Source organism: Perca fluviatilis, chromosome 1, assembly GCF_010015445.1.
Source record: "Perca fluviatilis chromosome 1, GENO_Pfluv_1.0, whole genome shotgun sequence".
NCBI classification, from domain to species: Eukaryota; Metazoa; Chordata; class Actinopteri; order Perciformes; family Percidae; genus Perca; species Perca fluviatilis.
The window spans coordinates 10,307,866-10,596,223 of NC_053112.1; the positions used below are offsets into that span (position 1 = coordinate 10,307,866).

The window sequence follows — 288,358 nt, forward strand, 5'->3', positions numbered from 1 at the left end:
TGTGTGCTAAGCAATTTTCCATGCTGTAAACAGAGAATATTGTGGGTTTTATTCATAATTGTTACTTCCTCGCTCTGTGAAAAGATATTACTGTTTAATCTGTTGTAAAGATGACCCTGATTGTAGAAACAACAGTTTTTTAAAGGAATACTGGTCAGTAAAGGCATCACATACCGTCTCAACTTCTCTTAATTGATCACACATCTGAGCCCAACCCTGCTAGTTCCTTCTGTACGCTCTGACTTCAGTGTTCTGCTTTTCTTTTTAGTTTTCACACTTACCTCAGCATCAACCTGACCTCAGAGTGAACAGAGAGGAAACTATCCGATAAATGTACAGACTCATATACTTCCTATTATCCCCGGAAATCTTTAATTCAATTAAATTCGATTTCAATTCAATTTTATTTATAGTATCAATTCATAACAAGAGTTATCTCGAGACACTTTACAGATAGAGTAGGTCTAGACCACACTCTATAATTTACAAAGCCCCAACAATTCCAGTAATTCCCCAAGAGCAAGCATTAGCAGTGGCTGTTGCGACAGTGGCGAGGAAAAACTCCCTTTTAGGAAGAAACCTCGGCCGACCCAGACTCTTGGTAGGCGGTGTCTGACGGGGCCGGTTGGGGGTGTGATGAACAGTGGCGTAATAGTCACAATAAAGATAATGGAACAGTGACTACAATGGTAGTCGTAGTAGTTCATGTCATAGCAGGGCACAGCAGGGCGTTACAGGATGTAGCGTGGCCCAGCAGAGCGTGGGTGGATGCAGTGGACGCGGCAGGACGCAGCCGGACACTGCATAATGTATATTAAAATATCAATCATCTCTTCAACTTTTAACATATTTTGTGTTTAGACTTCTGCTCTATCTTAGAAGAGTCTGTAAAATGTATTTGTATTTTTTTTGTTGACATGTAAGAAGCACTTCTCAGGCTTATTTTCGCAAACGTTTTTTTAATGAAAGAACCAAAACCAAAGCATCCAGAAGTAACACATATCCCTATGTCCCAACTATAATAAAATATGATGAAATTCTAAAATACAGTTAAGTTAGAGAGATGCATGATGAGTAACTTTTTATGACATTTTTAATAGCTGTAGATAATTGTTCTGATAATTGAGGATTATGAAGCCTGTCCAGGTTATCTTTCCCTAGATCACGTTGGTAGTATGATCACTTTGTCTTATTATCTGATCTTTAATTGAAGTTATTAATTCATGTTGCTTCCTGATGTGCTCTGTGTTACAGTGATACAGGGTCAGAATGGCTGGAGCGTGACTTACACCTCTACTCAGATCTGTGCTGTTAAAGGATCAACAGTGGAAATACACTGCAGCTACACATACCCATCCTGGTGGGAAGGCAGTGCTACTAGAGTTGAGAAAACATTATGGTTTACTAAAATGAATTATTATAAACGTGTAGATCTGACAACAGACTCAGAATATTCAGGTCGTGTGCAGTACAGTTGTAAAAACAAGGACTGCACTCTGAGAATCTCAGACCTGAGAGAGAGAGACTCAGCTGTGTACTATTTCAGGTTCATAACAAACCATTTAACAGGGAAATATACTGGTTATCCTGGAGTCACTCTGTCTGTTACAGGTAACTTTTTATCTGAATATTTAATAAATTACTTTGTGTTCAACATCTTGATGACAACATGAAAGTAACTTGCATGTAGGTGTGTGTTGACAGTTCAGTCTAAAATGAAGACTTATGTTCGTTATTATTATTATTATTATTATTATTATTATTATTATTATTATTCAGGTCTCCAGGTACATGTGAGCAGATTAGAGGTCTCTACGTCTTCTAACCAGGCAGAGCTGAAGTGTCAGAGCAGTTGTCCTCTACCTGGTCATCCTTCCTACATCTGGTACAAGAATGGACAGAACATTCAGGGACAAACATCTGATTCTTATTCAGCCTCCTTGGATCCTACAGACAGCTTTTCCTGTGCTGTAAGAGGACATGAGGACTCCCTCTCTCCTTCAGTGGGTGAGTTTTCTTACAGTCTTCCTCTGACATAACACCATCTAGTGGAGCCTGAACTGCATGTAACTCAGTGGTATTTGGTGATTGGTGCAATTGAATAAATGAATGAATGAATGAATGTATTGGCTGTAACCAAAGGGTTGGGTCAGAAGCTTCAGCTTATATAAGTGTCTGACTTTACTCAACACCCCTATGCTTCTGGAAATTTTGGATCTTACATGGTTTACTTGTGGTTTCCAACTGAATTTGTGGCCTATTATTACCCCTAGAAAGGTATATTAATATATTCTCTCTAACTCAACAGTTTCTATCCTTAAGCTTATCTGAGCTGTTAAATGTGTTTAGCGATTTCCAAAAATCAGAAACTTTGTTTTTTTCAATTTTAAAGATAACTTGTTTACATCAAATCACAGTTTCAATTTACCTAGTTCTACTGTTACATTCTCCATTAGTAAACATGGCATTGCCCACTTGTACATACTGACTCCTATTTCTGATGTAGCTCTTCAGCCACAGACCTACACCTCTGATTCCAAACCTTTCCATTTTCTCCAGCATTATATTGTGGTCTATGCTGTCAAATGCTATACTAAGGTCTATGAACCCTCCCACTGCAGACTTCTTATCATCAACTGCACTTGAAAGCTTTTCCATAAGTTCCATCAAGCCATCAATGTTAATCTACTTTCTCTAAAACCATACTGACAATCAATTAATAGATTGTGTTTTTCAACAAAGCAGTCCATTCTGGCAACAAACATTTTTTCAAGTATTTTTGAAAATTGAGATTAAAGCGAGACCGGTCTGTAATTTGTGTATACTTCTTATCTCCGGCCTTGAACAGTGGAATTACTTTAGCTGTTTTCATTTTGTCCGGTAAGCGGCCCAATTGGAATGATAAATTACAGATGCACGACAGAGGCACTACAATGGCTGAAATGACTTCCTTAACTATAGTCATGTCAATCCCATTCCAGTCTATGGATTTTTTTTTAATTGTTTACAAGTTCAATTATCTCATTCATTCTCTCCCACTTTTCTCAGAAACATTGATTCTGAATTCCTGGCTCTATAAAATTGTTCTGCACTGCCCTCATCTGGCGGTATAATTTCCCCTGCTGATTGGGCCTACTGATACAAAGAACTTATTAAAACCTTCTGCCACTGCGTTCATGTCACCGACAACTTTTCCGTTGTCAATAAAATGACTGGGGTAGCTGGTACCGGTTGATTTATTTCTGATCATTTTATTTAATATATCCCATATTCCCTTAATGTTATTGATTTCAAGTTTATTATCAAAATACTCCTTTTTCCTTTTTCTAGTTTGTTTTTGTATCTTTTGTATTTCATTTCTTTCTCTTTGGATCTATATTTAATAAATTCTTTGTACATAACATTCTTTTTCTTGCATGCGTTAAATATACCCCTGGTGAGCCAAGGCTGATCCCTACTCTTGTTTTTTCCTTTTGCTTTGCCTGACTGGACAGCTTTTGTTATAAATTGCTAAGAAGGATTCAAGAAATGTATCATAAGCAGTGTTTACATCTTTGGCCTGTAAGACATCACTCCAATCGTGAGAAATGAGATCTGCTCTGAAGGCATTCACAGCTTCAACTGTTATTATTCTTCTGTGTTTAATGTTGCTCTCCTCCATTAATTTATGATTGCAGTTGTGTATGGCAAAGACTGGTAGATGGTCTGTAATGGTATGTTCACAAGAAGCCCGCTTGAAAACCTAAGCACTTATCAATTATCTCTTATTTCCTGACCTCACTATAAAGCTGTAAAAAAACCAACTCAAACTAGAGATTTAGCAAAGCAAGATTTGTCTATATGTCTGTTCTTCTTCTGGAATCTGTTCTTTTAACTTTATTTGACACTTATTTAGCAATTTTGACCATTCATTTTAAACTTAAAACACTTAACTGGTCCAGGTTTAAACAAAAAAAAAAAACTTCTGGTCCATCCACAAAACATGAGTGAAAAGAATGAAGTCAGATGTTCACAAGTCCTGAATATTTACGAGTTATTAGTGTTAGAAGATCTGTCTGATCAAGTTTCCATGTGGTGATGTCTGAAAATGTCACAATTTGACACATTTTCATTATTTAATGCCCTCATGTATCTTATTAACCAGCAGAGGTCATCAGTAAACATGACAGTGTCCAAACACACTGAACCTCAATCATTTCCTTGTTTACTTCAGTGAGTCAGTAACAAAGTGTTGAACTAGTAACCATGGTAACAGGACACCATGTTTCTAATATAGAGGAAACTCAAGCTCCATCACCCACTTTCTGTTTATATTAACTATTGTCCACTTAAGTTATGTTCCACCAGGAAAACAAACTTGTCTTTAAATTAAATGTTGAATGTCTTGATATAAGATAAACTTTTTAGGCATTTTCTGATATTCTATATTTTAATTTAGTTATTGTTAGACAGATACACTGAAGTTATTAATTCATTGTGCTTCCTGGTGTGCTCTGTGTTACAGTGATACAGGGTCAGAATGGATTGGGAGTGACTTACACCTCTACTCAGATCTGTGCTGTTAAAGGATCAACAGTGAACATACCCTGCAGCTACACATACCCATCAGCTGTAGGTGGCGTTGCTACTACAGTTGAGCAGAGATTCTGGTTTATTCAAAAGTTTGTGGATCTGACAACAGTCTCAGAGTATTCAGGTCGTGTGCAGTATCACTCTGAAAACAAGGACTGCACTCTGAGAATCTCAGACCTGAGAAAGAGAGACTCAGCTGTGTACAAGTTCAGGTTCACAACAAACCAAGGTGGGAACTATGTTGGTTATCCTGGAGTCGCTCTGTCTGTCACAGGTAACATTTTCATCTGAATGTTTTGTAATTTACTTACAAGTGTTCAACATCTTATGAAAGTTACCTGCATCTGTGTGTTTTATACATGTGTGTTCAGTCTTAAATGAAGACTTTTCCTTATTCACATATACAGGTCTCCAGGTGCAGGTGAGCCAGTCTTCTAACCAGACAAAGCTGAAGTGTCAGAGCAGTTGTCCTCTACCTGGTCATCCTTCCTACATCTGGTACAAGAATGGACAGAACATTCAGGGACAAGCATCTGATTCTTATTCAGCCTACTTGGATCCTGCAGACAGCTATTCCTGTGCTGTAAGAGGACATGAGGACTTCCGCTCTCCTTCAGTGTGTGAGTTTACTTACAGTCTTCCTCTGACATAACACCATCTAGTGGAGCCTTTAAAGGTCCGATGGCATGGAAGTTTCACTTTATGAGGTATTTTAACATTAATATGCGTTCCCCCACCCTGCCTATGGTCGCCCAGTGGTTAGAAATGGTGATTGGTGTAAATCGAGCCCTGGGTATCCTGCTCTGCCTTTGAGAAAATGAAAGCTCAGATGGGCCGATCTGGAATCTTCTCCTTATGAGGTCATGAGGAGCAAGGTTACCTCCCCTTTCTCTGCTATGCCCGCCCAGAGAATTTGGCCCACCCATGAGAGAGAGACATCATGGCTTTCAAACGAGCAAAGTGGCAGTTGGTCAAGGCCACACCCCCACCCTCCAACTTGCCCCCCCCTCTCTCTTCCTCAATAGCTACAGACGCAGAAATGGCACATACTAAGGAAAGCTCATTGTGGGACTGGCTCTAGTGGCTGTAATTCTGCACCAAGGCTGAATTTCAGGAAAGAGACTTCAGATACAGCATTAGGGGACCACTAAGGTCTATATAAAAGCATCAAAAGAGCACCATGTCCACCATGGGACCTTTAACCTTTTGTACTGTACCTTAACTGCATGTAACTGAGTGAAATTTGGTGATTGTGCAGAATTGGATGAAAATCAAATCACTAATTATCTCTTATTTCCTGACCTCACTATTAAGCTGTAAAATAATCAAGAAAAGCACACATATACACACACAAAAGGTAGAGTATCAGAGTGCAAGATCAAAGCGTGTTCAGATCAAAGGCGTAGCATACCAACAAACACACACATCAGACATTTAGGTCTCATCAAGCAATATCAAAAAAATTTTTACGAATCTATTCCATTTTAGCCATAGAAAGCATTTCAATCAGGAGAGACTTCGTTGCAGATATGCAAAATGTATTTGACCATATGCAAAATACGAAATGTACAGTCTTTGGAGATTAGACTCCATCGTTATGAAATGATTTTTAAAGGGGTAGAAAGCCAAAAGATATCCCCCCCCCCCAAAAAAAAAAAAGTGATGAGAACTGGTGAAAGGAATCTGGATCTGTATAGTGATTCATGCCGTGTAGTGTAAACATCCCCCAAAACAAAAGGCTAAATAAAATCTCAGCAATTGAGGCCGGTAATGGCAATTATGCCAGCAAAATAAAAATAAAAAATAAAATCCTAAACATTTTTATTATTCTCGGCACAGCAGCTGGTATTGGCATTTCTGGCCAGCAAAATAAAAATAAAATCCTAACCATTTTTTATTATCCTTGGCACAAAGGCCGGTATTGGCAATTCTGGCTGGCAAAAGAAATGGAAAGACAGTTGAATATGTCGGATATACGGACAGTGACAGTGTCAGGTTAAGTGTGACAGTGATCCCTCTGTGATAAAAATACATTACAAACATCTGATAAAAAAAAAATTTTTGGTATTAGAATAATGCAGCTCGCGTAAGATTTTAAATTGACTGAATCTGTATCTAGAACTGATGGAGCAGCTCTGTATACCAGACAAACCTTCCTCCCACAGTTAGCGATAGGTAGAGAATGTAGCGATAAAATTGTTGTTGAGGAAGGTGATATTTAGTTTAGAGCTGAAGAAATGTATTATCTATGTAAATATCACCAATACAACATGGCCCCTTCTCCCTCCAGCCCAGAAACACTCTTCAGTGCCTAAATAAGTGAAATATTCACCAATCCAAGGTATCTTTTCATTATATCTATCTATCTATCTATCTATCTATCTATCTATCTATCTATCTATCTATCTATCTATCTATCTATCTATCTATCTATCTATCTATCTATCTATAAATTGCAGGAACGTCTGTCTGTCTGTGTGGGTGTTAAGCGCATCTCTCGAACCATTAGTCCAATGGATTCCAAACTTGACAGCTGTCTTGCTATGGGCACGGTAAGTGCAGTGCCAAGTTTGATTTGGATTAGAAATGCAAAAGATATCATTAAATATATATCCATAAAGAAGCACACATTGGCTTTTCCGCTCCTAGCAGCTGGCCACTCCCTTCTCACACTGCATGCACACTGACTGAGGACTTAACCTGTTTGAGTCGTGACTCACTCTGATCTTTCAACCGACTCTTTAAATCTGTCTCTCTCTCTCTTTTTTTTTTTTTTTTTTTTCTTTTTTTTTTTTTTTTTTTTTTTTTTTTTTTTTTTTTTTTTTTTTTCTCTCTCTCTCTCTCTCTGGTGGTGATGAACACAGATATGTGCTGTTTAGCGCTCATAACGGGCCAGGTGGGTCGCGCACTGCTATGAGTCCATGGCAGTCTGATTAATGTCTGATTACTCCATATTTTCATTGTGATTTTGTGATGCCATTCTGACTCTGCAACGTTCCGTGTCAGGTAAATCAGTAAGTTAGTAGTAGGGTATACAGGGGAGTTGCATTTGAAGTGGTTTGGGGTCCTTCTGTAAGTCATTTTGGGGTAGGCTACAATTTGGTTTTGATGAATTCTACAAGCAGCAATACCACAGGCCGAGTAGTCGCCCATTCCAAACGGGCACATTTTCAACGGGCACTGCAGTAGTCATCATATCTTCCTCTCCATGAAACACATGTTAATGCTCAGTAGTACACATATATGGTTCTTTAATGTATTTGCGTTGTACTAAAATGTGTTCATTTTCAATGGGCATAAATGCGGCTGAAACAGGTGCATCCCAAACTTTTCAATATTATCATTTTAATATAACATTATAGTCATTATTGCCTTTAGAAAAATGTTTTTTTTGTGGAGGTGGGTTAGTGCACTATAGGCCCCTGTGTCGCAGCCTAAGCTTTTGTCCATAATGAGATTTCTCTCCGCTTACATTACTTTTACTTTTATACTTTAAGTAGTTTTGAAACCAGTACCATTACACTTTTACTTGAGTAAAAAGCTTGAGTTGATACTTCAACTTCTACAGAAGTCTTTTCAAACCCTAGTATCTATACTTCTACTTGAGTAATGAATGTGAATCCTTTTGACAACTCTACTCATGTGTAGGAAAGCTGTGCTCCAGAAAGGAGCAGCACTGGGATAGACGTTTTTGAAACTAGCAGGGACTCAATTTTTAGCCAGAGTGGGGAGACATTAGACCAGTCACCGTGCCCTGACAGAAGATAACTGAGTCCACTGAGTTGTTTAAAAAAGGATATTGGTAATAGACAGGAAGGTTTTGAAAAAGGTACAAGAACTTTGGAAGTGCAACATTTTAATAGCATTGATGCGGCCAATCATTGAAAGAGGAAGCAACTTCTTGATTTAAATTATGTTCCAATGTGAAAAAAAACTCATCTTTAACTTCAATGTTAAATGTGTTTATGTTTTCTCCTCCAGATGGTCCAAAGAATACCTCTGTGTCAGTGAGTCCCTCTGCTGAGATAGTGGAGGGCAGTTCAGTGACTCTGACATGTAGCAGTGATGCTAACCCAGCAGCTAACTACACCTGGTACAAGGAGAATGAAGACTCACCAAAAGCATCAGGACAGATCTTCACCATCACTGACTTCAGAGCTGAACACAGTGGGAATTATTACTGTGAAGCCCAGAACAGAAGAGGACGTCAGAACTCCACCTTACATCTGATTGTTGTAGCAGGTAAGTTTCTTGACTTTTAACTACAAAAACCTGTTTACTGCACCAGACCTGATTCACATGTTAATATGTAGCAGCCCATAACTGGTAAACAAGAAAATAACATTCCCTGTGTGTTTTTCTGTAGCTTTGTTCAGGGAGGAACCTCCATCATGTCAGAGGTGGATGACACTGACTGACTGATTAACAGACAGTCTCACCTGGCAAAGTGATTCATCAATCTGATGATGTATATTATATCATTAATAATTTATTAATATATTTTATTAAAATAATGATTAATATTATTTTCTACTGTTAGTTTTAGGCCATGTTATGCTTAAGGCTACGAAGGATACACTTCATTTAGCAATGAAAATAATTTGATTTTGTACCTTATAAAGTTCATCTGAAAATGTTTTGTCGTGGGGGGGAGGGGGGTGGAAAAAAAAGAAAAAAAATGACAACATAAATTTTGTATAATATCTTATTTTTTATTTTGGCTGCTGGTATAGTTGTTTGGCTTATTTTGCTCATTTCTGTTTGGTTTGTTAGTTTTGTCCCTTTTAGGCTATATGCTATATATAGTATATTTATATAGCACGTGCTGTCTATATAATTAGGCTGAGCCCTGTGTTGTGTTTTGATTACAATGACTGCATAAAAAGGAGCTCATGCCTTTGAGCGTGGAATATGCGTCAGTAACTACTGATTAACTGTGCTGTATGTAATGTATTTTGTTTTTGGACTTGATTTGCAAATTAATGACAAAAATTTCCAAAACAAGAGTTAGTTATTTTATAGACATTAAGGATTAAAGTTGTTATGCAAAACGTATTTTTGAAATTCTACGTAATAAATAACTTTTCTAAACTCCTGAGCAGCCTCTGGGTTTGTACCTGTCCTGGTTGACAGAGCCAATAAAGTTGGTTCAAATCAGAGACAGTGAACTCAAATCCTCACATATTACTCCATGTACAGTTTAGATTTTCACACATAGAAATCAAACATATCGCCAAGGAGGTTATGTTTTTGACTCAGTTTGTCTATACGTCTGTTTGTTCCTTCCTTTTTCTGTCTGTCAACAGAATTACTGAAAAATGTACTGGCCCCATTTTCATGAAACCTGGTGAAAGGGTGTAGATTGGCCCTAGGAAGAAACCATTACTTTTTGGAGCGGATCCGAACTACGGTTAGGATACACAAATTATTTCTCACTTTTATTAACATTGTGAGATACGGCATTTGTGTTACATTTATATGGGTTGGAATAATCAGAAACATTTGTTTCAGACTGGGAAAACTCTCACTACATTAGCATTGTGAAATAGGGCATGGCTTGGTGGAGGTCTGCACTCTCAGAGTTGCCCTTCTAGTTTCCTGTTTTATCCCATTTTAAATGTAGGACATCTCTGCACACAGTTTATCCAACTGATCCACCTAAACAAGCCAAAGTTCAAAAATATGTTTTACTTTATACTTTTACCCCTTGTTTTGTTACATGTCCATGTTTAGTTAAAGTGCCCATATTATGAAAAAAACACTTTTTTTGGGATTTGGGGTGTTCTTTTGTGTCTCTGGTGCTTCCACACACATACAAACTTTGAAAAAATCCATCCATGCTGTTTTGAGTGAGATACGGTTTCTGAATGTGTCCTGCCTTCAGTCTCCTAGTGAGCTGTTCAAATAGTCGGCCTCGGACTGTGACGTCACAGTCCGAAATGAGCTGGCGCTACCACAACCGTTAGCTCGTAAGGCGGCCGGCTAACGCTAGCATGCTACGTCGTTCTCAATAGCAAAGCACTGCTACAACACACACAAGTTCACCATAATTTGCAAAAGAACTACTTACATGTGTGCCCTCATTTAGAAGTCTCCCTGCTAATCCTGCCTTGTAACTGACCAAAGTTGGAGAAACAGCTTTCTTTTACTGTCTCTAGAGTTAGCTAGCTGACATGATCTATATCTGAGCTACTGAGCATGTGCGAATGCAATCAAAGATAGTACAGAAGAAGAAGATGAAAAGAGGTCTCACTCTGTAGCTAAAACAGAAAGCAGGTGAAAATAGGATCTACAGCAGTGAGAGAGAGCTGTGCAGTACAACAACAATATGGTGTTTTTTGAAAATTAAACCATGTAAACCTATTCTGGTAAAACCTTAAAATACAGTTATGAACCTGAAAATGAGCATAATATGGGCGCTTTAACACTAACATGCATGTGAGTTTATCACACCTCAGTGTTCTGCATTTCTCTGCAAAGAGAAGCAACCTGACCGCAGAGAGAACAGAGAAGAGACAAACTCAGAAAAAACAATGACGTAATTTTACATTCCCCTCTTATGATTAATACTCTGTTCTTCATTCTGTTCAATGTAACTGCCTCAGTTCACAGGTCAAATACATTCCTGTTCCATCACTACACCTGCAGACTGTGTGACATCCTGAATCAGTGCACATAGAGATGAACTGTCTGTCTGTTTTTCTCTTCTCTTTATGAATGCTCTTTTCTGGTGTCGGTCGGGATGTTAGTGGTGAAACAGTGTAACAGTATTAACAGGTCAATATTAGTTTCTTACTCTCTTTTTTGAAGTTTATAGTTTGTAAAACAACATAACTTTATGGTGTTGTGGGTACTGTATGTACTGGCATTTGGCTCTTCATGCATATTAATGATCAAAAGAGGAAGGAAATGTATTCTTTACCAGCCTGATATCTGTCTTCTGCTTACTGACAACAGAGGAGAGGCATCTTTAAAGACGACGTCCGTCTTCATTGTAAGTAGAAACAGTTTATTGATTAGTTTATTGATACTGTATACCTCCTGTGTACATTATTTTACCTGCTGACATGTTTTATTGTCTCACACAGAGAGATGAGAGGAGCAGCTATGAGTTTAACTGCAGCAGCGAGTGGATTTGTTGTCTTCCTTCTCTCTGTGTCAGGTACTGTATATCTACAGTTATATTCATTCTTTAAAAGAGGGATTCTGGGAAAATGTGGGACTGAAGGTCATTATGTGGAAATAAGTGGATCAGAGTTGTGTGAAAGGCAAACTTCCAGAAATGCTACAAATATTAGTTTTGTTTACAATTTTGATAGGAATACTGATCAGTAAAGTCATCACATACCGTCTCAACTTCTCTTTATTGATCACACGTCTGAGCCCAACCCTGCTAGTTCCTTCTGTACTCTCTGACTTCAGTGTTCTGCATTTCTTTTTAGTTTTCACACTTACCTCAGCATTAACCTGACTGCAGAGTGAACAGAGAGGAAACTAACCAAGAAATGTACAGACTCATATACTTCCTATTATCCCTGAAAATGTTTAATGTATATTAATATACATCATCTCTTCAACTTTTAACATATTTAACTTTTCCTTTGTTTAGACTTCTGCTCTATCCTAGAAGAGTGTGTTAAATGTATTTGTATTTTTTGTTGACATGTAAGAAGCACTTCTCCGGCTTATTTTCCGCAAATGCTTTTTTTATTAAATAACCAAAACCAAAGCATCCAGAAGTAACACATATCCCTATGTCCCAACTATAATAAAATATGATAAAACCTGATAAAATTCTTAAATACAGTTAAATTAGACAGATGCATGATGAGGAACCTTTTATCACTTTTTTAATATCTACAGATAATTGTTCTGATAATTGAGGATTTTGAATCTTGTCCAGGTTACTTTTCCTAGATCACATCTGTATTACTATCCACTTTGTTTCATTAACTGATTGTTAACTGAAGTTATTAATTCATGCTGCTTCCTGATGTTCTCTGTGTTACAGTGATACAGGGTCAGGCTGTCTCGAGAGTGACTTACACCTCTACTCAGATCTGTGCTGTTAAAGGATCAACAGTGAACATACCCTGCAGCTACACATACCCATCAGCTGTAGGTGCGTTGATAATACAGTTGAGAGAATATTATGGTTTACTAAAAAGAATAATGATGAACCTGTAGATCTGACAACAATGTCAGAGTATTCAGGTCGTGTGCAGTATAACAGTAAAAACAAGGACTGCACTCTGAGAATCTCAGACCTGAGAGAGAGAGACTCAGCTGTGTACAAGTTCAGGTTCATAACAAACCATTTAACAGGGAAATATACTGGTTCACCTGGAGTCACTCTGTCTGTTACAGGTAACTTTTTTATCTGAATATTTAATAAATTATTAATTGTTAAACATCTTGATGACAACATGAAAGTTACATGCATTTGGGTGTGTGTTGACATTTCAGTCTAAAATGAAGATTAATGTTTATTATTATTATTATTATTATTATTATTATTATTCAGGTCTCCAGGTGCAGGTGAACAGATTAGAGGTCCATGATTCCTCTAACTTGGCAGATCTGAAGTGTCAGAGCAGTTGTCCTCTACCTGGTCATCCTTCCTACATCTGGTACAAGAATGGACAGAACATTCAGGGACAAACATCTGATTCTTATTCAGCCTCCTTGGATCCTACAGACAGCTTTTCCTGTGCTGTAAGAGGACATGAGAAGTCCCGCTCTCCTTCAGTGTGTGAGTTTACTTACAGTCTTCCTCTGACATAACACCATCTAGTGGAGCCTGATCTACATGTAACTCAGTGGTATTTGGTGATTGGTGCAATTGAATAAATGAATGAATTAATTTATTGGTTGTAACAAAGGGTAGGGTCAGAAGCTTCGGCTTATATAAGTGTCTGACTTTACTCAACACCCCTATGCTTATGGAAAATTTGGATCTTACATGGTTTACTTGTGGTTTCCACCTGAATTTGTGGTCTATTATTACCCCTAGAAAGGTATATTAATATATATTCTGAAGTTATTAATTCATGCTGCTTCCCGATGTGCTCTGTGTTACAGTGATAAAGGGTCAGAATGGCTTGGGAGTGACTTACACCTCTACTCAGATCTGTGCTGTTAAAGGATCAACAGTGAACATACCCTGCAGCTACACATACCCATCAGCTGTAGGTGGCGTTGCTACTACAGTTGAGCAGAGCGTCTGGTTAAGACAACAGTTTGTGGATCTGACAACAGTCTCAGAGTATTCAGGTCGTGTGCAGTATCACTCTGAAAACAAGGACTGTACTCTGACAATCTCAGACCTGAGAGAGAGAGACTCAGCTGTGTACTATTTCAGGTTCATAACAAACCAAGGTGGGAACTATGTTGGTTATCCTGGAGTCACTTTGTCTGTCACAGGTAACTTTTTATCCAAATATTTTATAATTCACATGAAAGTTACTTGTATCTGTGTGGTTTTTGTTTGTGTGTGTGTGTGTGTGTGTGTGTGTGTGTGTGTGTGTGTGTGTGTGTGTGTGTGTGTTTACAGTTCAGTCTAAAATTAAGACTTCTGTTCCTTATTCACATATTCAGGTCTCCAGGTGCAGGTGAGCAGATTAGAGGTCGACGAGTCTTTTAACCAGGCAGAGCTGAAGTGTCAGAGCAGTTGTCCTCTACCTGGTCATCCTTCCTACATCTGGTACAAGAATGGACAGAACATTCAGGGACAAACATCTAATTCTTATTCAGCCTCCTTTGATCCTGCAGACAGCTTTTCCTGTGCTGTAAGAGGACATGAGGACTTCCCCTCTCCTTCAGTGTGTGAGTTTACTTACAGTCTTCCTCTGACATAACACCATCTAGTGGAGCCTTTAACCTTTTGTACTGTACCTTAACTTCATGTAACTCTGTGATATTTGGTGACTTATTTTGCAGATTTGTATGAAAACCAAATCACTAATCAATGATCTCTTATTTCCTGACCTCACTGTAAAGTAAAGCTGTAAAATAAGAGCTCAGACTGGAAATGTAGCCTGTGTCCTGCATCTGTTTGAAATATTTACTTCTGTCTTTATTTGACACTTTTCTTCGTTGAAATGTGTTATTCACTAATTTTGATCCTTCATGTCAGATGCAAAACACATCATGGGTAAAGGTTTTAACTTACATTTTTTTATTCTGGTTGATTCACAAAACATGACTGAAAATAATGAATCTGTCCATTCAAGTTTCTTTGTGGAAGTGATAATGTCAGAAAATGTTTCACCACCCACTTTGTGTTTCTATGAACTAGTGTTGATTTAAATATCTTCCACTGTGAAAACAAATTCATCTTGGAATTAAATGTTAAATGTCTCTATGTCTCTATGTTTTCTCCTCCAGATGGTCCAAAGCTTCCCTCTGTGTCAGTGAGTCCCTCTGCTGAGATAGTGGAGGGCAGTTCAGTGACTCTGACCTGTAGCAGTGATGCTAACCCAGCAGCTAAATACACATACTGGTACAAGGAGAAGCCAGTCTTTAAATATCTCAGTGAAGGACCAAAGCTCGTCTTCAGCTCCATCCGGTCCTCTGACTCTGGACAGTATTACTGTACAGCTGAGAACAAAATAAGGAAATACATCAATATAAATGTGAAATGTGAGTAAAACAAAGTTCATTTAATAACCATCATGCAACTGATGACAACTTGTTAAATCTTTATTAGCCACTCCAGTGTTTAGTTGATCATGTTCTTTCTTCAGTTCTGCCTGTGTCCCAGTCTGCTGCTGTAGTTCACTGAGCTGCTGCAGTAGATGATGAAAAGACAGTTTGATTTACAAATGTCTCCCAGATCTGCACGGATGTTCAGGGGATTCAAACCATCAGTGATCCAGAAAACCACCACAGGCTTCTGTCCTGTTCTCAGTCCAACCCTCTTACACCAAATCTGCTCATCAATAGTTAAACAGGGCCATCATTCCAGTATTTACAATATATATCAAAGATATTGTGTGGTATAATTTATTTCTGTTTCAAAAATATGGAACATTCTTTTACTCTCCGGTTAGAATTTTATGTTTATCACTTAAGTGGTCCCAACAAGAGATCAGCCTGCTGCCAGTCACAAACCACCTCTAAAGGTTTAGATGCTTTTACACACAACTATTACTTATTTCAACACAAGATGTAACATCAAAGAAATCTAACCTAATATTTGGTACCTAATTTATTTTATCTTTTCCAGATGGTCCAAAGCATGCCTCTGTGTCAGTGAGTCCCTCTGCTGAGATAGTGGAGGGCAGTTCAGTGAATCTGACCTGTAGCAGTGATGCTAACCCAGCAGCTAAATACACCTGGTACAAGGAGAACCAAAAACTGCTTCAAGGACCAGAAAGACATTATTATTTCCCCTCCATCAGCTCTGAGGACAGAGGGAACTACTACTGCAAGTCTGAGAATCAGTTTGGACAGATCATGTCATTGTCTCTGTCAGTAGATGTTCAGTGTAAGTACCAAACATCTGGAGAAAAGGAAATCTGGTGACCCAGCAGTAAGAGACATATGCCATGTAGCCACAGGGAACCTGGTTCATATGATATTTCTTTGGTACAGAACTCTTATTAACAATCCCCAAAGAAGTGATGTTAATGTATGCTAACTGTGGTCTGTTTGTGTAGTTTGACAGACAGATTGCCCCCAAAACATTTTGTTCACAAAATACCTGCCCTTAATCCCAAATAACATGTGACAAAGCCATGGTAACATTTAATATACATCATTATCAGATGTGAATGACATGGGTCTCTCTTAATCTCCTCCAGATGGTCCAAAGCTTCCCTCTGTGTCAGTGAGTCCCTCTGCTGAGATAGTGGAGGGCAGTTCAGTGAATCTGACCTGTAGCAGTGATGCTAACCCAGCAGCTAACTACACCTGGTACAAGGAGAATGAAGACTCACCAAAAGCATCAGGACAGATCTTCACCATCACTGACTTCAGAGCTGAACACAGTGGGAATTATTACTGTGAAGCCCAGAACAGAAGAGGACGTCAGAACTCCACCTTACATCTGATTGTTGTGGGAGGTAAGTTTTTACATTCAGCTACAACTGTAAACTTATGCGCTTGCATGTCTTCAGTTAGGGCAGGACATTGTTATCCATAGTGATATTGTTAATAGGGGAAAAGGAACTATGGGAAGCATCTTAACCTGACAGTCACATCCTCTGAAAAAGAGGCAGGAGATACAAGTGTGTTCCAGTTATCTGGGAGTCAGACTGCTCTGCCTCCCTAGAAACTCTGATACCAAGATCCAATAAACAGTCCAGATTTCATCTTCAGTTTGAAAGAGTGGTCACGTTTTCATGCATCATTAAATTTTTCTTCCACTGACAAGTTCCTCAGCTCATAAAACCATAATTCCATTTTATAAACTAAAATGATGTAATATTGGCACATGCATCATTTTGTCATATATTCCTCTATGGAACCAATGAGCTTAAACATGTTATAACACCCTGATTAACTGTCTCTGTTTTCTTTTGATCACCATATCTCAGGAACAAGTCCGTTAATAGCTGCTGGACCAATCAGTGTTGTTCTCCTGGCTGTCCTATCCCTCTCTGTCTTCCTGTGGATCAGGTGAGCAGTTCTGTTTCACTGAATCATTGTTTGTTAAAGCTATAGGCCGCAATTATTTTATATTAATTAACGTCTGTTACATTCAAGCCATTGCCAAATGAGTTGACACAAAGCTAATTAAGCCTACCAGCTCCACACAACTCTCTCTGTATTTCTCAGCATGGCTGTGTTTACAAAATGGTGTAGTCCGGCTACATTCTACGCAGCCCCCCTGGTCCCACTTTGTAAAAAAAATTAATTATAACTATCTCTCGTGGCCTCAAGATAGTATCTGGTATCCACGAGATACTATCTTGATTCCACAAGATAATTCTTCTTCATATTTTATAGCCTATATTTATACTTTTTACATATATATGTCACAAAGTGGAGCCAGGCAGCCAGAGTTTTCTTATGTTGTATATAGTGTGGTGTTTTGGTTTGCCTGGCACAGAACGGAAGACAAAATAAAATACCCAAAACACCACTATATACAACATAAGAAAACTCTGGCTGCCTGGCTCCACTTTGTGACATATATACATGTAAAAAGTATAAATATAAGCTATAAAATATGAAGAAGAATTATAAAGGACTATGGATATGAAGCCTACAAGATTTACATTACTGTATCAACAGAATTGTGATGAACAGTACTAGTAAATAAATAGAAGCAGAACTGCAGCAAACTATATTGCACACTGAATATTAAAACAGAGAATATTACACAGAATGTGAAGTATTGCACTACACTAAAGGGTCCAGTTTAATAAACAAAGGGTCCATGTGTCAGACACTTTACTATCTTGAGGCCACGAGATAGTATCTTGAGGCCACGAGATAGTTATAATAAATTACAACAAAGTGGGACCAGGACCAGGGGGGCTCCGTAATATTCCCTCGCAGCAGCTCGAATGATGTGTTTTACGTCACCGCTTAGACAGGAAACATCAGCGTTGGGCTTTGGAGAGGAAGAGGAGTGCTGCCACAGGTGAAGGCATGGATGAAAACCTGAAGAAGCGCCCACGAAATGTTTCAGTCAGTGATTGTACTGCTAAGAAAAGACCTGCACGTTTAGCAGAAGGACTACAATCCCACGGACCGAACACATTGCTGTTGTAAAAAAATTACAAGATAATTACCTTTTCTAAAATGTCAATGTTTTTTTAAATCCTCTGTGTCCTCCTCGATTTGAGTGATAAACGCTACTAGCAACTGTGTGGAGGAGGGGTGGGGGTGGCCATTGATCAGCGAAGGCTTGCGTCATGTGGATGAGCCGACAGTGTTGTTGTCATTACTTAGAATTCCTCCTTCCTCACGCACTTTAGCTTTAAATCACTAAAAGTCAGTTTGTCAGAACTAAAACATTCCATCATTTGTTTTTTTAATTCTCCTGACCAGAAAGAGGAGGGCTTCCAGGGACTCATCTGGACCAGACAACAGGGAACAGGTGAGAATAGTTACGTATATTATTCTAGTATCAAAGAAAACCCATTCCTTTAAAACTGCTGAGTCACTTACTGTCTTTAAGGACTTCTAGAAACCAAATCTGACTGAGAAGGACCTTATGCTGCTCTTTTTATCTCTTTTCAAAGAAGTTAATTTCTATCACACTCTCTTTGATTCTCCTCTTGTCTTGGATGTGACTATATTCCTGGTAGTTTTCTTACTATTTGTCCCTTCCTTGTATATTCCTTTCCTTTTTTCTTTCATACAGCAACATGTTGGTAAAGCAGGGATATTAATTCCATCTGTCCTGGTTGCAATCCTCTGCAAGAATGCACTATTCAAATGAAAAACCTACTCCTGTAAAATGCGTAGCTGAAAGTAATTGTGTCCCTGCAGTGTGTACCTGATCCGAGTGAGCCAGAGGAGCAGGTTGACCTTCAGTACGCCACCATCCACGTCTCCAACAGCCAGGCAGATCCTCTGTACTCCAACATCAGAGCTGCTCAGCCCCTCAGACACAGGGAGCAACAGGAAGCCGTTGAGTACGCTGCCGTCAGCTTCAACAGTGGCAGTACTGCCCCGAGGTGAGCAGCTCCTCACACAGGAACATTATCCTCACTACAAATAACACTACTTTGAATGTAATACATTGCTTTTACGTTCCTATTACAGTAGGATGAGGATTATATTAGTTTATATCTTCAGAATCACCTTTTCTTCTTCTTCTCAGAACCAGAGGTCGGGACACTGGAGAGGATCCAGCTGCTTTGTACAGCACAGTCAACAACCCCCGATGAAAACAACAGGCATTGCATTTATAGTCTGATATTTCTATCTTTTTTACCAAAAAAAATATTTAAATTAATCAGTTATTCATTGATTTATATATATTAGTCTCTAACTGGTCTTCCTCCCAAACGTCCCCGTGCAGACGCTAAAACATACCTGAAGTAGTTGTTAATGCAACAAGGGATGTGATCCCCAACTGGCTTCCCACCTGCAAACACTGGAAGTTGTTTTTGTTGGAAAGCACGGTCAAGCCAACAATGGCAATGTTTTCATTTTTCTTTTTAAATTTCTTTTTTTTATGAATATATATTTGATGGTGACGGTAGAAAAAAAGTCAGAAAATGTGAGGAGAAAGTTATAACATGCAACAAAGGTTGCTGGCTGGAATAATACATTTAATGTTGCGATTAACTGATTGGCGTCTTAATCATTAGGCCTTTAAACATTTTCTGACATGCAAATTAGCACCAAAAACAAATGACAGCAGAGGTCAGTCATAAAGAGAAGACTTGGGTAGAAGTGTTCAGTCTTTAACAACGACTCTTCAAACTCCACTGACTATATTGCATCAGCGTTGTCAGTGGCTTCAAATCTTTTTGTAATCATTGGTATGTTTTTATGAAAGTCTTTTAAAGGTAAAGACACCAACTTCCTATTCATTTTAAACCAGTGTGCATGATGGGATCACAGAGAGGCAGTGCAGACCTCAAAGTTTAAACTGTGACCTGGAAGGGCTGGAAGATTTTTACCAGGGGACACATTTCCCCTGAGAACTAGATTCTAAATGACTGTAAAGTTACAACTTCTTATTTTGCTGCTTTGCTATTGTAGAGAACATGTGTTTCATGTGTAGTTTCCAGCTGTTGCTACTAGATATAAGTAAAGAGTTATATTTTACAATAACAGACCATTTCTATTTTCCTGCCAAGTAGATCTCTGTATAAATAATACTGTATTCACAACTAGATTTATTGTGAGTCAAATATCAATTATCATTATTATTGTACTTATTTTGTGAATGATTTCATCTGCCTCACCTGCTACGATCATCTATATTGCGGTTTTATTACTACAACAATTGTTTATACATTTATCACCATGTATTGCATGTAGACTTTTTTACTATATTGTTTTTGTCCTGCTTAAATAAAAATAAATTAATAGTTAGTAAACATTTAGTTTTGCCCTGTTATGTTCTTTGTCCTGATGAGTCAGTATTTGTCCAGTACAATCTCTTAAATGGCTCATTCGATGGGTGTTTGTAGTCTTTTTGTGCTTGTTGTTAACCCTTTGACATCCCATTTGTTTTCTGCTCTGATTAAACAGATTTGCAGAGACTAGACGTCCCCATCTTAGAGTTTCCTCTTAAGACCCATTCAGAAATCAGCTGAGAGCATTTTTAGTGAGAAACAAGAGAACTTTAAAGGTTCCATGGCATGAACATTTCACTTTGAGGTTTTATAACATTAATGAGTTACTGACACACACACACACACACACACACACACACACACACACACACACACACACACACACACACACACACACACACACACAATACAATACAATTGTGAGGAGGTTCTTTAAAATTATACCAGTAATTACATTTCCACTGAGAGTAACAAACCAGGACCACTTCACTATTGAAATGTACACTGTATTATGACACACTATATATAAAAAGGATAAAACCAGTTCTCAGGATTTGAAAAACTAACAAGAAATCCCACCGGTTTCAGTCCGAACTCCAACCACAATTTCAAAGTTCATACGGCAGTGGTCTCAAACTCGCGGGCCAATTGCGGCCCGCGGTACGATAGTTTGTGGCCCCCGCCTTAATATGAAAGTTTAATGTTAGTGCGGTCCGTGAGTTTGATATGTATGGTACTTTACAGTGTTGTGTGCGGAGCTGAACGAACCCACCATTCACGGTGGGGTATATGGCTCTCGGGGGCGGGGCATCGGCCGGGCTTGATGCAAGCAGAGAAACATTCCTCAATGAGTGAAAGTTACAGCCGCGTTGCCATGGAGTGTTTTCTTCCATGCCTGGCTGGCTGCCTCGTTTCTATTGGGCACATACGGTCATTCGTCCCAGCGCCGCGTTCACAACACCACTTATTTTAAGTTGCTGCCCAGGACATTATAGTAGGAGTCTAAGGCTATATATGTATATAAATGTATATACATTTTATAGCCTCGTTATATAGCTATATAACGAGGGGTTAAATTGGGGCCATCCGGGCTCGGCCCCCGCACATGCCTCCGCTAGTTTGTCCAGATGTGCCTGCTTGCAGTCTAAATATGTCACAAAAAATTGATGAAAGTGATGCTTTTGAAAACATCATATTTGAATGATGATGATACATGAATAAATGACATTTTTTGAAGTGGCATGTCTATTTTGTCTCGGCGGAGCTGAGATGAGAACAATCAGAACACGGCAACAACTTGGCCAGAACTGCAGACATTTCACCACCGCGGGTCAACAACATAATGCCAAAGTGTCTCCGTCGGTAGGATTAACAGATAAAATGCCTTCTCATAAAGCTAAAACCCCGTTCGCAACCTCCACCGGCCGCTTACGAGTTCATGGCGCTGACGGGCCGTTGAACCATTCCCCACCGCTCCCCGAGCATCAGAGAGCCCCTTTCGTTTTTTTTTTTTTTGTGTGTGTGTGTGTGTGTGTGTGTGTGTGTGTGTGTGTGTGTGTGTAAGTAAAGAGAGAGAATGGGAGAAGAAGTTTGTGTGAGGTGGACCTGGTCACCACAGACCCAAATCTTCTCAGCTGTTGCTACTGTCATGCTGCACAGTCTCTTCATGTGGCACATTATGTTTGGCACATTGTATGGGTCACTTCTTATATCATAACAAGGTAATACATGTGTAATCAAGTGATGACTGATTAACAGTAATGCAAATGCTAAATGCCCTAATACCTGATGATACTACAACAATGCAGAGTATAGGCTCTTAACCTTGGAGTTTTGCACATTTCATATAAGAACCGTGGTAAAGTTGGTTTTATATTGGACGTTGGATATTCGACACATTCGAAAAATCTATTATGCAGCTTGCCCTTTCAACCTATTCATGTAACAAACAATTATAATAATAACCCAAAAAAAAAAATTTTTTATTCATAAACATCCTTTAATTTTTAAAATATTTTTTTAGTGTAAATAAATGCCAATAAAATCTATTATCGGACTATCTTTTGTAACTAACCCTCCTACACATTCATTAGAAGGGCCGAATGAAATGATGTTTTTTTTGAAAAAAGAAGCTTTGTGCAATGTGTAGGAGGGTTAGTTGAGTTCAACAAAAGTGGTTTGAAATGAATAGGTCAAAAGGTCAGGCCGCATAATAGATTTATGTCATTTTTTTACATAAAAAAAAGATTTAAAAAATTAAAGGATGTTTTTTTTGAAAAAAGAAGCTTTGTGCATTGTGTAGGGTGGTTAGCTGAGTTCATCACAAGTGGTTTGACCTGAATAGGTCAAAGGGTCAGGCCACATAATAGATTTATGTCATTTTTTTACATAAAAAAAGATTAAAAAAATTAAAGGATGTTTTTTTTGAAAAAAGAAGCTTTGTGCATTGTGTAGGGTGGTTAGCTGAGTTCATCACAAGTGGTTTGACCTGAATAGGTCAAAGGGTCAGGCCACATAATAGATTTATGGCATTTTTTTACATAAAAAAATATTTAAAAAATTAAAGGATGTTTTTTTTGAAAAAAGAAGCTTTGTGCATTGTGTAGGGTGGTTAGCTGAGTTCATCACAAGTGGTTTGACCTGAATAGGTCAAAGGGTCAGGCCACATAATAGATTTATGTCATTTTTTTACATAAAAAAATATTAAAAAAATTAAAGGATGTTTTTTTTGAAAAAAGAAGCTTTGTGCATTGTGTAGGGTGGTTAGCTGAGTTCATCACAAGTGGTTTGACCTGAATAGGTCAAAGGGTCAGGCCACATAATAGATTTATGGCATTTTTTTACATTAAAAAATATTTAAAAAATTAAAGGATGTTTTTTTTGAAAGAAGAAGCTTTGTGCAATGTGTGGGAGGGTTAGTTGAGTTCAACAAAAGTGGTTTGATCTGAATAGGTCAAAAGGACAGGCCGCATAATAGATTTATGGCATTTTTTTACATAAAAAAATATTTAAAAAATTAAAGGATGTTTTTTTTGAAAAAAGAAGCTTTGTGCAATGTGTAGGAGGGTTAGCTGAGTTCATCACAAGTGGTTTGAAATGAATAGGTCAAAAGGTCAGGCCGCATTATAGATTTATGGCATTTTTTTACATAAAAAAAGATTAAAAAAATTAAAGGATGTTTTTTTTGAAAAAAGAAGCTTTGTGCATTGTGTAGGGTGGTTAGCTGAGTTCATCACAAGTGGTTTGACCTGAATAGGTCAAAGGGTCAGGCCACATAATAGATTTATGGCATTTTTTTACATAAAAAAATATTTAAAAAATTAAAGGATGTTTTTTTTGAAAAAAGAAGCTTTGTGCAATGTGTAGGAGGGTTAGCTGAGTTCATCACAAGTGGTTTGACCTGAATAGGTCAAAAGGACAGGCCGCATAATAGATTTATGGCATTTTTTTACATAAAAAAATATTTAAAAAATTAAAGGATGTTTTTTTTGAAAAAAGAAGCTTTGTGCATTGTGTAGGGTGGTTAGCTGAGTTCATCACAAGTGGTTTGACCTGAATAGGTCAAAGGGTCAGGCCACATAATAGATTTATGTCATTTGTTTACATAAAAAAAGATTTAAAAACTAAAGGATGTTTTTTTTGAAAAAAGAAGCTTTGTGCAATGTGTAGGAGGGTTAGTTGAGTTCAACACAAGTGGTTTGACATGAATAGGTTGAAAGGGCAAGCTGCATAATAGATTTTTCGAATGTGTCGAATATCCAACGTCCAATATAAAACCAACTTTACCACGGTCATATAAGACTCAATTTCTCTGTACCGTTACTGTAAAACACGCTTTACGCCGCTCCGCGATGCGATGCGATGCGATGCGATGCGATGCCAGCACTGGAGGCACTGAGGAGGAATAAGGACAGCTCTTAGTCAAGCACCACACACACAAGAAAAGCTTTCTCACACAGCCGGGGTGGGTAGGCTTGGGGACATTCATTCACTTATCTGAACACAGGCGCTGAACCCATCATTCTGGTTGCTGCGTCCCCCTGCGGCTTCGTTCTCCGTCGAGGCGTTGTGCTCCGATCTGTGCCACCACTTGTTTGACTTCACTTGCTTCGGTCCGTCACGGTTAGCGATCCTCCAGCCGTCTGCTCGTCTCCGTGTCCCCTGCCCTCCGGTGCGCCTGCTTCTCTACTGTACTCTGTCAGTGCTGCTTCTCGTCTGTGCTCCCCGTCCGTGTCGCTTCCCTCTGTGGCCGTGCTGCTGTGCTGTGTTTCCAGTCCCCCTCGCCCCGCGGTGGGGGTGGCGCGGGACTATCCCTCGCTGTCTGACCGTCTTCCCCTTCTTCCTGGTTTCCGTTCCGCTGTCGACCACACGTCTCATTGCATAACATCCTCCTACACGCCCATAGAGTAGAGCGTCTCCACAGGCCTCGCAGATCTCGACCGTCCTCTCGTCCAGCCTCACCTCCGGTCCTATCTGCCACCAGTCCCGCGCCACCTGAGGGTCCCCATTTTACCACTCCGGCCCTTGCTCCTCGCTTCCTCCCTCTTTCACTGCTCTCTCCTGTGTCTTTTTTTGGTGTTTCTTGTTTGTCCCTTTTTCATTGCTTCTCAGTTCCTACCACACCTGTCTTTCATCAGTTCATATACTCTTAAAGCATAATTTGGAAAGAGTAGCAACAGCGAAATGTGCTGCATGTCTTCAAATAGACTGGTCAGAAAAATAAATATGTTCAAATTCAAAGTGTAATTCCCGCTTTTTTTCTTTATTTTCCCGAGATGCACTGCGATTAACAGTAAATCCCTGTAATCTGCAACATTCTGGTGATGGTGCTGTAATATCATTATTTTCTCCCAGAATGCATTGCCACTTACAGTATGATCCTGTATAACATTAAAACAGTAAGATACTGTGAGATTTTAGCTGTAAATTTACATCAAAGGGTTACAGTGTAGGCATGGTTTTGTGCACCTGTCCTTGATCAGCCTATCAGTCCAGGCTGTGCTGTTCACAGTTCACTGTTCACAGTCAGAGGAAGGAGGCGGGGTCCAGCAATACCTAGTGGTGTTTATATTTTTAACCCCACCATAAATACAATTATTCAAGCATCATAGTTAAAAAGGCATGCATGCAACACATCACACAGGCACAGCAAACTGATCAAAGTATGCAAACACCAAAATGCACGTGCAATTTGTTAATTAAAAACACGCAGGCACAGCAATCACATGCAAAAGTTAAAATCAATGGCACACAGAGTTATTACTATATGCTGAGATTGTTCATATTTGACACTACGACACTTAATGCAAAGCTAGCATTGTCCAAAATGTCTTTTTCATGACAACTTGACATTAACGAAGACAACAATCTCTGTGTTATAACAACTTGACATTAAACTAGACAATACAACCTGTCGATTTCTTTGTAATGACAACTTGACATTAATCTACACAACATAACCTGTCACCTCGGTACTGCATTCACTGTCGTCAAACTGCTCTTATAACTTTTAAGAACTCTTAATGACAAGTCCAAATGGTTCCACTTTACTTGAGGTTATGGATATTATTCATGACACTGTCATATAAGCATTTGATGATGAAATCAAATTTCATGACAGGTTCAAATTGTTTCACTTTACTGGAGGTCAGGGAAAAATATTCATGACATAATTATAATGTTCTCATGACAGCCGATGTAAAAACCAACCTCTTAATGACAATTTAATGTAATGTTAAAGTTTGATAATTGGGCCTGTAATGACATATTTATGACTTATAAATATAGGTTTATGTTTTCTAGGTTAATGTCAAGTTTACACAGAGATTGTTCTCGCTAAAGTTTCTAACTCCGCCCAAATAGCTGAAGAAGTTATGTGACGCTTCAGAGGAAAGGACATCTCATCCCTCTAAAACACATTTGCTCGTTGTGGCATCTAGCCGTGAAGTAGAATCTATTTTTTTTAGCTGCATGCTGGGAGGTCTGAATGTTTTTTCAAATATTAGGCCAAGGAGGTTATTTTTTCGACTGAGTTTGTCTGTACGTTTGTTTGTTCCTTCCTTTTTCTGTCTGTCAACAGAATTACTGAAAATGTACTGGCCCCATTTTCATGAAACCTGGTGAAAGGGAGTAGATCGGCCCTAAGAAGAAACCATTACATTTTGGAGCAGATCAAAACTACGGTTAGGGTACACAAATTATTTCTCACTTTTAAGAAATAGGACATTTGCAACACAAATGCCTCTCTGTGCATTTGTGTTGCATTTATGTGGTGTCGGAATAATCAGAAAAAATGTTTCAGACTGGGAAAAATCTCACTGCATTAGCATTGTGAAATAGGGTATGATGTTTACCCATGTTTAGGTAACACTAAAATGCATGTGAGTTTATCACACCTCAGTGTTCTGCATTTCTCTGCAAATAGAAGCAACCTGACCGCAGAGAGAACAGAGAAGAGACAAACTAAGAAAAAACAATGATGTCATTTTCCATTCCCCTCTTATGATTAATACTCTGCTCTTCATTCTGTTCAATGTAACTGCCTCATGGTTCACAGGTCAAATACATTCCTGTTCCATCACTACACCTGCAGACTGTGTGACATCCTGAATCAGTGCACATACAGATGAACTGTCTGTCTGTTTTTCTCTTCTCTTTATGAATGCACTTTTCTGGTAAGTTTACTTTTAAAAAGTTGCCAAATGGTTCCATTGACAAGACCAAAGTGATCTGTGTGTTTTGTCATTGGGAACTGAGCTATCATCGCAGCATGTCCAGTCTGAAATAGCACTTGATGGCCAAGCACACAGCTGAAGTTAATTCCCCGCCCCCTCGTCAAAGCCAGGCGACTAAAGCACAAAGCAAGCCGATCCACTTTTCAATGTTGATAAGAGCATTAAAATGAGAAAAAAATAAGGGGACAAAAAGAAATCAAGGGACATTTAGAATAGATCAAAATATGCGATTAAGTGCGTGTTAACTATGACATTAATGTGATAAATCGCGATTAAATATTTTAATCGTTTGACAGCACTAAAAACAACAAAACTTTATGGTATCGAGGGTGTGTGCTTAAATTTGGCTCTGGCATGTATATTAATGATCCAAAGAGGAAGGAAATGTAGTCTTTACCAGCCTGATATCTGTCTTCTGCTTACTGACAACAGAGGAGAGGCATCTTTAAAGACGACGTCCGTCTTCATTGTAAGTAGAAACAGTTTATTGATTAGTTTATTGATACTGTATACCTCCTGTGTACATTATTTTATCTGCTGACATGTTTTATTGTCTCACACAGAGAGATGAGAAGAGCAGCTATGAGTTTAACTGCAGCAGCGAGTGGATTTGTTGTCTTCCTTCTCTCTGTGTCAGGTACTGTATATCTACAGTTACATTCATTCTTTAAAAGAGGGATTCTGGGAAAATGTGAGACTGAAGGCAAACTTCCCAGAAACGCTACAAATATTTGTTTTGTTTACAATTTTGATTGTTTTTGTGTGAATTGGATATCAGCAGGATCTTCTCTTGTGTTGGCCAGCATCCTTTGTCTTTTGTCTTTTGTATGAAGTAACTGTGTGCTAAGCACTTTTACATGCTGTAAACAGAGAATATTGTGGCTTTTATTCATAACTGTTTCTTCCTCACTCTGTGAAAACATGTTAATGTTTAATCTGTTCTAAAGACGACCCTGGTTGTAGAAACAACAGCTCACTTTCATCACGGTGAAGTTTATTTTAAAGGAATACTGGTCAGTGAAGTCATCCCATACCGTCTCAACTTCTCTTTATTCATCACACATCTGAGCCCGATGACCTCAGTGTTCTGCTTTTCTTTTTAGTTTTCACACTTACCTCAGCATCAACCTGACCACAGAGTGAACAGAGCAGAAACTAACCAAGAAATTTAGAAATTCATATACTTACAATTATCCCTAATAATGTATTATGTATGTATATTAATAAATATCAACTTTTCAACTTTCAACCTATTTAACTCTTCCGTTGTGTTTAGACTTGTCTTTGCCTGTTCACTTTGGTTTAATTCTGAAATAACTTGAAAAAAGTAAGTATCATTGTTAATAGGAGGTAGAACATAAGTTAAAACATGTATGTTATGTATAATTCTGCTCTATCCTATAAGATTCTGTAAAATGTATTTTTTGTTAACATGTAAGAAGCACTTCTCAGGCTTATTTTTACTAAACAATTAACACATACTGTATATACATACAATAAAGTAACACATATCCCTATGTCCTGAATATGATAAAATAGGATAAAACTTGATAAAATCCTAAAATACAGATAAGTTAGACAGATGCATGATGGGGAACTTTTTATGACTTTTATGATTATTGAGGATTTTGAAGTTTGTCCAGGTTACCTTTCCCTAGATCATGTTTGTAGTACTGATTGTTAAGTGAAGTTATTAATTAATTGTGCTTCCTGATGTGCTCTGTGTTACAGTGGTACAGGGTCAGAATGACTGGAGAGTGACTTACACCTCTCCTCAGATCTGTGCTGTTAAAGGATCAACAGTGAACATACCCTGCAGCTACACATACCCATACAGAATAAATGGCCTTGTTACCAAAGTTGAGAAAAGATTCTGGTTTACTGAATTAAATAATGGTGGACCTGTGGATCTGACAACAGTCTCAGAGTACAAACAGCGTGTGCAGTATCACTCTGAAAACGACTGCACTCTGACAATCTCAGACCTGAGAGAGAGAGACTCAGCTGAGTACAAGATCATGTTCATAACAAACCATGGTGGGAAATATACTGGTTCACCTGGAGTCACTCTGTCTGTTACAGGTAACAATTCAATCTACATTATTTAAAAAAATACTTTCAAGTGTTCAACATATAATGGAAGTTGTGTGTGTGTGTGTGTGTGTGTGTGTGTGTGTGTGTTTGTGTGTGTGTGTGTGTGTGTGTGTGTGTGTGTGTGTGTGTGTGTGTGTGTGTGTGTGGGTGGGTGGGTTCAGTCTAAAATGAAGACTTCAGTTCATTGTTTTTTTTTATTTTTATTCAGGTCTCCAGGTGCAGGTGATCAGATTACAGGTCTATGGGTCCCCTAACCAGGCAGAGCTGAGGTGTCAGAGCAGTTGTCCTCTACCTGGTCATCCTTCCTACATCTGGTACAAGAATGGACAGAACATATACACATCTAATTGTTATTCAGCCTCCTTTGATCCTGAAGACAGCGTTTCCTGTCCTGTAAGAGGACATGAGGACTTCCCCTCTCCTTCAGTGTGTGAGTTTACTTACAGTCTTCCTCTGACATAACACCATCTAGTGGAGCCTTTAACCTTTTGTACTGTACCTTAACTTCATGTAACTCTGTGATATTTGGGGATTGTGCAGATTTGTATGAAAACCAAATCACTAATCAATGATCTCTTATTTCCTGACCTCACTGTAAAGTAAAACTGTAAATTAAGAGCTCACACTAGAAATTTATCAAAACAAGATTTGTCAACATGTCCTTAGACTTTTGTCTTTATATGACAGTTTTCATTGTTAAAGTGTGTTATTTAGTCATCTTGACCTTTAATTAAAAAAATTAAAACAATTAACTGACCCAGGCTTTAACTAACATTTTTTCTTCTGGTCCATCCACAAACATGAGTGAAAAGAATGAAGTCAGATGTTCACAAGTCTTGAATATTTACGAGTTATTAGTGTTAGAAGATCTGTCTGATCAAGTTTCTTTGTGGAAGTGATGATGTCAGAAAATGTCATGGGAGGAAAAATCATTTCTGACATATTTTCATTATTTAATGCCCTCATGTATCTTATTAACCAGCAGAGGTCATCAGTAGACATGACAGTGTCCAAACCAAGGGGGTAAGCTTCGCTTCAGAACTCGAACCTCCTATGACGCCATTTTGATGCTACAAAGCGATCACCTCTCGTTAGCATTCCACTGACCGCCATTCTTTTTGACATCACTTTGACAGCAAATAACTTTACATCTGAAGCGTTTAAAGACTCTATTTGTCCATTGTTTATTTCTAAAGAAACACGGCAATGTATAAAAGGCTCCATTACCTTGTATCTCACGTTATGGCTCCGTAGCAGCACGTTTTTGTAGGTGGGTAAAAATAGGGTAACGTCATTGTGTATTTTTTTTTTTGACATAAATACTTTCGTTACCTTACTTAAGTAGAAATTTTGGGTATCTATACTTTACTGGAGTAATTATTTTACAGCATACTTTTTAAATCTACTCCTTACATTTTCACGCAATTATCTGTACTTTCTACTCCTTCCATTTTAAAAGTAGCCTCGTTATTCCTATTTCAGTTCGGCTTGTCTTCATTCCGGCTCGTCATCGTTCAAAAACACACACACAAAAAAACCCTATCCAAATCGCTCCATCCGGAGAGAGTGATTGTGGTTGGATGAGAAGTATAAACAGATACCATTCCGACACCCTATTGGTTTGTACGCGATCCATCGCACCTGCACAGACCCGGTGCTAATACGCCACCGGTGCCTTAACGACCGTTATCTACCGGACCGAATAGCAACGCGGATTCCGGTGCCTTATTTAGGTGCCACTCAAATGCCTGCGCTTCTCTCTGATGCTCCAAAAACGGACGTAAGAGAGAACTGAAAAATATGGAAAGCCAAAAGGGTCACAATTCGCACAGCGTTTTGAACGTCGTTTGTGGCGCCACCTGGCGTTTATTAAATGCCACTACATGTCTAATAAATGCCACCTGGCGTTTAATAAATGTCACCACGCGTGTGACGTCACCAGGCGTTTAATAAACGCCACCAGATGCTTATTAGACACCTGGTGGCGTTTTGATAATCAACTCCGCCCTGTGGCTTTCACAGCCAATAGATTTGAACTCTAATCACCCAATCAGTAAAGAAGAAGGTCAGGCAACACTAATCAAGCAAGGATCTCCTTTTGCAGCTTGTTTGAGTAGCCCAAAGAAAATGCACAACTTTGCAGTATGGTAGTTTTGTATTGCCAGACATCAGTAGGCACTGGATGCTCATACTTTATTTAATTAATCAATCCCAATTATCCTCCCAAAAATGTAATAAAAAGTGGTGAGGAGCTATTTTCATTATTACCTGCTTAAATTTAAGAAGCGCTGTCACACTAAAAGCTGACTAAACGCTGTCACACTAAGAACCTAATGGCATCACATTTGCCTTTTATTGTACATTTTATCTGGGTCTATTGTTAAAAGGGTTTCAGATATGGTGATATTTAATTGCTGCAAATACCTGTCTATTACTACGAGACCAAGAGAGGGGTTAACATGAAGAGTAAGCAGATTTTCAAAAATACTGTACTCTTAATTCAACTACTAGGAACCAGAGATTAGTTTACCAGAAAATCTGACAACTCTGAAAATCTTCTTGACAAAAAGGATTAAGTTTCTGTAAAGTGCATGCAACAATCAAACCGAAATAACAGTTTGTCTTATTTACAAACTACAAAAAATGCTAGTTTGGTACAATTTTAGACAGTCACAGCTGTCTTGCATACAGTCAGCTAAATAATAAGTTACATCTCAATAAAAACTAAATTAGAATTATAACGGCAGCAGAAGGCACTATCATCATTTATTTTAATTCCAGTAAGCAGTTAGCGCAAAGATGGCTAGATATATGAAGTCTGACATCTTCCCTCTACTTTCATATCTTTATGCAAAAAAACACCCACAAGCGCACTATATACAAGCAACTAAATTAAACATATGCATCTCATACTTCATTTGACTTATTACATCACTGGGTGGGATTTAAACACGTCACCTTTCAGGAGACTTACCTTGACACAGGAACAGCAGGTATTAGATCCCTTAACACATTCAAATACTATGGTTTATGATCTTGACTCAATTGTACATTAAGTTGTAATAATAAATCATTATAAGCATTTTAATTTATTTTTATTCCATGCATTAATAAAAATGTAAAGCTGAAAAATTTACTGACAAACACAAAAGCATGACAGATATAAAAAAAAAATGAGATTTATTATATAACATCAAAAATTCAGCAGCACTAGGGTGAAAGTAGTCCTTTGTGCATAGTTTCTGGTATACATTTATAAGGACCATGGGACATCATTAATGGCCCTTAACGAACAACTTGCTAGTTAACGTTACTAGCATGATCAATCTAGACTTAACCACCACCAAAATAACACTGTTGATAATTGATGACTTGCATGTCCTGTTATCACATATTGTACATTAGTTTTTCTTCAACTGCCATATGTTGGTGTCATTCACCTATCCTGCAACAGCGTATCGATGGGCATCTGTACTCAGGACATACTCCAGTGTATGGAGATGAATTACATACAAGTTAATGTTAAATGTGTTAGGAAACGTAAGTTTGGGCAGACGTAGGGCTGGGCGATTTATATATACATTTTAGAGTATCGTTCAATATGTTTGATGAGATGGAAAAAAATGTGCAAGGTTCAGTGGAGGTGAGTTAAGCAGGAACGGTTCAGGAGATTCTTTTCTTGACTGCCATGCAGGGCTGAGATGGAGAGCCGACAGTCAAGTGACACCTTTCAAAACAATGGATGACTAAAGGGTTCTTAGGCTCTGGTGACAGGCTGGAGGTTGAAGGTTAAGGCACCTTTATTTCTATAGCACCTTTCAGGAACAAGGCAATATAAGTGCTTCAGATAAAACATTATAGAGCAAATGGTCATGAAAATAAAACCACCTAAAAAGAATAAGATGCAAATAAATTTTACAGTGCAGTTTAAAAAAATATTTTTTTTATTAATAGGTTGTAGGGACAGGTTTGGGAGGAGAGAGGGACACAGCAGTTATTAGGATCTTTCGAAGTTAGTTATAGACATAAGAGAAGACATTTCTCGTGGTGACGTTTATTAAACGCCAGGTGGCGTTTATTAGACATGTAGTGGCGTTTAATAAACGCCAGGTGGCGCCACAAACGCTGTTCAAAACGGTGTGCGAATTGTGACCCTTTTGGCTTTCCATAGCAACATCACCGCACCGGACGCTACTTAACACTACACTCGACAGCAGGTAACGTTAGCCTAGCATTAGCTAGAAGCTTGAGTAAACACAGTTAAAATGCCGACCGCTAAACAGTGTAAAAGTGTGTCTGTATTTCACTGGAGAGGATTCTAACACCAGACTGTAGCTGCTGTTGTCTGAAAAACACAGTAGAGATGGGTCACCTTTTTCAGCCCTTCTGAGTTTGCAGGTATGATCTTAATATAACATTATTATAGTTATTTTTTATTTTATGTTTTATTAGTCAGGTTTTGTCCCCACGTTTTGGGGTTAAGCTTTTGTCCTTAATGGCATTTTTCCCCCCTTACATCAGCGATCTTCAATGTTTTTTAAGCCAAGGACCCCTTAACTTAAAGTGAGATGTAGCAGGGACCCCCTACTACATATTGTATGAAATTAAGTTGCATATTAAACTGGGCCTACAATAACTGTTAGGGCAACCTAAAGCCTTCTTACATACCCTTTGTTCATAAGCTATTAAAATATTAATTGTTGGCATGGTTTTATAAATCATATTTTAATGTTACATATGTGGCACAGTAAATCTAGGATTAACTGTATCTGTGGGCTGATATCTTAGTGACTACCTTACCTATAGGCCAGTAAGCCTATCATCAGTGGGAATTTATATTTGCTAAAAATATGTTGGAATTATGTTAAGGAATTTTATTTTATCTTTTTTTATTTTTTTTAAAGACTCAAACATTTACAATAATTTGGAGGACCCCCTGTCGAAGATCTCTGCCTTACATTACTTTTACTTTTATACTTTAAGTAGTTTTGAAACCAGTACCATTACACTTTTACTTAAGTAAAAAGCTTGAGTTGATACTTCAACTTCTACAAAAGTCTTTTCAAACCCTAGTATCTATACTTCTACTTGAGTAATGAATGTGAATACTTTTGACACCTCTGCGCACAGTAGAGGAATTACCGTATAGTACAGGAGAAGCCCGCAGGCAGTTTGTGGACTTACATTAGCTGTTTAGGTTTAATTACTAATGTTAACTACCATGTTAGTTAGCAATAATTAGCCTGTGCCTATGTTATCTCCTTACATATACCTACACTCTCCGTCTCTGCAAGATTGGGAATGATTGAGATTTCTCTTGGCACAGCTGCCAGAAGACTTACAACTTTCAGACACGTTGCTCACGTCACATTTACGTCTTCAAGCTCAGTTGGAGGCTGCGCAGTAACGCTCAGCGCTCAGCGGAAAAGTGCTTCTAATATCCTTCACTGGTCTCCGTCCAGAGACATGGGATCTGTTGGTCCATTCATATATACTGTCTATGGTCCAAACACACTGAACCTCAATCATTTCCTTGTTTACATTTTTTTAAATTAAATTTTGAATGTGTTCACATAAGATAAACTTTTCAGGCATTTTCTGACATTCTATATTTTAATTCAGTTCTTGTTAGACAGATGCACTGAAGTTATTAATTCATTGTGCTTCCTGATGTGCTCTGTGTTACAGTGATAAAGGGTCAGTATGGCTTGGGAGTGACTTACACCTCTACTCAGATCTGTGCTGTTAAAGGATCAACAGTGAACATACCCTGCAGCTACACATACCCATCAGCAGTAGGTGGCGTTGCTACTACAGTTGAGCAGAGATTCTGGTTTAGTCAACAGTTTGTGGATCTGACAACAGTCTCAGAGTATTCAGGTCGTGTGTATTCTCACTCTAAAAACAAGGACTGCACTCTGAGAATCTCAGACCTGAGAGAGAGAGACTCAGCTGTGTACTATTTCAGGTTCGCAACAAACCATGGTGGGAACTATGTTGGTTATCCTGGAGTCACTTTGTCGGTCACAGGTAACTTTTTATCCAAATATTTTATAATTCACTTACAAGTGTTCAACATGTTATGAAAGATACTTCTGTGTATTATTTTGTGTGTGTGTGTGTGTGTGTGTGTGTGTGTGTGTGTGTGTGTGTGTGTGTGTGTGTGTGTGTGTGTGTGTGTGTGAGTGTGTGTGTGTGTGTGTGTGTGTGTGTGTGTTGACAGTTCAATCTAAAATTAAGACTTCTGTTTCTTATTTACATATTCAGGTCTCCAGGTGCAGGTGAGCAGATTGAAGATCTACGAGTCTTATAACTGGGCAGATCTGAAGTGTCAGAGCAGTTGTCCTCCAACTAGTCATCCTTCCTACATCTGGTACAAAAATGGACAGAACATTCAGGGACAAACATCAGATTCGTATTCAGCCTACTTTTATCCTGCAGACAGCTTTTCCTGTGCTGTAAGAGGACATGAGGACTTCCCCTCTCCTTCAGTGTGTGAGTTTACTTACAGTCTTCCTCTGACATAACACCATCTAGTGGAGCTTTTAACCTTTTGTACTGTACCTTAACTGCATGTAACTCTGTGATATTTGGTGATTTATTTTGCAGATTTGTATGAAAACCAAATCACTAATGAATGATCTCTTATTTCCTGACCTCATTGTAAAGTAAAGCTGTAAAATAAGAGCTCACACTGGAAATGTAGCCACACAACATTTGTCAACATGTCCTGCGTCTGTTTAAAATATGTACTTTTTTTCTTCGTTGAAATGAGTTATTCAGCAATCTTGACCCTTCATGTCAGATGCAAAACACGTCATGGGTAAAGGTTTTAACTTACATTTTTTTATTCTGGTCCATTCACAAAACATGACTGAAAAGAATGAATCTGTATATTCAAGTTTCTTTATGGAAGTGATGATGTCAGAAAACTATTAAAGGGGTGATAGAATGATTATATAGGGTATTTCACACTGTTCCTTACGGTCTCCTAATGGGGTATGTAACATTGGTTGGGCTGAAAATGGCTTGGTTGATATTTTATTGGCCCTTATGCATCCCTGTGTTTTGGCCCTATTTTTAACAAGAGCTTTTCTTCCAAATATGGGATGCTCATGAATATTTAGATGAGCTGCGCGCTGATTGGTTTAGCGAATTCCCATACACACACATTAGAGACGCGACAGAATCTCATATTCCAAACTCTGCAATGTTTCATTACCAAATTCACTTCTGAGACTTTTTATGCGAGAAATCAACCATATAATGCTCAAATATGGGCCGTTTTACGAAAATTTTCAATTCAATTCAATTCAAAGAACTTTATTTATCCGTTAGGAACTTCATTTGTGTTAAGCATCAGTGCATGTACAGTACCACGAACACAGCATAATCTAACACGACGCCCACACGCACACACACACACACACACACACACACACACACACACACACACACACACACACACACTTCCATATAGACAAATTGTAAATAGTTACCAATAAATAGTAACATAAATAGTAACCAAAGCTTGCAAAGTACAGTAGATAAATACATGATAAATAAGCATTAAGCATTAAAAAAAAAAAAAAAAAAAAAACAGTTACATAAATTACATTACAAAAGTTAAAATAGTAAATGTGTCAATCATTCATATTTCTAATAGATGTAGGCACAAAACTTGTCATGGCTCTCTTGGTCCTGAATATAAGTGATCTGTATCTCTGGCCTGAAGGTAAAAGACAATAGTGACTGTGCAGTGTATGAGTAGCGTCTGAGGCTATTTGTGTTCCTTTTGTTTTTGTCCTCCTGTAATAAATACTGATGAGTGGTTCCTGCACCTGTCCAATTATTTTACTACTTATTGTTATAACTTTGTTTAGTGTGTGCGAGTGATGTTTAGATAGTGATCCAAACCAAGCTGATATGTTGAAAGTTATTACAGACATTACATTTGTAAAAAGCTATCAACACTGACTGATGAACCTGGAGTTTACGTAGCTTCCTCAAGAAAAAGAGTCACTGCTGACACTTGGAGAAAATATTCTCACTATTTAGTTGAAATGTAAGTTTATGATCAAGTATTGTCCCAAGGTATCTATATGATTCTACCCTTTCTATTGGCTGATTGTTGACTAACAAAGTGGGGATAATGGAAACATCCTTACGGAAGTCAACTACCAGTTCCTTTGTTTTCGGCATTAAGGTCAAGACAGTTCTGCTTACACCACACCGCAAAAATGTCCATCTCAGTCTGCAACTCGTGCGTAGTGAATTAGTGGTGTCCATGATCACAGAGTCGTCAGAATATTTAGTATATATTATACCTGGGTTATTGCGCCTACAGTCATTAGTGTATAGTGTGTACAGAACTGGTGAGATTACAGAGCCTTGTGGTGAACCGGTGGAAACTGTCTTAGACGAGCTGAGGTGACCGTTGACTCGGACCCTCTGATGTCTATTTGTCAGAAATGATAGGATCCATAGAATGAGGTGCGGGTCACATCCATTTGAAGCATTTTTTTCCCATCAGGTGTGGTTGTACTGTATTAAAAGCACTCGAGAAATCCACAAAGACCAATCTAATGAAGGATTTGGGCTTTTCGGGTGATGAATAAGTGCCATGTAGCAGCGTTAATATAGCATCATCCACACCTCTGTGCCGTTTGTATGCAAACTGAAGGGGGTCAACGTGCAAGCTGACCTCCTCCTGTAACTGGGAAAGAACAAGCCTTTCAAAACCTTTCATCACCAGAGAAGTTAATGCCACCGGCCGATAGTCATTGTTACAGGTGGGATTGCTCTTTTTAGCTACTGGGCAGATGACTGAGGATTTCCATGTTGCTGGAATTAAATGTTCTGAGAGAGAGCGGTTGAACAGATGACAGAAAACAGCTGCTAGCTGGCTGCAGCAGGCTTTTAGCAAACCGACCACAGATCTGATCAGGTCCTGGTGCCTTGTTGGGTTTCATCCTCTTCAGCATAAGTTCCACTTCCTCCTGCCGCAACCCCAAGTTTGCTTGGACAGATATCATAGGAGTGATCTCAGCTATTAACTCCTTCCTCTCTTGAGAATAGTCAATCTGGTCAAACCTGGAGTAAGTATGGTTAAGGTCCTCTGCCATATTGACAGAGTCCCTTGTCCCAGATAGGGCTGAGTTGTTAATGGGGAGACCAGCCAGTGTTTTAACACCTCGCCAGGCATCCCTAGCTTTGCCTTCCCGAAATAATTTCTCCACTCTCTCCTTATATCCTTTCTTTGCTAATTTTATTTCCTTGTTCAGTCTATTTTGAATGAGTTTAGACTCAATTCTTTTTCCTGAGTTAAATGCTATTTTCTTTTCATTAATAGTGGATTTTAGTGCTTTTGTAATCCAGGGTTTATTGTTGGAGAATACCTTCACAGTTTTTTGCGGGACAATCATATTCTCACAGAAGGTGATATAACTGGTGACCACTTCAGTGGCTTCTTCTAGGCTACTCCCCTCAGTCAACACCTCCCAGTCTGTGCTGTCAAAGCAACCCTTTAGAGATTCAACTGCATTATCGTCCCACCTTTTCACCAGCTTCTTGGTCACGTCCTCTCTCTGTAGTTTTGTACGATAAGCAGGGATCAGATGGACCACATTATGATCTGCAGTGCTAAGAGGTATTTTTTTGTACGCTTTGTATGCATTCTTTACGTTGCCATAACAGAGATCGATTGTTTTGTCGCCTCTAGTGGCACATGTCACATATTGTTGATAGGTTGGAAGTGACTTATTTAGCCTGCAGCCATTAAAATCCCCTAAAATGAGAACGGGGGAATCTGGGGATGTAGATTCAATCTGATGGACACGCGCCGCTATGGCCTCTGCCGCGCGTGTTACGTTGCCGGAGGGAGGGATGTAAACAAGCACTACAGCCAGCTGACCGAACTCCCGAGGGAGATATTTAGGTCTGAATGACACAGCAAGCAGCTCTAGATCAGGTGTACAGCAGGAGTCTTTGACATCAGCAGTTCTGCTCCAGTCTTTATTAAAATATACGCACAACCCTCCCCCGTGTTTCTTCATACTACTCACGGTATCCCGGTCCAGTCTGAGCGGAATGCCAAATCCGTCCAGAGAGAGCTCGGAGTCCATGATCGTTTCATCCAGCCAGGTTTCCGTGAGGCAGACCAAACTAGCCTCTTTGTATGCCCACTGGCATAATATGTTTGCCTGTAGTTCATCCAGTTTGTTGCGTAGGGAGCGAACATTGGCGAGTATAATGGAAGGTAACGTGTGTGCCGGTGAGCCTTTTCAGCCTCTGCTTAACTCCGCCTCTCCTTCCTCGCTTCCTCGTGGGAGATTTCTGTCGGTAATCACGGCCCAGCTGGCGTTGTCCCGGTATCAACTCTCCACAGTTGTCCAAGTTCGGTGCTATATAATCCATGTTTCGAAGAAGCAGCAGGTCGTCCCGATTATATCGCAAAATTTCGCCCCCATGACTCCCAGGTAATGCCATTGATGGCTAATTGCAAATTTGGTAAGACGTGTCGGACTTTAGGAGCTCCACACAATCTGACGAGAAAGCGGCAGCCTGCTGGGCTCCATACCCAGGGCAAAGTCACCCTTTGTGGATTACTGCATTACCGGGGCTCGGCCGGCTGTCGGCATAACTACAATATATTTACAGTTGGAATTTTGTCACGCCACTTATATAACATCTACCCCAATGTGTCATAAAGCTAACAATGGTGTCAGATTCCAATGTATTGACTTTTTGTGAACACTAGGGGTTTCGTTAGCTGCGCCCATACCTTCAATCCTATGTGTACAGATTCCGGCTAGTTAGCTTCATTTTCGGCATAATTAGAGTATATTTACAGTTTGAATTTCGTCACGCCACTTATATAACCTCTACCCCAAGGTCTTATAATGCTAACAATGGTGTCCGATTTCAATTTTATAAATTTGTGTGAATTTCAGAGGAATTCTAAGAGGAGGCTAGCTAGCTCTCATTGATAGAGCTAGCTCCATCCAGCCGCAGGCTCTATCAATGAGACTCGCGGACAAGAGGTGTTTATTTCACTGATCGTTTGTTTAAATAACTCAACACATTATAATTACACACGCCGCCTCACGCGCTTCTCAATCACACACACCAGGCCATTTAGCAGGGAGCGCGGGTCCGGCGGCGGCTGCAGGAGTTGGTTGTCCACGGCAGCTTCGATCCATTCATCCACAAAACGGTGACTTTGCACGGGTATGGAGTACCGTGGGCTGCTAGCCATGACGGAGCTCTATCTACCTCACAGCAGGCCGGGGTCTGTGAAGGAAGGCAGGTCGGTCGGTGAGGCAGCAACACAGGCAGCACCGGCCGCTTAAGGCCGGTTACACACTGCACGCGTCTCGCGAGCGTGGCGTTTCTGTTGCGTCTCAGCTGCGTGTCAGCTGCGTGGATTTTTCTGTGTCCTACATACCAGAAGCGTGTCTGCCGCGGCGCTGCTCCTGCTGCTAGGTACAGGGAGGGCTGATCTCGGGACATAGTGCCGACAGATTCAAACTCTGATAAATGGGTAAGTGGGCTGTCTGAACAACTTAGTGTAGCTGTAAAGAGCCTATACAGCCTATCTGATGTTGGACCGTCACTCAGAACACACACTACGTTGTTATCGTAGCCTATCCTACCATTTACATATAGCCTACTGATTTGATTAAAGCAAGTCAACGTCGGCAGTATTGACTGCAAAATATGTTACAGAATATTTCGTTCTGTATGACAGGTGCAATATTTGAAAATCTTTTCTCTGAAATTTTGTATTACATTTATATCTACATTGATGTCAAAACCTAGACTTTCAAACATCAATATGTCATTTATTAATATGTATTTGTGTCTAAATGACATATAAACATATTTTCCTATTCTATTTTGCCTGGAAACGCTTCCAACACGCTCGCGTCTCGAGTGAAAAATAGGCGTCAGTTCTATTTCTAGCATGCACGCGTTGAGACGCGTGTCTCACGCCGGCAGTGTGTAAGCTCTAACCTGTTAACATGGGAGCCAAAATATAAACGGACATGCCACGCGGCTGACACGCTCGCGCAACGCTTCCAGTGTGTAACCGGCCTAACTCTCACACACAATCGGACAAAATTTGCAATTAGACATACATTTTTGTAAAACAGCCCATATTTGACCTCTGCATCGTTGATTTCTCGCATAAAAAAGTCTCAGAAGTGAATTTAATGGTAAAATAGAAGATGAACAATGTATACAATTTCTGAGATCTGCACGACCTAGATTCAGAAGACTAACTGATCTCAGGTCAGTTGCAGCCTATGCAAATGTTGCGGTGTGACAAAGAGAGAGACTAGAGCCAAATGAGGAGGAGCCGCCGAGCTGACGTCAATTAGGCGGCTTGTTGAGATTTGCCCGTTTTCAGAAAGTTTCAAATTGTGAGATTTGCAGAGGAAAGAGGTGTTAATGGGATTTATAGGTTCTACGTATGTCCTAGTTACCCACTAAACTGTCATTATTCAACTATGACAAAGTAAAATCGGTTTTGCATTCTATCGCCCCTTAAAATAGAAGGAAGTGAAGTTACACCACCCAATTTGTGTTTCTATGAAGGGTTGATTTAAATATTTTCAAGTTCTCTATGTTTTCTCCTCCAGATGCTCCAAATCTTCCCTCTGTGTCAGTGAGTCCCTCTGCTGAGATAGTGGAGGGCAGTTCAGTGACTCTGACCTGTAGCAGTGATGCTAACCCAGCAGCTAGATACACCTGGTACAAGGAGAAGCCAGTCTATAAATCTCTCAGTGAAGGACCACAGCTCATCTTCAGCTCCATCCAGTCCTCTGACTCTGGACAGTATTCCTGTACAGCTGAGAACGAGCTGGGGAGGAAGACTTCTCCATACAAATTTATTGACGTGAAATGTGAGTGAATCGACACATTTAATAACAGTATTACTGTAAAGCTGAGAAGGAATTAAGGAAATACATCAATATAAATGTGTGAAATGTGAGTAAAAGAAAGCTCATTTAAAAACCATCATGCAACTAATGACAACTTGTTACGTATTTATTAGCCACTGCAGTGTTTAGTTGACCATGTTCTTTCTTCAGTTCTGCCTGTTTACCAGTCTGCTGCTGTAGTTCACTGAGCTGCTGCAGTAGATGATGAAAAGACAGTTTGATTTACAAATGTCTCCCAGATCTGCACGGATGTTCAGGGGATTCAAACCATCAGTGATCCAGAAAACCACCTCAGGCTTCTGTCCTGTTCTCAGTCCAACCCTCTTACACCAAATCTGCTCATCAATAGTTAATCAGGGCCATCATTCCAGTATTTACAACATATATCAAACTTCTTGTGTGGTATAATTTATTTCTGTTTCCTCTCAAAAATATGGAACATTCTTCTACTCTCCGGTTAGAATTTAATGTTCATCACTTAAGTGATCCCAACACAGAGATCAGCCTGCTGCCAGTCACAAACCACCTCTAAAGGTTTAGATGCTTTTACACACAACTATTACTCATTTCAACACAAGATGTAGCACCGAAGAAATCCAAACTAATTGTTGGTTGTTTTGTTGTAGCAGGTAAGTTTCTCCAATTTCACCTGCACAAACACGTTTAATGCACCGGACATGTTAATATGTAGCAGCCCATAACTGGTTAAAAGAAAATAACATTCCCTGTGTGTATTTCCAGACTGTTTTTCTGTAGCTGTGTTCAGGGAGGAACCTCCATCATGTCAGAGGTGGATGACACTGACTGACTGATTAACAGACAGTCTCACCTGGCAAAGTGATTCATCAATCTGATCCTACTAATGAGGTGTATCACATATCTGTCTATATTTCCAGGGAATTTAACAAGGATAATGAATATAATCAGGCTGACTGTGGTGGTCCTGATGCTGATTCCTCTGCTGCTCCTGAGTCTGTGGGCGAGGTAAAACCAGAAAAATCCATCAGTTCAGTCACCGCTCTTTTATTTTCTTTTACTATCTTTCAGTTACTTTAGATTAAGTATGATAAATGTCATAAATTCTGTATTTGTTGTTGTTGGACTCAATCCAGGAAGAAGCAAACTCTGAGCTCCACCAATGGACCACATGGACCTGTAGAGATAGAGGTGAGAGAGTGAGAGAGAGAGAGTATTGACATAACTTCCCCATATATCACAGTTATAATAACTTGGCTCATACATGCTCTGAAAACTAAAGAAGGGGTGACATCAATTTATGTTTAAAATACAACTTGCTGAGTAGAAACCAGTAATGTATTTGGCCATGACACAATATTTGCAAATAATTTACATTTAAATGTGAAATTTTGATTTGATTAACTCTTAGTATATACAGTTTTCATGAATCAGGTCCTCATTTTATCATCTCTCCCCATCAGTTAGACTCTCGTCCTGCGTATGAGAACATCTCAGACACTGCAGCGCAGACAGAAGACCCAGAGGAGCAGGAAGACCTGGTGTGAAGTCCAGTCAGGTTAGAGCCTCCTGCATCAAATAAAACAGGCCCACTCCAGATTTACAGTCACAGTTCCATCCATAACTGCGGGGGAAGTGGATACATTTACCTTCAACTCCAGAAGATTTTATTGTCAGTTTTGAGTAGCAGCAGCAGGTAGGAGTCAGCAGCAGCATGTAGCACAACGTTTAGAAGAATGTGGTGTTGGCAGCTTGAACTGAATCATGTCGAGGTGTCAAACATGATTTATTGTTCAGATCAGCTGATGCTCAGGTGCTCTGTGACTTACTGATGTATATGAAAGCTTATTTTCTACTGCAGAGTTAGTTTTAGGCCATGTTATGCTTAAGGCTACAAAGGATGCACTTCATTTAGTGATGGAAATAATTTGATTTTGTATGTGTATCTTAAAAATGTAATTATTTATACCTTTAATTAACCCTAAGTTAATCTGAAAATGTTTTGGCATGGGGATTTAGATAAAGACCCATAGGGGTTAGGGGGGATTAAGGGGGAGAAGAAGAAAAAAAGAAAAATGATGTACAACATACATTTTGTATAATATCTTATTAGTTATTTTGGTTGCTGGTGTCTTTGGTTTGCTTATTTTGCTCATTTCTGGGTTTTTTTGTTAGTTCTGTCCCTTTTAGGCTATATGCTATATATAGTATATTTATATAGCACGTGCTGTCTATATAATTAGGCTGAGCCCTGTGTTGTGTTTTGATTACAATGACTGCATAGAAAGGAGCTCATGCCTTTGAGAGTGGAATATGCTTCAGTAACTACTGATTAACTGTGCTGTATGTAATGTATTTTGTTTTTGTACTTGATTTGCAAATGAATGAAAAAAAATAGAAAAAAGACTTAGTTATTTTATAGACATTAAGGATCAAAGTTGTTATGCAAAATGTATTTTTGAAATTCTACGTAATAAATAACTTTTCAAAACTCCTGAGCAGCCTCTGGGTTTGTACCTGTCCTGGCTGACAGAGCCAATAAAGTTGGTTCAAATCAGAGACAGTTAACTGAAATCATCACATATTACTCCATGTACAGTTTAGATTTTCACACATAGAAATCAAACATAGCAGTAAGCCCAGTAAGAGCTTCCTACATGTTACATTTCCCAAGTGTTCCTGTCTGATTCTAATAAAGAGCTTCTACAACAAGTGAAGGAGCTGTTGGACAACTCTGTGAAACATTAGTGTGCAAAAAGATTTATGTATAAATGTGAAGCCTTTTCAGAATAAAAGTCCATAGTAATAGTACAACTCTCTAATTATGAGCCTTTGTTCAACTAAATCAAGTTGATTTAAAGACTTTGTTATTGTTATCAAAGATGTCGGTCACCAATGTGAACTATTTGTCATGAATCCCCGGCCGTGACACTTGTGTGTGATTGTGTTTGTGTTGTTTATCTTTATCTGTAGTATGCTTGAGTGTGATCTGTCTATTCTGTGTGTGTGCGTCTACCTCTATCTCTCCTCTGGCAGTGGGTTTGGGGGCGTGCCTGGCCTGGGCCTTCCACACACCTGGCGCTGATCCAATCACCACACCTGAACCTCATCCGCTCGTAGAAAGCGGTACTTAGGAACAGCCAGACATCCAGTCCCCGCTGGACTGTTATGGAGTAGGGGAGACCGGGGAGATTGGCTCATGCCTGTACTTCATTGCTGCTTTTCAGGTCCCTCAACAAGCTGGTGTCTGATTGGCCCAAACAGTGGGATAAGTTCCTGCAGCCCACTATGTTTGGCCTCCGGACAAAAAAGCAGCTTACCACAAAATACAGCCCTTTTTATGTGATGTTTGGGAGGGAGGCCAGGTATCCCTCAGAGGTGCAAATTGAGTGCACTGTAAGTCACTAATGTTGTCATACATCAACTGAATTTGTTTTCTTTTCATCTATGTGCTGTATTTCCTAACTGGGATTTGTTGCAGGTAAACGAAGACAAAGTCAGCAAGGCCATCTCTAATGAGGACGTCTGTGAGGGGCTGAAAAAACAGAAGGGAGTATACAGAAAGGTGAAAGCTAACATGAAGGCAAGCCAGGACAGGGTCCTCAAGAGAAAGACAATGGTCGGTCAGGAAGATGACTTCAGGGTGGGGGACCTCGTGTTGAGGAAGAATGTCCGGCAGGAGCAGAGTAAGGGGGGAAAGCTGGAGGCAGACATGATGCGGCCCTACCACATCCAACATCTGGAGGGCAAAAGTGCTGACCTGACCTCAGAAAAGGAACTGAAGGAAAATCAACAAAGACCAGCTGACACATTATTTCCAGCCAGAGGAGAGGATCCCTGCAAAGTTGACTAAGGTGTTGGATCCTTCTCCTCTGGCTGGTCCACAACAGACACACACAGACATACACAGCACCCACACATCCACCATACCTGCTACACCACCCACAACATCACAGCCAGAGCCTTCATCACAGAAGCCCCGAGCTCCATCCAAGGACGCAAGAACATGTAAGTAAAAACAAAGTAGCTCCTCATCATGCTTGTTGACAATGACTGGAATTGGTGTTTGTTATTAACAGTGATCTGAGACATATGGGCAGGGCGACACAATGACACACTGTGGTGTCAGTTTGGGCCAAATAAGGTTTACTCCGCTAACCTGTTGGTACTGTCCCTGCATCAGGAGTTGGAGGGTGAGGTAAGCTACATTACATATACTTACTAATAACTTATTGGACTGATCTTTGTCCTAGTGAGTGAGTTATGACACATTCATGTGGTACTCATAGATCATGAATAGCTACCTCACGATGGTGGGCAGAAAGTGTGGGGCGCTCATTATTGATTCTTATGCCATGACGTCCATCTGGCAAAAAGTTTAAGATGGGTAAGTGGGGATTCTTGAATTTTAAATAGTGACTACTCATGGATTGTCTGTGTTTGTAACTTCATACATTTATTTTGTTCTTCTGTATGTGTTGTTGGAGCTTACACAGCACGATGTGGCAGCAGGGGCTGTACGTCACAATCACCACTGGACACTCATTGTAAGTAATGTTAAATGTGGTTGTGACACAATATACCATGTGGTGTATAATGGGTTGTCATTTTTGTTTCCATAGATCATGTACATTAAGGAGAGGAGAGCCATATACTTGGACCCATTTGGGGCCACACCGGACGAAATACAACACTGCCAGGATGGGAAAAGGTAACAGCCTCTTCGCTAAAGTCAAGTTGTCATGACAAAGACATCTCAGACAATGCTAACTTTGCATTAAAAGTGTCATAATTTACCGAATGACACTTAATAACAATCATAAACACTCAAAATGACTCGTTCATGAAAGGTGTCATGTCATAATAATGACAGTGTCATGTCAGTCTTATGAACACCCCTTCAAATAAAGTGTTACCTACACGAGAGCAGCCTTCCTGGAAGCCGTGCAGCTGAAGGAGTTTCTAACTCCGCCCAAACAGCTGACCAAGTCATGTGACGCTTCAGAGGAAAGGACGTCTCATCTCTCTAAAACACATTTGCTCGTTGCCTCTCTCCTCCGATGATTTCCTCACGTCTCTCCCGGGCCTCCTCGGGATGGATGGTAAAATGTCTCAGGGTCCTGATTCAGTATCTGTGTGTGGCCCATTCAGGCTCCATCACTCTGAGCGCTCCCTCCACTGTCTGCTTTGAAGGCTGACTCCACCCAAACTACAAAGAGACACATTTTCTCCTTTACCTCCTGTGGTATCTAGCCATGCAGGTTTCTGTTTTATTTGGCTGCATGCTGTGAGGTTTGAATGTTATTTTCAAAATGTTAGGCCAAGGAGGTTATGTTTTCGACTCAGTTTGTCTGTACGTCTGTTTGTTCCTTCCTTTTTCTGTCTGTCAAGAGAATTACAGAAAATGCATTTTCATGAATCCTGGTGAAAGGATACTTATAACTTATAAATCACTGGACTATACATTTTTTGTAGACATAGTAGGCTATTGTGATATTTGAACATTTTTCTGCGTGAGCGTGGCCTACCAATAGCTCAAGCCTGTCCTAAAGTGACTGTAGCTAAAGCTAATTAGCAGCAAGATGCCACCCTTCTCCATAGAGGACTACTACAAACTCCTTCAGAAGATTGCAGTTCTGGAAACCAAAATTTACCGGTTAGAAGTAAACGTGGAAGTGAACAGATCATGTGGAAATGACACCACTTTACCAGTGACCCAATGGACAAAAGCATGCTAACACACGGCTAACTAGCACCAGCAAGACCACAAAGAAACAAGAGGGCTGTGGAACGGATAATAAATCAACAAGTGGCAGTCCTCCCTGGAACTCTTTTGGTGCAAAACCTAAGAGTAAATCATTTTTCCCCGGAAATGGGAGGACGACTAACGGGCAGAGCACACAGCGCCCTGAGATTTGTGATACGACCGGCTGGCCTGCATTATCATCCAGGCAGAGCGCCTCTTCAACCCCTGTATTTAGCAGGACACAGTCGTGGACAGCTGCAAAAGGGAAAATCAGCAACAAAATGCCTCCCCAACAACTGAGTGTGCAGGTGAAGAACAGATTTGCTCCTCTGCTGCAGGACCCTGGACATGACCTGGATTACGTCTCATCGTAACACAGCAGGGTAAGGACTGAGAGCAATTCTAAAAGTAAAAAGCTACAGGGAAAGCTAATGACTGGGCCCCAAACTCTGATTGTGGGTGACTCTGCTGTGAAAGATATAAAAAGCAGTAAAAACTCCAAAATACTCTGTTTTCCCAAAGACATGGTGTCTGACTTGGCCCAAAGAATCCAGGATATCATAGCAGCACACCCAACTGTGAAGAACATTATACTGCATATAGGGTCAAATGATGTTGTAAAGCAAGAGTCTGAAGTGCTGAATCGTGACTTTATGAATCTGCTGAACACAGTCAGCTCCCTAAACGCAAAGGTGTTTATTAGTGGCCCTATACCACCAGTCAGAAGAGGAGCTGAGAGATTCGGCAGACTGTTGGCACTGAACAAATGGCTTTCTGCATGTACCAACAACCATTCTCTGCAGTTCATTGACAATTTTAACATTTTCTGCAGACATCTTTTTAAAGCAGATGGACTATTCCTTAACAAGCCAGGAGTAAAGCTGTTCACCTCTAGCCTACATTATTTTCTCGCCGCACATACATCGCCCCTTGGCCAAGGACCACGAGACAAGATGAACCAAAACAAGAGGAAGACACAACAAAGTGCGCGGTGAGCCACCACAGCCCCCACCTGAGCAAAGATTTGACCATGGGAGACCAAAGAGCAGAGATGAGAAATCTCAACACCCCTTCTCACCCGTCCAACACCCCTCAAACCCCTTGGACAACCACGACAGCTTTGAGGACCTCTTTAAGGATATGTCGCTCTCCCCTCTTTCCCCCATCCCCATGTTGGAGTTCACTGACCAGATGAAGCAGCTGGTAAATGCTGGAACCAAGTATGCCCCCCTTCCTTCTCCCATCGTAAAACGCCAGGCACCTCTGTCCCCTCAAGGACGGCAGTTAACTCCTTCTCCCCAAACTGATAAGGATACTTGTGTGCAAAAGGCAACAAGCATTAACTGATATGGGCCGGGTCCAGGCTGCATGCCTAGTAGCACTCATGACTCTTTCCAAGACAAGCCTGGGCCGTGCGTATTAAATTCTTCCACAATTTATGTTGTGATAGGTAATATAAAAAGAATGGCGAATAAGCAGGTGACTGCAAACTTTGCAAATTTAGCATCCATTCCTCGTCAGCCACAGTCTCTCCCAAAAAATGAAAACGCACTAACCCTAGCCCTACTAAACGTTAGGTCTTTGGTGGGAAAGTCATTTTTAATCATTGATTTTATTATCAAGCACAATCTTGATTTTATGTTTTTAACTGAAACCTGGTTGGACCATAATAACAGTGCTGCTGTTGTCATTGAGTCAGCCCCCCCGAACTTTAGTTTTATGAGTGAGAATAGAGTGAATAAGAAAGGAGGTGGAGTCGCCATTTTGTTTAATGACTCATTCCAATGTACGCTATTATCTTACGGAAATTTTGCTTCTTTTGAATATGTGGCTCTTCAGCTAAGATCCTCCCCTCAAGCTCTACTTCTAAATATCTACAGGCCACCTAAATACTGTGCATCCTTCTTTGATGACTTTACTGAACTGCTGTCTATAATCTGTATTAACTTTGACCGTGTAATTATTGCTGGTGATTTTAACATTCATGTTGACAACCCCCAGGACCAAGGGACAAAAGAACTGTGTTGTGTTTTTGAGAGCTATGGACTGACTCAGCATGTGACACAGCCCACGCACAATAAGGGGCACACTCTGGACTTGATTATCTCCAAGGGTCTGAACATTTCCAAGGTTGTGGTGACTGATGTTGCTCTCTCTGATCATTCCTGTGCTTTCTTTAACGGCACTATCTCTGTGCCAAAAAGTGTTCAAACAAAGTTAATCAGAAAACGATATATCACTGAAAACACCAGTGAAAAATTCATTCAGCTTTTCTCCTCTACACCCACCTTCACTGGGGCCTCAGTCACTGAGCTTGTAGATAATTTCAACTGTAAAATTACGAACGTTATTGATGCCATTGCTCCCACTAAGGTCAAAGCTGTCTCTGGTAAGAAAAGATCTCCATGGAGAAATTTTATAGTTGTGAGAACAGAAAAAAGAGAGTGTCGAAAAGCTGAACGCAGTTGGCGAAAATGTAATCTCCAGGTCCATTATAACACTTATAAAGAGAGACTTCGCATTTATAATCTGGAACTAAAAAAATGCAAGGCGGTCCTTTTTCTCTGACATTATTGCCAGAAACAATAATAATTCACGTGCTTTGTTTGCTACTGTTGATAGATTAACTAACCCTCCAGTACCAGTAGCATCGGAACTGTTGTCTACCAAGGCTTGCAATGACTTTGCCTCCTTCTTCACAGACAAAATTCAGAAAATTAGACAAACAGTCAGTGCTTCCATATCAAGTACAGGATATGTGTTGTTACACTGTGCACGCAAAACAAATTCCAACATGACACAATTTCATACGATCAACCTTAAAAACCTGGAGGACATTATACAACATCTGAAAACCTCCTCCTGTTGGCTTGATATTCTACCAACGGGTGTTTTCAAAAATGTTTCGAATTGTTTGGCTTCTGATCTTCTACAGATTGTAAACACATCTCTGCTCTCAGGTATCTTTCCACAGGCCCTGAAAACTGCAGTCATCAAGCCACTCCTAAAAAAGAACAATCTAGACACGACACTAATGAGCAACTATAGGCCAATATCAAACCTTCCATTTTTAAGTAATATCATAGAAAAAGTGGTTTTTCAACAACTCAACCTTTTCTTATCGCTAAACAACAGTTTTGATGCCTTCCAGTCAGGTTTTCGACCACACCACAGCACTGAGACGGCTCTTGTTAAAGTCTTTAATGACATCCACTTAAACACAGATAGTATCGAAATTTCAGTCTTAGTATTACTTGATCTCAGTGCTGCATTTGATACGGTAGACCATGACATATTGCTTGACCGATTGGAAAACTGGGTTGGTCTTTCTGGCTCAGTACTAAAGTGGTTTGAATCCTATTTAAAGAATATATTCTAAAGAATAGAATAAAGTGTCTTTACAGGTCTCCCCAAAAAATCAATCAGACAGCTGCAGCTGATTCAGAACGCTGCTGCTCGAGTCCTCACTAAGACCAAGAAAGTGGATCACATCACTCCAGTACTGAAGTCTCTACACTGGCTTCCAGTGCCTCAAAGAATTGATTTCAAATTACTTTTACTGGTTTATAAATCACTAAACGGTTTAGGGCCAAAATACATTTCTGATCTGCTACTACATTATGACCCACCCAGACCTCTCAGGTCGTCTGGGACAGGTCTACTTGCTGTCCCCAGAGTCAGAACTAAACAGGGGGAAGCAGCGTTCAGTTTTTATGCTCCACATATTTGGAACAAACTCCCAGAAACCTGTAGGTCCGCTCCAACTCTCAGTTCTTTTAAATCTAAGCTAAAGACCTATCTTTTTGATGTTGCTTTTCTTTAAATAATCTATTTTATTAACTTTAATTTCTTATACTGCACTGTAACTTTTATTCTTATACTGCACTATCAATTTTATTCTTGTCTTTTAATGTTTTTAATTTGTTTATTAATGTTTTTAAATTGTTTTCTTACTGCTCTTTAATGTTTTATGTAAAGCACTTTGAATTGCCCTGTTGCTGAAATGTGCTATACAAATAAAGCTGCCTTGCCTTGCCTTGAAAGGGTGTAGATTGGCCCTAGGAAGAAACCATTACATTTTGGAGCTTATCCGAACTATGGCTAGTGTTGTTTGCAGATACTGGCATTTATGCATATGCTTCACCACCAGTAGGTGGCATTATGAGTGGTGTAATGAAGGGAATATACCGAGTGGTAAGGGTAGAAGAAGGGGAGGTGTGTAGAAGAAGAGTGTACATGGGAGTGAAATAAGTGCTACGAGTGTAAAAGTAATGCTGAAATGAAGTAAAGTCTGAAAAGAATTATCCATCTCCGTTTTGTCCAAGAACATAACAAATTGGCGACGACGATGAGTATTTCAATGCCAGGTCCACCACCGTTTCTTCCTCAAGTGGGAGAGCCGCCAATACCGTTTACTACGTGGAGAAAGATTTTCGACAACTATATGTTAGCCATACATGCTACTGGAAACACGTGGCCAGATGCTAGGAAACGTGCAGTTCTACTTCATAGCCTGGGTCCGGAGGGACAACGTGTTTTCTACAGTCAGCTGGAGCAAGGTACGACGTTTGACGAGGCTATGGCCGCTCTCGGAAAGAACTTTGTACCGAAAGTCAGTGGTTTGCAGACACACAATCAGACGTGTTTAAGGAGCTGATGAAACCGCTTCCCAGTACGTAACCGCTTTGAGAACTTTAGCCACGCATTGTGATTTTGGACAGATGGAGAGTGAAATGATACGGGATCAACTCATCTCGAATGCGTCTCTCAGTGCTGTAAGAGACAAATTACTGCTTGAGGATAATATCACATTGGAGAAGGCTCAGACGATTGCATGCCAGGTGGAGGAGGCAGTTAAAAACGCTACACTGCTGTCTTCAGCCAAGACGGTTCCAACTACTTCAGTGCAAGCGGTCAGAGCCATGAATGCTCATTTTTGAGGGAAAAGAGGAGCGCGCCCAGCTAAGCCTACAGCTGCATCAGACCGTCATGCATATACAAATTCCAACCAGCAGCAACGCAAATGCTTCAGATGTGGATCCAATAAGCACTTCACTAATGAGAAAAGCTGTCCAGCTGTTTCAGTTAAATGCAATAATTGTGGGAAAAAAAGGACACATTGCCAAGGTATGCAAATCAACTGTTAGTGAAGTGCGTGAAGTTGTTGTTGTTCCAGAACTAGTCGTGCTCTGTGTAGAGGATGCTAAATATGTGGCAGCAGCTTACAAGAAAATTACATGTACTGTGAACATTGAAGCACCAGAGGGAAATTCTCATGCCGTGGAGCTCATTGTAGATACGGGAGCTGCTGTTTCAATTCTGCCAGAGTCAATGTACAAACAATACTTTGGAAATTGCCCACTCAGTGAACCTAGAGTCAGGCTTGTCACTTATGCTAAAGGGGAGTTGACTGTGATTGGATGTCTGTCAGCAACTGCTGCAATAGCAGATACATGCAACAAAGCTTGTACAGGCTTTTACATTGTTAAAGCTGGATCGCCTTTGTTGGGCCTGGACTTGATTAATGCACTCAATGTCAACATTACTGGAGGCAAAGTCGCTGATGAAAATGAAAATGCCAAACCAAACTCTACCGTGTACAATGTTGATTCTGCCTTACCCCATCAACTCACATATGTGAAAGGTTTCATTCCCAAAGTTCAGACACACAGTGCTGTGCAGCCAGTACGTCAAAAGTTGAGACCTCTACCACTGAGCATCCGTGCGGAGGTGTCAGCGGAGCTCAACCGCTTACTCCAAGCAGGCATTGTGGAACAAGTGGATGCAGCTGAATGGGTGAGTCCCCTTGTAGTACGGAAGTGTTCAGGAAGGCTACGATTGTGTGTTGACCTTCGTGAACCAAATAAGAGTGTGATCATGGACTGCTACCCTCTTCCTCATATGGAGGACTTGTTCTCAGCGCTAGCAGGCACCACACATTACAGCCAGATTGACTTGAGTTCCGCTAACCATCAACTACCACTGCACGCGGAGAGCCGCAACTTGACCGCTTTCATAACGCACGAGGGCGTCTTCAGGTTCACACGAGTCCCATTTGGCCTTGCCTCCGCTCCCTCAGCATTTCAGAAAATGATGCAGACAGTCCTGAAAGACCTGCCAGGAGTGAAGAACTATTTGGATGATATCACTGTGTACGGAGACTCAAAAGAAAAGCATGACGTGAACCTGCGAGCAGTCCTTCAGTGTCTTACAGATGCGAACCTTCAGATCAACTTTGACAAAAGCTCGTTTGGTCAAACCAGCATTTGCTTTGTGGGGCATGCAATCTCCAAAGAAGAGCTACGCCCAAGCCCAGATCATCTTACTGCCATTGCTGAAGCCCCTGCACCGAATGACATGGCAGCACTACACTCCTTCCTAGGACTGACTTCCTGGTTCAGCAAATTCTTGCCAAACTATGCTACACTGGTGGAGCCACTGCGACAACTGCTCAGAACTAACACACAGGCCGAGCTACAGTGGAATAACGCAGCAGACCAGAGCTTCATGGAACTGAGAAGGATGCTTCTGAAAAGCCCTGCTCTGGCTGTCTATGACTCCAAGCTACCTACCTATGTTACTACAGATGCTTCAAATTATGGGTTAGGGGCTGTACTGACTCAGTTACACTCAGATAAACATGAACGCACTGTGGCCTTCGCTAGCCTCAGTCAGTCATGCGACAAAACAGCCAAAGTCTCTCTGGCCCCTTTACAGCCTGTGGAGCTCCCAGAGGGCCCCTTTCAGCATTTAGCTATGGACATTGTGGGTCCGTTTGAACGTGGGACCTATGACTGCAGATTTGCCATCACCCTCGTGGACTACTTTAGTAAATGGCCTGAAATAGCCTTCACTTCAACAGCAACTACGGCCACAGTTGTGACATTCCTGGCCGCTATTTTCGCACGTGAAGGAGACCCCTGTGCCATTGCAACAGATAATGGGCCGCAATTCACTTCATCTGCCTTTGCTGATTTCCTGAAAGAAAGGGGAATTAAACACATCAGGACGAGTGTCTACCACCCACAAGCGAATGGGTGTGTTGAACGCTTTAATAGGGTGTTGAAAGACTGTGTTCAAGCTGCAGTGGTAGCTCGTTGTCCATGGAAAACGGCAGTCACTGATATGCTGCAGAGCTACAGCGCCACAGCTCATGCAACCACTGGCGAAGCTCCGTTCCATCTCCTGAGAGGGAGACCAATGCGGACAAAGCTCAATGTCCTACCGCCAAAAGACGGGGAGAAATATGAGCACATCCGGTCCTGAGTCGTTCAACAGCAGGCCAAGAGCAAATGATACACGATTCCAAGAGAGGCGCGAAGCCTTCCAACATCGCCGTGGGTGTTAAAGTCCGCATACGCAAGCCTTTTCATGTGGGAAAGGGAGAGAGACAGTACACTGACCCTGTGACTGTAGAGAAACAGACTGGACTGAACTCCTTCATCCTAAGCGATGGAAAAAGGTGGAACGCAGCACGCCTTTCTCGTTGCAAGGAGAATCTGCAGGAGTCCCCACAACATGGGACAGCAGAAAACACCAGTCCCGAGACTTCATCAACATCTGCACGCTGTAGAGAGAGCCAACCACCAGCCTGGACAAAGGATTTTGTGATGACATAAGTCGGAGACAAGAAGTCATTTAAAGGCTGTAGGCGGATCACTGCCCTATTTAAAAAAATTAAAAAAAATAAAAAGTGAAGTGGGAAAGATGATATAATGTGAATTTGAGTCTAAGTGACAATGTGAATTTTTATTAGTAATTATATTCTTGAAAGTTTTTAGTTGAATGTTTTTCTGGTTGCACTTACCTGACAATGCTCACTTTAATACCATGTTGAACTTGAGTTATTACAGAAGCCTTATATTTCATGTATTACCACTGGTTGTTATAGCTTACACTGAACACTGTTGGTTGATCATCATATAGTTTAGGATGTTTAGCTGTACGTAATGTAAACACACCTGGAAAGTTTTGATTACAGAAGAACAGTGAAATGTTGAATAAGTTTAGTGAGTTCTGTTCATAATGAGCTAGCAGCATTCCTATGAGTAATGGGGGAGATGTTGTGTTTGCAGACACTGACATTGATGCATATGCTTCACCACCAGTAGGTGGAACTATGAGTGGTGTAATGGAGGGAATATACCGAGTGGTAAGGGTAGAAGAAGAGGAGAAGGTGTGTAGAAGTAGAGTGTACATGGGAGTGAAATAACCGTGCGTTCATGGACATCGGAAAAACGTTTTTCCGAGTGAAAACGTCACCATTCACGTAACTTCCTGTGGGAATCAGAGTTGGGAAACTCGGACTGGATTTTGATAACCGAGTTCCCCAGTTGGTGACGCGTTGTTGACAACTGACGTTTTGATGGAGGCGACTTTGGTTCACTGAACATAATTCAATGATAATAAACTGTTTATTGTGGACAAATGCCTCTGCCAAGAAACATACACAGACATAACATGTTTCAAATTATTCATAAATAGGCCTATGTATAAAAAAAAAACACATTATCCGTGTCTTTTCCTGTTGGTTGTCCTGCAGATAACACAAACAAACACCTGGCGATGTGCTGTTTGGATGCTCGCATAACAAAACAGCAGAGAATCTTCTGTTATTGTGGCCTCCATGTTTTCATACACCTGATGCTCTAGGCTACAGTCAACCGTTGGTGGCAGTCATGCAAAAAGCTGTTATGCCAAACGCCAATATAACAGAAGAAGAAGAACACGCATCCCGACCATGTGAACGCTGCCAGTCGGAAAAACAACGTAACCAGGGGGGCGGTGCCTGTTATTCCGAGGTGGCATGAAAGCAGCATAAGTGCTACGAGTGTAAAAGTAATGCTGAAATGAAGAAAAGTCTGAAAAGAATTATCGTCTCGGTTTTGTCCAAGAACATAACAGTTAGGATACACAAATTACTTCTCACTTTTATTAGCTCAACATATAGATAGTGCAATTGTGTTGCATGTATGTGGTGTCAGAATAATCAGACTGGGAAAAATCTCACTGCATTAGCATTGTGAAATAGGGCATGGCTTGGTGGAGGTCTGCACTCTCAGAGTTGGCCTTCTAGTTTCCTGTTTTATCCCATTTTAAATGTAGGACATCTCTGCACACAGTTTATCCAACTGATCCACCTAAACAAGCTAAAGTCATTAAAAATACTTTTCACTTCATACTTTTACCCCTTGTTTTGTTCCATGTCCATGTTTAGTTAACACTAACATGCATGTGAGTTTATCACACCTCAGTGTTCTGCATTTCTCTGCAAAGAGAAGCAACCTGACCGCAGAGAGAACAGAGAAGAGACAAACTAAGAAAAAACAATGATGTCATTTTCCATTCCCCTCTTATGATTAATACTCTGCTCTTCATTCTGTTCAATGTAACTGCCTCATGGTTCACAGGTCAAATACATTCCTGTTCCATCACTACACCTGCAGACTGTGTGACATCCTGAATCAGTGCACATAGAGATGAACTGTCTGTCTGTTTTTCTCTTCTCTTTATGAATGCTCTTTTCTGGTGTCGGTGGGATCTTGGTGGTGAAACAGGTTTTCTAACAACAGGTCAATATTAGTTTCTTACTCTCTTTTTTGAAGTTTATAGTTTGTAAAACAACATAACTTTATTGTGTTGTGGGTACTGTATGTACTGGCATTTGGCTCTTCATGCATATTAATAATCCAAAGAGGAAGGAAATGTAGTTTTTACCAGCCTGATATCTGTCTTCTGCTCACTGACAACAGAGGAGAGGCATCTTTAAAGACGACGTCCGTCTTCATTGTAAGTAGAAACAGTTTATTGCTTAGTTTATTGATACTGTATACCTCCTGTGTACATTATTTTATCTGCTGACATGTTTTATTGTCTCACACAGAGAGATGAGAGGAGCAGCTATGAGTTTAACTGCAGCAGCGAGTGGATTTGTTGTCTTCCTTCTCTCTGTGTCAGGTACTGTATATCTACAGTTACATTCATTCTTTAAAAGAGGGATTCTGGGAAAATGTGGGACTGATTGTCATTATGTGGAAATAAGTGGATCAGAGTTGTGTGAAAGGCAAACTTCCAGAAAGGCTATAAATAGTAGTTTGGTGTACAATTGTGGAAACTCACCAGATGTTATCAGTTTTGTTTGTTTTGGGTCAGTTGGATTTTAGGAGGATCTTCTCTTGTGTTGGCCAGCATCTTTGACTTTTGTCTTTTGCATGAAGTAACTGTGTGCTAACCACTTTTACATGCTGGAAACAGAGAATATTGTGGCTTTTATTCAGAACTGTTCCCTCCTCACTCTGTAAAAACATATTACTGTTTAATCTGATAGCTCGCTTTTATCACGTTGACGTTTTTGGAGGGATATTAGTCTCATAGTAAAGTCATCACATAACATCTCAACTTCTCTTTATAGATCACACATCTGAGCCCAACCCTGCTAGTTCCTTCTGTACGCTCTGACTTCAGTGTTCTGCGTTTCTTTTTAGTTTTCACACTCAGCATCAACCTGACCACAGAGTGAACAGAGAGGAAACTAACCAAGAAATGTACTCTAATAATTACTATTATCTGTAATACATTATTATTCATTCAAATGCATATGTAGCCGGTCTGCCCTGACACTCCGTTAATTTCAGTCTGCGTAGTAATGGACGACAGACATCTTCTGCTTTGCCAGTTGGAAAGGGGTTTTATTTTGCATACCTGTGTACAACACACAATTAAATCAGTACAGCAGCTCTGGGTTCCTACACGCACACCTCTCCTCACCATCGCGTACCGCTACTGAATAACGTGCAGTGTTCTTATTGAAATAATATAACAAAATACATTTCAATGTGATCGTATAGTCAAAATGTCATTATAAAATATAAAACATTTCCCCACATACCAACGGCAATTTTTATATTTCATTAATAAATGTAAAATTTAAACATGAACAAACAAAAAACTACATGTATAAAAATAACATTTTCATCACAAAAAACAAGGGGAGTACCCACATACCTGTGTACAACACACAATTAAATCAGTACAGCAGCTCTGGGTTCCCTACACGCACCTTTTTTAAAGAGAGGGAGAAAAGAACCAGGGCTTAAGAATCCACACGTGTGCTCTTCATTAAGCTAGCCTGAGAGAAGTGAGCTAGCATCTCACACAAAAAGTGCCGTACACAATAAAACTGTATGTACACATTCAAACAAATATCACCATGACAATGAACAAAGCTAGTGACAGTTAAAGTATAGTAAGAACTTCTACTTAGCGGTTTTAACATGTTTTAAGTCACTTTGAACCAGAGCGCTCAGATTGTCTTACCTCTCCTCACCATAGCGTACCGTTACTGAGGAGAATACAGGAAGTGACATCACTAACAGGCAACTGGTCACACCGCCAGAATAAAATTAACAAAATAAAAGCTCCCCAAAATAAATACACACAAAACCAGATTTATATGAAAAAAAAATAACAAAATATAAAAAAACATGGATTTTTTGAACACATCGGTTACATCCACCCCTCCTAGATTTCACCAAAATCCAGACCATACCTTCAGGATAAGCAAATGGCAACATTGGGAGATGAACACTGAGGGCCTGATTTACTAACACTAGCGCAGTTTGCGCTGCGTCTGTTTATGCGAGTTCGGTAATTGCGCACGCTATGCTTCCACATTTTGCGTAGTATTTATCAACCCTGACACCCATCAGGCAATCAGCGTCTTTCTCCGCCCACTATACCGTAAATTGCGCTGTAGCAAAGCGGTACTTGTGCTATGATATGGCTGAGTGCAGACTGCGATATTCCCACTGCTGATGCTATGACTGTTTGAAATGATCCTGATGCCAATATTTGTAATGTAGGGAGGAGTTTAACAACTGCTGGAATGGGATGTGAACGCTGAGTGGGAGATTCAATTTCATCTTTGATTTCTTCCAGTAACTCTAATATTGCATGGCTGCTTGATCTGTAACGCTAAATGATGTTGTGTTCACTGACAAAGTGTGATTCTTGTGTTTAAAAATATTTTCAGCCTCGCCTATGTCTTCGTCTTGCTCAAATTACTGTTGCCATTTCACCAGCGGCATAAAGGTCTACGAGGAAACTCGATTGCGGCTGGTTTAGACCTGCTTTTAAGAGGCGGAGAATTTCCCCCGCAGAATAGAGGCGCGCTCTTACTGTAAATACCACGGAATATATAATTAGGTGCACTTTGCGCTTATCCTCCCACCTTTTTGGGTGGAACTCCCACTTTCCCCACGACCCTCCCACGAACGTATATTGAAAGCGCAACTTGTCTCTTCTCGCTCATGTGGCAGACAATCTGCGATTCTACCCAAGTGCGCCCTGTTTGTAAATATGCCGCATCGGTTACGTCCGTCTTTGCGACCAATTAGCGCCTGGAAACAGGCGCAAACGGCTTGATAAATCTAGCCCTGAGTGTGAAAACCTGACCAGGGTTCACTGAAGAGTTCTAAACTCTGACATCAGCTGTATTAGCTGCCTAGTAACGGCTCAGAGGGAACCAAGGGTGATCAAGCCTCAGCCCCTTCCTAGATTAATATGATGCCTTTTACACCATACAAACATCTGGTCACTTCAATGTACATTACACACTTAATATACATTACATTAATCACAACATCCTTCAAATGCATATCGACAAGTACACATGTAAAGTAAACAAACATATCTGCCCCTCTAAAACAATGTTAGAAGTGACTGAGACTTTCTGCAAACAGAAACTGCTAAGTCCCTGATGCCAAGAGGCTTTTGAACCATAGACTCAATGAGTCGATTAACTCTTTTACTGACCCTGCCTGCTCGAGTCCTGACTACCTGCTCTGTGTGAGTGAGTGGAAAGTAAGTCTGAGGCAGGTTCTGCAAATAAACTGTCCAGATCAAAGTCTCTGCCTGCGTGGCTTTGGTCACATTGAGAGCCCTGGATGTGATCCACAGACTGCCCTTCATAGTCCAACTCTGAAGCTTCCTGACTTGACTGGTCCAACAGCCCTTCACTCAGTGACTCCTGACTCTGTGTGTCCTCTGATCCACTCATTATCCATGCACTGGTTGTGCTTGCTGAATCCTCCTCCACTAACGAGTCCAATGAGTCATTTGCACAAGGTCTTTCCTCTGACGCATCATCACACAATTCCTCTTCAGGTGTCCCCACAGGTAGGAACCTGATGTCCAAGAGGAGATTACGGTGCACTACTTTCGTGCGGCCTGTTCCATCCTCCAGCTTGTATGTATGTGTCTGCAAGTTTCGGTCTTTGACTGTGTACACTGTTGCATTCCATTTGTCAGCCAGCTTCTTCTTTCCTCTCTCTCCTTTGTTTGCCACAAGTACTCTGTCTCCTATGTTCAGATGTGTGCCTTTCACCTTCCTGTTGTAGCCCTTTGCTTGTTTATCCTGTTCTCTGACAGCATGTGTTTGAGCAATTCTGGCTGCTTCATGAAGATGGGACATTAGTGTTTTCACATAGCTTTTGTAATCAACAACCACTGGATCATGCAACACTTTTTTGAACATCACGTCCACAGGGAGTCTTGGAATGCGACCGAACATAAGCTGGAACGGTGCGTATCCTGTGGTTTCATGTACTGTCGCATTATAAGCAAATGTCAATGTCTGTATCTGTTGAGGCCACTTATGTTTCTCTTTAAGGGGAAGGGATCGCAGCATGCTTCCAAGCGTTCGATTGAACCTCTCAGTTCCTCCATTTCCCATGGGATGATATGCAGTAGTGTGTGATTTGGAGACCCTGGAAAGCCTGAGCAGTTCTGCTATGAGCTCACTTTCAAAATTGGCTCCCTGATCAGAGTGGACACGTTCAGGAAACCCATACACAGAAAACATAGTCCCACAACTTCTTGGCCAGCTGTTTTGCAGTTTGATTGGTGCATGGGAAAGCATGAGCCAACTTGGTAAAATGGTCTGTCACCACAAGAACATCCACTGAGTGCTGCTTACTGTCCTCTGCACTCCAGAAGTCCAGGCACACTAGCTCCATAGGAGCGGACGTTCTGATACTTTCAAGTGGGGCTCGAGCAGAGGGGTCTGGTGTTTTAGCCAGGATGAACCTTTGACAACACTTGACATACTCCTTCACGTCAAACTCCATCTTAGGCCAAAAGAACCGCTGCCGTGCTAAATGCAGGGTCCTTGCCTGCCCCTGATGTCCAGCAGCATCATGAATGCCTTGCAATGCTTTTTCTTTGAGGCTGTCAGGTAGAACATACTGGTGTCTCTTTTGTTTGCTGATGTGGTCCTTAGTAACGCGGTAGAGGACACCATTTTGAACTTTTAATCTCTCCCACTGTTTGATGAGCACCATCACTTTTGCGTCACATTTAGCTCTTTCACGCCTGGAGGGACGCCTTCCGCGTATGACAAATGGCATGATAGCCGAGATGGAGGAGTTTCCCTAATGTGAACATAGTGAGGGAGTCTTGCCCTGGCGGCGGCAGATCCTGGACAGACTGAATTAACTCCACAGCCCTTGTCTCAGCAGCAACTTCCCAATGGCCGTGAACACCCATGAGAGCCTTAACAGCCTCAACATCACAGTGACACTTGAAGGAGTCAGACTGCAGCTTCATTCCCTTATAGGTTGGTTTCTTCACCTGTTGACACTGAACCTTTAATCTGAAGGTGTCTTGAATGCCATCATGACTCACACCCTCAGCCTCAGCAAGAAGGTTAGTGTACTGCTCTGTGATCACCCTGTGACTGATCGTTTTCGCAAAGGGGTCGCGGCTGAGTGCGTCTGCGACCACATTCTTGGTGCCAGGTATGTGTCTCAGGTCGAATGTGTAAGGGGCGAGTTTGGACACCCTGCGCTGCTCATAAGCATCGAGCTTAGGTTTCGTCATGATGTAGGTAAGAGGGTTATTATCAGTCCATACTGTGAAAGAGTGACCTCTTAGCCAATGGCTGAATTTCTCACACACACTCCATTTCAGGGCCAGAAATTCTAGCCTATGAGCTGGATATTTCCTTTGAGAACTGCTCAGGGTTTTACTGGCAAAAGCGATAGGGCGTGCTTTGGTTTCACCAGCTGGTATTTGTGATAACACAGCTCCTAACCCATCTAGAGATGCATCGATGGACAGAAGGAGAGGCTGAGAAAAATCTGGGTGTGAGAGAACAACACAGTTCAAAAGACTATCCTTCAGGTTACTGAGAGCCACGTCACATTCATTTGTCCAATCAGAGGGTCTGAGCTTCCTACATGAGCCAGTGTTGGAACTTGTTCTGAGTTTTCCACGTTTCTTTTGTCCAGCAGTGAGAGCAAACAATGACTTGGCTATCGAAGAACAGTTAGGAATGAAATGTTGGTAATGGAACACCATTCCCAGAAAGGATTTTATCCTCTTTACTGATGGTGTACAGCCATCATCCTCCATCAGGTCCTCTTTCGACATTTTAGATATGACCTCAATTTTTGCTGGGTCCACAGCCACTCCATTGCCATCTATAATGTGACCAAGAAACTTGACTGAAGATCTCAACAAGTGGCATTTTTTAGGGCTCAGTTTAAGGTTGTGAAGCCTGAGCCGCTGGAAAACAACCTCAAGTCTCTCCAAAGCCTCTTCTTCAGTTGCAGCAAAGACTAGCAAATCATCAAGGTAACACAATAGACTGCTGAAGTTCAGATCACCAAATATGCTGAGCATCATTCTCATGAATGAAGCAGGACTGTTGCACAGACCGCGTGGCATCCTGTTGTACCCATACAGTCCAACTGGGGTCGTGAACGCCGTGTACATCTTGTCATCCTCTGCCATCGGTATGTTGTAGAAGCCAGAGGTCAAGTCCATGATGCTGAAGTAGGTGTTTCCACCCAGGTCTGCTAGACAGTCTGACTGGTGTGGTAATGGGTGCGCATCCTTGAAAGTCCTTGCATTCAGCCACCTGAAGTTGGTACAGAGCCTCAAACTGCCATCCTTTTTCCACACCAAAACCAGGGGAGAAGCATATTCACTCACTGATTTCCTTATTATCTCCTGTTCTTCCATTTCAGACAGAACCTGTCGCAATTTCTGATAATGGGCTGGTGGTACCCGCCGATAGGGAAGACGGAAAGGTCTTTCATCAGTGAGTCGAATACGATGTACAAAGCCTTTCGCCTCACCACAGTCCAGTGAATGTTTGGAGAAAATGTCATTGTACCTTTCAAGCAGATCAACCAGCTTCTCTCTGCCCACTTGACCAGCATGGCACTGACCAACATCAATATCATTGAGCCCGACCTGTTGCAGTCGGTGTTTTAAGTCTGTGGGTCTGGCAGTGTCAGGCTTTGTCTTTGGTTTGTCTCTTTCAGGTTGGCTGGTGCCCTGGAAAACCTCAAAATCTTCCACAGCTACACAAGGAGACACATCTGCCAGTTTACTCTTTCTTTTCAATGTGATGGGTTTGTTTGACATGTTGGTGACTTTCATAGGAACCCATCTATCGCCCCATAAAGGTGTGATAACGCGCCCCACCATGATATTATGAGGCATGGATCTGGACGTGGTGGGCTCAACGTGCTGCCTTGTGACATGGGAACATTACTCGGCAATTTTCCCCAGACTAGATGTTCTTGTCTCGCCAGCAGGGTGACAGACTGCTGGAGCTTAACAGTGCCGATTCTGTCTTGAAGCTCCTTGCCTCTCCACCTGGATGAATTTGCCACGAGGTCGAGAAACTGTTCACACTCAGGAAGAAGATTGCCACTGGACACAAGGCGCCAATAGTCACTGGCTATTTTGAGCTGGTGCATCAGAAATCTGATGACATTTGTGCCGATGATCAGGTCATCGCGTTGACCAGGCACCACAAGGACAGGCACGATGCAACGCTCTCCGTACAGTTCCATCTCCACTTCATACATGCACTTGGGTCGGCTCAGTGACCCACCACAGCCTACCAACACCACCTCCTGAGTCAATGGAATGGGTTCTGGGAGGTCTTTCAACATATTTTGCTCTGCTTGCTCACTTAGCGTGCAGGCCATGGAACCAGAGTCAAGCATCCCCTGGGCCTGGAAAACATTGTTTATGGTGACAGAGGTGTAAAAGAGTTCATCATAGGATCCCACTCTCTGCGTGTTTTGCACTATTACTTTAGCACCAGTGGGAGCGGCTGCACATGCTCTTATGTAATGCTGCTCAATATCGCTGTTGAGGGTCTCTTCCTTTGTGCCCACACATTCCCTCTCTAAATGCGGGCCAACTAGTTTAAGGTCTGGGGGCTTTGGGGAGGGGAGGTACTGATCTGACCTTGGCCAGGCTGCCGCCTAGGACAGTTTCTCTTTATGTGATTTGGCTCAAAACATGCCAGACATAGACGTTTCTGCCTGCAGTGTGCGAGAGTGGAGTGCTCCGATGACTGGCAGACCCTGCAAGACTTATGCTGTCTCTGATCTGAGAAGGCAGGTTTTTGTGCAGAATGGTTGTTCTGTGATAGTGCACGATCAAAAAGGCTTACTAACCCTTTCAGACAATCATCATTGCACGTAGGTCTGGTCACAGTGATGTCCTTCTGCACAGGTGACTCGTCAAGTGTAGGAGCCTGAGTGTGTACTGCTATTGGTCTGAGGCGCTTTGATTTGGAGAGCACTTCTTTCATTTCAATTTGGTAGCGATCAATATGCTCTTGAACCTCAATGGCTGCCCATTTATCTGGTGCTTTAAACTTGAAAACAGCGGCAAGTGTGGGATCTGGGCAGTGTTTAACAAACATCATAGCTACTTCCTGACAAGGATCTTCCATGCGCCGTCCCAACGTTTTCAAGCCCTCTTCTGCCGCATCAACCGCCTTGTTCAGCCTAACCCAGTACTCTACAGGGGACTCTCTTGTCACTGGGACTGTGCTGTAAAAGTCAGCCATAGGCATACAAGAATATGTCACTTCACTGAAATGTTGTCGGAGGATGTCATAGATGACTTTTGGTTTTTCTTGAGGCTTCATGGATGGGCTGCTTCTCAAAGTTATCCTCACAATGTCTTTAGCCTTGCCCATTCATTTAGACTCAGAATGCTGTTCTTTCAGAGGTATGCCACGTTTCCGGACATACACTTACATTAAATCTTCCCACTCACAGACCGTGTTCTTGTCAGACCCATCTCCCCTGAAGGCGGGAGGCTCTTTCACATCTGACTGTAGGACGTGCTTTGCACCGGTCAAGTTGAGGTAAGTGGAGTCACTGAATGGCTGGTCTGCACTGCTCTGAGCTTGTGTAACACTAACATTGTTTCCTTCACATTCACCTTTTAACTGATCTCTTATAGTCTGTCCTACCTGCTGAGCGATATGTGTTATCAAACTATTTAAATCTGGATCATTAGTGGCTGGGAAATATGAAAGAGTATCACCCTGACTTTGGCTAGCTGCATGATCAAGTATGCGGGTGGAACTAAAAGCTGGTGAGTCTACATTACTTGCACCTCGCAACGGAGTACAGGGCAACCCACTGATCGCTCTCCCCCTCCCAAGAGCAAAACTAAAACGGTCACCTGTTACATTGTCCTCAGCCATTTCCCCAGTAGCATTTGTCATTTTATCTGTACACTTAGATACACAATACAATATGTTGAAACTTTTACTCTTTCAAAACCCCTTTTTCCTCTTTTTTTTCTCTTCCAATGCTATAAATAACTTTTAACATGAATGAGTGTCAAGTAGCAACCTCTGGTGACCAAACTGGTGTTGATCCACGACTCCAGACGCAGCGGCAAAACAGCCTGAAGCAGTGTGGATCGGGGTCACGGCACCACTGTAGCCGGTCTGCCCTGACACTCCCTTAATTTCAGTCTGCGTAGTAATGGACGACAGACATCTTCTGCTTTGCCAGTTGGAAAGGGGTTTTATTTTGCATACCTGTGTACAACACACAAATCAGTACAGCAGCTCTGGGTTCCCTACCACGCCGCATCCTTCACCAGTGATTACGAATAACGTGCAGTGTTCTTATTGAAATAATATAACAAAATACATTTCAATGTGATCGTATAGTCAAAATGTCATTATAAAATATAAAACATTTCCCCACATACCAACGGCAATTTTTATATTTCATTAATAAATGTAAAATTTAAACATGAACAAACAAAAAACTACATGTATAAAAATAACATTTTCATCACAAAAAACAAGGGGAGTACCCACATACCTGTGTACAACACACAATTAAATCAGTACAGCAGCTCTGGGTTCCTACACGCACACCTTTAAATGAGAGGGAGAAAAGAACCAGGGCTTAAGAATCCACACGTGTGCTCTTCATTAAGCTAGCCTGAGAGAAGTGAGCTAGCATCTCACACAAAAAGTGTCATCCACAATAAAACTGTATGTAAACATTCAAACAAATATCACCATGACAATGAACAAAGCTAGTGACATTTAAAGTATAGTAAGAACTTCTACTTAGCGGTTTTAACATGTTTTAAGTCACTTTTAACCAGAGCGCTCAGATTGTCTTACTTTTTTTTTTTTTCAAAGAGCTTTATTCAAGGTTTTACAAATTACAAATTATAGGTTACATTTAAACATACAATGGGCCACGTTAAAACAATCAATATAAACAATACAACAATTACCAACATTTAACAAAATGTGCAGATTGAGCTTAAAGTGCATCCAGAGCATGGAGATTCTGATAAAGTGCAAATAGTCTTTTGTAAAGTGCGTAGAGTCTTTTATAAAGTGCATGGAGTATTTCATAAAGTGCATTTAGAGTCTTTCAAAAAAGTGCTGAGGTTCACAAGTTCAAGGTGTCCCAAGGAAGGAACTGTTTTCTATCAAGGGTTCTTCTTCTCTTGAGCTCAGTGAGCACATGTTTGCACACTTCATCGCTACTTATGAAAGTCTGTTGTATAGTCATACAACATCTAGATTTCCACAGCTTCAAACAAACAATACATATGATTACTTGTAGTAGTTCCTTTTGTTTCTCTGATAGAGATTCATCAACCATACAGAACATCACAGATTTATATGAAAGTTCAAAATTTACAACATACACTACTAATTTGTCCCGGACCTCTTTTGATCTATAGCAGTCCATTAATAGATGCTGCTGTGTCTCATCTTCGTTACAATTAGTCATGGGACATTTTTTTGTTTTTACATAACAACTCTAGGAAACAGTAGCTCTAACAGCTAATCTATTTATAGACATCAGCCATCTCATATCGCGGATGCTCTCTGAAAGGTTTTTATTATTTAAAAATTTCAGGAACTGGGTTCCTTCGTTATATGTTAAATTTTTATAGTTTATACATCCACCATATTTATAATCATTAATAAAAAAAAAATCATTTTACTTGGGAGGCCATTCCAGTCAATTTTAAGATTTTCATATTCATATATAAAATCACCGTAAATAAGATTGTATTCTGGACCTTGTCTGGCTCTCCCTCTTCTTTTCCTCCACTTGGAGCGATCACCGGTCCAGAGAGCATTCCTGGAGATGGCTGCTGACACGTTTTTAACAATTTAATTCGCATTGCCCCTAACCCCCCATATTCTTTACTTTTATACATGAATTCTCTTTTTGTTACTTCCCTGGTTGTACCCCAAATCAAGTTTACACACTGTTTATTTAATTTCATTATTCATTTCTGAGATGGAGGAAAGATATTGGCTAAAAACAGTAGTTTGGATAGGATGAAAGTTTTAACAATATTGACTCTTGATTTATAATTGGTGTTTTTATTTTCCCATTTTTTAACTTCTTCTTTAACTTCACACAGTTTATTTTCCCAGTTTTTTTCACTACAGTCTTGATTACAAATAATCAAGCCCAAGATTTTAATTTCATCCTTTACTTTAATGTTGATATCACATTTGTTACTTTCCGCTCCAATCCAAACTCCCTCTGTTTTATCATGGTTTAATTTAGCCCCTGAAGCCAGTTCGTATAGGTTCAGGTGATTAATTAACACATCCATCTACATCTGGTTCTTAATGACAACAGTGACATCATCTGCATAGGCCATGGCAGTGATTTTGGGAGCGAGCCCAACATGTGTACCAGATAAGAGCCTCTCAGAGTTTATGGTTTTAATAAGGGGGCTGATGGCCAGGACGTATAAAGCAGCGCTAAGAGGACAGCCCTGTTTCACCCCTCTCTCTATATTAAAAGGTTCTGTTAAAATACCATTTACATTAATACACACACTAAACTTAATATACAGACATCTGACCAAATGAATAAAACTTTCTGGGAAGCCATAAGACTTCATTACAGCCCGTAAATAGTCTCTAGATATATAATCAAAGGCTTTTTTTGGTCCAGCCCAATTATATAGAAGTCCTTTTTATCAGGTTTATTTATCATTTCTCTCAGTGTGCAGAGATTGTCCCACATTAGACGGCCTTTAATGGCACATGTCTGTTCTTTTTCTATAATTTCATCTAATATATTATTTAATCTATTCATAATTACTTTGGCTAATATTTTATAATCAGTATTCATTATGGTGAGATGTCTGTAGTTATCGATGTCGTTTTCATCACCTTTCTTATAAAGCAAACACATTACACCCTGATAAAAGGATTCCCCCATACAGCCACTGTTCACACCTTCATTATACATCTCTGTGAGGACGTTTGTAACATCATCAATATTTAACTGATAAAACTCTGTAGACAGACCATCAGGGCCGGGGCTTTTACCAACATTTAGTTGTTTGATGGCTTGTGTCACTTCATCCTTTCTTACGTTTCCGAAGAGTTCCATAAAGCTCAGTGAGCTGTATGAAGGAAGCTTATCTAATAAAATATTTACACAGCCACTATCTATTTCTATATGTTTATATGCATTCGCACATAAATCTCTGATTACTTGTCTTTTCTGTATTTCATCAAACTCTACATCATCATCCTGTTTCTTTATGGATTTAATAAATTTACTTTGAGTTTGCTGTTGTCCAGCTTTAAGGGTATGTATTAAATTTCCTCTATTATCTGTATTTGTTTGCTTATAAATGTTATACAATATTTCATTATTAAAATTATCTATTTGTGTTTTTAATTCCGACATGATTTCATCATCTGAATTTGATCTTTTATTCATCTGTTTTAAGTTAACGTATTGTTCCATCAACATTTTATACTTTACATTTTTAATCTTATTTATTTCTCTACATTTATATCTGAAGAAATCTTGTAATCTTCGTTTTAATAATTCCCACAATTCAACATTGGATTTAGTTGAGCATTTTAATTGTAAGATTTTATGAATTTCATGTTTTAATTCTATTAATAAATCTGAATCCTTAAGGCACTGAGAATTTAACTTCCAGAAACCTCTTTTTTCTGAGGATTCAGATGACAAGACGGTTGTAACGATTAAATGATCAGAGAAGTCATTTATTACTGTACCATAATGCTTAGTTTTAAAATGATTAGAAACATAAATTCGGTCAATTCGAGTCTTTGTCTTGTGGTCAAAGCGTGTGAATTGGACCCCGACAGGATAAATTTCGCGACACACGTCTATTAATTTAGCTTCATCACATATTTCTTTTAAAAGCTTACCTTCCCTTAGTAGTTTAAAAACATTGGGACTAACTATATCATTTTTATCCGTGACTGTATTAAAATCACCACACAGAATAAGTTTATAGCCTACTGTTAAAAGCTCTCTAAGTCTTTTAAATAATTGAATTTTTCTAACTCTATCAGGAGCAGTGTACACATTAATGACACAATATTTTTCACGCCTATAATAACAGTCAATCATAAGAAGTCTACCTGGGATTAAATCTCTTTTTCGTATTACAACAACATCATTCGTGTTAAAGAATATACCGACACCATCAGCTTTACTTTCCCCAATAGATATTACACTCTGTCCTTTGTTCCACATCTTACACACATCAGCGACGTCGTTATACGTGCTCAGTCTGAGCTCCTGAGTACACAGGATATCAAAGTCTGTGTCTAACAGATATTTAAATTTCTTAGATCTAAAAGATTTAGACTGGATGCCACGAGTGTTCCAGGTGGATATTTTTAAACAGGACATGATGTTTTTGGGGAAAGACGTAGCCTATGGCGTCGGTTTATCGTCCAGACGTTTATTATCTTTTTTATAAGTTGTAGTACGACCTCTTTTCTTTTTAACCTCCTCAAAGGGAAGTTCATTTTGTAACTGTGGAGCGGGGAATTCTGGTGTGGGGGAGAACGAGCCAGAGTTGCTATCACTAGATACACAGCCATCGTTTTCATGGGAGAGCCGCGGGGTGCTGCTGGCTCGCTGACCATCTGTCAGCCCAGTCGAGCTGATGTCGGAACTGGGACTCTCGCTGGCACTTTCATAGCTCTGCTCTTTGCCTTCATCATCATCATCATCATCATCATCATCATCATCATCATCATCATCACTATCACTATCACCACTCAAGCTTACAATGCCGCTAATCTTCATCTCCTCACCTGATTGTCGGGAGACCTCAGAAGGGGCGTTCCCGGTCTTCAGGGTGGAGGGTTGGATGAGATGCTGCTGCTGCTGGGCCGCTGGTTGTTGTGACGGTCCTCCAGGCTGCTGGGTAGCTGTCTCTCGCTGCTTTCCTCCAGGCTGCTGGGTAGTTGTCTCTCGCTGCTTTCCTCCAGGCTGCTGGGTAGCTGTCTCTCGCTGCTTTCCTCCAGGCTGCTGGGTAGCTGTCTCTCGCTGCTTTCCTCCAGGCTGCTGGGTAGCTGTCTCTCGCTGCTTTCCTCCAGGCTGCTGGGTCGCTGTCTCTCGCTGCTTTCCTCCAGGCTGCTGGGTAGTTGTCTCTCGCTGCTTTCCTCCAGGCTGCTGGGTAGCTGTGCCTAGCTGCTTTCCTCCAGGCTGCTGGGTAGCTGTCTCTCGCTGCTTTCCTCCAGGCTGCTGGGTAGTTGTCTCTCGCTGCTTTCCTCCAGGCTGCTGGGTAGCTGTCTCTCGCTGCTTTCCTCCAGGCTGCTGGGTAGTTGTCTCTTGCTGCTTTCCTCCAGGCTGCTGGGTAGCTGTCTCTCGCTGCTTTCCTCCAGGCTGCTGGGCCGCTGGGGGGGGAGGAGGAGCAGCGGTGTCTCCCCGCTGAGCGAAGCCTTTAGTTTCGATGGCGAAAGACCTCGGGCAGCTGAAGAAGGTGTGGCCTTTTCCGCCACACAGGGAGCATTCGCTCTCACTTTCACAGCTGTTGGCTTTGTGGCCTAAGTTACCACATCGCCAGCACTTCACCGTCGGACAGTCCTTCACTTGGTGGTCGGTAGCTTCGCAAATGAAGCATTTGGTTAATTGTCCAGTGTATATGATGCGGCCGTTATATGGACCCAGGGATATGGAGTTGGGTAACTGAACTAAATGACCGGAGGTATCAGTATGTATTCGGACTTTATACTTTCGGACACCGTACCAGATGCCAAACTTGTCTACTGGTCTATATACAGGTTGTATGATGTCACAGTAACGTTTTAGGTAGAGTTCAATATCATGGTCAGCAACTCTACCTGTCCAGAATTTCACCACTATTGCTATGACGTCTATAGCCACAGACGACTCCACGCTCCACTCATTCCATTTTGGATCATTAGACTTGACAACCTCCAAAAATCGTCGGAGTTGTGCTTCCTGGTAAAACACCAGTTCAAAATCTCTCCGATTAGGCAGGGCAATAAAGTAGTAAATGTCCGTAGGACTCACCCATGACGAATGAAACAATAACTGTTCAGCCACATAATCTCTGTTGGGCGCAGGGCCTTCTCCTCCAAACTTTAATCTTGCCCAGTGTGAGCCGAACTTTTCGGAGTAAGCTGCCATTTTCAGGCGCGCTCAATCAAAGGTGGACAGAGGAAGGAGGCTTGGCGGATAAACTCAGCCGAGATTACCCTGATTTCCCCCCTTGCCTCTTCCACTCATCCTGAGATCAGTCGATGTTGGATCGTTAGAAACGAAATCGAAACCATTTCCCCACATACCAACGGCAATTTTTATATTTCATTAATAAATGTAAAATTTAAACATGAACAAACAAAAAACTACATGTATAAAAATAAAATTTTCATCACAAAAAACAAGGGGAGTACCCACATACCTGTGTACAACACACAATTAAATCAGTACAGCAGCTCTGGGTTCCTACACGCACACCTTTAAATGAGAGGGAGAAAAGAACCAGCGCATAAGAATCCACACGTGTGCTCTTCATTAAGCTAGCCTGAGAGAAGTGAGCTAGCATCTCACACAAAAAGTGCCATACACAATAAAACTGTATGTAAACATTCAAATAAATATCACCATGACAATGAACAAAGCTAGTGACAGTTAAAGTATAGTAAGAACTTCTACTTAGCGGTTTTAACATGTTTTAAGTCACTTTGAACCAGAGCGCTCAGATTGTCTTACCTCTCCTCACCATAGCGTACCGTTACTGAGGAGAATACAGGAAGTGACATCACTAACAGGCAACTGGTCACACCACCAGAATAAAATTAACAAAATAAAAGCTCTCCAAAATAAATACACACAAAACCAGATTTATATGAAATTTTTTTTTGGTGAAATATAACAAACAGTTAGAACACATCGGTTACACATAGTAACCATGGTTTAAGTCAGAAATATCTTTAAAAACCTATTAGTGTTTAATCTGTTCTAAAGATGACCCTGGTTGTAGAAACGACAGCTCACTTTTATCACAGTGACGTTTTTGTTGGAGGCATTTTAGTCTCAGAGTGAAGTTGCCACATACCGGCTTAACTTCTCTTTATTGATCACACATCTGAGCCCAACCCTGCTAGTTCCTTCTCTACTCTCTGACCTCAGTGTTCTGCTTTTCATTTTACTTGACACACCTAACGCAACATCAACCTGACCTCAGAGTGAACAGAGCAGAAACCTACCAAGAAAAACAAAGACTGTAATCATTATCCCAAAGTATGTAAAGTATGGTATAATCATTATGGCAACGGCTGTTGTATGCATGTATGTCTGTCGGGACTATTGTAATGTCCCAGGAACCCGTTCATGTCAGTTTATCGCAAAACACCAATGAATTGGTGAGTGGGAGACAACGCGATGATTTCCTGGTTAGTCGGCAATGGGTCCTCATTGGCCACGCCTCCAACACATCTGTCTCTGATACCACTTCATTCAAACACCAGTTAATCCGGAACACCGGAACCCACCTGGACTACTTAACCTGTCACCTCGGTACTGCATTCACTGTCGTTTGGACTTTTCAGTTTGATCCGAATCAAAATTACAGGTGTGAAACCTCCCCCGGACCACGGTCCAGATCAAAAGACCAAACTTTGGTCCGATAAAAAATGGTGGTCTCGGTCCGGACCAAACTGAACCATGGTCCGGTTCGTTTATAGTGTGAAAGCATTTTTGGGATGGGTCGGACTTTCGGAACAAATACAAAAAGCTCTGGCAGGCTCTCCTTGTGTTAGAAGCCCCGGGAAGCTCCTTAAAGAAATAGCTCAGTGCTTAGTGTGTAAGCTACATGAGAGAGTGTGTGACGGTGCATGTGATCAGAGCAGACAGCTGTTGGCTATCAGAGGAGAGAATAAATGAATAAATGCTCCAGAAAGAAAGTTCCAGTGTCTTGCTTCTCAACATCACAACAAAACAAAAAGAGCCGTGGCAGTAGGGAGAGCAGCAGTCAGTTGGAAAAACTCTGACCCAGAGAGAGGATACGAGAGGACTGGGAAGCCCGTCTACAAACCAATCAGTTATAAGTATCTGGAGACGCAGCTCACGTATGTGATGACGGCAGGACCTAGTTTTGTCACGTATAGATCTTTAGTGCGCTTCCATAACTGCAGTGTGAAACCAAAACTTACCCAATCAAATGTAAACAATGTTACAAAAACATGAACCTTTGTCCGGACCTTGGTTCAGACTTTCAGGCATGAAAAAGCCCTTAATGACAAGTCCAAATGGTTCCACTTTACTTGAGGTTATAGATATTATTCATGACACCGTCATATAAGCATTCAATGATGAAATCAAACTTCATGACCGGTTCAAATAGTTTCACTTTACTTGAGGTCAAGGAAAAATATTCATGACACAATTATAATGCTCTCATGACAGCCAATGTAAAAACCACCTCTTAATGACATTTTAATGTAATGTTAACACATGAAGCTAAATAGTTTATTAAAGTTTGATAATTGGGCCTGTCATGACATATTTATGACAGGTCATGTTGTCTAGGTTAATGTCAAGTTTACACAGAGATTGTTGTCTTCGCTAAAGTCAAGTTGTCATGACAAAGACATCTCAGACAATGCTAACTTTGCATTAAACATGTCATAGTTTACCAAATGACACTTAATAACAGTCATTAATACTCAAAATTAATCCTTCATGTTCATGACAGGTGTCATGTCATAATAATGACAGTGTCATGTCAGTCTTATGAACACTCCTTCAAATAAAGTGTTACCTACACGAGAGCAGCCTTCCTGGAAGCCGTGCAGTTGAAGGAGTTTCTAACTCCGCCCAAACAGCTGACCAAGTCATGTGACGCTTCAGAGGAAAGGACGTCTCATCTCTCTAAAACACATTTGCTCCTTTCCTCTCTCCTCCGATGATTTCCACGCGTCTTAGTTCCTCCCACCGAGGAGGCCCGGGAGAGATGCGAGGAAATCGAGGAAGGGAGGCAAGTGGAGGCTTCGAGGAGACAATTTAAGTGCTATGGGACGTACCCCTGGTCTGATCTGCTTTTGGGTTTTACTACAGCAAACCTGACACTACTGACACTACCTGATCTTAATCTGAACCTCTAATGCTTAATAAATTACATGTCCAGGGTAAAAGACTTTTATGCAAATAGTTTCACTCATAAAATGTGAAAATAAAGAACCAAAAGTGAATTTAAATGTGAGTGAACAATCAGGGATGGATGGTAAAATGTCTCAGGGTCCTGATTCAGTATCTGTGTGTGGCCCATTCAGGCTCCATCACTCTGAGCGCTCCCTCCACTGTCTGCTTTGAAGGCTGACTCCACCCAAACTACAAAGAGACACATTTTCTCCTTTACCTCCTGTGGTATCTAGACATGCAGGTATTCTTTTATTTGGCTGCATGCTGGGAGGTCTGAATGTTTTTTCAAATGTTAGGCCAAGGAGGTTATGTTTTAGACTCAGTTTGTCTGTACGTTTGTTTGTTCCTTCCTTTTTTTGTCTGTCAAAAGAATTACAGAAAATGTACTGGCCTCATTTTCATGAAACCTGGTGAAAGGGTGGAGATCAGTCCTAGGAAGAAACCATTACATTTTGGAGTGGATCCAAACTACGGTTAGGATACACAAATTATTTCTCACTTTTATTAACATTGTGATATAGGGCATTTGTGTTGCATGTATGTGGTGTCGGAAGAATCAGAAAAAATTGTTTCTCACTACATTAGCATTGTGAAATAGGACATGGCTTGGTGGAGGTCTGCACTCTCAGAGTTGCTCTTCTCGTTTCCTGTTTTATCCCATTTTAAATGTAGGACATCTCTGCACACAGTTTATCCAACAGATCCACCTAAACAAGCCAAAGTCATTAAAAATACTTTTTAAGAATTACAAGAAATATACTGGCCCCATTTTCATGAAACCTGGTGAAAGGGTGTAGATTGGCCCAAAGAAGAATGAAACTGCCTCGTGGCTCACAGGTCAAATACATTCCTGTTCCATCACTACACCTGCAGACTGTGTGACATCCTGTCTCAGTGCACATAGAGATGAACTGTCTGTCTGTGTTTCTCTTCTCTTTATGAATGCTCTTTTCTGGTGTCGGTGGGATGTTGGTGGTGAAACAGGTTTTCTAACAACAGGTCAATATTAGTTTCTTACTCTCTTTTTTGAAGTTTAAAGTTTGTAAAACAACATAACTTTATTGTGTTGTGGGTACTGTATGTACTGGCATTTGGCTCTTCATGCATATTAATCTAATCTTTATCAGCCTGATATCTGTCTTCTGCTTACTGACAACAGAGGAGAGGCATCTTTAAAGACGACGTCCGTCTTCATTGTAAGTAGAAACAGTTTATTGATTAGTTTATTGATACTGTATAACTCCTGTGTACATTATTTTATCTGCTGACATGTTTTATTGTCTCACACAGAGAGATGAGAGGAGCAGCTATGAGTTTAACTGCAGCAGCGAGTGGATTTGTTGTCTTCCTTCTCTCTGTGTCAGGTACTGTATATCTACAGTTACATTCATTCTTTATAAGAGGGATTCTGGGAAAATGTGGGACTGAAGGTCATTATGTGGAAATAAGTGGATCAGAGTTGTGTGAGAAGCAAACTTCCAGAAACGCTACAAATATTAGTTTTGTTTACAATTTTGATTGTTTTTGTGTGAATTGGATATCAGCAGGATCTTCTCTTGTGTTGGCCAGCATCTTTGACTTTTCTCCTTTTCATGTAGTAACTGTGTGCTAAGCACTTTTACATGCTGTAAACAGAGAATATTGTGGCTTTTATTCAGAACTGTTCCCTCCTCACTCTGTGAAAACATGTTACTGTTTAATCTGTTCTAAAGACGACCCTGGTTGTAGAAACAACAGCTCACTTTCATCGTGAGGAACTTTTTATGACTTTTTTAATAGCTGCAGATAATTGGTCTGATAATTGAGGATTTTGAAGCTTGTATTCCACAGGTTACCTTTCTCTAGATCATCTTGGTAATACTGATTGTTAACTGAAGTTATTAATTCATGCTGCTTCCTGATGTTCTCTGTGTTACAGTGATACAGGGACAGGATGACTGGAGAGTGACTTACACCTCTACTCAGATCTGTGCTGTTAAAGGATCAACAGTGAACATACGCTGCAGCTACACATACCCATCCACAATAAATGGCCTTGTTACCAAAGTTGAGAAAAGATTCTGGTTTACTGAATTAGGTCATGGTGAATCTGTGGATCTGACAACAATCTCAGAGTACAAACAGCATGTGCAGTCTCACAGTAAAAACAACGACTGCACTCTGACAATCTCAGACCTGAGAGAGAGAGACTCAGCTGAGTACAAGATCATGTTCATAACAAACCATGGTGGGAAATATACTGGTTCACCTGGAGTCACTCTGTCTGTTACAGGTAACATTTTCATCTACATTATTTAATAAATTACTTTCAAGTGTTCAACATCTTATGGAAGTTGTGTGTGTGTATGTGTGTGTGTGTGTGTGTGTGTGTGTGTGTGTGTTGGTGGGTTCAGTCTAAAATGAAAACTTTTGTTCATTATTATTATTATTATTATTATTATTATTATTATTATTATTATTATTATTATTATTATCCTCATGATTATTCAGGTCTCCAGGTGCAGGTGAGCAAATTATTGGTCTACACGTCTTATGACTGGGCAGAGCTGAAGTGTCAGAGCAGTTGTCCTCTAACTGGTCATCCTTCCTACATCTGGTACAAGAATGGACAGAACATTCAGGGACAAACATCTGATTCTTATTCAGACTCCTTTGATCCTGAAGACAGCGTTTCCTGTGCTGTAAGAGGACATGAGGACTTCCCCTCTCCTTCAGTGTGTGAGTTTACTTACAGTCTTCCTCTGACATAACACCATCTAGTGGAGCCTTTAACCTTTTGTACTGTACCTTAACTTCATGTAACTCTGTGATATTTGAGGATTGTGCAGATTTGTATGAAAACCAAATCACTAATCAATGATCTCTTATTTCCTGACCTCACTGTAAAGTAAAGCTGTAAAATAAGAGATCACACTGGAAATTTAACAAAACATTTGTCAACATGTCCTTAGACTTTTGTCTTTATATGACAGTTTTCATTGTTAAAATGTGTTATTTAGTAATCATGACCTTTTAATTAAAAAATTAAAACACTTAACTGCTCCAGGTTTAAACTAATAAATGTTTTCTTCTGGTCCATCCACAAACGTGAGTGAAAAGAATGAAGTCATTAATTATGAGATATTAGCGTTAGAAGATCTGTCTGATCAAGTTTCTTTGTGGAAGTGATAATGTCAGAAAATATGGAGGAAATATTTAGTCATAATTCAAATTTAAAGTCTTGAAATATTGAAATATTTAAGCTTTCCATTTTAAATTTGACTTTTTACATTGAACTTTACAGTTTCAGTTTCCTTTTTCTTTCTTAAATTTAATTATGGCATGATTTTTCCTAGTAGAGTAGTAAAATAATAATGATTTTAATTTGATCTCGCTTCGTTTTCTCTTTGGACTTTCAATTTGAATTATGAATGAATATATCCTCCATAAGAAAATGTCACAGGAGGAAAAATCATGTCTGACACATTTTCATTATTTAATGCCCTCATGTATCTTATTAACCAGCAGAAGTCAAGAGTAGACATGACAGTGTCCAAACACACTGAACCCCAATCATTTCCTTGTTTACTTCACTGAGTCAGATACAAAGTGTCAAACTAGTATCCATGGTAACAGGACACCATGTTTCTAATTTAGAGGAAACTCAAGCTCCATCACCCACTTTCTGTTTCTGTTAACTATTGTCCACTTAAGTTATGTTCCACTGGGAAAATAAACTTGTCTTTAAATTAAATGTTGAAAGTGTTCACATAAGATAAGCTTTTTAGGCATTTTCTGACATTCTATATTTTAATTTAGTTCTTGTTAGACAGATGCACTGAAGTTATTAATTGTTATTATTGTGCTTCCCGATGTGCTCTGTGTTACAGTGATACAGGGTCAGTATGGCTTGGGAGTGACTTACACCTCTACTCAGATCTGTGCTGTTAAAGGATCAACAGTGAACATACCCTGCAGCTACACATACCCATCAGCTGTAGATTGCGTTACTACTACAGTTGAGCAGAGATTCTGGTTCATTCAACAGTTTGTGGATCTGACAACAGTCTCAGAGTATTCAGGTCGTGTGCAGTATCACTCTGAAAACAAGGACTGCACTCTGAGAATCTCAGACCTGAGAGAGAGAGACTCAGCTGTGTACAAGTTCAGGTTCATAACAAACCATTTAACAGGGAAATATACTGGTTCACCTGGAGTCACTCTGTTTGTTACAGGTAATTTTCGTCTACATTATTTAAGAAATTACTTTCAGGTATTCAACATCTTATGAAAGTTACTTCTATTTTGTGTGTGTGTGTGTGTGTGTGTATGTGTGTGTGTGTGTGTGTGTGTGTGTGTGTGTGTGTGTGTGTGTGTGTGTGTGTGTGTGTGTGTGTGTGTGTGTGGGTGGTTTGACAGTTCAGTCTAAAATTACGACTTCTGTTCCTTATTCACATATTCAGGTCTCCAGGTGCAGGTGAGCAGATTAGAGGTCTACGAGTCCTATAACCAGGCAGATCTGAAGTGTCAGAGCAGTTGTCCTCTACTTAGTCATCCTTCCTACATCTGGTACAAGAATGGACAGAACATTCAGGGACAAACATCTGATTCTTATTCAGCCTCCTTGGATCCTGCAGACAGCTTTTCCTGTGCTGTAAGAGGACATGAGGACTTCCCCTCTCCTTCAGTGTGTGAGTTTACTTACAGTCTTCCTCTGACATAACACCATCTAGTGGAGCCTTTAACCTTTTGTACTGTACCTTAACTTCATGTAACTGTGATATTTGAGGATTTATTTTGCAGATTTGTATGAAAACCAAATCACTAATCAATGATCTCTTATTTCCTGATCTCACTGTAAAGTGAAGCTGTAAAATAAGAGCTCACACTGGAAATGTAGCCACACAACATTTGTCAACATGTCCTGTGTCTGTTTAAAATATGTACCAGTGTCTTTATTTGACACTTTTCTTCGTTGAAATGTGTTATTCAGCAATCTTGACCCTTCATGTCAGATGGAAAACACGTCATGGGTAAAGGTTTTAACTTACATTTTTTTATTCTGGTCCATTCACAAAACATGACTGAAAAGAATGAATGTGTCCATTCAAGTTTCTTTGTGGAAATGATGATGTCAGAAAATGTCACAGGAGGAAAAATCATGTCTGACACATTTTCATTATTTAATGCCCTCATGTATCTTATTAACCAGCAGAGGTCATCAGTAGACATGACAGTGTCCAATCACACTGAACCTCAATCATTTCATTGTTTACTTCATTGAGTCAGTAACTGTGTCAAACTAGTATCCATGGTAACAGGACACCATAGTTTCTACAATCTGAGTTTCTAAAATAGAAGGAAGTGAAGTTTCACCACCCACTTTGTGTTTTTATGAACTAGTGTTGATTTAAATATTTTCCACTGTGAAAACAAATTCATCTTGGAATTAAATGTTAAATGTTAAATGTCTCTATGTCTCTATGTTTTCTCCTCCAGATGGTCCAAAGCTTCCCTCTGTATCAGTGAGTCCCTCTGCTGAGATAGTGGAGGGCAGTTCAGTGACTCTGACCTGTAGCAGTGATGCTAACCCAGCAGCTAACTACACCTGGTACAAGGAGAACCAAACACTGCTTCAAGGATCAGAAGGACGTTATCATTTCCCCTCCATCAGCTCTGAGGACAGAGGGAACTACTACTGCAAGTCTGAGAATCAGTTTGGACAGATCAAGTCATCGTCTCTGTCAGTAGATGTTCAGTGTAAGTACCAAACATCTGGAGAAAAGGAAATCTGGTGACCCAGCAGTAAGAGACATATGCCATGTAGCCACAGTGAACCTGGTTCATATGTTATTTCTTTGGTACAGAACTCTTATTAATAATCTCCAAAGAAGTGATGTGAATGTATGCCAACTGTGGTCTGTTTGTGTAGTTTGACAGACAGATTGCCCCAAAACATTTTTGTTCACAAAATACCTGCCCTTAATCCCAAATAACATGTGACAAAGCCATGGTAACATTTAATATACATCATTAACAGATGTGAATTACATGGGTCTCTCTAAATCTCCTCCAGATGGTCCAAAGCTTCCCTCTGTGTCAGTGAGTCCCTCTGCTGAGATAGTGGAGGGCAGTTCAGTGAATCTGACCTGTAGCAGTGATGCTAACCCAGCAGCTAACTACACCTGGTACAGGGAGAATGAAGACTCACCAAAAGCATCAGGACAGATCTTCACCATCACTGACTTCAGAGCTGAACACAGTGGGAATTATTACTGTGAAGCCCAGAACAGAAGAGGACGTCAGAACTCCACCTTACATCTGATTTTTGTAGCAGGTAAGTTTCTCCAATTTCACCTGCACAAAAACCTGTTTACTGCACCAGACCTGATTCACATGTTAATATACAGCAGCCCATAACTGGTAAAAAGGAATTAACATTCCCTGTGTGTATTTCCACACTGTTTTTCTGTAGCTGTGTTCAGGGAGGAACCTCCATCATGTCAGAGGTGGATGACACTGACTGACTGATTAACAGACAGTCTCACCTGGCAAAGTGATTCATCAATCTGATCCTACTAATGTGGTGTATCACATATCTGTCTATATTTCCAGGGAATTCAACAATGATAATGAATATCATCAGGCTGACTGTGGTGGTCCTGATGCTGATTCCTCTGCTGCTCCTGAGTCTGTGGGCGAGGTAAAACCAGAAAGATCCATCAGTTCAGTCAGCACTCTTTTATTTTCTTCAACTATCTTTCAGTTCCTTGAGATAAAGTATGATAAATGTCATACATTCTGTTGTTGTTGGACTCAATCCAGGAAGAAGAAAACTCTGAGCTCCACCACTGGACTACATGAACATGTAGAGATAGAGGTGAGTGAGAGTGAGTGACTAAGTGAGTGAGTGAGTGAGAGAGAGTATTGACATAACTTCCCCATCTATCACAGTTATAATAACTTGGCTCCTACATGCTCTGAAAACTAAAGAAGGGGTGACATAAATGTATGTTTAAAATACAACTTGCTGAGTAGAAACCAGTAATGTATTTGGCCATGACACAATATTTGCAAATATTTGACATTTAAATGTGAAATTTTGTTTTGATTAACTCTTAATATATGCAGGTTTCATGAATGAGGTCCTCATTTTGTCATCTCTCCCCATCAGTTAGACTCTTGTCCTGCGTATGAGAACATCTCAGACACTGCAGCACAGACAGAAGACCCAGAGGAGCAGGAAGACCTGGTGTGAAGTCCAGTCAGGTTAGAGCCTCCTGCATCAAATAAAACAGGCCCACTCCAGATTTACAGTCACAGTTCCATCCATAACTTTACACCAGTTTCATGTGATTTTCTGCAGATGCAGCTGAACCAGAGGCTGGACTCACCTGATGGAAACAAAGTAGTACGACATTGAAATATCCCTGAGGAGAGCGAGGCTGTGGAGGGTGAGGGGGAAGTGGATACATTTACCTTCAACTCCAGAAGATTTTATTGTCAGTTTTGAGTAGCAGCAGCAGGTAGGAGTCAGCAGCAGCATGTAGCACAACGTTTAGAAGAATGTGGTGTTGGCAGCTTGAACTGAATCATGTCGAGGTGTCAAACATGATTTATTGTTCAGATCAGCTGATGCTCAGGTGCTGTGTGACTTACTGATGTATATGAAAGCTTATTTTCTACTGTAAAGTTAGTTTTAGGCCATGTTATGCTTAAGGCTAGGAAGGATGCACTTCATTAAGCGATGAAAATGATTTGATTTTATATGTGTATCTTAGTTATTTAATTATTTGTACCTCATGAAGTTAATCTGAAATGTTGTTTGGGGTTGGAAGTGTTAAGGGGGAGAAAAAGAAAAGAAAAAACAAAAATGACGTGCAACATACATTTTGTATATCGTATTTTTTATTTTGGTTGCTGGTATCTTTGTTTTGCTTATTTTGCTCATTTCTGTTTTTATGTTAGTTTTGTCCCTTTTAGGCTATATGATATATATAGTATATTTATATAGCATGTGCTGTGTATATAATTAGGCACACTTGAATCTAAGGCGTAGGTCTAATTTTCCGTATCTTTTTTTAAAGTTAACTGGGCTGAGCCCTCTGTTGTGTTTTGATTACAATGATTGCATAGAAAGGAGCTCATGCCTTTGAGAGTGGAATATGCTTCAGTAACTAATGATTAACTGTGCTGTATGTAATGTAGCTATTTTGTTTTTGGACTTGATTTGCAAAGGAATGAAAAAAATTTAAAAACAAAAGAGTTAGTTATTTTATAGACATTAAGGATCAAAGTTGTTATGCAAAATGTATTTTTAAAATTATACATAATAAATAACTTTTCAAAAATCCTGAGCAGCCTCTGGGTTTGTACCTGTCCTGGTTGACAGAGTCAATAAAGTTGATTAAAATCAGAGACAGTGAACTGAAATCATCACATATTACTCCATGTACAGTTTAGATTTTCACACAGAAATCAAACATAGCAGTAAGGTCTGTTTGCTATTTATTTCAGGGGCCACCAGAGGAGTTTTGGAACCTTTAGTCAAATTAGACTTGACCCTCCTCTTGCCCGTAATAATTTTTCTATGATCCTCCATAATGTTCTGGAATGAAGGGTATGACCCTCCACCACCAATTTATCAATACCTTCTGTACTGGTTTGAACTTGGCAAAGTTACACAGATTACCACTGTTTCTTTACAGCCATGACATATGTGACTAAACCTCTGCATTCTGATCTGACGCATCCCACTCCTCTGTTATGGTGTGGTGGCCATTTCAGTAGATTTACTCACTAAAATTGTTGTGGAAACACAATAAGCATGGAAACTAAATGCACACTTCCTGCATTACTGCATTACTTCAAATACTAACTTACTCCTCTACTAAACTAGTATTCACGTGAAATAAAACAATAAAACATTGAGACCATTCAGCAAGGCACTCTGGGTAACATTCAACACAAAAAACTGGTTGCTATGGACTCGTCACTAGGCTTCCTCCACTTCCCCATTTAAACAAAGTGGAATAAACGTAAGTCCAAATCTACACAAAACCCGCCATAGGCGCCGATACCGTGGGTGCTCCGGAGCTAGAGCACCCACTGAAAATACTGAGGACCCATGTGTGTCAGACTGCCAGTAGGCAACATTAATTTAAAATGAATAACTATAATAACTAAATAATGTCATAGTGCGATTGGTTATGTTGGTGGCTGATTCTTAATTTCCCATGAAGCTGTTGTCAGTTCAACTTTTCATCTCCAATCCTATCTGTATTTGTGAGAAGTGGCGCTGTCCTGAGTTGAAAGATAGCCTACTTTACGGCTTTGTTATTGAGTTAATAGGTGTGTGTGTTCGTGTCGGCCGCTGTCCATTTCCTAAGGTTCTGAACGCAAACATTTTTTGACTTCTTTTTTTTTTTTTTTAAAGCGTGCGCCCGTGAGCACCCACGGAGGAAAACATAAATCGGCGCCTATGAAACCCGCAATCAATTAGTAGGATGACATCAAATGTGGCATTCAGGAAACCTTTATTGCAACATTGGCACAGTTAGATGTCCAGACATAGTGCAACAGTCATTTCCGTTTTTTACGTCCTGCTGCTCCATCGTCAGCCAGGAAATACTTTTTTTACTAAAGCAGTAGCCTACCTATATGAAATCAGATGTATTACCTACCACCATTTAGTTGTTTCGTGTTATTTAGCTAAGATATTTATAAAATATCTGGTCATGCAAGACGTTTTATTATTCCACTCATTTTTTAAACAATGCAATTATCCGTTTCAGCCACCAGGGGGGCAGCTCCCCCTGCCCCACAGCTAACTCATGGGTCAGACTCATCTGGTAGCGATGGAGTACCGAGACTAAGAGCTATATGGAAAAATATGCACCAAACAAGCCACTTTGAAATTTTGCTGTTTCTATGAATACAAAAGTTGGGTAACCCCCCCCTCTGGACTAAAAATTGTTGGATGACCCTTCCCTCAGCAAAGAATAAAAAGACATGACCCTCCCCTATTTTCCTCCGGTGGTCCATTCCATAAATAACGAACGGTCCCTAACCACAGGTTCCTGTTAGTCTTATGATGGACATGTGTTGTGATATTTAAACAAGCGAACCGTCAAAGGTGAAATAGAAGCCTCTTATTTACGAGACCGGTCTGAGAGACCTCCAGCTTACACGCGGGGTCTCTGAGCAGGAACTATCTGAAGCGTGCGTAGCGGCCCCGGCAGGCGCTAGCTGGCTGTCGCGTCACTTTATGGAGCTACTCAATTCCGAAAACTTTGAAGAAGCAAAATTGTCGAAAACGATTTTCGCAAGACTGCCTGTATTCCAAATCTAAAAAGTTCATTTCTCGCCTAAAACTTACTTAGAAGTTAATTTAGTGATGAATATAAGGGCGAAAATTGTTAAAATTGTCCTGTTGTTGGTCTGTCTATGTACCGGAAACGCCAATGGTTGAGGCACATGTGCACCACTTAAAAGTGTCCCCTGGAAACACTTCCGTTGTGGTGTGGGCTATTTGCATGTGTTGTCTTAATGTTGTGTGCTGTGGCCTCTCAGGGCCACCGTAGTTTTCCTCTTCTCTTTATGAATGCTCTTTTCTGGTGTCGGTGCGATGTTGGTGGTGAAACAGGTTTTCTAACAACAGGTCAATATTAGTTTCTTACTCTCTTTTTTGAAGTTTGTAAAACAACTAAACTGTATGGTGTTGTGGTGTGTGCTGTAAATTGGCTCTTCATGCATATTAATGATCAAAAGAGGAAGGAAATGTAGTCTTTACCAGCCTGATATCTGTCTTCTGCTTACTAAAAAAAAAAAAAAAAGAATTCTTAAAAAACCCCCCCTCTTTTTCTTCTGTAAGTAGAAACAGTTTATTGATTAGTTTATTGATACTGCATACCTCCTGTGTACATTATTTTATCTGCTGACATGTTTTATTGTCTCACACAGAGAGATGAGAGGAGCAGCTATGAGTTTAACTGCAGCAGCGAGTGGATTTGTTGTCTTCCTTCTCTCTGTGTCAGGTACTGTATATCTACAGTTATATTCAGTCTTTAAAAGAGGGATTCTGGGAAAATGTGGGACTGAAGGTCACATGTGGAAATAAGAGCAGCATGGTGGCTCAGTGGTTAGCACTCCTACCTGACAGCAAGAAGGTTCTGGGTTTGAACCCAGGTTGTCTCAGGCCTTTCTGTGTGGATCAGAGATGTGTGAAAGGCAAACTTCCAGAGTTGTTACAAATAGTAGTTTGGTGTACAATTGTGAAAACTCACCAGATGTTGTCAGTTGGATTTTAGGAGGATCTTCTCTTGTGTTGGCCAGCATCTTTGACTTTTGTATTTTGTATGAAGTAACTGTGTGCTAAGCACTTTTACATGCTGTAAACAGAGAATATTATGGCTTTTATTCAGAACTGTTCCCTCCTCACTCTGTGAATACATATTACAGTTTAATCTGATAGCTCGCTTTTATCACGCTGATGTTTTTGGAGGGATATTAGTCTCACAGTAAAGTCATCACATACCGTCTCAACTTCTCTTTATTGATCACACATCTGAGTGCAACCCTGCTAGTTCCTTCTCTACTCTCTGACTTCAGTGTTGTAATTTTCTTTTTAGTTTTCACACTCAGCATCAACCTGACCACAGAGTGAACAGAGAGGAAACTAACCAAGAAATGTACAGACTCATATACTTACTATTATCCCTGAAACTGTTTTATGTATATTAATATACATCAGCTCTTCAACTTTTAACATATTTAACTTTTCCTTTGTGTTTAGACTTCTCTTTGCCTGTTCATTCTAGTTTAATTCTGAAATAACTTGGAAACACATATGTTATGTATAATTCTGCTCTATCGTAGAAGAGTCTGTAAAATGTATTAGTTTTTTTTGTTGACATGTAAAAATGTATTTATATAGCGCTTTTCTGGTCTTAACTACTACTCAAAGTGCTTTTACATAGTACAGGAACCATTCACCATTCACACACGAGGCGGCCGTACAAGGTGCCACCTGCTCATCAGATAAACATCCACGCACATTTACAACTCAGGGTTCAGTGTCTTGCCCAAGGACACTACAGCACTTACTTTAAAAAATAAGTTAAATTAATAAATATTTTTGTTGCATCTCTTTTCGGTGTTGTAATTTGTAGACGGCCCTAAGCACTCGTCTGACAGCAGCAACAACAACAGCAGAGAGCAGAAGCCAGCAGGCAAGTGTTATTTACATAAACTTCTGGTGTACTTACAAACTTTCCAATCCATCCTTTTATGAGAGCATAACCTATTTGTACTACTTGTAGACGCTTTTTTCTTTTTTCGTGTATTTGGGTTATTAATGGGGTAATTTACGAGATACAAACGTGGGTCCGTTAGCCCTGCGCTAAGCTATTCAGCTGATAACGCTACTCTAGCTAACTCTCCCAATGTTAGACCCAGGTGAAAAAGCTTCGGGGGGGGTTTGGCTCGAGGTCATGGTGCAAAGGACCCTAGGGTGAATTACTCGGAACCATCACTTTAATGTTCAACATCTTGATGATAACATGAAAGTTATGTGCATGTGGGTGTGTGTTGACAGTTCAGTCTAAAATGAAGACTTATTTTTATTATTCAGGTGTCCAGGTGCAAGTGAGCAGATTCTACAAGTCCTCTAACAGGGCAGAGCTGAAGTGTCAGAGCAGTTGTCCTCTACCTGGTCATCCTTCCTACATCTGGTACAAGAATGAACAGAACATTCAGGGACAAACATCTGATTCTTATTCAGCCTACTTGGATCCTGCAGACAGCTTTTCCTGTGCTGTAAGAGGACATGAGGACTCCCTCTCTCCTTCAGTGTGTGAGTTTACTTACAGTCTTCCTCTGACATAACACCATCTAGTGGAGCCTTTAACCTTTTGTACTGCACCTTAACTGCATGTAACTCTGTGATATTTGGGGATTTATTTGGCAGATTTGTATGTAAACCAAATCACTAATCAAGTATCTCTTATTTCCTGACCTCACTGTAAAGTAAAGCTGTGAAATAAGAGCTCACACTGGAAATTTAGCCACACAACATTTATCAACATGTCCTGTGTCTGTTTAAAATATGTACTTGTGTCTATTTGACACTTTTCTTCGTTGAAATGTGTTATTCAGCAATCTTGACCCTCATGTCATGGGTAGGATTGGTTACCGTTTGGATTTTTACGATTCCGATGTCAAACCGGTACTTTTGAAACGATTCCGATTCCTAACCGATTCCTAAACCGATTCTTGAAAAACTGAAAAATGACATAAAAGAGGCTTTTTTTAATGGAGTTTTTTTTTTTAGGAGGCTGTCCCGCTTCCCCCACCACCAGGCTACAGGCTCTTGTCCTGAACGATAGACTAGCAGAGCAAGTGTAGGCTAATATCTTAACTAGCGATCCCGTGCAGTGAATGGTTAATATGCTTTTACGTCCCTTTTGGTGAGCCCAGAGGGAAAATATGCCATGCATTTACGGTAGCTAGCTAACGGTAGACTACAGAGAAAGTGTGATATTTTCCCGCTTCGAGCCGTGTATAAAAAAGCCGTCTATCAGCAGGGGATTGGAGAGTGCATGACCAAGAATAGCGCGGACACGCTGGCTCATAACGCGAAGGGCACGTGTGCCGCTCCTCGGCAGAAAAGGGAGAAAGAAAAGATTCTTCCGCTGTCCGAACGACAGAGGGAAAATATTTCAGTCGGAACCAAAATTTGCGTTTACGTTCTAACCGCAATACTATGTTTGTGTATGAATTGTGGAAACCGGGTTTTGGTACCCAACCCTAGTCATGGGTAAAGGTTTTAACTTACATTTTTTTATTGGGTGAGTCTATTTGCATCCTTGGCACAATTAGCAGTGCATGCTATTCGTACCCCGCCGGTGCACACAGCAATGTGTTCTATTAATACCCAGTCTGGTACAAATATCACTCGGCATATATTTCCACACAGTTATCCATACTACTCATGTATTACACCTTTTTGAATATTATCGTTGCAGTGTCCAATATTTCGCAAACTTCAGAGAGACGCTGATACATTACACACTTGCGTGGGCCGCGATATATAATTTTTTTGATTGATTGGTTCGCCCTGACATTCTTACCCTAATCATAACCAATCCCACTCCTCTTGCCTAAACCTAACCAACCCAACCAGAGCAAGCATATTCATGAGTCTTCCCCTACCACCCTGCAAAAAAAGAATTTGTGTTCGCGGGCTCTGACTTGTGCAATGGCATGTAAATTATCCAATCCAAATTGAAAAAATATGACATCACTCTAAGGGGAATCAAACTCCAGACTCCCAGACCAAAGCTCAGTGTTCTGACCACTCACCTAGCAGTTCTTGAGGAACATTGTACAACTGTTTACCACTTGGTGTCTTCAAGCCTTGGTTGCTAGGTAACCATACTTTATACAAAAAAATAGGTACTAACTAACAAACTAACGGTTGTATGCTTTCACTGAAGACAGAAAGCGAAACTGTAGAATCCATTTTCCACTAGAAATTCAATTGTTATAAACTTTAGAGACAAAACTTTCCTAATATGCCAGTTTCTGCGGTCATGGAAGATGAACGTTGGCCATGATTTCGGTGCACGCGAGCAACGTGTTTTTGTTGTTACGTCACAGGGTGTGAATAGGTCAGCTGTGTGGCCGAGGCTATTAGTACCGGGGGTGCAAATAGACACTCCGTTTTTTATTCTGCTCCATTCACAAAACATGACTGAAAAGAATGAATCTGTCCATTCAAGTTTCTTTGTGGAAGTGATGATGTCAGAAAATGTCACAGGAGGAAAAATCATGTCTGACACATTTTCATTATTTAATGTCCTCATGTATCTTATTAACCAGCAGAGGTCATCAGTAGACATGACAGTGTCCAAACACACTGAACCCCAATCATTTCCTTGTTTACTTCACTGAGTCAGTAACAAAGTGTCGAACTAGTATCCATGGTAACAGGACACCATAGTTTCTACAATCTGAGTTTCTATGGCTATGTTGAGATGGAAACAATCTGAAGAGAAAACGCAGAAGTGGCGTTGCGTTCTCACTTTTTATTCCGCGTTTAGACAACCGTTTTGGGGGGGAAATCTGCGTGCATATGGTGACGCAAAAGTGGTCAAAACTTGATGGAAATCTGATGTAGTATGCATGCCAGGCGGTTAGGTGGCACTGCCACACAACACCACCAAGGGCCGCCCCACGTATAGAACCTTCCTTCTACTTCTCTCCTTAGTGGTGCAAACCAAAACATGTCGGCGAACAACAAAAGCTTGTCTGGACAGACGAGGAGGTAGAGTTGCATGTTTGTCTGATGATGACCGGCACAGTCGGCCATGATGAAACACAACACAGCAACCCCGGGAGCACTACCAATATCCTGAGCCTCACAGCCCTTCAGCGCGCTTGAGAGGGCGAGGCAGCGGAGGCTGAAGCAGACCCCCTCTGCCCGTCTGCGCTTCGCCATTCGCTCTTCTTCTCTTCATCTGTTACATATAGTCATCGAACTATAACAACCTTATCCACATTGTCAAAATTAAATATTGAGCCATTACATTGAAAATATTTTAGAAAACAGGAGCTTATAATTTCTGTAGCCTACTCGGTAACAACAGACATGGACCTGGGAGCTTTTCGTCTCGCCTTCTCCATAACGCAGTCTTCAGACTTTTGCGCGTTTCACCCTTTAGACGGGAACGCGATGGTGGGAGCGTTTTTTAAGATTTCCACTCTGGAGGGTGGTTTCACTTTTTTGCGTTTTTAAGCCCCAAACACGCTGTCGCCGATAAACGAAAGGCACATCCGATAAAATATTTTTTTCCGTTTTCGTCATCGTGTAAACGGGGCCTAAAATAGAAGGAAGTAAAGTTTTACCACGAACTTTGTGTTTCTATGAACTAGTGTTGATTTAAATATCTTCCATTGTGAAAAAAATTCATCTTAGAATTAAATGTCTCTATGTCTCTGTTTTCTCCTCCAGATGGTCCAAAGCTTCCCTCTGTGTCAGTGAGTCCCTCTGCTGAGATAGTGGAGGGCAGTTCAGTGACTCTGACCTGTAGCAGTGATGCTAACCCAGCAGCTAACTACACCTGGTACAGGGAGAATGAAGACTCACCAAAAGCATCAGGACAGATCTTCACCATCACTGACTTCAGAGCTGAACACAGTGGGAATTATTACTGTGAAGCCCAGAACAGAAGAGGACGTCAGAACTCCACCTTACATCTGATTGTTGTAGCAGGTAAGTTTCTCCAATTTCACCTGCACAAACACCTGTTTACTGTACCAGACCTGATTCACATATTAATATGTAGCAACCCATAACTGGTTAAAAGAAAATAACATTCCCTGTGTACATTTCCACACTGTTATTCTGTAGCTGTGTTCAGGGAGGAACCTCCATCATGTCAGAGGTGGATGACACTGACTGACTGATGAACAGACAGTCTCACCTGGCAAAGTGATTCATCAATCTGATCCTACTAACGAGGTGTATCACATATCTGTCTATATTTCCAGGGAGTTCAACAATGATAATGAATATCATCAGGCTGACTGCGGTGGTCCTGATGCTGAATCCTCTGCTGCTCCTGAGTCTGTGGGCGAGGTAAAACCAGAAACATCCATCAGTTCAGTCACCGCTCTTTTATTTTCTTCAAATATCTTTCAGTTAGTTTAGATTAAGTATGACAAATGTCATACATTCTGTATTTGTTGTTGTTGGACTCAATCCAGGAAGAAGAAAACTCTGAGCTCCACCACTGGACTACATGAACCTGTAGAGATAGAGGTGAGTTAGAGTGAGTGACTAAGTGAGTGAGTGAGAGAGAGTATTGATGTAATGAGTAATGTATTTGGCCATGACACAATATTTGCAAATAATTTACATTTAAATGTGACATTTTGTTTTGATTAATTCTTAGTATATGCAGTTTTCATGAACGAGGTCCTCATTTTGTCGTCTCTCCCCATCAGTTAGACTCTTGTCCTGAGTATGAGAACATCTCAGACACTGCAGCACAGACAGAAGACCCAGAGGAGCAGGAAGACCTGATGTGAAGTCCAGTCAGGTTAGAGCCTCCTGCATCAAATAAAACAGGCCCACTCCAGATTTACAGTCACAGTTCCATCCATAACTTTACACCAGTTTCATGTGATTTTCTACAGATGCAGCTGAACCAGAGGCGGGACTCACCTGATGGAAACAAAGTAGTACGACATTGAAATATAGGAGGAGATATATATATAGGAGAGCGAGGCTGTGGAGGGTGTGGGGGAAGTGGATACATTTACCTTCAACTCCAGAAGATTTTATTGTCAGTTTTGAGTAGCAGCAGCAGGTAGGAGTCAGCAGCAGCATGTAGCACGACGTTTAGAAGAATGTGGTGTTGGCAGCTTGAACTGAATCATGTCGAGGTGTCAAACATGATTTATTGTTCAGATCAGCTGATGCTCAGGTGCTGTGTGACTTACTGATGCATATGCAAGCTTATTTTCTACTGTAGAGTTAGTTTTAGTCCATGTTATGCTTAAGGATACGAAGGATGCACTTCATTTAGCAATGAAAATAATTTGATTTTGTATGTGTATCTTAAAAATGTAATTATTTATACCTTATAAAGTTCATCTGAAAATGTTTTTTGGGGTTGGGTTAAGGGGGAGAAAAAGAAAAGAAAAAACTAAAATTACATTTTGTATAATATCTTATTTTTTATTTTGGTTACTGGCGTTTTAGTTTTTCTTATTTTGCTCATTTTTTTTTTGTTTGTTAGTTTTGTCCCTTTTAGGCTATATGCTATATATAGTATATTTATATAGCATGTGCTGTGTATATAATTAGGCCCACTTCAATCTAAGGTGTAGGTCTAATTTTCCATATCTTTTTTAAAGTTAACTGAACTGAGCCCTGTGTTGTGTTTTGATTACAATGATTGCATAGAAAGGAGCTCATGCCTTTGAGAGTGGAATATGCTTCAGTAACTAATGATTAACTGTGCTGTATGTAATGTATTTTGTTTTTGGACTTGATTTGCAAATAAATGAAAAAAAATTTCCTAAAAAAGAGTTTGTTATTTTATAACATCAAGGATCAAAGTTGTTATGCAAAATGTATTTTTGAAATTCTACATAAGAAATACATTTTCAAAACTCCTGAGCAGCCTCTGGGTTTGTACCTGTCCTGGTTGACAGAGCCAATAAAGTTGGTTCAATTCAGAGACAGTGAACTGAAATCATCACATATTACTCCATGTACAGTTTAGATTTTCATATAGAAATCAAACATTAACCTGACTCCGCCAGATGGATTGCTTCGCATTTGCTTGGCATATCCATCTGGGAACTTTACGTTGGAGAACTTTTGGGAAGGGGCGAAAATACTGGTTAGCTGATTGGATGAACCATCTGTCTATCACCTATGTTGGTGATAGACGGGCCAAATCAACCAATCAGATCCACGAAGCGTATGAAAATACAACCACAAGCCCACCCCTGCTGCTGCAGGCAAAGCATAGCTCGTTAGCTCCTGCAAGCAAGCAACATGTCAGTAAAGGATATTTGCCGTTTGTGTAACGAGAATTTAGGAATAAAAGGGACCCTTTCAGGTTCCTGGACCATATTCCAAAAGAAGGATCCAAGAGAAAAAAAGCATTAGCGAGTGGCTAACAGAATTGGGGCTACCGCTGTCTGAAAATACTGGTTAGCTGATTGGATAAACCATCTGTCTATCACCACCTAACCCACCTCAAAACCAACGCTGATTGGCCCGGTCGTTTGGCAAACGGCTCCAAATTTTCTCTATCTCAAGATGCCAGACTGATCTGCGAGTGGAAAACTGGAGCTCGCGAGATCAGGACGGTCTCACGAGGCTAATCAAACATAGCAGTAAGGGACTGTTCGCTATTTATTTCAGGGGCCACCAGAGAAGTATTGGGACCTTCAGTCAAATTAGACTTGACCCTCTCCACTTGCCAATAATAATTTTTCTATGACGCTCCAAAACAATTTGGAAAAACAGGCATTACCCTCTCTCAACATTTTATCAACAACTTCTGTACTGGCTTGCACTTCGCAAAGATATACAGACTACCACTGTTTCATCACAACCATGACATACATGTCTAAACCTCTGCATTCTGATCTTACACATCCCACTCCTCTGTTATGGTGTGGTGGCCATTTCAGTATATTTACTCACTAACGTTGTTGTGGAAACACAATAAGCATGGAAACTAAATGCACACTTCCTGCATTACTGCATTACTTCAAATACTTAGTTACTCCTCTAGTAAACTAGTATTCACATGAAATAAAACAATAAAATATTGAGACCATTCAGCAAGGCACTCTGGGTAACATTCAACACACAAACTGGTTACTATGGACTCATCACTAGGCTCCACTTCGCCGTTCAAACAAAGTGGAATAAACGTAATTCCAAATCTACACAAAACCTGCAATCAAGTAGTAAGCTGACATCAAATGTGGCATTTAGGAAACCTTTATTGCAACTTTGGCAGGGTAAGATGTCCAGACATATTGCAACAGTTATTTTCGTTTTTTGCGTCCTGCTGTTCCATCGTCAGTTTTTTTCACTAAATCAGTATATGAAATCAGATGTATTACCTACCACGATTTAGTTGTTTTGTGTTATTTAAGATATTTATAAAATATCTGGTCATGCCAGATGTAATTATTCCATTCATTTTTTAAACAATGCAATTATCCGTTTCAGCCACCAGGGGCACAGTGCTCCCCCTTCCCCACAGCAAACTCATGGGTCAGACCCATCTGGTAGAGAAGGAGGGCTGAGACTGAGAGCTACATGGAAAGATATGCACCAAACAAGCTACTTTGAAATTTTGCTGTTTCTATGAATACAAAAGGTGGGACGGTGAACGGTCCCTAAACCCAGTAAGAGCTTCCTACATGTTACATTTCCAAGTGTTCCTGTGTGATTCAAATAAACAGCTTCTATAACAAGTGAAGGAGCTGTTGGACAACTCTGTGAAACATTAGTGGGCAAAAAGATTTATGTATAAATGTGAAGCCTTTTCAGAATAAAAGTCCATAGTAATAGTACAACTCTCTAATTATGAGCCTTTGTTCAACTAAAACAAGTTGATTTAAAGACTTTGTTATTGTTATGAAAGATGTCAGTCACCAATGTGAACTATTTGTCATGAATCCCCGGCCGTGACACTTGTGAGTGATTGTGTTTGTGTTGTTTGTCTTTATGTGTAGTATGCTTGGGTGTGGTCAGTCTATTCTGTGTGTGTGCGTCTCCCTCTATCTCTCCTCTGGCAGTGGGTTTGGGGGGGCGTACCTGGCCTGGGCCTTCTACACACCTGGCGCTGATCCAATCACCAAACCTGAACCTCATCCACTCATCGAAAGCAGTACTTAGGAACAGCCAGACATCCAGTCCCCGCTGGATAGTTATGATGTAAAAATGATGATCAAAAAAAAGTATGAACTAAATACCAAATCTAATGTATATAGCACATTTGTCATAATTTAAACAAGTCTCCTGGTTAGGGTTAGGGTTAGGGTCTCCCCCTTGCCTCTGCCTGCTGCGCTGTGGCCGTGTGTGTGTGTGTGTGTGTGTGTGCGTGCGCGTGCGTGCGTGTGTGTGTGCATAGGCGCCGATTTATGTTTTCCTCCGTGGGTGCTCATGGGTAGTGATGGTCAAATGGAGCTTCGCGAACCAGTGTCTTTACTTTCTGAGCTCACTAGATGGCGCTCTCTGTTCAAAGAAAAAGGTTAAATGAATGGCAATTCAATGGGTTTTCAAACCCTTTGATGAACAGAGAGCGCCATCTAGTGAGCTCAGAAAGTAAAGACACTGGTTCGCGAAGCTTCATTTGACCATCACTACTCATGGGCACACGGCCTTTAAAAAAAAAAAAAGTAGTCAATAATTGTTCGCATTTTAGAACGTTAGGAAATGGACAGCGGCTTAACTCGATAATAAAGCTGTAAAGTAGGTTTCAACTCAGGACAGCGCCACTTCTCACAAATAGATAGGATTGGAGATGAAAAGTTGAACTGACATGTAACCGCGATCAGTTTCGTGAGAAATTAAGAATCAATGCCACCAACATAACCAATCACACTATGACAGACGCTCCACTTAGCACCAACTGCAATGTTTAATTTGAAATGAATGTAGCCCACTGGCAGTCCGGCACACGTAGGGTGCTCAGTATTTTATTATTATGTATCGGCGCCTGTGTGTGTGGGTGTGACGTCCGGCCAGCGAGGTTGTTAAGCCTGCAAGCACTTATGGAGTTTAACTCTGAAAATGCAGCTAAGGGACTGTTCAATATTTATTTAAGGGGCTGCCACACGAGTTTTGGGACATTCAGTCAAAGTAGACATGACCCTGCCCTCCCCAGTAATAAGTCTTGTAGGACTCTCCAAAATAAGTTGGAAAAAAGGCATGCTTCTCCCCCAATAATTTATCACTACTTCCTACACTGAGTTGTGCTGGGCAACAATGAACAGATTACTATTGCTTTTCTACAGTTATGACATGTGTGACTAAACCTCTGCATTCTGATCTGACGCATCCCACTCCTCTGTTATGGTGTGGTGGCCATTTCAGTAGATTTACTCACTAACATTGTTGTGGAAACACAATAAGCATGGAAACTAAATGCACACTTCCTGCATTATTGCATTACTTCAAATACTAAGTTACTCCTCTAGTAAACTAGTATTCACATGAAGTAAAACAATAAAACATTGAGACCATTCAGCAAGGTATTCTGGGTAACATTCAACACACAAACTGCTTGCTATGGACTCGTCACTAGGCTTCCTCCACTTTGCCATCTAAACAAAGTGGAATAAACGTAAGTCCAAATCTACACAAAACCCGCCATAGGCGCCGAAATACTGAGCACCCATGTGTGTCAGACTGCCAGTAGGCAACATTAATTTAAAATGAATAACTATAATAACTAATAACTAATAATGTCATAGTGCGATTGGTTATGTTGGTGGCATTGGTTCTTAATTTCCCATGAAGCTGATGTCAGTTCAACTTTTCATCTCCAATCCTATCTGTATTTGTGAGAAGTGGTGCTGTCCTGAGTTGAAAGATAGCCTACTTTATGGCTTTGTTATTGAGTTAATAGGTGTGCGTGTTCGTGTCGGCCGCTGTCCATTTCCTAAGGACTTCTTTTTTTTTTTTAAAGAGCGTGCGCCCGTGAGCACACACGGTGGAAAACATAAATCGGCGCCTATGAAACCTGCAATCAATTAGTAAGCTGACATCAAATGTGGCATTTAGGAAACCTTTATTGCAACCTTGGCACGGTAAGATGTCCAGACATTTTCGTTTTTTTACGTCCTGCTGCTCCATCGTCAGCCAGGAAATACTTTTTTTACTAAAGCAGTAGCCTACCTATATGAAATCAGATCTATTACCTACCACCATTTAGTTGTTTCGTGTTATTTAGCTAAGATATTTATAAAATATCTGGTCATGCCAGACATTTTATTATTCCACTCATTTTTTAAACAATGCAATTATCCATTTCAGCCACCAGGGGGGCAGCTCCCCCTGCCCCACAGCAAACTCATGGGTCAGACCCATCTGGTAGCGAAGGAGGACCGAGACTAAGATACATACATGGAAAAATATGCACCAAACAAGCCACTTTGAAATTTTGCTGTTTCTATGAATACAAAAGTTGGGTAACCCCCCCCTCTGGACTAAAAATTGTTGGATGACCCTTCCCTCAGCAAAGAATAAAAAGACATGACCCTCCCCTATTTTCCTCCGGTGGTCCATTCCATAAATAACAAACGGTCCCTAACCACAGGTTCCTGTTAGTCTTATGATGGACATGTGTTGTGATATTTAAACAAGCGAACCGTCAAAGGTGAAATAGAAGCCTCTTATTTACGAGACCGGTCTGAGAGACCTCCAGCTTACAGCGGGGTCTCTGAGCAGGACTGTCTGAGCGACGAGCTAGCGGCCCCGGCAGACGCTAGCTGGCTGTCGCGTCACTTTATGGAGCTACTCAATTCCGAAAACTTTGAAGCAAATTGTCAATTTGGCAACGATTTTCGCAAGACTGCCTGTATTCCAAATCTAAAAAGTTCATTTCTCGCCTAAAACTTACTTAGAAGTGAATTTAGTGATGAATATAATGGCGAAAATTGTTAAAATTGTCCTGTTGTTGGTCTGTCTATGTACCGGAAACGCCAATGGTTGAGGCACGCGTGCACCACTTAAAAGTGTCCCCTGGAAACACTTCCGTTGTGGTGTGGGCTATTTGCATGTGTTGTCTTATTGTTGTGTGCTGTGGTTTATTTGCATGTGTTGTCTTATTGTTGTGTGCTGTGGCCTCTCAGGGCCACCGTAGTTTTCCTCTTCTCTTTATGAATGCTCTTTTCTGGTGTCGGTGCGATGTTGGTGGTGAAACAGGTGAAATTTTTAAATTTTTTTTTTTAAAAAACTCTTTTTTTGAAGTTTGTAAAACAACAAAACTGTATGGTGTTGTGGTGTGTGCTGTAAATTGTCTCTTCATGCATATTAATGATCAAAAGAGGAAGGAAATGTAGTCTTTATCAGCCTGATATCTGTCTTCTGCTTACTGACAACAGAGGAGAGGCATCTTTAAAGACGACGTCCGTCTTCATTGTAAGTAGAAACAGTTTATTGATTAGTTTATTGATACTGCATACCTCCTGTGTACATTATTTTATCTGCTGACATGTTTTATTGTCTCACACAGAGAGATGAGAGGAGCAGCTATGAGTTTAACTGCAGCAGCGAGTGGATTTGTTGTCTTCCTTCTCTCTGTGTCAGGTACTGTATATCTACAGTTATATTCAGTCTTTAAAAGAGGGATTCTGGGAAAATGTGGGACTGAAGGTCACATGTGGAAATAAGAGCAGCATGGTGGCTCAGTGGTTAGCACTCCTACCTAACAGCAAGAAGGTTCTGGGTTTGAACCCAGGTCGTCTCAGGCCTTTCTGTGTGGATCAGAGATGTGTGAAAGGCAAACTTCCAGAGTTGTTACAAATAGTAGTTTGGTGTACAATTGTGGAAACTCACCAGATGTTGTCAGTTGGATTTTAGGAGGATCTTCTCTTGTGTTGGCCAGCATCTTTGACTTTTGTATTTTGTATGAAGTAACTGTGTGCTAAGCACTTTTACATGCTGTAAACAGAGAATATTGTGGCTTTTATTCAGAACTGTTCCCTCCTCACTCTGTGAATACATATTACAGTTTAATCTGATAGCTCGCTTTTATCACGCTGATGTTTTTGGAGGGATATTAGTCTCACAGTAAAGTCATCACATACCGTCTCAACTTCTCTTTATTGATCACACATCTGAGTGCAACCCTGCTAGTTCCTTCTGTACGCTCTGACTTCAGTGTTGTAATTTTCTTTTTAGTTTTCACACTCAGCATCAACCTGACCACAGAGTGAACAGAGAGGAAACTAACCTAGAAATGTACTCTAAAAGACACTATTATCCGTAATACATTATTATTCATTCATATGCATGGTAACCCTGGTTTAATTCAGAAATATCTTTAAAAACCTATTAGTGTTTAATCTGTTCTAAAGATGACCCTGGTTATAGAAACGACAGCTCACTTTTATAACTGTGAAGTTTTTTTGGAGGCATCACAGTAAAGTTGTCACATACCGCATTAACTTCTCTTTATTGATTACACATCTGAGCCCAAGAGCAGACAGCTGTCGGCTATCAGAGCAGAGAATACATCAGCAGTTTATTTGTTAAGTGGTAGTAAATGTACAGTGTAGGCAGGGGCGGTTCTACATTGAATGACGCCCCGGGCGAGACCCCCTCCGAGCGGTCTAAGGTTCACAATCTCTACCTCCAACATTGCCAAAAGACACAATATAAAATACGTATTCGAAATAGCACAAATCCTTCATCACACGATATGTGAAAACACACTAAAGAGAATGTAATTATTACAACATAGCACTAAGAACAGAAAACCCAACCTACAACTAAAACCTGAATTTTCTGGCCTTCCTTGATGCAAAATCATCAATGATGTCATTGTATGAAATCTGCTTGGCCCACCACATATGATCACTGACTGACAGATTTTTATTGACCCCAAAAAAATGGGAAATAATTTAAAATATGTACAAGTTGGGAATAAAACTGTACAACTGTTTAACTAGTATTGGTAAAGCTGTACCCGTCCTTGCTCTCCCCTGAATATGTATTCCAACTCCTACTCCTAAAACTTCTAACGCCATGTAATGAGTAATCAAGAATCAAAGAGAGTTGACACATTAAATACTTCAACAACCATTTATTAATACACTAAAACTGTATACTCCTAATGAATCATAAAACAAGCTATATATATATATATATATATATTATTTCAAGAGGCCCTGTGCTTTAATTTGAAGAGGTCTATCATGAGAATTTGTCTGTCAAGGCAGATACAAAAGCTACAATTCTCGTTAAGAAAGTTTGCATGATGTGCAACCTTTATATACGCTACTAATGCAATCATACAGTAAAGCATGCCTACCTCTTTTATTGTAGTGTTGTCATCAACAGTTTGTCCACCACTCAGTTTTATCAAGGGCCAAAGTGTTTTAAGGGGAGTTGTGCTTACCGCAGGTTTTACCCTCACTCCCTCATCTCTGTCCATCTCCTCCTGAGTCTCCTCCCTACTGTGAGCTGATGAAGGTCCTGCTACTAAACATGTCTTTTCGCTTTTTTCTTTTATTTGAGCCGCTTGGGTAACTTTGTTTCATTTTGGCGTTTAGACCATTGACATAAAAGAAAGTTTTAGACTCAACTTGCTCCGTCTCTGTGTAGGCTACTTCCTACTTCTCCTGTGACTTTGTGTTTATCTTTTGCGCCGCGGCGCACTGTAACGGACTAGTCCATTTCATTGTGAAAGTAGGGGGTGTTGACCTCTCTCAGCAAGCAGGGCGCCTGCAGCTGCTGGGGGCGCTGATCTGCCAATTCCCCACACAGTGAAATTATAGAAAACAGAAAAACGCTTTGCGGCGCAGATGATTTTTTTTAATTATTATTAAGTTCTCGTGCCGCCCCCCATGTGACATGAAAAAATGCCGCCCCGGGTGGCTGCCCGGTTCGCCCGTACCAAAAATCGCCACTGAGTGTATGTTTCAGTTTGTCTCTGAATAAATGCTCCAGAAAGAAAGTTCCCGTGTCTTGCTTCTCAACATCACAACAAAACAAAAAGAGCCGTGGCAGTAGGGAGAGCAGCAGTCAGTTGGAAAAACTCTGACACAGAGAGAGGATACGAGAAGAATGGGAAGCCCGTCTACAAACCAATCAGTTATAAGTATCTGGAGACTCAGCTCACGTATGTGATGATGGCAGGACCTAGTTTTGTCATGTTTAGATCTTGTGCGCTTCCATAACTGCAGTGTGAAACCAAAACTTACCCAATCAAATGTATACAATGTTACAAAAACATGAACCTTGGTCCGGATCTTGGTTCAGACTTTCAGGTGTGAGTCCAAATGGTTCCACTTTACTTGAGGTTATGGATATTATTCATGACACCGTCATATAAGCATTTGATGATGAAATCAAACTTCATGACAGGTTCAAATGGTTTCACTTTACTTGAGGTCAAGGAAAAATATTCATGACACAATTATAATGTTCTCATGACAGCCAATGTAAAAACCACCTCTTAATGACATTTTAATGTAATGTTAATACATTAAACTAAATAGTTCATTAAAGTTTGATAATTGGGCCTGTCATGACTAGGGTTGGGTACCGAAACTAACGCAAATGATAGTATTCGGACCGGATTAGAACACAAATTTCGGTTCCGACTGAAATATTTTCCCTCTGTCGCTCCGGACAGCGGCAGACTCTTTTTTTTTGTCTCCCTTATCTGCCGAGTGGCGCACGTGCCCGCTCGCGGTGTGAAGCGCGTGTCCGCGCTATTCTTGGTCATGCACACAATCCCTGCTGATAGATGGCTTTTTATACACGCTCCGAAACGGACGTAAAAATATCACACTTTCTCTGTAGTCTACCGTTAGCTAGCTACCATAAATGTAGGCTACTTTTAAAATGGCATATTTTCCCTCTGGGCTCACCAAAATGGACGTAAAAGCATATTAACCATTCACTGCACGGGATCGCTAGTAAACATATTACACTTGCTCAGCTAGTCTGTCGTTCAGGACAAGAGCCTGTAGCCTGGTGGTGGGGGAGGCAGGACAGACTCCCCAAATTGTCTGGCCTTTCAAACTCCTACCTGGGTGTACAGACCTCTTGGACACCATCTGAGAGAGTTTTCTCCTGAGCAGGACATACCATAAGTCAGGAGAGGTGTCCTATCTTGCCAGAGAACAACATTTATTTTGTTGCTACTTGTTAATAGTGTAACTGTTATTTGTTAAATTATTGTAGTTGTATGTTAGGTGACTTAGGTTTACTTATTATATATTTAGGTACTTTAAAATGTTAATATATTGTTAAATTTAAATAATTTTCAAAAAAAAAAAACTCCATAAAAAAGCCCTTCTTTTATGTCATTTTTCAGTTTTTCAAGAATCGGTTTAGAATCGGTTAGGAATCGGAATCGTTTTAAAAGTACCGGTTCGGCATCGGAATCGTAAAAATCCAAACGGTACCCAACCCTAGTCATGACATATTTTATGACAGGTTATGTTGTCTAGGTTAATGTCAAGTTTACACAGAGATTGTTGTCTTCGCTAAAGTCAAGTTGTCATGAAAAAGACATCTCGGCTAACTTTGCATTAAAACTGTCATAATTTAATAGCCTGGGTAAACCCTGACGAACTTCCGGCAAATTTGAGATTTGCTCTGCAAGTCAGTCTGGCCAAGAGCCCATTCAAGCCCATTTCCAATTTCTCCAAATCGAGGCACCAATCACAACCGTTGACGCAGGCTTTACACGATGACGATAGCGCAGCCACGGCAAGCAGCTTCTTGATTCAACATGACGGCCACCGAACCCGTTGATGCCGCTGTCGCTGCAATGTCGCCCGGATCCTTGGTCTGATTGGTTGAAAGACTGTCCAATTGCGCCCAGAGGCATTTGAGCGGTGTCCGTTGGTGACGCCCCTTTGGAAATGCGCTGTGAATGAACCTTCCCCAGACCCACTCTCAGTTACAACTGAGAGTGGGTCTGGTGTCAACCAGGCTAATAATTTACCGAATGACACTTAATAACAGTCATGAACACTCAAAATGAATCCGTCATGTTCATGAAAGGTGTCATGTCATAATAATGACAGTGTCATGTCAGTCTTATGAACACTCCTTCAAATAAAGTGTTACCTACACGAGAGCAGCCTTCCTGGAAGCTGTGCAGCTGAAGGAGTTTCTAACTCCGCCCAAACAGCTGACCAAGTCATGTGACGCTTCAGAGGAAAGGACGTCTCATCTCTCTAGAACACATTTGCTTGTTGCCTCTCTCCTCCGATGATTTCCTCCTCGGTGGGAGGGACTAAGACGGAAGGAAGGGAGGCAAGTGGAGGCTTCAAGGAGGCAATTTAAGTGCTATGGGACGTACCCCTGGTCTTATCTGCTTTTGGGTTTTACTACAGCAAAGCTGACACTACTGACACTTCCTGATCTTAATCTGAACCTCTAATGCTTAATAAATTACATGTCCAGGATAAAAGAGTTTCACTCATAAAATGTGAAAATAAAGAACCAAAAGTGAATTTAAATGTGAGTGAACAATGAGGGATGGATGGTAAAATGTCTCAGGGTCCTGATTCAGTATCTGTGTGTGGCCCATTCAGGCTCCATCACTCTGAGCGCTCCCTCCACTGTCTGCTTTGAAGGCTGACTCCACCCAAACTACAAAGAGACACATTTTCTCCTTTACCTCCTGTGGTATCTAGCCATGCAGGTTTCTGTTTTATTTGGCTGCATGCTGGGAGTTCTGAATGTTTTTTTCAAATGTTAGGCCAAGGAGGTTATGTTTTTGACTCAGTTTGTCTGTATGTCTGTTTGTTCCTTCCTTCCTTTTTCTGTCTGTCAACAGAATGACAGAAAATGTACTGGCCCCATTTTCATGAAACCTGGTGAAAGGGTGTAGATCGGCCCAAAGAAGAATGTAACTGCCTCATGGTTCACAGGTCAAATACATTCCTGTTCCATCACTACACCTGCAGACTGTGTGACATCCTGAATCAGTGCACATAGAGATGCACTGTCTGTCTGTTTTTCTCTTCTCTTTATGAATGCTCTTTTCTGGTGTCGGTGGGATGTTGGTGGTGAAACAGGTTTTCTAACAACAGGTCAATATTAGTTTCTTACTCTCTTTTTTTAAGTTTATAGTTTGTAAAACAACATAACTTTATGGTGCTGTGGGTACTGTATGTACTGGCATTTGTCTCTTCATGCATATTAATGATCCAAAGAGGAAGGAAATGTAGTCTTTACCAGCCTGATATCTGTCTTCTGCTCACTGACAACAGAGGAGAGGCATCTTTAAAGACGACGTCCGTCTTCATTGTAAGTAGAAACAGTTTATTGATTAGTTTATTGATACTGTATACCTCCTGTGTACATTATTTTATCTGCTGACATGTTTTATTGTCTCACACAGAGTGATGAGAGGAGCAGCTATGAGTTTAACTGCAGCAGCGAGTGGATTTGTTGTCTTCCTTCTCTCTGTGTCAGGTACTGTATATCTACAGTTACATTCATTCTTTAAAAGAGGGATTCTGGGAAAATGTGGGACTGAAGGTCATTACGTGAAAATAAGTGGATCAGAGTTGTGTGAAAGGCAAACTTCCAGAAATGCTACAAATATTAGTTTTGTTTACAATTTTGATAGGAATACTGGTCAGTAAAGGCATCACATACCGTCTCAACTTATCTTTATTGATCACACATCTGAGCCCAACCCTGCTAGTTCCTTCTGTAGTCTCTGACTTCAGTGTTCTGCATTTCTTTTTAGTTTTCACACTTACCTCAGCATTAACCTGACCACAGAGTGAACAGAGAGGAAACTAACCAAGGAATGTACAGACTCATATACTTCCTATTATCCCTGAAAATGTTTAATGTATATTAATATACATCAGCTCTTCAACTTTTAACATATTTAACTTTTCCTTTGTTTAGACTTCTGCTCTATCCTAGAAGAGTGTGTTAAATGTATTTGTATTTTTTTGTTGACATGTAAGAAGCACTTCTCCGGCTTATTTTAGCAAATGTTTTTTTTTTATTAAATAACCAAAACCAAAGCATCCAGAAGTAACACATATCCCTATGTCCCAACTATAATAAAATATGATAAAACCTGATAAAATTCTTAAATACAGTTAAGTTAGACAGATGCTTGATGAGGAACTGTTTATGACGTTTTTAATAGCTGCAAATAATTGTTCTGATAATTAAATAAATAAAAGGATTTTGAAGCTTGTCCAGGTTACCTTTCCCTAGTTCACTTCTGTATTACAATCCACTTTGTGTTATTAACTGATTGTTAACTGAAGTTATTAATTAATTGTGCTTCCTGATGTGCTCTGTGTTACAGTGATACAGGGTCAGGATGGCTTGGGAGTGACTTACCCCTCTACTCAGATCTGTGCTGTTAAAGGATCAACAGTGGAAATACCCTGCAGCTACACATACCCATCAGCTGTAGGTGGCGTTGATACTACAGTTGAGAGAACATTCTGGTTTACTAAAAAGAATAATCATAAACCTGTAGATCTGACAACAGACTCAGAGTATTCAGGTCGTGTGCAGTATCACTCTGAAAACAAGGACTGCACTCTGAGAATCTCAGACCTGAGAGAGAGAGACTCAGCTGTGTACTATTTCAGGTTCACAACTAACCATGGTGGGAACTATGTTGGTTATCCTGGAATCACTTTGTCTGTCACAGGTAACTTTTTATCCAAATATTTTATAATTTACTTACAAGTGTTCAACATGTTAGGAAAGTTACATGTGTGTGTGTGTTGACAGTTCAGTCTAAAATTAAGACTTCTGTTCCTTAGTCACATATTCAGGTCTCCAGGTGCAGGTGAGCAGATTAGAGGTCTACGAGTCCTCTAAATGGGCAGATCTGAAGTGTCAGAGCAGTTGTCCTCTACCTGGTCATCCTTCCTACATCTGGTACAAGAATGGACAGAACATTCAGGGACAAACATCTGATTCTTATTCAGCCTCCTTTGATCCTGCAGACAGCTTTTCCTGTGCTGTAAGAGGACATGAGGACTTCCCCTCTCCTTCAGTGTGTGAGTTTACTTACAGTCTTCCTCTGACATAACACCATCTAGTGGAGCCTTTAACCTTTTGTACTTTACCTTAACTGCATGTAACTCTGTGATATTTGGTGATTTATTTTGCAGATTTGTATGAAAACCAAATCACTAATCAAGTATCTCTTATTTAATGACCTCACTGTAAAGTAAAGCTGTAAAATAAGAGCTCACACTGGAAATTTAGCCACACAACATTTGTCAACATGTCCTGCATCTGTTTGAAATATGTACTTGTGTCTTTATTTCACACTTTTCTTCGTTGAAATGTGTTATTCAGCAATCTTGACCCTTCATGTCATGTTCCACTGGGAAAACAAACTTGTCTTTAAATTAAATGTTGAATGTGTTCACATAAGATAAACTTTTCAGGCATTTTCTGACATTCTATATTTTAATTCAGTTCTTGTTAGACAGATGCATGATGAGGACTTTTTATGACAATGACTGCAGATAATTGGTTCCTCCAGAACACATTGGTAGTATGATCCACTTTGTTTCATTAACTGATTGTTAACTGAAGTTATTAATTCATGCTGCTTCCTGATGTGCTCTGTGTTACAGTGATACAGGGTCAGAATGGCTTGGGAGTGACTTACACCTCTACTCAGATCTGTGCTGTTAAAGGATCAACAGTGAACATACCCTGCAGCTACACATACCCATCAGCTGTAGGTGGTGTTGCTACTACAGTTGAGCAGAGATTCTGGTTTATTCAACAGTTTGTGGATCTGACAACAAACTCAGAGTATTCAGGTCGTGTGCAGTATCACTCTGAAAACAAGGACTGCACTCTGACAATCTCAGACCTGAGAGAGAGAGACTCAGCTGTGTACTATTTCAGGTTCACAACAAACCAAGGTGGGAACTATGTTGGTTATCATGGAGTCACTTTGTCTGTCACAGGTAACTTTTTATCCAAATATTTTATATTTCACTTACAAGTGTTCAACATCTTATGAACGTTACGTGTGTGTGTGTGTGTGTGTGTGTGTGTGTGTGTGTGTGTGGTGACAACTCAGTTTGAAATTAAGACTTCTGTTCCTTATTCACATATTCAGGTCTCCAGGTGCAGGTGAGGAGATTAGAGGTCTACGAGTTCTCTATCTTGGCAGAGCTGAAGTGTCAGAGCAGTTGTCCTCTAACTGGTCATCCTTCCTACATCTGGTACAAGAATGGACAGAACATTCAGGGACAAACATCTGATTCTTATTCAGCCTCCTTGGATCCTGCAGACAGCTTTTCCTGTGCTGTAAGAGGACATGAGGACTCCCCCTCTCCTTCAGTGTGTGAGTGTACTTACAGTCTTCCTCTGACATAACACCATCTAGTGGAGCCTTTAACCTTTTGTACTGTACCTTAACTGCATGTAACTGTGATATTTGGTGATTTACTTTGCAGATTAGTATGAAAACCAAATCACTAATCAATGATCTCTTATTTCCTGACCTCACTGTAAAGTGAAGCTGTAAAATAAGAGCTCACACTGGAAATTTAGCCACACAACATTTGTCAACATGTCCTGCATCTGTTTAAAATATGTACTTGTGTCTTTATTTGACACTTTTCTTCGTTGAAATGTGTTTTTCAGCAATCTTGACACTTCATGTCAGATGCAAAACACGTCATGGGTAAAGGTTTTAACTTACATTTTTTATTCTGGTCCATTCACAAAACATGACTGAAAAGAATGAATGTGTCCATTCAAGTTTCTTTGTGGAAGTGATGATGTCAGAAAATGTCACAGGAGGAAAAATCATGTCTGACACATTTTCATTATTTAATGCCCTCATGTATCTTATTAACCAGCAGAGGTCATCAGTAGACATGACAGTGTCCAATCACACTGAACCTCAATCATTTCATTGTTTACTTCATTGAGTCAGTAACTGTGTCAAACTAGTATCCATGGTAACAGGACACCATAGTTTCTTCAATCTGAGTTTCTAAAATAGAAGGAAGTGAAGTTTCACCACCCACTTTGTGTTTCTATGAACTAGTGTTGATTTAAATATCTTCCACTGTGAAAATAAATTCATCTTGGAATTAAATGTTAAATGTCTCTGTGTCTCTATGTTTTCTCCTCCAGATGGTCCAAAGCTTCCCTCTGTGTCAGTGAGTCCCTCTGCTGAGATAGTGGAGGGCAGTTCAGTGACTCTGACCTGTAGCAGTGATGCTAACCCAGCAGCTAAATACACCTGGTACAAGGAGAAGCCAGTCATTAAATATCTCAGTGAAGGACCACAGCTCGTCTTCAGCTCCATCCAGTCCTCTGACTCTGGACAGTATTCCTGTACAGCTGAGAACGAGCTGGGGGAAAAGACGTCTCATTACAAACTCATCAATGTGAAATGTGAGTGAAACGGCTCATTTAAAAACCATCATGCAACTAATGACAACATGTTAAATCTTTATTAGCCACTAGTTCACTGAGCTGCTGCAGTAGATGATGAAAAGACAGTTTGATTTACAAATGTCTCCCAGATCTGCACGGATGTTCAGGGGATTCAAACCATCAGTGATCCAGAAAACCACCTCAGGCTTCTGTCCTGTTCTCAGTCCAACCCTCTTACACCAAATCTGCTCATCAATAGTTAATCAGGGCCATCATTCCAGTATTTACAATATATATATCAAACATATTGTGTGGTATGATTTATTTCTGTTTCCCCTCAAAAATATGGAACATTCACCTACTCTCCGGTTAGAATTTAATGTTTTTCACTTAAGTGGTCCCAAGAAAGAGATCAGCCTGCTGCCAGTCACAAACCACCTCTAAAGGTTTAGATTCTTTTACACACAACTATTACTCATTTCAACACAAGATGTAGCACCAAAGAAATCCAACCTAATTTTTGGTACTTAATTTATTTTATCTTTTCCAGATGGTCCAAAGGATCCCTCTGTGTCAGTGAGTCCCTCTGCTGAGATAGTGGAGGGCAGTTCAGTGAATCTGACCTGTAGCAGTGATGCTAACCCAGCAGCTAACTACACCTGGTACAAGGAGAATGAAGACTCACCAAAAGCATCAGGACAGATCTTCACCATCACTGACTTCAGAGCTGAACACAGTGGGAATTATTACTGTGAAGCCCAGAACAGAAGCGGACGTCAGAACTCCACCTTACATCTGATTGTTGTAGCAGGTAAGTTTCTCCAATTTCACCTGCACAAACACCTGTTTACTGCACCAGACCTGATTCACATATTAATATGTAGCAGCCCATAACTGGTTAAAAGGAAATAACATTCCCTGTGTGTTTTTCTGTAGCTGTGTTCAGGGAGGAACCTCCATCATGTCAGAGGTGGATGACACTGACTGACTGATGAACAGACAGTCTCACCTGGCAAAGTGATTCATCAATCTGATCCTACTAATGAGGTGTATCACATATCTGTCTATATTTCCAGGGAATTTAACAATGATAATGAATATCATCAGGCTGACTGTGGTGGTCCTGATGCTGATTCCTCTGCTGCTCCTGAGTCTGTGGGCGAGGTAAAACCAGAAAGATCCTTCAGTTCAGTCAGCACTCTTTTATTTTCTTCAACTATCTTTCAGTTACTTTAGATTAAGTATGATGAATGTCATACATTCTGTATGTATTGTTGTTGGACTCAATCCAGGAAGAAGAAAACTTTGAGCTCCACCACTGGACCACATGAACCTGAAGAGATAGAGGTGAGAGAGAGAGAGAGAGAGAGAGAGAGAGAGAGAATATTGACATAACTTTCCCATCTATCACAGTTATAATAACTTGGCTCATACATTCTCTGAAAACTAAAGAAGGCAGGGCTCTCAAGTGTCACGCATTGAGCGTGACAGTCACTCATTTCGGTCTTTTGTCACGCACTCCCGCCACACATTGTATTTCTCACGCGTAAAAATTATTTATAATAAATTCAATATGCCGCAGCGCCCAAAATTTCTCTGGCTGCGCCGCTCTCACTATGGAACCGGCAGGAATCAAACGCGTCTGGCCGTTTTACAGTTGTGCGGAGGCTCCACGCAGAGCTCTTGCATTAGTCTTACATAAGTGGCCTGATGTTTATGCTTGTGTGCTGGTGTGTGCGTCGAGCCATATGTGTGTGTGTGGTAGAGGGAGAAGTGAGAGAGTGACGGCGATTATCTTTGGAGCAAGTAGCGACTCTAGAGTCATAGTGAGAGAAACAAAGTGTCTCCTCCTGTGCTTTCTGACCACGTAGGAAATCTGTAGCAGGAAAAGTTAACCCTCTCCTTGATTTCATGTTGTTTATGGAGAAATAGAACCAGGAAACGAGTCAGGGGAAATGCAACGCTACCAAGCCCATAGACCGTGACCAAGCCACGGTAGCTTACATTTTTAATGTCTAAATCGAGCCTGCCACTTATCAGCCAAACAAAAAAAGAAAGGGGCTACACACAATAGCCAATCAGAAAATAGCACTATTTTATCTGGGTAAGATTTAATGCAGCAACCAATGAAAAAAAAGCAAAGCATACAGACACTTCCCTAAACATTCGCTCATTCAGAGACCAGAGACCCAAACGGGGCTCTGTGTCTGTCAGAAGGTCTGAGATCTACCGTATCAGCGAAGCAATCACGTAATGCACAGCAGACTGTGGTGCATGTAGATTATTTTCTGAAATATATTGACTTTTATAACTTTATTTTTCTCAAAGTATCACGACTCCTCCAAAACTCAGATAAAAGAGATATTTTGAATGTGCACAAAGTTTTGAACATGAGCAGAAATCTTGCTCTAACAAATCATATTACAGTCCAGGGGTTTATTAATTCATTAAAATGAATTAATGTATCATTGACGTGAATAATTGTCATATGCACATTTAAGGAGGTTACTTCCTCAACAAAAGATGCAAAAGGGAAGAGTAAATGATGCCTAAAGGCTACATGTGTGTTGACTCAGATATAATTAGAAAAGTCGATCTACAGGAGGGGGACGCGGTGGTGCGGTGGTTAGCACTGTCGCCTCACAGCAAGAAGGTTGTGGGTTCGTACCCCGGTTGGCCCAGCCTTTCTGTGTGGAGTTTGCATGTTCTCCCCGTGTCTGTGTGGGTTCTCTCCGGGTACTCCGGCTTCCTCCCGCCGACCAAAGACATGCGGGCTAGGTTTATTGGTGTCCCTACATTGTCCGTAGGTGTGCATGTGTGGTTGTTCGTCTATGTGTGGCCCTGCGATGGACTGGCGACCTGTCCAGGGTGTACCCCGCCTTTCGCCCGACGTATGCTGGGATTGGCTCCAGCCCCCCCACGACCCTGTGCACGGGATAAGTGGTTGACGATGGATGGATGGATGGATCTACAGGAGAATAAATAGATGAAAGCAATACAGAATGCCTGAGCCTAACTGCCATATATTCCATTATGTTTTTATATTTGGATTTTATTCTATGTTTACCTTTACATAAAGATTTCCAGCATAAATTAATCAGAAAAAGGTATAAATAGGTGCATACAAATTCACCAGAATGCAGGAAATGAAGAGTTTAATGCTCAAAAATTTCTGGGGGAGGACCACCAGACCCCCCCATTATCATAAGTAACCATGCAGAAATTGAATAAATACTTTGTATTTGGTTGAATTGTCAGTGCCATGTGTCAAGTCTTTTCTTGTGTAAATCTGAGAAATTTTTAATAATAACAACAAAAACACTAATAATAATAATATTAATGAAACACCCCTATTCCTGCGACTTGTCCAACCCGCCACCAATCTATGATCTTTTTTTTGGGGGGGGGGGGGAGGTGTCACTCTTGCCTGTCTTCAAAACTTGAGAGCCCTGAGAAGGTGTAAGACAATTTATGTTTAAAATACAACTTGCTGAGTAGAAATCAGTAATGTATTTGTCTATGACACAATATTTGCAAATAATTGATATTGAAATGTGAAATTTTGTTTTTATTAACTCTTAATATATGCAGTTTTCATGAATGAGGTCCTCATTTTGTCGTCTCTCCCCATCAGTTAGACTCTTGTCCTGCGTATGAGAACATCTCAGACACTGCAGCACAGACAGAAGACCCAGAGGAGCAGGAAGACCTGGTGTGAAGTCCAGTCAGGTTAGAGCCTCCTGCATCAAATAAAACAGGCCCACTCCAGATTTACAGTCACAGTTCCATCCATAACTTTACACCAGTTTCATGTGATTTTCTACAGATGCAGCTGAACCAGAGGCTGGACTCACCTGATGGAAACAAAGTAGTACGACATTGAAATATCCCCGGAGGAGAGCGAGGCTGTGGAGGGTGCGGGGAAGTGGATAAATTTACCTTCAACTCCAGAAGATTTTATTGTCAGTTTTGAGTAGCAGCAGCGGTAGGGAGTCAGCAGCGCATGTAGCACAACGTTTAGAAGAATGTGGTGTTGGCAGCTTGAACTGAATCATGTCGAGGTGTCAAACATGATTTATTGTTCAGATCAGCTGATGCTCAGGTGCTGTGTGACTTACTGATGTATATTATATCATTAATATTTTATTAATATATTTTATTAAAATAATGATTAATATTATTTTCTACTGTTAGTTTTAGGCCATGTTATGCTTAAGGCTACGAAGGATGCACTTCATTTAGCAATGAAAATAATTTGATTTTGTACCTTATAAAGTTCATCTGAAAATGTTTTGTCGTGGGGGGGAGGGGGGTGGAAAAAAAAGAAAAAAAATGACAACATAAATTTTGTATAATATCTTATTTTTTATTTTGGCTGCTGGTATAGTTGTTTGGCTTATTTTGCTCATTTCTGTTTGGTTTGTTAGTTTTGTCCCTTTTAGGCTATATGCTATATATAGTATATTTATATAGCACGTGCTGTCTATATAATTAGGCTGAGCCCTGTGTTGTGTTTTGATTACAATGACTGCATAAAAAGGAGCTCATGCCTTTGAGCGTGGAATATGCGTCAGTAACTACTGATTAACTGTGCTGTATGTAATGTATTTTGTTTTTGGACTTGATTTGCAAATTAATGACAAAAATTTCCAAAACAAGAGTTAGTTATTTTATAGACATTAAGGATTAAAGTTGTTATGCAAAACGTATTTTTGAAATTCTACGTAATAAATAACTTTTCTAAACTCCTGAGCAGCCTCTGGGTTTGTACCTGTCCTGGTTGACAGAGCCAATAAAGTTGGTTCAAATCAGAGACAGTGAACTGAAATCCTCACATATTACTCCATGTACAGTTTAGATTTTCACACATAGAAATCAAACATACGCCAAGGAGGTTATGTTTTTGACTCAGTTTGTCTGTACGTCTGTTTGTTCCTTCCTTTTTCTGTCTGTCAACAGAATTACTGAAAATGTACTGGCCCCATTTTCATGAAACCTGGTGAAAGGGTGTAGATTGGCCCTAGGAAGAAACCATTACATTTTGGAGCGGATCCGAACTACGGTTAGGATACACAAATTATTTCTCACTTTTATTAACATTGTGAGATACGGCATTTGTGTTACATTTATATGGTTTCGGAATAATCAGAAACATTTGTTTCAGACTGGGAAAACTCTCACTACATTAGCATTGTGAAATAGGGCATGGCTTGGTGGAGGTCTGCACTCTCAGAGTTGCCCTTCTAGTTTCCTGTGTTATCCCATTTTAAATGTAGGACATCTCTGCACACAGTTTATCCAACTGATCCACCTAAACAAGCCAAAGTCATTAAAAATATGTTTTACTTTATACTTTTACCCCTTGTTTTGTTACATGTCCATGTTTAGTTAAAGTGCCCATATTATGAAAAAAACACTTTTTCTGGGATTTGGGGTGTTCTTTTGTGTCTCTGGTGCTTCCACACACATACAAACTTTGAAAAAAATCCATCCATGCTGTTTTGAGTGAGATACGGTTTCTGAATGTGTCCTGCCTTCAGTCTCCTAGTGAGCTGTTCAAAATCGGCCTCGGACTGTGACGTCACAGTCCGAAATGAGCTGGCTAACCACAACCGTTAGCTCAGAAGCGGCAGCCGGCTAACGCTAACGCTAGCATGCTACGTCGTTCTCACATCAGTACGACGTGTTACAACACACACAAGTTCACCATAATCTGCAAAAGAACTACTTACATGTGCGCCCTCATTTAGAAGTCTCCCAGCTAATCCTGCCTTGTAACTGACCAAAGTTAGAGAAACAGCCTTTCTTTTACTGTCTCTAGAGCTAGCTAGCTGACATGCTCTACATCTGAGCTACTGCGCATGTGCGAGTGCAATCAAAGATAGTACAGAAGAAGAAGATAAAAAGAGGTCTCACTCTGTAGCTAAAACAGAAACCAGGTGAAAAGAAGATCTACAGCAGTGAGAGAGAGCTGTGCAGTACAAAAACAATATGGTGTTTTTTGAAAATTAAACCATGTAAACCTATTCTGTTAAAACCTTAAAATACAGTTATGAACCTGAAAATGAGCATAATATGGGCGCTTTAACACTAACATGCATGTGAGTTTGTCACACCTCAGTGTTCTGCATTTCTCTGCAAAGAGAAGCAACCTGACCGCAGAGAGAACAGAGAAGAGACAAACTAAGAAAAAACAATGATGTCATTTTCCATTCCCCTCTTATGATTAATACTCTGCTCTTCATTCTGTTCAATGTAACTACCTCATGGTTCACAGATCAAATACATTCCTGTTCCATCACTACACCTGCAGACTGTGTGACATCCTGAATCAGTGCACATAGAGATGAACTGTCTGTCTGTTTTTGTCTTCTCTTTATGAATGCTCTTTTCTGGTGTCGGTGGGATGTTGGTGGCGAAACAGGTTTTCTAACAACAGGTCAATATTAGTTTCTTACTCTCTTTTTTTGAAGTGTATAGTTTGTAAAACAACAAAACTGTATGGTTTTGTGGTGTGTGCTGAAATTTGGCTCTTCATGCATATTAATGATCCAAAGAGGAAGGAAATGTAGTCTTTACCAGCCTGATATCTGTCTTCTGCTTACTGACAACAGAGGAGAGGCATCTTTAAAGACGACGTCCGTCTTCATTGTAAGTAGAAACAGTTTATTGATTAGTTTATTGATACTGTATACCTCCTGTGTACATTATTTTATCTGCTGACATGTTTTATTGTCTCACACAGAGAGATGAGAGGAGCAGCTATGAGTTTAACTGCAGCAGCGAGTGGATTTGTTGTCTTCCTTCTCTCTGTGTCAGGTACTGTATATCTACAGTTACATTCATTCTTTAAAAGAGGGATTCTGGGAAAATGTGGGACTGAAGGTCATTATGTGGAAATAAGTGGATCAGAGTTGTGTGAAAGGCAAACTTCCAGAAATGCTACAAATAGTAGTTTTGTTTACAATTGTGGAAACTCGGCAGACGGTATCAGTTTTGTTTGTTGTTGTGTTAATTGGACAGTATCTTTTAATTTTGTCCTTTGCATGTAGTAACTGTGTGCTAAGCAATTTTCCATGCTGTAAACAGAGAATATTGTGGGTTTTATTCATAATTGTTACTTCCTCGCTCTGTGAAAAGATATTACTGTTTAATCTGTTGTAAAGATGACCCTGATTGTAGAAACAACAGTTTTTTAAAGGAATACTGGTCAGTAAAGGCATCACATACCGTCTCAACTTCTCTTAATTGATCACACATCTGAGCCCAACCCTGCTAGTTCCTTCTGTACGCTCTGACTTCAGTGTTCTGCTTTTCTTTTTAGTTTTCACACTTACCTCAGCATCAACCTGACCTCAGAGTGAACAGAGAGGAAACTATCCGATAAATGTACAGACTCATATACTTCCTATTATCCCCGGAAATCTTTAATTCAATTAAATTCGATTTCAATTCAATTTTATTTATAGTATCAATTCATAACAAGAGTTATCTCGAGACACTTTACAGATAGAGTAGGTCTAGACCACACTCTATAATTTACAAAGCCCCAACAATTCCAGTAATTCCCCCAAGAGCAAGCATTAGCAGTGGCTGTTGCGACAGTGGCGAGGAAAAACTCCCTTTTAGGAAGAAACCTCGGCAGACCCAGACTCTTGGTAGGCGGTGTCTGACGGGGCCGGTTGGGGGTGTGATGAACAGTGGCGTAATAGTCACAATAAAGATAATGGATCAGTGACTACAATGGTAGTCGTAGTAGTTCATGTCATAGCAGGGCACAGCAGGGCGTTACAGGATGTAGCGTGGCCCAGCAGAGCGTGGGTGGATGCAGTGGACGCGGCAGGACGCAGCCGGACACTGCATAATGTATATTAATATACATCAGCTCTTCAACTTTTAACATATTTTGTGTTTAGACTTCTGCTCTATCTTAGAAGAGTCTGTAAAATGTATTTGTATTTTTTTTGTTGACATGTAAGAAGCACTTCTCAGGCTTATTTTCGCAAACGTTTTTTTAATGAAAGAACCAAAACCAAAGCATCCAGAAGTAACACATATCCCTATGTCCCAACTATAATAAAATATGATGAAATTCTAAAATACAGTTAAGTTAGAGAGATGCATGATGAGTAACTTTTTATGACATTTTTAATAGCTGTAGATAATTGTTCTGATAATTGAGGATTATGAAGCCTGTCCAGGTTATCTTTCCCTAGATCACGTTGGTAGTATGATCACTTTGTCTTATTATCTGATCTTTAATTGAAGTTATTAATTCATGTTGCTTCCTGATGTGCTCTGTGTTACAGTGATACAGGGTCAGAATGGCTGGAGAGTGACTTACACCTCTACTCAGATCTGTGCTGTTAAAGGATCAACAGTGGAAATACACTGCAGCTACACATACCCATCCTGGTGGGAAGGCAGTGCTACTAGAGTTGAGAAAACATTATGGTTTACTAAAATTAATTATTATAAACGTGTAGATCTGACAACAGACTCAGAATATTCAGGTCGTGTGCAGTACAGTTGTAAAAACAAGGACTGCACTCTGAGAATCTCAGACCTGAGAGAGAGAGACTCAGCTGTGTACTATTTCAGGTTCATAACAAACCATTTAACAGGGAAATATACTGGTTATCCTGGAGTCACTCTGTCTGTTACAGGTAACTTTTTATCTGAATATTTAATAAATTACTTTGTGTTCAACATCTTGATGACAACATGAAAGTAACTTGCATGTAGGTGTGTGTTGACAGTTCAGTCTAAAATGAAGACTTATGTTCGTTATTATTATTATTATTATTATTATTATTATTATTATTATTATTATTATTATTATTATTATTCAGGTCTCCAGGTACATGTGAGCAGATTAGAGGTCTCTACGTCTTCTAACCAGGCAGAGCTGAAGTGTCAGAGCAGTTGTCCTCTACCTGGTCATCCTTCCTACATCTGGTACAAGAATGGACAGAACATTCAGGGACAAACATCTGATTCTTATTCAGCCTCCTTGGATCCTACAGACAGCTTTTCCTGTGCTGTAAGAGGACATGAGAAGTCCCGCTCTCCTTCAGTGTGTGAGTTTACTTACAGTCTTCCTCTGACATAACACCATCTAGTGGAGCCTGAACTGCATGTAACTCAGTGGTATTTGGTGATTGGTGCAATTGAATAAATGAATGAATGAATGTATTGGTTGTAACCAAAGGGTAGGGTCAGAAGCTTCAGCTTATATAAGTGTCTGACTTTACTCAACACCCCTATGCTTCTGGAAATTTTGGATCTTACATGGTTTACTTGTGGTTTCCAACTGAATTTGTGGTCCATTATTACCCCTAGAAAGGTATATTAATATATATTCCGAAGTTATTAATTCATGCTGCTTCCTGATGTGCTCTGTGTTACAGTGATACAGGGTCAGTATGGCTTGGGAGTGACTTACACCTCTACTCAGATCTGTGCTGTTAAAGGATCAACAGTGAACATACCCTGCAGCTACACATACCCATCAGCTGTAGGTGGCGTTGATACTACAGTTGAGCAGAGAGTCTGGTTAAGTCAACAGTTTGTGGATCTGACAACAGTCTCAGAGTATTCAGGTCGTGTGCAGTATCACTCTGAAAACAACGACTGCACTCTGAGAATCTCAGACCTGAGAGAGAGAGACTCAGCTGTGTACAAGTTCAGGTTCACAACAAACCAAGGTGGGAAATATACTGGTTCACCTGGAGTCACTCTCTATGTCACAGGTAAATTTTTATGCAAATATTTTATATTTCACTTACAAGTGTTCAACATCTTATGAAAGTTACGTGTGTGTGTGTGTGTGTGTGTGAGTGTGTGTGTATGTGTGTGTGTTTTGACAGTTCAGTCTAAAATTTAAATTATTATTACTAGTGCAGTGCCCGTTGAAAATGTGCCTGTTTGGAACGGGCGATTACTTGGCCTGTGGTATTGCTGCTTGTAGAATTCATCAAAACCAAATTGTAGCCTACCCCAAAATTACTTACAGAAGGACCCCAAACCACTTCAAATGCAACTCCCCTGTATACCCTACTACCAACTTACTGATTTACCTGACACAGAACGTTGCAGATTCAGAATGTAATCACAAAATATCATAATGAAAATATGGAGTAATCAGACATTAGCATCATGGACTCATGGCAGTGCGCTACCCACCTGGCCCGTTATGATCGCTAAACAGCACATATCTGTGTTAATCACCACCAGAACCAAACCGTTTGTGTGTGCGCAGAGAGAGAAACCTGAGGTGGTACTCCTAATTTACAGATTTACCTGACAGAGAACGTTGCAGATTCAGAATTTAATCACAAAATATCACAATGAAAATGTGGAGTAATCAGACATTAGCGTCATGGACTCATAGCAGACATTAGCGTCATGGACTCATGGCAGTGCGCTACCCACCTGGCCCGTTATGAGAGCTAAACAGCACATATCTGTGAACATCAACCACCAGAACCTGTGTGTGTGTGTGTGTGTGTGTGTGTGTGTGTGTGTGTGTGTGTGTGTGTGTGTGTGTGTGTGTGTGTGTGTGTGTGCGCAGAGAGAGAGAGAGACGGTGTAGAGTGAGTAACGACACAAACAGGTGCTCAGTCGGTAGGCTCGTTCGAGATGAGCCAGATCTGCGCAGAATCGATCACCGGCGATCACCGCCCAATGCACGCCGGTTAGATTTGTGTCCGACTTGATCCTGACTTGCTCTGACGTCATGCACGCGTGGGAAATGATAATCTCACGAGTTCAAGGGGGCCGCAGTTTTTAGAGCCAGGCGCCGCAGTTGCTCTCCACCGACTGCAAGAGCCAGGCAGACCCAGGGCATGCTGGGAAACGCCGGCCTCTCAGCTGATCTAAAAGCTGATTGGTTCAGAATCGACTCAACATGATGATGTTTTATATAAACTTTTTATTGATTTTGAATCGGAGGGATTTTAACTGTGATTTGTCTGATTTAAAGGCTTATTCTGTACAGAACACATGGTGTGAGGCTGATAGTTATGTTTAGAAGTCAGAGAGACTAAATCTGTTCAGATTACAGATCATCTACAGTGTGTTGTTAATTAAAATCAGCAACAGATCGCATGTAGAGCATTTTGACAGCTACTCTGTCATAATTAAAACAACTGGAGACTGTGTAGGAGCTGATGTATGGGTCTGATAACATGTTATTAAATCAGAATCGGACCACAGTGTTTCTGTCACTTCCTGTTGAGCCTGAAGGCTGCTGGAAACAGCTGGAAACTGTCCGACTTGACAGCGGACTTTTGTCCCCGCCCCCGGCTGCTGCTGTCGCCTGCTCTCGTCCACTTTACAGGCGAGGCGCAGTTCATCTCAACGAGCCTGGTGTTTGCATGCAGTATGAGAGGGGGAGTGGCCAGCGGCTAGAGCGGCAAAAGTCAATCTGTGCTTCTTTTACCTATATATTTAACGATATCTTTTGCGTTTCTTATCCAAACAACGTCAAACTTGGCACTGCACTTACCCGTGCCCGTAGCAAGACACCGGTCAAGTTTGAAAATCATCGGACTAACGGTTCGAGATATATGCGCCTAACACCCACACACACACCCACACACACACACAGACAGTCAGACGTTCCTGCAATTTATAGATTTATTATTATTATTATTATTATTATTTAGTTCTCCAGGTGCAGGTCAGCAGATTCTACACGTCTTGGGCAGAGCTGAATTGTCAGGGCAGATGTCCCACTGGTCATCCTTCCTACATCTGGTACAAAAATGGACAGAACATTGAGGGACAAACATCTAATTCTTATTCAGCCTCCTTGGATCCTGCAGACAGCTTTTCCTGTGCTGTAAGAGGACATGAGGACTCCCCCTCTCCTTCAGTGGGTGAGTTTTCTTACAGTCTTCCTCTGACATAACACCATCTAGTGGAGCCTGAACTGCATGTAACTCAGTGGTATTTGGTGATTGGTGCAATTGAATAAATGAATGAATGAATGAATGTATTGGCTGTAACCAAAGGGTAGGGTCAGAAGCTTCAGCTTATATAAGTGTCTGACTTTACTCAACACCCCTATGCTTCTGGAAATTTTGGATCTTACATGGTTTACTTGTGGTTTCCAACTGAATTTGTGGTCTATTATTACCCCTAGAAAGGTATATTAATATATTCTCTCTAACTCAACAGTTTCTATCCTTAAGCTTATCTGAGCTGTTAAATGTGTTTAGCGATTTCCAAAAATCATAAACTTTGTTTTTTTCAATTTTAAAGATAACTTGTTTACATCAAATCACAGTTTCAATTTACCTAGTTCTACTGTTACATTCTCCATTAGTAAACATGGCATTGCCCACTTGTACATACTGACTCCTATTTCTGATGTAGCTCTTCAGCCACAGACCTACACCTCTGATTCCAAACCTTTCCATTTTCTCCAGCATTATATCGTGGTCTATGGTGTCAAATGCTATACTAAGGTCTATGAACCCTCCCACTGCAGACTTCTTATCATCAACTGCACTTGAAAGCTTTTCCATAAGTTCCATCAAGCCATCAATGTTAATCTACTTTCTCTAAAACCATACTGACAATCAATTAATAGATTGTGTTGTTCAACAAAGCAGTCCAGTCTGGCAACAGTAATTTGTGTATACTTCTTATCTCCGGCCGTGAACAGTGGAATTACTTTAGCTGTTTTCATTTTGTCCGGAAAGCGGCCCAATTGGAATGATAAATTACAGATGCACGACAGAGGCACTACAATGGCTGAAATGACTTCCTTAACTATAGTCATGTCAATCCCATTCCAGTCTATGGATTTTTTTTTAATTGTTTCCAAGTTCAATTATCTCATTCATTCTCTCCCACTTTTCTCAGAAACATTGATTCTGAATTCCTGGCTCTATAAAATTGTTCTGCACTGCCTTCATCTGGCGGTATAATTTCCCCTGCTGATTGGGGCCTACTGATACAAAGAACTTATTAAAACCTTCTGCCACTGCGTTCATGTCACCGACAACTTTTCCGTTGTCAATAAAATGACTGGGGTAGCTGGTACCGGTTGATTTATTTCTGATCATTTTATTTAATATATCCCATATTCCCTTAATGTTATTGATTTCAAGTTTATTATCAAAATACTCCTTTTTTCTTTTTCTAATTATGTCTGTTAGTTTGTTTTTGTATCTTTTGTATTTTATTTCTTTCTCTTTGGATCTATATTTAATAAATTCTTTGTACATAATATTCTTTTTCTTGCATGCATTAAATATACCCCTGGTGAGCCAAGGCTGATCCCTACTCTTGTTTTTTCCTTTTGCTTTGCCTGACTGGACAGCTTTTGTTATAAATTGCTAAGAAGGATTCAAGAAATGTATCATAAGCAGTGTTTACATCTTTGGCCTGTAAGACATCACTCCAATCGTGAGACATGAGATCTGCTCTGAAGGCATTCACAGCTACAACTGTTATTATTCTTCTGTGTTTAATGTTGCTCTCCTCCATTAATTTATGATTGCAGTTGTGTATGGCAAAGACTGGTAGATGGTCTGTAATGGTATGTTCACAAGAAGCCCGCTTGAAAACCTAAGCACTTATCAATTATCTCTTATTTCCTGACCTCACTATAAAGCTGTAAAAAAAAAAACTCAAACTAGAGATTTAGCAAAGCAAGATTTGTCTATATGTCTGTTCTTCTTCTGGAATCTGTTCTTTTAACTTTATTTGACACTTATTTAGCAATTTTGACCATTCATTTTAAACTTAAAACACTTAACTGGTCCAGGTTTAAACAAAAAAAAAAATCTTCTGGTCCATCCACAAAACATGAGTGAAAAGAATGAAGTCAGATGTTCACAAGTCCTGAATATTTACGAGTTATTAGTGTTAGAAGATCTGTCTGATCAAGTTTCCATGTGGTGATGTCTGAAAATGTCACAATTTGACACATTTTCATTATTTAATGCCCTCATGTATCTTATTAACCAGCAGAGGTCATCAGTAAACATGACAGTGTCCAAACACACTGAACCTCAATCATTTCCTTGTTTACTTCAGTGAGTCAGTAACAAAGTGTTGAACTAGTAACCATGGTAACAGGACACCATGTTTCTAATATAGAGGAAACTCAAGCTCCATCACCCACTTTCTGTTTATATTAACTATTGTCCACTTAAGTTATGTTCCACCAGGAAAACAAACTTGTCTTTAAATTAAATGTTGAATGTCTTGATATAAGATAAACTTTTTAGGCATTTTCTGATATTCTATATTTTAATTTAGTTATTGTTAGACAGATACACTGAAGTTATTAATTCATTGTGCTTCCTGGTGTGCTCTGTGTTACAGTGATACAGGGTCAGAATGGATTGGGAGTGACTTACACCTCTACTCAGATCTGTGCTGTTAAAGGATCAACAGTGAACATACCCTGCAGCTACACATACGCCCAGCGGTGGGGTGCGGGTTGCTACTACAGTTGAGCAGAGATTCTGGTTTATTCAAAAGTTTGTGGATCTGACAACAGTCTCAGAGTATTCAGGTCGTGTGCAGTATCACTCTGAAAACAAGGACTGCACTCTGAGAATCTCAGACCTGAGAAAGAGAGACTCAGCTGTGTACAAGTTCAGGTTCACAACAAACCAAGGTGGGAACTATGTTGGTTATCCTGGAGTCGCTCTGTCTGTCACAGGTAACATTTTCATCTGAATGTTTTGTAATTTACTTACAAGTGTTCAACATCTTATGAAAGTTACCTGCATCTGTGTGTTTTATACATGTGTGTTCAGTCTTAAATGAAGACTTTTCCTTATTCACATATACAGGTCTCCAGGTGCAGGTGAGCCAGTCTTCTAACCAGACAAAGCTGAAGTGTCAGAGCAGTTGTCCTCTACCTGGTCATCCTTCCTACATCTGGTACAAGAATGGACAGAACATTCAGGGACAAGCATCTGATTCTTATTCAGCCTACTTGGATCCTGCAGACAGCTATTCCTGTGCTGTAAGAGGACATGAGGACCGCTCCTCCTTCAGTGTGTGAGTTTACTTACAGTCTTCCTCTGACATAACACCATCTAGTGGAGCCTTTAAAGGTCCGATGGCATGGAAGTTTCACTTTATGAGGTATTTTAACATTAATATGCGTTCCCCCACCCTGCCTATGGTCGCCCAGTGGTTAGAAATGGTGATAGGTGTAAATCGAGCCCTGGGTATCCTGCTCTGCCTTTGAGAAAATGAAAGCTCAGATGGGCCGATCTGGAATCTTCTCCTTATGAGGTCATGAGGAGCAAGGTTACCTCCCCTTTCTCTGCTTTGCCCGCCCAGAGAATTTGGCCCACCCATGAGAGAGAGACATCATGGCTTTCAAACGAGCAAAGTGGCAGTTGGTCAAGGCCACACCCCCACCCTCCAACTTGCCCCCCCCTCTCTCTTCCTCAATAGCTACAGACGCAGAAATGGCACATACTAAGGAAAGCTCATTGTGGGACTGGCTCTAGTGGCTGTAATTCTGCACCAAGGCTGAATTTCAGGAAAGAGACTTCAGATACAGCATTAGGGGACCACTAAGGTCTATATAAAAGCATCAAAAGAGCACCATGTCCACCATGGGACCTTTAACCTTTTGTACTGTACCTTAACTGCATGTAACTGAGTGAAATTTGGTGATTGTGCAGAATTGGATGAAAATCAAATCACTAATTATCTCTTATTTCCTGACCTCACTATTAAGCTGTAAAATAATCAAGAAAAGCACACATATACACACACAAAAGGTAGAGTATCAGAGTGCAAGATCAAAGCGTGTTCAGATCAAAGGCGTAGCATACCAACAAACACACACATCAGACATTTAGGTCTCATCAAGCAATATCAAAAAAATTTTTACGAATCTATTCCATTTTAGCCATAGAAAGCATTTCAATCAGGAGAGACTTCGTTGCAGATATGCAAAATGTATTTGACCATATGCAAAATACGAAATGTACAGTCTTTGGAGATTAGACTCCATCGTTATGAAATGATTTTTAAAGGGGTAGAAAGCCAAAAGATATCCCCCAAAAAAAAAAGTGATGAGAACTGGTGAAAGGAATCTGGATCTGTATAGTGATTCATGCCGTGTAGTGTAAACATCCCCCAAAACAAAAGGCTAAATAAAATCTCAGCAATTGAGGCCGGTAATGGCAATTATGCCAGCAAAATAAAAATAAAAAATAAAATCCTAAACATTTTTATTATTCTCGGCACAGCAGCTGGTATTGGCATTTCTGGCCAGCAAAATAAAAATAAAATCCTAACCATTTTTTATTATCCTTGGCACAAAGGCCGGTATTGGCAATTCTGGCTGGCAAAAGAAATGGAAAGACAGTTGAATATGTCGCTCCAGATATGACGTAATACTGGACAGTGTCAGGTTAAGTGTGACAGTGATCCCTCTGTGATACCACATCTGACACACAGGGGGAAACCGATTCAAACATCTTGTTAGGTTTGGTTTTGGAATAATGCAGCCTGCGTAAGATTTTAAATTGACTGAATCTGTATCTAGAACTGATGGAGCAGCTCTGTATACCAGACAAACCTTCCTCCCACAGTTAGCGATAGGTAGAGAATGTAGCGATAAAATTGTTGTTGAGGAAGGTGATATTTAGTTTAGAGCTGAAGAAATGTATTATCTATGTAAATATCACCAATACAACATGGCCCCTTCTCCCTCCAGCCCAGAAACACTCTTCAGTGCCTAAATAAGTGAAATATTCACCAATCCAAGGTATCTTTTCATCTATCTATCTATCTATCTATCTATCTATCTATCTATCTATCTATCTATCTATCTATCTATCTATCTATCTATCTATCTATCTATAAATTGCAGGAACGTCTGTCTGTCTGTGTGGGTGTTAAGCGCATATCTCTCGAACCATTAGTCCAATGGATTCCAAACTTGACAGCTGTCTTGCTATGGGCACGAGTAAGTGCAGTGCCAAGTTTGATTTGGATTAGAAATGCAAAAGATATCATTAAATATATATCCATAAAAGAAGCACACATTGGCTTTTGCCGCACTAGCAGCTGGCCACTCCCCCTCTCACACTGCATGCACACTGACTGAGGACTTAACCTGTTTGAGTCGTGACTCACTCTGATCTTTCAACCGACTCTTTAAATCTGTCTCTCTCTCTCTCTCTCTCCCTCTCTCTCTCTCTCTTTTTTTTTTTTTTTTTTTTTTTTTTTTTTTTTTTTTTTTTTTTTTTTTTTTTTTTTTCTCTCTATCTCTGGTGGTGATGAACACAGATATGTGCTGTTTAGCGCTCATAACGGGCCAGGTGGGTCGCGCACTGCTATGAGTCCATGGCAGTCTGATTAATGTCTGATTACTCCATATTTTCATTGTGATTTTGTGATGCCATTCTGACTCTGCAACGTTCTGTGTCAGGTAAATCAGTAAGTTAGTAGTAGGGTATACAGGGGAGTTGCATTTGAAGTGGTTTGGGGTCCTTCTGTAAGTCATTTTGGGGTAGGCTACAATTTGGTTTTGATGAATTCTACAAGCAGCAATACCACAGGCCGAGTAGTCGCCCATTCCAAACGGGCACATTTTCAACGGGCACTGCAGTAGTCATCATATCTTCCTCTCCATGAAACACATGTTAATGCTCAGTAGTACACATATATGGTTCTTTAATGTATTTGCGTTGTACTAAAATGTGTTCATTTTCAATGGGCATAAATGCGGCTGAAACAGGTGCATCCCAAACTTTTCAATATTATCATTTTAATATAACATTATAGTCATTATTGCCTTTAGAAAAATGTTTTTTTGTGGAGGTGGGTTAGTGCACTATAGGCCCTTTTGGTGCGCAGCCTAAGCTTTTGTCCATAATGAGATTTCTCTCCGCTTACATTACTTTTACTTTTATACTTTAAGTAGTTTTGAAACCAGTACCATTACACTTTTACTTGAGTAAAAAGCTTGAGTTGATACTTCAACTTCTACAGAAGTCTTTTCAAACCCTAGTATCTATACTTCTACTTGAGTAATGAATGTGAATCCTTTTGACAACTCTACTCATGTGTAGGAAAGCTGTGCTCCAGAAAGGAGCAGCACTGGGATAGACGTTTTTGAAACTAGCAGGGACTCAATTTTTAGCCAGAGTGGGGAGACATTAGACCAGTCACCGTGCCCTGACAGAAGATAACTGAGTCCACTGAGTTGTTTAAAAAAGGATATTGGTAATAGACAGGAAGGTTTTGAAAAAGGTACAAGAACTTTGGAAGTGCAACATTTTAATAGCATTGATGCGGCCAATCATTGAAAGAGGAAGCAACTTCTTGATTTAAATTATGTTCCAATGTGAAAAAAAACTCATCTTTAACTTCAATGTTAAATGTGTTTATGTTTTCTCCTCCAGATGGTCCAAAGAATACCTCTGTGTCAGTGAGTCCCTCTGCTGAGATAGTGGAGGGCAGTTCAGTGACTCTGACATGTAGCAGTGATGCTAACCCAGCAGCTAACTACACCTGGTACAAGGAGAATGAAGACTCACCAAAAGCATCAGGACAGATCTTCACCATCACTGACTTCAGAGCTGAACACAGTGGGAATTATTACTGTGAAGCCCAGAACAGAAGAGGACGTCAGAACTCCACCTTACATCTGATTGTTGTAGCAGGTAAGTTTCTTGACTTTTAACTACAAAAACCTGTTTACTGCACCAGACCTGATTCACATGTTAATATGTAGCAGCCCATAACTGGTAAACAAGAAAATAACATTCCCTGTGTGTTTTTCTGTAGCTTTGTTCAGGGAGGAACCTCCATCATGTCAGAGGTGGATGACACTGACTGACTGATTAACAGACAGTCTCACCTGGCAAAGTGATTCATCAATCTGATGATGTATATTATATCATTAATAATTTATTAATATATTTTATTAAAATAATGATTAATATTATTTTCTACTGTTAGTTTTAGGCCATGTTATGCTTAAGGCTACGAAGGATACACTTCATTTAGCAATGAAAATAATTTGATTTTGTACCTTATAAAGTTCATCTGAAAATGTTTTGTCGTGGGGGGGAGGGGGGTGGAAAAAAAAGAAAAAAAATGACAACATAAATTTTGTATAATATCTTATTTTTTATTTTGGCTGCTGGTATAGTTGTTTGGCTTATTTTGCTCATTTCTGTTTGGTTTGTTAGTTTTGTCCCTTTTAGGCTATATGCTATATATAGTATATTTATATAGCGCGCGCGCTGTCTATATAATTAGGCTGAGCCCTGTGTTGTGTTTTGATTACAATGACTGCATAAAAAGGAGCTCATGCCTTTGAGCGTGGAATATGCGTCAGTAACTACTGATTAACTGTGCTGTATGTAATGTATTTTGTTTTTGGACTTGATTTGCAAATTAATGACAAAAATTTCCAAAACAAGAGTTAGTTATTTTATAGACATTAAGGATTAAAGTTGTTATGCAAAACGTATTTTTGAAATTCTACGTAATAAATAACTTTTCTAAACTCCTGAGCAGCCTCTGGTTTTGTACCGTCCTGGTTGACAGAGCCAATAAAGTTGGTTCAAATCAGAGACAGTGAACTCAAATCCTCACATATTACTCCATGTACAGTTTAGATTTTCACACATAGAAATCAAACATACGCCAAGGAGGTTATGTTTTTGACTCAGTTTGTCTGTAACGTCTGTTTGTTCCTTCCTTTTTCTGTCTGTCAACAGAATTACTGAAAATGTACTGGCCCCATTTTCATGAAACCTGGTGAAAGGGTGTAGATTGGCCCTAGGAAGAAACCATTACATTTTGGAGCCGGATCCGAACTACGGTTAGGATACACAAATTATTTCTCACTTTTATTAACATTGTGAGATACGGCATTTGTGTTACATTTATATGGTTTCGGAATAATCAGAAACATTTGTTTCAGACTGGGAAAACTCTCACTACATTAGCATTGTGAAATAGGGCATGGCTTGGTGGAGGTCTGCACTCTCAGAGTTGCCCTTCTAGTTTCCTGTTTTATCCCATTTTAAATGTAGGACATCTCTGCACACAGTTTATCCAACTGATCCACCTAAACAAGCCAAAGTCATTAAAAATATGTTTTACTTTATACTTTTACCCCTTGTTTTGTTACATGTCCATGTTTAGTTAAAGTGCCCATATTATGAAAAAAACACTTTTTCTGGGATTTGGGGTGTTCTTTTGTGTCTCTGGTGCTTCCACACACATACAAACTTTGAAAAAAATCCATCCATGCTGTTTTGAGTGAGATACGGTTTCTGAATGTGTCCTGCCTTCAGTCTCCTAGTGAGCTGTTCAAAATCGGCCTCGGACTGTGACGTCACAGTCCGAAATGAGCTGGCTAACCACAACCGTTAGCTCGTAGCGTTAGCCGGCTAACGCTAGCATGCTACGTCGTTCTCAATAGCAAAGCACTGCTACAACACACACAAGTTCACCATAATCTGCAAAAGAACTACTTACATGTGTGCCCTCATTTAGAAGTCTCCCTGCTAATCCTGCCTTGTAACTGACCAAAGTTGGAGAAACAGCTTTCTTTTACTGTCTCTAGAGTTAGCTAGCTGACATGATCTATATCTGAGCTACTGAGCATGTGCGAATGCAATCAAAGATAGTACAGAAGAAGAAGATGAAAAGAGGTCTCACTCTGTAGCTAAAACAGAAAGCAGGTGAAAAGAGGATCTACAGCAGTGAGAGAGAGCTGTGCAGTACAACAACAATATGGTGTTTTTTGAAAATTAAACCATGTAAACCTATTCTGGTAAAACCTTAAAATACAGTTATGAACCTGAAAATGAGCATAATATGGGCGCTTTAACACTAACATGCATGTGAGTTTATCACACCTCAGTGTTCTGCATTTCTCTGCAAAGAGAAGCAACCTGACCGCAGAGAGAACAGAGAAGAGACAAACTCAGAAAAAACAATGACGTAATTTTACATTCCCCTCTTATGATTAATACTCTGTTCTTCATTCTGTTCAATGTAACTGCCTCATGGTTCACAGATCAAATACATTCCTGTTCCATCACTACACCTGCAGACTGTGTGACATCCTGAATCAGTGCACATAGAGATGAACTGTCTGTCTGTTTTTCTCTTCTCTTTATGAATGCTCTTTTCTGGTGTCGGTGGGATGTTAGTGGTGAAACAGGTTTTCTAACAACAGGTCAATATTAGTTTCTTACTCTCTTTTTTGAAGTTTATAGTTTGTAAAACAACATAACTTTATGGTGTTGTGGGTACTGTATGTACTGGCATTTGGCTCTTCATGCATATTAATGATCAAAAGAGGAAGGAAATGTATTCTTTACCAGCCTGATATCTGTCTTCTGCTTACTGACAACAGAGGAGAGGCATCTTTAAAGACGACGTCCGTCTTCATTGTAAGTAGAAACAGTTTATTGATTAGTTTATTGATACTGTATACCTCCTGTGTACATTATTTTACCTGCTGACATGTTTTATTGTCTCACACAGAGAGATGAGAGGAGCAGCTATGAGTTTAACTGCAGCAGCGAGTGGATTTGTTGTCTTCCTTCTCTCTGTGTCAGGTACTGTATATCTACAGTTACATTCATTCTTTAAAAGAGGGATTCTGGGAAAATGTGGGACTGAAGGTCATTATGTGGAAATAAGTGGATCAGAGTTGTGTGAAAGGCAAACTTCCAGAAATGCTACAAATATTAGTTTTGTTTACAATTTTGATAGGAATACTGATCAGTAAAGTCATCACATACCGTCTCAACTTCTCTTTATTGATCACACATCTGAGCCCAACCCTGCTAGTTCCTTCTGTAGTCTATCACTTCAGTGTTCTGCATTTCTTTTTAGTTTTCACACTTACCTCAGCATTAACCTGACTGCAGAGTGAACAGAGAGGAAACTAACCAAGAAATGTACAGACTCATATACTTCCTATTATCCCTGAAAATGTTTAATGTATATTAATATACATCATCTCTTCAACTTTTAACATATTTAACTTTTCCTTTGTTTAGACTTCTGCTCTATCCTAGAAGAGTGTGTTAAATGTATTTGTATTTTTTTGTTGACATGTAAGAAGCACTTCTCCGGCTTATTTTCGCAAATGTTTTTTTTTTATTAAATAACCAAAACCAAAGCATCCAGAAGTAACACATATCCCTATGTCCCAACTATAATAAAATATGATAAAACCTGATAAAATTCTTAAATACAGTTAAATTAGACAGATGCATGATGAGGAACCTTTTATCACTTTTTTAATATCTACAGATAATTGTTCTGATAATTGAGGATTTTGAATCTTGTCCAGGTTACCTTTCCCTAGATCACATCTGTATTACTATCCACTTTGTTTCATTAACTGATTGTTAACTGAAGTTATTAATTCATGCTGCTTCCTGATGTTCTCTGTGTTACAGTGATACAGGGTCAGGCTGTCTCGAGAGTGACTTACACCTCTACTCAGATCTGTGCTGTTAAAGGATCAACAGTGAACATACCCTGCAGCTACACATACCCATCAGCTGTAGGTGGCGTTGATAATACAGTTGAGAGAATATTATGGTTTACTAAAAAGAATAATGATGAACCTGTAGATCTGACAACAATGTCAGAGTATTCAGGTCGTGTGCAGTATAACAGTAAAAACAAGGACTGCACTCTGAGAATCTCAGACCTGAGAGAGAGAGACTCAGCTGTGTACAAGTTCAGGTTCATAACAAACCATTTAACAGGGAAATATACTGGTTCACCTGGAGTCACTCTGTCTGTTACAGGTAACTTTTTTATCTGAATATTTAATAAATTATTAATTGTTAAACATCTTGATGACAACATGAAAGTTACATGCATTTGGGTGTGTGTTGACATTTCAGTCTAAAATGAAGATTAATGTTTATTATTATTATTATTATTATTATTATTATTATTATTATTATTATTATTATTCAGGTCTCCAGGTGCAGGTGAACAGATTAGAGGTCCATGATTCCTCTAACTTGGCAGATCTGAAGTGTCAGAGCAGTTGTCCTCTACCTGGTCATCCTTCCTACATCTGGTACAAGAATGGACAGAACATTCAGGGACAAACATCTGATTCTTATTCAGCCTCCTTGGATCCTACAGACAGCTTTTCCTGTGCTGTAAGAGGACATGAGAAGTCCCGCTCTCCTTCAGTGTGTGAGTTTACTTACAGTCTTCCTCTGACATAACACCATCTAGTGGAGCCTGATCTACATGTAACTCAGTGGTATTTGGTGATTGGTGCAATTGAATAAATGAATGAATTAATTTATTGAAGTTCGTAATAAAGGCTTAGGGTTAAAGGGGTTTTTTTTTTTAAAATTTTAAAAAAAAAAATATTTTTTTTTTTTTTTTTTTTTTTTTTTTTTTTTTTTTTTTTTTTTTTTTTTTTTTTTTTTAAGGTATATTAATATATATTCTGAAGTTATTAATTCATGCTGCTTCCCGATGTGCTCTGTGTTACAGTGATAAAGGGTCAGAATGGCTTGGGAGTGACTTACACCTCTACTCAGATCTGTGCTGTTAAAGGATCAACAGTGAACATACCCTGCAGCTACACATACCCATCAGCTGTAGGTGGCGTTGCTACTACAGTTGAGCAGAGCGTCTGGTTAAGTCAACAGTTTGTGGATCTGACAACAGTCTCAGAGTATTCAGGTCGTGTGCAGTATCACTCTGAAAACAAGGACTGCACTCTGACAATCTCAGACCTGAGAGAGAGAGACTCAGCTGTGTACTATTTCAGGTTCATAACAAACCAAGGTGGGAACTATGTTGGTTATCCTGGAGTCACTTTGTCTGTCACAGGTAACTTTTTATCCAAATATTTTATAATTCACATGAAAGTTACTTGTATCTGTGTGGTTTTTGTTTGTGTGTGTGTGTGTGTGTGTGTGTGTGTGTGTGTGTGTGTGTGTGTGTGTGTGTGTGTGTGTGTGTGTGTGTTTACAGTTCAGTCTAAAATTAAGACTTCTGTTCCTTATTCACATATTCAGGTCTCCAGGTGCAGGTGAGCAGATTAGAGGTCGACGAGTCTTTTAACCAGGCAGAGCTGAAGTGTCAGAGCAGTTGTCCTCTACCTGGTCATCCTTCCTACATCTGGTACAAGAATGGACAGAACATTCAGGGACAAACATCTAATTCTTATTCAGCCTCCTTTGATCCTGCAGACAGCTTTTCCTGTGCTGTAAGAGGACATGAGGACTTCCCCTCTCCTTCAGTGTGTGAGTTTACTTACAGTCTTCCTCTGACATAACACCATCTAGTGGAGCCTTTAACCTTTTGTACTGTACCTTAACTTCATGTAACTCTGTGATATTTGGTGACTTATTTTGCAGATTTGTATGAAAACCAAATCACTAATCAATGATCTCTTATTTCCTGACCTCACTGTAAAGTAAAGCTGTAAAATAAGAGCTCACACTGGAAATGTAGCCACACAACATTTGTCAACATGTCCTGCGTCTGTTTAAGATATGTACTTCTGTCTTTATTTGACACTTTTCTTCGTTGAAATGTGTTATTCACTAATCTTGATCCTTCATGTCAGATGCAAAACACATCATGGGTAAAGGTTTTAACTTACATTTTTTTATTCTGGTTGATTCACAAAACATGACTGAAAATAATGAATCTGTCCATTCAAGTTTCTTTGTGGAAGTGATAATGTCAGAAAATGTTTCACCACCCACTTTGTGTTTCTATGAACTAGTGTTGATTTAAATATCTTCCACTGTGAAAACAAATTCATCTTGGAATTAAATGTTAAATGTTTCTATGTCTCTATGTTTTCTCCTCCAGATGGTCCAAAGCTTCCCTCTGTGTCAGTGAGTCCCTCTGCTGAGATAGAGGAGGGCAGTTCAGTGACTCTGACCTGTAGCAGTGATGCTAACCCAGCAGCTAAATACACCTGGTACAAGGAGAAGCTAGTCTTTAAATATCTCAGTAAAGGACCACAGTTCGTCTTCAGCTTCATCCGGTCCTCTGACTCTGGACGGTATTACTGTACAGCTGAGAACGAAATAAGGAAATACATCAATATAAATGTAAAATGTGAGTAAAACAAAGCTCATTTAATAACCATCATGCAACTGATGACAACTTGTTAAATCTTTATTAGCTACTCCAGTGTTTAGTTGATCATGTTCTTTCTTCAGTTCTGCCTGTGTCCCAGTCTGCTGCTGTAGTTCACTGAGCTGCTGCAGTAGATGATGAAAAGACAGTTTGATTTACAAATGTCTCCCAGATCTGCACGGATGTTCAGGGGATTCAAACCATCAGTGATCCAGAAAACCACCTCAGGCTTCTGTCCTGTTCTCAGTCCAACCCTCTTACACCAAATCTGCTTATCAGTAGTTAATCAGGGCCATCATTCCAGTATTTATTTACAACACTAGTGCTGTGCCCCTTGAAAACGGGCTGATTGCTTGGCCTGTGGTGTTGCTGCTTGTAGAATTTATCAAAACCAAAGTGTACCCCAAAACGACTTACAGATGGACCCTGAACCACTTAATATGCAACTCCACTGTATAGCCTACTATCTATTGACTTAGTGTAGGCTACGTCTGCATCAGAGGAAGACATAGGCGCAGATACCGTGGGTTCTCGGAGTTCGAGCACCCACGGAAAATACCGAGCACCCACTGAGCACCCACGTGTGGCAGTAGGCTACATTCATTTAAAATTAAACATTGCAATTGGTGCTAAGTGGAGCGTCTGTCATAATGTGATTGGTTATGTCGCTGTCAGTCCCCTGCTCCATATCCTATCCACCAATCACAGCATCTCTTGGATTAAAACACCCCCCCCCCCACAGTGCGTGCATGTGCGTTAGGTAATCAGAGTGAGAATTAAATGGACATATTTGTTATTAAAAAAACAAACCTAATGATGCAAGTGCATCAACGACATCCACCACCAGTGCAGAAAGTTCTTAATTTCCCACGAACCTGATCGCGGTTGATACCCCAGAATTGGTTACTGTGTGCTGGATGTAGAGCACCGCGAGCTGCCGGTCGTGGTGCTCCGTCAGGTCAGCGGTAGTTGGTGGTCTAGTTACCCCAGAATAGGTGACTGTGCGCTGGATACAGAGCACCGTGAGTGGCCCGTCGTGGTGCCCCGTCAGGTCAGCGGTAGTTGGTGGTCAGTTAAACTTCTCGTCTCCAGTCCTATCTGTATTTTTGAGAAGTGGCGCTGTCCTGAGTTGAAACTTTACGGCTTTATTATCGAGTTAATAGTGTGTGTATCGGCTGCTGTCCGTTTCCTAAGGTTGTGAAATGCAAACATTTTTTGACAACTTTTTTTTTTTTAAAGGGCATGTGCCCATGAGTACCCATGAAGGAAAACATAAATCGGTGCCTATGGAGGAAGACATTGTGCTTCTATATTTACCTGACAGAGAACATTGCAGAATCAGAATGTAATCACAAAATATCACAATTAAAATCTAATCAGACATTAGCGTCATGGACTCATGGCAGCACGCCACCCACCCGGCCCATTGTGAGAGCTAAACAGCACATATCTGCATTCATCAACCACCAACACCGGAGTGTGTGTGTGTGTGTGTGTGTGTGTGTGTGTGTGTGTGTGTGTGTTTTTTTGTGTGTGTGTGTGTGTGTGTGTGTGTGTGTGTGTGTGTGTACAGAGAGAGAGAGACGGTGTTGTCTTGTGTTGGATTGTTAACAAATTTAACATTTCAGCAGAGGTGTTCATTTCCATACAGGTTTAGTGGCGTGACGGTTAACGGTAAAGTAGGAGATTTGATTTGCGTGGGGTATTTTGGCGACTTAATTAACCCGACCCAGGGTGAGTCTGATATAATCTGATGTAGGCTATCTGCCCGGTTTAGCTCTGAGATTTGCTCGCATTGCACAGCACTCTGAAGGAATAATCTCCGAGATTAGGCTAAATTATTTTCTGCCAACTCACAGCAATTTAATACAATAGCAGAACAAGAGACAGAGGTGCTGATGTGCAGCTTACCTTCCCCAAACACGACACACTATACGTATACCAGATACGTCTTGCTTTATAAGATAGATAGCTTGCCTATAAGTGACATCACGCTCTGTCTGCACTTGTTGTCTGGTTGTGCTTTGCATGTGTGGGATTCTGAAACGTCCTTAAATTCGGGAATTGTCGTTTGTTTATTCAAAGTCAAAGACAGTCCAAAGTAGTGCTACTGCTCTCTCTCTCTCTGCTCCTTCTCACTGCTCACTCAGTGTGAGAGGGGGAGTGGCCAGCGGCTAGAGTGGCAAAAGCCAATGTGTGCTTCTTTTACCTATATATTTAACAATATCTTTTGCATTTCTTATCCAAACAATGTCAACATTGGCACTGCACTTACTTGTGACCATAGCAAGACACCTGTCAAGTTTGAAATCCATCAGACTAACGGTTCGAGAGATATGCGATTAACACCCAGACGGACAGACAGACAGACAGACGGACAGACAGACGGATGTTCCTGCAATTATAGATAGATATATCAAACATATTGTGTGGTATAATTTAATTTAATAAATAAGTTTCCCCTCAAAAATATGGAACATTCTTCTACTCTCTGGTTAGAATTTAATGTTTATCACTTAAAGTGATGGTTCGGACTAGTTCTATCCAGATTGCACATGCAAAATATTCACTTGCCACTAATAACATTGCGCATGTGAGTAAAGTACATAAGCCTGAAGGATAGATAATGGATCCGAGTGTTAAAATCTTACACATTAATAATGCCCAAAATGAAACAAAAGGTCTACACTAGTATATATGGTTATGCACTCATAAAACGATGGATTGGAAAGTTTGTAGTACACCAGAAGTTTATATAAATAACACTTGCCTGCTGGCTTCTGCTCTCTGCTGTTGTTGTTGCTGCTGTGAGGACGAGTGCTTAGGGACGTCTACAAATTACTACACCGAAAAAGATGAGCAACAAAAATATTTTTAGTTTAACTTATTTTTAAAGTAAGTGCTGTAGTATAAATAAGCAGGAGACAAAGTAATAATGAGGTATGAGGACATTACCTTATTTAATCATTAAATTAATAAATATTTTTGTTGCATCTCTTTCGGTGTAGTAATTTATAGATGTCCCTAAGCACTCTTACTGCCCGGTAGTAACAGCAGCAGCAGAGAGCAGAGAGCAGAAGAGAGCAGGCAAGTGTTCATAAACTTCTGGTGTACTTACAAACTTTACAATCCATCGTTTTATGAGTGCATAACCTATTTGTACTAGTGTAGACGTTTGGTATCCTTTCGGGCATTATTAGTTGGGTAATGTTAAGAGACACTTCGGATCCATTAGCCTCTGCGCTAAGCTATTCAGCTGATAACGCTACTCTACGCTAACGCTCCCAATGTTCGACCCAGGTGAAAAAAGCTTCTGGGGGGGTGTTTGGCTCGAGGTCATGGTGCAAAGGACCCTAGGGTGAAACTACTCCGAACCATCACTTTAAGTGGTCCCAACAAAGAGATCAGCCGGCTGCCAGTCACAAACCAAGATGTAGCACCAAAGAAATCCAACCTAATTTTTGGTACCTCATTAATTTGATCTTTTCAAGATTCTCCAAAACTTCCCTCTGTGTCAGTGAGTCCCTCTGCTGAGATAGTGGAGGGCAGTTCAGTGACTCCGACCTGTAGCAGTGATGCTAACCCAGCAGCTAACTACACCTGGTACAAAGAGAATGAAGACTCACCAAAAGCATCAGGACAGATCTTCACCATCACTGACACAGTGGGAATTATTACTGTGAAGCCCAGAACAGAAGAGGACGTCAGAACTCCACCTTACATCTAATTGTTGTAGCAGGTAAGTTTCTTGACTTTTAACTACAAACACCTGTTTACTGCACCAGACCTGATTCACATGTTAATATGTAGCAGCACATAACTGGTAAACAAGAAAATAACATTCCCTGTGTGTTTTTCTGTAGCTTTGTTCAGGGAGGAACCTCCATCATGTCAGAGGTGGATGACACTGACTGACTGATTAACAGACAGTCTCACCTGGCAAAGTGATTCATCAATCTGATCCTACTAATGAGGTGTATCACATATCTGTCTATATTTCCAGGGAATTTAACAATGATAATGAATATAATCAGGCTGACTGTGGTGGTCCTGATGCTGATTCCTCTGCTGCTCCTGAGTCTGTGGGCGAGGTAAAACCAGAAAAATCCATCAGTTCAGTCAGCACTCTTTTATTTTCTTCAACTATCTTTCAGTTACTTTAGATTAAGTATGATAAATGTCATACATTCTGTATTTGTTGTTGTTGGACTCAATCCAGGAAGAAGAAAACTCTGAGCTCCACCACTGGACCACATGGACCTAGAGAGAGAGAGAGAGAGAGAGAGAGAAGAGAGAGAGAGAAAGAGAGAGAGAGAGAGAGAGAGAATATTGACATAACTTTCCCATCTATCACAGTTATAATAACTTGGCTCATGCATTCTCTGAAAACTAAAGAAGGTGTAAGACAATTTATGTTTAAAATACAACTTGCTGAGTAGAAATCAGTAATGTATTTGTCTATGACACAATATTTGCAAATAATTGATATTGAAATGTGAAATTTTGTTTTTATTAACTCTTAATATATGCAGTTTTCATGAACGAGGTCCTCATTTTGTTGTCTCTCCCCATCAGTTAGACTCTTGTCCTGCGTATGAGAACATCTCAGACACTGCAGCACAGACAGAAGACCCAGAGGAGCAGGAAGACCTGGTGTGAAGTCCAGTCAGGTTAGAGCCTCCTGCATCAAATAAAACAGGCCCACTCCAGATTTACAGTCACAGTTCCATCCATAACTTTACACTAGTTTCATGTGATTTTCTACAGATGCAGCTGAACCAGAGGCGGGACTCACCTGATGGAAACAAAGTAGTACGACATTGAAATATCCCTGAGGAGAGCGAGGCTGTGGAGGGTGGGGGGGAAGTGGATACATTTACCTTCAACTCCAGAAGATTTTATTGTCAGTTTTGAGTAGCAGCAGCAGGTAGGAGTCAGCAGCAGCATGTAGCACAACGTTTAGAAGAATGTGGTGCTGGCAGCTTGAACTGAATCATGTCGAGGTGTCAAACATGATTTATTGTTCAGATCAGCTGATGCTCAGCTGCTGTCTGACTTACTGATGTATATTATATCATTAATATTTTATTAATATGTTTTATTAAAATAATGATTAATATTATTTTCTACTGTTAGTTTTAGGCCATGTTATGCTTAAGGCTACGAAGGATGCACTTCATTTAGCAATGAAAATAAATTGATTTTGTACCTTATAAAGTTCATCTGAAAATGTTTTGTCGTGGGGGGGAGGGGGGTGGAAAAAAAAGAAAAAAAATGACATACATGACAATAGGGATGGGCATCGTTTGGATTTTAACAATTCTGATTCCAATTCCGATTCTTCCTTTCGATTCCGGTTCTTATCGATTCTCGATTCTGATTCTTTGAGTGGTGGAGTTGAAACGGGTTAGATGCTTGTTTCACAAAGAAGAGGAAAGTTTTATTTTGATTCATAGGTGGGTTGCAGTTTTACAGCTTTTACAATGCAAAATAAAGCCACACTAGAGCTCCGCTTACTGTGCTGCATGGCTGCAACACAACAAGCGCCTGGCTGCTACGGAAACCAAAACTTGCGCATATTAAATTTGGAACCTATGATCAGATTTGAAACCAAATCCTCCAAACGATTCCAATAAAGAAACGATTCCGATGGAATCGTAATTTTTGAAACGATTCCGATTAGGAATCGGTTCTCGATGCCCAACCCTACATGACAACATAAATTTTGTATAATATTTTATTTTTTTATTTTGGCTGCTGGTATATTTGTTTGGCTTATTTTGCTCATTTCTGTTTGGTTTGTTAGTTTTGTCCCTTTTAGGCTATATGCTATATATCGTATATTTATATAGCACGTGCTGTCTATATAATTAGGCTGAGCCCTGTGTTGTGTTTTGATTCCAATGACTGCATAGAAATTAGCTCATGCCTTTGAGCGTGGAATATGCTTCAGTAAATACTGATTAATTGTGCTGTATGTAATGTATTTTGTTTTTGGACTTGATTTGCAAATTAATGACAAAAATTTCCAAAAAAAGAGTTAGTTATTTTATAGACATTAAGGATTAAAGTTGTTATGCAAAACGTATTTTTGAAATTCTACGTAATAAATAACTTTTCTAAACTCCTGAGCAGCCTCTGGGTTTGTACCTGTCCTGGTTGAGAGAGCCAATAAAGTTGGTTCAAATCAGAGACAGTGAACTGAAATCAACACATATTACTCCATGTACAGTTTAGATTTTCACACATAGAAATCAAACATACGCCAAGGAGGTTATGTTTTTGACTCAGTTTGTCTGTACTTCTGTTTGTTCCTTCCTTTTTCTGTCTGTCAACAGAATTACTGAAAATATACTGGCCCCATTTTCATGATACCTGGTGAAAGGGTGTAGATTGGCCCTAGGAAGAAACCATTACATTTTGGAGCGGATCCGAACTACGGTTAGGATACACAAATTATTTCTCACTTTTATTAACATTGTGACATACGGCATTTGTGTTGCATTTAAGTGGTGTCGGAATACTCAGAAACATTTGTTTGAGACTGGGAAAACTCTCACTACATTAGCATTGTGAAATAGGGCATGGCTTGGTGGAGGTCTGCACTCTCAGAGTTGCCCTTCTAGTTTCCTGTTTTATCCCATTTTAAATGTAGGACATCTCTGCACAGTTTATCCAACAGATACACCTAAACAAGCCAAAGTCATTGAAAAACTTTTTATATGATTTTACCCCTTGTTTTGTTACATGTTCATGTATAGTTAACACTAACATGCATGTGAGTTTCTCACACCTCAGTGTTCTGCATTTCTCTGCAAAGAGAAGCAACCTGACCGCAGAGAGAACAGAGAAGAGACAAACTAAGAAAAAACAATGATGTCATTTTCCATTCCCCTCTTATGATTAATACTCTGTTCTTCATTCTGTTCAATGTAACTGCCTCATGGTTCACAGGTCAAATACATTCCTGTTCCATCACTACACCTGCAGACTGTGTGACATCCTGAATCAGTGCACATAGAGATGAACTGTCTGTCTATTTTTCTCTTCTCTTTATGAATGCACTTTTCTGGTGTCGGTGGGATCTTGGTGGTGAAACAGGTTTTCTAACAACAGGTCAATATTAGTTTCTTACTCTCTTTTTTGAATTTTATAGTTTGTAAAACAACATAACTTTATGGTGCTGTGGGTACTGTATGTACTGGTATTTGGCTCTTCATGCATATTAATGATCCAAAGAGGAAGGAAATGTAGTCTTTACCAGCCTGATATCTGTCTTCTGCTTACTGACAACAGAGGAGAGGCATCTTTAAAGACGACGTCCGTCTTCATTGTAAGTAGAAACAGTTTATTGATTAGTTTATTGATACTGTATACCTCCTGTGTACATTATTTTATCTGCTGACATGTTTTATTGTCTCACACAGAGAGATGAGAGGAGCAGCTATGAGTTTAACTGCAGCAGCGAGTGGATTTGTTGTCTTCCTTCTCTCTGTGTCAGGTACTGTATATCTACAGTTACATTCATTCTTTAAAAGAGGGATTCTGGGAAAATGTGGGACTGAAGGTCATTATGTGGAAATAAGTGGGTAAGTGTGAAAGGGAAACTTCCCAGAAACACTACAAATATTAGTTTTGTTTACAATTTTGATTGTTTTTGTGTGAATTGGATATCAGCAGCTCTTGTGTTGGCCATCATCGACTTTTGTGTGAAGTAACTGTGTGCTAATCACTTTTACATGCTGTAAACAGAATATTTTAGGTTTTATACTCCGTGAAAACATGTTACGGTTTAATGTGTTCTAAAGACGATCCTGGTTGTAGAAACGACAGCTCACTTTTAATCACTGTGAAATTTATTTTAAAAGGAATACTGGTCAGTGAAGTCATCCCATACGTCTCAACTTCTCTTTATTCATCACACGTTGTTCACATGTTCTGCTTTTCTTTTTAGTTTTCACACTTACCTCAGCATCAACCTGACATCAGAGTGAACAGAGAGAAACTAACCAGGAAATGTACAGATTCATATACTTACCATTATCCCTAGAATGTATTATATATGGGTCATAAAGGTGGGGGGTGGGGGTGTTGGTATAAAATATATAAATATGGGTAAAAAAGGGCCAACAACACCACCTAAGTTTAAAACAGGTCCTTTGTACCGGGGGACAGCAGTAAATCACGGTGTATTCAAAACAATGAGTAAAAAGAAATAGAGGAGTAACACATTTATTTTAACAAAAGGATAAAACAATAAAAATTACTTAAAAAAAAAAAAAAGGTTTTAAAAACTAAAAACAACTTAAAATCAAACTAAAACAGTCCAAACAGAATGGGAGTCTTGACTTTAAAATGTCTACAGGGTTCTGCTGGCAACCAGTTTCCTTTCCTTGTGCGGCTTTCCTCGGGGATAACCTGTAACAGAAAACTCCGGCCAGTAACACGTCCTTAGCAACTGCTACCACTTCGTAACGTTTACCACCACCTAACACTGGTCTAAAAAGGGAATTACGCGGGAGGGAGAGCTTTCACACTCTCCCACTTTCTACCACTAGCGGTCAGTGTTTGTGTTTCTTCGCTGTAGCTTCAGGGCGCTCTAAGGTTGTCTTTCTGTGTGTCTTCGTCTGATCTCCTGTCTGCTTCACCACCTGTTCCGAATGCCCTGTCATATCTAAGCAGCGTCACTGGCGTGCTCTCAGGCCTCCCTCATGTTCACCATGGCCTCTCCTTTTCCCATGTGCCCCTCTCTCTGGCTCCTCTAAGGTCCTGCCCTTTTTATACAAGGGCCAATCAACCCCCTCTCACCCCCAGGTGAAAGTCATTAGCCTGATTAGGCCTGCTAAAATGTTCACTGGCAGAAGTCAACATTAAAAACACCACACATTTCAGAATAAAAGCATGCGCTATAAAATATAAAAACACAGCAAATAAAAACACAGCAAATCCAATAAAAGCATGCACAAATAAAAATAGACTTCCGCCCCGTGACTTATGTATATTAATAAATATCAGCTCTTCAACTTTCAACCTATTTAACTCTTCCGTTGTGTTTAGACTTGTCTTTGCCTGTTCACTTTGGTTTAATTCTGATGTAACTTCAAAAAAGTAACATAAGTATTATTGTTAACAGGAGGTAGACTATAAATTTAAACATGTATGTTATGTATAATTCTGCTCTATCCTAGAAGAGTCTGGTAAATGTATTTTTTTGTTAACATGTAAGAAGAACTTCTCAGGCTTATTTTTTCAAATCAATTAACACATATATTTAAATACAATAATATAACACTTTTTCCTGTGTCCTGAGTATGATGAAATACAGATAAGTTAGACAGATGCATGATGATGAACTTTTTATGACTTTTTTAATAGCTGCAGATAATTGGTCTGATAATTGAGGATTTTGAAGCTTGTCCAGGTTATCTTTCCCTAGATCATGTTTGTAGTACTGATTGTTAAGTGAAGTTATTAATTCATTGTGCTTCCTGATGTGCTCTGTGTTACAGTGGTACAGAGTCAGGATGACTGGGGAGTGACTTACACCCCTACTCAGATCTGTGCCTTCAAGGGATCAACAGTGAACATACGCTGCAGCTACACATACCCATCCACAGTAAATGGCCCTGTTACCAAAGTTGAGAAAAGATTCTGGTTTACTGAATTAGGTAATGGTGAAACCGTGGATCTGACAACAGACTCAGAATATTCAGGTCGTGTGCAGTATCACTGTGAAAACAAGGACTGCACTCTGAGAATCTCAGACGTGAGAGAGAGAGACTCAGCTGTGTACAAGTTCAGGTTCACAACAAACCATTTAACAGGGAAATATATTGGTTCACCTGGAGTCACTCTGTCTGTTACAGGTAACATTTTTATCTAAAATATTTAATAAATTACTTTCAAGTGTTCAATATCTTATGAAAGTGTATGTGTTGGTGGGTTCAGTCTAAAATGAAGACTTCTGTTCATTATTATTATTATTATTATTATTAGTAGTAGTAGCAGTAGTAGTAGTAGTAGTAGTAGTAGTAGTAGTAGTAGTAGTATCCTTATTGTTATTATTCAGGTCTCCAGGTGCAGGTGAGCGAGTCTCCTAACAGGACATATCTGAAGTGTCAGAGCAGTTGTCCTCTACCTGGTCATCCTTCCTACATCTGGTACAAGAATGGACAGAACATTCAGGGACAAACATCTGATTCTTATTCAGCCTCCTTTTATCCTGCAGACATATTTTCCTGTGCTGTAAGAGGACATGAGGACTTCCCCTCTCCTTCAGTGTGTGAGTTTACTTACAGTCTTCCTCTGACATAACACCATCTAGTGGAGCCTTTAACCTTTTGTTCTGTACCTTAACTGCATGTAACTCTGTGATATTTGGTGAGATAATTGTGCAGAAGTGAATGAAAACCAAATCACTAATCAATGATCTCTTATTTCCTGACATCACTGTAAATTAAAGCTGTAAAATAAGAGCTCACACTGGAAATTTGTCCTTAGACTTTTGTCTTTATATGACATTTTTCATTGTTAAAATGTGTTATTTAGTAATCTTGACCTTTTAATTTAAAAATTAAAACACTTAACTGGTCCAGGTTTTAACTAAAATGTTTTTCTTCTGGTCCATCCAAAAACATGAGTGAAAAGAATGAAGTCAGATGTTCATAAGTCCTGAATATTTACAAATTATTAGCGTTAGAAGATCTGTCCGATCAAGTTTCTTTGTGGAAGTGATGATGTAAGAAAATGTCACAGGAGGAAAAATCATTTCTGACACATTCTCATTATTTAAAGGTCCAATGTGTTGGAATTTCTGCCATCTAGCATTGAGATCATATATCGCAATCAACTCTCTGGCACCACGCAGTTCAAAGTACATATTACAGCTACTGTAGCCTTCACGCTTCAAAAGCCGGTCTCTTGCTCTTTTCAAAATCCTTTTTCTAATGTGTGTTCAACATCTTATGAAAGTTACCTGCGTCCGTGTGTTTTTATACATGTGTGTTCAGTCTTAAATGAAGACTTTTCCTTATTCACATATTCAGGTCTCCAGGTGCAGGTGAGCAAGTCTTCTAACCAGACAAAGCTGAAATGTCAGAGCAGTTGTCCTCTACCTGGTCATCCTTCCTACATCTGGTACAAGAATGGACAGAACATTCAGGGACAAACAGCTGATTCTTATTCAGCCTACTTGGATCCTGCAGACCGCTATTCCTGTGCTGTAAGAGGACATGAGGACTTCCCCTCTCCTTCAGTGTGTGAGTTTACTTACAGTCTTCCTCTGACATAACACCATCTAGTGGAGCCTTTAACCTTTTGTACTGTACCATAACTGCATGTGAAGTCCAATGTTTCCTGAAAGTCCTGAATAATAACGAGTGATTAGTGTTAGAAGATCTGTCTGATCAAGTTTTATTGTGGAAATGATGATGGTTGACATCATGGAGGAACATTTACCCAGCAGAGGTCCTCAGTAGACATGACAGTGTCCAAAGACACTAAACCACAATCATTTCCTTGTTTACTACCCTATATCAGCAAGTGCCAGTATCCATGGTAATAGTGGTTTAAGTTGTGGTTTCTGAGTTTTATGTAAGTTCCACAACCCACTCTGTGTTTCTATGAACTAGTGTGGATTTAAATATGTTCCACTATGAAAACATACTCATCTTTAAATGAAATGTTTTCTCCTCCAGATACTTCATTTAAAATCTTTCTCATACCAGTCACACAATAAACTAGACAAGACAGCAATAAAAAAAGATAAAACAGATGGAAAAAAAGAAAATGAAAAAAATCAAGAAAAGCACACATACACACACAAATGTAAAGTAGAGTCTCAGGGCCCTATCTTGCAATCAGCGCAATTGACTTTGTACACCTACGCATGTATCATTCCTATTTTGTACCCGAGGCACAGCAGACTTTTCCCTCCACAGACGCACGTCGGTAAATTAGGGAATGTATTTGCGCTCCCGGGGGTGGTTCAGCGTAAAGAGGAGGTGTGTTCCGGCGCAAACGTTCCCTGGTGCTATTTTGCAGTTTCAGAAAACAATTCCACCACAGACCAGGAAAAATCTGGTCTAAAGTCAGTGGTGCGTTATTCAGATGCTATTTTAGCATATAATGTAGCGTGTGCACAACGTGCATACACTTCTCTCTTCTAAACGGACACAGCAGTTCCCATTTTTCTTCGCGAACCAGTGTCTTTACTTTCTGAGCTCACAATATGGTGCTCTCTGTTCAACAAAGGGTTTGAAAACCCATTGAATTGCCATTCATTTAACCTTTTTCTTTGAACAGAGAGCGCCATCTAGTGAGCTCAGAAAGTAAAGACACTGGTTCGCGAAGCTTCATTTGACCATCACTAATTATTAGACTAGGCATGGTTGCAGCTAAAAAAATAATATTACTCAATTGGAAGTCTCCACTGTCCCCATGTTTCAGGAGGTGGCTCAATGAAATGCAAACAGAGTGTAAATGGAACAGATTCGTAAAAAATGTTTTTCATATTGCTTAATGAGACCTAAATGTCGAAGTTTCAAACGTATCAAAGTATCAAATGTGAAACGCAAGTAGCTTTGTGGGCGGATCTCGGGCGCTGTTGCTATTTTACCGGCGGGATAAATGAGTCTTGCGCCCGACGCAAATCTAAAATGGGTTGGTCTGAAGTAGCTAGGTGTGGTTTGGCCGTAACGTGCAATAAACCAATCAGAGCGTTTTCAAAGCCATACCTTTTCAGTGGTTGAAAGTAGCCATACTCTGACGACCGAATTCCCCAAATTATCTGCGCCGACTGAACAGTAGGCTGACTGAGGCGCCCTTGTTCAGGGAATCACAGATAGGCTGTTGACTTTAGGCTACAACTGAGCTGAACCTGTCCTCATTTATCCTATTCCATTGCTAAAATCAGGTTTGCAAAAGTAATAAGGTTTGAGCACTAGCCTAAACGATTTCACAGAATCACAATGATAAGGACTTTATTTTCAGGGGTGCTGAGATGATTTTTTACGGGTGCTTCAGCACCCCTAAAAATAGCCTATAGTTACACTTTAACTGAAATGTTAAATGTGTTCTATGTTTTCTCCTCCAGATGGTCCAAAGCTTCCCTCTGTGTCAGTGAGTCCCTCTGCTGAGATAGTGGAGGGCAGTTCAGTGAATCTGACATGTAGCAGTGATGCTAACCCAGCAGCTAACTACACCTGGTACAAGGAGAATGAAGACTCACCAAAAGCATCAGGACAGATCTTCACCATCACTGACTTCAGAGCTGAACACAGTGGGAATTATTACTGTGTAGCCCAGAACAGAATAGGACGTCAGAACTCCACCTTACATCTGATTGTTGTAGCAGGTCAGTTTTTACATTCAGCTGCAACTACAAACATACATGCTTGTATGTCTTTAGTTAGGGCAGGACACTGTTATCCTTAGTGATATTGTTAATAGGGGAAAAAGAACTTTGGGAAGCATCTTAACCTTAAAGTCACATCCTCTGAAAAAGAGGCGGGAGATACAAGTGTGTTCCAGTTATTTGGGAGTCAGACTGCTCTGCCTCCCTAGAAACTCTGATACCAAGAGCCAATAAAGACAACTGTCCAGATTCCATCTTCAGTTTGAAAGAGTGGTCACGTTTTCATGCATCATTACATTTTTCTTCCACTCACAACTTCATCAGCTCATAAAACCATAATTACATTTTGTAAACTAAATTGATGTAATATGGGCACATGCATCATTTTGTCATATCCCTCAATGGAACCAATGAGCTTATGTTATAACACCCTGATTAACTGTCTGTTTTCTTTTGATCACCATATCTCAGGAACAAGGCCGTTAAGAGCTGCTGGACCAATCAGTGTTGTTCTCCTGGCTGTCCTATCCCTCTCTGTCTTCCTGTGGATCAGGTGAGCAGTTCTGTTTCACTGAATCATTGTTAATTAAAGCTATAGGCCGCAATTATTTCATATTAATGAACGTCTGTTACATTCAAGCCATTGCCAAATGAGTTGACACAAAGCTAATTAAGCCTACCAGCTCCACACAACTCTCTCTGTATTTCTCAGCATGGCTACGTTTACAAAATGGTGTAGTCCGGCTACATTCCCTCGCAGCAGCTCGAGTGATGTGTTTTACGTCACCGCTTAGACAGGAAACATCAGTGTTCAGCTTTGGAGAGGAAGAGGAGTGCTGCAACAGGTGAAGGCACGGCTGAAAACCTGAAGAAGAGCCCACAAAATGTTTCAGTCAGTGATTGTACTGCTAAGAAAAGACCTGCACGTTTAGCAGAAGGACTACAATCACACGGACCGACCACGTTACAAGATAATTACCTCTTCTAAAATGTCCATGTTTTTTTAAATCCTCTGTGTCCTCCTCGGTTTGAGGGATAAACGCTACTAGCAACTGTGTGGAGGAGAGGTGGGGGTGGCGCGCGATAACCGAAGTCTTGCGTCATGTGGATGAGCCGACGCACTTTAGCTTTAAATCACTAAAAGTCAGTTTGTCAGAACTAAAACATTCCATCATTTGTTTTTTTAATTCTCCTGACCAGAAAGAGGAGGGCTTCCAGGGACTCGTCTGGACCAGACAACAGGGAACAGGTGAGAATAGTTACGTATATTATTCTAGTATCAAAGAAAACCCATTCCATTAAAACTGCTGAGTCACTTACTGTCTTTAAGGACTTCTAGAAACCAAATCTGACTGACAAGGATCTTATGCTGCTCTTTTTATCTCTTTTCAAAGAAGTTCATTTCTATCACACTCAGAGATGGGAAGTAACGAAGTACAAATACTTCGTTACTGTACTTAAGTAGATTTTTCGGATATTTCTACTTTACTTTACTATTTTTTTTTTTTGTGGCGACTTTTTACTTTTACTCCTTAAATTTTAACACGAATATCGGTACTTTCTACTCCTTACATTTTAAAAATTGGCTCGTTACTTTAGTTTTGTACAAAGAGGTTGTAATGTCGGAGAATAGCGCGGACACGCGCCTCACACCGCGAGCGGGCGCGTGCGCGCACACAGAAAAAAAGTGAGAAAAAAGAAAGAGAGACTGCTGTCCGGAGGATAATCAGTTGAGATGGTGTGTGTGCGTCCTTGAGAACTGTAAGTCGTATAACTTATGTTGTCAGTTCATTTAAGCCTGTTGTTGTATTGGTCTATAGTTCCTGCAGTTAAAGTAGGTTAGCTAGTGATTTAGTTGTTTGTGTTCTTCACCTGTTAGCTAGGTTTCACGTTGCTACACGCAACGTCATTCTCAAGCATAAAAAGAGAGAAGTTGTCCGTGTTTTACAGACACATCTGGGGGGATGGGGGGGGGCGAAGTTTGAAACCAGCATCAGCTTTAAATACGGTCCTAATCTAGTCCTCACTAGCAAGTTTCAAATAATTTCACTGGAGTTACCGTTATTATTTTTCACGTGATCAATACCGAATTCAATCTAATTGGATGGGAATATACTGTAGGCTACGTTGCATGTAACGCACCACTACAAGACGACTCGACAGATTCGGCCGCATTCTGCATTCATTTGCGGCAAATAATTGCAACATGATGGTGGTAACGTTAGCACTAGTAGTATGGACGGCGACATGATTGAAAATGAAGAAAACAGAGATCCCAGAGATTAGGCAGACAAGCAGCAAGACATTCCCAATCATCCCTGGCCTTATCTGAGAGAGATGTTTGAGATAGGCTAGAAGGCATCAAGTATGACTCCTGGCCATTGTGCTGTGTAACTCTAAAAGTATGGGGAACTTCTTAATTAATCTATGTTTAGTAATTCATATTGTATCCTTTATTTTCTTTCTATATTTGAGCACACACACATGCATGTCGATTCCTTTAAATGTTAAGGGGACGATTAAAAAAGAGAAACTGGATCATTGAATTCATATCTTGCTACTCACATCTCATATCTTGTAACGTGTGTGGTCCAGGTAGCTTTGCATAAAAAGTGGTTGTCATTCGCAAGGCTACTTTTACTTTTATACTTTAAGTACATTTCAAAGCCTGTACTTTGTTACTTTTACTTAAGTAAAGAAGTTAAATCAGTACTTCTACTTTTACCAGAGTATTTTTTAACACAAGTATCTGTACTTCTACTTAAGTACAGGAAGTGAGTACTTTTGCCATCTCTGATCACACTCTCTTTGATTCTCCTCTTGTCTTGGATGTGACTATATTCCTGGTAGTGTTCTTACTATTTGTCCCTTCCTTGTGTATTCCTAAGTAATAGCAACATGTTGGTAAAGCAGGGATATTAATTCCATCTGTCCTGGTTGCAATCCTCTGCTGAATGCACTATTCAAATGAAAAACCTACTCCTGTAAAATGTGATAATTAAAAAAGTAATTGTGTCCCTGCAGTGTGTACCTGATCCGAGTGAGCCAGAGGAGCAGGTTGACCTTCAGTACGCCACCATCCACGTCTCCAACAGCCAGGCAGATCCTCTGTACTCCAACATCAGAGCTGCTCAGCCCCTCAGACACAGGGAGCAACAGGAAGCCGTTGAGTACGCTGCCGTCAGCTTCAACAGTGGCAGTACTGCCCCGAGGTGAGCAGCTCCTCACACAGGAACATTATCCTCGCTACAAATCACACTACTTTGAATGTAATACATTGCTTTTACGTTCCTATTACAGTATGATGAGGATTATATTATTTCATATCTTCAGAATCACCTTTTTTTCTTCTTCTCAGAACCAGAGGTCGGGACACTGGAGAGGATCCAGCTGCTTTGTACAGCACAGTCAACTACACCAGATGAACACAACAGGCATTGCATTTATAGTCTGATATTTCTGATATCTTTTTTCCCCAAAAAAAATATTTAAATTAATCAGGTAACCATTGATTTTTATATATTTTATTTTCATGATGGCCCAAATGTACAAAGAGACAATTATAAATCTTATAGAAACTTAAATGTATTACTTAAACATAAACCAGTGTTCAGCTATTTTACTCTGTATGAGTCAAGTTGAGTTAAGTATTTCATGATTTATTTTGTTAAATTGTATATATACACACTATGATTCAGTATGATTCAGTATGATTCACAATATTCAGTGACCTTTTCTGTGCGGTTTGAATTAGTCCCTAACTGGTCTTCCTCCCAAACGTCCCCGTGCAGACGCTAAAACATACCTGAAGTAGTTGTTAATGCAACAAGGGATGTGATCCCCAACTGGCTTCCCACCTGCAAACACTGGAAGTTGTTTTTGTTGGAAAGCACGGTCAAGCCAACAATGGCAATGTTTTTTATTTCTTTTTAAATTTCCTTTTTTGATGGATATATTTGATGGTGACTGTAGAGAAAAAGTCAGAAAATGTGAGGAGAAAGTTATAACATGCAACAAAGGTTGCTGGCTGGAATAATACCTTTGACGTTGTGATTAACTGATTGGCGTCTTAATCATTAGGCCTTTAAACATTTTCTGACATGCAAATTAGCACCAAAAACAAATGACAGCAGAGGTCAATCATAAAGAGAAGACTTGGGTAGAAGGTTTCAGTCTTTAACAACGACTCTTCAAACTCCACTGACTATATTGCATCACCGTTGTCAGTGGCTTCAAATCTTTTTGTAATCATTGGTATGTTTTTATGAAAGTCTTTTAAATGTAAATACACCAACTTCCTATTCATTTTAAACCAGTGTGCATGATGGGATCACAGAGAGGCAGTGCAGACCTCAAAGTTTAAACTGTGACCTGGAAGGGCTGGAAGATTTTTACCAGGGGACACATTTCCCCTGAGAAGTAGATTCTAAATGACTGTAAAGTTACAACTTCTTATTTTGCTGCTTTGCTATTGTAGAGAACATGTGTTTCATGTGTAGTTTCCAGCTGTTGCAACTAGATATAAGTATAGAGTTATATTTTACTATTTTACTGATAACAGACCATTTCTGTTTTCCTTCCAAGTGGATTTCTGTATAAACAATACTGTTTATCTTTAGCATGTAATTCTTCTTCTCTCTTTTTTAACCAGTTCAATCACAACTAGACTTATTGTGAGTCAAATATCAATTATCAGTATTATTGTACTTATTTTGTGAATGATTTCCTCTGCCTCACCTGCTCATTACAATCATCTATATTGCTGTCTTATTATTACATTAACAATTGTGTGTACTTTTAACACAATGTACTGCATGTAGACTTTTGTACTTGTACTATATTGTTTTTTGTCTAGTATAAATAAAAATAAAAATAAATTAATAGTTAGTAAACATTTTGTTTTGCCCTCTTATGATGAGTCAGTATTTGTCCAGTACAACAGTGTTGGGAAAGTTCACTTCCTACATGAACTAGTTCATAGTTCTTTCTTTCCATATGTTGCTGCGAGCTATTATTTTTTCAAAAGTATTGCCACAGCCCATATAGAACCACAGACAGCAATTATTTTATCAGTTTAAACACTGAAACTATGCGTCAGATTTCATCTTCATATCCGATCAGTTCAATGTGCTGTTTCAGGTTTGCTGTGGATGTGACTGAAGTGTGGATTTTCTTTTTAAAAGCCGGCGGGCAAAGTTTGCACAGAAATGTCAGATTTTTCGCATCCTCACCGACCTCGTCATAAAACTCGTTTAAATGATCATACGACGCCTCCACGCTGCTTTTTGTTTTGATGACACATGTGGCGGTGCGACACTGGTGGCTGGTGTTGCCAGATTGGGTGTTTTTTCCTCTACATATGAAGGCCTGTTTACGGTGTGTTTTAGCCGTGTTTTTGCCTGGAAGGCTCTATAGAAATCTGGCACCCTATTGAACGAAGGTAAACTGAGAGAGCGTGCCGTTCACAGACACCAGAATGAACGAGTTCACAGTAACGTTCATCAGGCAGTAATACAGTAGCTAAGTTCAGTTCACGTTCGCCCAAAATATGAACGAGTTCATGAACTATCGTTCAATGAACGTGTTCAGGCACAACACTGCAGTACAATCTCTTAAATGGCTCATGCGATGGGGGTTTGTAGTCTTTTTGTGCTTGTTTTTAAGCCTTTGACATCCCATTTGTTTTCTGTTCTGATTAAACCAATTAGTTTTAGAATAGAATGCCTTTTATTGTCATTATACACATGGACAACGAGATTGAAAGCAACTCCTTTCCAGTGTCAACATGAAATAAGTAGTGCAAAGAAAAAAAAAGAATTAAGGGGGTGGGGGGTAAGGTGCACAGTTCTGAGAGCTATATACATATATAAAAATATAAAGATAGATATGGTTTCATGTACAGTGTGAAATGCAGTGTGAAGTAATGATATTGCACAGTAATGAAATTGTACAGAATTGTAAATATTATCAAAAAGTATTAAATATTAAATATTGCACAGTAGATGGGTAGAAGAGAGTCCAGGGGTTGGGGCTAAGACTGTGAAGTCAGTCCATGTGTGAGTTCAAAGTGGTCATGGCTTTTGGGAAGAAACTGTTCTTGAATCTGTTAGTTATTGTTGTGATGCAGCTGTAGCGCCTCCCTGAGGGCAGCAGGTCAAACAGATCACAGGCGGGGGGGGGAGCTGTCCTCGGTGATGTTTTCTGCTCTGCTGAGGCAACCAGAGGTGTAAATGTCCATCAGGGAGGGAAGAGGGCAGCCGATGAGCTTTCTGTGCTGCCTTTACTACTCTCTGTAGCCTCTCCCTGTCTACCACCGTACAGAGTAGACAACAATCTTAGAGTTTCCTCTGAAGACCCATTCAGAAATCTGCTGAGAGCATTTTTAGTAAGAAACAAGAGAACTTTAAGCTAAGAGAAGGGGTGGGGTTGACCCCATTGCTATGGATGTTCCTATGAAGTTCCTAACAGATAAATAAAGTTCTTTGGCAGAGGTCTGTGCTCTCAGTGTCCTTCTAGTGTCCTGTGTTTTTATCCCATTTTAAATGTAGGACATCTCTGCACACAGTTTATCCAACTGATCCACCTAAACAAGCCAAAGTCATTAAAAGTACATTTTTCTTATCAACATCATTATATCACTATTGTGTGTCTTCACCAATCCCTACCAGTTTGATTGTTTATATGTGTTACATGTTCATGTTTAGTTAACACTAACATGCATGTGAGTTTGTCACACCTCAGTGTTCTGCATTTCTCTGCAAAGAGAAGCAACCTGACCGCAGAGGGAACAACTGATTCTTAGAAGAGACAAACCAAGAAAATAATATTGATTTCCATCCCCTCTGCTCTTCCTCCTGTTCAGTAAAACTGCCTCGTGGTTCACAGGTCAAATACATTCCTGTTCTGTCACCTGCGGAAAGGCTTTAAAATGAACTTTTTTGTCATTCAGCCAAATGGCTATTGAATGTTAAAAATTTCTTCAGCCAGTCAATAGATTATGTTTTTTTTTTGGGCTGGTGACTAAAGCAAATCTACCAGCTACTTGCATATTGTACCAGCATTGTGCTGGTGGATGTTGCTATTGTTGAACCCTGCCTGCAGACTGTGTGACATCCTGAATCAGTGCACATAGAGATGAACTGTCTGTCTGTTTTTCTCTTCTCTTTATGAATGCTCTTTATATTTGTTTTGTTTACAATTGTGGAAACTCAGCAGACGCTATCAGTTTTGTTTGTTGTTGTGTTAATTGGACAGTGTCATTTAATTTTGTGCTTTTGTCTCTGTTTACATGCTGTAAACAGAGAATATTGTGGCTTTTATTCATAACTGTTCCCTCCTCACTCTGTGAAAACATATTACTGTTTAATCTGTTCTATAGACGACCCTGGTTGTTTTTTTAAAGGAATACTGGTCAGTAAAGGCATCACTTAGGCTACCGTCTCAACTTCTCTTAATTGATCACACATCTGAGCCCAACCCTGCTAGTTCCTTCTGTACTCTCTGACTTCAGTGTTCTGCTTTTCTTTTTAGTTTTCACACTTACCTCAGCATCAACCTGACCTCAGAGTGAACAGAGAGTAAAACTAACCAAGAAATGTACAGACTCATACTTACTATTATCCCTAATAATGTATTATGTATATTAATATACATCAGTTCTTCAACTTTTAACATATTTAACTTTTACTTTGTGTTTAGACTTCTCTTTGTCTGTTCATTCTGGTTTAATTTTGAAATAACTTGAAAAAAAGTTATTGTTAAGCCGCAATTCCTCCATCTTATTCCTCAGGGAGCGAACATTGCTAAAGAGACGGCGAAGGCGTTGTTGAATGCCGCCCCTTCTCCCTTGTTTCCGCGGCCGCTTGCCTCCGCACTGTCCTAGCAGCTCCTCCGGAACATGATCTAACCCGCCTGGTTCTGGAGCAGCTTTTCCTCCTCAAGGACAACAGCCAGTCCCTGCCCGGCAACGTCTCATCATTACCTCCAGTAAGTCTGGTGTCATCGTATTACAAGCATACGCAAAAGGTGGATGTAATTAGCAGCAGCAGCTACACTCCGGTGAGCGATTCTCTTTTCCTATAGTGAAATTCTCTTCCTTGTTCACTTCAGTTCTTTCAAACCAAGCAGACCACCAGCATTAGAAGCACTTCAGCACCCTTGACGTAGACTTTTGACAGACTTGACGAACTTAAAACTTAAAAATTGACGATTATTTTTACAAATTGACTTAAGACTACCACAGACGCCAGTTCTCTCATGCCCGTGTCGCCAGCAGTGCTGCGCCACCAGAAGTGGCGGTAGGCTACTGTAATAGGGAGGTAGGCTAGTGTAGGGCTGAGGCTGGATCTGTGTTCTACAGAGTTGTAAAAGAGTGAATGAGAGACCAAGGATGCTTCACCACAGCTGCAGTCCTGCCTACAGATTTCTTTTTTCTTTATTTTCTTGCACAATTCTCTTATATAACTTAGTACCCTGGTGCCGACAAGTTGCTGTTCATGCTAGTATTTAAATACACTATAAGAGTTTTTACTTCCCGTATTAGTCTGTCTCTGTACCGCTGTAAGATGTGGATAAACCCCCTGAGATCAATCAAGTCTGATCTTATCTTATATTCACTGGTTTCATACATTAGTTCCCTCAACTGGAAATATTTTAGATCTCAAGAGGTTAAACTATACAGGGTTTACGCTACTTTCCTCTTTGAATGTGAGTTATACCACTTTTTGTTCCAACTTTGTGTCTGCCTTTCACCAGTATTTTAATACCCTGTGCCTTAACTGTGCCCACACTAAAAAAGGTCTCTCTTGTGTTAGTGGTGTTCTTATTTGCCACAAAGCTACGCTTCCTTAAATAGATTGTATTAGGAAGTTCATAGTTTGCATAAACAAGTTACTTCTTTGTTTTTTCCACTTAACTTCTCTGGCTCATCATACATGTAAATGATGTAAAGAGGAAGGAAGTTGGGTGTATTTTAAACAACTTGACTTCTGTCTTCTGCTGTTACATGACATAGAGTCTTATTAAGACAACTCGCTTTCACATTAAGTTTCTAATGTGACTGGCTTGATACATATGTACGTTATTTACCTGCAGGCATGTTTTATTATTTCTGAACTTACACACAGAGAAATGAGAGGAGCAGCTTGGAGTTTAACTGCAGCAGCGAGTGGATTGGTCGTCCTTCTCCTCACTGTACCAGGTACTGTGTTTTTACATCTATGTTAGGATTTTTACACAAGTCAACATTTAAATTCAGTAAATACAGTCATTCTCAGGTCACCATGTTCATAGATCTGACCTGTAAAGGGATGCAGTGTTTAAACTTAAAACTGTGGACACTTCCTGTTCCGGCAGCATGACATGAACACGTCTTAGTCGCTCCGTCCTCTGATAAAGTTTGTACTTTTGACCATTCCTTTAATCAAAATTACACAATGTCCTGAATTGCCAGTTTTTAAACATTTTGCAATTCTAAACGCTTAATGTCGGGGAAAGACCATAATTTGAGGAGCAATTCTGCGATGCATTCAGTCAAGGATCGCTCACCGTGATTATAAGAGATGTTATTCCAGAGGAGATTGGTTTGGCATTTTAATTAAAATTGCAGCCGATAAAGCAATCACTAGACTCTTTACAAGAAGTTATAAAGGACACATCCTCCAAACTGCGGGAGGTAGAGGAAGCAGTTACAGATAATGACCATCGGCTGACTGAAATGGAGAAGAAATATGCCAATCTACACGTAGAAAACATCTCATTGAGAGAAAAGATCCAACAAATCGAAGACCACAGCCCTAAATTTAATGTTCGTCAGAAGGAGGACAACCGACTGCCTTCATGAACAACTTTCTGAAGGAAATGTTTGGTGCGGACAAACTTGGGCCGCAGCTATGTGTGAATATTGCGCGAGATGGGCTATTCTTATCTGTAAAAATATACCTATCTCCCTGGAAGAAGTTAAATCAGACCCATGTGGTAGATATATATTTGTTAGAGGTTTTTTAGCCCATGAAGAGGTTATTCTATTGAATTCATATAGTCCTAATTATGATGATCCCAAATGTATTAATAATCTTTACATTATGTTACTCCAGTATGATATTCCAATATTTTGGGGTGGAGATTTTAATTGTGTACTGGATGCAAAAATGGATAGATCATCTCAAAATAAATATGTATTATCTAATATGTCAAGAGCTTTGGTAAATAATACACGAAATGTAGGACTCTATGAAGCATGGACAACGCTTCACCCAGAGGAGAAAGCGTTCTCTTTCTTCTCCCATGTGCATGATTCATATTCACGATTAGATTTTTTATTTATCCCAGCTGATTATCTTTCGAAAATTATAAACTGCTCTTACTATGCTAGGATTCTTTCAGACCACTCTTCTTTGATTTGTGAAAAAGAATTTGGAAAGCTAGCATCACCTTTCAAGTCATGGAGATTTAATACTCTTAAAAGAGGAATTCACGTCGTATATGAATGCATATTGGGAAACGTTCATTGAAGTACATCAAAATAGCTCAGAGTGTCCATTGATAATATGGGACATGCTTAAGGCCTACATAAGAGAGTGTGTGATAGCCTTTTCATCATCATTGAAAAAGAAAACAAAAAATTAGTTGAAATGCATTGAAAACGATATAATTAATCTGGAGAGGCAACACTATGTAAGTAATGGATCTAATATGTTATTGCTGATAGATGAACTTAAGTTGAAGTATAATTATGTTAATACTCATGCATGTGAATTAGTATTCATAAAATCCAAATTTCCAGCTGATTGGACGAACGCGTCACATGGGTTTGTTTTCTCCGGATATTGAGAGCCAGACTGTCATGGCGGCCGTTCAGAATACGATCTCATATTGTACTAAAATAGTTTACTGAAACGTGTTTCTGAAAACATTTTAAGCGAGAAATAGGCCATGCAGTTGATGAATCTGTCTTCATTTCAGATCAACAAAGGTCAGTTTAGAAGATTTTCGTCAGATTTTGAGAGACTAGTCACCTCATTCCGCTCGCCATTTCCGGGTGAGTCCCGACTGCCCTGCCGCCGACTGAACATGGGCTCTTTGGAGATGAACTGTGCCTCGCCTGTAAAGTGGACGAGAGCAGGCGACAGCAGCCGGGGGCGGTGACAAAAATCTGCTCTCAAGTCGGACAGTTTCTAGCCGTTTCCAGCAGCCTTCAGCAGGACTAAGCCAAATTGTTGCTGCTGTTGTTCTGAAAGATATTAAACATTCTGAACTTAACAGAACCTTTCCTTGTTTGTTTTTTTCTTCATATTTGCAACGTTAAGTGATTTAGCATTTAAATATCCATTATTACAAGCTTCAGTCCCAATTTAAAAAAGCGATTAATCGCGATTAATTACAGCAAATTGTGCAATTAATTAGTTAATTTTTTTTAATCGATTGACAGCCCTACTATATACATCTACTTCACAGTGTGACCTGGGCAGATGCAGATCTTTTTTTGGAGAACACGTTATTACCTACCTTAGCACAAGAAGATAGATTATTATTAGATGGGGATGTGTCTTTAGAGGAGCTGTAAACTGCCATGGTCACACTTGTTTTTATATGCTTGCTCTGTAAAGCACTTTGGTCTGTTTAGCGGCTGTTTAAATGTACTATATAAATAAATGAACTTGAACTTGAACTTGAACTAAAAGTAGTAAAGCTCCGGGTTTGGATGGACTGCAAATTGAGTTTCATACATGGCTCCCATGCATTTCCTGAGAATCTCACACATCATTCTCTGTTATTTAGTTAATGTCTGAGTTTTTTATTAGGCTAAATGTGGTATTTTTTATTTTTAACTACTTAAACTGTTTTCTAGCTGCTCACATAAGGTAGTTCTGTGTGAAAAATATATACTCCTTGTATTTTCTCATTCTGTTGCCACAATTTGGAAAGGCACAAACGCGAATGATTTCTTTTCCACAGTAGATCAACACACGTTATTCTTACTCCAAGCTTCTTCCCTTATGAACACCTCTGATCTTCACTCTTCACACACTACGCTCTGATCTGCACACTACTGTTTACCATTTCCTGCAACAACTGAATTCCCACGGGACTTCAGCACGAGACTAGAGCTAGCCTTCTGTAACGCTATTACTGTGCAAGCCACAGGCATCATTTGGACCGTCTTTAAAATCTTTAAAAATTAAATGTATACCTGCAGCCGGTTGGTTCTCCATGGCAAATGGTTTGACACCACTGGAAGGAGTTTTGGAAAGTAGTTTAGTTCAGTTCAGTTCTGGGGAAAAAAGATGCATAAAAAAATAATCTGTTCTCTGATGTTATGAATCTTTTTTGTTTTCTTCTTCTTACAGTGATACAGAGTCAGAATGGCTGGGGAGTGACTTACACCTCTACTCAGATCTGTGCCTTAAAGGGATCAACAGTGGAAATACGCTGCAGCTACAGATACCCATCCACCAATGGTGATGGAGTTAAGGAAGCATTTTGGTTTACAAAAGAGAGTAATAATGTTTATGTGGATCTGAAAATGGACCTGGAGTATTCAGATCGTGTGCAGTTTGACTGTAAAAAAAAAGGTGTGCAGTATCACTCTGAAAACAAGGACTGCACTCTGAGAATCTCAGACCTGAGACAGAGCGACTCAGCTGTGTACAAGTTCAGGTTCAGAACAGACGATTCAACAGGGAAATATACTGGTTTACCTGGAGTCACTCTGTTGGTAGCAGGTAACATTTTCACTTAAAGTCAGTTAAGTTTTAAATTTTTAATATAAAAAAGAAACCTTGTTTATGCATATGTTGACACTTTATAAAATTCTAAATTAACATTTCTGTTGGTTAATCACAGATCCACAGCTCCAGGTACATGTGAGGAGATCAACAGTCAGATCCCACCAACAGCCTACCTGGACAGAACTGACATGTCATAACAAGTGTCAGCTGCCTGATCATTATTCCTACATCTGGTACAAGAACGGCCAGAAATTTGGAGATAAAAAAGTTTACTTTCATCTAGACCTATTTAATCCTGCAGACAACTATTCGTGTGCTGTATCAAAATATGAGATGTTCCCCTCTCCTTCAGTGTGTGAGTTTACTTCTCTTTGTTCCATTGTAATCATTTGGCCAATGAGTTTACCTAAATAGTCGAGAACAAGTCAAATTCAGCTTTTACCTCTCTCACATTTTAGTTCCTCTTCAGAAACATTTATTCCGACCAAATTGTGATGTCAATCATTAAGCTTCATTCACTTTCCAAGCCTTTTTGTTTTCATTTTAAAGCACTAACATTAAGATTCATTTTCATTTTTTATTTAAACAGGGACAATGCACAAGTTACCATTAACCTTGTATAAGAACAAGGAGAGATGCATTGTGCCAGGTTATAGCACAAGTGCTATTTTCCGCCCGTAGTCACTTAACAGATCATTAATACAATAAAAATAAAAACAAAAATAAAAATTGTGAAATACAAGACATTAAAATACAAATTTACAACCACAGTCACACCTAATGTACATTTAAAGCACTCACACAACCCAAATAAAGTTATTAAAAGAAAACTATGAAAAGGAAAAATTGATATTATTTACTAATATATAGTAACTGCTATAAAGAGTTTTATTGGAGTGAAGTGCAGAAAACAACATACATAATGAGTGTTAAAAATCATGACCAGTTAAGTTTGAGCTCCAGTATCAGCACTCTGGACAGCTGCAATAATCAAACATTGAAATTATTTAGAAAATATTCCATTGTACTTTCCTTATTTCTTCCTGGATGAATCATTATCTTGAGAATATTAATTACTACAAAATAAAATGGATATTTGATAACCTCTTTATTTTTCAGATGTAAAGCTTCCCTCCGTATCAGTGAGTCCTTCTGGTGATTTAATGGAGGGAAGTTCAGTAAATGTGACTTGTAGCAGTGATGCTAACCCAGCAGCTAACTACAGCTGGTACAAGAATAATCTAGTTTCCGAACGCCTCAGTGAAGGACCACAGCTCATCTTCAGCTCCATCCAGTCCTCTGACTCTGGACAGTATTACTGTACAGCTGAGAACATGCTGGGGAGGACATCAGCAAACATCTCTATTAATGTCAAATGTGAGTAAAATACATCTGTCACATCCTTTGCTCTTTATTAAAGGGGCACACTACTGATTACACATGAAGTATAGTTTAGGAAGACATTTTTAACAAGAAGCCTGCGTTACAAGCTGTGCTGTGGGGTTCGAAGGAGTGGGTTTTTAAGAGGCAAGGATGTCTAAATATTGATGCTATTGATCAATTTATAATCTATGTTCATATACAGATGGTCCAAAGCGTGCCTCTGTGTCAGTGAGTCCCCCTGCTGAGATAGTGGATGGCAGTTCAGTGACTCTGACCTGTAGCAGTGATGCTAACCCAGCAGCTAACTACACCTGGTACAAGGAGAACCAAACACTGCTTCAAGGACCGGAAAGAAATTACTATTTCACCTCCATCAGCTCTGAGGACAGAGGCAACTACCACTGCAAGTCTGAGAATCAATATGGACTGATTTACTCCTCATCTCTATCTATAGATGTGCAGTGTAAGTCACTTTTTTTAATGATTCAAGAGTCCTACCTAATCATGCATGATAATATTAATGGAATATGTCTCCATACATATTGTTTACTTGCTTACCAGATGGTCCAAAGCTTCCCTCTGTGTCAGTGAGTCCCTCTGCTGAGATAGTGGAGGGCAGTTCAGTGAATCTGACCTGTAGCAGTGATGCTAACCCAGCAGCTAACTACACCTGGTACAAGGAGAATGAAGACTCACCAAAAGCATCAGGACAGATCTTCACCATCACTGACATCAGAGCTGAACACAGTGGGAATTATTACTGTGAAGCGCAGAACAGAAGAGGACGTCAGAACTCCACCTTACATCTGACTGTTGTAGCAGGTAAGGTTTTATTTTTTATTTACCTCTGAGTTGAATGACTGTGACTATGGTGTGTATTGGCAGCTGATGACTAAATCTGAAAAGATAATCATTAAAAATAGATTGCTTGAATCTCAGAAAATGGCATTATTAAAAAGTGGTCAGATGGGGCAAGAAACAAGAGGCAGGGTTTAACCAAGCCTCCAGAGAAAACAGAAGCGGACACCACAATAATTACTCATCAGACTGATTTCCTGGTTTCACTTTGACCCACCGTACTTGCTGAATTTGAACAGTTGTCCTGTTACACAACCTGTTGTCTGACTGATGTTGCCCTGTCAGGAGTGATGTCCATGTGTGTTCCCAGATTTCTGCAATTAACATGCTCAGTCTAATGTCACCATGACGCGTTATTATGGATCCCACGTAACTTCTAGGCAAGTCCTGCCCTACGAAGCAGCTCGATTGGTTGGGGGATAGGACCTGAACAAATCGGGTTATGTTACCTTGTGTAAGCATGGACGCCTGGCCAATAGTTGTGTGTGAATGCTATTGAAGGGCGGGTCTTGCCTAGAAGTTGCGTGGGTTCCATAATAAAGCCACCATGACCCATAAAAACAAAGGCCAGAACTACAAAAATAACACCCAAGTCGTGATGAACTGGATATTTTACTTTAAAAAGACCTGCATGTTTATTAAGTTAGGGGCTTTGTCAGCGAAAAATGCAGGCTATGAGAGCATGCACATCAACTAGCACACATTTTTGTTCATATGGGTGAAGTTAAGAAGAGCTTTGTGGAAAAGGGCTTGGTCAGGTGGAATGTAGATCAGAGTAACTGAGCTTTGCACTGCCACATTTTAATGAAACTCCCATTTGTTGTCACCTCTCCTGCTACCCTTTATCACAGTTTTCCCAGAAACATGGAAATCTGTCATCATTGGAACAATCCCTGCTGTTTTCCTGGTTGTCGTGTGGCTCTCTATCTTCCTACTCATAAGGTGAGTGGATCTGTTTTTACTAAAGCAGTGTAAATGAAATACCTGAAAATCTATTTTGTTCGCAGTCATTTTGGCAACTAAATTATAAATTCCTTGATTTTAATGAATTATCCTCACCAGAAAAAAGAGAACCTCCAAGCAATTACCCGAGCCTGGAGATGGATCAGACAACAGGGAACAGGTGAGCAAGGAGAACAATTCAGTGTAAGTTCCTGTGAAGCTCTGGTTCCTCAGTCATTCAATATCATAAAGTTCTACTTGACTCCATGTGGCTTTTAAGCCAACCTTCTTCACAGAAATGAATCCTTCTTGAATCTTGGTAACCAATCAAAAACAACAAATGACCGTGCCCTAAGATGTGTCAGGTGGGAGGCGTTGCGTCACTACGTTCTTGCATCCTCTACTGCAAGTCGAGCACATAGTCAGCAGGTCTTGGTACCTCGGGATACAGATCATGTAGTTCTGCTGGCTCTATCATGGAGTGTGAAACATCCTTTGCAAGGGTCAACCCCTCCAAGTCTGTGGCCATGGTAGTCTTCTGGCAAATGGTGGATTGCCCCCAGTGGTCGAGATGCCTCCTTGATGTTTCCCTGAAAATGTTTTCTGTATACAGAAATTATTATATATATCAACTGTTTGAGACCCTCCAGCAGCAGACGCTGGTGGGATTACATACCACACCTGGCTCAGAAAAGGCCTTAAGATTTAGCAGGAGCAAGTCTTGACTATCTTGCTTAGCCTGCTGCCACCATGACTCAGACAAGGATAAGTTAAGGACAATGGATGGATTTATTGATCAAGAAGATGTACTACAACTTATTAACTATTATTATATATTATATTAACTATTATATCTTCTATAACTGTATGTGTAAAATGTGAAAGCAAATTTGTCTTTGTACTGTCTACCCAATCAGTCAGAGGAGCGGGATGAACTTCACTACGCCAGTATCCACTTCTCCACGAACCAGACAGACCCTGTATACTCCAACATCAGACCAGCTGGACTCCGCAAACATGAGGGGCAAGAAGAAGAAGAAGAAGAAGACAACGACAAAGTGGAGTATGCTGCTGTCAAATTTAACAGTGCCAGTACTCCGCCGAGGTAAGAAGCTCTTCTCACAGAACATTCTTCTCACTAAAATCTCAAAATGACATGCATTTAGTAGGTATTTATTGTCAACAGGTTGTTGCATTTGCGTACATTTTAACTCACACAGTTCTTGTATTTGTAATAGATTGTACTATATCACCCCCTGTTTATGTTTTTCCTCTCAGAACCAGAGGTCAGGAAACAGGGGAGGATCCAGATGCATGCTACAGTACAGTCAACAAAACTGCTGAATTTAACAGAAAACTCTAGTATTTCCTTTTTCTGATTTCAAGCCATGCTAGCAGCCTCCACTTTGTTCCAGGCTAAAATGGCTCAACAACTACTCGATCTATTGCCATACACTTTCGTTCTGACATTCATGATCATCAGAGGATGACTCATTCTGACTTTGGTTATTCCCTGACTTTAACTCCAACTGCAAAGCATGGCAATATATATACAATTTATTTTCTGTGTTATGTAAATATACATATGTAGGAAATTGTAAAGACCGTGTTAAATATGATATAAATACTTTATGATGTAAACATAGTAGCTATTCATGGTGATTATTATATAGTAGTGGAAAAGGGGGTAGGGTTGAATAAACTTTTGCTTCTTCCTATTCCTTTTTCCGGACATGTTTAATTAATATTCTGTTTTGTTTCTGTTTTGTTCTTTTAGTTTTTATTATTTAAATTTTTTTTTTACATGTTCGAAATAAAGCATTCATCCATTCAACTCCAAAGCAGGGCAACATTTTTGTTTTATGTGACATGTCTTGTGCAGTATTGGATGGATTGTGATAAGAGTTGCTACAAACTTAGCTCACCTGTGACGATTTCCTGCATGTCTTCACTCTCTCCTCCATTTCATATTTAGCTGTCCTATCCATTAGGGGTGCAAATGCCCAAAAGATAATCTTAAAAAAAGCATGAAATGATTTTGTTATAGTTTATTTTGACTGCTGCCACTAGATTTTAGTTGAGAGCCATATTTAACTGAGCCCGACATTTCTCTTTTGTGTGTATGCAGTCTTTTTAACCACATTATTTTTCTGCTATCCTTTTTTAACCAGTGTCATTATTAAAATTCGGTTGTTGGTTTTTAGTTATTTCTATTTCTATTACCATCACAGCTCCTTATACCATTATGCTTTTTTATACTTTTTATGGCCCATTTATTTTGTTCGGTATTGCATTTGTTTACATTTTCCTTGTTCTGTTCTGTAGTGTTTTATTTTGTTTCAATAAAAAAAAATGGGTGAAATGCTCTCAGCTCATGTCCACAGTGAAAGGTTAAAGGACTGCATTTTCCCTGTCTCAGCATGCACTGAAGTGTAAAGTGATGTTACAAACTTTCCGTTGTCTCCTTAGGAACTTGGTTGAATTGTTCACCGTTGAGAGGATTGCTAGAACATTGTTTAAGATACTGGCTTGGGCCTCCATTTACAAAAAAGGAAGACATGAGAAATAATCTTGTTAGTGTTGAAGAGGTAGTGTGGATGATACCGGTTTGGTCGCAGCAGGTCACAAAACTGGTGTCTTTTTCTGCAAAACAACAAACAAGTCATTGGCTTTGTAATTTACTGGCACCTGGTTCACTGTGTGTATTAATACTGTAAAGAGGAAGGAAGTCTAGGGTTTAACACCATCTGCTTTCTGTCTCCTGCTTACTTTCATACCCAGAGAGGAACGTTGCGATTCAAGAGAACTTCCTTATATATTAAAAGTAGAATGCTTTAATGTGACTAATCTATATCTTGTCTACATTTGTCTTTTGTCCCTCACTGAAGCCACACAAAGATGAAAGGAGCAGCTATGAGTTCAACAGCAGCAGCGAGGTTTTTTTTTGTCTTGCTTCTCTCTGTGCCAGGTAATGTATATCCACATTTACACTGTAGGTCATTTAGTTCACTTATTCAGTGCAGCCTTAAATGGGATTAAAAAGTATTCTAAATAAATTCCAGGAAGACCACATTTTTCAAGTCTTTGAAGAGGTTTTGTATTTTTTAACCTGGACCCTATTTTTCCATGTTCCCAAGTGACCAATGGGGACAACCATTTTTTGAAGTTGGTCCAGTATAGAGCAAGAGCCCTGCAGCCAGAAGCCACAACACAGGCTGCAATGTAATCCTATCACACAAAGACATTATTTCTCTGTAGGGTCCTTCCCATAATGTAATCGGGCACTTAGAATAACAATCTGAGCTTGTCAGTGGCAAAAACAGCACTTTTAGTGGCCATACATTGACGGTTCATAATTGCTCCATAGGATTACATTGCAGTCCGCTTTGTGGCTGCATGGATGTCGCTTAATACTGGACCAATTTCAAAAATGATTGTCTCTACTAGTCACTTAGGCACAAAATCTTAGGGGTCCAGATTATTATTATTATAAAAAATAGGGTCCAGGTTGAAAAGTCCAGGTTGAAAGTACAGAAGTTCCCCTTTAAGTCTTTGTTTTCTTTATTAATAATTATAATAATAGTAATATTATTATTACTTGCGCAAGTGGTTTTATTGTGGTCAACTGAAGTCCTTGGGTCATTTATTTCACCTTACCTTAAATTTGTAAAATTATTTGTTTTCCAATCAAATGCAAAATTATTATTTTAAAAACATCCAAAGGAAAAGCATCACAACTTTGTGGAGCCTGAACCATAAACTGTTTTTGCATGAAAAATCCCTTAAATCAGTTCAAAGTTGTTGCCAATTTTATTTTCTTCTCAACCAACTGATGTTGTTTCAGCTGTACTGGTATTGTGTTGGGTAGTTTGATCAGTAATGGTGTACCATAGTTCATGGATTCTTTATACGTTTTGTATACTAACATCTGAATATGTAAAGTAACCAGTAAATAAAGCTGTCACATAATGTTATTGGAGTATAAAAGTACAATATTTTCCAATGGCGGCATGAAAAGAAAGGACTCACAGTAAACTAAAAGTACCTCAAATCTTTACTTAAGTAAATGTACTTAGTTATATTCCATTACTGATGTGGGGGGCCAAAGTCATTTTGGATATTTGGAATTAGTTCAGTTCTCTTGCAGGTTTACATAAACAAACACTTTGTTTGATTTTATGTGTCTGATTGTGCTTCCTGTTGTGCTCTGTGTTATAGTAATGCAGGGTCAGAACTGGAGAGTGACTTACAATCTTACTGAGATATGTACCTTAAAGGGATCAACAGTGGAAATAAGCTGCACCTACAGATACCCATCCAGAATAAATGGCCGTGACACTACAGTTGAAAAAACAATTTGGTTTACTCAAGTAAGTGATCGTGAGCCTGTGGATCTGAGAACGGACTCAGAGTATTCAGGCCGTGCGCGGTATCACTGCGGTAAGAACAGCTGCACTCTGAGAATCTCAGACCTGAGAAAGAGAGACTCAGCTAAGTACTATTTCATGTTCACAACAAACCAAGAAGGTGGAAAATATACCAGTTCACCTGGAGTCACTTTGTCTGTCACAGGTAACATTTTCATCTAAATAATTATTTTTGTTCATTTTTGTTTTTGTCATTCACTTCATTCATATTCTACACTTGTATATACTGTACATGCGCATTCTTATCATTCCTCTTAAGTATATTTTTTTCAGTAGGTGTTCTGGTATTTTGATCTTTTGTTAACTTATTTCTTCTATCCATCATCTATATCTATCATCTATCTATCATCTATATATACAGTACATATTTATATACTGTATACACTATACCCTATACCACCCATATACCACCCCAACTATAAAGGGTCTGTAGTTTTGATCTGGTGTTTAGACATCTGTGTATGATGTTCCTGTCAGCCTTTATCTGTCTTGGTATGGCAGGCATGGTTTACCATCTTCAGGGCCACGGAATCTGCAGACACAACATTTTCCACATATTTAAAACAACTTAAAGCCCCAGTGTGTAACGTTTGTAGTTGTTCATTATCAAAATCTGTATTGCCCTTCACAAACTTGTCTTGTCTTGTCAAGCCTTTTTCATGAAGATTGACCACCACCATCAATTTCAAGTATTCCTATTTGCGCTTGCATGAACTGGGGTAGACCCTCCATCATGATGCGGCATCTTGAAATACGTTAGCCGGTAAGGGACATACAGGACATACTGCTCCGCCTTTCGCGTTTTCGACTCACAGCTGCTGCTAATGGGTATCGTAGCTTCCAGGCCCCCGGCAAGTTTGAAGAAAGAAACATGGAGGACCACACGTATTCAAAATCCAAATTTCAGGAACAGGAGTCTTCTTCTTCCCCCAAAAAAGAAAACGGATATTGAAAAGCGCAAGAGACCGGCGTCATCAGAAAAAAGAGTGAACCTTGGAGTTGCTTTGGAGGGCACACACCAAATCCCAACTAGTTAATTATCCTCCGGACCGCTGCAGTCTCCTTTTCTTTCTCTCTCCTTATTGGATAAATTCTATAAATTCTGCAGATTTCCATCCTGAATTACCACTAAAAACTGTAAAGAAAATAATTTGCAGATTCCGTTTGGGTCTGTTGCTCAATGGTCAGTTGACTGAATGTTCACAAGACCACTTTTAGTGATTAATAGCTCTGAATCGTTTGTAAAAATATCTTTGAGATTAGATTCTCACCTCACCATTCATTTTTCCCAAGGGGAAAACATGAACACCCATGCGTAGATGCTGTGAATGTGTTCCGATTAATGTATAAATATAAATTATATTTCTGTTCCTTTTTCACAGATCCAGATCTACAGGTTCAGGTGAAACCAATAGTCCACCAGGGTTATACCAAGGCAGAGCTGAAGTGTCACAGCGCTTGTCGTCTCCCTGATCATCCTTCCTACATCTGGTACAAGAGTGGACAAGAAATTGAAGCACAAACATCTTCTTTTACAACCTCCTTTGAGTTGACAGACAGCTATACCTGTGCTCTTAAAGGACGTGAAGATTTCCCCTCTCCTTCAGTGTGTGAGTTTACTCAACATTCTTCCACTAACAGAACGCCATGGCACATTTAACCTCAAATGAAATGTTTTAAATATGGATGAACTCACTTCCCCTTTCTATATTAACACCATCTTTTCTCACTTCTGCTGTCAGTAGCTCAACGGCAATACAACCTACTCTGTGTTACTGCTGTGAAAGATTTAAAAAGTTGTAACGGCTCAGTTTAAAAATTGTTTTATCTTTCAGGTGTCCATGGTCAGCACTGCCACAGAGTGCTGTACGCTGAAAGAAGCGTCTGTGCCTTCAAAGGCTCATCAGTGGACATTTATTGCATGTACAGCAGTGTTGAATCTATCACATCTAAGTTCTGGTTCAGTCCTGAACGTAGTCATCAGTGGCAGAGTGTGTCCCAGCCTGAAGACCTTAGTACAGACTCCCAGTATACAGGTCGTGTTCAGGTCATTGAAACATGGAGAGGATACTCCACTCTGAGAATCTCTGACCTGAGAGAGAGAGACTCAGCTGAGTATCACTTCAAATACATAACAACAAGCTTTGAATGGAGGAGTAGTTTACCTGGAACAACTCTGACTGTCACAGGTACTGATCAACACAGCATAGTGAATGTGAAATGTAGCTGATGTAATGTAGAAGAATGTCATGTGACCCTAATGTTTAAAAAAAGAACAAAAATTTCCTTTTTGTAAAGATCCAGATATGCAGGTGCAGGTGAGGAGATCATCTTGGTATACTTCCTGGGCAGAACTGAAGTGTCACAGCCGTTGTCGTCTACCTCATTATTCTTCCTACATCTGGTACAAGAACGGACAGAAAGTTCAGAAAAAAACATTGTATTCTTATTCAGTCTACTTGGATCCTGCAGACAGCTATTCCTGTGCTGTAAAAGGACATGAGGATTTCCCCTCTCCTTCAGAGTGTGAGTTTACTGCACAGTCTTCCTCTGACATATTGCCATGCGGTGGAGCCTGTAACCTGTACTGTACCTTGACTGCTTCAGTAGGAGCTGGTGACTGAAAAATAGCTGAGAGTTTGAGGGAAAACCATAACACTGATGGCTCAAGAGAATTTTAGACATTTTGCATTTCAAAGTTTACATTTTTGTATGTGCATTTAGTTCTTCTGTTTAACTTTGTGGGCTCACAAAAGCCTTGGATGGATCTGGTGACTAAGCCTTTTAAACCAACACTTAGTCATTGGGGAAATTCAATGCTCTGTTGTTATATTCTTAACTTCTTCTTTTGTGGTTCAATCTGGCAACCAGTTTCTCTTGACTCTCAGTTTTAGATGAGTCCAGAAAGTAACTTGCATAGTATATATTTCAACTAAACAAATGTCCCTCTGACAAAGAAGAGTGGCAGGTATGATAACATAAAAACAGCAGTGACTGAGCAAATGTTTGTCTAGTTCCTAGACTGATTGATTAGAGTTACAAGGTCTGGATAGTCAAGTTTTCTTGCAGAAAGGATGATGTCCAATAATATGTGCGTTAAATAGATGCAATAACATATTTAAAATGTGTTCATATTTCAGGTGTCCATGGTCAATTATGCAACAGAGTGACGTACACTGAAAGAAGCATCTGTGTCTCCAAAGGCTCTTCAGTAAACGTTTCTTGCATGTACAACAGTTACCTAGATCAAGTTAAATCTACACTCTGGTTCAGTCCTGAACATAGTTCTCTGTGGCAGAATCCTTCCCAGCCTGAAGACCTTAGTACAGACTCCCAGTATACAGGTCGTGTTCATGTTGAAACAGAGAGAGGACGCTCCACTCTGAGAATCTCTGACCTGAGAGAGAGAGACTCAGCTGAGTATCACTTCAAGTTCATAACACCAAGATTTGAATGGAGGAGTATTTTACCTGGAACAACTCTGACTGTCACAGGTACTGATCAACACAAACTGATACATTGGCACTCATAAGTTTATGAACCCATGCTAAAGTTGACTAAAAAGAGGGATAAAAAAATTATCTGTTGGAAATTGATCTTAATGCCTTAATTAAAAAAATGAAGAAAATCCAACCTTTAAGGACACCAATTTTCTTTGTGAATGAATAATGAATTGTAAATTAGGGCTTTGACTCCGAACTTCAATATTCGAATATCATTCGAAAATATAAAAAAAAATAATGACATTCCAACGAATATTAGGCACCCCTTAATATTCGAACCTGTTATGGGCATTATTTTTTTTGTAAATGTGTTTGCTTGTAAACATTGTTTTCAATTCAGATTCGGATGCTTTTTCATGCACTTCAAAATATAACTACAAGGCGCGGCGACGCACATCTCTCGGCCGCGGCTTGATAGCGTTGCATCCCCCCTAATTCTCAAAGAAGGCTGGCTCGCCCAGGGCCAGGCCAGCTCAGCGGCGTCTTTCTCCCGTCGTGTGCCACTGTTTCTCCTACCTACACCGGCCCCGCACCCTGTCCCTTCTCCCCTTTCTACTTACCTGCTCGCAGTGCTGCTGCACATGAGAGAGCACAGAGGGGAGGGCGGGGCTGCTCCACAGTCACAGAACAGAAGAGAGAGGTGACGGTTTTGGGGCCACAGGAGAGAAATACCTTGCGTGCTCGCTGGACAATACTGGCGACTTATTTTATTTTTTTTTAATAGAAAGTCGCTGTCTTTTCTACAGAAAGTCGCCAGATTTTTCACTAGTCGCTTTTGTGAAAAAAAAGTTGCTAAGGGGGTCTGAAAAGTCGCAAAGTTGGCAACACTGCCCACACACACCGGCTCGACGCACACACCAGCACACAAGTATAAACATCAGATCACCTACGTAGGCTACGGTGAAAGCTCCGAACTTCCTGTCAGAAGCATACGGGTTGTGTTTAATCCAGGGTCTGACTTTTCTTTTTCTTTTTTAAACTTAAGTTTGATACCAATATAGGTCTTACTGAAAGCATTTCATGGTCAAAATATTATTAATAAATATTCAAATATATTCAAATATTAATATTAATAAACAAACGAACTTCGAATAGGATTTTTGGGCAATTGTCAAAGCCCTATTGTAAATACATAAATGTTCTTCCTTAAAATACAGGGGGCATAAGTCAGTACACCCCTATGTTATATTCCCATAGAGGCAGGCAGATTTTTATTTTTAAAGGCCAGTTATTTCATGGATCCAGGATACTATGCATCCTGATAAAGATCCCTTGGTCTTTTGAATTAAAATAGCCCTCCATCATCACATACCCTTCACCATACCTAGAGATTGGCATGGGGTACATCTCTTTATCGGGATGCATAGTATCCAGGATAATATGCATCCTGATAAAGTTCCCTTGGCCTTTGGAATTAAAATAGCCCCACATCATCACATACTCTTCACCATGGTTTTATTTCAGTTAGCCTAATAGCTGGTTTGATTTGCATTATGAGTGCCACTGTATATTTACAGCAGCAGTTTAACAAAAACTTGTTGTGCCACTTTGTAATAAGTCACCCATACAGGCTGATTTAATGGCTTTATTAAAAATCATTTTCAAATGCTTTGTAGAGTAGTGACAAAGCTACAAGAAATAACTTTTGGATTACAAGGTTTTGAAAAAGACTTTGGCTAGTGTTCATGTTTTTTTTAAACTAGTTAATCAGGAAGATTACTTTCTTTAATGTTCAACCACTAAGTGTCATGGTTGAGGATGATAAACATCAACTAAAGAGATTTTCTGCAACCCAAAAGTTCTTATGCATGGCTTGTAACTGACCTATACAGTACAATGTTTAAACCTTTTTTTAAAAGTGCAATAACAGAAAGTGTTAAAAAAATATGGGTTTCAAGTTAAAGTGAAGAAAAAGTAAAAAAAACAGTTGTTATGATTCTCGTAGGGTTTGTATAAACCTCCATACCCACTTTTGTTTGAGGTGTTAATCATTTAGGTTACAGATATCTCAAAGTATTTCACAGCTGTAAAGATTATCGCATGTGTGTGATGTCTGTTAGCTAATGACATTGTTGGTTTCTCCTCTCACATCCAGCTCTCCGGGTTAAGGTGAACAGAAACACAGTCTACCCTTCTTATACCTATGCAGAGCTGACGTGTCACAGCAGCTGCAGTCCAGCTGATCGGCTTTCCTACGTCTGGTTCAAGAACGGAGCGAGAATCATGAAGGAGGAAAGTTCTTCATATAAAGACCAGTTTTATCTTGGAGACAGCATCTCCTGTGCTTTGAAAGGACATGACCATTACAGATCTTTGGCAGTGTGTGAGTTTACTCCACTGTGTACCTAACAAAAAATGTATATCCAACATCAACCTCCACTACCCAGTACCACATTGGGTGTAATATTTGCTTCACCAACTTATAAACATATTCATGTTTTCTACTCCAGATGCTTTGAAGGTTCCCTCTGTGTCAGTGAGTCCCTCTGGTGAAATCATGGAGGGCACTTCAGTGACTTTGACCTGCAACAGTGATGCTAACCCAGCAACTACTTATACCTGGTACATGGAGAACCAAAAACTTCTCAACAAAGAACCACAGCTTGTCTTCAGTTCCATCCAGTCCTCTGACTCTGGAAAATATTACTGTGCAGCTGAAAACGAGCTGGGAAAGAGGACATCTGAATACATCTTTATTAATGTGAAATGTGAGTGAAATTCAGTTTGTACTAGAAAATGCATTTCCTGCAGAAAATGCTTGTGAAATCTGAAAAGCTAAATTGCTAAAGCTAAACTTGATTGCTGGCATAATTGCGTAAGAAGAAGGTGAATTAGTGAGAATAGTTGGGAAAGTGGGAATGGTTTTAATTAGTATGAATTTCATTGAAATGTTGAATACCAATAATGTATCAAACAAAAGTGGAATATTTTAATTTTTTTTTAAAAGCTGTCGCTACACTGACTTGCTGGTTAAAATGTGTAAGAAGATGAAGTAGACAAGTATCTACGTTTTGACGTAATGAGTGTATGAAAAGTAAGAATTGGGGCCGTGAGAGCAAGTTAAAGAGTAAGTTTTAAGACAATGTTCTCTCATATTATAGTATGTTGAAAAAAGTGATAAAGTCATATTATAGTATGTTGAAAAAATGTATTAAAAATGTATTATTTTGAAAAAAAATCATAGCATAGTATGTAGAAAAAGTCATAGTAATCAATGTCAAAAAGGTGATAAAAAGGCATAGTATAGTATGTTGAAAAATGTGATAAATTCATAGTATAGTATATTGAAAAAGGTCATAGTATTTGATGTTGAAAAAATTCATAAAAATGTCATAGTATAGTATGTCCAAAAAAAGTGATAAAGGCTTTTTAATGTTTTTTTCGACAAACTATAGTATGTTGAAAAAAGTAATGAAAAAGTCATAGTATGGCAGAGTTGGAGGCTCAGTGTCTTGCCCAGGAAGTGAACTGGCACCTCTCCAGCTACCAGTTCACTGCCATACTCTGGTCCATATGGGGATTTGAACCAGCATCCCTCCAGTTCCCAATCCAACTGCCAACAGACTGAGCAACTGCCACCCTGTGATGTGGAATGCCGAGAATAATGATAAATAAATCATAGTATAGTATATGGACATAAGTGATAAAAAATTCATAGTATAGCATGTAGAAAAAGGATGTCAAAGTAAGTCTTGAAGAACATGCAAACTCCAAAGCCCGGACTGGGAATCAAAACAAGGGTCAAAGTCTGCTGTGTCTGCTTGCAGCAGTACTAACCGCTGCACCATCATACACCACCAAGTGTGTTGAAACAGCCATAGCATTGTATGGTCAAAAAAATTCATGAAAAAGTAATACTATAACATGTCGAAAAAGTTTATATATATTTACATAGTATGGTGAAAAAATGTATAACAAAATAATAATATAATAATATATATTAATATAGCATGTCGAAAAAAAGTCATAGTACAATATGTCGAAAAAGTGATAAACTTATGGTAGTAGTATGTCAAAAATGGTCATAGTATAGTATGTTAAGAAAAGTGATAAAAGTCATGGTATAGTTTGTTGAAAAAAATCATAAGAGTCACAGTATGGTATGTCAAAAAAAAGTAAAAGTAAAGTAAGTCGGAAAAAGTCATAGTATAGTATGTTGAAAAAAGTCAATGTAGAGAATGTCGATATATAGGGAGTATAGCGATGATAAAAAGCAATCACAAAGTAGCTCACCTGGTAGGGCATGCACCCCATGTACAGAAGAGGCTCAGCCTGCTGGTTCAATTCCAACCTGCAGCCCTTTGCTGCATGTCATTCCCCCTCTCTCTCCCTTTTAATGTCTAAGCTGTCCCATCAAATAAAGGCCTAAAATGCCAAAAGTTTCTTAAAAAGAAAGAAGTTGTAGTATATTATGTAAAAAATTTGATAATTTCTAATAGTAGTTTGAAAAAAGTCACCGTATAGAATGTCGAAAAAAAGTGATAAAAAAAGTCTTAGTATAGTATATAAAAAAAAGTGATAAAGTCAGTTTAGCATGTTAAAAAAGTCATGTATGGTATGTCGGAAAAGTCATAGTATGTCAAAGAAAGTCCGGAAGAACATGAAAACACACAAAAAGTGTAAGTCACACAATACACACCAATTATAAAAGCAGAAAAAGTTGTACAGAAGAATCGGATAGCAATACTCTGAATGCTGCTGAATCAGCATTTACACAGTTATGCAGAAAACATTCAGCTTAATGTTCAGGTTTTAAACACTTGAAAAAGAGTTTTTCTGGGTCTTCAACTCTGTCTGCTGTATTTAACTGAGCAGCTCCAGTAGTTGCTTATGGAGAGGTTTAATTCACTATTGGCAACATGTGGCTGATTGTAAAGTTAACTTTTGTCAAATCATCTCTACCAGATGCTCCAAAGCGTGCCTCTGTGTCAGTGAGTCCCTCTGGTGAGATAGTGGAGGGCAGTTCAGTGACTCTGACCTGTAGCAGTGATGCTAACCCAGCAGCTAACTACACCTGGTACAAGGAGAACCAAACACTGCTTCAAAGACCAGAAGACATCTATAATTTCCCCTCCATCAGCTCTGAGGACAGAGGGAACTACTACTGCAAGTCTGAGAATCAGCACGGAGAGTTAGCCTCTAAGTCTGTATTTATAGATGTTCAGTGTAAGTATTACATATTTGCACTTCTCTTAGGCTAACACTGTATTTAAAAGTAGGGATTAATGGGTTGATTTGTGCGGTTACAGGAAACCAAGGACAAAATTGTCTCATGTGACCATACATTTGTAAGAGTGCATTTTATGTACTCCATAATGGCGATAGAGGGACACAAATATGTTTGTACATTTAAGTTTAATAAACCTGTCCAGACACACAGCATGTCTGCAAACATTAATGATTTGGCTCATTTTACATGTTCTCTTCCAGATGGTCCAAAGCTTCCCTCTGTGTCAGTGAGTCCCTCTGCTGAGATAGTGGAGGGCAGATCAGTGAATCTGACCTGTAGCAGTGATGCTAACCCAGCAGCTAACTACACCTGGTACAAGGAGAATGAAGACTCACCAAAAGCATCAGGACAGATCTTCACCATCACTGACTTCAGAGCTGAACACAGTGGGAATTATTACTGTGAAGCCCAGAACAGAAGAGGACGTCAGAACTCCACCTTACATCTGATTGTTGTAGCAGGTAAGTCTTTTAATTCACACACACACACACACACACACACACACACACACACACACACACACACACACACACACACACACACACACACACACAGATCATAGATGAGCTCATAACACACCATCTGATGTAATGCAGTGGGAACAGATCTCCCCCATCAAACCAGTTATGTGAAACTGCTCAGACCTAGTCACCACTAAGATTCGTAAAAATATAATAATAGATAAAAACTAGGGGTGGTACAGTTCATAAAAAAACATCCGAACCGCTCGGTTCGCTTGTCTTGTTTCGGAGCGTGTGTGCGTCGCACGGTTCGTCAGTACACTGTTAATGTGCACTAACCACTTACTGCCGTAGCGCCCACTTTCAACACCTATGTTAAAACACTTACAATGACGAGGGGGATGAGCGTGACGAACGCAACACGTGGCAGCTGATTGGACGAACGTGTGACGTGGGTCTTGCTGCTCCCTGAATTTCAAAACAGACCCTAATGGCGTCTCGTTCTGAATACGATCTCGTATTTTACGAAAATAGTTCACCGAAACATGTTTCTGAAAACATTTTAAGCGAGCCTCTTGTTCCTCAAATGGAGTGTGGAGTGCTGCAGGTCACATGCAGAAATGGCAAGTGGGAGAGATAAGGAAGGCTGCCCTGAGTTGGAGTATGCGTCTGGTGTGTGGCAACATTTTGGATTTCATGTTACCTATGATGACAGCGGAAATAAAACAATAGATAGAACTGCCACTGCGTGCATGTATTGTGCAACATGCATTCAATATGCTAATTTTAGCTATATATCATATGCTGAAGTATATATCTGGATTTTAAAGATTAAAAGAAAAAATAACAAGAACGGTGACCCGAAAACCATGATACGAACCGAACTGTGGTTGTTTCTGAACCGTGCCACCCCTAAGAAAAACACCAGCCATGAGCTTTTTCAAACCTTTTGGACGCATGTTACAGTTTTTTTCTGATTGCTTTAGCACTACTTTGAAAGCAGGAACCGGTTTTTCAAAACACTACACACAATTAGCACAACCACACACCCAATCAGCAGAACACCTCAGACCCTTTGCAAAATGAAATACCTTATCCAGTACAGGTTACAATTACAGAAAAAAAAAAAAAGAAAAAGATCTGAAAAAGTACAGAAAATACTAGACATTATCTCTTCGCCTAGCTGGATCTGGCCAGAGAATTTCATCCACATCACAGGCAATATCCTCATTGGCAAGACACCGTGGGAAGAACCATGTTGAATGTCGAATCCATCCTTGCACAGCTGCAAGTCAACCTGTTCACAGGCGTCCTCCATGGCCTGAATGAGGGGTACCTCTTCCTCTCCCTCCTTCTCGTCCTCTGTGGATTCTCCCTTTCACCCTCCCTCTTCTTCTGACTCCTTTAATTTTGGTTGAAGGCAGGTGAACTTACCTGCTGCATTTTTATAATGCTTAAACCTGATTGGTGTGTCTACAATTAAGCAATCATGTGTTTCCGCACCTGATGGCTGTGTTTCACAGATTGGCTCATAGGCGTGGTCATTTGACTGTCAAGTGCTTTGGAATTGCAAGGAAGTGACATCATGACATACTTCTGTGTCTAAAGTATACAAGTGTGTTTAGTGCAAATCACTGTGTAGTGTTTTGCAAAAAGTGTGATTATAGTGATGCACATCTGGGCCAATGTTTTGCTCCTTGAGTGTAAGGTTTTTTCATAATTGTGTAATACTTTGGATTTCAGTGTGTGAGCAATTGTCAAAAACTGTAAACACAGGTGGGCGCTCTTGCTGCGTTCATGGACATTGGAAAAACATTGGGCCTCATTCACCAACCGTTCTTACGAAGGAATGTGTTCTTAAACCCTTACGCACTTTTTACGAAGATTCTGGCATTCACTAATGTTTTCTTAACTTGGATTTGTTCTTAGCTAAGAACAAAATCTACGAACACTGAAAAGCACTCTTACGCACATTTGAGTGATGACAGTTTGCTCCAAATAATTGGTTACTGCATTTTATTTAATTCTACAGTCGTTTACAATGATAGTATTGTACTGTAATGTATTTCTAATCATTTGTTGAAAAATAAATCTTATTATGCAAAAAAACACTAACACTGCAATTTACATCAGCAATTAAACTGATTAAATCCTGCGTTATTTGGTGATTGATCGCGCTGTTTATAGGGCCAAAATGCAGTGGTGGAATGTAACAAAGTACAAATTCTTTGTAACTGTACTTAAGTACATTTTTCACTTATCTGTACTTTACTTAAGTAGACTCAATAGTGCATAGCCTACTTTTGACTTTTACATTTTGCAGCAATTATCTATACTTTCTGATCCAAGCCGGCTCCGGTGCTCCAGAGCCCGGGTGCAGCGCCGCAAACCCTCGGTAATACAGCCTCCGGTAAAAGTGAAAATGAAAATGTTTATTATTCCCGTTTTTAAATCATAGTTGCCATCTATTTCTCTCCACAGTGTTGTTTACTCCTCCGCCAGGCTGCGTAAGACGCGTTCATATCTTATTTATTTGGCTGGATCTCTTCACATCTTCCCATGTCCGCTGCTTCACACACTTTATTTGCTTACTTGCATGGTTAAAGAAAATAAAATACATCCATGAATAAAACCAACCACATTCCGATTCTAACAACACATTTCCGTTTTATGCTGGTTAGGATAGGAACTTCTTTTAAAAGCCAGGCCTTGTTTGTGGTAGTGGACATCTTCTACTTTTACTAAAGTAAATATATCTCTGGTTATTTGTACTTTTATTTAAGTACTGAGATTCAGTATATAAAAAAAAACACCTTATCCATGTCCTTTCCTGTTCGTTGTCCTGCAGATAACACAAACAAACACCTGTCCATGTGCTCTTTGGATGCTCGTATAAGAAAGCAGCAGCAGATCTTTTGTTATTGTGGCCTCCATGTTTTCACACACCTGGGGCCTGTTTCACAAAACCAAGATAAGGGATTAAGCCGGGATTTCCCAGTTATCCTGGATGAATTTAGCCTTGACTCGGTTTCACGAAAGCGGAGGCACATAAATCACCATGGAGATTTATTCTGTGCAGTTAGCCTGCTCCCGACCAGGCTAACAGCCAGGATTTATTTAATCCTGTAGCCTTTTCTGATCACCCAGCAGAGGTTTTTACGGAGCCCGGAGGTGACATGGAGGAAAAAAACGAAGAAAAAAAAAAAAAAATACATGTACTGGTGGCAAACACTAACTCGAGATCTCGACTTTCAAAGTCGAGATCTCAACTGCCATAATATGTTTTCGCGACGGGAAAAAAAACGAAGGAGAAAAAATAAAATAAACACGTATTGGGGACAAACACTAACTCGAGATCTCGAGTTTCAAAGTCGAGATCTCGACCTCCCGATCCTCCCGATCACCACTGTGTCTTTGTCCGGTCCCATCTGGATCAGCAGGGACCGGCGCAGCAGCGAGGCAAAGCTGCCGGCGGCAGCGTCTCTTCCCTCACTGCCCGCTTCCTGGGAGCCAAAACCGACACCACGCAGCTGGAGCCCCAGGCCGTAGGCTACTGCTGGGACGAAACATGACCGGGGGACCGCTGCAGCAACGAGGCGACGCTGTGTTCCTCCCCGGGGGAGGATACGCTGCCCCCGGCCGGAAATCTCCGCCTCCCGCTGACTTCTGGACTGGATCACTTTGTTCACTTTGAAAGTCGAGATCTCGACTTTGAAACTCGAGATCTCGAGTTAGTGTTTGTCCCCAGTACGTGTTTATTTTATTTTTTTCTCCTTCTTTTTTTTTTTTTTTTTCATAATTTTTTTTTTTTTTTCATAATTTTTTTTTCTCCGTCGCAAAACTCGAGATCTCGACTTACAAAGTCGAGATCTCGACTTTCAAAGTCGAGATCTCGAGTTAGTGTTTGCCACCAGTACATGTTTTTTTTTTTTTTTTTCCTTCGTTTTTTTTTTTTTTTCCTCCATGTCACCTCCGGGGCTCCGTAGGTTTTACCCTGTTATCAGAATGGATTAAAATACAACAGGTGCATATTGCTGTTCATTTAAGTACTGATATTATTTAAAGTTGTGACCATTATTTTTTTTAAATAATTATTCATGTGACAGTCATTGTTACTGTTATATTGCTGTATGAAGACTGCTGTTCACATATTGTTGTTAGAAGTTTGATGAATATATTATGGCAGTTGTTGAGATAATTAGAAAAGGCTGATCAAATTTCAAATGTGTTTTAAATGAAGTCTGTTACTAAGGGCAATACATACAATGCTGTACATTTCTATAGTTGACCAATGCACCTTGAATTATTATAATGATTGATAATGTTACTCAGGAAATTTACAATGAAGATCAATTTTCTACAACGCTAGAATATGATGCGTAAATATCTCTTTCACTCTGTTCCTCCCTCTCTCTCATGGGCTAAAATATAAGTTTCCTAAGTCATATTAACTTCCACTGCTCGCTTTTAATGCAAAGTGTACAACTGCTCGTTTTTGCAAATGACAGTGACTCATTGAATGGTTTCAGTTAAGAGCAGTATTTCATAAATGTTTATTTTTAGACTATCATTAAGTCGGTCCGCTATTATCTGCCACGCTTTTTCTCGCGTTTCACTTTTTTATTTTTTATAGAGGCCGAGTTTCCTTCTCTACATATTATATGCTTTGCTCCCTCGTATATATGGACATAGAAATTAAAGACACTGAAGAAATTGGACTCTAAAATCTAGAAACTATGAAGATAATTAAGTGATAAATTCCATGCACACTGTAAACATGAATGGAACAGAGTATATTCATCAGTTATTTCCCCCCAAATATAAGGTCAAAAACCATTGAGGTGTCCTCTCCCTGTTGTTACATGAATGTACATTAGCCTACAACACTAGATAGGTACTGGTCCAGTGAACTAAGACTATAATTTGGGAGGATTGTACAATTAGGATATGTTCTTAAATTGTACAATCCTCCCAAATTATATTCCCAGTTTACTGGACAACATAAATTGTGTGCTAAGAATGCCAAATACAATGCACATGGAAGTGGAACAAACATGATCCTTATGTTAAAGAATAAAAAAAAATTAATCAACTAAAATAATTCAAGGTGCATTGGTCAACTATAGAAATGTACAGCATTGTATGTATTGTCCTTAGTAACAGACTTCATTTAAAACACATTTGAAATTGTATCAGCCTTTTTTTATTATCTCAACAACTGCCATAATATATCTATCAAACTTCTAACAACAATATGAACAGCAGTCTTCATACAGCAATATAACAGTAACAATGACTGTCACATGAATAATTATAAATAAAAAAATAATGGTCACAACTTTAAATAATAACAGTACTTAAATAAACAGCAATGTGCACCTGTTGTATTTTAATCCAGGCTGATAATAACAATAGGGTAAAACCTCTGCTGGGTGATAAGAAAAGGCTACAGGATTAAATAAATCCTGACTGTTAGCCTGGTCAGGAGCAGGCTAGCTGTATAGAATAAATCTCCATGGTGATTTATGTGCCTCCGCTTTCGTGAAACCGAGTCAAGGCTAAATTCATCCAGGATAACTGGGAAATCCCGGCTTAATCCCTTATCTTGGTTTTGTGAAACAGGCCCCTGGTGAACGCTGGCAGTCATAAAAACAACGTAATCACGTTATCCCTGTTATTCCCAGTTGGCATGAACGCAGCATATGTCTCAGTAAAGTTAGGAAACTTTTGTTTTCTTGCTGTTTAAGATCACAACTGGAATGGTCAAATGCATTTTAAAATTGGATCTAATTTTCCTTCCTACAGTCGTTTCTGTTTTGAATCAGACTTTTTAAAAATAATTCACAAACATCCGGTTTGGATAGGCAGAGACCAGTGAAGATCTCAATTCAGAAGTACATGGATCGAATAGAGGATATAGCTATTATTCTTTTACTATCCCAAAATAAAAAATATATTAAATTGTATGAACAAGTATTTTTTTACATTGTCACTCTGAGGCTAGTCTATATCCTGGACGTTCCACTTCCGGGATTGCTCCGTTGCTCCCGGAGAATCTGCCAGATTTCACTGATTTGGGCCGGATATCCGTTGCCCTGGGCTTCCTTTCTGTTGCCATTTTAAACTCTGGTCGATTTATGAGGACTATGGTTAACCTTTTCTCTGATCTCTGCAGGGTAAATCCAGACCGCTAGCTAGACTATCTGTCCAATCTGAGTTTTCTGTTAAAACAACTTTTAAACGTACACATGTTCCACCAAAACAAGTTCCTTCTAAGCCTATTTTGCAGTGGCACCACGGCTTTTCTCCGGTGCTTAGTACCGCCCAAGACGATTGTGATTGGTTTAAAGATATGCCAATAAACCAGAGCAGGTTTTCAGCAGGTGAGACTACCCTGAGGCCAATGGTGCTGTACATCTTGCAACAGCCTAATTAATTGTCAGTGTTGTCATTTTATCACCACTTCTAGGAGCATGGAAATCATTAGCCGTTGGAACAACCGCTGCTGTTGTCCTGGCTGTCATACTGCTCTCTGGTTTTATGTTGGCTAGGTAAGCACCTTCATAGAGTCATTGAAACAAACGTGACTCAAACAATGAACTTGGATCTTATTTTTGAAAAGGTTTGGCCATACATTCTGTCATTTTTGGCAACACTGTACTACAGTTATCCAGAAACAGGGGGGCATTGTTACTATTTAGTCCAATGTGGAAAGAAATAAGGCAATAGTTTAATTTAAATGTCAGTGGTATCCATTATTATGTTAAAGGTCCCATGGCATGAAAATGTCACTTTATGAGTTTTTTTTTAACATTAATATTCCCCCAGCCTGCCTATGGTCCCCCAGTGGCTAGAAATGGTGATAGGTGTAAACCGAGCCCTGGGTATCCTGCTCTGCCTTTGAGAAAATGAAAGCTCAGATGGGCCGTTCTGGAATCTCCTCCTTATGATGTCATAAGGAGCAAGGTTACCTCCCCTTTCTCTGCTTTGCCCACCCAGAGAATTTGGCCCACCCATGAGAAAGAGAGAGAGATCATGGCTTTCAAACGAGCAAAGTGGCAGTTGGTCCAGGCCACACCCCCACCCTCCACCTTGCCCCCTCTCTCTCCTCCTCAATAGCTACAGACACAGAAATGGTACATACTAAGGAAAGCTCATTGTGGGACTGGCTCTAGTAGCTATAATTCTGCACCAAGGCTGAATTTCGGGAAAGAGACTTCAGATACAGTATTAGGGGACCACTAAGGTCTATATAAAAGAGACTTAAGATACAGTATTAGGGGACCACTGAGGACTATATAAAATCAAACAAAGAGCACCATGTCATGGGACCTTTAATGTCAGGATCCTGCTGTGACTGACTGCCTTTGTGCAACTCTGGTGGCCATTTTGTATATTGTGTTTTGTGCTTGTTGCTGTTTCCCATGTGCTCTGTGGTTACCTGTCTGTCATGTGTCTTTGTCTCCGCCCATCCCCTTATATGGTCTGCACTTCCTGTCTTGTTAGTTTCCCTCCGTTTCTGCTCTCACCTATTCCCAATTATGGTCTTGTCCAGTCCCCTGTCTTCCTGTTAATTGGTCTGTGTATTTCTACTCCTGGTGGTCCTCTGTCCTTTGTCGGTTTGTCTCTCTGTTTGTAGTTGTAAGTTTGTAAGATGTAGAGTCAGAATAAAGCATGTTTGTCTGAACTTCTGCCTGGAAGAATCTTGCATTTGGGTCCTCCTGCTGAAACCATGACAGTTAACACGAAACTATGGATACAATCGGTCAAAAATGTTTCCCTTCATTACATTTTAAATCATTAAAGCGGTCAGTTTGTCAGAGTTAAATTATTCATTAATTTATTTCTAACCAGAAAGAAGAGGGCTTTCAAGCAATCACCTGAGCCTAAAGAGAGACCAGGGGAACAGGTGAGGAAGAAGAGTTGAACCGGTCTGCTGGGTCACATGTGAAAGTACTTCATCTTGCTCTTTTTCCCAAATTGTATGGAGCCAATTACATTGGGTTGCAGCAATCTACTCCCCACCTGTAATGATACTTCCTGGAACGTCTGGCTGTGGAGAGGCCACCTCTGGGGGAGTCCCTTTACTGTAAGTAACCGTGATCTTGTCTCTGCAGTATCTAACTACTCAGAGACAGCTGGACAATGGGCAGGAGGACCTTCACTATGCCAGTGTCCAGTTCTCCAAGAACCAGCCAGAGTCTCTCTACATCAGACCAGCTCGGCTCCACAGACCGAAGGAGGAAGAGAGCGTTGTGTATGCTGCGGTCACATTTAAGAGGTGAGCAGCTCCTCTCACAGGAACATTATCCTGACTTTAAGATTAGATTGACTATTAGGTTGGACACATCTCATCGCTGTTGCATTTTCCTGATGTGCTTTGACCTGTTTTATAAATCACTGTTTGTACCATTTAATATCTTATCTATTAAAATCCCTGATTCAATTTTTTTTCTTTGAAAACCAGAAGTCAGACGGGGAGGATTCAGCTGTAGTGTTGACGAACTGACCGAAGAGCCGGTTAATTAACCCGACTCGTGTCACTGAGCCGGGAGAATCGAGTGCCATACGTCAATGAACCGACTCACTCCTGTTTTTTTCTTTCACTTCATTCGTGCCGTTGGCATTATATATATATGTCAATGGTTGGCCGTTGTGTAGCTGGTATTCTTCTGCTACTCTGTGTGGTGTAATCTAGCTCATTAGCGCCTCCACTGGACTGGAGTGGTGGTGGTAGAATCAATCAGAAAATGAGCTACTAATGCCTAGACCCTATGCCGAACGAGACCGAATGTAACCGTGCAACCGGCCGGCCCGCTCGAGTCTAATGTAATCAAGCGGTGCCTTGGTTCTGGGCAAGTTTGAGTTATTAACCGAGCCTTGTTTCTGGTGCATCTTAGAGGATTGTGTTCACGGCAATTCACACGTTATCGATGGGAAAGTACAGTACATCACATACAAATACACAAATGTTATTTTGGTAGTTATGTTAAGTTAAATGTTAGAGAAGTGAATGTTGCTACATGGTAGCTAGGCTAGGCTGTCACAAGGAGACCGTAAGGACCGTAACCGAGGGTAGGCTACTGCATGAGTCTATGTAATCAAACGGGTGTCCAGGTTCTCGGCAAGTTTGACTTATCAACCGATAGCAGAAGCCTTTATTTCTCGTGTTTCATGGAAATTCATATGCTACATTTCCAACGGGAAAGTATTAGGCCTATATCACATACAAATACACGTAATGTTATCTTGATAGTTATGTAAAGTTAAACGCGATCATCACCCCCCCCCCCGCGCCGAGGGCACACGAACCGGTGACCGAATCTATTAACTCGGTAGGCCAACCAACAACCGTCCGGTTGAACTGACTCTCGTAAAAGAGTCGGTTGTCCCATCACTTTTCAGCTGCATTGTACAGCACAATCAACAAAAAACCTGCTGAACACAGAAGGAATCTCCAGCATGGTATTTATATTGAGTAGTTTGTTTATGTGAGCAGGTAACCATTGATCGTATATATTTCTTTGTACAGCATTAAGAGAACCACACATTTCAAACTTACAAAATTAAACAGACATGTTTTTGGGAGTCTAATTATTTAGAAGTACATTCAATGACACCCTGTTGTTTGGATGTTTTAACCCCCAGCAGATACAGCCCTCTACAATTGATTGTAATGTGTGTAACAGGGATTGAACCAGTGGCGTAACGAGCCAACACCGGGCCCCTATGCAGGATTATCAAGGCGGGCCCCCCCCCTACTACAGCACGTGATGACGGCGCAATGTCCACGAGTAGGCCACCATGAATAGGACAGGATCATAGAGACACAGCATATAGGAGATGAGATGACTGACAAAATCAGGAGTAGCCTACGCGCACCACAACAACAAAAAAACACTGGTGAATGTGCACCATAACACATTAAAAAAACGCACAAGGGCAGTCCTTCCAGGATTTCGCGGCCTATAATGGAGATTGTTATGGCCTAAAATGCCTGATTTCCCGGGAGCTTTTGCAAAAAATTGCGATAAAAATTGCAATGTCTTTTGTATGTTTGTTGCAATGACGTTGCAGAAGACAGTGAAAGTTGCAAAACAAGTTGCATTTTTTTTGTATAGTTCTTTAAAAATAAAAAGGAAAAATAATAATTATTACTATTAATTAATTACTCTGGGCTGAGATTTCCTAGGAACCTTACCAAAAAGGCTCAGGATGCTGCAAATGTTGGTATAATATAAAAATGGCTGGTGGATTTAAGACAGAAATTAACAATTTATTGAATTAATCAAATATGAACATATATGTTACTGTCAGTGGCTTGTTGATCCTTACATTGTTAGTTAATTTCCTATCCTGGTCACACACACACACACACACACACACACCACACACACACACACACACACACACACACACACACACACATTCATACGGTGTGATAAAGTACTTATTGGACTTTAACTTATTATTGCACACTTGTGATTTTGTGTGTGTGTGCGTGCATAGGTCATGGGTGAAATGGAGCAGCAGCCCCGCCTGCAGCAGAGAGCAGACAGTATTCAAACAGCAGCCGCTTCAGTGACTATATAGTGAAAAACCGTTACAGCGTACATTGATGTTAAAATGTATACAGGTTGGCAAGACGGTCTGAAAAGTTTTGCACGGTCTTTCGCTGTACATTTTGTTGTTAAATGTGAGATGTTCAAGTCACACACTTCTCATCTTCATAACAGAAACAAGGAAATTAATTTGACCCGTTCTCAATCCCGCTTGGTCAGTGGCTGCACGTGTGACTGCTGGGATTGTTGCAAGTAATGAAAATGCGACAGGGGGCCCTGGCTGTCAATCAATATCTTCCAGTGATGCGGGCCCCTTATTGGTCCGGGCCCGTAAGCTTACCCTGCTTACCGATAGTTACGCGTCTGGATTGAACTCTCTGCAACCTGAACTTAACTGACCGGTTAACCTAAGTATGAAACCTTGGTCAACCATTTCATTCAAAGTGAGTACCGTAAAACTTCAAATAATAGCCCGGGCTTCTATTTACCCAAATCGCCGAAATGCACCGGCTTGTATTTGAGACAGGCGTCTATAAGAGACAGGCCTTTAATTGACAATAGGAGGTTACCACATTATATAATTTTTTTTTTATTCGTATTATTCGTATTTCTGATTTTTTTTTACGTGAGACTCTGAGATGCTTTGCCCGCATGCTGTGGATCCACTCACACACGCTCACCTCCAGCTCTTCACTGACCTTCTTCCTCCCTCCACCTCGCAGTCTGACCCTTTTGTCGTCTTCCTCGGACAGACGTTGCAGTTCTGCTTTATGTTTACGCCATTCTCGCACTCTCTTAGGATCAATCGAGAAACGTCTTGCCGCTGCTTCTCCCGAATTTTGTTCGGCAAATTTGACAACTGTCAGCTTAAATGTCAAATCATACTTTTTTCTTTTTTGTCTCCATGGTGGTATTGAGAGAATTAAGAAAAACTGAAGACTAAAAGAAAGTTCGTTAACCTGTTTGTTATGTTGCCATAGTGATAAGTCGTTTATGAACGGTTGCGTCTGTCACGTGAAATCAAATCAAAACATAGAACAAACGATCTGACGGGTTTTAAAAGATCAAATACAACCCGACACGAAAAAAAAAAAAAAACAGACCAGGCCTCTATTTGAGACCGGCCTTTATTTACCCAAATCTGTTGTCACACCAGGCGTTTAAAAGAGACAGGCGTCTATTTGGGACTCGGCTATTATTTGAAGTTTTACGGTATGTCTTTTTGAGGCACTTTGGTGCAAAACGTATTTTCTTTTAAGTGCCCTATAAATTAAATAAACTTGAAATGTATGCAGGATAATGACGATGGGGTCTTTTGCTACAGTTTGTTGTATTAATCCCATCCTTTTATCAACAATACATTTTAGGCATTGCGACTGTTTTTTCTTAACCATTCTATAAAAGCTATGATACCCTTGAGAAGACACTTTAGTTTTCTTTTATTAGTGATGTTTATTTCTTTCTCATTCTTATATCATTACAGTAAAGATAAACCTGTTGGGTATGTTGTTATAACAAACTCCACTTCAGTTCTTTTTTCTACAGTGAAAACACAATGTCATTATTACTCTGGCTTTAACCCTAAAATGATCATTAAATGTTTGTGTGAACAGTTATTTGACATCTTTGCAACAAAACATCACAGGATAAAGGTGTGCAGTTGCGGCGCCTCTACACCCTGCAGGCGTTGACAGACAGTTCATCTGCAGTATCTTCCAGGCTCTTGCATTTAGCTTGCATGCTGGAGCACTCTGCAGACGTAGGCCAGCGTTCCACCCAGGTGTCCTTTCCCAGCATGTAGATGGATCTGGCAGACAGGGAGGAAAGAGAGGAGTTTAGACTGTCAGGGTGTATTTTGGCTTGTGCACCTTGCCTCAAAATGGCTAGGATACATCTTTCACTGCAGTTTCATTATTTAAAGAATATCACCGGTGTAGTTTCTCTGTCCTTCAGTCCCTAGTAGTACTTAGTAATAAGTGATACTGTCACTTTACCTTTACATACTTTTTTCTTACTGTTTATACATCTGTATACTTATACTGTTTACATTCAGGGAATTTATTTGCAAGTACTCTACACTTGCCTAACACACATGTATATTACTTTATTTCATTATTATTTATTTTATTTCATCCCTATTTTTCAACTTCTGTAATATTTTATGTCTGAGATTCTCATATTATTTTTTTACTTGCCTTATTTTCTTTTTATACATATTTAATCAGCAGTATTGGAGGAGGCCAGAGATCAAACATTTTCACTGCCAATGACTGCTTCTTTGTCATTTTTGTACATTGGTAATAAATAACTTGAAACTTGATTGATAACTAGGAAAATAAAAATAAAGGAACCTTTTTACTGTAAGTCAGAGTTTGTACTTAGGGGGACAATAATGTTTTCGTAAACCTCAGTTTGTGATCAAGCAAACAAACAGTACGAGTAAATTAATTTAGTTAAATTTTCAGGAAGGCATGACTTTTAATCAACTGGCAACAGGTGACTTCTACTTTGGTAGCTTCATAATATGCATGGCGGCTAGAAAACATTTAAAAATACATTTGCCAAATTTGACTACAACCTCACTTGCACTATAGGCAAGTTCACCTCCCACAATTGCCTACCATTTTTTCTAACGGGTATACTTATTATTTTTTTCCGTTGCTCTTCTCACCTGTTGGCGTCACTATCAACGTTCCACTGGTCCTCTTTGGGGCCCATGATGAGGTACTCAGAGCCCTGCTTCAGGTTGATTCCATCCCTGCAGCCTCCGTGAGACATGAAGAACCTCTTCTGACCCACCTCGACTCCTGCCTCCACACCTGGACGGTAGGAGGAGATTCAGATGATACATAGCTTCAGAACTAGAGAACAGACCTTTAAATCCACCGAGTGTGACTATGGGTCCATCTGATAACTAATCATGCCATTTGTTTTTAAATTGTGAGGCCATTGTGAAGAAGTAAGTAAGATCGTACTTAGTAGTTAGTAGTTAACTATCCTTTATTTGAAAATAAAAAAGAGCTGATAACCATAAAATACAGCCGGCTATTGCATCGACTCACCCAGCTTGATAACTCGCGTGATCTCCATCTCGTATTTGTCGTAGTAACTCTGGCTGACATTCAGCACCTTCACCTTGAAAACTGAAGCACAAGAAAATCTCATTACAAGGAAATGAATTAATTACCACTAATAGGTAGATTGACAGTTCTCCCCATTCACCTAATATTTTCCTGTACAGATTCCTCATATACAGCATTTAATTACTCATTAGTAATCACTGTACTTTTTGCTAAATATTGAAAATAATTATTGACCCTTTTCTCTGCATATTGTACCAATAATTGCAAATAATCGTGCACGTTATCCTATCATATTTGCTTCTGTGATTAATCAAGGTGTGTGTGACAGTGTATCATACCGTGGTGTAAAGTATTGCAGGCAAACACCTCTCTGTCTTTATTGAGGAAGTTTTCACTGTCTGTTTTGGAGACACAGCAGTCACCTGGACAGTATGAGATTTTTTTGTTTTTTTTTATCCAGAAATTGAAAACAACAGACACCATAAATGCAAACGTGTCCACTAATGGATTTTTGCAGACATGTGCACACGTTACCCTGCGTGCAGCGGCAGACGTTGTCCCGGCAGATCTGAGTGAGCGCCTCTTTGTCCTCTCTGGGAGTGTAGGTGCGACTGCAGCGGTGATCTGAGAGAGAGAGAGAGAGAGAGAGAGAGAAGAGAGAGAGAGAGAGTACGTGCAACACCTGTCACCATCATACTGAAAGATTCAATATTATTTTTCAATATTACTATCACAATAAATAAACTGGACATCTACACGATCAAACCAGGACCAAATCTGCCTGTTATTTTGTCTCAGTTTGAGTCTTTTACTGATGATTAAGATGTTTTGGTAGTGAACTATTTCTTGTATGTGATGTGAGCTGTGATGGTCAGAATGTGTTCTCCCACCTGGGTTGTAATACTCGTAGACAGTAACCGAGGATGGCTGGAGGAGGCCGACTTTAAAGCTCTGCTGAAGCCTGAAGATCAGGATCTCTGGCTCTTTGTGAGACACCTAAGAGGATAATTCAGGCACAAAAATGGAGCCATTACCAGATGCACAAACTGACTTAAAGAGACCAGTTCTGACTTCCTTCTGGTAACAAACAAGTAAACAATGTTTTACCGTGAACAGGTGGATGATCAGAGAGCCTCTGTCACTCAGGTTATCAACAATCTGGAAGTTATTGATGTAACGATCCACTGAGTTTGACAACTGGACAAACACAAAAGTGTACAGAATCAGCAAGCCTGACCTAAACATCTAGCCAGTCTCATCTTACCTATCGTGTGTCATTATCCCGATATAGGAAACATCAAGTGATACATGTAGCCTTCAAAATGTACTTTCTGTTCTGCTTTGGAAAACAAAACTTGGTGCTCAGTGCTATTTCAAGACATTTTTATGTATAGTTTTATTTAGAAAGTTAATTGTAGAATCCATGTTATCAAATCAGGTGGGTCTTTTGTGTGTTGAAAGGACAAAACCGGCGCAAAATGAACCTAGGACCATTCTCTGGGATTTGTTTTCATGCTAATCGAATGTGACCAGTTTTAGCCCAAACTGCTAATTAGCTAATAAAGCTAGATGTCAGGGCACGGGTAAAGTAAAAAGAAATCGCTATTTCTATACCACTAACAAGGCTCAAAATAGCACCACACTTCAATGGTAGCATAATGAGGGTCCCTACATGTAAACTGAAGCATTGAGAACTTTGTAAATGTACAGACAGTTTATTAAAAAGATAGTTTATAAAGACAGTACCGTTCACATATACAGGCAGGCACCATCTTGGGAAAACAGTCCACAACCAGTCGAACGACGAACGCTGTGTAACCAGTAACCAGTAACAGCTCAAGCATGGCATTTGTTTACATGTAGGGACCCTCATTATGCTACCGTGGAAGTGTGGTGCTATTTTGAGCCTTGTTAGTGGTATAGAAATAGCGATTTCTTTTTACTTTACCCGTGCCCTGACGACAAGCATTAAAAGCTAATTAGCGGTTTGGGCTAAAACTGGTCACATTCGATTAGCATGAAAACATATCCCAGAGAACGGTCGACTCGGTACACGTGTTATTAACCCCTAGTTTAATTTTGCGCCGGATTTGTCCTTTAAGTACTTTACTGTTGTGAAAGTGGCAAATTATTCTTTCAGTCTGTCAGTTACATCACTTCAGGTGTTCTTCCAAAATGAAAGCAAAAAGAGAAGCAGTAACACTATTAATCATTCTCTTGCGACTTTAACTCTTCAAAATCATTTTCTATGATTTTGAAATAAGTGGAGATGTCCTCAACAAAAGCAAGCTAAACTTGAACCTGGATCATCTTAATCTACCAGTAGAGGCTGATTACCATCTCCAGGTCGGAGTTTTCTGGGGTGAAGCCGGTGGGCAGATTTATATCCAGAATCACCATCCGGACATCTCTGGGTCCTAAAGCCCTGTGGGATAGAAAGAGACAAACCGACTTTCTTCTTTTATTCCCCTTTTATATATATATATAAAAAAAGGTTAAAGAAAATAACAGTGCCTCACCTCACTTTGATGGTGAGCTGGTAGGATTTCTCCACATCTGCTGGAGGCTTTTCTGTTATGGGACAGAAAAATGTGCAAAAAAAGTTTGGTTGCTTGTCCTGTGGACTTTAATTTATATAACACTATCATTTATTTGGCTGTGCTACCGTATACTATTTTATTTTTACTTAAAGATATTTTGTGTGTGTTGTGATATGTCAAAAAAATACATCTTAACATGCACTATTTTCTTCTTTAATGTTTTTTTTACATTTTCAGGTTGTCAACATATATGTTTTACATATTGTATAATTATTCTTTAGAAAACGTATTTCACCATTGTTTTAAAAGGTGTTTTATAAATGTAGGTTATTAAATCTATTTATGCATTTTTTTTATTAAGATGTTTGATGTTCTTGTGTGTGATGACTTAACATTATACATGTTAATACAAATGTTCATCTTTGACATTGTTTAATGCTATGTTATGTTTATGTCATGGCAGGTGTTATAGATTAAAAAAGGAAATTGTATCAGTTTGAACTTTTCTTTGTGTTATATTATGCTGTCATGTTGTTATTATGTCAGGTGTTAAGTTGTTTCAGTATATTAAGGAAATGGAACAATCCGGGAGATATTTTATCTTTGCTGAAATGTATTTCATCCCTTTGTGGCACTAAAAGTGACTTCTCTTGGCCTACAGTAAGAGGACAGAAAACAACACTGAAGAGAAAGACACCATTCATACTCTATATGAGACAGTGTGAGAACTTGCGTTACCGCTGGATTCTTCGATAGTGACGCTAAACTCAAAGTCCTTGCAGGAGATCTTCTCATCCACCTCTGGCAGCTGGTTGTAATGGGTCACAACCTAGAGTCAAAGACACCACATGCAAAACAAAAGAGAGACACACAAGAGAAACAAATCATACAAATTATGGTTAAGTAAAAGCCTTGTACATTGCAGACAAAATGCTGCTGCATTTCTGTATGAAAAGAAAAATGGCGCTAAATTTAAAACGTGATCATACCTCCAGTATTCCCTGTCCATTCCCTCGAGCCTGCACTTCCAAATCAAGATCAGCAGGCAACTACACAACAAAAGCATCAGAGAAGAAGACATTTGAAGTAGCATACATCTTAAAAAGTACATTATAAAATTAGAGCCCGAACGATATTATTGGCCAATATTAGGCATTTTCCAATCTATCGGTATCAGCATTTATAATGGCCAATAAATGAATATTTAAAAAATAAAATAAAAACGGACAAAACACCCTCCAACCATGTTATGAATGTTGGCGTTGCATAGTTGGTCCACCATAGGGCGCTCTACAACGTCCCTGTTGGCAACACTCGTGTTTAACCCTTTAAGTTTCATATCTTAAGTTTCATTTTATTTTGCTCATTTTATTTATCAGAACTTTAATATATTTTGATGTTCCTCTGTTCTTTTGTGGCAATAAAACAAACATTTATTTTTAAACTGCATTATCATATTATTTTAGTGAGAATTCATAAATAACTACAAATAACTAATGTTAGGGAAATCTGTTCATGTTTTGTTACGCATTTCTGGATTTTCTTTTTAAATATATACACTACCGGTCAAAAGTTTTAGAACACCCACCCATGTCTTATTGTACTATGAAATGAAAGAATAGAAGAAATTAACTATTTAAGTTAAAAAAGAAATCATGGAAATAAATTTATGAACCACAATGTGTTCTAAATTTTTGAATCATCAAAGTAGCCCCTTTTGGCAGATCTAACAGCTGAACACAGTCGTGGCATTCTTTCTACAATGGAAATCAATATTCCTCAGAAAGTTCTTCCCAACTCTGTTGCAGAAGTTCCTATGAATGTATATTATGTATTATTATCCAGCAAAACAGCCCCAGACCATCATGCTTCCTCCTCCATGTTTGACAGTTGATGTCACACACTGAGGAACCATCCTTTCGCCTACTCGACGGCGTACAAAAATCCTGCGTGATGAACCGAGGATTTCAAATTTTGATTCATCAGTCCATAGCACCTTCTTCCAGTCTTCAGTAGTCCATTGACGATGTTTCTTGGCCCAGGCAAGCCTCTTTTTCTTATTCTGACGTCTTAGCAATGGCTTTCTTGCTGCAACTTGACCTATTAAACCTGCAGCTCGAAGTCTTCTCTTTACAGTTGAAACTGAGACTTGCTTATTACGACCACTACTAAGCTGTGCTTGAAGCTGTTGTCCTGTGAGCCGCCGATCACGCAAGCTGTTGACTCTCAGAAACTTGTCTTCTGATTCTGTTGTGGCTTTGGGTCTGCCAGACCTCTTCCTGTCAGAGTTTCCCCCAGTTTCTAAGTGCCTTTTGATGGTGAAGAATACTGTACTCACTGACACCTTGACTTTCTTCGCAATTTCTCTGTCGGAAAGACCAACATTCTGAAGTGTTATGATGGTCTGTCTCTCTTCCATTGTTAATTGCCTTTTTCCCGCCATTTTTATAGCAACACACTACTTTCTGCAGTACAATACTGTTCAAATAATGCTCACGAGGGTACGGTACCACGGTGTTCCAACAATACTTTTATACAAACCGAGGGTGTTGTAAGTAATCCAGACAAGTTGGAACACCTGTGGGAATTGGTAGCACCAACTTTCAAAGCTTGATCAACCTCCATTGCTGCAGAACAGCTTTACATTGTTAACCCATTTCGTGTTCCCTGAAAAAGGCCTTTTTGTAAAATTCTGAAATGTACATTATTTTTCAGTTTTGGGTAACCTTACTTTTTTTTAACCTCAGGCAGTTCACCACTTTGTAACATTTCAAGCTATTCATTGGACTTGAACTGCTAAAATTTCAATAAAAAACTAAAACAATTGGGGTGTTCTAAAACTTTTGACCGGTAGTGTATATATCAGCCGATATATCGGAATATCAGATTTTTAAATCACCAAATATTTGTATCGATATCGGCCTTAAAAATCCTTTACCGGTTGGGCTCTACAAAAAATACACTCCCAGGTTATTTTATTGCAACCAGTGGTTCTCTGAAATCCCGAAATGGACCCCAAACACACGGTTTGATGTTATGAAACTCAGCTGAGTTTCTAGTCATGAAGTGAGAAACATCATGAGACACTACCAGTGTCTCCTACTGATGAACCCGCCTGGATTTTACATTCGGTTTCATGTCTCTCACCCTGGAAGAGCGAGCGGCGTAGGCGTTCACGGGGTTGAAATGGTAGCGGATTTCTTTACGCCCTGTTATCCTGACATCCACATCCAGATGGACGTCTTCGGGAGCAGGTTTGTTTATCAGGTACGCGGACAGCGCCTGGAGCACCACCATGGTGGACTGGGAGCCAACAGAGAAGGGAAACAGAGAAATTATTAGAACGATATTTTAGATAGTAGGGTGTGACATCTGTCCTCTTCCTGTTAATAATCATCAGTTTGCAAGCGAGTAAGAGGCGCAAAATAGTGAATTAAGTGACGAGCCATAGTACTAACTTCATCATCATACCAATGATTTTTCAGAAGATACACACTTTCAGATTAGAGCTGCAAAGATTAGCTGATCAACAGAAAAATATTCAGCAACTATTTTGATCGATTAATCGTTATTTTTCAAAAAATAAAAATGATATCCTTTATTAAGTTTGTATTGCTGGACTGTTGTATTAGTTTGCATTAGTTTAAAATATATATACATAATAAACAACTAGCAACTGAGCGCATGTGTAGATATAGCATATACCGCTCCCAAAGATCGAGAATAAATGACTTATAGTCTTCATTCCCAACAGAACTGTTGTCCATAAGGAAACAGTGTGTTGATGCTTTATCTGAATAATCTGAAAGAATAATCTGAATGGACTTGAATAAACTTCTGCTTTACTATAATGTAACAGTAAACAGTGTAGTCAACATAAGGCAGTAGCTACTAATCAGAGCCTGGAGCAGGTGAATGAACTAAAAGACAATAATGTCGGATATGCAGATCCCAGCTCAGCTCCGAGACTCGCCCTGCTGTTACCTGAGTGGAGCCGAAGCCTCCTCCTCTCCTCCTCTGGCCGTTCAGCCATTTAAACGGCGCTGCAGCTTCCTCCATGCGCCCCAACTTCACCAGAGCTAGCAAGGCATAGCCGGTCGCTTCCAGGGTGAACAAGGTGTTCTGACTGTCGGGCCAGTGGCTGCCATCTGGAGGAGAGAGGAAACAATTAACATGAAAGGAGGATTTGAGAAGATACATTATATTAGGTTGACCATATTTTGATTCCAAAAAAAAGAGGACACTCGGCCCGACCTCGAGACACAAATTCAGACAGGCTTAATTAACGGTTAATGAACATGCCTCAATGGTGCAAAAATAACTTCTGAAATAAAATAAAATCTGTAACAACCTGTAACAAAATAATATCTCTTTTAAAATAAATAAATAATATGAAATAACGTTGTAAATATGACCTCTTCTGTGTTAGAAAATCCAGCTTCAACAAAATATCTCTTAATACCTTTTCAGTGTAATAAGATAAATAATAAAGACACTGAAACGTACAGTATGTGCCAGCTTTGCACATGGTGCACTCCGCCTGGACCGGACAAGTTATTTTATGGTTGTACGCCGGCTCCACGCGGAGCTTTCGCCGTAGCCTGATGTTAATACTTGTGCGCTGTTGTGTGTGTCGAGCCGGCAGTCTGTGTGTGTGGGGAGTGGGTGATAGAGCGAGGGAGAATTAAGTGAGAGAGTGGCGGCGAGCGAGTACGACTTTAGAGTCATAGTGAGAGAAACAAAGTGTCTCCCCTGTGTTTTCTGACCACGGTGGGAAATCTTTAGCAGACAACGCTTCGGCATCTTGTGTGCAATGCTGCTCCGCTGTCTGCTCTAGTCCCTGTATGTGCGCGTCGCAGAGCCGCCCACAAAGCAGCCTCTCAAGAATTATGTCACAAAACAAAGTACCGCAGCATTGTGTGCAAAGCGCCAGTCAATTTAAGTACACGCTTAATGGTCCCATGAAAAACAGTGAAAACCGGACATTTTCATGAATTTATAAAACCCCCCCGGACGCCCCAGACAGTACGTAAAAAGTGGACATGTCCGGGCAAAAGAGGACGTTTGGTCACCCTACATTATATGCATCTTCTTTGTAAATCTTCAACAACCATTCACTGAAAGAACCAAACAGGCTTGCTTTATTACGCGATCCAAATCTTTGTCAAAACTTGCCATTTTCTGCGTGTAGGTTGCTAGCTCGGAAGTTGTTGTTTCTCGTAGCGAAAGGGGATTTTAAACATGGTAACACGCATATAGCAGAAGGTGAAATATGCTGCCAATGGCATGTTTATACCATAGACTGTAAATATGAATAATAATATATACAGTCTATGGTTTATTCCCACAGTCTAGTCCGGTGAGTCAGACTATGACATAAGACAAATAAAATGAATAAACTGACCTGATTGAAGCAGTAACTTGATGTATTTGTAGGTAAGATTCTCAGTAGTGTACAAATGAAACTAGGCTGAGTGTATGAGATACCTGGAGCTGCAGCTCTGAGTGTATAAGATACCTGGAGCTGCAGCTCTGAGTGTATGAGATACCTGGAGCTGCAGCTCTGAGTGTATGAGATACCTGGAGCTGCAGCTCTGAGTGTATAAGATACCTGGAGCTGCAGCTCTGAGTGTATGAGATACCTGGAGCTGCAGCTCTGAGTAAAGATTGTGTCGGGTTGTAGGGCGAAGCATTCCCCAGCAGAGCCAGCGCGTACGAGGCGATGGCCACAGTGTACGGCCTCCTCCCCGTCGTCAACAACGCCCTCTTCAGGTATTCAGTTGTCTTACCTACAGCTACCTACAGAAGACACATGTGGTAGACAACAGTTTTAAAGTTGCTATAAGCGATGTCACACGTTTTTTTAGGCTACAACATTTTTTGTCACATAGAGCAAACATCTCCTCACTATCCGCGAGCTGCCTGTGCCCTGAACACACTGTAAAAAAACACGGTTTCTGTAGACAGCCGAAGCTCCACACACGGCAAGAAAAATAATCTGTGCCAACCTGCACCACCAAACATAACAAACAGTGTTCCAGCGTTCCAGCCAATAACTGACAAGAAGGATTAGGATGTGGGGGTTGGGGGGTTAGTACATGGGAGGAAGTGAGAGGGGAGGGGATGAGGAGGAGGGAGGGTCTCGTTTTGTTTGAAAATACTTTGAACGTCAACAAGAAGTGCCGTTACCCAACATCGCTTAGAGCATCTTTAAGCACTGTAACAACACATTATGTAATAACAACGCATTATGTAATAACAACGCATTATGTAATAAAGTGTCAACATGTAATACATTTTCACTTCATTATGTAATAATCTGCCACATTTTATTATAAATTCGTACATAATGTGTGTAAACAACATCAACATCTTTGGTTGTTTTAAAGTGCTCTATGAAGTATGTTTGATTGAAGTAAAGATGAGACAGTAATTAAAATAGTTTATATTGAAATAGGCTATATTTACTACTTTTTAAAATTATTTTCTTCAAATGCCTTTCAAAGCCAGCAGATAAAAAGACATATATTCCCGTAGGTTATACATAATGCACCGTATCATTAAACTTACATGAAAAAAACTCCTGCAGCTTTATAATTCATTACAACATGCAGCGAAATTTATTACAAATTGTGTTTAGGGTTTTTATTACATATTGTGACAGATTATATTGCAGGTGTTAAAACATAATGAAGTAAACTTGTATCACATTTTGACATTTTATTACATATTGCATTTTTACAAGCGCACAACTACTGATAAAACCTCAGATCATATAACAACGAGGTATAAAAGTGCTCTACAGAAAACAAACAGTTAAAAATGAAATGGAACTGCTTGGCAAAACCAACTCTGCAGATCATTTTAGTATGAATTACCTCTACGCTTGGACCAGTGCAGCGGATCCCAGCCTGCTTGGCCTCGGCGAGCGCTATGAGGACAAAGGCTGTCAGCGTTGTCTCGGGGTCGTCACCACGGAGACCGCCCTGGAGACACAGGAAAAGAGCTTTTTACTCAAATAGAAATAAAATATCTGCCTATCACATGTAAAGTCAGTAGCGCGTTATTCAGATGCTATTTTAGGGGCGCATGCTTGGCCATAATGTAGCGTGTGTACAATGCGCATACACTTCTCTCATCTAAACGGACGCAGCAGTTCCCATTTTTGCAAACCAAACATAATTACAAGGAAAAATATTACTGAAAATGCGCTTCAGGTGTTTGGATAGGTCAGGAGGCACTTTACAGTACAGTCCTCAAAAAGTCGCAGCATTCTTTGTGGCTCGTTGTGTTTTACACAACATTTCCATGAATCATGGATGTGTTGATGACATAAATGAGGAAATATTAGAGGACTTAAGGAGACGTGATGTTGAACTACGGCGGGATCTGGCCCGGGAGTAATGCACGATGTGCTCCTGATGGAGCGGGTGGACGGAGATGGAGTGGGGGGAGGAGGAAGGGGCACAACAGGTGCAGGTGGTGCGTTTGGAGGCCCACGCTCCATGGCTGCAGCAATCCTTTCCAGACTTGAGGAGATGCGCCCGAGAGGAGTAGCAACATCGCCACCCGGTCAAGACGGGCATTTATTACTTTGCCGCATCCCGGACAGCTCCCGCTGGCGTGCACCATGCAAATCCGCCGTCATAATAGCAATCCGCCATGGAACAAGCGCGCCTGCTCTTAACCTGTTAACATCCACCTCTTTTGCCTGATTTTCGTCTATTTCTCGTTCCCAAAGGAAAAAGCTTATAACAGAAGAACTGCAAGGCCAAAATGCATGTATGAGGCTTCATTTGAAACCTAACTTCTACTTTATGGACATGTGCTTAATGAGCATGTGATTAAAACACAACATACACTACAGCAGTTCAAACATGGTTCAAAATAGTTATTTTGGTCCCATCCAATAAAACGTAATTTTTGAAAAAAAATAACTAAAACATACTTTGTGCCACACTATGCAGGACACAACACATACCTTATATAAATAAGCCAGAAATGGATGAGGATTGAGCGTTTAGGACAGCGTATAGGTAGGGAAGAGTCATAATTATTTTTTTTTTTTTTTTTTCCCAATAGCATGAGCACTAAGATCAGTAATAATGCTTTGGTGCTTATGATGTCAGTAAAATGAACTGAATGATTGAATTGCATACGATGTACAGCATGTCCATATTGACAAAAGTTTTGAACTTTTGTGGTTAAATACTATTATGTAACATGTCAGAACACGTCCGTTAACACCCACCGGCCCTGTTAACAGGCTAAAGGGAATGTGACATGACGATCTGATTGGTTTATTGCACGTTACGCCCAAACCACACCTAGCTTCTTCAGACCAACCCATTTTAGATTTGCGTCGGGCGAAAGAGTCATTTATCCCGCCGGTATAATAGCAACAGCGCTCGAGATCCGCCCACAAAGCTACTTGCGTTTTGCGTTTCATACTTGCGTTTCATATCGTTAAAATAGGGCCCGGTGTGTTTTTCAGTGTGTGTCTCACAGTCATTGTAGTGGTGTAAACTGGGTTGTCCTCTCTGAAGCTCCCTCTCAAAAGCTGGTGTTTGTTGTTCACCAGGTAGAGCAGAGGTTCACACACTTGCTGCTCGTCGATGCCAGTGATGGAGTAAGCCATGGAGAAAACTTTCACCACATACGCCGTGATCCTGACAATCAGGTGGACTGTTATTAGCCTTTATTTGGTCACATTACACTACTTATCTAACAGATTAAGTAATGAGGAAGTGAATACTTATAGTAATACACACTAACTAACTTCATTTTCAGAATGTTGCACAGTATAAATGTGTTTGCATGCATTGAAACTAGGGCGGAACGATTTGAAAACGATTAATTATTTTAATTATTCAGCCCTAATTAAAACCTCTAAAATATAACATTGGTTACCTTTTTTACCAGATATCTTAATACCTCATACATGTCAGTCTACAGAGAAACGAACATTTCGAATTCACAAATAACCACAAAAACTGAAACAATTCTAGCTTATCTGTCTACCAGGTTTTCTTTGGAAATCAAATCATGGGTTTTTAAGATTTGACTAAATATGTAAATGTAAATTTTTACAGTACCATGTACTTGCGCCTTGCCTCCTGTAGGGGGGGTAAGAGCCATCACTTTTTCTGTATGCCAGCTGGTTCTCGTAGCCTGAAAACAACATGGAAAACTTTAAAGGTGGGATGTGAATTTATTCATAATGAAAACAAAGCTTGTTCCCAAAATCATCCATCAAGCTAACTAGCCATACATCTGTCCAGCAAGTCTGAAGTTCATTGATTAACCATCCTGATCATCATATTTTCACCTGTCCATCTATCCATCTGTGTATCCAACTATCCATCTGTTCATCCATCCTCCCACAAATCCAACTAGCCATTTATCCGCCTGTCTATTCATCCATTCATCAATCCATCCATCCAACTAGCCATTCCATTGCTGTATCCATCCACCCACCCATCCACTGATTCTTGTATCAATCCACGTATCCTAATAGCCATTTAACCATTTTACTATTCAACCATCAATATATCCACTTATCCTTCCATTCAACCATCAATCCGCTCATGTATTGATCCATCCATCCATACATCCATGTTTCTAGCTCTCCATCTATCCATGTAATAAACCATCAATCCATCCATCCATCCATCCATCCATGTTTTTAACTCTCCATCTATCCATGTAATAAACTATCCATCCATCCATCCATTCATCTACTCACTGATCCATCCAAACACATTTGTATCAATCTATTTATCCACCATCTATCCACTCATGTTTCCAACTCTTCATCCATCCATGTACTCAACTGTCTATCCATTTATACATTCATCCCCACACATTGAGATCAGTCCATCCACTCACTAATTATACAACAGCAAATCAATCATCTATACCCAGCCCAGTCTCATGACAGTTCGTGAATTGGTCACGTTATTGAATCTATTGATTTGTTGAGTACCACAGAGACCGCGGATTGTGTCCCTGCGCCCCGGGGTTGCGTCCCGCCTGTGGCAGTCCATCCCTGTTGTTGTCGCCAGCATGTGGCGTTTAATTTCCCCGTTGTTGCATCCCCCAGAGCAGCCCAGTGTCGTGGCAGTTAGTGAAATGGCACAAAGTAAAGTAAACAAGAAAATCGTGACCTGTACACGAATCAATACATCAAAATAACGTGACCATTTCCCAAACTGCTGTGAGACTGGGTTGCTATACCACATTTTTCGGTAACACTTTACTTGAAGGTATGTACATAAGAGTGACAAGACACTGTCATGAACACAGTCATGACAAATAAACCCTAACTCTACCCCTAACCAAAACTTGTCATGACAAAAACCGAATGACACTTACTAAAAGAAGCGTTATGTCGTAAACATTTAGGACTAGTTTATAATGTTTATGACACGTTCATGACAGTGTAATGTCACTCTTATGTAGATACCTTCAAGTAAAGTGTAACCCATTTTTCTTTGCATTTTTGAATTCCATCCATCCATCCATCAATCCATCCATCCATCCATCCATCCATCCATCCATCCATCCATCCATCCATCCATCCATCCTTTTCCTCTGTCGCACCTCTCCTGATGAACCGGAGAGCCTCAGCCTTGCGCTGCACCCCTACACTCTCCCAGCTGTTGGTTTGATCCAGGTAGAGGTTGGCGATGAGCGGCAGCGTGATGCTTGCCAAGTTCTGCTCCACACAGCCGCCGGGCATCTGAATCAGGGAGGCTAGAGAGTCCTCACTGATGGAGTTATCAATGCTGTCTGCCAACACATTGCCTGGAGGAGAGAGGATGAATCAGAAATCAGTCCTTTCTGGTAGGCTTATTTTGAATTTTTCCACCGCTCTGTCAGTGACTGACCTCTGACATTGATGAATGTCTCTGGTCGAGAGTTCGGCACAACTGACTTGAGTTCGATCTTGCCCACCCGAACCATCTGTGTTCCTATAGTGGACGGAAACAGAGCCATACATTTAAACTTTATCACTAGTTAATCCAAACCTGAGGAGGATCCATCTCCTTTACCATCAAGGTAAAGTAAATTCTAATTCTAAAAATGTAGAATTAGTTAATTCTTTTCAGGTCTATGAACACTTGAACTGGAAAATACTGGAGTTGTAACTCATAAAACTGTGATGTAACAATAATAATAATTCACCATGCAAAATGCTGGTTTAAATTGGTAATAAATAATAATAATAATAAATAAATGAATAGGCATATTTATTGTGTCCACCACAGAACACCAGAGTTAGAGACGGAATCAACTCATTCTGAATAAGGAGTATAGAACTTAAAACAAAAATCCCATAAATCTGGCATATTAACATGCGTTTGACAGGAGTTAACAGGAAATGATTCATCACTGCGATTTTCTTACCTCCCTCAGGGTTCAACACTGCACTCCGAACTTCAGCCTTCTGCACTCCCTCCAGCTGTTTGGGTTAAGAAGAGATATATTTATTTAAGTCAGTCTCAACTTTCTTGTTATTAGCTTCTTTATATGTGTTCTATTTTTTTAACCTTTAATTGGACTTAAAGTTCTCATATTATGGTTTTGGGCTTTTTCCCTTTCATTTATTGTGTTATATACCTTCTTTGTGCATGTTATAGGTTAACAAATTGAAAAAGCCCAAAGTCCACCCCAAAGGGACTTACCATCTCCAACAGAATACACTGTTCACAAACTGCTCCAAACAGCTATATTGTAGTCCAGCCTTTACTTCAGAGACAAACATGCATCACTTTGTAACACATGTTATAATGCTCGCCTAAGTGCTAGCGTGGTACGCCCTCATACTCTGCTTCTGACTGGCTAGCAGTACTTACCAAGCCACTGTGCATGTGCGACTCCCAACAAAGATGGAACAGAAGTGAGACGTTTCTTTCAATAGCTAAAACAGAGAGCGCAACACACAGGGTGAAAGGAAGAGCTGCAGGGCGACCTCTAGCTAGTGAGAGAGTTCGCCCCATGTTGGCTGAGGTTTGAATCAGACCTGCTTCTCTTTGCAACGTGTCATCCCCCATCTCTCTCCCCCTTTCATGTCTACCCAATGTCACTTGGAATAAAGGAAAAAAAAACAATAATCTTAAAAAAGAGGAGCTGCAGCAATGTGTAGTACAACAAAAAATTGTGTTTTTTGAAAATTAAACCATGTAAACCTATTCTGATGTAACCTCTAAATACAATTATGCACCTGAAAATGAGCATAATATGAGCAGGAATTTCTGTTTTTCATACTGTCAGCATTGCAGTTGTTTTGGGATCATAGAAGTACCATAGAAATAAAATGACAATGAAGGACACTTATTTTAAAATGCAGAGCAACAACTTTCCTGTTTTAGCAGCTGACTTTCAGAAGGACAAAGCAACCTCCAAAAGGCTGGTGGAGTAGACACACTTTACTCACTCCCGTTAAAGAGCTCTTCATCATCAAGAGTGACTCACCACCACACGTAGCTGTTTCTGGATGCGGTCTCCTGCCGTCGTACCTCTGGCCACCACCATCACCTCCAGAGGAAGTTTCCCCACCACCAGCGGTACGATGGTGTAAGGCACCGCGACAGAAGAGCCGGCCGGCAGCGTCACTTCCTGTGTGTGACTCTTCTTAAAGGCAATGCTGCACATGCCTACTGTTTTCATCAGCACCACCCTCACCTAAATGGAAACCAGTTATTTATTCATTCAATACTTGATTTATTGAATTACATTTGAGTGTCAACAGAGTCAAGTTAGAATTTTTTTAACCATCAATCCTGCTGACTTTGATGATCCCCTGAATTTTACTCTAGTAGCCTATATGCCACCATACAGCTCACATTTTTGGTTCTACAGTAAGTGAATCATCTGGACAACTATTGAATGGACTACCAGAAAATATGTGCAAAACTAATAGCATTCCCACCAGCATCAGCTGTCCTTGTGTGTTAAGTGCTAACTTACATCCAACAAATGTCACCTGCCACCATGCTAAACTAAGATTTTGAACAGTATATTTGCAGAAAATGCATTCTATATTTACTAAATTCCCCAGGTGAATAATAAGGAAATGACTGTACTGAGTAGTTTTGAGGAGATATACTTACATGCAGGTCGTTGTCCTCGTAGTTATGGACCACAGCTTTAATCTCGACCTGCTCGTTCCTCGCCACTGAATACGGCAGCTTCAGGTCCACAAAGAAAGGCTTCCATGCTCTGACGTTGTAAGGTTCAGCGACACAGAAACCTACAGGCATTCAGAAGCCCATTAGTGATGGGATGAGGCTTCTGACCATGAATGTCTATACAGTGGTATGCAAAAGTTTGGGCACCCCTGTACATTTTCATGATTTTCTTTTATAAATCATTGGTTGTCTGGATAAGAAATTTCAGTTAAATATATCATATAGGAGACAAACACAGTGATATTTGAGAAGTGAAATAAAGTTTATATGATTTATGGAAAGTGTGCAAGAATTATTAAATTAGGCATGTGCATAAATGTAGGCACCACAAAAGAATAATTAACTCAATATTTTGTGCATCCTCCTTTTGCATAAATAACAGCCTCTTAACGCTTTCTATAGCTTCCAATTAGAGTCTGGATTCTGGCGGAAGGTATTTTGGACTATTCTTCTTTACAAAACATCTCCAGTTCAGTCAGGTTTGATGGTTTCCGAGCATGGACAGCCCGCTTTAAATCACACCACAAATTTTCAATAATATTCAGGTCTGGGGACTGAGATGGCCATTCCAGAACGTTGTACTTGTTCCTCTGCATGAGGAACAAGGGTTGTTGTCTTGTTGAAAGATCCAGCCCCGGCGCAACTTCAACTTTTTCACTGATTCCTGGACATTGTTCTCCAGAATCTGCTGATATTGAGTGGAATCCATGCGACCCTCAACTTTAACAAGATTCCCGGTCCCTGCACTGGCCACACAGCCCCACAGCATGATGGAACCGCCACCACATTTTACTGTAGGTAGCAAGGGTTTTTCTTGGAATGCTGTGTTCTTTTTCCGCCATGCATAACGCCCCTTGTTTTGCCCAAATAACTCTATTTTAGTTTCATCAGTCCACAGCACCTTATTCCAAAATGAAGCTGGCTTGTCCAAATGTATTCAGCATACCTCAAGCGACACCGTTTGTGGCGTGTGCAGAGAAAAGGCTTTTTCCGCATTACTCGTCCATGCAGCATCTCCTTGTGTAAAGTGCGCTGAATAGTTGAACGATGCACAGTGACACCATCTGCTGTCAGAAGATGATGTTGTAGGTCTTTAGAGCTGGTCTGTGGGTTGAGTATGACTGTTCTCACCATCCTGCGCCTCTGCTTATCTGAGATTTTTCTTGGTCTGCCACTTCGGGCCTTAACTAGAACTGTGCCTCTGGTCGTCCAATTCCTCACAATGTTCTTCACAGTTGAAACTGTGGGCTAAATTTATCAAGCCGTTTGCGCCTGTTTCCAGGCGCTAATTGGTCGCAAAGACGGACGTAACCGATGCGGGCTATTTACAAACAGGGCGCACTTATGTAAAATCGCAGATTGTCTGCCACATGAGCGAGAAGAGACAAGTTGCGCTTTCAATATGCGTTCGTGGGAGGGTCGTGGGGAAAGTGGGAGTTCCACCCAAAAAGGTGGGAGGATAAACGCAAAGTACCCCTAATTATATATTCCGTGGTATTTACTAAGACTGTCAGTAAGAGCGCGCCTCTATTCTGCGGGGGAAATTCTCCGCCTCTTAAAAGCAGGTCTAAACCAGCCGCAATCGAGTTTCCTCGTAGACCTTTATGCCGCTGGTGAAATGGCAACAGTAATTTGAGCAAGACGAAGACATAGGCGAGGCTGAAAATATTTTTAACACAAGAATCACACTTTGTCAGTGAACACAACAACATTTAGCGTTACAGATCAAGCAGCCATGCAATATTAGAGTTACTGGAAGAAATCAAATTGAATCTCCCACTCAGCGTTCACATCCCATTCCAGCAGTTGTTAAACTCCTCGCTACATTACAAATATTGGCATCAGGATCATTTCAAACAGTCCTAGCATCAGCAGTGGGAATATCGCAGTCTGCACTCAGCCGTATCATAGCACAAGTACCGCTTTGCTACAGCGCAATTTACGGTATAGTGGGTGGAGAAAGACGCTGATTGCCTGATGGGTGTCAGGGTTGATAAATACTACGCAAAATGTGGAAGCATAGCGTGCGCTATTACCAAACTCGCATAAACAGACGCAGCGCAAACTGCGCTAGTGTTAGTACATCAGGCCCTGAGAGCTTTAATCTCTGAGACAGCTTTCTGTATCCTTCCCCTAAACCATGATGTTGAACAATCTTTGTTTTCAGGTCATCTGAGAGTTGTTTTGAGGCTCCCATGTTGCCACTCTTCAGAGAAGATGCAAAGAGGAGAAATACTTACAATTGGCCTCCTTAAATACCCTTTCTCATGATTGGATTGACCTGTGTATGGAGGTCAAGGGTCACTGAGGTTACCAAACCAATTTTGAGTTCTAATAATTAGTGCTAAATGTATTGAAATCAATAAAATGACAAGGGTGCCTACATTTATGCACATGCCTAATTTAGTTTAAATAATTCTTGCACACTTTCCATAAATCATATAAACTTTATTTCACTTCTCAAATATCACTGTGTTTGTCTCCTATATGATATATTTAACTGAAATTTCTTATCCAAACAACCAATGATTTATAAAGTAAAATCATGAAAATTTACAGGGGTGCCCAAACTTTTGCATACCACTGTAAGTAACTTTGAGGTTGGAGATTTGAACTTTCAGTCTTCGCAAAGTCTGGACAATTTATTCAGCCTTTGCTTTTTCAGTAAATGGCAACATTATTAAGGATTAGGTTTGCTGTGGTTTTGCACTTTAGGCATAGCAATTATTAGACCACTGAAAGTGTATTTATTCCCTGTAGAGTTGAGCAACTGAGTGAGTTCTTGGACAACATTTTCTACAGAAATAACTGTTGCTGTTAAGAAATTACTGTATATACATGTGTGTATTGTGGCACAAAAATGTGGACATCTCAAAGTCAAGTGCTTGCATTTTCATAGTCCAGTTTTAAGTCATAAAATTGGGGACACTCCAAATAATGATGAATATGTGACAGTCCCCTATCGGTCTTCTTAAAAGCACAAGCCAGGGGCCGGTATCATAAAATGTGTCAAAAACTGAGAGTCACAAAGTGACAACCTCCTCGTACCTGTATGAGGTGATGCACTGATGGCCAGAACTCCCCACTCTGTGATGCTGTCAGGTAAGGGGTTGTCCACATTCTTAGACGCTAACCTGTTAATCAGATTCATATCTGTGTTATTACAAGGAGGTCCCAGGTCAAAGCCCCAGACTCTTTTTAAATAGATGAAACAAAAAAACTGTATAGCATAGCTGTAAAAATGTTAAAACAAAGAAAGAAATACGGTTTTAAAACTCTACATTTTCTTTTGCTTTTTTGCCTCATAGTACAGTTTCAGCAGCTATCCTGTAAAATGTTAAGTTGGTGGTAAAAAATAACAGCAACTTTGCAGTTTTGGTTGACTGATGCATTTCACAATGCAAACAAGGACATCACACACAAACAGGAATCGGAATTCTGATCCGTTTATTCAGTTGCTATCACTGACTAAACAAAACATGATTCAATGCAGGGAGTTCACAGTGCTACCTGTTTGACGTGATCAAACCGAGCTAGAGGCTCTGGATTGTCCCTGATCCATCTGTTTATCAGACAGGAATGGTGTGTCAAATATGACTCACCATGAATATGGCTGGATTTGGACTCAGTTGCTGGTCCATTACAGCATTTTCAAATTTACATAGTGGTGCTACTGTGCTGTGTTTGTTTAAAGATCCTTGACACTTGCTTGGTTGTGAACCCAGCAGCAACCTCCAGGCCTGAGAAGTAAAGCCAATGCAGAAGTGCATTAAACCAGCATTATTTATAATTTTTTCTACCTCGGCAAGCTATCAAGCTGGACATCTTTTTGCTCCTGCAACAACCTAACTGCAGCACAGGGATTAATAAAAGGCACTAATACAAATCAAATCTGAAGACTGACACTGTTCCACCAGATGATGTTTAAAGGGAAACTTCACCGATTAGCATTAAGCTTTGTATCAGTAGAAACCTGGTAGTATTTTTGAATGACCGTGCTTCCCTCCCTCATGTCCCCCTGAGAGGGGAGATCTCTGTATTGTGGGTCTGGAAAAAAGCCTCAGATGACGCAAAATGACGATTTTTGCTTCATCTGAGGTTTTTTTGCCCAGAGGCAAAAGACTACAGCCTGTATTCAGCCTGTATTAGGAGCCACTTCCGCATAGCCCAAAGGGGGTTGGACTGTCGGCTTTTTCCGGAGATTGCCGAGGAAAAACGAGTGTCAGCCATCTTGAATCCTCGCTTAGCTTCTCAGCAGGAGCAGAAACTGTTCATCCCGACGGAAATTTTAGAACAACAATTATGTGCATTCAAACTACGGGATACATCGGAGAATATGCAGGACACTTTATTACAGACGCAATACTCCACACACTACGCGAGCTTTGCCTGCACGGAGACCAGCGGTGATGCTCGATTCCTGTGGCCGGTAAAGAGACCTCATCAGTGGGGAGCGTTGAACGAGTGTGCCGGTGGAAAGCTAACGCTAGCCAGCCATCTGTTCACCAATCCTGCTTGCAAGTGTCCGTTCATTAAACAAACTGGACTACATCCAACTTCAACGAAACTCCCAACGCGAGTTCAGAGACTGCCATAGGCGCGGGAAGTAGGGGTGCTGGGGGTGCGGCAGCACCCCTTGTTGGCGGCAGCACCCCTTGTTGGCAAACTGCGATCAAGCCCGTATTACCCAATGGGCATTAATCATTATGGTGATAATTATCCAATCAGAATAAAATAAAAGTTGTTTAATGTAATGATTGGGAGAAGGCCGCATGCACTGTGTAGATTGGCTAAAGATAAAGGTGGGTGGGCATAGAGCAGGTTGTTTACATCGCACTGATCCAAGATCAGCTTTCTAAGAACGGGTTGAGATTGAAAGAGTGGAATTAATTTGTAACTGATCCCCGGTCAGATTGGGTTGTATCAGCGAGTGAAATTGTGGAAAAGGGAGAGAAAGAAGTGGCTGCTATAAAAAATGTCCCGCGAATAAATAGCTTTTTAAAAAGAGCTGTGAATGACGAAGAGGAGGATGTCGAGGAGCTAGCCAACATTAGCTTGGAAGAATCGCTGCCTTCTACCAGCTACACTCAGCCACAGCTAACGTTAACTTTAGCGAAGTTGTTGTGGAAAAAGACAGAGATGAGGCCGGTCATCAGCATTACAGAACAAGGTAATGGCCCCTCAGGTACCATCATCTCTGAAGGCCCTGCACTACGGGGACCGATTACAGAGACCGTCCGGGAGGAAGTTATACCCAGAGGGATATTAGCCTTTCAGAATCGGCGGCTAAATATCCAGCATCTCGGAGGGGGGACGAGGCTGGCGGCAGAAAGACCCGCTCTCTCACTAACGAGGCACTGACCCGACACCTTCACAACGGTGAAACGGTACCACGGGAGTGGATTCTATATTCACTGTCCACCGGAGACATTTGTTGCGTTGCCTGTAAAGTTCTACCAACACACAGCAACGCATCTGTAGTAGGGTTTAGCGAGCTGCTGAGGGAGCTGGACTTTGAGGATTTGATCTGCGACTTTGCAAAGAAAAAGACAAGAAATTAGAACTTCTAAAGGTAAGAGCTATTATGCTATCTGTAAATTGAGTAGGTTAATATAATCTGTTGTGACCGTGTGACCAGATAATGTACATATTTAGTTTAGTTTATTGAAATGCCATGCATATCAGACGTATTGCATCATAATTTTGTGATGCTGCTATAGGCCTGTGTGAGACTTAGTGGTCAAGTGCAGTAGCCTATATGTTGGCTTTTGCAGTTTGTGAAGTAGCAGCTGACTAAGTGACTGTTATTTAACAACCTTCACTCAGCTGTGTTGTGTGATGGCATTGTTGTATCTTCAGTCAATCACGTTTCAGAATTACTATTGTGCTTTCTGCTTGGGGGATTTTTAGTGAGTACTATATAGCCATAGTCTTGAGCCATACAACGCTTTGGTATGATATAATTAATTGTAACACTGTCTTGTGATGTGTGAGTCAGATGGCAGTACTTGGTGTATTGAACTGGAAAGGCATACTTGACGCCTGCTCAGCTGGACTAGTCATTCATCTTTTTATTATTTTTTATTCGATAGTGACAGTGGATAGACAGGAACGGGGGAGAGAGAGAGGGAATGACACGCAGCAAAGGGCCGCAGGTCGGATTTAAACCTGGCCGCTGCAAAGGAATCTTTTGACCAGTAGTGATTGGCATGTGATTTAGTGCCTATATAGTTCGCTGTGCAGTACATAGCAGTATGTAGCCTACTTCATGGGAGGAGGCAGAGGTAGAGTTGTTCTGGCACTCGCCAGCACCCCGCACCCCCTGCTGGAAATGACTTCCCGCGCCTCTGGAGACTGCTGTGCTGTGTTTATGTTGTTGTGGAAATATTGCTGTGGACAATCCAGCCTGCTGCTCAGTCACCGGGTAAGACTACTAGTGGAGGTGGGCTGTGTTACCTCGGACTGCCTGTTGCAGAAATGGGATGATTTGTATCCAACTAACTGCTAACTGCTGGTGGAGTTTGTGACTGTAAAATGCCCACAATTCTAGCTACATCCCACGCAAATGTACGGCTGTGTTTATACTCGATGTTTATACCACAGCCCACCAAGAGCTAATGCTAGTAGCTATGTGTTAGCCTTCTCTTATTACATGGCTTGGTTGAATTCTAATGTAGAATGTGGTCTGTTATTTCCATGGATGTATTAAGAGAACGGTTATTTCTTGATAACAGACTGTTGCTAAGGATAACACACCGTTGCCATGCATAGCAGAGCGTTGCCATGGACACAGTTCTGTTCACTCTGGAGCTATCAATCAATCCGCTGAAAGAAGTCCGGATAATGTATCAGCTGTGGCCAAAAAAAAGCATGTTTTAAATGTGTAACACCACTTGAGCCACGGTGAAACGTTTTTTCGTGTATATGGTTGAAATGACAATAAAACACACTTGTTGAGTTGATCGTCTCACTGTCTGTCTGTAAAGGGTAGGCGTGGCTTGGAAGTGGCCTCATACAGCAGCAAAGCAAGTGCATTCTGGGATTTGGTGTCTTTCATCCATGTGAGCCAAAAACACATTTTCTGGCTTATCTCGGCCTAGAAGGCACCAATTTCAATTTTCTTTTCACATTTCTACTACATTAGTGACCCAATTTAAAGATATATTCAGCTTTCCAGCGGTGAAATTTCCCTTTAAGTAAACTAAATTATGTAAATGAATCTGCCTCCGATGTAACCTCTACTTGTATCTATTACCCACCCGTCTCTGTCTGCCTGGCTGGGAAGGTTAACATCCGTCCACAGCCAAGACTCGTAGAACTTGGATCGCACATACACTTGAGTTGCATCCAGATACTCCTCCTCCTCCTCCTCCTCCTCCTCCTCTTCCTCCGCCCCCTCTGGCACCCAGTCGATACCCTCCGGCATCGCCACATGTACTGCCTCACTGACTGCATTTGAAAAGGTCATATGCAGTTTAGGTCCAGGCGGTTCATACCGTCCAGACATTCGAGGCTCTTAATGCTGGGCGGTATACCGGTTTATATCGTAAACCAGTTTCCCATAGGATATGAATTTTACATATCCCATAATACCGGTGCATTGCTGCAGAGAGCGCTATGGCAGAAGTAATCTGTCACTGAATTCAAAACGGGAGCACTTTTAACTGCGTACACTTCTCACTCATGGTAGCAACTTTATAACACAACAATTAATAACCCACAACTAACTCTCTTTAACAGGATAAAACACCATAGCACACAACAATTTGTGACTTAAACAATTTCTAACACTAATAATTTTACATTTATAAATGTACACTGCTGGACGGCATGTTGGGTAACAGTATAGCTGCTAGCTAGCCAGGTAGCATAAGAGTCTGTTAAGCTATCTTACAACTATTTTGTTAATATGTGCACACCCACACACATCAACAAACTACTGCACAATAAAAAATATGTCCTGTAGACTTTTCCTGTAAACAAAACAAAAGTTATGAATACATTCATTGTTTCCCACCAAAACACATTGGCCCTCATTTATGAAACGTGTGTACAACCTTAAACAGGCGTAGGACGGGCGTACGAGGATTCCTACGCAAAGCTCGGCATTTATCAATTTGAACGTGAGCGTAGGCTGCGATAAAATCTCACGTCTGGTCTGAACTCGTGTATGCAAGTTCTCGAGTCAGTGTGGACTTGTGGTGCAACATATAATCAGTTCAACAGGAGAAGGCGAAGGAGAAGTCATTAGTTGATCACTTATCAGCAATGGCAGATCTGGCTCTTTTAGAAGACCTCTATACGCCGGTACGACAGTGCACATGTACGCGCACGTGCAACGGTGGAGCGCTCCATCAGATTGATTAAGGGCAGATAGCTTGCATCAGCAGGGGGGGGACCCTACTATACACGGCAGAAAAAGTCAGTAACATTGTTTTAGCCTGTGGGGTTCTGCACAACATCACATAGGAAAACAGGGTGCCATAAATGCCAGCCCAGCACAGCCCCAACTGAGCTATACGGCTATAAGGAGACAGGATATTATTCCTCGCTTTTAAAAGGTAGCCTATAGTGTTATGTTTGGCAATGATATTTAATACAGGAAACATGACGATGCACAACATTTTTATTTATTCTTCAGGTTTTCGTGAATGATTAATTTCTGCCATTATGAGTTTTCCGACTGGATAGTACTAGTACTTTTTTGGGGGAAAGTACACTTTTAAGCAGTTCTATGAACTACTCTCCCCCAAAATCTTTTTTTCCATTTGCATTCCCACCGGCCAAGTAGCCATTGGGACTGGTAGGAGGGGTAAGGGAGTGATGCAAGCACAGCAACGGTCTTAATTAAAATCAGAAAAGAAATACGCCAAAAAAAGTATGAACTATATACTAAATCTAATGTATATATGTCATCATTTAAATAAGTCTCCTGAAGAGAAACGGGTATTTCTCTCTCTTTCTCTCTCTCTGCCTGTGGCCGTGTGTGTGTGTGAGTGTGTGTGTCTGTGTGTGTATGTGTGTGTGTGTGTGTGTGTGTGTGTGTGTGTGTGTGACGGCAGACCAGCGAAGTTGTCAAGCCCGCAGGAGCTTGTGGAGTTTAACGCCAAAACGCAGTAATCACAAGTTCCCGTTAATCTTACGGTGGACATGTGTTGTGATATTTAAATAAACAATCCATCAACGGCGAAATAAAAGCCTCTTATTTACGAGACTGGTCTGAGAGACCTCCAGATTACAGCGGGGTGTCCCAGCATGACAGGCCGGCAAGCAAGTTCGACCAATCAAGTAGACCTAGGAAAAGGGAAAAGACCCTGCTCTGAAGTAGGAGCTAAAAAAGTCCCGTAATACGGCCAGAGGAACTTAAAAATCCCTAAATTTGTCCGGTGGGAACACAATGAAAAAAGTGTTCTAGGAATGTTTAAGTTCAAGGAACTGCAAAAGTCCCTCCGGTCGGAAAGCCCCAATTGACCGAGTTATTTCGGCTTTTTTTTCCAGCGCCTCTGCTGTCAGACAGGTTCGAGGTGGTGGTCCAGCACGGGGGGGCGGAGGACACGCGCTCTCCCTCAGCTGTTGCCTCGTTCTGACTCATGAAAAAAAACACGAGTAAAATAAAAGACACTGCATAAACTCTGCTACTGTGTGTTTATTTAAATATAAGTACACCTACATGTAGGCCTAAGAGATTTCAATAGAAGCCTGTATATTACTATTAGGACTATAGAAAATGTGTCAAGGATATATAAATTAAATAAACTTCAGCGGGAGTCAGATTTACTACGGCAACACTGTTGACTTCAGTGATCTCTTTTCATTCTGCATTCTTTCTACAGCCTTTAATACCAGTTTTCAGGCTACCAAAAGTACACACATTAGTGCAAATGAACCGGAGATATCAGGGTTTTAATCTCCACCCCTGAAAAGTGCCGCTTCTCAGCCATGTCGTAAATTGTAGGGGCGAGGCCTCAAAACCGAGAATATATTGGGGCGTGATATTTAAATGACGATCGTTTCCAGCTGCTGCATTTATCAACGTAGGACCATTCTTACACTCTGATTGGTGTGATACGAACGTTTCATGATTCACACGTGAAGCCTGTCGTAAGAGGATTTCTGCGGTCATATCTGCGCAGGTTTCTACGTTAGGTTGATAAATGAGGGCCACTGTGTGAAACATTTAGATCTAACAAACTTGTTGAATGCATTTCATTCCTCATTTGCAACGTCAGTAAGTATTTTACGTCCATGTTTAGCCTGCAGTCGTCTTCCTCCCTGCCATTTCTGGTGCATTGCTTTGTTTTTTTGTGGTGTTACTGCTGCTCGTAGATAAGTGAAGAAGTGTTAGAACATTGATAGGAATGTGAGTCATGGTTTGCAGTGATATTTGGTTTATGTCCCCCTCAGGATGAATTAATTATCCTCTCTAGCGCCACCATTAGAACAAATTTTGAATGTGTTCAATACTTTGGTTTATGACCAAATATCTGCCAAACTGATGACGTTCCCATCAGCCTCAGCTGTATTTTGTGTGTAGTAATAATTAGCAAATGCTAGCACGCTAACACTACATTTCAAAACAAGATGTTTAAACGTTGTTAACAAAAATGTAAACTGAATGGGAAAGATAAGGTTGAGGTAGTACTTACTATACGTGGGCTCGGGCCAGTATATTCTAAAACCATGGAATAAAGTGGGCAAGGGTGGAGGGGAGGTGGTAGGGGGAGTTGTTGTAAAGGGTGGTGGGGTGGTGGGAATCTGGGTGTTAAACTCTTGGTCCCTGTAAGTGGCGCAGCAGTATCTGAAGGCTTTCATGCACTCCCAGCCCTCTGTGATGTAGAGGGAGCGTCGCGTACAGGAGTACGGCATGGGGATCCCCCTGAGGCCGTCCATACAGCAGCGACGCTGCAGCTTCTCCTTGTAATGACTCTCTAGAGACAGAGGGGGGAGGAACCAGAGTCATTAGTACGAGTATAGTATTAATAGTTTTTAATTTCAACTGACATTTATTTCAACAATTAATGAAATGACAATGTGTAATGGTAACTGGGTTGCTGGTAGTGTAAACCCCACAGAGAATGATCATTGTTGGTGAATAGCTGGTGAAGAAAGTGGAATATTTAGCAGCTAAAAACCCAGATATTTCAGTGGGGACCAAACCAAAAAAGAGAGCGAGTGATAATTGAACTTGAATTCATCAGGTGATGACTCCAATGAGATGTAATGTCGCTCTTTGTCTGCTGGCTGTGTAAAAAGGCAACTGTTTGCTATCACATTGGAAATAGCAATGTTATAACTTTACAATATCATCTTGTTGCTGTGTTCTTGTTTCCCTAAGTGAGCAATTAATGCAGTTCATCCACTCATTTTACTCACCCAGCCTGGCTTTACGCTGCAACTGTTCAGCAGAGCGCCTCCTTCTGGCACTGCCTGGACACTGCAGGGCTGACGAGAGGAGGGGAGAAAACATCTTTAACCATGGCGTGAACTTTCTTTTCTACTGCCATCAGACTCCTGAACAGCGATAGGAGTTTATAATCATGGTCTACCTCATATACCTGTCCTTGACTGTTTAAATTTTTTCAGTTTGCACATGCATAACTTGCACTGTTTACATTCACACGGTTTATAATTACTATTGTTGCTTTATTTTTCTGTATTTTAAAATTGTTTTATTTTGTATATTTGTAGTATATATTGAAGATTTTACATTGTTTGGCATTCTGTGGACAGCAAAGGAAGAATTTTAAATTGTACAGGGAAACATGTTTCCTTGCTGAGCATATGACAAAAAAAATGTATTTGAATGTACAATCAATGCTCATTTTCTTTATCTGCTTGTCTCTATCACAAACATTCTTTAAAAAAAATATATATCATATCAAAAACATATCTGATAAACAATGATCAGATATAAAAAAAAAAGATCAGTGCTGCCAGTCTGCCATAGATACCGAGGATGTAATAGTATGCAGTTTCAGCAATTACTTATTTACAGGATTACATGATGGATCAATATTACACTGCCTATCTATAGGGAGCCCGAGCTAGACTGATTCAAATTTTAAGCTGATTTTAAAAATATAATGTTTATATATGATTATTTTCATTTGCAGTAGAAGAAGTACTATAACAGTTTTCAAGTATTTGGGGTTTTAGTCGAGAGTTTTATTGTCCCAAATATCTACCTAAATGTTGGCATTTTATCAGCCACAGTCCACCACCTATAATAGCTCCAGTATTTCTCCACTTTGAGCAAACACAGTGCAAACATGGCCTTGAGCTGCTATAAAGGGAAAGTCGGACTCAAACAGATGACACAGCTCCTTTTTACAGGAACTACTTAGGGAATTTTAGAATTTCTTATTTTTTGTATGTTTTTCTAACGGTATACAAGTTAAAGATCATTTTCAACATCTGTCCCATTTGTCGATCACAAATAACAGCTTGCAATTGAGTATAATTTACTCATTTATCCAGTTTATTACCTACCGGTAGTTTTAAAGAAGAGTTTGCATTTCCAGACTTTTTTATAACTTATAAATAAATCAAGCAATAGAAAGTACTGCAATCATTTACATAGTTTGTTCAAATCACAGCATATGAAGTAATCCTGTGAACTAGTCTGTGTTTTGCTCAACAGTTTGAGGTGAGAAGCTAGAATAAGGAACCCCTCGAAAATGAAATGATTCATCTCAAGGGGTTATCCTACTAATCAATACTCTATATAAGTGGATGACTCAAATTCATCTCATGGGCTGAGCGTGCAGCTGCTGCTCCATTCTCGTAGGTACCTTGTCTGGTTGTGGTTTGAAACCCGGCGCTGGAGGCGTAGAGCAGCCCTGCTTCTGAGAACACCGCCTTGGCATCTCTGCCACCCCCTCGGGAGCAGCCGATGTCTCCCTGCTCCACAGCACCCCAAATCTGAGGAAAGGGGAACATGAGGATTTTGAGTCTTTTTTTTCACGATAGCACTTTGATTAAAAAGATGACACTAATGTGGCCAAGTTGGTTCAGTGGGTAGAGCAGGCGCACATAAACATAGAGGTTTATGCCTCGATGCAGAGGTCCAGGGTTTGAATCCAACCTGTGACAATTTCTTGCATGTCTTCCCCCTCTCTCTCCCCTTTCTCACCTAGCTGTCCTATCTAATAAAGGCGGAAAAGCCCAAATGAAGCTCAGTGCAAATTCTTTCAGGAAGACTTCTAATCACTGCAATCACCACTATCTCTCCCTAAATCTTTTCAGCTGTTAAGGTGTTCACTCTTCAGTAAACCAATCAGAATTGGCCACAAATTCATGGTCCAATCACAGCATGACATCCTGCTTTAAATGTCTCTCTCCTTGCTATCAGCTGGCTTCTCAGGCAAACGTGCAACCCTTCTCCTCCCCTTCCACCTCCGGGTGTCATCATCCCCTGCAACCGGAGTCCCTTTCCGGCGGACGGGTCCTTTGTTCAGCCTCCTGGTTCCCTCTCCGGCATCACCAGTGTCTAGGCTCTTTCGGGGGGGAATATGTCTGTTTCTCTACCCCTTTAAATATTTTAATGATGGAGTCTAATCCCCAAAGACTTTGTACATTTCATATTATGCTTATCTACAATAAATATTTGCATATCTGAAACAAAGTCTCTCCTGATTGAAATAATACTCTTTTAAAAAAAGACACTAATGATACTTGTCAGTACAGTACAGACAAAATCTATTGACTTGTAACACAGTAACATTCCAGTGTATTACATTAAGTCACTTAAAAACTGACCTTTATAACTATTATACATGTTTACAAAGAAAGAAATACTTTAAAACAAAGTGGAAAAACTATGTTTGAGTGGTTATAAAAAGTTTGGGGTTTTTATTTTACAAATACATTGTTTACTGTGTACACACACATACCTTCCTCTGTGTAAGTCTGTCCCTGTTGAGAAGATACACAGCGTTGTCCACAGCCACCAGGCTGACCTTTGCCCCCGGATCGCCTCTGATCTTAAAATTAAAGTTCTTTCCAGGCGTGTAATCTCGACGTGTGCCTCTCACCGGCCCGAGTTTCAGCTGTAAAACAGCATAAAATAAAAAGCATCGCCACAAAGATGTACAAAAGACAGAAAAACAGAAAAAATACCAATTTGCAACAAACCCAACCAAAAAAGACCAAAAACAGTTTGTCTCCCTGACAGTCACACTCTGCCCCAAACTTGTTCCTGCTAAAAACAGAAATCTATAAAAGTTGGTCACAATTATATAGTTTAAGTTTTTTTAAAGGCTCAGTAATTTCTCAAAACATCTAGTCGCTGTAGTTAGGAACAGAATTAATCCACATTTGGTGCTCTAGTGAGTATTTGGGTCAGCAGGACGATGGGTGTTGGGTTGAGTAAGAATAAACTAATGAAGGAACATGTCACCTGGTTGTGGCTCATCGATGTGCTTTTATTAGTTTTTGACAACAAAGGAGCTCTATGGCATGGAGAAAGAAGATAGATCAGGCTTTAAAGGGGTGATAGATTGATTATATAGGGTATTTCACACTGTTCCTTATGGTCTCCTAATGGGGTATGTAAAATTGGTTGGGCTGAAAATGGCCTGGTTGATATTTTATTGGCCCTTATGCATCTCTGTGTTTTGGCCCTATTTGTAACAAGAGCTTTTCTTCCAAATATGGTATGCTCATGAATATTTAGATAAGCTGCGCGCTGATTGGTTGAGCGAATCGCCATACACACACATTTGAGGCGCGCACTGATTGGTTGAGCGAATCCCCAATACACACACATTAGAGACGCAACAGAATCTCATATTTCAGACACTGCAATGATTTGTTACCAAATTCACTTCTGAGACTTTTTTATGCGAGAAATCGACTATATAAAGCTCAAATATGGTCCGTTTTATGAAAATTGGTGGCTATTTGCAAATTTGGTAAGACTGTGTGTCGGAGTTCAGCGCCGGTGCTGCCTATGTTGCTGCCTCGCCGCCCGGCCTGCCTTCCTTCACAGACCCCGGCCTGCTGTGAGCTCGATTGAGCTCTGTTACGGCTGGCAGCCCACAGCACTCCATACCCGTGCAAAGTCACCGTTTTTTGGGCGAATGGACTACCAAACGCCACTGCCCTGACAGAGCTCCAGGGCCTGCAACTCCTCTCTTCCTGCTAGCTAAATGGCCTGTGTGTGAGAGTGAGAGCGCGGTCAGTGAGCTTGTTACACCAGCAATCTCTTACCACATGTTACACACATGTCACGCCACTTATACAACATCTACCTAAATGTCTTATAAAGCTAACAACGGTGTCCGATTTCAAGTTAATGAATATTTGTGAAGATTAGCTAGGGGTTTCGTCAGCTGCGACTGTCCCTTCAATCCTAGCTATGTGTAGCTACAAATCACGGATAGTTAGCTTCATTTTCGGCGTAATTCGAATATATTTACAGTTTGAATTTCGCCACGCCACTTATACAACATCTACCTAAAGGTCTTATAAAGTAGGGATGGGCGTACGTTGACGCTCATTCGCTTGTCTCCTGTCACGTGACATGGGCCAGCTCAATACGCCGCCAGGTACAGGGGTGTCCCGGCACATAGTAATTTAATTAAGTAATCTAAAACAGCTGAAAGTGATGCATACACCCCCGATTATTATTTTTTAGTTTATATCGATATTTTTTTAAGGAAATCAATGCCAATTGAGTAGCGTGAGTTAGAGCTGAAGATCGGCTTGGGCCGGGCTTGGGCTTGCACTTCGGGCTGCATGGTATAGGAGCGGTCAGGTGATGCGTTTCGATTAGCGTGAAAATGGATCCTGAGGAGGTGAAACGGAGGCATGGTCTCTGGAGGACTTAATTAATTTCTATGTTCCAACTTCCAAGTGGCCTATAGCCTCCGTTATTCATGAATAAATGATGTTAAAAAATGTATAAATGACTCATTTTTTACGAAAGACAAAGCTGTGTGCGTGCGGCGCAGTCTCTTTTTTCTTTCTGTCCCTTTTCCGCCGAGTGGTGCGTGTGCCCGCTTGCGGTGCGAAGCGCGTGTCCGACACTCTAATGATGCTGATAGACAACCTTTACAGTCGGGCTGTAAACGGGTTCGGGCTTTTAAAAAGCTGTCAATCAAAATGTACGGGTCGGGCTCGGGCCGAACTCTGTCGGGCTCGGGCCTTTTCGGGCCGTACTTTTAAGGCCCGATTACAGCTCTAGCGTGAGTATATCGATCTATCGATACCACAGGATCGATACGCCTATCTCTATTATAAAGGTAACAACGGTGTCCGATTTCACGTTAATGAATATTTGTGAACATTAGCTAAGGGTTTCGTTAGCTGCAACTGTCCCTTCAATCCTAGCTATGTGTAGCTACAAATCACAGATAGTTAGCTTTATTTTTGGCGTAAGTCGAGTATATTTACAGTTCGAATATCGTCACGCCACTTATACAACATCTACCTAAAGGTCTTATAAAGCTAACAACGATGTCCGATTTCATGTCAATTAATTTTTATGAATTTCAGAGGAATTCTAAGAGGAGGCTAGCTAGCTCTCATCCAATGAGACTCGCGGACAAGAGGCGTTTATTTCACCGATCGTTTGTTTAAATAACTCAACACATTATAATTACACACATTATAAGATTAACTGGAACTTATGGTAAGAGATTGCTGGTGTAACAAGCTTGCTTACCGCACTCTCACTCACACACACACCTGGCATTAGGAAGAGGGGAACTGCAGGCCCTGGAGTTTGGTATTCCATTAAAGTCACAAAACGGTGACTTTGCGCGGGTGGAGTGCCGTGGGCTGCCAGCCGTAACGGAGCTCAATCGAGCTCACAGCAGGCCGGGGTCTGTGAAGGAAGGCAGACCAGGCAGCGAGGCAGCAACACAGGCAGCACCGGCCGCTGAAGTCCGACACACAGTCGGACAAAATTTGCAATTAGACATACATTTTTGTAAAATGGCCCATATTTGACCTCTACATTGTTGATTTCTCGCATAAAAAAGTCTCAGAAGTGAATTGAATGGTAAAATAGCAGATGAACAATGTATACAATTTCTGAGATCTGCATGACCTAGATTCAGAAGAATAACTGATCTCAGGTCAGTTGTGTAGCCTATGTAAATGTTGGGGTGTGACCGTTCTCTTAATATACCCATGGGCGTGACAAAGGTACAGGTCTTGGGAGGTTGACGTCAACTTCCAGCTTTGTTGAGATTGCCCGTTTTCAGCGGCAGTTTCAAAATATGAGATTTTCATTCCCACCAAACTGTCGTTATTCAACTATGAAAATCGGTTTTGCATTCTATCACCCCTTTAATATACACACAAACACTTGATAGTCAGATCAATTCATTGTTGTTTTGGTCTTTTCATGGGATTTGTGGAAACTAATGAAAAATAAAGGACACTGCCAGCCTGATCCTTTATGCTTCAAGCCTCGGTTTGTTGTATAAGAACACTTTTTACATGTTGACAGACACACGCAGTGAGTGCTGAACTCTTTCAGCTATGCAACAAACTCTGTTAGCCTCTCTAGTGACCTATGAGACTGATCTGATCACTCACTCCTCCAACACAGGAATCTGCCACATCTACCCAGATAGAGTCTGGCACCACCTCCTCCATCCCCGCCCAGGGAATACTGTAGAACGCCACAAAACGGAACGATGGCATCATCTCCGGGGTAACCTTCAGTCCGACGCCGGTGACCAGCTGCCCCGTCACATCTACACGCTCGGCGACAATAATTTTGGCTTTATTCAGCACCTGAGGGAGTTGTGGGGAGAAAGTCATGATCAATACAGGTTTTGTGTTGCTGTTGCTTGCTGATTGTCAGTGGTGGAATGTACTGTAACGAAGTACATTTACTCAAGTACTTGAGTAAAGTACTTGTACTTTACTTGAGTCTTTTTTTTCATGACACTTTCTACTTCTACTCCACTACATTTCAAAAAGTATTGTATTTTTTACTCCACTACATTAATCTGACAGCTTTAGTTACTAGTTACTTAGCACACAAGATTGTTGCAAACAAAACACATGTTGTTTATGAAATATGATGTTTCATTATAAACTGTCCAACAATATAACAGCCAACACATACAGCTGAAATGATTAGCTGTTTAAACACAGAACTGTTTTGATCCTTTCCAGTTTCTAAAATGTAAGAATATTTCTGCATTGAGTACTTTTACTTTTATTACACAACAGTAAAGCTCTTTTCCCGTTTCAGTCCCCCTACAGGTTGGAAGCGAAATTTTTCATTACCGCTGTCGTAATGTCTCATTATGTCTCATTCGAACTATAGATCCGCTACCCGATCTGGCAAACTTGCATAATGTATGTAATGGACAATTTTTACTTCCAACCTGTAGGAGGACTGAAGCGGGAAAAGTGCCTTAGTGTTGCTTTAAGTATATTTTCCTGATGATACTTACATACATTTACTTAAGTAACATTTTCAATGCAGGACTTTTACTTGTAACAGAGTGTTTTTATAGCGTGGTACTTTTCAAGAAAATTATCTGAATACTTCTTCCACCAATACTGATTGTTCAACTTTTACTCTCTACTTTCTGACTTCCAATTGTACTGGAAATGTTGTCTCACCAGGTAGGTAATGTGTTTAATGTACTGTCTGTGTGTGTTGTCTGCAGGAACGATGTTCAGCTTCAGGGACAGTGTGTCATCTACAGACACCGTGGTGGTCCCTGTGGAGATGTACAGGTAGTTCTGTTGCCGTGGGTCAAAGGTGACGTACGGCTGAACGGTGATTTGTTTCTTGGCCTGCTGATCTGGTCTCAGGTCCACCTGCGTGGTCTCAGCCTGGGAAACAGACAAAATAAAAAAAACTAATTAAGGTGTTTTGACTTTTTAATCCCAAAAGAAAGAAATCAGGAAAAGACATTTTAGAAAGATGTTCTAATGCCACACATTACAAAATGTCTATCTAATGGGTCTATGACACGGATGTCAATAATAACCAATGACAAAATAATGTCTTCTGAAGACACTCAGGCACTTTTGTATGTTAATTTTACTTTTAAAATGTATTTATTCATTTGGATTATTTATTTGATTCATCTGCTGATTTGTTTGGGCAGTTTTGCGTGAAAAATGTCTTTAACAATTAATAGATTATCAAAAAGATTTGATCCTGACTAACTATCTGTTGATCAACTAATCAATCTGAATCAACCAATCATGTCAGCTCTGTTCAATAAATCATAAATACAATTTTAGATACCAAACTTTTCAAGGATACCAAATATGCAGTGTTGGGAAGGATACTTTCAAAACGTATTTCGTTACAGAATACAGAATGCATGCCCACAAATGTAATTTGTAACGTATTCCGTTACGTTACTCAATCTGAGTAACGTATTCTGAATACTTGGATTACTTCAGGATTACTTCCACATTGAATTGCGTTTTATAAGTGTAGGAATGCAGCTATCACATCCAGCTTACTAAACAGGACTATAATGGTGTGTTCTTTTTATTCCAACTAGCTGAATGTGTACCTGAACAAGCAGATAGATTATTGTATTGGTAGTCCCGAACTGCATACTACAAAAATCTAACCGCAGTCTTGCTACCACGAGCTAATTTTAGCTAACGTTAGCTAGCATAGAAACTTATTGCTGCCCTGGCTCTGTCGTGCCGGTTCCGACTCCATTGTGACTGATCACGCAAATAGCTATTTTTTTCGATTTCATATCGGGGCTTCTGGAAAATGCATAGAGTTGCCTTAATTTAGTCAGAGTTAATAAACTCGTGAAACAGAGAAGTATCGTCATGTAATCCATTGATTTCAACAATGTAACTGTATTCTAAATACCAACGATTTAAATTGTAACTGTAACGGAATACAGTTACTCATAATTTGTATTCGGAATACGTAACGCCGTTACATGTATTCCGTTACTCCCCAACACTGCAAATATGTCACGCTGAACTGTGGGGAAATGTTTCAACACATCAAAAAGCTGAATGATGAAGCATGAAACAAATTAATTTTTAAAAGTGCTTATAGGTCTGTAGAAATGATGTCAGCTGGTGAGCTACAGTTTCTTTAGCTGTGGTGAGATGATAATAAAAACTTAAATGGTCCATGTCAGTACATCAGGCCTTTCTTTCAACAACCGTTACAGGAGGACACAACAAGATAAACACATACGTAGAGCAAACAAACGAACATATTTAATTAATAAAAGAAAGAGCACAACATTAAGAGTAAAAGTGAAAGGAGTAAAGCAGTAAAGCAAGTGTAAAGCAAGAACAGAAGCCGTGCTGTTGTATGTAAAATAATTAGTTAGAATTAGTTTCAAGTTAAATTCTCCCAACATTCGACCATCTCTGTGAATAAAAGCAGAATGCAGTCATACTAACAGTAATAGTTTGTGGCTGTTGAGAGCTGGGCATGTTGATGGTGACCCTGCTGTTGCTGGTGGAGACAACCATGGACACGCCCTGCAGCTTCACATTGACCGGGATGTTACGGCCCGGGGAACCATCATGGTGGCTCACCTGGATCTGGAATGGAAAGGAGGACAATTTCTCCCTGTGATTTTATACACTTTACAGTTTTTCCCTCACAGGGGTTGAGCTAAAGGACACATGAAAACAAGACACAGAGGATCCAGCCTGTGGTGTTTAATTTTATTGGACGTAAAGTGCTCATATTATTCTCATTTTCACTTTCATAATTGTATTTAGAGGTTGTACCAGAAAAGGTTTATGTGGTTTAATTTTCAAAAAACACCATATTTTTGTTGTACTGCACATTGATGCAGCTCCTCTTTTCACCCTGTGTTGAGCTCTCTGTTTTAGCGACAGAGTGAGGCATCTCGCTTCTGTTCCATCTTTGTTGGAAGTCGCACATGCGCAGTAGATAGACTCACTTAGTCAGTAACAGTAGTGTAGATTAATGTGACTAGATAGAACTACGTGTAAAAGTTAGGGACATGGCGGGAGTAGTTCAACCATACGACTCAGAGAATTCAGCAGGACGCTTATGAATAGATAGTCAAATTTTTCAGCCGATGACGTGGATGGCCCTGCCAAAACCCCTATCTCGCTCAAAACAGCATGGATGTTTTTTTTTTCGAAGTTTGTATGCATGGAAGCACCACAGACACAAAATAACACCCCAAATCCCAGAAAAAAGTGATTTCTTTCATAATATGGGCACTTTAAACAATAAAGTATCCAGTTTTAGTAGATAGATCATTAACATAGATGGTAGTCCTTACTGCAAAGTCCAAGGGCAGGCCTGGCTTGAAGTACTTTGGTATGTCTTTGAAGGATACAATGTACGGAGACTCCACAATTTTAATTCCAGTCTTCTCTGCTTCAACTAGATCACTGCCTGTACAGTAGAAAAACAATTCAATTCAATTCAATTTTATTTATAGTATCAAATCATAACAAGAGTTATCTTGAGACACTTTACAGATAGAGTAGGTCTAGACCACACTCTATAAGTTCCAAAACTCCAACAATTCCAATAATTCCCTCAAGAGCAAGCATTAGCAGTGGCTAATGCGACAGTGGCAAGGAAAAACTCCCTTTTAGGAAGAAACCTCGGCAGACTCAGACTCTTGATAGGCGGTGTCTCACGGGGGCGGTTGGGGGTGTGATGAACAGTGGCAATAATAGTCACATTAAAGATAATGGAACAGTGACTTTGAAGGTCATCGTGGAAGTTCATGTCATAGCAGGGCACATCGTGTCATACTGAGTAGTGCAGTCTCCTATACCGGATCCTGACTACTCTGTGGTGCGTAAGAACATCACAGCAGGGCGTTGCGGGATGTAACGTGGCACTGCAGAGCACGGGTGGATGCAGCGGACGCAGCAGGACGCAGCAGGACGTGGCCGGGAATTGCAGAAGAAACATAACGACTCCGGGGAGTAAACTCCCCAGAGCTAGGTTAGTAACAAGCTTTTCTGGGACAGGATGCATACAAAAGGAAACAAATGAAAACATTGATGAGAGAGCAGCTCAGTGTGTCGTAGGAAGGAAGGAACTTCCCCGGCAGTCTAGAATTTTAATAGCATGACTAAGAGAGGCAAGTTAAAGAGAGGTGCCTGGTTGGGCTAGAACTCTCCCCAACCAGATCGGGCTGTACTGGCCTGCCTCCCTCTACTCTCACTATATTATTGATTATATGATAAATAAATCTGATGACTATGAAGAGCTATAAGCTTTATCAAAGAGAAGGGTTTTCAGTTTACTCTTAAATGTGGTGACGGTGTCTGCCCCTCGAACCCAAATTGGGAGCTGGTTCCACAGGAGAGGAGCCTGATAGCTAAAGGCTCTGGCCCCAAGTCTACTTTTAGAGACTCTAGGTACCACAAGTAACTCTAAATTTTGGGAGCGCGGTGCTCTAGTGGGACAGTACGGTAAAAGCACTTCTAGGTATGATGGTGCTTGACCATTTAGAGCTTTGCAGGTCAAGAGGAGGATTTTAAATTCGATCCTGGATTTCACAGGAAGCCAGTGCAGAGAAGCTAATACAGGTGAAATATGATCTCTTTTCTTAGTTCTTGTTAGAACACGTGCTGCAGCGTTCTGGATCAGTTGGAGTCTTAAGGGACTTATTTGAGCAACCTGATAGTAAGGAATTACAGTAGTCTAGCCTGGAAGTAACGAATGCATGGACTACTTTTTCAGCATCGTTTTGAGATAAGATGTTCCTAATTTTGGCAATGTTACAAAGATGGAAAAAGGCTGTTCTAGAGGTTTGTTTTAAGTGGGCATTGAAGGATATATCCTGATCAAAAATAACTCCCAGACTTTTGACAGCGGTGGCGGGAGCCAGGGCAATATCATCCAGAGAAGCTATGTCTTTAGATAATGAAGTTCGGAGGTGCTTGGGTCCCATCACAATAACTTCAGTTTTGTTTGAGTTTAACATCAGTCTACAACAGGAAATTGTAGGTCATCCAGGATTTTATATCTTTAATGCACGCTTCAAGTTTAGCTAACTGACCACTTTCGTCTGGCTTAATTGACAGATATAATTGGGTGTCGTCTGCGTAACAGTGAAAGTTAATTGAGTGTTTCCTAATAATATTGCCTAGAGGAATATATACAAGGAGAATAGAATTGGTCCAAGTGCTGAGCCTTGAGGAACGCCATGGCTAACTTTAGCGTACTTGGAGGGTTTATCGTTAATGTTAACAAATTGGGATCGCTCAGAGAAATAAGACTTAAACCAGCTTAGTGCGATTCCTTTAATGCCGACTAAGTGTTCCAATCTCTGTAAAATGATTGTATGGTCAATAGTGTCAAATGCAGCACTAAGATCTAATAAAACAAGTATGGAGACCAATCCTTGGTCATCAGCAGTTAGAAGGTCGTTAGTAATTTTCACCAGTGCCGTCTCTGTGCTATTATGCATTCTAAATCCTGACTGAAAGACTTCAAATAAACTATTCCTATGTAGAAAGTCACATAATTGGTTAGTGACTACCTTCTCAAGGATTTTGGAGAGAAAGGGAAGGTTAGATATCGGTCTATAGTTGTCTAAGACTTCAGGATCGAGGGTAGGTTTTTTCAGAATAGGTTTCATCACAGCTATTTTAAATGACTGTGGGACATAACCTGTTAATAAAGACAAGTTGATTGTGTCTAGTATTGTGGTGTTGACCACGGGTAGTGCTTCTTTAAGTAGGCTCGTTGGAATGGGGTCTAAGAGACAGGTAGCTGGCTTGGCTGAAGAAACCTTTAACATTAATTGTTGAAGATCTATAGGATAAAAGTCGCTTAAGTATGTGTCAGGTCTTATCATTCTCTCCAGTCTTTCTTCGCCCAATGGTGAGCTGTTAGAAGTTGAGGACAAAAGGTGATGAATTTTATCTCTAATTGTTATAATTTTATCATTAAAGAAGCTCATGAAGTCATCACTACTCAGAGCTACAGGAATAGATGTCTCAGTAGAGCTGTGGCTATCTGTCAGCCTGGCTACAGTGCTGAAAAGAAACCTTGGGTTGTTCTTATTTTCTTCTATTAGTGTTGAGTAATAGTCTGATCTGGCAATTCTGAGGGCCTTCCTATAATTTTTCAGACAATCTTGCCAGTCTACACAAGATTCTTCCAGTTTAGTTTCATTTACTTTGAAGTTTTCGTGAGATTTGTTTTAATTTGCGAGTTTGGGAGTTATACCAAGGTGCTAATTTCCTTTGCTTCATCATCTTCTTTTTGAGAGGAGCAACCGAGTCCAAAGTTGTCCGTAGGCAGGCCGTAGCAGCATCTACGAAATTATCAAGTTGGGAGGGACTAAAGTTAGCATAAAGGTCCTCTGTTATATTAAGGCACGACATTGAGTTTAATGCTGTTGGAATATCTTCCTTAAATTTAGCTATAGCACTTTTAGATAGGCATCTAGTGTAGAAAATTTTATCGGAGTGTCTATTTGCACCCCCGGTACGAATAGCCTCGGCCACACAGCTGAGCTATTCACACCCTGTGACGTAACAACAAAAACACGTTGCTTGCGTGCTCCGAAATCATGGCGGACGTTCATCTTCCATGACCGCAAAAACTGGCAAAGTTTTGTCTCTAAAGTTTATAACAATTGAATTTCTGGCAGAAAATGGATACTACAGTTGCGCTTTCTGTCTTCAGTGAAAGCATACTACCGTTAGTTTGTTAGTTAGTACCTATTTTTTGTATACAGTACCGTTACCTAGCAACCGAGGCTTGAAGAAACCAAGTGGTAAACAGTTATACAACATTCCATAAGAACTGCTAGGTGAGTGGTTAGTATGCTTACCTTTGGTATGGGAGTTTGGAGTTTGATTCCACTGTGAGGCTATCTTATCCTTTTAATTTTGGATTGGATAATTTGCATGCAATTGCGCAAGTCAGGGCCCGCGAACGCAACATTTTTTTTTTGCAGGGTGGTAGGGGAAGACTCATGAATATGCCTGCTCTGGTTGGGTTGGTTAGGTTTAGGCAACAGGAGTGGGACTGGTTATGGTTAGGGTAAGAATGTCAGGGCGATAATATTCCAAAAGGTGTAATACATGAGTAGTATGGATAACTGTGTGTAACTATATGCCAAGGTACTGTAAATGCACAGGGGTGCAAATAGCATACATTGATATTTGTACCAGACGGGGTATTAATAGAACACATTGCTGTGTGCACCGGTGGGGTACGAATAGCATTCATTTCTAATTGCACCAGGGTACGAATAGCACTTCTAATTGCACCAGGGTACAAATAGCATACACTGCTAATTGTACCAGGGGTGCAAATAGCCTCACCCAAATTTTATTTAATTTCTTATGGTCTGGTAACAGGAATTCAAAAGTTATTAAAAAATGGTCTGATAATAAAGGATTCTGCGGAAATACTATTAAATCTTCAATTTTGATTCCACATTCTAGCACAAGGTCGAGGGTGTGGTTAAAACGGTGCGTGGCCTCATGAACACTCTGATTGAAACCAACTGAATCCAGTAGTGAATTGAAAGCAGTGCTAAGGCTATTGCTGTCAATGTCCACATGGATATTAAAATCACCTACAATAAGTACTTTGTCTGATTGAAGGACTATACTTAATAAAAACTCAGAGAATTCAGATAAAAATTCAGAGTACGGACCTGGTAAACAACAACAAATATAATTGGCTGTACCGTTTTCCACGTTGGGTGTTGAAGATTAAGAACAAGGCTTTCGAACGAGTCATAATTTAGTTTAGGTTTAGGATTAATTAACAGGTTTGAGTCGAATATGGCTGCAACTCCCCCTCCTCGGCCTGAGCCTCGTGGGATTTGAGTATTATTATGACTGGGAGGAGTGGCTTCATTTAGACTAACGTATTCATCGTGGCTCAGCCATGTTTCGGTGAGGCAAAATAAATCGATTTGGTTATCGGATATCAATTTGTTTACAAATACTGCTTTAGAATACAGAGATCTAATGTTTAATAGTCCACATTTGATTTTCCTATTCTGTTCTATCAGTGCAGTGGTTGTTTTAATTCCAATTAGGTTGTTGAGTATAGCACCTCTTTTGTTGTTTAATTTAATCGATCTCAGTTGGGGAACAGACACCGTCGTTATGGGATTATGAGGTGGTTGTTCCAAAGGAGCAAGCACAGAGGAGCACAGTCAATCATATTTCTGAGTGTGCAAGGCGTGGTGCAAATTGTCACGGAGCACCTGGTTTCCGCGTGCATTGGGATGGATCCCATCCCTGCTGTACAGGGAGCCACTTTTCCAAAACAGTTTAAAATTGTCAATAAAACCTAGCTTGTGAGTGCTGGAGCCAGGTGTTAAGGGAGAGTAGTCTGCTAAAAAGGCAAGGGTGAAATACTACCAATAACCACAAACCTGAATCCAGAGATGGGGACGCGAGTCTGAGACTCAGACTCGAGTCGCACTTAAGTCGCACAAACAGCTGACTTCAGATTTTATTTGCGACTCGACCCAAAAGACTTCAGACTTGACTCGGACTCGAGTTTCGAGACTCGTCAACAACCTGTTTTCTAGGGCTGTTCTCGACTGAAGAAATTCTTAGTCGACTAACACTCATTCAACTGCATCGACTAATCGATTAGTTGATTTAATCGACAGATCTGTAAATCTGAGTTTCTCCGTAAAGAGTCATGCAAAAGCACCACTTTAACTCTTGCATTTACCAGAGATGTGCTCGTACGTATGTTTCTTGGAAAATAAGTCATTCAGCATGAAAAGCATCAAACATGACTAATCGACTAAAAGAAATCTAAGTTGACTAAGACCAAAACGACCGATTAGTCGACTAATCGACTAAGAGGGAGCAGCCCTACTGTTTTCATTCAATTATTGCTTTTTAAATCTAAATGTATTCATGTATTTCTATTTTCTTTTATTGCCGCATATACGTTGGGGAAACATATGACGAGCTGCATGTCCCCTGCCCTTTGCCATAATGCTCAATGTAACGCATGCCTTATGTGCGTGCACTCACATATGAAAAAAACTGCATTGCCGATGGCGACACCCACAACAACAGCTACATGCAAGGTGTGTGGCACCAAGATAAATGATGCCGGATCAACAGTGTTGGAAAGGATACTTTCAAAACGTATTTCGTTACAGAATACAGAATACATGCCCACAAATGTAATTTGTAACGTATTCCGTTACGTTACTCAATCTGAGTAACGTATTCTGAATACTTGGATTACTTCAGGATTACTTCCACATTGAATTGCGTTTTATAAGTGTAGGAATGCGGCTATCACATCCATCTTACTAAACAGGCCTATAATGGTGTGTTCTTTTTATTCCAACTAGCTGAATGTGTACCTGAACAAGCAGATAGATTATTGTGTTGGTAGTCCCGAACTGCATACTACAAAAATCTAACCGCGGTCTAAGCTACCACAAGCTAATTTTAGCTAACGTTAGTTAGCATGTCAAACAGGGCTAGTCAGTCTTTAAACGGCTCTGGAGCTAGTAAATCAGCATCTAGGAGAATGTAAAGTCGCACGTCAATGTTAAAATAGCAAGGTGACCAGTAAAACTACGGCAGACGACTACTCTTGGCTAATTAAAAAATTACTTACTTTAAGATGCTTCTTCAGGTTGGAAGTGGAGTAATTTGGACGCTGAAAGGAGGTTGGTTGCTGGCAAGCAGAGGCTGCACTGCACAGTTATATTTCATTCTCCCTGTTCGTTCTTTAATGTGAAATGCTGTTTGAATTTCCAAGATAGAAACTTATTGCTGCCCTGGCTCTGTCGTGCCGGTTCCGACTCCATTGTGACTGATCACGCAAATAGTTATTTTTTTCTATTTCATATCGGGGCTTCTGGAAAATGCATTAAGTTGCCTTAATTTATTCAGAGTGAATAAACTTGTGAAACAGAGAAGTATCGTCATGTAATCCATTGATTTTAACAATGTAACTGTATTCTAAATACCAACTATTTAAATTGTAACTGTAACGGAATACAGTTACTCATAATTTGTATTCTGAATACGTAACGCCGTTACATGTATTCCGTTACTCCCCAACACTGCGGATCAACCATGTCGAACTTCAGGCATCTCAAAACCACAGATAGGTCAGTCACTTGCTAATGTGAAAGAGACGTTACATTTAGCACATATGGTCACAGGTAACAAGCTAACCATCGCAAAGTGTTGTGCTAATACTTGGAACAGGCAGATTGTATCTATGTAGCGCATAGGAGGCGGGACACACGGATCCATCTCCCCAGGAACAAACTGTGTTGGCTGGGTAAACTCATTTGATGCATAATTGATCCTGTGGATGATTTGTAGGCTATTAAGTGAATACTTGCATGGCACAGCGGATCGTGGAGACGCTGGCCTCACTAACCTCTCCTCCTCTGAGTCGGGTTTCACTGAGCCTACTAACACTTAGAAAAGAAATGACATTACATCAGTGAGTTCAAACTGCTTATTGTGCGTAATTTGGACTGACACTGAGATACATGTTGTTCTGTAACTGGTGTGGCGCTGCCACTTTTCTCTTGATTTCCACTTCGACATTAGACATTTTTTGAGTGAAAGAGACGTTACATTTATCATTGTCACGGGTAACAAGCTAACCATCGCCAAGTGTTGTGCTAATGCTGGGAACAGGGAAATTGTATCTTTATAGTTGTAGCCATATGATGTGACAGACTTAGCTTAATATTTCACCAGGTCCGAGGGCTGGAGGGATGTGTTAAGTAGACCCTATAAAGTTATCTTTATTTTGATACTGTACTGTATGGATGGTAGCTACAGGACAAAGCTACAGTGTTGACAGATCACATGGCCAGAGACTTGAGACTTGACTTGGACTTGTTGCAAAAGACTTGAGACTCGACTTGGACTTGCAAAAAATGACTTGTGAACATCTCTGCCTGAATCATTTAACCCTTGTTCTGTCCTCGGGTCAAATTTGACCCGTGTTTTTTTAATATCAGAAATATGGGTTTCTTTAAACCAAATTGCCCCAAAAATAACATGGATGCATGGATGGGTGTTGTATGGAACCCATACAATGATCTTCACAGGTAAAAATAATGATTCAGTTTTATTTAATTTTGGATGTTTTATTCAATAGCATTAATAGCATTTGAAAATTTTTTTTAAATGGTTTAAAAAACAGTATCCTGACTAAACTTTACATTTACCAGTCTGATCCATTCAACATCCGTTGATTTTAACTATTAGGCAAAATAATTCTTAAAATTTCTGCTTTTTAAACTTTTTTTAAAATTAGATATATTGTCATATAAATTACGTTTATTGAACATGAATTTAAAGAAGCGCTAAAAAGTGATAAAAAAAAGTTCAATTTCAATTTTGACCTGGAAGAATAACAAGCTCATGGTCGACAGGAAGACATCTCAAGGGTTAAGGAATCTAGACACAAAGGTCCCCTGTGGTATTTTGACTTGTGACACCATGTCACACACTTTTAATAGATTCCTGAAGGAAAACTGCATATTCTTTTTAATTTTACAGGGTAAAAACAAATTTATTTTAATGCACTGTCGCATTGTTTGTACCAGTGTTTAAATCTGGAGGCTTTTCACGTCTGTCCTTTGTTTTTGAATTGCTTGAGTCAGTTATCAAATGCAGAAATAAACAGGACCTTTAAGTTTGCATTCAAACATCTAAAATAACTCCTCTCAGTTTCAAACTCATCACAGTTTTGGGTTTTGTGAAATGCCCCACATTTCCCAAGAGCTGAGCCACGGGGGAATGTGATGACTTGTCTGTTCAGAGGATCAAAGGTCATGTTGATACAACTCTAACCCCCCGGGCATTGAGCTGTCCTGTACAATGAAAAGAATAAACTGTGGTCTGTTTAGGACATTTTGAAGAGTTTGGTTTTACTAGGCTGTGGTGCAAGGAACAAGGCAAACACAATAGATACACTGCAAATCACAGTTTGTTTTAAGGTAAAACTCAGAAGCAGCACAACTCATTTCACATATGTGAAGACGTTTCAGGAGACTGATGAATTACACAGAAGCATTTAATGGACCCTCAATTGAAGAGAAAATGTAGGTAAGCGGTACATTTTAAATGATCTTTGAAATCTTTTAAAACAGCAGCGACAGCAGCATCAATGGGTTGCTGCTTTGGTGGCCGCCATGTTGAATGTAAACAAAAAGCTGCTTGGTCACTTCTCTATCGTCAAAACCCGCCAGGTGAATAAGCCAGTTTGTGATTGGTACCCGCAGATTTGTCACGAAAGCAGGATAGATAAATGTACAGGTTTCCAGTCTGAGCTGCAGGGCAAAATCAAATCGCTGGCAGATCAGGCTGGGTTTACCTAGTCTAGCTGGAGACGTTAAGCTTAGCTGTATTTTTAATGTAAACAAAGATTGTGGGTTCCATAAACACAGATGCTTAAAGGGGTGATAGAATGCAAAACCGATTTTACCCTGTCATAGTTGAATAACGACAGTTCGGTGGGTAAATAGGACATACATATAAGCTCAAAATCCCATTGACACCCCTTTACTATGAAAATCTCATATTTTGAAACTGCCGCTGAAAATGGGCGAATCTCAACAAAGCTGGTTGCTTACGTAAGTATCTCAAAACCTGTACCTTTGTCCCGCCCATGGGTGTATTAAGAGAATGGTCACGCCCCAACATTTACATAGGCTACACAACTGACCTGAGATCAGGTAGCTGTCTTCTGAATCTAGGTCGTGCAGATCTCTGCTATTCCATTACAAAATTTTGTCCGACTGTGTGCCGGAGTTCAGCGGGCCGGGGCTGCCTGGGTTGTTGCCTCGCCACCTGGCCTGCCTTCCTTCACAGACCCTGGCCTGCTATGAGCTCGATTGAGCTCCGTTACGGCTGGCAGCCCACAGCACCTCATACCCGCGCAAAGTCACTGTTTTTGGGCTAATGGACTACCAAACGCTGCTCTGACAGAGGTCCAGGGCCTGCAACTCCCCTCTTCCTGTTAGCTAAATGCCCAGTGTATGTGACTGAGAGCGCGGTCAGCGAGCTTGTTAGGCCAGCAATCTCTTACCACACGTTTCAGTTAATCTTATAATGTGTGTAATTATAATGTGTTGAGTTATTTAAACAAACGATTGGGGAAATAAACGCTGCTTGTCTGCGAGTCTCATTGATAGAGCCTGCGGCTGGATGTAGCTCTATCAATGAGAGCTAGCTAGCCTCCTCTTAGAATTCCTCTGAAATTCACAAATATTCATTAACTTGAAATCGGACACCGTTGTTAGCTTTATAAAACATTTAGGTAGATGTTGTATAAGTGGCGTGACAAAATTCAAACTGTAAATATACTCGAATTACGCCGAAAATAAAGCTAACTATCCGTGATTTGTAGCTACACATAGTTAGGATTGAAGGGACAGTCGCAGCTAACGAAACCCCTAATCTTCACAAATATTCATTAACTTGAAATCGGACACCGTTGTTAGCTTTATAAGACTTTTAGGTAGATGTTGTATAAGTGGCGTGATATGTGTGTAACATGTGGTAAGATATTATTGCTGGTGTAACAAGCTCGCTGAACGCGCTCTCACTCTCACACACGGGCCATTTAGCTAGCAGTAAGAGGGGAGTTGCAGGCCCTGGAGCTCTGTCAGGGCAGCGGCATTTGGTTGTCCATTAGCCCAAAAAACTGTGACTTTGCGCGGGTATGGAGTGCTTAGGGCTGCCAGTCGTGATGGAGCTCCAAGTACCTCACAGCAGGCCGGGGTCTGTGAAGGAAGGCAGGCCAGGCGGCGAGGCAGCAACACAGGCAGCACCGGCGCTGAACTCCGACACACAGACTTACCAAATTTGCAATTCGCCATCAATTTTCGTAAAACGGCCCATATTTGTAAGTTGTGTCAGCACAAGAAAGATAATTGAACTCTATAAAAGAACGATGTCACCCATTTTTCACCCAACAACTTTTGTGTACACATTTTCTGAATGACTATTGACTTTCTGTTGTTGTTTTTTTCCCATGTAGCCACTGATACTGATGGCATAATGCAGGGGCGATTCTAGGATCTGACCTTTGGGGGGCCCAGCCCCTAATTAAAAGTTGATAGCAGTTAAGCTATGGGGGTCCGGGGGCATGCCCCCGTAAGATTTTTTTTTTTAAACCCTTAAATCATGACTTCTGGTGAGTTTTGGGGAAAGAAATAGACAGATTGAGAAATGCAATTATGACAAACTATCAACAGATTCAAGGCATCTGCTGTGAAAAAAGATGGCAACTACAAAGCATGATTATTGCAGCACACATACCCAGGGGCATCGGACTGGGGGGGGAAAGGAGACTGAGTACCCAGGGCCCTCATGTGAGGAAAAGATGCTAGAATTAATAGCTGTGGATGCAGGGAGGAGCCAAGAAAATGCCTTTCTACAGGACCCAGAATTTTGAGCCCTGAACATACCTTGAACTGGTAAAATAAGCCTTATTTTTAGACAGGCTTATTCATGTTTTGTTTTTTTTTGCTGTTAATTTTCAACTTTTTCATTTACATCATTGATAGAAACTGATATGGTTATACAGCTAAATTATGCATAATCTAATAATGCCTCTGAACCAGATGGGGAAAATCCAGCATCTCTTTTTCTTAAGAGCCTAGTACTCCATGAAATGCATATGTAAATGTAATGTGAATGGAATATTTTAAATGTTTTTGCCTGTATAATATACCGGTCCACTTTCTCACCTGGTTCTTCCAGGTCCCTCTCTTTGTCCTCTCTCTCCATCCTCCTCTCTTCCTCTATCTTCCTCCCTCCGTCATATCAATGACAATCACATACAAAACATTTTGTAATCAACTTCAAATAAAAGAGAAAACAAAACACAGTAGTCCTACTATATATGTCTTACAGGCTTCCTAGCCATTTTCTCACCTTGTTCATCTTGCTCTCATGTGTTTTGTTTTGTATGCCTAATTGTCGGACAGATGATCAACAGTAACAGAATCAACCACGTCACCAAAGAGCGCTTGGGTTGGATTAGTTTACAAGGTGGCTGCTGCTGGAGAACTGAGATGTGTACATTCATTATGTCTATGTGTAGATTCCACCATCACGTCTGTTACAAAAGATATTGACAGCGCATTCATTTAAAAATCCTCAAACCAGCTGATGGTGTGGCTGCGACTCAGCTGTTCAAGTGGCAGAGGCTGGTTTTAGAACGTAATAACCTGTTTCATCGGCCAATAGAGAAGTCAGCTGGTAAAGTCACATATAAACTATATGAATAATATGATCATTAATCAATTTTATTTCTGCGTTACAAACAGCTTTACGAAATGGCAGAGTTTTAGAGAGAGCGGAGCCAAGTAGCGTTATATGTTGGAGCGAGATAGAGAGAGACTGAAGAGAGAGCGCCCAGTGGCGTTAGAAAAAAGCAGTGATTCAGGGAAATAAAATGTGTTTGTCGCCGATTCATCACTAGAAATGCAACTGAAGCAAACATGTCACTATCACTAATGTTATCCACATTTATATTTACACGCAACAAACGATATCCTGCTTCAAAAAGTCTAATTCTGACTAGAATCTGAGTATGACCATGTCAGGCTACCTGTAGCCTACTTAACGTGTTCATTCGATTAGATTTATTTATTTATTTTCACTCGATAGCCATACCTTTTCAGTGGTTGAAAGTAGCCATAGGCTACTCTGACGACCAAATTCCCCAATGTTATCTGCGCAGACTGACCAGTAGACTGAGGCGTCCTCGTTCAGGGAATCACAGACAGGCTGTTGACTTTAATAGGCTACAACTGAGCTGAGCCTGTTGTCTTTTATCCTATTCCATCGCTAAAATCAGGTTTTCAAAGTGATAACGTTTGAGCACTAAACGATTTCACAAAATCACAAGAACATCATTTTTCACAATCACAACGATAAGGACTTTATTTTTCAAGGGGTGCTGAGATGATTTTTAGGGGTGCTTCAGCGCTAGGCTAAAAATAGCCTAGCGCCGCCTATGGCCTAATGTACTAAAGCTTTTGCGCCCACTTCAGGCGTATTTGTTTCGCAACATGCGCATAAAAGCATGGCGAGGTATGTACAAACAGGCTGCACTGAGGTCAAAGCACAGACTGCCTGTCGCAGGAACTGAAAATGGCAAATTGCGCTTTTCCGTGTCATGCATATGCATTCACGGGAGGGTCAAGGGGAAAGTGGGAGTTTCCATAAAGAGATGGGAGGGGAAGCGTAAAGTGCGCCTAATTATTTATTCAGCGGTATGTACAAAAACAGCCTATGACAGTGCGCCTCTATTTTACGGTGAAAATTGTCCGCCTCTTAAAAGCAGCTGTAAACCAGGAGGCAGGTTTTCTCGCATATGCCTGCTGGTGAAATGGCAGCAGTAATCCGAGCAAGACAAAGACATAGGCCAAGGAGACAAGCTGAAAGTATTTTTGCCACAAGGATCACACTTTTTCAGTTGAGTGAACACAAAATCATTAAGCGTTACAGATTAAGCAGCCATGCGATATTGCAGTTACTGGAAGAAATCAAAGATGACATTGAATCTCCGACTCAGCATTTACATTCCATTCCAGCAGTTGTTAAACTCATCACTACATTACAAACATTGGCATCAGGATAATTTCAAACAGTCAAAGCATCAGCAGTGGGAATATTGCAGTCTGCACTCAGCCGTATCATAGCACCAGTAGGCTACTTAACGCTTTGCTACAGCACACTAGTCAAAACATACTGTAGCGAGCTACGTGGAAGAAGTTGAAGAGCCAAAGATATACAACTCTGTGGAAGTTTATTCAACCGCTACACACACGCGATACACAGGGGTCATCAACCTAACCCAGTGTTTCAGTCATGGTAACAAATGTAACAAAGGTAATGTAAATAAACATGACCACATTATCAGGACTAAAACCTAGGTAATGTAAATGCATAACAAAAGCACTAACAGAACATCATTTACCCACTTAAACTAAACACTTAAACAACACTAATAACCTAGTCCCATGATGCTTTGCACTGCCGTGCAGAACAGTCAATACAATGGCATCCTGTCGGCCATTACAATACATCTTCCCAACATTAATGCCGAAATAACAACCATGGCTAATGACTCACACACAACAATACACAACCCAACAGCAGCTGAGCAAAATTACAACCGGGGCACACATTCAGACGAGGGGGGTGATTGAATCCACATTTGGGGTCTTGAAAAGATGGATGCGCTGCTTGGACCGTAGACAGGGGGCGGATCTACCGGGCTGGCATCGGTTGGCAACCCCAGTTGGCAGCAACAAATTAAAAGTTATGGCCAATTTGACAATTTACGAGCGCAAATCTCCAATGTCCGACTACAGTAAATGCAGCACGAGATGACGCCATGATTTGTTTGGAAAACTGAGTGGTGTGTCGCGAGTGAACCAGGAGTTGCGAGGAAAGGAGAGACACAGGAGGAAAGAGGTCAAAACGGATTAACTATCTATCAAGAACTGAAATTATAATGAAAGCACAGTGCTAGCATAGCTGCGATGCTGATTTTGAGATGATAAAAATCAGGTTGAAGAACGTTATTTTGCTAACTTAGGTCTGACGTTTGTTCTGTGTAAAGTAGGCTACAAAAGCTAATATTGATTCAACGTCTGTCAAGGAAAACGAAACGTTGTAAAGTTACTTTTAATCTTATAGAAATGAAGAGGAAAGGTAGCATATGTAGTTTTTTCTCACTAAAGAGAAAGGCGAGAGAAATAGAAAATGAACAACTGAGCAAGGTAGACGGAGAAGATGAGGTGAAAGGAGAGAGAAAAGAAGTGGAAGGAGAGAGAGAAGGGCCACGGAAACGTGACAGAGACAGAATACAAGGCCAAGGTGACCAGGGACAGGAGGAGGTGGAGAACACCACAGCGGTGAAGATATGGAGGGAGAGCATCACCAAGATGAGGAGGGAGAAAGCGAGAGACAAGATAACGTGCAGGGCTCAGACAGTAAAAGGGAGAGTGCCTGGGCCGCCATCAGCAACGATCTCCAGCCGAGCTGGTCTACACGGTATGGAAACTGTTGCTGCATAGTATACTAAGTTACATATGAATAAGAACAACAAATGACAAAGACGGACATTTTTATAAAATTTAAAGGGGTGATAGAATGATTATATAGGGTATTTCACACTGTTCCTTATGGTCTCCTAATGGGGTATGTAACATTGGTTGGGCTGAAAATGGCCTGGTTGATATTTTATGGGCCCTTATGCATCCCTGTGTTTTGGCCCTATTTGTAACAAGAGCTTTTCTTCCAAATATGGTATGGTCATGAATATTTAGATGAGCTGCGCGGTGACATTAGAGACGCGTGCTGATTGGTTGAGCGAATCCCCAATACACATACATTAGAGAAGCGACAGAATCTCATATTCCAGACACTGCAATGTTTCATTACCAAATTCACTTCTGAGACTTTTTTAAGCGAGAAATCAACTATATAAAGCTCAAATATGGGCCGTTTTACAAAAATGTATGGCTAATTGCAAATTTGGTAAGACGTGTCGGACTTTAGGAGCTCCACACAGTCCGACAGAAAGCGACAGCCTGCTGGGCTCCATACCCAGGGCAAAGTCACCCTTTGTGGATACTGCATACGGGGCTCGCGGCCAGCTGCCGGCATAACTATATCTATAAATAATACATTTACGATTTTGAATGTCCCAATGTCTTATAAAGCTAACCGTTGTGTCCGATTTGATTTTAAGGCATTTTTATGAACGTGCGAGGCTTCTTGGTAGGACAAGCAGCTGCTTGCTATATGTCCCATTCATTACAATGGGGAAATACCGCAGCTAGCTAGCTACACTTTCGCCATAACTAAATTATATTTACTGTTTGAACTTTACGTCCCGCCACTTATACAACATCATTCCCCAATGTCTTATAAAGCTAACCGTTGTGTCCGATTTGATTTAAGGCATTTTATGACGCGAACGCGTCTTTGTAGGACAAGCAGCTGCTTGCTATATGTCCCATTCATTACAATGGGGAAATACCGCCGAGCTTGCGCTCACTTCGCATAACTAAAGTATATTTACAGTTTGAATTTCGTCACGGCATGAATATTACAGGTTCCTCAAGGTCTTACAAAGCTTAGCTAACACTTGTCCGAATTTCGATTTCAATTGAATGTATTTTTGTGAATGTCAGAGTTAGGAGGAGGCTAGCTAGCTCTCATTGATGGACTCCATCTCACCGCGCGCTCTATCAATGAGACTCGCGGCCAAAGAGGCGTTTTATTCCCCGATTGTTTGTTTAAATAACTCAACACACATACCCATTATAAGATTTACTGGAACCTGCGGGCTGTGGTAAAAGATTGCGGGTAACAAGCTCGCTGACCGCTGCGGTCAGGGCGGCGATGTAGCAACCCAGGCAGCACCAACACTGCACTAAACTCCGACACACAGTCGGAGAAAATTTGCAATTAGCCATCCATTTTCAAGCGGCCCATATTCGAGCTTTATATGGTTGATTTCTGCGCACAAAAAGTTTCAGAAGTGAATTTTGTAATGGAATAGCAGAAGATCTCGCTATGAGTTCAATCAGATTCTATTTTCAAACACCAAACTGTCGTTATTCAACTATGACAGGGTAAAATCGGTTTTGCATTCTATCACCCCTTTAAGAGACATTGCTTTGACTTCAAATAAATATAAAAATTCACATTTACTTAAATATTAATAATTAGGGAAAGTTGTCAGTGTGAAAGTGTGATGAGATGGGGAGATGAGTGTGAAAGTGTGATGAGATGGGGAGATGAGTTTTTATATTTTGTGTAGAATGTATTTTAGATCTATTGCTCAGATTAAATTAAAAAATGTAACAAATGAACCTAAAAATACTCTCCCAGGCCCTTTTGTAGTGTGTACATACTATTTCTCATCAAACTGATCAAATTCAGCATATATACGTCTGCCAAATGTTGCCACCCCTCAAAAATTCCTGCCCCCCTCTCGCCACCCCATAAATATTTTTCTAGATCCGCCCTTGACCGTAGAGGTGGAGCGCAATTTACGAAGAAGTGCAGGTTTGGTAAATACGACGTAAGCTAATGTATCACAGTGGGCGCTTTCTGCGGCTTGGCTATGGCGCTGATAACGCTACTTTCGCAAATGTACGTACAAGAGGCTTACCTGACTTGGTGAGCACAGAGGCCTTCACATACACAGAGTTGCCCACCAAAGATCTAACATCGGGGTAAGCTCTCTTGATCTCCTCCATGCTCAGATGGATCACTCCTTCATCCAGCTGCAGGAGAACAAGAACAGAAAGTAATTTCACAAAATATTTGACAGAAAAAGTACTTACTTATTATTAACAAATCTTTATTATTTCGACAAATTAAATCTTATCTCAAGGTCCACTTATAGGCCTTTCTGGAGCGTTTAATAGCACCCCCACAGTCTTGATAATTTCTTCAAACTTCCTCCCTTGAGAATTTTAGGATGGAGCAGTGACTTACATCCAACACCTGCTTCACTGAAGGCAGCCTTCTCATCTCTTGGTTGATCGTCACTCCAAACACCACATAGGCCGTCCCCTGGACCGGCTCCCCATACAGGTACCTGAAACACAATCACAACAATGGTCAGTCCACAGTCAATCATTCTTTTCTTATTGTAATAACCTGATTTACATCAGTTATTTTGTATTTTTCTCTGTTCTTAAATATGTGGTTTATTGATATAATGCATAACTTTTCTTTGGTTTATGTCAATGTGCATTAGGCTACATTTATTGAAATCAAAAAGTATTATTCTGTTCATAAAGTTATTTGCAGGTAATAATATTTTCGTGATGTGTTAATGCTTGTTTAGTAAAAGAGAAAAATAACTTAATTATTTACTTTAGAGATGACCTGAGAGTTTGATTTCCTGTTGACCTCTGTGTAATCACGCGAAGAAGAGAAAGGGGAGGAAGAGAAAAAAAAGGAGAAACACGAGGGTGTAGAGTAAAGCAGAGTTGAGCACATAGTGAGAGACAAAACGTATAGCCTAGCGTTTTAATGTGTATTTTAAATACATAAGACTGCGAACTGTTTTCTTTATCGCTCTACAAGTGTGAGTCGGCACTGTTTACTGCTGGCCAAGTGTGGTTTCGTCTGACTGAAGCAGCTAGCATGCGCGGAGTTTGCGGGGGGGCAGGGGGAGCACTGCCCCCCCTGGTAGCTGAAACGGGTAATTGCATTGTTTCAAAAATGAGTGGAATAATTACTTCTGACATAACCAGATATTTTATAAATACTTTAAAAACACAAAACAACTAAATGGGGATAGATAATACATCTGATTTCATATGCTGCTTTAGTAAAAATAATATTTTTTCAGGGCTCTGCCTCTCACCTGAGACCATTGGTCGCGCCATACAGCGCCGCAAAAACAATAATTTGTTGCACTAGTCGGGACATCTTACCGTGCCAACGTTACAATAAAGGTTGCCTAAATGTCATGTATATAAATTTGCTGTCAGCTTACTAATTGAATGCGCGTTTTGTGTAGATTTGGACTTTGATACGTTTTATTCCACTTTGTTTAAACGGCGAAGTTCACCTCGTTCACCTGTTTGGAGCTGACTGGTGAATGTGACGCGCGTATACCCCACTAACACAGAACGTTTAGGGAACGTTGGGGAACATTAGTTTTTGGTTCTCTAAAGGTTAGTTCGAACCAAACCAAAAACTAACGTTTAGGGAACGTTCCCTCATGGTTATAACGTTCCCTAAACGTTAGGGGAACAAACCAACGGGAACGTTCTCCTATGATTGCACTGTTACCTCCACACAACGTTCCCGTTTGGTTGTTTTTGGTTGTTTTTGGTTGTTCTGAGTGCGGTTTTGAAATGTTTATTTAAACCAGCTCCATTTACGTTTTTGAAGTAGCATATAAAAGGTTTGCAGTCACTTGATTTAGATTCACTCAAAAATTATTGGTCTTATAAAATCTAAGTAAGATAAACAACATAGCAAGATAATATATTTACTTTTAGGCTGAAATCAATTTTGCTAAAAACTGTACTTTTGTGCTTGATTTCGTTGTTTTAACTGTATTAGGTGAAAATACTTAAAACAAGAATCTATCGATTTTCACAACTAAGACAATTCACTTCTTACATTTCACTTCTAACAAGTGGCTCAATCAGTGTTTAAATCCAATCGTTACACCCCCCCGCCAGTAGGGGAAGACCGTGCCTCTGCTCTCAGGTGACCGATTCAAGTCCTGTCCTCCGGACTTCCGTTTGCGTTTGATACGCTACACCTACACCTATACTGTCTATGGCTACACCAACGGACAAAGAAAGAAGATTTTATTTGCTTCGCCAAACGATCTCACGAAAAAGTAAGTGAAATACGTTACAGTTTCATGATGTTATGGTTGTAATGCAACAGTTTGGGGTCTAACCGTAAGCCCTTTCCCTCGTAGTGCTTTGTTATATTCCGGTTTTAATCAGGTTGACCAAAAAAGGTTCAACAACTCACTTCAGCATTTGTTTTTCCCCGCGTCGACACCTTGCCAGTTAAGCAGCGACTTGTTCAAAATTTTTATTTTTGGTAAACTCTTTGTGCACAAACAATGTTCTCAATGCTCGAGTTCATGTGTAAATCCCCTGGTGAGACTTCGTGCAAAGTTTCATGTTGTGTCGAGCCTTCTTAGTGTTTTACATATAGTGATTTTTGATGCGATAAAAGTAGCCTCTAGTTCTCACATTCAAAAGGCCGTTTGACCAGAAAACGACAATACGATCAATCTTAAAAGTGCGTGCGTGTTTGACCGACCTGGCTGATATGTCTACTATCAGTTCACTGTCATCCAGGCTGAGGAAGGACTTCCTGGGAGTCAGGGTAACATTGAAGGCAGGAAGCAATGAAACACAACACATTGACAACAAAAATAGCACTGTACAAAGTCAGAGAGCCTCCTTACTCCTTTCCAAAAGATAAGATAAGATAGGTTAAACTTTATTGTTCCACAATGTTGAAAATGTGTCTTGGGCAAACCCGCCATTACCATTACAAACATGCATACAGACATGCATCATACACACATAGATGTTATTGAACAAACGACACAGCAAGGTTTCTTTTTGGAGCGTAACCCCCACACACACACACACACACACACACACACACACACACACACACACACACACACACAGACACTGATAGCAGAAGTAAGCATGGTGTAACTTGACCTACCGTATTTCTTCACCTCGAACGGGGAGGTGAATGTGTTCTGCTGCCTGTGGTCAAACTTTGCAGTCACTGTCCATTTCCCTTCACTGCCAAAGACATAAGGTCGCATCAGAGATCAAAGTAAGATTCATCCTCTTGGAAACATGAATGTCTGTAGATAATGTTGTGTCAATCCATCTCGTTTTTGCAGAAATGTTTCATTGAATAAGTCAGAATTTTGACCTGCTTGCGGCACTATAGGGAAACGGAACAATGTCAGTGGCAGTCAATGTTAGTGAGAGTCACCCTCTGGTGACCAAGAATGTTTGTATAAAATGTCATAGCACGTCATCATATAGTTGTTGAGATATTTTAGGACTAAAGAGATGGATCCAAAAAGCTATTATGCTAGCATAGCCAGAAATATCAATAATGGCTGTGTATGGTTCTTCCACACTACTGAGGCGCTGCTGCTCATCCCACAAATGCATGTTCCTTACAAGTGGGGCACCATTTGAAAGGGAACTAAACAAGCTTGCCACAGATAAATAATGTACCAAACACAAATTTCCTTACTTTTTGTGCTAAGTTTATGTCCAACAACCAAGAATCTACAATTCTTGAAGATTGTATGTGTAATGTGTGAATGTGAAGCAGGATGGCTGTCAAAAAAAGTATGAATCCCCCCCTTGTCATGTATGCTGGTTGGCGGATGTCCTTAATTTCCTTCAATTAGAACAAAGTAGACTTTCTTTTGTGTATGTAAGCAAAAAAAGGAAACTTGTTTTTATACATATATATTTCAACTGCTTTTGTAGCCTATTCCTGTTTTGAAATTAATAAACAAACATGGGAACAAAAAAAAAGTATAAATGCTGAGCTAACGTCCCTGGATAAAAGATTGAGATAAAAACATAGAAATGTCTTGGCAGTGGAAGGAGTTGTAAATATTAGTAAAATAAGTTGAACTTACATAACAATGTCAGAGAGCGGAAAAGTGTCTGTAAAGACGCCATCAACAGCTCTGACCCTGGAGATCTGTTTAACCACCACGCCATCTGGATTCTGAAACACACACACACACACACACACACACGCAAACAGGTTCATTTGAGCCAATATAACCGATAACTCAACAACAAAACGCATGACCCAGAAGATCTTAATCATCTTTTTTGGTTTTGTTTATTGCTTTAACATCTTCCTGTTTCACATCTCAACATTTACTAGGGCTGCATCTAATGATCATTTTGTTTATTGATTAATCCATTAAGCGTTTAGATTATAAAATGTGAAGCACTGTGAAAAATGTGCCTTAAAATCTCTTAAACCCCAATAATATGTTTTCAAAGGTCTTCTTTTCTCAGTCCAACCGTCTAAAACCACAAGATATTTGTTTTAACCCTTCATGTTGTCTTCAGGTCAAATTTGACCCATTGTCTAAATGTCTATATCAGAAATATGGGTTTCTTTTTAACTACCTAATTTTGATTACCCAAACATAACATGTAACATTCAGATCAGTGGTGGCCTAAAGGTTAAAGAAGCAAGCTTGGGACCTGGAGGTTGCTGTTTCAAGCCCCAGATAAAATCTGGGTGGGGAAAGTGAATGAGCACGGAGGTCCCCTTGAGGAAAGCCCTTAACCCCAACTGCTCCATTACATGTCATTTAGCTGACGCTTTTATCCAAAGCGACTTACAATTGAGTGCTTTCAACTGTGAAGGTTCAAACTCCAGACAGCAAGTAGTAAGTGCAAGTACATTAGCTTTAAATAAGCAAAGCTACAAAGAGACATGAAAGTGCAGCTTCAAGAATTTGTTTTTGTTTTTTTTATGCGAGGTGTAGTCGGAAGAGATGTGTTTTTAGCCTTCAGCGGATGATGTGTAGGCTTTCGGCCATCCTAATGTCGATAGGGAGCTCGTTCCACCATTTGGGAGCCAAGACAGTGAACAGTTGGGATTTCGTTGAGTGATTAGTTGTCCCTCGCTGTGAGGGGGCAGCAAGCAGTTTGGCTGATGCAGAGCGGAGTGGGCGGGTTGGGGTATATGGTTTGACCATGTCCTGGATGTATGCTGGGGCTGATCCGTTTGTGGCCCTGTATGTAAGTACTAGTGTCTTGAAGCGGATGCGGGCAGCAATTGGTAACCAGTGAAGAGAGCGGAGGAGCGGTGTAGTGTGAGAGAACTTGGGGAGGTTGAAGACAAGTCGAGCTGCTGCATTCTGAATGAGCTGCAGGGGCCGGATGGCACATGCAGGCAGGCCAATCATTTCCAGTGGAGCTGCTCAGTGGCCAGCAGATCAGACTGTCGTTGTACTGGGCAGCTTCCAGGTATGAATGTTACAGGTCGTCGTTGCAAATGAGGAATTGTTCTCACTCAACTTACATGGATAAATAAAGGTTAAAATAAAAACATCCATACAATGTGCTTCGCAAGTACAAACAAAATCTAAACTTTCATTGAATTTTGTGTGTTTTGTTAAATTTTTTAGCATTTCAAAAAAAATTGAAATTTGTCGAAACTGAACGTTGACATGTGATTATCCTTCCTTTAATATTAGTCTAAAAAATTCATAATTTCTGCTTTTCAACTCAATTAGGTATAAGTTCCTATAAGTGAGGGATGACCATTAATTCAAAAAAAAAGTGTAAATCTTGTAATGAGTTTGTGTTAGTGGTGTTTATACATGATGGTGAAAAGAAGCGTTAAATGTCAAAAAATTTCCAAAAACATTGGAAAAAGTGATTTTCAGTTTTGACCCGGGAGGACAATGCATGGTTGAATGGAAGACAACACAAGGGTTAAAACTATATAAAACAGGTAAATCAGCCAATCCTCTGAGCCTGGAACAAGAGAATAATATGCAAATCAATTAATATTTTTTCTTTACCTGGATATCGATTGTGACTGAGGTGTCAAAGGCTTTAAAGGACGGCGAGGATGAGAAGGCTCTGAACCGAACTGGAGAGGGGCAAAAGACACACAAAAAAATGCTCAAAATAAAGTTTTCATGATTTGTACACCAGTCCAATATTACTCAAGTGTGTCATCAATTCAGAGCATTATAATTTTTACTGCTACTTCTACTAGTACTTTTTCTGTGACCATCCACTGCTTCCATTACTAGAACTATAATCACTGCTTGTATCACCTCAACTAAGAAGTAGGTCTCACTTTTGACGACAAAATAGACATATACACTTTTTCATTGAAATGTATTTTTTTTAATAATGTTATCCTATACAAACCTTATCAACCAAACTGAATCAGCAGTTCTAACTTGACTTCTAATTGTGGTCTTTCATATCCATGTGGTTATTTCATTGGTTATGTTTGTTGGTTAGTTTGTGTCATTGATGCACCATTATCGTCTGTTTTCATCAGCATCTTCAGTTCTCACCAGTATCTCCAGGTTTATAGATGGGTTTGTCTGTCTGGATGAAGATGTATCCGGAGTGAAAGGACACCATCAGTACCCTCTCCTCTGAGTGGTAGCCCCCAAAATTCACCTTCAGATGCACAAACCTCTTCCTTTTCCATTCACGACTCAAACGATCGGAGGGAAGCTGGGATAAAATGAGATTCAGATACAGGATGATGTTTAGAATTTGGAAAGCATCATCATGTGACTAATTGCTGATAAAGACAACTGATCTCCATTCTGCTACTGGACTCCTAACCCTAATTGGTCTCCTTAGTTCCTCTGTTGTTTATGTCATATTACATTATAAAGTGTGTTTTCATGCACTAAAGCAACCAGATTACTTTCTGCAGTTTCACTACAAAGCCTGCCTTCCCACTGCACTGTCCTAATGTGCCAACAATCAGGGAGCAGCATCTTGTATTAATAATAGTCTTTTCAAACAAAAGAATCTAGGCCTGCATGTAGACTTTGCAGCCTAGAGTTCATACCTAGGTGTTACCTCCACGTGGGGAGGATTTAACTGGCCAGATGTCTAAGAACTACAGGGCTGTAGTCTTCACACCTGGAAGGAGAAACTCTGAACGCACCACAGGTGTCCACATCCGGTGCTGCAAAATAAATAATCCGAGCATACAGCCCCTCCTTGTCTTACAGGTGATGCGCAAGCTCGTGCTAAATAGTCCTTTTCCGGACAAATGTGGATTTATTGGTCCGGAAACACGCACCTTGTGTGTTTCAAATCTGCAGAGAGAACCATGACGTTTCTCTACAAGGAAATCGGACAACATTGGACACAGCTTTTCTTAAACAGTCGATCTGAACGGTTTTTCCTCCACTGCCCAGAAGAGGAATGTTAATCATTGACGAATGATTAGCTTCATTCTGTTTCACCGTGGATGAATCTATGGACAAAACGGATGGACTGCACACAGTAAGGAGGCTTGAGGTTCTGGGCAGAGAAATATGTGTTTTTATTAATGTTAGTGACTTGCTAATGCTGCAATTTTGGTTACGACATTTAATGTGATTGATTAATAAGGTGCTACTGTTGCACGTTTTGAGTATCAATTTGATTTTGACCGCCGAGTCAAGCTATTGCTGTAAATGTATCATTTGATCACGATACTGTTGATATATGTTGTGTTTGAAACCGTAGCTTGGTTAAAACTGTAATTGCTACCCTGCTAACTCTCCTTTCACAGAGTTTAGTTACTGCACTGAGTGAGGAGATAAGTCTCCCGCTCGCCAGTCAGACCACACGACTACACAGTTACCTCGTGGTCGATGTGTAAACACAGGGACCGGTCTATCAGCTGTTTGACTCACCAAACGCTGGATAATAAACCATCCCCTCGTTCGCAAGCTTCTTAGCCTCTGGCCATAACACCACGTTGGGCTCGGAGCCCGAGAATGAGAGAAGTGTTTATTTTCAGAGACCCGAAAATAAAGACTCAAGATGTCTCGTCACACCCATGCATCCACGTGTGGTGAACTGCTAGCCCTGTTAGCCACCACAGCCTCAGACACAGACAAACTAAACAGCTAGCCCAAAGCGCAGTAGCTTATTTGTGTATCCCGGTTTTCTGTAACACGTGTTTCACACTAGCAGCTGGCTCCTAACCACACGTGGCGCTACCACAGAGCTGCACGCTAGAGTCTGGCCTTCGCCACTGTCGGCGCTCGGGCCCTAATTAATCCAATTAATTGAGATCTGCATTTAAAGAAGACCACTTTTGAGACTGTTTCCATAGTTCAATTATTGACCCCTGAGTTCAGGGTGGTGCCCCGTTTTGATTGTTTGTCAATTTGGTGAAGTTATTAATACAAATATTTATAACTTTATTAATATTGATAAAACATCTTTGATAATTTGCCAATAATTGCATCTGTACCATACCTATTAAACAATAACACTTACTAAAAGAAGCATTATGTCATAAATGTTTATGACATGTTGATAATGTTTATGACACATTCATGACAGTGTCATGTCACTCTTATGTAGATACCTTCAAATAAAGTGTAACCCCAAACACAAACAACCCTAGTTTAGTCACCTGTATAGACTTGAGAGTATGAAATCCATTTTCGGCACTGAGTGTGACCGAGTCCTGGAGGAGGGTAGTGGTTTTATAGAAGTTCAGGATGGAGATGGAGACGACGACGGGGTTGGACACATCGTTTGCCTGTAGGTAGATGTTCTCGTGGCTGTCTGTCCTCAGCAGGTCTGGAGCCAGCAAGGTGAACCTGCAGGTAAAAGCCACAACATGAGGCATGGGAGGTATTCTTTAACTGGGTATTTATCCTGTATACTCAATATTTTTCACTACAAGTACTACTTCATTACTTAGGATAATTTCTTATGATGTTTATAGGAATGTTCTACGCACTGCTGAAAGAAAAGGTGTGTAGGTGTGTACACTTCCCAACCAGAATTATATTCATAAAAGCGTGAAGAAACTATTTAAACTAAATGAATTCAATTATAAGAAAAGAAAGTCTAAGAAAAAAGTTTGAGATCTGGTCAACATGTTCAGAGAGAGGAGGGACCTGGATTCATTATCTCTGACCATCAATACTGGAACTACCTGTTGTGTTTCAGTCTTGTCATATTTGTGTTTAATATTTGTTGTAATTTCTTAGTATTTAATGCACTTTCTGTACTGTTGTGACACTAACATTGTGGGGCCCGCCTCAGACGAGTAACTATTGGTAAGCAGGGTACGTGGTTACTTACGGGCCCAGACCAATCAGGGGCCTATCACATTTTCATTACTCGCGACAATCCCAGCAGCCACGTGCAGCCACTGACCAAGCGGGAGTGAGAACGGGTCAAAGTAATGTAATTAATTTCCGTGTGTGACTCAAACATCTCACATTTACCAACAAAACTTACAGCGAAAGACCGTGCAAAACATTTCAGACTGTACAATGTACCAACCTGTACACATTTTAACATCAATGTACGTTGTAACGATTTTTCATTATAAAGCTGCTGAAAGCTGACTGCTGTTTCAATCTTGTCAGCTCTCTGCAGCGGGCGGGGCAGCTGCTCCATTCCCCCCCACGACTGACGCAGCACACACAGACACACACACACACACACACAAACACACACAATCACACGCGGTCTGTCAATACCCGATACCGATCCGATACCATTGTTGAATTAATAATAAACCTTCCACGTTATACCTTCCTTCCACCATGTGGAAGAGACAAAAGGTGTGGTAACTTAGGTACTCATAAGGACCACAATGAAAGTTGTACGTCATACGATCCCGGAACTAGCATTCTTCTTCTAGCAAATAAAACATTGCTTAACACAGTAGCTGAGGGAGTACTGAAACAAGTATCACATATCTACGAGAGCTCCACCTAGTGGCATGAATGATCTTAACATGTTAAGCATTACAACACTCCTCCCCCACTAAATTCTAACATCCCCATGATGCAAGTACATTTTGGAAACAAAACTAACCTAGTTTCATTATCTGTCACTTTCAACTGTGCACCTTTTAAACTTTTTTTTTTTAACAAAACATTACTGTTTGGAATACACACACTTAACACTTATATGCACATTCAATTCAACACCTCAACTGAGTTTTAAACATTCAGTCTGTCTGGAGGTTTCCGGGCGCGCTGTGACCTACGCACTATCTCCGGTGCTGCCACGGGCACAGCTGCTTTAGGTGTTTTGGGAGGTTCAGGCACTGGGGTCACAAGAGGGGTCTGTGTGTCCTTGATCAACTGTCCATCCTCTCTAGAGGGCACAGACTCTTTTTCCTGTGACTTTGCCTCTGGTGATGGTTTCACAGTAGTCTGACCATTTCTGAGTAGGGTTGTTGCTGAAATTTCTGATATAGACATTGGACAACACTGGATCTCTATCTGTCCACTGCTTGATCTGGCCTGCCTTAACGGGTGTCTGTGACAGTTTTTCCAATGAAAAGACAGTCTCTGGAGGCACATATGTCGAGGCAGGTGTCTCTGGCAATGGCAGACGACTCAACGCATCCGCGTTTGCATTGTCCTTCCCCGCTCTGTACACTATGGTATACTGGTACGCTGACAAGAGAAGTACCCACCGCTGGATTCTGGCTGATGCTAGCGGTGGAATGCAGCGTTTTTCACTGAACAGGCTCATCAGTGGTTTATGGTCAGTGTAGATCTTGAAAACATGCCCATATAGGTACTGATGGAAACGCTTCATTGCAAAAACAATGGCTAGACCTTCTTTGTCCAACTGTGAATAACCTTTTTCTGCAGACGTCAGCGTCCTTGAAGCAAATCCTATGAGTTTCTCTGAGCCATCTTCCATGACATGTGAGAGGACTGCCCCCACTCCATAGGGTGAGGCATCACATGAGAGAACAATCTCTTTGTCTGGATCATAGTGAATGAGCAGTTTTGCAAACTGGAGGAGTTCTTTCACTTCTTTAAATGCTTTCTCCTGCTCTGCACACCACTGCCACTTTGTGTCATTGTGCAGCAGCTTGTAAAGTGGGGCTAGCACCTTTGACAGATCCTGCAGGAACTTTCCATAGTAATTCACCATACCCAGGAATGAGCGGAGCTCAGTGATGTTCTTGGGGCTTGGAGCTTCCTTGATAGCCCTCACTTTGTCCTCCACTGGATGGAGCCCCTCTGCTGTGATTGAATGTCCCAGGTATGTCACACCTGGTGCCATAAACACACACTTCTCCCGTTTTAGGCGCAGCCCTGCGTCTGAGAGTCTTTTGAGCACCTGCTCTAAGTTTTCAAGATGCTTAGCCTCAGTAGCCCACGTAACTAGAATGTCATCTAAATATGCGGCTACATGTGGAACCCCTAGTAACAGAGAGTCCATTGTCCTCTGGAAAATGGCCGGGCTGGATGCCACTCCAAACACAAGGCGATTGTACTTGAATAAATAAGTGTGTATTTATTGTAACGTACTGTTTGGATTCTTCATCTAACAGTAGCTGTTGGTAAGCATGACTCCTATCCAGCTTTGTGAACAGCTTACCTCCAGCCAACGTTGCAAAGAGGTCATCCACCCGTGGCAACGGGTACTCCTCCAGCTTTGATACCTGATTCACGGTAAGTTTATAGTCCCCACAGATCCTTGCAGCTCTGAACAGGAACAATGGGCGCTGCCCACCTTGAGAACTGGACCGGCTCCACAATGCCCAGCGCCTGTAAGCGTTCCAGTTCCTCTTCTACTTTGCTTTTCATTGCATAGGGCATGACTCTGGGCTTAAAGAACCGCGGCACTGCATCTGGATCAACATGGAGCTTCACAGTCACTCCTTTCAGTGTGCCCAGTTCCTCTCTGAACACGTCACTGTATCGCTGCAGAATGTCCTCTGTAGTGTGGGCATACTTGATCTCATGCCAATTCAGCTTAATTTTGCGAAGCCAGTCACAACCTAAAAGACTGGGCCCACTTCCCTTGGCTATCACAAGTCTGCCTTCAGCCTTTTGATCTCCTGTTGAAATGTTCATATGCAACACTCCCAAATGAGGTATGGCTTGACCTGTGTATGTCCTTAGTCTGAGTGTCGAAGGCTGAATAGGGGGTGGCTTGTCTCCCCACGTCCTCCTGTAGGTCTCCTCACTGATGACCGATGCCGTAGCTCCAGAATCAATTTCAAACTTAATGTCCTTTCCTTCAACAGTCACTGTTGCATAATAAGGCATAGGCGGTTCCTCGTTGGTGTCCACCCCAAACATGTTGAATGCACAGGCTGCATCTCCTTCGTCTTCTTCAACGTGATGTGTGGGGGCTTGAGCCTGCCGGGCTTTCCCTTTCTCATTCTTAGCCTTATTTTTAACACTCCTGCACATTTTCCTGCACAAAAGTGTCCTTTTTTATTGCAGGCATGACAGACAGTCAATTTGCAGTCATTTGCATAGTGTGCCCCTCCGCACCTAAAACACTCCACTTTCTTTGCTCGTTTTAAAACCTCTCTCTTCACTTGGTGTACCGCCACGGACTGCGATTCTGCCTGACCCTTTTGGATGTCTTTTGCATTATTTGCAGCCATCTCCATCCCTTGCGAAATTTCCAGGGCTTTCTTGAAAGTCAGCCAACTTTTGTATTCATGAAATAGCAAAATTTCTAAGTGGCCAAGTTTGCAGTAAAGGTTTCCTAAATGCCACATTAGATGTCAGCTTACTAATTGATTGCGGGTTTTGTGTAGATTTGTACTTTTATACGTTTATTCCATTTTGTTTAAACGGCGAAGTGGAGGAAGCCTAGTGACGAGTCCATAGCAACCATTTTGTGTTGAATGTTACCTTGCTGAATGGTCTCAATATTTTATTGTTTTATTTCATGTGAATACTAGTTTACTAGAGGAGTAACTTAGTATTTGAAGTAAAGCAGTAATGCAGGAAGTGTGCATTTAGTTTCCAAGCTTACTGTTTCTCCACAACAACGTTAGTGAGTAAATCTACTGAAATGGCCACCACACCATAACAGAGGAGTGGAATGCGTCAGATGAGAATGCAGGGGTTTAGTCACGTATGTCATAACTGTAAAAAAGCAATGGTAAGCTGTACATCTTTACCCAGCACAACTCAATGCAAGAGGTAGCGACAAATTGTCAGGAGAGAGTCATGCCTTTTTTCTAACTAGAATACTTTTGGACAGACTCACAGGTAGTCTTAGGCTACATTAACAATGAGGCACGCAGGTTTCATGTTTTCATTGCTAATCGAGTCCAACGAATCAGAGAAACAACAGAGCCAGCCCAGTGGTACTACATTGACACTGACCAAAACCCGGCAGACCACGCTTCCAGAGGGCTCAAGGTGGCAGAGTTGATGAAACCAAAAAAGACAGATTCTTACCCAAAATTCAACTCCACAGCTAATGGTGAGAGATCCAGAAGTCAAAGTGACACAAGCACTACAGACAAAAGTAGTCGAAGAGGACAATTTTCTGGAAAGACTGAGCGTTTTTCAAAATGGCATACAACATTGAATGTTGTTGCTTGAATCCAGAAACTGGCAAATAGAGCAAAAGCAGCAGAGCCCATATGTGTAGAAGACAAAATAATGCCTTGAAAGAGGAAATACAAATGTTGAATCGTGGTAAACTGCCACAAAACCATCAGGTGTCCCAGCTTAAACCAGTAATGCTAGACGGTGTTCTCAGAGTGGGAGGGCGATTAAAGAAGGCCTTCTTACCTCATGACTTGAAGCATCCGGTAATCTTACCAAGAGATGGGGTGATTACACCTCTGATCATAGGTTAGTGCCATGAAAAAAGTCAGCATCAAGGCACAGGACAGACTCTCAATGAGCTCAGAGCACATAGTTACTGGGTAGTGGTTGGCAGCAAAATTGTGGCAAGCTAAATTGAACAATGTGTCACATGCAGGAGAGCTCGCAGACCAACAGAAACACAAAAGTTGGCAGATTTACCTGCAAACCATGTTGATCCCTCACCACCATTCTCCTTCTGCAGGGTCGTAATGAGCATAAGAGGAGCATACTCAGCTGTGTCCTTTCCAAGAGTGCTGGAAGATTAGATGATGCTTCTCTAAGAACATTTTTCTATGAAGCGATGTCAATTGTAAACAGTCGCCTCCTCACTACTGACCGCATCAATGATCCCAAAAGTCTAGAACCACTTACTTCAAACCATTTGCTGACCATGAAAAGCTCTGTCCCGCTTCCTCCTCCAGGAAAATGTGTGGCAGTAGATGTGTATGCCAAGAAAAGGTGGCACATGGTACAGTACCTGACAGAACAATTCTGGAGTAGATGGAGGAAAGAGTATGTAGCAAAAATTATCCTCAGACAACGCTGGCACTCTGCAAGGCATAATGTGAAGGTTGGAGATATAGTCATTGTCAAAGAAGACAAGGTGCCCCGTAATGAGTGGAGAATTGGCAGGGTACTAGATGTTTGAAAAGATAGAATAGAATATTAGACCCAGCACCGGAGGTCTGATCCCCATGATCTGATCCCGAACCCCCGGTGACTCTCTGCCAGATCAGCAAGTTTAACGGCAGCAACAGAAAGTTTGCTGGGATTGTTAACGGTGGCGTAACGGTAACGCTACAGCCGTGAACTGAAAGTCTGTTTCCTCAGCTGGTTCGACTCTCTTGGGGCGGATTTGTCTGCGGCGGGTAGAGACAGAGAGTCAGAGGGAGGCAGGGAGAGAGGGTAATAAATAAATGTGACATTATGAAATAAAATTCCCCCCAAGCATTATCAAGAGTATAGATTTCCAAAGTAATTTTAGCCTGGGCTGAATGGCGGAAAGCAACACTGGTAGCCTACACTGGCGCTGTTGCCTTGGAAATGACAACATCCGGTCTCTGAATATAAAAAAACAAGCCTTTTTTCATTTCTATTTTCGAGTGTTTTTTTTTTTTGTTATATGAAATAGAAAATGAAAATCACAGCATATTTTAAATTTCTCCCATCCCCTTTTGACCATGAAAACGAAAACACGCCTTGTATTTCAATTTCAAATTTTTTATTTTAAAACGAAAATCAAATAACCATTTGTTTTTTGTTTTTTTAGTTTATGAAATGAAAATCGAATGAACGAAAAAGTACACGGACCGAGATTTCATGTTTAGTCTATATTTTTGATAATTAGTGTCTGAATTCATACAGTAATTAAAACATTAAAAATGTAATAAATAAGAGTTTAAAAAGGGATGTTTGATTTAAAATTGTACTAAAATATTTTACTTTTATTTAAATTGTGTTGTTCTTTATTACAAATGCCATTTTTAATGTTGAGGTCAAAGGTCAAATGACCATAGTTTAGCAAAGGCCACATCTGTTGCATTGTGGGTAAAAGGAATACAGAGAGAGCCAACATGGCTGCAGAGGAAAAATGTAAGACCTCAAACAAAGATTTTGCATTGTCCAAGAGGCACACACAGTAGCCTAATTGTGCTTTTGTATTTCAGCCTTGTCATATTTGTGTTTAATATTTGCTGTAATTTCTTTGCATTTAATGCATTTTCTGTACTGTTGTGACGCTAATATTGTGGGGCCCGTCTAGTTAAGGAAACATGCTCAAGAGACTGTAAAATGACTGAAAGAAGTATATTTGACTCATTGTATTTCATGTGTTTGTTTGTTTTTTATTTTTCACAGTGTCTTACGACAAAAATGTGGATATAAATTATTAAAGGACATATGATGCTTGGCCTTATTTAATTGGACCAGTGTAATTACAGGGCATATAACCACTAAAATAGATAGAAGCAGGAATTTATATAGTTCTTAATATGTTCTTGTCAAACAAAGTGAGACTAAACATAGTGTATCCTGTCATTTGTCCAATCATTGAATAGGCACATTTTTTTTTAAACTTATTCTGAGTTTCACTGGAGATAGTCAATTTTTTTTTTTTTAAGAGCTGTCCCTTCATGCAAGATGATTTTTGGTTGTGAGAAACTAGATATCTGAAAATCTAAGGCATTGAAAAGGTGAGAGTTAAAGATGTTAGACACATATCAGCTACCACTAACGTTCTCTCCATACAGCCATGACCACTAAGCTCAGTCTAAACAAATCTAAATCTGTATTCATTGTCCAAACCCTGTCATTCAAACTGTAGTTTAGCTTGTTGTTTCATGACTGTTTTAATTCTACTTTTCATTGTGTTACACTGCAACAACAAAAATCTGCAAACATTGGGCCTCATTCACCAACCGTTCTTACGAAGAAATGTGTTCTTAAACCCTTCTTACGCACTTTTTACGAAGATTCTGGCATTCACTAATGTTTTCTTAACTTGGATTTGTTCTTAGCTAAGAACAAAATCTACGAACACTGAAAAGCACTCTTACGCACATTTGAGTGATGACAATTTGTTCCAAATAATTGGTTACTGCATTTTATTTAATTCTAATGTTGTTTACAATGATAGTATTGTACTGTAATGTATTTCTGATCATTTGTTGAAAATAAAATCATATTATGCAAAAAAACACTAACACTGCAATTTACATCAGCAATTAAACTGATTAAATCCTGCGTTATTTGGTGATTGATTGCTATTTATAGGGCCAAAATGCAGTGGTAGAATGTAACAAAGTACAAATTCTTCGTTACTGTAGGCCTACTTAAGTACATTTTTCACGTATCTGTACTTTACTTAAGTAGACTCAATAGTGCATAGCCTACTTTTGACTTTTATGTTGTTACATTTTGCAGCAATTATCTATACTTTCTACTCCACTACATTTCTACAACGTTCCGTTACATTTTCTGATCAGTTTCCCCCCCATCTGCCAAAATGTCTTCCTGACAGTCACACGTTTGTCTCACCAGTAAAGTTTGGTTGTCGTAGATACGGTATATATGGGGCACCGCTGATCCAAGCCGGCTCCGGTGCTTCAGAGCCCGGTGTAGCGCGCCAATAACTCAACAGTACTGCGAATTTTCAAAGTTTGTATTTTATTATTCCCGTTTTTAAATCATAGTTGCCATCTATTTCTCTCCACAGCCCGCGTGCTTATCTCCCAGGCTGCATAAGACGCGTTCATATCTTATTTATATGGCTGGACCTCTTCACATCTCCCCATTTGCGCTGCTTCACACACTTTATTTGCTTACTTGCATGGTTAAAGAAAATAAAATACATCCATGAATAAAACCAACCACATTCCGATTCTAACAACACATTTCCGTTTTATGCTGGTTAGGATAGGAACTTCTTTTAAAAGCCAGTCCTTGTTTGTGGTAGTGGACATCTACTTTTACTAAAGTAAATATGTCTCTGGTTATTTGTACTTTTATTTAAGTACTGAGATTTAGTACTTCCTCTACCGCAACTCCAACAACCATCTCTAACGCATTCTCCCAGGAGGTGTACAGGAAGTGTCATGTCCTTATATGGGAATTTGCGGGGCGTTTTCTTATGCTAATTAGGAACAACTGGCACGCACTTTCAGTTAGGAAGACGTGGGATTCATCAATCCTAAGAACACAGGTGCGAACAATTCTGCTGTTTAAGAACACGTCATGAATCCGACGTAGACTTCTCTTAGGGATTTTCTTAAGAACATATTTAAGAGAAAACTTAAGAAGATATTGGTGAATGAGGCCCAATGTTTCTATTTATGTAGTAATGAAATAAACACAATTAATATCTGTCTATTGGTGTAAATGTGGGGAGCAAATTAAAAAGATATAGTACCTTAAGCAGAGGTGTATAAAGTACTAGAGACCCATACTTGAGTAAAAGTGCAAGTGCTCTATCAAAAAAGTGACTTGAGTAGAAGTTGAAGTGCTCTTTTAAGCACCCCACTTAAGTGGAAGTACTAAAGTATTCAAAAATGTTTGTACTTAAGTATTGCAAGTAGTTTATTTTAAAAGTTACTACTCAAGTACTAAAAGTAAAAGTACAAGTATTGTGTTATGTAGTTATTAAAGAAAGTAGTCAATTTTTGAATATCATATTGTTGGAGTTCAACTTTTTACTTGGTATTAAGGCAGTCACAAGCTGTACATTGCTGGATATGAAGGAAGTTTCTGAAATAAACCCCAAAAGGTACATTAATGTCACAGCTGTTATAACTATTATCTGATACAACAGTGGGTTATTAATCACTTATTAACAAATACTGAAATAAAATGTGTGATGTAGTGGAAAGTTAGCAAGCTAGTAAAATACAGATAAACTAGCAGCTTCACATCACAGGGTGAAACGGTTAACATTCAGTACTCATTTCAGACTGAAACAACTCAGGAATAGATTAATCTGCTGCAACAATAGCTAAATAGAAAGAGTACAAACTTACGTCTCTGACTTCTGAACGGGCGATCGCTGTAATGAAAAGAAACGCGAGGCGATCTCTGGGATTTTTACATAACTTACATAACTAACGTAGCCGTAACTACACACACTGTAAACTACACAGTCTCTGTAGCGTGAGGAATTCACAAAAGTAACATGTAACGATGCAGCACATAAAAAATGTATCAGAGTAAAAGTATTAAATTCATTGGAAATATGTACTCAAGTAAAAGTGGAAGTAGGAGAAAAAAAATAATACTCCAGTAGAGTACAGATACAGCTTTTTAGTACTTAAGTACAGTAGTGAAGTAGTTCTACTTCGTTACTATACAGCTCTGACCTTAAGCTGTCAGAGGCAAAAGGTTACCACCATAGACTGTATAAAAATTATGCAGCAAGTGTATATGATCTCTGCACGTGCAAGCGCGTGCGCGCACACACACACACACACACACACACACAAGGCGTGGACAGACACACACACACCTACCTCTCATGCCAGGAGGGTCTGTAAAGAACAAAGAATCATTAGTAAACTAAACTGTAAAGATATACAAACTGTCTTGACAGTCAGCAGAAAACAGAGAGGTACCTTCTCCTCGAAAAGCTAAACTGTCCATTGGAGCTGCAGAGAAGTATGAGAAATAAAATGTTGTGAAGCGTCCACCGTCCCATGTTGACAGACTGTGAGCCTCAGTGTCCTATGTCCACAGCAGAGACAGTCAACTACTGTAACCTTTCTACCTCATAGTACACTCATTGTACAGTCAACAGGAAGAGGAGGGGCAACACTTTCTGATCAATAAGGATGACACAAAAACAAACTATAGGTTTGTTGGTCAGGAAGCTCTCACACTCCACCTGCTGCCAAACTATAAATAAAGAGGGTCCTTGATGGAGACCAGAGTTCAGCATTAAAATGTCGAAAGTGTTGTGGTTTCGGTGTGTTGCCTTGGGTTTTCTTTATTTCTGTTGTCCCGTTTATGGATTTCTGTATATTTCTGTTGTGTATATTACTGTTCTGTGTATTGTGTTTTGATTCCTGTGTTCTGTTCCCCCTTGTGTTGTCTAGTGTTAAGTTTCTGTGTTTAGTTGATGTCATGTTTTCTGTCAGTTGTTCCCGCTTCCTGTTTTATTTCAGCCCGGTCTCATGGAAGTTCGTGTAAATGTGACGTTATTTGAATCTATTGATACGTGTTCACGGAGACGTTTTTGTCGTTTTTTACGTGGTGGACAACACGAAAATGTGAAGTAATGTATTTCAATGGGAAGCATATTTCGTGGCCACAGAACGAAATTGTAGGGAGTAATATAAAAAGCCGAAAATCCGCATAGGGAGGTTGGTCGGGGTGGTGGATGGGTCAAACAACACAGGACTTTCACCCGGGGTGGTGGATGGGTCAAACAACACAGGACTTTCACCCGGGAGAGCGGGGATCGCGTCCCGTTTGCGGCTTGTTTCTTTGTTTCCCGGGGATGGCGTCCCTGCGTGTGGCGTTTTGTCCCGCGTGTTACTGTGGCGCGTCTCCCAGCGTTTAAGGCTCCTTTCCCGGCGTTTCGGCCCCTTTCCCCAGCGTTTAAGGCTTTCCGCGGCGTTTAAGGCTCCTTTCCCGCTTTCTCCGGCTGCGCCCTTTCTCCGCGTGTTTAAAGGCTTATCTCCGGCGCGCTTCTTTCCCCGTAAGTTTTTCCTAAACCCAACCTCCGCCATCCCGTTATTGTGGGCGTCCCCAGCGGGCCGCTTCGCTGGCGCCTCCGGCTTATGGAGCCACTTTCGGCCGCCTCCCTCCTTTCCCCGAAAATAATGTGACATTTACACGTAAAAAATAACGTGACAGTTACACGTAAAAAATAACGTGACAGTTACACGTAAAAAACGAGAAAAACGTCTCCGTGAACACGTATCAATAGATTAAGAAAAACGTGGACATTTACACAAACTGCCGTGAGACCGGGTTGTTTATTTTGATGTTTGGTTTTCTGTCTTGTCTTGTCCGATTTACTTCTGAGTTTACCTGAGTTTTCCCGCCTTTGTTGATTGTCCTGCCCCGCCCTGATGTGTTTCACCTGATGTTACCACTGTGGAACGATGTGACAGTTATCGAGGCATAGTATCGCTTTTTCTTTTAAAGCCAACCCCCCCTCTCCCCCCCGATAACCCTCGCCCTCTAAGCCCTCTTCTGCCGTACAGCCGTTACAGATACTGTCAGCGGTGCGGATGGTTAAGCCTATATTAGAGGAGTTGTTTCAGATACTTCCCTATGGTTAAAACCGCAGGTTTTGAAACATCATAGTTTAAGATACTATAAATATTGTATTATAACTATTAATAAGTACAAAGGAACTAATTGAAATACTTCCCTATGGTTTAGATTATTTTTAGAGAGACACACACACCCCTGCATTCGCGGGTTCTCGCTACAGTGGAAACCCGATGACGAGACAAGAGGCTTTTGATTGACAATCTAGATGTCCCCCGTATGTGAAATACACAGCACACAGAAGATCTTTACAACCAAAGAATTACAATTGATTACTCACACTCGGACAGCCGCCTCTGCCTTGGTCACAGAAGCTTCCGATCAGCTGGAGGATCAAAGGTCTGCTTGTCAGGTCGGTCCCCGGGGTTGCTGCAAACCGCACGGTTAAAGAGGAGGCCACCACTTCCTCTTTCGGGGTGTCCCCGCTCACACGGGTAAGCGGCAACAAAGAAGAAAAAGGAAAGAAAGTCTTCTAAAAGAGCAAAAAAAGACTCACAAGGTTTTTTGGGTCACCTTGCTCAAGACGAACACAGGTGGTTTTATTTTTTTTTTAAAAAGCAAAAAGTTAACAAGCAAACAAAATGAAAATGAAAAAATGAAAAAATGAACAGAGTTCAATCACTCAACAAATGCTCTAAGACACAGAAGGTCCCTATTGGTCAAGAGAGCAGAAAACGAGCCGAAGAGAGAGCGCTTTTTGGCAAAGCACCCATTTTTATATGTACATTTCTTGGGGTTCAACCCCCCATCACAGCGAGGTGTGTTTTATCACATTTTTTTCACCTTACATGGTAATACAGTCTTAAAGCAAGCATCAGGTTAGATATACGTAAAAACCATCTCATATGACGATATTTCCTTTATACATATGCATGTTGCTATCTAACATAGAATCTAACGGCTCAGTTCACTGTGCCTGTCTCCGTCCCTGTCACTGTGCTCGTCTCCGTCCCTGTCACCGTGCCCATCCTTGTGCCTGTCACCGTGCCCATCCTTGTCCCTGTCACCGTGCCCGTCTTCCTTCCGGTCACCGTGCCCATCTCGGTCCCCTTCACTATCTGTGTCCCTATTACTTTTCCTGCCCCTAAGTCCGTCCCGTCTGAGTCTGAGTCTGTCCTGTCTGAGTCTGTTCTGTCCGCGTCTGTTTGGTCCCAGTCTGTTTGGTCCCAGTCTGTTTGGTCCTAGTCTGATTCGCCTGTCTGTTTTGTCTGAGTCGGTCCCATTAAGTTTGTCCAGTCCAGTGTCTCTGTTTTCCCCCGAGTGGCTCCTCTCTGTTTTCCCCCTAGTGACCCTCTGTTTTTCCCCAGGCCTCTCCGGTCCTCTGTGTTCCCTGTGCCCCCAGTGTTCCCTGTGACCCCAGTGCTCTGTGTTCCCTGTGCCCCCGGGGCTCTCTCTCTGTTCCCTGTGCCCCAGGGCCCCTCTGTTCCCCGTGCCCGGGGCCCTCTGTTCCCTGTGCCCCCTGGACTCTCTGTTCCCTGTGCCCCAGGGCCCCTCTGTTCCCTGTGCCCCGGAGCTCTCTGCTCCCCTGTGCCCCAGTGACTTTTTGCTTCCCTGGTCACCCTCCTTGGGTTTTTTGTTCTCTTTTGGGTCGTCTGGTATCCGCCCCTTGAGGAGGGGGTTCTGTTGTGGTTTCGGTGTGTTGCCTTGGGTTTTCTTTATTTCTGTTGTCCCGTTTATGGATTTCTGTATATTTCTGTTGTGTATATTACTGTTCTGTGTATTGTGTTTTGATTCCTGTGTTCTGTTCCCCCTTGTGTTGTCTAGTGTTAAGTTTCTGTGTTTAGTTGATGTCATGTTTTCTGTCTGTTGTTCCCGCTTCCTGTTTTATTTTGATAGTCTGGTTTTCTGTCTTGTCTTGTCCGATTTACTTCCTGAGTTTTCCTGCCTTTGTTGATTGATGAACTGCTGCTGAAAACGGGCAAATCTCAACAAAGCTAAAAGTTGACATCAACTCCTCAACTCCTATGCTTTGTCATGCCCCAACATTTGCATAGGCTACACCACTGACCTGAGGTCAGTTTAGTCTTCTGAATCTAGCTAGATCACGCAGATCTCTAGAGGTCCGCTATTTAATTACTGAATTCACTTATGAGACTTTTTTATGCGAAAATTCAAACTGTATATATATTATAGTTATGCCTAAAGTGTAGCTCGCTGGCTACCCTCGATCTTTAGCTACCAATAGGATTGAATGGACACTAGCAGCTAACCAAACCCCTACTATTCACAAAAATGCATTAAATTGAAATTGGACACAAGAGTTAGCTTTGTAAGACCTTAGGGTAGCTGTTCTATAAGTGGTGTAACGAAATTCAAACTGTAAATATATTATAGTTATGCCGAAAGTGTAGCTCGCTAGCTACCCTCGATCTTTAGCTACCCATAGGATTGAATGGACACTAGCAACTAACAAAACCCCTCCTATTCACAAAAATGCATTAAATTGAAATCGGACAATTGAAGCGTTAGCTTTGTAAGACCTTACGGTAGCTGTTATATAAGTGGCGCGACGAAATTCAAACTGTAAATATATTATAGTTTTGCCGGCAGCCGGCCAGCTCCGGAGCCCCGGTTGTCCAGTAACCCAGAAACAGTGAATTTCTCCTGGGTATGAGGCGCAGCGGGGCTGCCGCTGTCTCGTCAGACTTATCAGAGGCTGACTCATTCTGACTTTGGTTATTCCCTGACTTTAACTCCAACTGCAAAGCACAGCAATATATATACCGGTACATAGGTACAATTTATTTTGTTTGTAGTGTGTAAATATACATATGTAGGAAATTGTAAAGAACATGTTAAATATGATATAAATACTTTATGATGTAAACATGTAGCTATTCATGGTGATTATTATATAGTAGTGGAAAAGGGGGTAGGATTAAATAAACTTCTGCTTATTCCTATTCCTTTTTCCAGACATGTTTAATTAATATTCTGTTTTGTTTCTGTTTTGTTCTTTTAATTTTGTTCTTTTTTATGTTTGAAATAAAGCATTCATTCATTCATAACTCCAAAGCACGGCAACATTTTTGTTTTTTGCGACATTTCTTGACCAGTATTGGATGGATTGTGATAAGAGTTGCTACAAATATTGATGGTGCTGTGTCAGCTCACCTGTGATGATTTCCTGCATGTCTTCCCTCTCTCCCCCTTTCATATCTAGCTGTCCTATCCATTAGGGGCGCAAATGCCCCAAAAATTATCTTTAAAGGGGTGATAGAATGATTATATAGGGTATTTCACACTGTTCCTTATGGTCTCCTAATGGGGTATGTAACAGTAATAGTAATAGTTGGGCTGAAAATGGCCTTGTTGATATTTTATTGGCCCTTATGCATCCCTGTGTTTTGGCCCTGTTTGTAACAAGAGCTTTTCTTCCAAATATGGTATGCTCATGAATATTTAGATGAGCTGCGCGCTGATTGGTTGAGCGAATTTCCATACGCACACATTAGAGACGCACGCTGATTGGTTGAGCGAATCCCCATACACACACATTAGAGATGCGACAGAATCTCATATTCCAGACACTGCAATGTTTCATTACCAAATTCACTTCTGAGACTTTTTTATGCGAGAAATCAACTATATAAAGCTCAAATATGGGCCGTTTTCCGAAAATTGATGGCTAATTGCAAATTTGGTAAGACGTGTCGGACTTTAGGAGCTCCACACAGTCTGACGAGAAAGCGGCAGCCTGCTGGGCTCCATACCCAGGCAAAGTCACTCTTTGTGGATACTGCACTACCGGGGCTCCGCGGCCGGCTGCCGGCAAAACTAGAATATATTTACAGTTTGAATTTCGTCACGCCACTTATATAACATCATTCCCCAATGTCTTATAAAGCTAACCGTTGTGTCCGATTTAATTTTAAGGCATTTTTATGAATGCGAGGCGTCTTTGTAGGATGAGCAGCTGCTAGCTATATGTCCCATTCAATACAATGGGGAAATATCGCAGCTAGCTAGCTACACTTTCGGCATAACTAGAATATATTTACGGTTTGAATTTTGTCACGTCACTTATATAACATCATTCCCCAATGTCTTATAAAGCTAACCGTTGTGTCCGATTTAATTTTAAGGCATTTTTATGAATGCGAGGCGTCTTTGTAGGATGAGCAGCTGCTAGCTATATGTCCCATTCAATACAATGGGGAAATATCGCAGCTAGCTAGCTACACTTTCGGCATAACTAGAATATATTTACGGTTTGAATTTTGTCACGTCACTTATATAACATCATTCCCCAATGTCTTATAAAGCTAACCGTTGTGTCCGATTTGATTTTAAGGCATTTTTATGAAAGCGAGGCGTCTTTGTAGGATGAGCAGCTGTTAGCTATATGTCCCATTCCATACAATGGGGAAATATCGCAGCTAGCTAGCTACATTTTCGGCATAACTATAGTATATTTACAGTTTGAATTTCGTCATGGCATGTATATTACAGGTTCCCCAAGGTATTACAAAGCTTAGCTAACACTTTTCCGATGTCGGATTTCAATTGAATGTATTTTTGTGAATGTCAGAGGTCTCGTTAGGCTAGCTAGCTCTCATTGATGGACTCCAGCTCACCGCGGGCTCTATCAACGAGACTTGTGGACAAGAGGCGTTTATTTCCCCGATTGTTTGTTTAAATAACTCAACACACATATCCATTATAAGATCAACTAGAACCTGCGGGCTGCGGTAAGAGATTGCGGGCGTAATAAGCTCGCTGACCGCACTCTCAGTAACACCAGCCGGCCAGTAGCAGGAAGAGGGGAGGGAGAACAGCGAGCTGCAGGCCCTGGAGCTCTGTCAGGGCAGCGGCGTTTGGTAGTCCAGTCACCCAGAAAAGGGTGAGTTTGCGCGGGTATTGAGCACCGACGGAGGACAGGCAGGGCGGCGATGTAGCAACCCAGGCAGCACCGGCGCTGAACTCCGACAGACAGACAAAATTTGCAATTAGCCATCAATTTTCGTAAAACGGCCCATATTTGAGCTTTACATGGTAGATTTCTCACATAAAAAAGTCTCAGAAGTGAATTTTGTAATGGAATAGCAGAGATCTGCGTGACCTAGATTCAGAAGACTACCTGATCTCAGGTCAGTTGTGTAGCCTGTAAATGTAAATGTTGGGGTGTGACTGTTCTCTTAATACACCCATGGGCGTGACAAAGGTACTGGTCTTGGGAGGTTGACGTCAACTTCCAGCTTTGTTGAGATTCGCCCGTTTTCAGCGGCAGTTTCAAAATATGAGATTTTCATAGTAAAGGGGTGTCATTGGGATTTTGAGCTTCTATGCATGTCCTATTTACCCACCGAACTGTCGTTATTCAACTATGACAGGGTAAAATCGGTTTTGCATTCTATCACCCCTTTAAAAAAAAGCATGAGCTGATTTAGTTTTTTTTTTTACTGCTGCCACTAGAGTCTAGTCTATATATCTATGAGTCTAGTCAAGAGCCATACGTTGGAAAGCCTGTGCACGCCCCCAGCCCCGCAGGTGGACGGCGTTACTGCAGTCTGATGTCGGTTGAGTGAGCAGCACTGCGCTTTGATGTCTGTTTTAGAGAGGCAGCAGACTTTTTCCTTCTTCATTTTCTTCATTCTGTCTGGTTTGTGCGTTCATGAGGAAATACCACAAACTCAAACTACCAATGCAACTCAAAATAAAGCTCTGTTAACCAGACATATTTCCTCTGGAGCCTGATTCTTTGACCGGAGTCAAGTCCATATCTGCCGCCTCAATCAGTTATATTGTGGGAGGTCACACCCCTCCGTTTCACCATATTTAACTGAGCCTTTTTTTTTTCTAAACATAATTTATATCACGTATTTTTGGGAGTCTAATTATTTAGAAGTACATTCAATGACACCCTGTTGTTTGGATGTTTTAAGTTGCAATATATACTGTAATATGAGCTAAAATAAAACATATTGTTGATAAAAGGATGGGATTAATACAACAAACAGTAGCAAAAGACCCCATCTTCATTGTCCTGCATACATTTCAAGTTTATTTCATTTATAGGGCACTTAAAAGCAAACAAGTTTTTGCACCAAAGTGCATCACAAAGACATACTCTTTTTTTGAATGAAAAGGTTGACCAAGGTTTCATACTTAGGTTAACAGGTCAGTTAAGTTCAGGTTGCAGAGAGTTACACGCTGTTACACACATAAAAATCAATTGTAGAGGCTTTTATCTGCTGGGGGTTAAAACATTTATAAAAGATATGATTCCCTTGAGAAAACAATTAAGTTTTCTTTTATTAGTGCTATAGTTCTTTCTCATTCTTATTATTATATCATTACAGTTAAGACAAACCTTATGGGTTGCTATAACAAACTCCACTTCAGTTCTTTTTTTCTACAGTGAAAACACAAATAATGTGTTGTAATGGAATTATTACTCCGGCTTTCAACTGCACATGAAGGTGTGCAGTTGCGGCTCAGACACCTCTACACCCTGCAGGCATTGACAGACAGTTCATCTGCAGTATCTTCCAGGCTCTTGCATTTAGCTTGCATGCTGGAGCACTCTGCAGACGTAGGCCAGCGTTCCACCCAGGTGTCCTTTCCCAGCATGTAGATGGATCTGGCAGACAGGGAGGAAAGAGAGGAGTTTAGACTGTCAGGGTGTATTTTGGCTTGTGCACCTTGCCTCAAAATGGCTAGGATACATCTTTCACTGCAGTTTCATTATTTAAAGAATATCAATGGTGTAGTTTCTCTGTCCTTCAGTCCCTAGTAGTACTTAGTAATAAGTGATACCGTCACTTTACCTTTACATACTCTTTACTTACCATTTTACAAACTGTTTATACATGTGTATACTTATACTGTTTACATTCAGTGAATTAATTTGCAAGTACTCTACACCAGCCTAACATTTATATTACTTTATTTCATTTCATTATTATTTGTTTTATTTCATCCCTATTTTTCAACTTCTGCAATATTTTATGCCTGAGATTTTCATTTTGTTTTTTTTCTTGCATTATTTTCTTTTTATACATATTTAATGGGCAGTATTGGAGGAGACCAGAGATCAAAAATTTTCACTGCCAACGACTGCTTCTTTGTCATTCTTGTACATTGGTAATAACTTGAAACTTGATTGATAACTAGGAAAATAAAAATAAATGAACCTTTTTACTGTAAGTCAGAGTTTGTACTTAGGGGGACAATAATGTTTTCTCAAACCTCAGTTTGCGATGCAGCAAGCAAACAGTACCAGTGCTCATATTATGCGCTTTATTATGCTTTTGAGGTTGTACCAGAATAGGTTTACATGGTTTAATTGTCAAAAAACACCATATTTTGGTTGTACTGCACATTGCTGCAGATCCTCTTTTCACCCTGTGTGTTGAGCTCTCTGTTTTAGCTACAGAGTGAGGCATCACACTTCTATCCCATCTTTGTTGGGAGGCGCATATGTGCAGTGTAAGGATCACATCAGATAGTTGTTTGTTTCTCCAACTTCAGTCAGTACAAGGCAGAATTAGCCGGGAGACTTCTTCTAAATGAGGGCGCACTTCCAACTTTGCGTGGAATACCTGCAGAACAGGGACATGTAAGTAGGCTAGTTCTTTTGTAGATTATGGTGAACTAGTGTGTGTTGTAGCAGTGTTTTGCCATTGCGAACAAGCTAGCATGCTACGGTTAGCCACCTCGTCTCAGCTACTGACGAAGAAAGCCGTGCAGATTTTGAACAGCTCACCCAGAGACTGAAGGTAGAAGACATTCAGAAACTCATATCTCACTCAAAACAGCATGGATTTTTTGTCCAAGTTTGTATGCGTGTGGAAGCACCAGAGACACAAAATAACACCCCAAATCCCAGAAAAAGTGATTTTTTCATAATATGGGAACTTAAACTTTTCAGCATGACTTTTAATCAACTGGCAACAGCTGACATTTACTGCAAGCATCCAACTTGTTCTCCTTTGGTAGCTTCATAATATGCATGGCGGCTAGAAAATATACATTTTCCAAATGTGACTACATAAACTCATCCATGTTTATAGTCAGAACCTCCAACTGGCACTTGTACTACAGCCAACTTCTCCTCCCACAATTGCCTATCATTTTTTGTAACGAGTATACTTATTTTTTCCGTTGCTCTTCTCACCTGTTGGTGTCACTATCAGTGTTCCACTGGTCCTCTTTGGGGCCGATGATGAGGTACTCAGAGCCCTGCTTCAGGTTGATTCCATCCCTGCAGCCTCCGTGAGACATGAAGAACCTCTTCTGACCCACCTCGACTCCTGCCTCCACACCTGGACGGTAGGAGGAGATTCAGATGATACATAGCTTCAGAACTAGAGAACAGACCTTTAAATCCACCGAGTGTGAATATGGGTCCATCTGAGTAATAATGTTATTTGTTTGGATGTTCTACATTGTGAAGCCATTGTGAGGATGTATCTTACTTAGTAGTTAGTAGTTAACTATCCTTTATTTGAAAATAAAAAAGAGCTGATAACCATAAAAGACAGCCGGCTATTGCATCGACTCACCCAGCTTGATAACTCGCGTGATCTCCATCTCATATTTGTCATAGTAACTCTGGCTGACATTCAGCACCTTCACCTTGAAAACTGAAGCACAAGAACATCTCATTACAAGGAAATTCATTCATTACCACTAATAGGTAGATTGACAGTTCCCCTGTTTCACCTAATATTTTCCTGTACAGATTCCTCATGTACAGTATGTACTAGATTCAGCCTTTAATTACTCATTAGCTGTTAGTACTTTTTGCAAAATATTGAAAGTAATTATTGATGCTTTTCTCTGCATATTGTACCAATAATTGCAAATAATTGTTTGCATGTTATCCTCTCATTTTTGCTTCTGTGATTAATCAAGGTGTGTGTGTGTGTGTGTGTGTGTGTGTGTGTGTGTGTGTGTGTGTGTGTGTGTGTGTGTTAAAGCCGTGAGTGTGTGACAGTGTATCATACCGTGGTGTAAAGTCTTGCAGGCAAACACCTCTCTGTCTTTATTGAGGAAGTTCTCACTGTCGGTTTTGGAGACGCAGCAGTCACCTGGACAGTATGAGATTTTTTCGGGTTTTTTTATCCAGAAATTGAAAACAACAGACACCATAAATGCAAACGTGTCCACTAATGGATTGTTGCAGACATGTGCACACGTTACCTTGCGTGCAGCGGCAGACGTTGTCCCGGCAGATCTGAGTGAGCGCCTCTTTGTCCTCTCTGGGAGTGTAGGTGCGACTGCAGCGGTGATCTGAGAGAGAGAGAGAGAGAGAGAGAGAGAGAGAGAGAGAGAGAGAGAGAGTACATACAACACCTGTCACCATCATACTGAAAGAGTGAATGTTATTTTTCAATATTACTATCACAATAAATAAACTGGACATATTCTACACGATCAAACCAGGATCAAATCTGCCTGTTATTTTGTCTCATTTTGGGTCTTTTACTGATGTTTAAGATGTTTTGGTAGTGAACTATTTCTTGTATGTGATGTGAGCTGTGATGGTCAGAATGTGTTCTCCCACCTGGGTTGTAATACTCGTAGACAGTAACCGAGGATGGCTGGAGGAGGCCGACTTTGAAGCTCTGCTGAAGCCTAAAGATCAGGATCTCTGGCTCTTTGTGAGACACCTGAGAGGACAAAGGGGGATAATTAGGTGCAACAGAGATGAGAAACAGCCAGTGTGGATACTATTTTTGCAAGCTTGAGCTCCAAAACATGAGGTCATTCTCTAAGATGTGAGTATTATGTATAATAGTGCTGTGTAAAATATGGAAACTCTTACATTTAGTTGCTCCAAGTTTTATTATGCAAAGTTATCGAGATAATTCAGGCACAAAAAATGGAGCCATTACCAGATGCACAAACTGACTTCAAGAGACCAGTTCTGACTTCCTTCTGGTAGCAAACAAGTAAACAATGTTTTACCTTGAACAGGTGGATGATCAGAGAGCCTCGGTCACTCAGGTTATCAACAATCTGGAAGTTATTGATGTAACGGTCCACTGAGTTCGACAACTGGACAAACACAAAAATTACAGAATCAGTTAGCAAGCCTGGCCTAAACAGGTAGCCAGTGTCATCTTCTTCGTTATTATCCCGATATAGGAAATATCAAGTGATACAAGTAGCCTTCAAAATGTACTTTCTGTTCTGTTTTTGGAAACAAAACTTGGTGCCCAGTGCTATCTTAAGACACTTAAAAACATGCCTCTTTTATTAATACTGTTTTTTAAACTTTATATTCTTCTCACGTGGAAGATCGCCTTAATAGTGACTGACTAACACAATACAACGTTTCAATACAACAACTACTGATGCTGAAATGCCAATTTTTTTTACTTGCTCACCCGATCTCCTTATCAGCAGGGCTTAAAATGTGGCTTCTTTGCTAGATATTTGTAACCTCCTACAAAGGTTATACAGTATATACAGTGTATAGTATAATATGTAAAGTTTTATATGGAAACTTACTTGTAGAATCCATGTTATCAACTCAGGTCGGTCTTTTGTGTGTTTTAGACAAAGACCCGGACAAATCCGGCGCAAAATGAACCTAGGGGTTAATAACACATGTCCGAGTTCGACCATTCTCTGGGATATGTTTTCATGCTAATCGAATGTGTCCAGTTTTAGCCCAAAAATGCTAATTAGCTTATAACGCTAGTCGCAGGGCACGGGTAAAGTAAAAAGAAATCTCTATTTCTATACCACTAACAAGGCTCAAAATAGCACCACACTTCAATGGTAGCATAATGAGGGTCCCTACATGTAAACCGAAGCATTGTGAACTATCTAAGTGCACAGACAGTTTATTAAAAAGATACTTTAGAAAGACAGTACCGTTCACATATACAGGCAGGCGCCATCTTGGGAAAACAGTCACGACCAGTCGAACAACGAACGCTGTGTAACCAGTAACCAGTAACATAGCTGAAGCACGGCATTTGTTTACATTATGCTACCGTGGAAGTGTGGTGCTATTTTGAGCCTTGTTAGTCGTATAGAAATATTGATTTCTTTTTACTTTCCCCGTGCCCCGACGACTAGCTTTACAAGCTAATTTGCAGTTTGGGCTAAAACTGGTCACATTCGATTAGCATGAAAACATATCCCACGGTTGACTCGGTACACGTGTGTTATTAACCCCTAGTTTAATTTTGCGGCGGATTTTCCACTCCTTTAAAGTGATGGTTCGGAGTAATTTCACCCTAGGGTCCTTTGCACCATGACCTCGAGCCAAACACCCCCCCAGAAGCTTTTTTCACCTGGGTCTAACATTGGGAGAGTTAGCGTAGAGTAGCGTTAGCCGCTGAATAGCTTAGCGCAGAGGCTAATGGATCCGAAGTGTCTCTTAACATTACACACAATAATTCCGAGACGAAATGATACCAAAGGTCTACACTAGTATATGTAGGTTATGCACTCATAAAACGATGGATTGAAAGTTTGTAAGTACACCAGAAGGTTATGTAATAACACTTGCTTGCGCTTCTGCTCTCTGCTGTTGTTTGTTGCTGCTGTAAGACGAGTGCTTAGGGCATCTACAAATTACAACAACCGAAAAGAGATGCAACAAAATATATTTTTTAATTTAACTTATTTTTTAAAGTAAGTGCTGTAGTATAACTAGCAGGAGACAAGTAATAATTGAGGTAAGTTTGGAGACATTACCTTATTTAATCATTAAATTAATAAATATTTTTGTTGCATCTCTTTTCGGTGTTGTAATTTGTAGATGTCCCTAAGCACTCTTACTGCCCGGTAGTAACAGCAGCAGCAGCAGCAGCAGCAGAGAGCAGAAGCCAGCAGGCAAGTGTTATTTACATAAACTTCTCGGTGTACTTACAAATTTTACAATCCATCGTTTGGGTATAGTCATAACTATTTGTACTACTGTAGACGTTTGGTATCATTTCGGGCATTATTAGTGGGGTAATGTTAAGAGACACTTCGGATCCATTAGCCTCTGCACTAAGCTATTCAGCTGATAACGCTACGCTACGCTAACGCTCCCAATGTTCGACCCAGGTGAAAAAAGCTTCTGGGGGGGTGTTTGGCTCGAGATCATGGTGCAAAGGACCCTAGGGTGAATTACTCCGAACCATCACTTTAAGTATTTTACTCTTCTGTTGTGAAAGTGGGAAATTATTCTTTCAGTCTGTCAGTTACATCACTTCAGGTCTTCTTCCAAAATTAAAGCAAAAAGATAAGCAGTAAAACTATTAATCATTCTCTTGTGGTTTTAACTCTTCAAAATAAGTGGAGATGTACTCAACAAAAGCTAATTAAACTTGAACCTGGATCATCTTAATCTACCAGTAGAGGCTGATTACCATCTCCAGGTCGGAGTTTTCTGGGGTGAAGCCGGTGGGCAGATTTATATCCAGAATCACCATCCGGACATCTCTGGGTCCTAAAGCCCTGTGGGATAGAAAGAGACAAACCGACTTTCTTCTTTTATTCCCCTTTTATATATATATATATATAAAAAAGGTTAAAGAAAATGACAGTAACTCACCTCACTTTGATGGTGAGCTGGTAGGATTTCTCCACATCTGCTGGAGGCTTTTCTGTTATGGGACAGAAAAATGTGCAGAAGCTTAGTTGCTTGTCCTGTGGACTTTAATTTATATAACAATATAATTTATACAGTATGCTATTTTATTTTTAGTTAAAGGTAAGTTGGTGTGTGTTGTTGTATGTCAAAAAAATACATCTTAACATGCACTATTTTCTTCTTTAAATCGGTTTTACATTTTCAGGTTGTGAACATCCATGTTTTACATATTACATATTGTATAATTATTCTTTAAAAAAACATTTCACCATTGTTTTAAAATGTGTTTTATAAATGTAGGTTATTCAATTTATGTATGCATTTTTTCATTAAGATGTTTGATGTTCTTAATACAAATGTTCATCTTTGATGTTGTTTTCTGCTATCTTGGGCCCTATCTTGCACTCAGCGCAATTGCCTTTGTACACCGACGCATGTATCATTCCTATTTTGCACCCGACGCACAGCGGACTTTTCCCTCCACAGACGCACGTCGGTAAATTAGAGAATGTATTTGCCGCCCTGGGGGCGGAGCGACAGCGAGAGGCGGTTCCGCGCAAACGTTACTTTGTGCTATTCTGCAGTTTCAGAAAACAATTCCACCACTGACCAGGAAAAACCTGGTCTAAAGTGAGTAGTGCAGTCTAAAGTTGCGTTATTCAGATGCTATTTTAGGGCGCATGCTTGGCCATAATGTAGCGTGTGCACAACGCGTAGCCACTTCTCTCATCTAAATGGATGCAGCAGTTCCCATTTTGCAAACCATACATAATTACAAAGGAAAATATTACTGAAAATGCGCTTCAGGGTGTTTGGATAGGTCAGGAGGCACGCTTACAGTACAGTCCTCAAAAAGTCGCAGCATTCTTTGTGGCTTGTTGTGTTTTACACATTTCCATGAATCATGGATGTGTTGATGACATAAATGAGGAAATATTAGAGGACTTAAGGAGACGTGATGTTGAACTACGTGCGGGATCTGGTCCAGGAATACATGGTGCGGTGGGTGGTTGGTGGGGCGGGGGATGAAGATGGAGTGGGGGAGGAGGAAGGGGCACAACAGGTGCAGGTGGCGTGTTTTGGAGGCCCCACGCTCCATGGCTGCAGCAATCCTCTCCAGACTTAGAGAGACCCACCGAGCGGGTCGCAGCAACATCGCCACCCGGCCAAGACGGGCATTTATTACTTTGCCGCATCTCGCACCGGCAGCGCCTCCGCTGGCGTACGCCAGGCAAATCCCCGTCATAATAGTAATCCGCCATGGAACAAGCGCCCTGTTCTTAAAGGGAATGAGAGATGACGCTCTGATTGGTTTATTGCACGTTACGCCCAAACCACACCTAGCTACTTCAGACCATGCCATTTTAGATTTGCGTCGGGCGCAAGAGTCATTTATCCCGCCGGTATAATAGCAACAGCGGCCGAGATCCGCCCACAAAGCTACTTGCGTTTTGCCTTTCATACTTGCGTTTCAGATCGTTAAAATAGGGCCCCTTATGTTTATGTCATGGCAGGTGTTATAGGTTAAAAAAGGAAGGAAGGTTTTAACTTTTCTTTGTCATATTGTGCTATAATGTTGTAATTACGTCATGTTTTAAGTTGTTTGTTTCAGATATATTAAGGAAATGGAACAATCCAGGAGATTTTTTTTTTATCTTTGCTGAAATGTATTTCATCCCTTTGTGGCACTAAAAGTGACTTCTCCTGGCCTACAGTAAGAGCACAGAATACAACACTGAAGAGAAAGACACCATTCATACTCTATATGAGACAGTGTGAGAACTCGCGTTACCGCTGGATTCTTCAATAGCGACGCTAAACTCAAAGTCCTTGCAGGAGATCTTCTCATCCACCTCCGGGAGCTGGTTGTAATGGGTCACAACCTAGAGTCAAAGACACCACATGCAAAACAAAGAGAGACACACGAGAGAAACAAATCATGCAAAGTACGGTTAAGTAAAAGCCTTAAACTGTGCAGACAAAATCCTGCTGCATTTCTGTATGAAAAGAATAATGGCGCTAAACTTAAAACGTGATCATACCTCCAGTATTCCCTGTCCATTCCCTTGAGCCTGCACTTCCAAATCAAGATCAGCAGGCAACTATACAACAAATGCATCAGAGAAGAAGACATTTTAGTAGCATACATCTTAAAAAATACATAATAAAATACACTCCCTGGTTATTTTATTGCAAACAGTGGTTCTCTGAAATCCCGAAATGTCCACACACATCAAAACATCAAACACAGTGTTTGATGTTATGAAACTCAGCTGAGTTTCTGAACATGAAGTGAGAAACATCATGATACACTTCCAGTGTGTCCTACTGATGAACCCGCCTGGATTTTATTTGGTCTCATGTCTCTCACCCTGGAGGAGCGAGCAGTGTAGGCGTTCACAGGGTTGAAATGGTAGCGGATTTCTTTGCGCCCTGTTATCCTGACATCCACATCCAGATAGACGTCCTCAGGAGGTTTGTTTATCAGGTACTCGGACAGCGCCTGGAGCACCACCATGGTGGACTGGGAGCCAACAGAGAAGGGAAACAGAGAAATTATTAGAACTAGATTTTAGATAGTAGTGGGTGACGTCTGTCCTCTTCCTGTTAACGTTATTGCGTAATCCTCAGTTTGCAAGCGAGCAAGAGGTGCAGTGCTGTAAGAGTGAATTAGTGAAGTGACCAGCCATAGTACTAATTTCATCATCATACCAATGATTTTTCAGAAGATATCCACTTAGCCGATCGACAGAAAAATATTCAGCAACTATTTTGATAATCGATTAATCGTTATTTTTCACAAAATGAAAATGATATCCTTTATTAAGGTTCTATTGCAGGACTGTTGTATTAGATTGCATCATTTTTAAATAGATATACATAATAAACAACTGGCAACTGAGTGCATGTGTACAACGCTCCCAAAGATCGAGAATAAATGACTTATAGTCTTCATTCCCAACAGAACTGTTGTCCATAAGGAAACAGTGTGTTGACGCTTCATCTGAATAATCTGAATGAATAATCTGAATGGACTTGAATAAACTTCTGCTTTACTATAATGTAACAGTAAACAGTGTAGTCAACATGAGGCAGTAGCTACTAATCAGAGCCTGGAGCAGGTGAATGAACTAAAAGACAATAATGTTGGATTTGCAGATCCCAGCTCAGCTCGAGACTCGCCCTGCTGTTACCTGAGTGGAGCCGAAGCCTCCTCCTCTCCTCCGCTGGCCGTTCAGCCATTTAAACGGCGCTGCAGCTTCCTCCATGCGCCCCAACTTCACCAGAGCTAGCAAGGCGTAGCCGGTTGCTTCCAGGGTGAACAAGGTGTTCTGACTGTCGGGCCAGTGGCTGCCACCTGGAGGAGAGAGGAAACAATTAACAGGAAAGATGGATTTAAGGAGATATATGCACCTTCTTTGAAAATCTTTACAACCATTCACTGAAAGAACCAAACAGGCCTGCTTTATTGCACGATCCAAATCTTCGTCAAAACTTGCCATTTTCGAGGCTTTTCGTCTGCGTTGACTTCCGGACACCCTATCGAAGGCCACTATCTCCCTAATTCTTAAGAAGGGGAAAGACCCTCTGCTTTGCGGCAGCTATAGACCAATCTCACTCCTCAATGTGGACCTCAAAATTCTCTCAAAGGTTCTAGCACTCCGTCTTCAACGGATTATATCGCTAGATCAGACAGGGTTCATGTTTGGCCGACAGTCTTCCCACAACACTAGACGCCTACTTAACATCATCCACTCGTCAAGTAATGATACTCCGGAAACCGTGGTGTCCCTCGACGTTGAAAAGGCCTTCGACAGGGTCGAGTGGGGGTACCTATACGAGGCAATGGACAGGTTCGGCCTGGGCGATGACTTTATCCTATGGATCAGATTGTTATATTCAACCCCGATGGCCTCAGTTCAAACTAATGACACGTTGTCACCTCTTTTCTCACTTCGGAGAGGCACAAGACAGGGCTGCCCTCTGTCCACACTCAAACAAAACCACAACAAAACCTTGGGCCATTTGGCCCTGCCCAGCGGAAGGTTTTGAGGGCATCACACGATCTGGCACGACTCATAAAGTCTCACTGTATGCGGACTCGTGTGCTCCTCGTTATCGTCGTTTAAGTGGGCAGAGGACAGCTTTCACTACTTGGGGGTTTTTGTTACAACGGCCGTATCATGTTCCACAAAAATATCTTACCTCTGGTCGTAAAAACTGAAAGCGGTTTTGACCGCTGGTCGGTCTTACCGCTCTCCCTCATGGGCCGGATAAATTTGATTAAGATGGTTGTCCTCCCCAAATTTCTTTATCTTTTCCAGCACATTCCGGTGCTTATCTCTAAATCTTTTTTCGACATGCTGGCGATATCTAAATTTCTCTGGGGCGTCAAACCCGCTGATCCGCAAGGCAATATTACAGTCCCCTAAGACTGAGGGGGTCTTGCACTCCCTAACTTCAGACAATATTACATTACTGGGCAGCTAACCTGCATAAACTCTTATACTGGATGAGCGACGACTGTGCCTCACTTCGTGTCTGGGTACATTTGGAGTGGGCAGTTCTACTGCGGTCGGCCCTCTGCTCCCAACATCTGTGGGCACATGCCCGATTGTATCCCTCTTGCTTAAGATCTGGAGTCAGGTAAGGAAAAACTTTAGCCTGGGAAAACCCTGACACACTCCTGGCAAATTTGAGATTTGCTCTGCAAGTCAGTCAAGCCACAATCAATCACAACCGTTGAGGCGGACTTTACACCAATAACAACCGTTGAGGTGGGCTTTACATGATGACGATAGTGCAGCGACCGGCGAGCAGCTTTTTGTTTACATTCAACATGACGGCCACCAAAGCACAGCAACCTTTAACTGTCTATGGCAGCAACCCATTGATGCCGCTGTCGCTGCTACATCACCCAGATCGTTAGCTCGGAGGTTGTTGTTACTCGTAGCGAAAAGGGACTTAAAAAATGGTAACACGCAAATAGTAGGAGGGGGGAGAATGAAATACGCTGCTAATGGCATGTTTATACCATAGACTGTAAATATTATGATTCATATTTACAGTCTATGTTTATTCCCACAGTGAGTGAGACTATCTGACATAAGACAAATAAAATAAATAAACTGAATTGATTGAAGCAGTAATTTGATGTATTTGTAGGTAAGACTCTCAGTAGTGTATAAATTAAACTGGGCTGAGTGTATGAGATACCTGGAGCTGCAGCTCTGAGTGTATGAGATACCTGGAGCTGCAGCGCTGAGTGTATGAGATACCTGGAGCTGCAGCTCTAAGTGTATGAGATACCTGGAGCTGCAGCGCTGAGTGTATGAGATACCTGGAGCTGCAGCTCTAAGTGTATGAGATACCTGGAGCTGCAGCTCTGAGTAAAGATGGTGTCGGGTTGTAGGGCGAAGCATTCCCCAGCAGAGCCAGCGCGTACGAGGCGATGGCCACAGTGTACGGCCTCCTACCCGTCGTCAACAGCGCACTCTTCAGGTATTCAGCCGTCTTACCAACAGCTACCTACAGCAGACACATGTGGTAGACAACAGTTTTAAGCACTGTAATAAAGCATTATGTAATAACAACGCATTATGTAATAAAGAGTCAACATGTAATACATTTTCACTTCATTATGTAATAACACCCGCATTATGTAATAATCTGCCACCTTTTGTTACAAATTCGTACATAATGAGTGTAAGCAATAACAACATCTTTGGTTGTTTTAAAGTGCTCTATGAATTAAGTTTGATTAATTGATTGATTGAAGTAAAGATGACAGTAATTAAAATAGTTTATAATGAAATAGGCTATATTTATTACTTTTTGATTTTTTTCTTCATGCTGCCTTTCAAAGCCAGCAGAGAAAAAGACATCTATTCCCATAGGTTATACATAATGCACCATATCATTACACTTTCATTAAAAAAAAGTGCAACCCTTTGCATTTTGTAAGAACTGCAGCTTTATAATTTACTACAAAATGCAGCAAAATCAATTACATACTGCGTTTAGGGTTTTTATTTTATATTGCGACAGATTATATTGCAGGTAAAACAATACAAGTTAACTTGTATTACATTTTATTACATAATGCTTTGTTACAAGCACAACTACTGATAAAACCTCTGATCATATAACAATGAGGTATAAAAGTGCTCTACAGAAAATAAAGTTCAGTTAACAAAAAAAAAACTGCTTGGCAAAACCAACTCTGCAGATCATTTTAGTATGAATTACCTCTACGCTTGGACCAGCGCAGCGGATCCTAGCCTGCTTGGCCTCAGCAAGTGCTATGAGGACGAAGGCCGTCAGTGTTGTCTCGGGGTCGTCACCACGGAGACCGCCCTGGAGACACAGGAAAAGAGGCTTTTACTCAAATAGAAAAAAAATCATCTTTGGATTCACATAACCAGTTCATTCCAATATCTGCATATCACATTTATTGTATTTCGTAAGTTTTTAAGAATGCCTTTTATTCTTATATATTTATTTCAAAACTTGACTCCAAACACCAGTCCTGTGGCTGCATTGCATACTGGTCTATTGAGGCAGAATGAGATATGTGTCCCTCCGTCTCTGGTAGGACTGATTTATTTCTGGCAGCCCTAAAAAGAAGCCCTCACACTTAGATTCTGAGGACGTCGCCATTAATGTTTAAGTTTTGCACAAAAGATATCTGCCAATCCAAAAGACTGCGAATAAATAAAATAACCATAGTAAGTATAAATAAGATATTATGTACAGTATATAATATAATATATAAGACATTATATGTACCCTCCGCTGTTAAAAAGTAACTAGGTAACTTTTACTGTGAGTAACTTTTAAATTTGCTACTTTTTAATTTTACTTCTTTATACCGGTAATTCTACTTGTACTTAAAGTAAGTTAAAGTTCATCAAATAAATAGTACTTTTACTTAAGTAGAATATTTTTCTACTCTTCCAGTTTTACAAAAGATTTAGTATGAACATGAACTTTACCATTGCCTACTAGGATAACAACATACAGTACATAAGTCATCCACTGATACAGTGGCTACATTTAATGATGATGCTTGATTGTTTACTTGATTAGGAGGACATTTATATAATTCTGTCTCTATATTCATTCATTTAAGTTTAATGAAAAAAGGAACAACCAAGAAGGAACACAGAGAGGGAAAGAGGATAGACAAAATGCGAAAAAGATTTCATAAGTTTGCAGCAGGGTGACATGGTTTGTTTTTAAGCGTGTGTGTCTCACAGTCATGGTAGTGGTGTAAACTGGGTTGTCCTCTCTGAAGCTCCCTCTCACAAGCTGGTGTTTGTTGTTCACCAGGTAGAGCAGAGGTTCACACACTTGCTGCTCGTCGATGCCAGTGATGGAGTAAGCCATGGAGAAAACTTTCACCACATACGCCGTGATCCTGACAATCAGGTGGACTGTTATTAGCCTTTATTTGGTCACTTTACAATACTTATCTAACAGATTAAGTAATGAGAAAGTGAATACTGATAGTAATACCCACTAATTTCATTTTCAGAATGTAGCACGGTATAAATGTGTTTGCACGCATGCATGCATTCAAACTAGGGCTTAACAATTTTGGGGGGAAATCTAATTGTGATTTTCCTGCCTGATATTGTGATTAAGATTTGATTTGCCCATTTTTTTTTGTGCTACATATTGCACCTTCTGTGATCATGTTAAATAAAGTTTCTGACATTTCTGTAAACAATCTGTGATATGTAATATTATTCCAGCATTTATCTTATAAAAAACAGTAAATATAATAATCCAAAGAGGAACAAAACATTTTAAATGTAAATGTGCACTTAACATTCAACTAAATAATTCACATTTGATTAATCGTGGATTTCAATTCAAAAACAATTATTATTCAGCCCTAATTCAAACCTCTGAAATATAACATTGGCTACCTTATTTTATCAGATACTGTATCTTAATACCTCATACATGTCAATCTACAGAGAAGCGAAAATTTGAAATTCCCAAATGATCACAAAAAACAGAAACAATTCTAGCTTATCTGTCTACCAGGTTTTCTTTGGAAATCAGCTCATGGGTTTTTAAGATTTGACTAAATATGTAAAATTGTGACAGTACCATGTACTTGCGCCTTCCCTCCTGTAGGGGGGGTAAGAGCCATCACTCCTTCTGTATGCTAGCTGGTTCTCGTAGCCTGAAAACAACATGGAAGACTTTAAAGATGGGATGTGAATTTATTCATAATGAAAACAAAGCTTGTTCCCAAAATCATCCATCAAGCTAACTAGCCATCTGTCCAGCAAGTCTGAAGTTCATCGATCACCCATCCTGATCATCATCCATTCACCTGTCCATCCATCCATCTGTGTACATCCAACCATCCATCTGTGCCATCAATATATCCACTTATCCTTCCATCCAACCATTAATCCACCCATGTATCCATCCATCCATCCATCCATCCATCAATCCATGTGTCTAACTCTCCATCTATCCATGTAATAAACTATCCATTCATCCATCCAACTACTCACTGATCCATCCATCCACATTTGTATCAAACTATTCATCCACGATCTATCCACCCATGTTTCCAACTCTTCATCCATCTATGTAACTGTGTATCCATTTAAACATTCATCCCCACACACTGAGATCAGTCCATCCACCCACTAGTTATACACCAGCAAATTAATCATCTATACCATATTTTTCTTAACATTTTTTAATTCCATCCATCCATTCAGCCATCAATCCATCCATCCTTTTCCTCTCTCGCACCTCTCCTGATGTACCGGAGAGCCTCAGCCCTGCGCTGCACCCCTACACTCTCCCAGCTGTTGGTTCGATCCAGGTAGAGGGTGGCGATGAGCGGCAGCGTGATGCTTGCCAAATTCTGCTCCACACAGCCGCCGGGCATCTGAATCAGGGAGGCTAGAGAGTCCTCACTGATGGAGTTATCAATGCTGTCTGCCAACACATTCCCTGGAGGAGAGAGGATGAATCAGGAATCAGTCCTTTCTGGTAGGCTTATTTAGAATTTTTCCACCGCTCTGTCCGTGACTGACCTCTGACATTGATAAATGTCTCTGGCCTAGAGTTCGGCACAACTGACTCCAGTTCGATCTTGCCCACCCGAACCGTCTGTGTTCCTATAGTGGACGGAAACAGAGACATAAATTTAAACTTCGTCACTAGTTAATCCCAACCTGAGGAGGATCCATCTCTTACAAGGTAAAGTCAATTCTAATTCTAAAAATTTAGAATTAGTCATTGAGGGTTCTTTTGCGTCAGGTCTGTGAGAACACTTGAACTGGATAATACTGGATTTGTAACTTATAAAACTGTGATTTAACAATAATAATAATTCACCATGCAAAAAACTGGTTTAAAATGGCAATAAATAAATAGACATATTTATCGTGTCCACTACAGAACACCAGATTTAGAGGTGGAATCAACTCATTCTGAATAAGGAGAATAGAAATTAAAACATAAAAATCCCATAAATTTGGCATATTAACATGCATTTGACAGGAGTTAACAGGAAATTATTTATCACTGCGATTTTCTTACCTCCCTCAGCAGATGGGTTCAACACCGCACTCCAAACTTCAGCCTTCTGCACTCCCTCCAGCTGTTTGGGTTAAGAAGAGATATCTTTATTTAAGTCAGTCTCAACTTTCTTGTTATTAGCTTCTTTATATTTTGTTCTATTTGTTAACCTTTAATTGGACTTAAGTTCATTTCTGTTTTGCATACTGTCTGCATGGCAATTATTTTGGGATCATGGAAGTACCATAGAAATAAAATGATTGTGACAATGAAGGACACTTATTTTAAAATGCAGAGCATCAACTTTCCTGTTTTAGCAGCTGACTTTCAGAAGGACAAAGCAACCTCCAAAAGGCTGGTGGAGTAGACACACTTTACTTGCTCCCGTTAAAGAGCTCTTCATCATCAAGAGTGACTCACCACCACACGTAGCTGTTTCTGGATGCGGTCTCCTGCCGTTGTGCCTCTGGCCACCACCATCACCTCCAGAGGAAGTTTCCCCACCACCAGCGGTACGATGGTGTAAGGCACCGCAACGGAAGAGCCGGCCGGCACCGTCACTTCCTGTGTGTGACTCTCCTTAAAGGCAATGCTGCACATGCCTTCTGTCTTCATCAGCACCACCCTCACCTAAACGGAAACCAGTCACAACATTTATTCATTCAGGACTTGATTTATTGAATTATCTTTGAGAGGCAACAGAGTGAACCTAGAATTATTTTAGCCATAATTCCTGCTGACTTTGATGATCTCCTGACATTTCTTCTAGTAGCCTATATGCCACCATACAGCTCGCATTTCTTGGTCTACA

The 288,358-nt window shown here is 40.3% G+C and overlaps 5 protein-coding genes and 3 long non-coding RNA genes across 13 annotated transcripts in view; 6 read left to right on the top strand and 2 right to left on the bottom strand.

The window, feature by feature from the left end:
* Positions 1-12,707: 12,707 nt before the first annotated feature.
* LOC120559244 lies at positions 12,708-151,423 on the top strand. Its single transcript, XM_039800838.1, has 18 exons — positions 12,708-12,939; positions 13,097-13,324; positions 106,398-106,751; positions 106,867-107,106; positions 107,695-108,036; positions 108,192-108,419; positions 118,876-119,217; positions 121,135-121,347; positions 123,809-123,902; positions 131,999-132,261; positions 132,437-132,664; positions 132,974-133,315; positions 145,627-145,839; positions 147,675-147,935; positions 148,407-148,488; positions 149,136-149,184; positions 150,960-151,147; positions 151,294-151,423. The coding sequence occupies exons 1-18, from the start codon at positions 12,771-12,773 to the stop codon at positions 151,358-151,360; spliced, it is 3,903 nt and encodes a 1,300-aa protein (XP_039656772.1). The 5' UTR covers positions 12,708-12,770; the 3' UTR covers positions 151,361-151,423.
* Positions 57,597-77,914, top strand: LOC120559559. Its single transcript, XR_005639317.1, has 7 exons — positions 57,597-57,630; positions 57,811-57,847; positions 57,942-58,015; positions 76,831-76,845; positions 77,006-77,042; positions 77,137-77,210; positions 77,765-77,914. It is a non-coding gene; the product is annotated as an uncharacterized LOC120559559 (long non-coding RNA).
* LOC120559586 lies at positions 114,343-116,440 on the top strand. Its single transcript, XR_005639325.1, has 4 exons — positions 114,343-114,527; positions 115,890-115,904; positions 116,080-116,116; positions 116,211-116,440. It is a non-coding gene; the product is annotated as an uncharacterized LOC120559586 (long non-coding RNA).
* LOC120559544 lies at positions 139,062-142,062 on the top strand. Its single transcript, XR_005639311.1, has 6 exons — positions 139,062-139,251; positions 139,349-139,508; positions 140,920-141,022; positions 141,683-141,697; positions 141,878-141,914; positions 142,009-142,062. It is a non-coding gene; the product is annotated as an uncharacterized LOC120559544 (long non-coding RNA).
* Positions 151,424-156,955: 5,532 nt separating the features above from the next.
* Positions 156,956-165,680, top strand: LOC120559619 (B-cell receptor CD22-like). Of its 4 annotated transcripts, none has more exons than XM_039801475.1 (10): positions 156,956-157,134; positions 160,283-160,657; positions 160,779-161,018; positions 161,783-162,040; positions 162,249-162,509; positions 162,608-162,868; positions 163,756-163,846; positions 163,967-164,050; positions 164,764-164,951; positions 165,125-165,680. In XM_039801475.1, exons 1-10 carry the CDS (start codon positions 157,008-157,010, stop codon positions 165,223-165,225), a joined length of 1,986 nt encoding a protein of 661 aa, XP_039657409.1. In that variant the 5' UTR covers positions 156,956-157,007; the 3' UTR covers positions 165,226-165,680. The 4 variants fall into 4 exon arrangements, with proteins under 4 accessions (XP_039657409.1, XP_039657418.1, XP_039657436.1 ...); XM_039801484.1 differs by having other exon boundaries at positions 163,967-164,027; XM_039801502.1 differs by having other exon boundaries at positions 162,249-162,360; positions 162,720-162,868.
* A 560-nt stretch (positions 165,681-166,240) lies between these two features.
* LOC120565884 (B-cell receptor CD22-like) lies at positions 166,241-186,029 on the top strand. Its single transcript, XM_039811974.1, has 15 exons — positions 166,241-166,814; positions 168,065-168,418; positions 169,656-169,883; positions 170,109-170,462; positions 170,572-170,799; positions 171,414-171,767; positions 173,872-174,099; positions 174,227-174,484; positions 176,682-176,720; positions 176,781-176,942; positions 177,207-177,467; positions 183,937-184,018; positions 185,322-185,376; positions 185,585-185,748; positions 185,935-186,029. Exons 1-15 carry the CDS (start codon positions 166,745-166,747, stop codon positions 185,960-185,962), a joined length of 2,865 nt encoding a protein of 954 aa, XP_039667908.1. The 5' UTR covers positions 166,241-166,744; the 3' UTR covers positions 185,963-186,029.
* Positions 186,030-189,457: 3,428 nt separating this feature from the next.
* On the bottom strand, positions 189,458-263,905 carry LOC120567750 (complement C3-like). Of its 3 annotated transcripts, XM_039814745.1 has the most exons (42): positions 263,777-263,905; positions 263,675-263,692; positions 253,478-253,667; positions 251,397-251,562; positions 250,887-250,957; positions 248,970-249,061; positions 248,021-248,103; positions 247,601-247,688; positions 245,291-245,393; positions 244,962-245,076; positions 228,082-228,197; positions 227,219-227,362; positions 225,437-225,652; positions 224,393-224,593; positions 220,738-220,893; positions 219,637-219,766; positions 218,219-218,287; positions 217,492-217,773; positions 214,105-214,294; positions 209,894-209,979; positions 206,768-206,907; positions 206,130-206,339; positions 205,062-205,116; positions 204,542-204,625; positions 204,255-204,458; positions 202,748-202,823; positions 202,159-202,321; positions 200,531-200,638; positions 199,295-199,451; positions 197,637-197,800; positions 196,800-196,955; positions 194,642-194,701; positions 194,391-194,481; positions 193,632-193,683; positions 193,450-193,537; positions 192,220-192,309; positions 192,003-192,108; positions 191,647-191,736; positions 191,451-191,534; positions 191,092-191,172; positions 190,701-190,848; positions 189,458-189,836 (listed from the first exon to the last, which is right to left on the bottom strand). In XM_039814745.1, exons 1-42 carry the CDS (start codon positions 263,857-263,859, stop codon positions 189,701-189,703), a joined length of 5,142 nt encoding a protein of 1,713 aa, XP_039670679.1. In that variant the 5' UTR covers positions 263,860-263,905; the 3' UTR covers positions 189,458-189,700. The 3 variants fall into 3 exon arrangements, with proteins under 3 accessions (XP_039670679.1, XP_039670690.1, XP_039670697.1); XM_039814756.1 differs by lacking the exons at positions 247,601-247,688; positions 248,970-249,061; positions 250,887-250,957; ... (2 more) ...; positions 263,675-263,692; positions 263,777-263,905 and having other exon boundaries at positions 189,460-189,836; XM_039814763.1 differs by lacking the exons at positions 247,601-247,688; positions 248,021-248,103; positions 248,970-249,061; ... (3 more) ...; positions 263,675-263,692; positions 263,777-263,905 and adding an exon at positions 245,675-246,030 and having other exon boundaries at positions 189,460-189,836.
* Positions 263,906-271,419: 7,514 nt separating this feature from the next.
* LOC120567745 (complement C3-like) overlaps positions 271,420-288,358 on the bottom strand; it is a 44,731-nt gene continuing 27,792 nt past the window's right edge. Inside the window, exons 24-44 of the mRNA XM_039814729.1 lie at positions 287,968-288,177; positions 287,569-287,629; positions 287,061-287,144; positions 286,774-286,977; positions 286,111-286,186; positions 285,247-285,409; positions 284,239-284,346; positions 283,362-283,518; positions 281,184-281,347; positions 280,361-280,513; positions 280,032-280,091; positions 279,782-279,872; positions 277,951-278,002; positions 277,766-277,853; positions 275,358-275,447; positions 274,954-275,059; positions 274,590-274,679; positions 274,394-274,477; positions 273,950-274,030; positions 273,562-273,709; positions 271,420-272,025 (exon numbers count right to left, since the gene is read on the bottom strand). Of these exons, the coding sequence (XP_039670663.1) occupies positions 271,890-272,025; positions 273,562-273,709; positions 273,950-274,030; positions 274,394-274,477; positions 274,590-274,679; positions 274,954-275,059; positions 275,358-275,447; positions 277,766-277,853; positions 277,951-278,002; positions 279,782-279,872; positions 280,032-280,091; positions 280,361-280,513; positions 281,184-281,347; positions 283,362-283,518; positions 284,239-284,346; positions 285,247-285,409; positions 286,111-286,186; positions 286,774-286,977; positions 287,061-287,144; positions 287,569-287,629; positions 287,968-288,177 (2,406 nt within the window). The 3' untranslated portion in view covers positions 271,420-271,889. The remainder of the gene's footprint in view (positions 272,026-273,561; positions 273,710-273,949; positions 274,031-274,393; positions 274,478-274,589; positions 274,680-274,953; positions 275,060-275,357; positions 275,448-277,765; positions 277,854-277,950; positions 278,003-279,781; positions 279,873-280,031; positions 280,092-280,360; positions 280,514-281,183; positions 281,348-283,361; positions 283,519-284,238; positions 284,347-285,246; positions 285,410-286,110; positions 286,187-286,773; positions 286,978-287,060; positions 287,145-287,568; positions 287,630-287,967; positions 288,178-288,358) is intronic.

Excerpts from the sequence above, each read along its gene's own strand:
- LOC120559244 (XM_039800838.1), top strand. The coding sequence starts at position 12,771 with ATGTCAGAGTATTCAGGTCGTGTGCAGTATAACAGTAAAAACAAGGAC. Across the intron at positions 123,903-131,998 it reads AACATACCCTGCAGCTACAC|ATACCCATCAGCTGTAGGTG; the intron begins ATACGCCCAGCG and ends CTGCAGCTACAC. Across the intron at positions 149,185-150,959 it reads GACCAGACAACAGGGAACAG|TGTGTACCTGATCCGAGTGA; the intron begins GTGAGAATAGTT and ends GTGTCCCTGCAG.
- LOC120559619 (XM_039801475.1), top strand. The coding sequence starts at position 157,008 with ATGTACGTTATTTACCTGCAGGCATGTTTTATTATTTCTGAACTTACA. Across the intron at positions 161,019-161,782 it reads GTTCCCCTCTCCTTCAGTGT|ATGTAAAGCTTCCCTCCGTA; the intron begins GTGAGTTTACTT and ends TTTATTTTTCAG. Across the intron at positions 162,869-163,755 it reads ACATCTGACTGTTGTAGCAG|TTTTCCCAGAAACATGGAAA; the intron begins GTAAGGTTTTAT and ends CCTTTATCACAG.
- LOC120565884 (XM_039811974.1), top strand. The coding sequence starts at position 166,745 with ATGAAAGGAGCAGCTATGAGTTCAACAGCAGCAGCGAGGTTTTTTTTT. Across the intron at positions 168,419-169,655 it reads AGTCACTTTGTCTGTCACAG|ATCCAGATCTACAGGTTCAG; the intron begins GTAACATTTTCA and ends CCTTTTTCACAG. Across the intron at positions 170,463-170,571 it reads AACAACTCTGACTGTCACAG|ATCCAGATATGCAGGTGCAG; the intron begins GTACTGATCAAC and ends CTTTTTGTAAAG.
- LOC120567750 (XM_039814745.1), bottom strand. The coding sequence starts at position 263,859 with ATGGGACGGTGGACGCTTCACAACATTTTATTTCTCATACTTCTCTGC. Across the intron at positions 251,563-253,477 it reads ATACTCTCAAGTCTATACAG|CTTCCCTCCGATCGTTTGAG; the intron begins GTGACTAAACTA and ends ATTTTATCCCAG. Across the intron at positions 224,594-225,436 it reads TTAAACACATTACCTACCTG|GTGCTGAATAAAGCCAAAAT; the intron begins GTGAGACAACAT and ends CAACTCCCTCAG.